Genomic DNA, 220,361 nt, shown 5'->3' with positions numbered 1-220,361 from the left:
AAATGTGTGGTTTGTTCCACTCAAAATCAGTAACTGGAACGTCATTTTCTACTCAGCATATTGCAGTCAATAGAGAATCTACCATCAGGCTGAAACATTTCATTGGCTCAGGACCTGTGCTAAATTTTATGTTTCTACAGCATTATGAATACACCTTTGAATGGTGGAATGAATGTGCATTAACACAGAGATTAATACTCCTTCATTTTGATTGCTCGTCCTTTCTCTTTCCTACTTGTAGAATAAAAACACTATGAAAAAGGTAATATTAATATTGTAAATGCAAGTATGCCTGACAGTTCAGAAACCCTGCATTTGTACATATGAATGTGAACTATTTTAATGAAATGTAGCAACCAGAAAAAGAAACAACCTGTGAGTTGCAATACCATGAAAACTGAACAAAACACAGGGTTACCTCACAAAATGGCTGTAAGATAAGGAGGGATGTATGCATTGGAGAGTAAAATCGTTAGTTCCACTGTAACTGTAAAGAACAATGGGCTTTTATGTTTTTCTTTCCCAATACTTGAATGGCCATCTGCTTAAGTTTGTGTACAGGTATAAGGAAAACCAAATCTTCTGTCAAATGCTTAATCATCCTCCTAAGAGGTTAAAACCTAGGTATTAACAGCCTTAAAGAGGTAACAGGTTTAAATAATAGCATAAAATCACTTTTTTTTTTTTCCCCCAGGCTAGCCCTTGAGAGTCTCAAGCCATTTTAAAGACCTAAATACAAATGTCTGTATGCAATAGATTTCTGGAGATTTGCTGATACTGAATTTGGAAATGTACACATCCAAAGTCTTGATATAAATATGAAAGGAAAAGTAACATGATTGCATTATACCTCAGGTAAGTTTCTTACAGACACGTATTAAGGGTTTCACCCTTTTAATCTTGATATGGAAACCATATGCCAATCTGAGACACCCTAGAGAGTTCAAAACTTATAAAAGAATATTCTTTGTTGGAATAGACTGGCATTCTATTCTATTCTATTCTATTCTATTCTATTCTATTCTATTCTATTCTATTCTATTCTATTCTATTCTATTCTATTCTATTCTATTCTATTCTATTCTATTCTATTCTATTCTATTCTATTCTATTCTATTCTATTCTATTTCTATTCTATTCCATTCCATTCCATTCCATTCCATTCCATTCCATTCCATTCCATTCCATTCCATTCCATTCCATCGTTCAATAGACAATTCATTATGTGAATATGGAGTCGATGTATTTATTTACATATAACTTGACACTTCAGAGTAAACTAAAAAACCCAGTATTTGTTATTATGCTCAACATGAAATTCACAGTTTATAAAAAAGAAATAGACTTACTAAATAATTCAGAATTTACATAAAAAAGACAAATACATTCTGGTAGATAATACTGCATAATGACTATTTCAACAGCTATCATATGAATTTCAACTAACAGGCTATACATCAGTCTAATCAGAGTTCAGTGCCAGCAGGTGAGCTGTCAGCAGAACATCTCCAAGGCCAGATGGAGCTTCCCAGGTCTACACAAAGAACTGACCAACCACACAGCATCTTTGTATCAGTGGAGAAAGCAGGCTCAGTCATTTCCAGGATACTGACTACTGTACCGTGGCACAAAAAGTATCCCATGCACATGAGATTGATGACATGTGAAAACTGACTGATGCATTTAGAAATCACCACTATTTAGCACTTGCAGTAGGACAGGACTTCTACATGCTGAACAAGATCCCTCTCAACCATCCACTGTGGAATCCACCAGTGGATATTTTGCACAGCAGCTCCATGCCAGAGCAGCCCTCCCGGCTCTCCTAGCTCTGTTGTGGTGCAGACCTGTATCCTGAGAGCAGCCTGCTGGGCGGGCCTACTAGGGACTCCCACCACTCTCACTCAAGAGATAAAGTCCAGCTCAGCATCCTCAGCTGTCAGAGATCACAGAATATTTTATAAATACATGGGGAAGGAGTGGACAATTAATGTACTACCCAGCAGCCCCTTCATGACTGTCTTCAAAAGTTGCTTTAATCACAGCTATATGAAATGAATGTAGAACCCTGTATATGAATGGAAATTTGAAAAGTCTGTTAACTGTTAATTTGCAAGCCTGAAGGATTTAATAATTGTTGACTTTTATCTTAGAATCAACTAGTTATGATAGTCTCAACTGGAACAAAAGTATCACCAAAAGCCAAATAAAACCTGAATTTAATAAATGAAAACATCTTTACTTATGTCTTGTAAAAAAGGATACCAGTCAGTATATATCTCCCTCATCAAGTAAAATGTTAGATCACTGAAGTGAAAGGCAATATACTGCACTGTACAGGAGATGTGACAGCAACATTAGCTGTCACAAAAATGTCTTTCACCAAACGAAAACTGTACCAAAAATCCCCAAATATCACTCTAACCTTCAGGCAACAAATAATGAAACTCAGGGTATTGAAGACATAAATAAAGCAAGGTTCTGGGAAAGAAAGGTTTCACAAAGTGGTCATCTGTTTAGAATCTCATTACTAAATGCCAATATTTATGTATTTCACGTTTATGTATTTATGCATTTCATATTTTCACAAGATTCTATGGTGTGTATTTACTCTTTGCATTGTTAAAAGTCACAAAAGCTCAAGAGGAGAATCAAGTAGTTCTTCAAGTGATTCCCAGTGTGATCACAAAGGGAGAACACCAGATCTTGAGGAGATAAGTAAGGGCTTTTCAGTCTTAACCTCACTAAGGTCCAAAATTTGCCTTGAGTATTCACAAACCAAAGAAACCCTGCAGAAAGATCAAGGGTAGCAAAGACAAGGTCAAACAGTGTATGAGGTGGGACAGTTATTCCCAGCTGCAGTGCATTGGTTTTTTAACATGAAAGGTAAAATAGAAATGTAAAAAAGTATCTTACCTTCCTGTAGCTAATTATTGAGAAATACAGGAAGAATACAACATTTTCTAGTACCATAGACAAATTCTAAACATGCCACTTAAAATGCCAGCTTCTTTCAAAACTGCCTGTATATCATTGACATAAGTGGCCTCACTGCTGTTAATGAGTGACTCATGGATGTTTCTCATACAGAAAGAACACAAAGCATGTAATTGTAATTCTGCAAGAAAGAAAATTACACATATATATCAATTTTCTACTGCCTTACACTGGAGAATATTGTCAGTGTGGATTTGCTGTGCAGATGTGCAATTTTGAAGAGACTTGTGGGAGTATGATTTAAAATTCTCATTTAGACTTTCCTTGGATACTGTCAGAAAAACCTTTGCAGGATTTACTAATGAAAAGTGTGTATGCATATACTTGGTATTGATTTATGGAGTATGTAAAGGTGTCATTGCTATTGAAAAATAATGCCTTTCTTAATAATCAAAAGGCAGTAAATTGTTCACTTCAAGCCCTTTGGTACATGCACAAATGCTGCAGTTCCGTCAGGTTTTCAGAACAGCTACAGCCACTGTATGTTAAAATATTGGGAAATTTTTCTTTTCTGACCTTCTTGATCTTCTGATAAAGATACTATTTCTTAGAGTGCTCCTTTTAAAAAAACAGAGTAAAGGACTGAGTGACCATAATCATTAACAATTGTGAATGACAGGAGTCATCAGGTTGTGAGAAGAACTGCAGCTCCTGAAAGACTTAAATGAAGAAGATTTACTGAGTTTAGGGGAGAAAACAATGAAAAGGAGTTTATAATGGTACTTTAAAATACTGTAGGTTAAACTCAATGCCCATTCTGTTCTTTTAATTCTTTTGAGTGAACGGCAAACTAAAGATCTTCTTAAAAAAAAAGAAGTGTTTACTGAGAAGTTGAGGAAACATGCAAAATGAACAAAAATTACATGAAAAACCTGTTGTTGTAGCTGTCAGCTTTCTAAACTTTGTTTTCTACCTTTGAGAAACTGTCAAATTTTAAAATTCTGAGCTAAACCAACTTACATGTTTTTGTCAACAAGACAATGTATAAGTACACTTTTAATTGTATTAAACCATTTAAAGTTTTCCTTTTAAATGTCGGTGTCCTACAATGCATTCGCTTTGATGTTATAATAAAATATACAGTACATAATTTGCCTGCAGCAGAATTCACAGATGTTACAGAAGTGAGAAGGGGCATCAATCAAACTGCAGGACGCATGGCAGTCCCTGCCATTCCCCAGGCTGAGAAGTGGAAGAAACCCAGCAGCAATGTCAGGGCTCAGCAGTGAGGTGAGGTGTGAAAGCTCCTGTGCTACTGCGTGTTGCTGACAGCAAATGTGGGAGGAGGAAGGTAGTGCCCCATTCCTGTGGGGATGGGAGCCCTGATACGTATTTATATACCTGGCAGGTCATTACATAGGCTCTCACTCTATCCACAGCAGAGAGAACAGAAGTTAATGTCCTTTCTTTTAGAAAGTAAGCCAAACATACTAATCTGACTAGTGACAAAGGTCAAACTCACTTAGAAAGGAAACGAGAAGTTCTTTATTTTCTTAGCATATCAGCATGTTAGGGTGTTGCAGTTATAAATGTCATACTCTGTTGTAAATTGATATAGATTAAAAAGAAGTTATCAACTGCAGAGTAAAACTTTCTTTCATTGTTTTTGTTGGTGTCATGAGTTTCCCTGCCTTTCTGATTTTTTCACCTTCCTCAGACAGGGGTCTGGAATTGCTGTCTACTGTTAGCCTGCTCTTTCTTTTGTTATACTGCAAATTCTATGACCTTTACACCTGTAGATTGAATAAGGCTTGAAGAAGCAATACAGACCTCAACACCTCTGACCTCTTCTGTCCAGTGTATTCCAGATCAGTCCTTGCCAGCTGGCTGCAAGCAAAGTCAGAGAAGTTCACAGAGTGAGCCCAGGACTAGCTGGTTATACTGAAAATTGCAAATGATAATCTCTTACTGTTTTCAGTGGTAATTCACTTTCTTACCTAGAACCCAACAAACAGAATTTTTGTTACCTCAAAAATTCACCAAGTTTGGTTTTTGAGATTTTGCAGTTGGCAGGAGAATTAAGATCACTTATCAGTGATCAGCAGTCCTTGCACGAGTAAGATTGATTGACGAGTAAGATTCATTCACAGGATACTTTGATAAGCTTTTTGATCTTTTGCCAAACAAAAGGCATTAGGGTTATAGGAGTTTATAACTTTCTTTGGAGGAACATCTCTATACACAGAGTGCCAAACCTGAGGATTTTTCTTATATCAGGAGACTTTAAAATTAAGATAAATATTTCTTTAATATGCATGGATTATCATCAGCAAATTGTGTTTGGTGACATGGTTGTCAACCTTTTCAAAGGATGAAAGGCTTATATTTACTAAAATGATGTGTAAGACATAATGCCCCAAAGTATATGCGATTGACCTTGTTTACACAATGACTGGAAACTTTACGCATTGCTATAAGGTGATACACTGTATCACTTTATAAGTATCCGGGGATGTGGTACACAAAGTTACGCCTAACACCATCAAATTATATTCATTTTGCATTATTTCTTGGAAGAGCTGGTGAGCAGACAGAGGATCTAATACTTGATACAATGATAATGTAAGAATGGAAATTGACGTGGAACCTGTAATTTAAAAGAGAAAACACTCGTAATGCTGAAGTTATCATGAGAAATTGACGGAAGACTAAAAACTAGTGACAGTGGAAAGAAATACTGTAAAGTTTTTCAGTGTAGCAGAGAGAATGCCCATGCTGCCTCACAGCTGGGAGACACCTCATCTCCCCGTACCTTTGGTGGTGAGGAGGTACGGAGAGGCGAGGCGCCCTGCTCGGACGGGTCCGCAGAGCCGCAGGGCACACCGCCTGCTGAGCTCGGGCCTGACGTGACCTTGCCTGCTCCCGTCGGGCCAAACCGGCCCGCACTGACGCCGCTCCCGCGCTGCAGTGCCTACCCTACACGGCTCCCATTGCCCCTCCTTTCACCAGGACGGTGAAAAGCCCTGCTGCCTACAAGGCAACCTGAGGTCAAAGCAAACACATTTTGTTTCCCAAGCCTCAGGGATCTAAGTCTTCTGTTACCACCTGCCTTCCTCTTGTCATTGCCCGGTGGGAGGGCTGCAGCTGAGCCCCTGCCCCTGTGAAAGCGGCTGGGAGGGGGATGCGCTTGGGGTCAGCGCCGTCGGCCCCGGCAGGCGGGAGGCGCAGTGGCTCGGCAGGTTTCGAGTCCGCTCCGTCACCACGGCCTGGCTCCGGGGGCGGCGGCAGCGTTTTCCAGCGCTGTTTTGACAGGAAAGTCAGGTTATTTTAACAGGAAAGTCGAGTTCCCACAGCGCGCACAGAGCCCTCAGCCCGCCCCAGGGCCGGCGGCCGGGCCGGGCATGCGCGGCGCCCGCTCCGCCCCCGGGAAGCGCCGCCTCCGCCGCCGCCGGGCGCGGGGGGACGAGCGGTGGTGGCCGAGCGGCCGCGCCCTCCACCATGAACCTGCACCAGGTGCTGACGGGCGCCGTGAACCCCGGGGACAGCTGCTTCTCCGTGGGCAGCCTGCATGACCAGCCTTTCACGGTGAGCGTTCCCGCCGCGGCCGCGGCGCCTCCGCAGGGCCCGGCGCCGAAAGCGGCTGCGTCAGGCGCGGCGGCCGCGGGCGGCCCCGGGCGCGGGGCTCGCCCAGGTAGCGCCGTCCGGCGGCGGCGGCACCGCCCGAGGGGCCCGCGGGTCCCCGGCCCGGCGGGGGCGGGGACGCGCACAACTTGTCCGGAGCGGCGGCGCCGCTGCCGGCAACCCGGGCGGGCGCGGAGCCGGCGGGGCGGCGGGCACGTGCGGGCAGCGGCGGTCCGGGACGCGGGGATGTGGTGGCGGTGATAAAAGATTACATAAACGGCGGCCGGGACGTGCGGCTCCCGCTGGAAGGGAGCTTCGGCGCTGCCCTGCAGTCGAGAAGGTGGCTGAAATCCTCTCCTGGGCAGGGCTGAGGAAGACCTTGGAATACCCAGCTCCAGTCTTGTTGAGGTTTGCAAAGCCAGTTTGAACTCTCTGTCGATGTTCGCTCTTAGAGTGGAGAGAAAACACTTGAGTTAGGTTGTAAAGGCCAAAGTCTTTATTGGCGTGCGCTTTCCTTCCTTTTGCTTTTATTTTGTAAACAGACTTCTGTTGTGCTCTTCTTCCCACCCTCCTTCCGCGTGGGGTTGAAGAGGAATGAAATCAGACGCAGCCAAGTTTCTCGGCACCACGCTGGAGTATTTTTAGCCTTAACTTTTATGGCTGCCCCCAGCTTCAGCCTGGTGTGCTCTCCAGTTTGATAAGGGGATGATGGAAATGCAGGAGTGAAAACTTAGTGTGTGCTGTCCCATCTGGTGTACGCAGTTAAATTCGTCTGGCTACTTGCAGCTTTGCTCTGAGGCAGTGGAGCTGAGGTGCTTCCCCAGGGTTAGACTGGCTCTGCAGAGTCTGTCTGCACCAGTGTCCGGCCATGTCCTTGCTTCTTATAAGTAAGTTCGTGTTGGAAGATATCTTAAACTACCGCGATTGCGACTTCAGATACCAAATTATGCCAAACTCTCTGATTTTACATATCCAGAAATGTCAAAGACCCACCTGTGGTGGGAAGCCTTTTAGTAAGAGACAAGGAGGTTTGCTTTGCCTAGTAATGCTAGTAAGCTTTCAAAATAGGTTGTCATAAGCTTGCCATTTTGATGACGTTCATTTTTGAAGGAAATAATTTGAGTCATTCATGTCACTAGAATCACCTGTTACAGCCGAACTTATGTAAAGTTTTGGAGGTCCCCAGTGGAAAAGAAGAGTAGGAATCTCTTCTTAAGGAGAATGGAATTATTAGGAAGTGTAATTTTTTGATATTCATTACTGAAGTCTCTCTTTTGGAGGAGCTGTTTTTATATAAGTATACTGTAACAATGTTTCCTTGACATAACTGTAATAACAGTATTTCCTATAGCTGCATTCATCTTCCTTTCATTATCCTTTTCCATGGAAAGTTATTAATGGATTTCTTTTCCTCAGATTTCAAACGGCTAGCAGAAATATCCTCGACTGCTTCAGGGCTGTTTTTGTTGTTGCTACTGATTCTGTAATGCTGCGTTAAGTTAATGAGACTGCTCAGAAGGATTAAGAAGTGAAAGGTGTTGAAAGCTAATTTCTGCTTTTTTGGGAAACGATGATGGACTCAGCCTTTAGAAAATCCAAGAAAAAAAATTGACCACAGTTTTTCCCTGTCTGAAATTATGATATAAGCATTAATAAGTAGAAATACTAGTGAATTGTGTTTTAGAAATGGGAAAAAACCCCAAACATGTCAAACTTCTGTGCTTCCAGTTTTTGTGGCTGAGAACATTGGAGCTGATATTTTAGCATTATGGAGTGTACAGGAGGGACAAATTGACCTTGTCCAACAGGAGAACTTGGTCTGTACTTTTTTTTTTTGTTTAGATACAGTATGCTTCAGGATATTTTCTCATAAACAGCAGTGAATATTTAAAGTGAAGTATTTTAAAATATTACAATTTTAAGCTAAAAATATCAAGATTCTTCTCTTAAAAGCTGAAAAATTTGAAGCAAAATTAGTGTAAAACTTCCTGTATCCATTGAATTATACACACGTTTTTGAATACGTGCAGTTGTGTTTTAAGGAGGTATTTTAGATATTTGTTCTAATGGGAGGGAGGTTTGTTGTTCTGACCTTTTTTATTTTTTGGGATGTGAAGTGTAAAGTGGAGCATAAGCTTCCTTGGAGAGAACAGTGATAATATTTTTAGCCCATCTTTTTTATATAAGGGTAGAAAAAGGCTCATAAGCATCAAGATGCATAAGAAGCATGCCTTTTGTTTCTCTGCTGAGAGCAGGTGACAGTAACATATAGCACACTAAATCAATGAGAACCTGCCCCTCAGATGATGGAATTTAGCTGTTTATGCTTTATATCCTTCTCCTGATACTGAGTTACTTTATTTTTCATGTATTTGTCCACAGTGGAATATATCTTTTCCTTTCTTTTGTTCATGTCAGTTCTGAAATATTTGAGTAAAAGTTTTAAAAGCTCATGGAGTTTATCACACAGGATTCCTCTGAACTAGTTATAACTGAAGTTGTATTTAAGTTATTAAGTTAAGCGAGTAACCACCACTGATAAATTTTTTTTGCCTATTCAGTTCTGCTTCTGTGAATATTTTAAAAATCATTATTATTTTCCCCCACCAAAGTAGCAGAAGATTGGGAAGGCGGAGTAGGGGGGAATCTCTCTGAGCAATAGCAAGTTTACAAGTGCAACTCCCAAGATAATGAAAGTCACAAAAGAGTGATTGTTTGTAGGGGTAAAAATGTATGAAAGAAAGATTAATTACATGGATTGTTTCAATGGAACCAAAAGATTTCCGTGACAGATCTCCTCTGTGTGTGTGATTACACTAATTCTGGACTTGAGACTTGCTATGTACAATTGATAGAACTGTGAACTAAATGTCTGTAGTTGAAAGGCACTTGGAAAATTGGAGATGGAGTGGGGTTTTGTAGTTTGGTCTAGACCATACTGAGTTTTCTAAAGACACTGGGTTGCAGTAGAAAAAGGCTTCCCATTCTGCAAAGTTTTTTGATAAATAAAAGTAATTTCTGTGACTTGATATTGTTACTTATCTGTCTAGAAAATACTTAATATTTGCACTTAGAACTTCCTGTAGTCCAGAAAATTAAGTGAGTTACCATAAGAGTCAGTCAAGAAATTGCACTGTTTGCTTCTCACCTGCTTCTGGGTTGGTATTTAGTAAAGGGAAGGGGCTTAGTAGGGAACCTTTTTAAGAGTTACCTTTTTTTTAAAATAATATTTCCCAAGTTAAGTAGTAGTTAAGCTGCTTGGGACTTAAGAAATTAATTGTTTCTTAACTGAATTTATCCTAAAAATTAAATTTCTTTACACATCTGTGAAATGTGCAGTTTCAGAGAAACATGAATCAAAGTATGTAGCCCATCAATTGGGTGCTTAGATATACTATAATACAGTTGTAGTATAATACTTAAATACTTTTGATAAATTAGAAAGTTGGAGTTTTTTTCCCAAACATGGTGAAATGTTAATGCTTAAAATTTAATTTAGCATTCTAATAGAATAATTTAATTATTTTAAAAATTTATTTAAGTGGAATACTTAGACTAGTGTAAGTTCTGATGCAAAAGTGGGGATGGAGAGAGACCATACTAAAATAGAATAAAATAATTCAGCAAGGTACCATGTGTTTATGGTGTCTGCTTTGATTTTGACCATTCTGTGCACAGGGCAGAAAAATATGGCAATTATTGCAGTATCATCCGCTTCATAGATTTGTCTTTAGCTTTTATCTTGACTTTTACTGAGTTCTACATTGTCTTTCTACAGTATGTTCATCCCATATGTGCTTGAATGTGTTTATATATATATGTATATTTACAAATATTTACAACACACATGTTCCACTGCATTTAGCCATGGATGATAGCTGCCCTTCATGTAAGAGATGTTGGTTAAATAAAGTTTGTACAAGTTGCCCAAGGTAAGGTGTCAGCCCTTAGGTAGCTATAACAAAAACTTTGTATGTCAGTACATAGAAGGAATATATCAAGAAGGTTGAGTGTAAGGGAAAATAATGTGTTAAAGGTGCTGTGCTGTGTGAGGGGTTGAGGCCCCCAGTTGTTTGCTTTCCTTCTGTTTGAGAGTAATTTCCAGTCTGAAAATAATAAATACAAATAATAAATAAAAATAAATTTAGAATACCAATCTCAGATTGTGACTTGTGTATGTCAGACTTTCACTTTAGAAAGAAATCAGAATAGTTCATATAATTGTCTATTTCCCATGTTCTTAAAGCACTGTTTTAGTCAAAATGTCTGTTAGTTCTAAATTAATATTTCTTTGCAGAAGACTGAGCCAACATTGGATTAAACGAATGGCAGAATTTTTGTGAAAACCCACTTCTGCAATGCAAAATCACATCTATTTTTACAGGCCTGGAACATCTTTCACTCCCTAACTTTAGGCTTGTTTGCTATGTCAGCAGCAAGTGAAATCCATGGTCCTGCAGCTTGAGCTAGTTCTATCTTGTTTATTTGTGTAACAGGAGAACAAAGCATTGTTTAATAAACATTTCTAGTACATGATAATATGACGTTATCTGTTAGCTGCTTGTCTTATTGTGCAAAGACAACTTTCTTGTAAATGTTCTAGGGCATTCTTAAGGTGAAAGGCTTTTATGGCCTGCCAACATCAGATGTAGAGGCTCTGCTTCCTCCAAAAATTTGTCTTAGGGTTGTAATATTATTATTTTTAAAAGTTAATATGTATTTAGGAATTCTTTCACTATTGAACTGTATGACAGCATGTTATGCCATGCCCCTCCCTCCCTTTCCCTGCCCTCCCCACCAAGGGCCAAGTAATATAGGTAAGCGAATATATATACACACATGTATATGAAAATACATATATGTGTGTATATATATATATACACACATTCAAGAGATTCTTAGAATGGAATTGCTTGCACTTTGCTTAAGAGAAAACTGAAATTACCTTTTTTCTTAGTTACCATTATTTACAAAAATGCACTCTTATTAGCTCCTGTTAAAGTGAAGATGAGTGGCATATGAACTATAATGGACAGGTATCACAATAAAAGTTAAATAAAGTGACTGGTAGGCAGAATTCAATCTTGTTTTATCTGGGACACTTCTAGGGTATGGAAGATACTTCTTACTCCTGGGTACAGTCTTCTGTTATATTACACTAAAATACCTCCGCAGTGAATAAAAAAATTTGTGTGTAAAGTTAGTTCAGCGGTTAGTTTTATGCACTTTGTATAGAGAAGCATCTTGGTAAGATACTGCTGCTTAGGAACTTCATTTTCAGCTGGATTCTGGACTCCAGTGAGTATGTGAGAGGATCTGACATCTCTGCACAGATACAGTCTAATGGATGAATTGCAGTGGGGACAAGAAAGAACCAAAGGAAGGACATCTTAGGAGGACAGGAGTACCCAAAATTCCCTCTGGAGGTGTCTGATCAGTGTGAGGAATAATGAGAAGAGTAGGCAACAGTAGAAAAGGGAGCCAGTTGCAGTTTTGTTTGCCAGAAAACTTAGTCACCTTCTTCTTCAGACACTTTCCATTCAAATATAAAACTTCCATACCCTCTCTGCATCCCTTGCCTTTTGTCTTTGAAATTGTGATTCTCCTGCAGGCGAACATTAACTAAACATCAAAAATAACCTCTAAGTCATCATCCTTCTTCTTGGCTGTATTTATATTTGGAAGCTCTTTGAAATGGCCTTTTTTCCCCTTTCTCTCTTTTTGGGAACAGATCAGCTCTACAGGCTTAGGAACTAGCCAGTGGTTCTGCATCATATTGGGCATTGGGAAGCCAGCATGAGCAAGTGTGATCTAATCTGTCTCAACAGACTGTCTGATTTCTTTTTTCCCCCCAAATGTCATTCTTTTCAGGTAATGTGGAAAATACCACAACATAAGGGTGGAATGATTTTATTTTTCTTCTAAAAACAAGATTTTGAAAGGTCACTCATCTTACCTGCACCTTCTAACTTAAAGTTGTTAGAACTTAGAACTGCTAGTATGAGAAAATACTACCCACGTTTTTATCAGAAGGTTCATCCCCAGTTTGACAAACTTTTATTTTAAACACATGGCATATTAAGTTATTATTATTAAACATAAAATAATAACCATGTTTAAATATAGCAGAAGATAGGAGGAGGTAAAGTCTTTGGTTCATATTTGTAAAGGGGACACATTCAGGAAACAGCAAGTCTAGGATTTTTAATACTTCTTTAAGCTACTCTTGTGCATTATAGCCCAGGTTAGCAGGAACTAGCCTGGGCTTTTGAGTTTTGAGAAGCACAATAAAAGGATATAAAGCTGTGAGAGAGCATCCAGGGGAGACAGTGCAGAGTCTGGAAGGAAAGCCATATTAGCAGTGACCCCCTGGCTAAGAGGAGAGTTATAACAATCCACAGCTTCCTCTTGAGGGAAAATGAAAGGGCAGGACTGATCCCTTCTCTCTGGTGATCAGTGACAGGACTCTAGAGAGTGGCCTAAAGTTGTGTCAGGGTAAGTATAAGCTGGATATTATGAAAAGGTTGCCCTCTCAGAGGGTGGCTGGGCACTGGAACAGGCTCCCCAAGGAAGTGGTCGCAGTGCCATCCTAAGAGAGTTCAAGAAATATTTTGACACTGCTTGGGCATGTGGTTTGATTCTTGGAGCTTTCTGTGTAGGGCTAGGAGCTGGACTCCAATGGTCTTTGTAGGTCACTTTCAGCTCAGGATATTCTACAGTAACTGTTTTAAGTCTTTTTTCCTGATGCATTGATGAATATGCTGATTCCTCAATTCAGGCTGGAAATGAAGGCATTGAGAGTAGCCCTGTGAGAAGGACTTGGGGCTCTGGTGGATGAGAGGCTGGATATGACCCAGCCATGAGCACTCACAGCCCAGAAAGCCAACGTGTCCTGGGCTGCACCCAAAGCAGCGTGAGCAGCAGGGCAGGGAGGGGATTCTGCCCCTCTGCTCTGCTCTGCTGAGACCCCACCTGGAACACTGCATCCAGCTCTGGGGTCCCCAGCACGGGAAAGGCATGGAGTAAATCCAGAGGAGGGCCATGAGTATAATTAGCAGGATGGAGCACTTTTCCATGAGGGAGGGCTGAGAGAAGTTCAGTCTGGGAAAGACAGGGCTTAAGGATTACCTTATTATCATGGTCTTCCTGTTCCTGAAGGGAGCCTAAAAGAAAAATTGAGAGAGAACACATGGCAAGGACAAGGGGAAATGGCTTCAGATTGAGAGTAGGTTTAGATTAGATGTTGGAAAGAAATTCTTTATTGATATGGCACTGGAATAGTAGACCAGAGAAGCTGTGGGTGCCTTCTCCCTGGAAGTGTTCAAGGCCAGGTTGGATGGGGTGCTAAGCAGCCTGGTCTAGTGAAAGATATGCCTGCCCATTACAAAGGATTTAGAGCCAGATGATCTTTAAGGTCCCTTCCAATCCAAGCCATTCTTTATGCTCCATCCTATGATTGTGGTGGTGGCATGAGGTGATTTCAGGGTTGTCTGTGAAGCTAGAAATAGAGAGAACGAGATGGGAAAAGTATAGTAAGTCTTCATGGTGCTGTTGAGGCCTAGGGGGGCATGCACACACAGCAGGTGGGCTTCATACAGCTTTTGGCACTCCATATTAAAAACTTTTTTTAAAAAGCTGTGTCTTAGGTTTCTATGATATGTCTTTACATGGAAACACTTCTTTTTGTTTGTTTTTGTTTTCCTTAAAACCGGCTCTATTCAGAACTCTAAATTCTAAAAAAATGGCTTTGGGAAAAATTGTAAATTTCTGAATAAGCTTTTTCTGGTGAACTGTGGGCTTAACCAGTGAGTCACCAGGTGAGATAGTTTTTAACTGAAGAAAAAACATTTTACGGTGAACAGGTCTGAAGTTCATGCCATCACAACATCAAAATAATTACTTTAACATTTAAGCAAAAAACTACTACTCAATCTCCTCTTTTAGAATGAGTTTTCACTTCGATTGCTTTGGAACCTGTAGTTCAGTATGCCAATTAGTAATAAATGCTGCTCTTTTGACAGGATTACACTGCTTGAATGTCTTGAAGTTGAAGGGGGAACTGGACAGGAAGGGGCTCAAAAACCTACCAGTAATGAGTGATCATAAATAAATATATGGTTATATTTAGTCTTCAGAATTATAAACAGCATTTTCAATTATGATGTGGTGCCTGGTGTTCTGCTGGTTGCAGTATGATAACTCAATATTGACTGAGAGTGGTGAACACAGTCTTTTGGTGGAGACTCTTTTATGAAGCATCACTTAGTCCATTGTGGGGAAAAATGTCTTTGGACTGAAATCTCAGTATTTTTCATTTTATTTATTTGTTTTAAGGTGGGTAGTGGTATGATAGTCCAGGCCAGTCTTGGTAAAAGTACTCTTTCATGTAAATCACGTGAAAACATGATCATCAGATTTCAAATTTATATATCTAGCCTTCAGTTATTCTGCTTTTGTTTCCAAGTCCACCGTTTTTATTTAATATATTAGAAAACAGTAGAGGAGTTGGTTGTAAGACATGATCATTTCTGTCATTGTATGGAAATCTCCCATCTTCAGTTTCTGTGACACTATTCTGCTCTTGAAACTTTCAGTCAATTAAAATAGTGTGTTTTTGATCCTTTTATCAGTCTCCTGCTAGCAGAACACTTGTTTGTGCGCTTAATTTTGTTATCTAACTAACTTTTTAATGACAGTGCATTCCTTATTCTGAGACTTCCATCCTTGAATGCCGCTTTCTTATGGTAATTTGATGATTCTCCTCACTATTGTTTCCACAAGTTTCTCCAGTGTTTAATCTTTTCCTCTATTTTTATCTGTACTCAGTATCTAATAAAACTTCCAAGAAGATAGGAAGAAGTTTTAATTTGGGTATTGCAGGACTCCATGAACTGGCTTGGTGAATGTGTTCGATATATCAGCATACTCAGTGACAATATAAACTTGAGAGACTAGAATTAATGCAAATAACAGGACACTCAACAAGTCTGAGAGGACAGTTTTGCTTCTGTAAAACTAAGCTTCATGTTGCTACCTTTTTGATTTTTGCCTGTACAGAGTCCTTACTAAATGTTTTAGTAAAGTTTTATCTTCACAATTCTATTCCTCCTTTTCAGAAATTTCAAAAATTAAAAAATAAAACTTCCAAACTCTGTCTCCAGTCTAAGAAATATATTACTTTTTCCCACTTGGCAAGAACTTTGGTTTTTATACTTTTAGATATTTTTGCATCTCCATTTTTTTTTGTTTTTTTCTATCACAAACCACTGTTTGCTTGTTATGCAAGTCTCATGATGCACTTGTAAGCATGGAGAAAGAGCAGTTTGCCTCTTCTGTTGCTCAGTTTTAAATTGCTTACATCTGTATGTTCTCTGCAAATACCTCTTCTGACTATATAGTGTTTTACATGGATGGGATGCATGGACTATACTGTTGCATACTTCACTGAGACACTGCAAGTAGATAAAGTTTTACATTGTTTTGGAGTGATTTTTTGTTTTCTTTGGGGTGTTCTTAATTCTTTTTTTTTACACACTTTAGGCATACGCATCAGGATGTGATATTGTGGTACTGGGAACTGACTTTGAAAGATTACAGATAATTCCTGGAGCAAAACATGGAAACATTCAAGTGGGATGTGTGGACTGTTCAATGCAACAGGGGAAGGTATGTAGAGCAGTGTTTTTAATAATGTTCCAGCAATGTCATGTTAAGCACCCTCTTAGGAATGTGAATGCTTGCAAGTTAGAGCAAGTGTACTACAATGAACAATAAAAGCAAAGACAAATGACTTTGCTTTTGTCTTTGCTTGTAAGCAGCACAGTAAATGTGAAATAGTAGCCATAGATATGATAGGTAGTTGTAGAAGATAGGTAGGACTGCACAGAAGGCTGTGGATTCAGGACTACATTCGGGCAAGAATTTCACTAAAAGATGACTAAGTTGAAGCAAAAGTAATTTTTTCACTATGGCTTTGCACTACTGGGCATGTCACTGACATGCTTTGACACATTAGTGGCTGGCAGGAGATAAGTGCTTCCACAAAAATCACTTTCAGATTATCCAGAAGAATGACATCTGTTTCAAGCAGTTCATAAAACCTGGTGGGGTTTGCTTTCTTGAATTCTTAGGTTTTGTTTTTTGGGTCTGCATCAGAAATGTTGTATTGTAGGTAACATTGGGGTTTAAGTCATTTTAACAGACTTTTTAAAAATTTTCCTGTCAGAGTGAAAAAGAAATAACCAGGTAAGTGTTCACTGGGATGTCACAGTTACGTAACACTCCATTGGGATGTCACAGGGATTAAATTGTTGACCAATTCAGTGGGAGCTCTGGATAAGTATTTGCTCATGTAAGAGGGGTTTGTCATCTTTCTGCTCATTACTACCAGCATGATGAGCTGATGAGAGCTTTGGTTATGTTCTGGTGTCCATTTTGGGACAAGACCCCTGATGGAAATTGGTTTGTTTTGACATGTGAACATGATGAAATCCCAGCCACACTCTGTTCCTGCTTTTTAGCATTGAAATGATAAACTCTTACAGTGGTAGTAAAGGAAAACAAATGAAAATGAGAAAATATTCTCTGTGTCTCTGGAACCTCATAGCCATAGTCTACCTGGGTTTCTCCAGTGGCTGCTGTTAGCTAGAATTATTTTTTTTAGTTCACTGAGCATTTTTTTTCTAAATTTACAAGGTCATCTGGATTGCACGATACCAGTTCTGTATGCATTTAAATGACAAATTGTTCTTGAACTGTAGATGAACACACATGAACGTATCATACTGTAATGTTTAGTAAGCTTCAGAATTTTTTAATTTCTTAACTAGACCGGTGAGGTCAGTTAGAGTCTGCATGTTGGTATTGTTTGCTATAAGGAAACTGAATGTGTTTCTAAAGTGCTTAAGTACTGAACAGTGGATGAGTAGGAATTTGCTTATTGAACAGACTGATCAATGCAATTTCAGGTCCTTCTTAAAAAGATGGTATTTCTTCTTAGACATTCTTCATCAGTACTGACACACAGATTCCACTTTGGTTTGTGAAAATGTACAGTTCTAACACTCTCAGTGTGCCTTCATAGGAGAAGTACTCCAGCTCTCTGACCATTTTTGTGTCCCTTCTTTGGACCCAACATGTCCATGTCTGCCTGGTGCTGGGGACACTGGGTGTGGTCCTCCAGGTGGTGTCTCACTAGAGTAGGGAAATCACAGTCCGCACCCTTCTGGTCACCCTTCTTTTGAAACAGTCCAGGACATGGTTGGCTTTCTGAGCTAGATGTTGACACATGCTGCCAGCTCGCGTACAGTTGTTTTGTCCATCAATACCTCCAAATCCATGTCCACAGGGTTGCTCTCAATCTGTTAATTTCCCTGATCTATATTGATAAGACTGATTCTGACTGACCCAGGTGCAGAACCTTGCCCTTGGACTTACTGAAGTAGATGATGTTGACATGGTCACACCTGCCAGGGTCCCTCTGGATGGCATGCCTTCCCTCCAGGCTGTTGCCTGCCCCGCACAGCCTGGTGTTGTCAGGGAAGTTGCTGAAGGTACTCTTGATCCCACCATTGTTCTTTTTGATGGAGTGAAGCTCAGTGAAGATGCGGGCTGAGTGTAGCAGTTGTTCTGGACACCACAAGTTGAGCATTTCGGAATGCTAATATTAGTTGATGTTTAAAACACACTAGACAATAAAATAGGGAAAAAATGTCCACATTTGGAAAAAAGGAAAGAAATCCAATCAATACGAGTTTATATGAATTTTTTGTTGTTAGGTATGGAATGGAATTATTAAAGAATGCAACAGTAAGTGAGGTAGTTAAAGAGAATTAGAGAGGGCAGATACTAGTCTGAGAAGCAAAATGCCTGAAGAAACTTTTTCCTTGCAAATGTGACAAAATTATTCGTGGCATTTTTGGGTCAGGCTGATGTTAGTAGGATAGAAATTTATTTAACTATCTGTTCTTCTAAGTAGAGGGTTTCTCTTAAAGATATGGATCTGTGGATTTTAGGATCTCTATGAATCTCTGTGCTTGTATATATCTTAGGTATGACGGTTTAGTTTGGTTTCCTTTCAAGCTTTTGTGGTCGATACTGGAATTAAAATATATTTTGTAAAGTGAATCTAACATTCTTTATTATTGTTAAAGGAAAACTGTGAATACTTTCTAAGTCAGAACTTTACAGAAATAGAAAATTGATTATCACAGCGTATCATATCTGTAGATGTTCTCCTTCTAACAACTATCACTTCAGAATGCAGGATGTCCATTGTTCATGACCTATGCAGACTCCTTAATTTTTGTAAATCTGTAATTCAGAATACTTTTTGGCGACACTGTCATATGGCAGTTCTCTCAGGCTCTCTGCCGAATGTCTTTAGTATACATTTGGCTTGTTCTGGCTCTTCCCAGCAAGTCTTCTGGGCTTGCTTTCATATTGATACCTTGAGATCAAATGCTGTTTTGTCTTAATGCAAGTTTGAGGTGGGTGATACTCTCTGATGAAATAAGACTTTAAACACTGACTTGAAACTGACCATATTGCAATTCTTTTTCAATTGTTCTATGTTCATCTTTAGTAGTAGTTTTATTTGCAGTTTTCTGCATTGGATGTTTTCCTTGCATAGTTTCAATCTTTTGAAATAACTTCTTAAAACATAGCCTGTTCTAATGCTAGGGAAGTGCACATAACCACTGTTGATTGTGTACTGGTTCTGTGACGGAGAATGTGAATTCTGCAGACTGTTTTGATTGTTTACATAATTTAATATGGAAAGAATATTGCTGATAATCTGATTTCAAAAAGAAATTACTTGTCCAGGTATACTCTCAGTAGTTCTTTGTGGTTAATGAGTAAATGGAGATTTGTATTTTTATTACTGACAACACTGGGTTAGTGATTTTTGGTAAATGTAATTTTCTGTTTTCAAAAGAAAATATGGATGTGAGTTTCAAATTTATCTATGAGCAGGGTTAAAAGTAAAATTAATCATTTGCATCTTTTTTTTTGTTCAGCTTGTTCCTTTTATGTGTGTTTATATACATATAAATATATATTACTTTAGATTGCAGCTTCTTACGGAAAGGTGATTTGTATCTTTGAGCCAGTTAGTGTCTTGAAGCAGAACAGCAGTCATCATAATGTAAGTATTTCATCAGTCCTTAATTTATTTGAGCAGTTACAAAGCCTGACTGATTTTACTGGTTTGCTTTAAAGCTAAAGATTTTTTGATGTCTTCTTTTAATGCTAAAATAAAGTTGAGACATAAAGGTGGTCCTTGGGAACTGAAGATGGTGGGATAAGGACAGAGGCCTGTAATTTGAAACAGTTTTAAGAAAGAGAGGCTTTACTATAGTACTTCATATTACTTGCTTATGTAACCCTGCAGTTCATAATCAAAACATTCCAGAACTCAAAAAGATGTACACAGTGCCATTCTGCCATGAGTGTAGCTGTTAAAATAGGAATTTCTTTTTGAAACATCCTGTGTAGTCTTTATGTGTTGAGGTGTTTTACAGTTCTTACTTTAACTTTTCTTTATGAAATTACATGCCCTAGGCCAAATTGTAATAGTTTCAGAAATGTGTGACTTTTTTAGAATATCTGACTGAATGATTATATTAAGTGTTACAATGGTGAACAAGAATGATATTTATTCTCTTGGGGCTTACTTCTGGTGACAATGGTTTAGTGATTAACATCCAGAATCTTAATTTCTGAATAATAATATGATTTAGGGCAAGTTACTTAACCATGCTTCTTACATGAAGAGGCATATGGCTATAATTAGAAACATTAGATTGTAATTAAAGTCAGTTTGTTGATACAAGAACTTTGACAGCGATTGCTCAAGGAGCTTCTGTCTCCCTCTTCAGGGATTTGGTCTCCATTTGTATTAACAAATTGTTTATATGACCATCTAGTGGATTCTCCATTTTGTACTAACCAACCCAGTCATAAGATTCTTGATGTACACTTGTGGTATATTACACAATATGTTATGTAAACTTGTGGTATATTACATATTAATTAAATAGCTGGAAATTAACACCTATGTAATAACTTACATCACTGGAATAAATTTACAGTAAATTTACTGGAATAAAATTACAGTAAGATGTGAGTTCTCACACTCTTATGAACACTTTGGATATACTACCCTTGTTTTTGGTCCATCCACCTCATTTTTCAATCCATCCTCAATGTTTTTATATACTAGTAAACAGTACACTTATTTTAAAACTTCAGAATTGGAGTAGTAATGATAAGCAGTAGGGGAAGCACTCACCACCCACAATTTACTTTCAAATGTTTATAGTTGATGAAATATTCTGTTACTTCATTCAGTTGACTTTTATGCAATAGTTTCCAGCATATTGTTCAAAGTTATTGTAAGATTGTCTCTGTCTTCCATTTACTGGAATGTTCAGGGTCTAAAAAAAAAAAAAAACCAAAAAAACAGCTTTGCAAATATTCTGTTTAGGTCCTTATCTGCAGCTGCTTCTTACTGTCTTTTGCCAAACTTCTGAAAGATTGAGTTGCCATATTCTAATTTCACATCTATTTTGTGTGATGTTTTTGGAGTGAGAGATGACTACTTTTAAAAAAGTCTGTGAATTAAGAAAGAAACCTGTTGGCTCCTAATATTATTTCCAGAAATGTTTTCAGTTTCTTCTGTAAATCAAAATATCAAGCCTTTGTAGTCTATTGCAGAAACAGACAACATAAATACTTTGTGAACTTCATCCTCAGCTTGTTCTAGAGCGTGAAGTAGTGATGCAAAAGCTAAAGATATTTGTCTGTCCTGTTGTATATTAAAGAAGAGTGGAGGAGAAGTATCATGTGTTATTTTGACCTTTCTGAACTCCTAATTCAGCAATGGTGCAGATATCTAACACCAGGTGCATTTAACTGGTGTCATTTTTGATATCTTTTCTTTGTTCCAAAACTGAAACCTTACTTCCTCCTAAAAAATTCTCAAATTCCGGTAGAGGTTTTATGTACTACTTTTTATTTCAGTCCTTTAAAATAAGAAGTCCTCTCTAAGTACGGCCATATTAGTGAAAAGCTATTTTGTTTTAATATTGTTTTAACATTTTAACAGAATTAATCAATTTTTATTAGACAAGCAGTAACTTATGTTAAACATCTTCATAACATTTGGAGAATAAAGATGTACTATTTATATTATTAAAAGACGATGCAGGAGAATGAAGTGTTTTCATGCTAATATTTGTGAACACTTAAAATTTCAGGTGTTACATTACCAGTGGCAGAAGAATGCTCAAATCTCACTGGAAGCCATAGCACATAATCTAACATGGGATCCCACAGGTATGAACAGATTAAAAGAAACACTTTTCTACTTGATGCTGCAGCTAATTTTGTAATTTAAGTTTTGTCATTCCTTGTGGACAAGGAAAAGGTTTTTTCTGTCCTAGCATGACAGAGAACACTGAAGTGGAGAGAAATACACCTTTTGTCACTTACTACAGGAGAACTAACAAACTAAGTGCATCTGTATGGTTTGACTTGATTATTCTTATCTGAGCAGATAAGAAAGCATGGCTTAAAAAGTAGATATTTGTTGAGAAAGAGGAATGTCTGCAGTAGACCTAAGCATTTCTTTCAGAGAATAACTAAAACCTGATTAATTTTCATAGTTTGAACTGTAGATGCTCAAATCTACCAAAAAAATCTAGTAAAGGTGTATCTGTCAGATTTTCTTCTGCAGTTTCAGCTTTGCAGAACTTTTTTTTCCTCTCTCTTCACAAAAGTCTATACTTTGCTACTTGCTTGTAGTTAGATTTTCATAAGTATTTGTTCCAGGTACTCGCCTTCTGACTGGTTCCAATTGTCTTCAACTTTGGTCCAATGTTTCTTTGGAAAATACTGCTGACAGTGACAGTAGTGAAAGAACAGGTGTTGAACTTGGAGAGTGGAGATGTATCTGGCAATGCAAGTAAGAAACCCATTTAAAGACAAGTAATTCCCTTTGCTGATTTGCACATTGAGATTAAATACTTAATGTAGTTGAGTGAAATGCTATTGCATACTGTTACTTGACAAATGTTATTGATGTGAGATAAACTTTAATCATATCTCCCTTGACTGTGTGACACTGTCCTCTTACAAGATCAGTTGCAGTTGGTTTTGGGGCAGTTCTTCAGTTACAGAGAATGTTAGTAAAGTACTGAGGGAAGGCTAATATTGAAGCTCTCTAATAGGCACTCTTCCTTGTAGAAGAAATGAGGTGAAAGCTGTGTAATTGAAAACTATTGTTCTGGCAGGACTGATTATAATAAGCTTCCTTCTGTGTTCAGTGTACTCCATTGTTGTTTCCTTCTCACACATCCCTTCCCCCTGGCTTTTCATTTTCTGGTATTTGGAACAGTCAAGATTGATACATTCTCTTTTCCATGTCTCTGAATTCTCTTTTAGTATTCATGTTGATTTTGATACCTGCATTTGTATATTGGACATTCAGAAGAGTTTTAGTTTAGTACTTCAGTTTATAAGACAGTTTGAATCCTTCTGCCGTAGGCAGACTTGTAGTACAGTGGGGTGCATTGTTCATGTGGGAGCAGTGTATTATATGGCCATCTCCTGAAGAAGTTTACTGAAGTGGCTGACTGGGCAGACCAACCTGAAGTTACTCTTTGTGAAGTGTTTAGAGTTCTAGTAGATAGTTCTATAGGTAGTTTTGTGGATGTACCAGAAAAACATCACAGTTTTCTGATCCTTCAGTTGTTCCTTTTTCTCTGTACTTGAACTTTTATCAATGATGTGTTTAAAAACCCAAGATCATCCAAATGACAAGGGAAAAACTTCTTTGTGTGTGATAAACTTTCTAAAGACAAGAAGTTGAAGACTTACTCTAATTTTTAAAACATCTTTGGGTGCTCATCTCTAAGCCTAATAACTAATTTGAGTATGTTAATTTGGGTGCTCATCTCTAAGCCTAATAATGCCATTGAGTATAGCTCTAGAATCTAGAATTCTGGTAACAGTAGTCAAGATCATACAGAGAGTGCTTTTCCTCTGTCTCTTCTATAACAGGTTTTGCATGTGTATCACGTATAAAGACTTACCAAAGTCTTCTCAGCCCTGTTTTCCTCTTTTAAACTCTTTGTCAGAGATAGAGCTGAGTGTTGCCTTCTTTGAATGAGTAGGTCCTGGGAAAGGGTCAACAGAACCCTTTTGCTTTTTTTGTATACCTTTTATGCCTGTATGTCTTCTGGCATTTATACTGCTATTTAGAATAGGCTTTTCATGTGGAGAAGTCTGCAAGAAAGTTATTTTGCCCCGTCAATGCCCTTTTTTAATGCCTGAAGGAAATATTCCCAAATGTTTTCATATTTGCCCCAGCAGGAGAATTTTGCTTAAACCTGAGTGGACTGCTTTGATACAGGGCTCTTGTAATTGCCTTGCTCTTGTAACTGCACATAATAGATGCATCCTGCTTTTGTTGACCCTAACTTAATCCCTTTTGAAAGTTAGGCCTCAACAACTTGTTACAGGTTTATTAAATTCAAGGTGAACATGTATACTCTATCTGTGCGGTGCAATTAAATTTTTGTATGTTCTTGTTGCTATAAATAAGCTTTGTTACTTAGTCAATAATTGAGTGCTTCAAACCCTGTAAAAGAAGTTTATTTAGTAGTACATCCAAATAAAGTAAAATGCTCCAAATGTTAACCACATAATTGGGTTTAGAATATTCTGGTGTAGCATCTTATAGGAGTGTGACCATTCATGTAAGAGCTACTTTCAGATACTTGTTAACTACGTGATTCCTTTGACACTGTTTTGTTTTCTTGAGTTGTAATTGTAATCGTAGGAAGTGTGGGAAGTGGAGCTGTCTTTCAGAGAAATTGGAAGGTAATATGGTACAGCAGACACCAGTTTGAGATCCATATAATCATGAAATGGAAGTAGGGCAGTTGAATCTGTCAGCAGCTGCTTTTCTGCTGGGATATTTTTGAATATTTGGATATTCAGCTACCAGATTTTGGTTTTCTGGATTACTATAGCCATGTGTTGTGCATGAGTTTACATCTTAATCTTTTGGACTTTCTTAAAACTTAGCTGTTTCACACAACACAATACATGCTTGTATTTAAGAATTGAAAAACTTTTTTGCATTCAAGGAAAAAAATGTTTAGAATTGTATAAAAGTTGTTAAAATTTGCCTTCTCTTTTTAATTGTCTTTATTCCATAGAACTGCTTCTCAAGTTTGTTTAATGAAATTCTCACCAGACGGAGAGTTTTTTGCTACGGCTGGAAAGGTAAGCATTTTTTTTTCCTTATAGCTTTGTACTAATTCAGATAAGATATTAAAGCAAACCAACAAAACCACATTTTTAAAAAAAGAGATTACTTTATGAAAAAAAAATTCATAATTTTTTCATAGTTTTTTCATAATTTTGTGTAGTCTATGTGTCTTTACATTTTGGTAAATATGAATTTGGTAGAAAGGTAGTTTGAGGCAGGGAGCTAACACACCAAATATTTACTGCTTACTATTCTAAAATAATAATTTTTAATTTGTACCAAATTATGACACATCAGAAAAAGAAGAGTTTTGGGGAATGGGGAGATCTGTGGATGAGATTACTGGTAGATACCTATTAGTGAGGAAGTATAATTCAAATACCAGAAAATATTTTAAAAAAAATAGCTCTTTCATATGTTTTTATATAAACATATCTGTGTGCCTTTTTGTGTCCGTAGAAGAGAATTCACATTCCCCTCCACAGATGTGGTGGCACATGGATCATGACAGTTTGTGGTCAGTCTCACTAATTGGTTCCGTCTGCTCAGCGTTGGGTTTATCAGAGCAGAGTTTATCAGCAAAAGCAGAACCCCTTGGCAAAATGAGCAAAAAAATTAAAGCAAAATGTCAGTCTTGTTTTCCTGAAACAAAGTAATCTTTTATTTATACTCTAAAACTTGTTGTTCAGGTTTTGTAAGAGAATAATGTCCTTACAAGTCAAAGCAGGAAAAAAAAATCAAGATCATGTATAGGATTCATGAAAAAATGTGACAAACTCATACAAGAATTTCTATTACTTGTTAAGGAATATGAGTGAGAGAAGCAGTTGTTTCCCACATCAAGTTTCTGCTACCAGCTAAAGAACCTATGAGAGGCTGCAGAGATACAAAACAATATGCTAGTATGTAAGGTTAATACCAGTTGCTGATATTAGTGAAAACCTGGTTTAAGTGTCACAGAATCTTGAGCAGTATTAACCAGACAGATTGTGTTTCAGACTGAAGAATAAAAGACAGTTTTGCAATTTTCTCTAGTCTGTCTTGGAAGCATGAGTGAAAAATTAGTGTATACGCATAAAAAGTAGTTAGAACAGTGTTTGATTTAGTAATAACGTGGAACTTAGCTGTTTTAGTCTTAATATCCCTTAATTCACGATTGAAAAACAAAGAGTTGAAGGTGATTCAGTCTGTAAATAAATCTTGCTTTTGAAAGGTGGTTATGCATATTTTTGCGACTCAGTTATGTGCATCAGGAACACATCTGATGAGTAATGCACATCTTTATTAGTTGTATGTGCTTGTTTTTTCCTTTAAAGCTTGCCATTTCAGGTCATTGTGCTTGATTGGAAGACTAACTTTTAAGACGTTTGCTGTCTTTAAAGAAGAGATAAAATGTAAAATTGCCTACATTTCCTTTTCTAGGGAAACTACTCCAATTAATGGGCTTCCAACATATAAAGTAAAATGCTAAGCTTTTTTCATGATAGATTATTACCTGTATAAAACCAAAGCAATAAGTTCTCATGCTCGATTCTTTTTGTGCTTGTTTGAATGTTGCATTACTTGCTATATGTTCTGTGATGCCTTTAACCATCACAGCAAGGAGAGCCATTCCAGCTGTGTATCAGATAAATAAAATTCTTTGAATATATGTTTTATGTGAAAGCAGGTGTTTTGTTATTGTCTGCAATATATATATGTATTCCACCTTTTTTGATGGGTAATAGTTAATGTTTATTTTATAAGTCAAATGTAAATGGATTAATGTTTTCTATGTTACAAGTGTTACAATTTGATGAAATGGTAGAAAAATTAATTAATCTGCAAATAGGTTATATAAGGTTAATATTATTGCAGAGCTTTTAACTCTAACATCTTATGTCCTGTTATCTTACATTATAAATTCCTTCAAAGCAAATTACAGAATAAGTAAGAAAATTTGTAAGTAGGAAAATGAATAATGTATTTTTTACCATAAATGCCTAAGTTTTTTATCATGCCTGGAGAACCTTTAAATCTTTGTGTCTATGTCTTACTCCTTTACTTAACTTTTTGTGAAGGACAGTGCTGGTCAGCAAAACCAACCTGTCCTTGGCCCAATAGGGTCATGTTATGCATACCTAAGTTATTTCAATATTTTAGTGCCATTCCCATTTAATAGTTGATCAACAACTTGTAAATCTAGGTCCAGATTAATTTATCTAGTCCTTGAAGGCATAATCAATTTATGTGTCTATCTGAAAAAAGCAGGCTGAACAGTACTGAGCTTGGTTTTTGAGATGTCATCTATGACCTTTGTTTTCCTACAGTTAAATTTGTGCAGGGAGTTTGGGTGGTTTTCTGACAAGGTAGAATTAGTTGCATTAACATTTGAATACCATCTCAGGCTAGTGCAAGTTGTGTTTTTGCAATTAGAAATTGGCAACATGAAATCCAAGTTAGTAATAATGGCAAAAGTTAAATGGAAGCTCTGCTATTGTGTTTTCTTTAAGATCAGGTTTTGAGGTTGTATTTAAGGAGCTGTTCCTTTCTGATCAGAAAAGCATTTTACTTTAAAGACAAATGAAACCTCAATAGATGTACCCGAAAGTACTCGAAGTGCATCAAATTCTTATGCAAGGTAGTCTTATTTACTGTCCTTTTTTTGTCTTTCCACAGGATGACTGTCTTGTGAAAGTATGGTACAATACAGAGGGCTGGCGGTCAGCCATAACACCACCTGCCAGTGCAGAAAGCCAAGCAAAAGAACTTGATTTTTCATTTGTTTATTTGGCTCATCCTCGATCAGTAAATGCATTTTCGTGGAGAAAGACCAGTAAATTCATGCCACGGTCAGTAGTTCTAATAACTAGTTCATAAATTGCCAAAAAACCCCACAAACTGTACACTCTGCCTCTCTCTACAATCAAGAGTCACACAATTGTATGGTTTGCTTCAGTTATTGAGTGTGCACACCTTTTATATGTTCCTGCTCTTGAGAGGATTGTGTGTGTCCTCTTACCTGGGAAAGAACTGAGAAGGTAGATGTTTCACAGACTGTCCAAGGCAAAAGCAAAATCAGCTCTTGAAAAGACATGTCTCTTTGCATTTTTTTTTGATTGCACCAAATGACCATTCATGCATATAATCCCAACTTGTCCTATCCTGATGGAACCACAGCAACAGTCCTGTGACTTAAGTCCTCTTTCACATACGTTCAAATATTTTCATGTCTTTTTATTTGTGTATCTTATCTAGTACAAAGCTAGACCTCTATCAAAAATAGTATCTGGATATTGAATTCAACTAATCATTTGGAACTGATATCTTGAGTTTAAGGTGTAAGGGTTTTGTTCAGATGATTCCAAAATGACCTGTCCCTGGTTTTCAGCAGTACTTTCAATCTTAAACTGAAGAAGCATTAGCAGTTTTGTAGCCTGCAACCATCTTTTTGCCATGGTATTCCAAATAATGAACAAATTTGCATACCTTTGTATTGAGCAAGTTTATGTTGTTCTTTATACCAGTCTCTAAGAACTCCATAAATCCATTGCTATAATTCTTACTGTGTAGGTCACTTTTGAAAGTCTGCCTGTTCTGTGATTCCGAAGGGTGTTTGCTGCTGGACAGTCTGATGGCAACTTTCAAGCTTTACTTAGAGCTAAATTGTGAACATATATGACCTGGAACCCTGATGATCTCTGTAGTTTTTTCTAGTGTCTAGTTTAGGGTAGTTGGATTTTTTGGCTATATATTTAATAATAATTAATTTTAATAACAATAGTTAATTTAATAATGAATTAATTTACACTTGGAAAATAGTAATTAAGAAAAACCCATAGATTTAAATTGTCTATTTTATTCCTGGTATTACTTGAGTTTCTTTCCTTTAGATATATGATTGTGTAAGTGGTAGATACCAGTAAGATCTGGAATTAAGATCAGGTATCCAGAACATTATTAGTTTTTTATGTGAATGACTTTAAAAGATAAAAAAATACATTTTAGTCTTCTAAGTATGAATTTTAAATTTAAATTGAAATCCACAATTTGCTGTTGCACTATTGTGTGATGACACTTGAGGTAATTTAAAGTCAGATATTTGAACAGAGGGGAAGGCCGTTCCTACATAATTTATTTTTTAACAGTGCATTGATGAGTTTTTCTTGCGCTGGTATCTGTAAGTTGGTGCAGTTCCAAAAACTGGTAAGGGAAAACTGTTTGGAAATGTTTGTTTATTTTGATGCTGTGTAATAGTTAGCAGCTTCTTCACTCCTTAAATTTTCTTTCATTAGTGGTGCTGTCTGCAATGTACTCCTGACTTGCTGTAAGGATAATGTTTGTCGTCTCTGGGTAGAGACTGTGTTACCCAATGATAGTCTGTTGTACGGGGGAGGATACAGCAACTGGAGTGAAGCAGCCAACTTCACAAATAACTTCAAGAGAAATACTTCAAGTAAAGAAAAAGTTCAGAGTGCATTAGAGGTAAGAATTGAAATTGAACAGGGAGAACAAACACATGTACAAATTCATGATTTTAGACACGTTTGTAATTTGTAACTCAGACAAGTATCACAAGCTGAAATCCTTTATACCAGAGATGTACATAAAATGTTATGAAAGGGAAAATTTCCTTGAAATATTCCTTGGGCAGATTAAGCTGACAGCTCTTCTGCGGAGCTTCTCGCATTGAAGACACACTGTTCTCAAGTCAGAACTGCCTTTTTTTATCTGGTGACTGAAGAAGAATGCTTTGCAGTATTCAGTTCAAAGGGCTGGGAATAGTATGGAGCACACATTATATATAGGTTATGTGAAACCCAGGGGTGATGCTGCTTTAAAACATATGGTAGGGGCTCACTTGGGAATTCTTTTAAGGGCACAAGGAACTCCACAACTTGTTACCTTTGAAGTTGTAGGATGTTCTCTCTCACTTCTGCAACTGGAAAAACAGTAACGTGGAAGGAAGAAAGATAGCTTTTCTGCTGTTGTCCTCAGAGCAGACTGGTCATAAGCATTAAGGCAAGTGATTCTTACCAGGTGATGTTTTTTAACCAGTGGGAATCAGGAAGAAGGTGTAGCATTAGTGGTCCGCGTCAAAGGTATGTGGCATTGTGCTTTTATCGTAATGGAGTGATGTATTTAGCATTCTCACAGTGCATGCTATACCTGAAAAATAGTGCAGGATACCTGAAGAATATGACAGGCTATAAGTCACAACAGAGCCAAGAAAATAGTCAAAGAGAGGAGAAAAAAGGAAGCTGGAGAAATTTCTGTGTTCCTTTGGGAAATAAGAGGCAACATTAGAAATCAGAAACAGCAATTATGTGAGAATTGAGAGAAGACTATTTGACATGAGCATGCTGTGTAAAGATGAAAAGCACAACAAGTGAAAAGGAATGCCAAGAGTGTAACACCATCCTTAATACAAATTGTGTACCCCCGTGTACCTTTGGGTGCTTACATAGATGTCTACAGCACAAAAAGACTTGAACTGTGTAAGTCAGTCTTAAAAACTGAATATTATTGTTTCCCAAAACAAGTGTTTGTGTAAGGAGGAAGACTGTAAAATTCACTAGGGCCTTTTGAGGAGCTTTTAAGTGCTGATCTAATAAGATCCAAAGTAGGGATCCGGTTTTTCAGTCTGAAACAAGATTACTCAGTATTGCTGCTTTGTTTAGAATCTTGAATAAGCATAGTGTGTGTTTATGAAACATGAGAGTGTTTTCTGTGTGAGTATAAAAACTGTATGAACATTGTCTGTTCACTGAAGTATGAAGTACTACATGAAGGTATTTTATGGGCCTTCATAAATAAACCCAAAGGCACTGGTTTCTCTCTGCTGCAGACTCAGCACAAACAATTTTGCAAGAAACTACACTGATTCTTTAAATTAACTTTTAAGTTGAAAAATATCATTAATTAGATAACTAGAAAAACACCTACAGGTTAAATCTGCTTTTTCTTTTTGAAAGGATTTAAAATTATACCTTATTCTTCATGCAGTTAAACCTGAGGCACTTCCGACAAGGAAGGAGGAGGTCTGCTGCTGTTGTAGCACATACTGGATATGCTCTGCATCAGCAAGATCCTCATGAAGCTCACAGGAACAATCCTCCTCATGCAAATGCACTTTGCCACTTCCATATTGCTGCCAGTATCAATCCAGCCACAGGTAAGAAGTGTAATCCGTGCTATGACGTGAACTCCAGTTGCCGTTAGGTGTGTTCTTTCTGGAAATTTAGCAGATGTATTTGCACAGTATTTATATGATCATGCAAAATTGCTAGTGGGTTGGTTTCATTTTTGCATGAAAATTATGAAATTATTTGAATACATTTCTATTGCAGTATTCCTTTTGTTCATCTTTAAGGGAGATTGATAGTGTGTAAAATGGAGAAAGCTGAAATATTTAGGCATTAAGCATATAACTGGAGTTAAAATTTACTGTGAATTGTGTATGATACTGGAAACAAACTGATAAAGTAAAAAACATCTAAACTTCTTAAAGTGAGCACCTGGAACTTCAGTGTTGAAATAGCCACACATTCCTGTATTTCTTCCTCTGAACCAAACAAAACATGACTTCACCCTGCATTCCATAAACTTTGATTGCCTTGCACTGGAACGACATGTTGATAGGGTTGAGGAAACTCCCCTGTAGCTGCTGATACATCTGTCTTTATTATGTTTGTATGCTGAAAATGAAGCATGTGTCTGCTCACTAAAGACTGAATAGAATTGCAGTATGGATGACCTTTCATGAAGGTTCTGATGTAGTTTTCTGTGTCTAGATTTAAAGAACAAACATAATGTGGAATTCTTTTCTTTAACTAGATATAATAATGTTTTTCTGTTCCTGCTGATTCTTGTTTGAAAGGCCGATTTTCAGCTAAGGGCATTTATGATTAGTTCATGTTTCTAGCTATACAATCTGGTATGATTGCAAAGAACAAGTGGTTTCCATTAACACTGCTGTGCTAAGCAAAGCTCTAAACACTTTCTCCATGATCATTCTTCAGCATTTTCAGTAGTGGTTCGTTGATTCATATTTTAACAGACAGGACTAGAATCACATCCAGCCTACCAGAGGGAAACTTCTTGCAGTTTTGTGCTGTATCGTCAGTGCTATCATATTTCTGTAGAAAAAGTCTCCAGTCATTGCTTGTTACTACCCAGTGTCACACAGGAGAGTTTCTTGAAAGTTTCTTGGATATTTGTATACCCCTTCTGTATTTTTTCCTCTTTGTATTGCACAGTGAGCTAGCTAATCTTTTCATGGAGATAGCACATAATCTTTGACTGTGGGAAATGGATTTGTAGAGAATTCTCAAAGCCTGACAGAAGACTCACATAGTATGCATCTGTATACAAACTCTGAGATGAGAAATGCTGATTTAGAAATGCCATGGAATAGGACAGACATTGTTGAGAGAGAAATGGAACTAGAAACAAGTTTCAAATGATGGCCTTGGCAATAGACTAGATACTTTGGAGAAATAGAACTATGAAAAGTGCATTGTAGTAAGACCCACGAGGGGTGATTTTAGATGATTAGCTTTAAGGCATCAACAGCATTGTGTGGCAAAAGCTGCTAGGCCAAGAAATGCTTTTAATGTATTGTAATTAGGAAATAGTTAGCTTCTGGTCATGGTGGTCTTTATTGTCTCACCTTTCACGTGATATTTAAAATAGTATAGAAGTTTTTAAAATGCCTCTCAGGAGCCCCGTCTCTGGGTCAGAAAAAGGAATAATCTGACATTTGACCTTTTTTTTTTTTAATCTATTTTTAAAACATTTATTATTTTTTATACATAATAGCTAACATCATGGTTTCACCTAGCCATCATTCAAGCTCCAGGCAGTTGCTTGCTCACTCCCTTTAGGACCGGGGAGAGAGTCAGAAGGGTAAAAGCTAGAAAACTCCTGGGTTAAGATAAAACCAAATTAATAGGGAGAAAACAAGCTGTGCATACAACCAAAGAGACACGAGGAATGACTTCAGTGCCTCCTATGGGCAGGGGAGATCTTCAGCCATCTCCAGGAAAGCAGGGCCCCATCATACCTAATGGTCACTTGGGATAGCAAACACCATAATTTCAAACTTTCCTCCATCTTCCTTCCTCCTCCCACTTCAAGCACTGACTACGAAATTGTATGGTCTGGAGCATCTCTTTGGTCAGTTTCAGTCACCTATCCTGGCTGTGTCTTCTCCCAGTGTCCAGTGCAGCCCCAAGTTCCTCACCAGTGCAGCAGTACAAAAACCAGAAAAGGCCTTGGCTCTGTGTAAGCCCTGCCCAGCAACAGCAAAAACATCTCTGTGTTATCAACCCTGTGTTCAGCACAAATCCAAAACACAGCCCAGTACCAGACCCTGTGAAGAAAGTTAACTCTGCCCTAGCCAGAACCAGCACAACTATGCAAACTTTAATTTTGCTTTTGATGGACTTTGCAGTATAAATATGCCCAGCAGCAAACTCACAGAATGAGAATAAAAATAATTTTGAAAAATACTAGAAAGATTAGGTACGTAAAACTTGTCTTTGGCTTTTCTAATCATGTAATCTTTTTATCTTACCTATATCAATCCATATCTGTTTTAATAATGTCTTTTGATTGCTTTTAAGTCAGTAGATTGAAGGATAACATTTGGTGTCCCATGAGGAGGATAATAGGTTGTTCTTGATTGTAGAATTTCTGAAGTATTTTTCACGTTTTAAATCTTAATTTGAAGAAATATATGTTCTCCATCACAGTCAGGTCTTTAAGTACCTCAATCTAGCCAAATTCTTTAAGTAGGCCATTTTGTTTGCCCTTTTGAAATTAAATTTAATCCAAAAACCTAATTGTATTTCCTTTCATTTGATTTAAAGCAAATTGATTTGTGATCTTATTTAAAAAATTGCCATTACTGCAGCATTTTAAAATATTTGATAAAAACTAAAGCTGGAACAGTTTTGTATTTCATTCACTTCACATTTTGAAGAACAGTGCTGTCATATATATTTATATAAGAATAAATGCAGTATGAAACAAAAATCCTTGAAACCTGCTTTTATACTATAATTTTACTTTTTCTGCTGTTCTGCCTGGGTGGAATTCAGTGAAAGGAATAAGCAGTGGTTGCTAGGACAAAATTGTCTCTAGGCAATTTCAGAAAAAGTTTCTGAATTCAAAGGCTTCTGAAATTTTCTGGGAAGAGTGATTGTGATTTATGAAGCAAATAGAAATTCACTAAGAATAATGTCCAGAGCTGAATGTCGTTTAGAAGCTGGTAGTTTTAAATGGAAATCAGAAAAGAAGTGATTTCTTTAGTGACTTCGATAAATACTTACAAAGCAGGTAGATTTATGATCTAATCTGAGAAGTAATCTTTCTAGGTCACCTTATTCACGGTTACTATAGCTTCATCTTTCAAAGGGCGTCAACAGAATTTTTCCCTTCAGGTTCTGTTACTTTCCAAATGCATGATATTTGTGAGACTGGCATTGGCCTGTGTGGGAATATAGACTGTATTTCTTAAACAAGCTGTGCTACTTTTGCCCCCATCCCCTGCTGTATCCCCTCCACACAACAAAATTGTTAGTTGTTGTGGTGCTCCTTTCTTTTATCTGTGTGCTATCAGTTGCAATTTTCTTTGGCTAAATTGGACGATTAGTTATGCAAACCTATTACTGAATTTGATAAAAATTATAGATTTCAGTGAAAAGTATTTTGTCTCCAGGATGTGGTATTTGAGTAAAAGTGCATAAAGAGGAAGCAGAAGGAAATGAGACTATACATGGGGACTTCTAGGTGGGAATTACATGCAGTTTGAGATTTTAACATGTTGCTGTATCATGCATTTGAGGAAATTGCAGTAAACCTATGTGCTTTTTAGCCTTGATTGATTTAGACTGTTACTCTTCAGCAGTCTGATCCTTGCTTCTGTCATACACTTTGTGATTACTGCTTTATTTTTCACAGCAACGTGAGAGACCAAATACCATCAAACAGCAATGTGAATTAACATAATGTATCAGAACCAGAACTCCTGGGGTTTTATGATGGTGTTACAGAGGGCACTGTCTGATATCTGTACTAATTTTTGCTAGTGTAAGCCTATGGTCTTGGGTTACAGTATATATCTACCGCAGCATCTATTGTGGGCTAAATGCTGGTAAATTATGCTTAAATGATTTGGTTCATACTGAACTGTAGTAGCAAAAAAATAAAGTAAATTAACCTGTACGCACAGTGTTGCATCAATGAGATACAGGACATCGCAGGACCCTACTGTTATCCTAATGTAAGCATATCAGAGAACCTCTGTGTGGAACAACAAAGCAGATGATATGGGTGCTAGGAATGACAAGTGGCAATACGCTTAGACTTACTTTTTTCATTGTGGTGTTTCTGCTTAAAAACCATTTCTCTAAAATTGTTTTTTGACCTAACTTATATAGTTCTCCAAAATGTCAATCAGTATCTTTTTCTGGTAGATATTCCTCTACTGCCTTCTATCACATCTCTAAGTCTTGGTGAAAATGAAGAAAAAAGTGGACCTTTTGTTGTACACTGGCTAAACAACAAAGAACTTCATTTTACCTTATCTATGGAAGTGTTTTTGCAACAACTTAAAAGGAGTTTTGAACATCATTCTCCTGAGACTAATACTGAGGATTCTAATCAAATGGATGGCAAATCAGAAGAAGGTAAAAGTCATATAGACATGTGTCATGTAGAGAAATGGCTTTCAGTTTATAAAGTAGTTTGTAATGTTCCCCCAGGGATGGAAGTTAGAGATTGGCAGCTTGACATGTAAGGATACAAACAGATTACAGTGGCTTTTCAATGCATCCCTTATACTGAAAGTATCTAAGTGACTTTTAAAAATGTATCTAGAATTTCTGATTTCTTTTTATAGTTGCTCCAGAAATTGAGTTATATATGCTGAAAATGCTATTATTAAATTAGGCTTGACTGGAGGCCTTTGCATGAAAATGTTTCTTTAATATTAAGGAAGCAGGAACAACTTTAAAATTTACTTTCTTTTTTCAGATATTAATGTATAGCTAATTTAAATAGCTTTATTCTGTAATATAATACAGTGAATTAATTTGAATATATACATCCTGGAGATTATTGCCTTTGTTCTGTCTATGCATGCAAAAATTTGTATAAAATAGGGGAAAAGAAAAATATTTGAAATCAAGGTGCAACGTAAACTATTTTGGTGTGTTAGACACTGAGCTAGCTCCATTAGAGGATTTATGATTATAATCTTCATCCTTTTAAATTGGTTCTCATATGAGTAGCTTATAAAAGGCCTGAAATTAGCTCCAGTGCCTGAATAACACTGCTTCTGGTTTTGAATATATATCTCTCTATATCTATCTGTCTATCTGTATACATTTATATATATGTGTGTGTGTGTTGTAGAAACTGATGTAAATGGAGATCAACAAAAAGGAAACCATGAGAAGAAGGAACTGCGTGATGAGAAAGCTGCTCCATATTCAAGCTTTGTTCCTTTATCCTCTGCTATTTTTGATCATGAAATTGAAGTTTTGCTTTCTGAATGGAGTAAAAATGCTGACATGCTCTTCAGTATCCATCCTATGGATGGCTCCCTGCTGGTGTGGCATGTGGACTGGCTAGATGAGTACCAGCCTGGCATGTTTCGCCAGGTGCAGGTACTTCATTCCTCCTGCATTTTACACTGGTGTTCAGTGAGAAGTATGATGGGAGCTCTAATACCTTTTCTTTCTTTCTTAAAATTGCAGGTGTCATTTGTCTCAAGAATTCCTGTTGCATTTCCAACGGGTGATGCAAACTCTCTTTGCAGAAGTATAGTGATGTATGCTTGTACCAAAAATGTTGACTTAGCTATTCAACAAGGCAAACAAAAGCCTCCTGGCCTTACACAATCTTCATCTATGCTTATCTCTTCTGGACACAGTAAATCAACTAACAGCTTAAAACTAAGTATCTTCACACCTAACGTTATGATGATTTCCAAACATGCAGATGGATCACTGAACCAGTGGCTAGTGAGTTTTGCTGAAGAGTCTGCTTTTTCAACTGTACTCAGTATTTCACACAAATCTCGATATTGTGGTCACCGTTTTCATCTTAATGACTTGGCTTGCCATTCAGTGTTACCACTGCTGCTTACAACCTCACATCACAATGCTCTAATTTCACCAGATGTTGAGAAAGTGATACAGGCAAATGATTCTTTTAAGTCTCAGGAGTCACCAGTAAGACCTCAGAGTAGAGGCAATGCAAATGTGACATCCCAGGATCCCAACGCTGTTTACAGTGAACTTATTCTTTGGAGAGTAGATCCTGTTGGGCCTTTGTCCTTTTCTGGTGGAGTTTCTGAACTTGCTCGGATCAATTCTCTTCATGTTTCAGCTTTTTCTAATGTTGCATGGCTGCCCACACTTATACCCAGCTATTGCCTTGGTGAGTTTCATTTTCTGATAAGAGATGTGTTCTAGAATAATATTAATGTAACCTAACAATGCTCTTAAATAGATAATACAGATATACTTGACCATACTGGAAAAAATGTTAAGGATGGGTCCTTTATTTCACAAATTTTCAAGCTGTTGATACTTGGGAATTCTTTATTTCTGTGTAAAAAGTTTGTCTATTCTTTGGTTTTATTTTACGCTTTTGATATTTTAGGAGCTTATACAATAAAGTTCTTAGATACTAGTGCATACGTCATGGCATGCTGAAGATTTAAAAGCTGAGGGAGATTTAGCTCTAGTTTGCAAATGGAATTCTCATTTCTTTCATATACTTTGATTTGGTTGTTCAGCACAGCTTTAAACTTTGTAGTTCTTGCTTGTAAATAGAAGTTAACAGGAGATTTTCTTTATGCTCTATTGTTTTTCATCATAATTTAAAAATGCCTGTTGTCAAAAAACAAAAGCAGGAAGCCTTATGGTGTTGGAATATTTGAGCACTTTCTACCTTCCTTCTTTTCAGGTGCATACTGTAATTCTCCAAGTGCCTGCTTCGTGGCTAGTGACGGACAGCATTTAAGATTGTATCAAGCTGTAATAGATGCTAAGAAACTTCTGTGTGAGCTCTCCAATCCAGAAATTTCTGTAAGTGAAAAGCCATCTCAAGGTTTTGCATGTTACAACTTCATTCAGTTGCACTAGGCTCAGACTTGGTGACTGATTAAGCTGGTTGCTGAGGATTTCACATGTTGTTCTGCTTGTTAAAACAGATTAGGTAAAGCTTTTTTTAGCTATATTGTATTTCGTTTAATCTCAAACTCTGCATATTGAGGTGGGCCTAGGTTTGACTGGGAAATATCTGTGAAGTGTTTGCACCACAAGGAATAATAACTGTGTGGCTCTATTGTCATAGGGAAAAGTTGAGACAACAATGGAGCTTTTAGGGAAAGGACAATAAGTTGCTATACGTGGGGCTTTCTAGATGCTCTTGTCACCTTTCAACCAGCAAAACCAAATGTGCTCTTCATAAAGCAGGGAATGTTACCTGTGTTCTTACTGAATCACAACTAGTGTATGTTTGCATAGTGATGTTGCACCTATCTAGCAGGGTGAGCCACAGAAATGCATAAGAGTTAACAAGACCACCCCCCTGATTGTTTTCAAACAGAAATATGTTGGTGAAGTTTTCAACATCATAAGTCAGCAATCTACAGCTCGCCCAGGATGCATCATTGAACTGGATGCCATCACAGAGCTTGTAAGATCTTTTGCTATACTCATTTTATGCCATAAATAGCTTTTTTAAATGCGTTAATAATAAAGGCAGTACCTGTAGCTGTCCATTTGGTAGATCTGGGATACTTAGACTGTTTTTGACAAACTCTTGTACTTGTTTTCAACAGCACCTGTAAATGAAAAGAATGTGAGTGATAAAGGTGCATTTTTGTGAGGAATCTTCTGTCGATGTTTTTAACTTTGCAAGTTAAAAGCTCCTTTGTTAGAGAGCAATCTTGAAAAGTATATGCCCGGATGTTTACTTCTTGTGTATTTTTACTTCCTTAGCATGGCCGTAAAACACAGTTATTCCATGTGTTTCAAGAAGAATTTATTTTAAGTAACCAGGAGAAGGAAATGCCTTCAAAGAAGAACAGTTTATCAGACTCTGGTAAAGATTTTCTTCTAATAGAACATTGAGGACACTGTTTTATTTTTCATTCCACAGAAGAAGAACAACTTGTTAAATGACTTTTATCATTTTAATGTCAAACACCTTGACATCTTCAGAAGAACATCTAGTGTAATGAAACTCATGGGTGTTTCACTTCCTTGGAGCTGTGTGCAATTAAATTTTAGATCAACTTTTTAAAATCACAAGATACCCATTGTGTGCTGTGTTAAGCAGTCCCTTACATGAAGGGGGAAGGAGTTTTAAATGTGAAGCCTGTACTTGTAGGGTATGACACAGACAAAACTTACTCTATCCTTTCATGGTGCATGCTCTTTTACATCAGCTAAATGTTGCTCCTCAGGCCTTGCGTGGTAAAACAAATGGCAAGCCAAACAATTCCTCCTCACTATAATACTCTGAGTAGTGTGTGGATTTGTAGGTCCTTGGACAGATGTGAACTGCTCTGGAAAAAAATTATTAATTTTCCTTGATGTAGTGCCTCTGTTATTTGGTTATATAGGCATCACATGGTTCTGTTCCAATGAAATAACGTGTGGGGGAAAAAGAGTAAAGTTTGTGATACCAAGTTTTCTGCAGTACTAGATGGAGTCCTGAATGAAAGGAAGCAGAGTTGTGGAAAAGTGTCAAAGGGAGCAAGGGGAATCTTAAATGAACTGGATATACATAGTGATTATTTGGGAACTGGCTTTTTCTGCCTGAAGAAGAGATTTGGAGTGGAAGAGATAATTCCACCCCTCAGTGGAGTTCAAAAAATGCAATTTAGATATTGTAAATAAGAAACAAAATAAAGAACATAAAAATTGTTACTCTGGAGCATAATTTTATGTTTACACTTGTGTATGATATACACAAATATTTTTAGAAGAAATATGGGAATATTTGATCTTAGACAAGTGTATACATCTGTATGTGTTTTGAAAGTCTGTAATAGATTGCTGCAAGCCATCCATGTAAGGAATTGGGCTAAATGAAGCCTTTGAAAAATTGTTAAATTAGAACTGTATCATTTGCATGCATACCAATATGAAATTATTTTCTAGCACTTTCTTCTTTCCTCTTTAATAATGCATGAAGGTAGTTAATCTCATGTTGTTTATAAAAATAACAAATTCACTTACATTATTCTATGGTACCATAAGCACTGTAATGTGGGAAGCACAGGGCAAATACAGCTTATTCTTGATGATGTTTCATGTGTACATATACCTAAAGGGTCAGAGGAATCGTAGTGGAAAAAGTCCCTAAATTAACTATTCCTTCTTGTTCTAATTGGTTGACTTTGATATGAAGGAAAGAATACGGGTGAACCCTCCAGAAACGGGCACGTATTGATTGTACAACTCACATCTTCTTTTTGTGTAAAACTAGAGCAAGTAAATTCTTAGGAAGAGCCATTGTATCTCTTGTGTTCTAGACTATACTGTACTGTTAGTACATTCTGGGATTTAACTTTAAATGTAGCAAAATCAGGCAAATATGTTGTCATCTCTCAAAGAAAACACTGTCAGTCCTTACATGAGTGTACCTGTAATTGTAGTGTTTTCTGGCTGTGGTAAAAAACTGAGAAAGCCAGTGTAACAGTTAGATATAGTCAGACCATTGCATTTGAGTTTTAGTTCATGTTAGCTTAATGTAATTATTTGCTAGCCAGCAAAATTTAGTTCTGCCTGCAGGTGAATAACCGCTAAGACCTTCCTGTTCTTAATTTTACCAGGAAACCAGCAGAATGGATTCTCTGAAAAATTCTACTTAATAGTGGTAGAGTATACACAAAACCATTCGTTACTACATATGTGGCATTTACATTTGAAGGCGATTCCTGTCTCTATAGGTAAGCCCTCTTTCTTGTAGTTTTCTTTTAAAAAAGCCACTGTCTAGTGAATATCTGCTGTTCAATGTAATTTAAAATGTTTCATCTTTTTTAAAAGATTCTGCCTTGATTACAAGATTTTATCACAACCATTCTTTATTGATAACCTGATGTTCTGATTGCTGGAACTCTTCAGTTCAGTCTGAGGCTGGGAGTTTGGTATTTTTTGTGCATTCTGAGGCTAGATATGCTTAACTGCGTTTAGTACAATCTAGTAGTCACGATGTTTTGCTTTTTGGAAATTTTTGTTCTGCAATTTTTGAGTTTATGCATACGTTTTAAATAGCACCTTTAATAGCAGTAGTCTGAAGCACCTAAGCATCACTGATGCCATTACAATTCTAAACAATTTTGACGTTCTGAAATCTGCTGTTTCTCTGTCAAATACCAAACTACCTCTAAAAATATGACGTTTAAAAGAAAGGTAAGATACACTTTGGTAGTTTTCTGTTAACATTTAAAGATTTTAAGAAACACAAATTTTTTTAAACACAAATTTAGTGTTTAAGAAACACTACTTACCAGAGGAATCCGTTATAATGCATGTTTCTGTCATTTAAACTAAATTAGCATTTCTTATTGGTGCTTTCAAATGAGAGAAAAAGCATTATTGCAATTAGTTTATAAGTTAGTGAGGATCATACAGATCTAAATTTTCTGATGTCCTTATGCCATGAGGAGATTACTGACAAGGCTTTTCAGCAAATCTATTGGAAATTTTTGTTTTCCGTTTCCATCAATTTCATACTTCAGCTTTTGAGTTTTATTTAAAAAGGGAAGCAGTCATATCACATTCTCTGAGAGCTTATGTTTTAGGGAATAAAATAGAGCTGTTATTAAAACTTTTCTGAAAAATAACTTTCACCAATCTGTAAGCTAAGACACAAAGGTCTTAATTTAATTTTCCCCAGCTGCAGGTATTCTATGCTTGCTGAAACCTTATTTTCAGTGGATAGCCACATACATATCTCTTTGACTGGAGTTTTGGTCTTTTTAGTCATGCTTTGATTGTTTTATAATCTTTCAACAGTTGTAGAATATGAGAAGTATTTAATGTGACATGTCCTAGCATTTCTCTTTAAACCTGAATACAAGAATGCATTTCATTACAATGAATGTCAAATTTTAAGCCAGCTTTTATCTGTCTCTTCTCGAACTATTAAAGTGAGTAAAATGCTTCTTACATTAAAATAAATCATTGATCTTTTAAAATTAACAATGCAAACTTTTTTAATAGATGAAAAGACAGGTTCAAATCCACCTGAAGAATCAACACAAACAGAAGAATCATATTCTTCCCCAGATCCAGAGAAGATCCAGTCACCTTTCACTCAAAAGTATCGGGCCTGTAGAGCAAACCTTCAGAGCACCAGCTGGCTTACTCTGTCTTCCAAAATGGTGTATAGTCAAGAGCTGAGTATGCCAGAAGGAGTTGAAATAATAAGCGTAAAGCCATCAGCAGGTTTGTCATCTTTTTTTAAGAGAGTAAAATAGGGAATCTCTGACTTTTTGACTTTGCTCTTAAAATAGAAACTAAGTAATAGTAAGTTTTGGATTTGTTCTTAGAATTGAGTATGTGTAGGTGGATCCAAAAGATTTGCTAAAATGTACTTCCCCTGACTTGATATCTCAACTTGGAACTAACACTAAAATAAAGCTCTTATTTAAGGTATGATATTTACTATATTCCACATTCTTGCAAAAAACAGAATAGTAGAAACACAAATTTTGTTTTGCAGTCATTCATGAAATTTTTGTAGGATCTGTACTTAAATGTTGAGATTTTCATTCATTCATCATTTCATCATTGTCTTTCTAAAACACAGTTTTAGATTTTTCAATAGAGAAATCTTTGACAGAGGACAGTACATATTAATATTCATGTTTAAATAATATCATTTGACTCCTCTCTAGAGCACAAAATGCATTTAAAGGGTAAAATGGTTTCATGGTATTTTTGCCATATTGTCTCCTTTGTGAGGCCTTGTAAATGACCTCTTTATGAGGAAGCATTTGTGAGGAGTAATACTTTTTTTAATTTGGAGTAATAGAATGGTGGCTGAATAAAAATTTTGGTTTTTAGTGTTCCCTCCAGTAAAAGAGTATTTTATTTCATTGTAGGACATCTCAGTTCTTCTTCCATATATCCTGTTTGTCGTGCACCTTATCTGCTGGCTACTTCCTGCTCTGATGGAAAAGTTCGATTCTGGAGATGCAGGGTTGAATCATCGTCTTCCATGCCACAGTGTGGCACAGACAGTGATGTTAAATATATATGGGAAGAATGGCCATTACTGATTGAGGATGGACTTCCTAGTAGTAGTGCTATTAATGTTCCAGGGAGGCCAACTGACGTCAGCTGTGCACACACAAACAGATTAGCAGTAGCGTACAAACAGGCAACATCTAGAAATAGCCATCTTTCTCAAGATTTTGTGATGCACGTTAGTATTTTTGAATGTGAATCTACAGGGGGTTCTTCTTGGATTTTAGAACAGACGCTTAATTTAGATGAGATAGGCACCATGTTGGACTCCAGTGTTAGTGTGGATAGCGATTTAATGGCAGATAACCAACAAGATACTTCTCTGTCTCACAGTGGGAGTATCATACCCAACACTAAGCACTTGGTACACTTAGATTGGATGTCTAGGGAAGATGGTTCTCATATTCTGACAGTAGGAATTGGATCAAAACTTTATATGTTTGGTCAGCTGTCTGGGAAGAGGCAAGAACAAAATGGTAATGAGATTGTAGCAGTCTCCCACAGTGTCAGTCCTAAGGCTGCAACCCTTTCTGGGTTTGTTTTGCTGCGTTGTGTTGACTTGGTTTCATCTGTGGAGGGGTCACCTCCTTTTCCTGTGTCCTTGTCTTGGGTGCGTGATGGCATTCTAGTAGTTGGAATGGATTGTGAAATGCATGTTTATTCCCAGTGGCAGTCTCCTTCTAAACAGGAACTAGTTAGTACAGATTCCTACAGTGGAAGTATGCCGTGCATAACTAGCTTAATGAAACAAAGCCATTCAGCTGCCTCAGGTCTGCATCCACCAAAGAGAACCTTGACCAGATCTATGACCAGTCTTGCACAGAAACTTAGTGGGAAAAAGTCTGCTTCTGATCTGTCTTTGGAAATGGAAGATTCTGGTCTTTTTGAAGCAGCTCATACATTATCTCCAACTTTACCTCAGTACCATCCATATCAACTATTGGAACTCATGGATCTTGGTAAAGTACGCAGAGCAAAAGCCATTCTGTCCCATTTGGTGAAGTGCATTGCAGGAGAAGTTGTTGCTGTAAATGAGTCTGAGCCTAATCATGACAAGAGGCACAGATCTCTGACGATCAGTGCTAGTGGAAGTACTGCAAGAGATCCCAAAATGTTCAGCAAAATGGAGACTACAGACTATATAGAAATAGACTCTGTTCCACCATTGCCTCTGTATGCTCTGCTTGCTGCAGATGATGATTCATCATATTCCTGTTCAGAGAAGTCCAATAATCAGAATAGTCAAAATAAAAAGGGTATACCCAATGACAGTTATGAAAATCTCTTCCAAAATACTGTTACAGCTACAGATGACCTTGTCACATTTGAGGCAGATGAAGACAGTTCAAAAGTCATTGACCTTTCTCAATACAGCCCAACTTACTTTGGACCAGAACATGCTCAAGTTCTTTCTCGTCACTTGCTTCATTCAAGCTTGCCAGGTCTGACTAGGATGGAGCAAATGTCATTGATGGCCTTGGCAGATACAATTGCTACCACCAGTACTGACATTGGAGAAAGCAGAGACAGAAGTCAAGGTAAGTTGTCTCTTCCAAGTTAAATGTACTACTGTGCTTCACAACCTTTCCTGAGATTTCTTCCTATTTTGGAATATTTTTATGGCTTGTAAGATGATGATGCACCTTCATTTCATAGTATAATTGTTTCAGGACCTAATACTTTCATAAAAATCAAATTTTCTTTTGCTTCCTGGTGATGCCACTGTGAGTCCATCAGTCCACAAACTGTAATTATTTTTAATTCATTTTTGAAGAGACAGTAATGACAAATATTTGTTATACTGTGTAGAGAAATTGAGAATAATTTGGTTTTGTTTTTTAGTAGATAACACTTTTTCTGTTCCTTTCTTGAAACAGAAGAAATAACTTCAAAAGTTTTCGTATTTGAAATTTTCTTTTCTCTTTTTGTGAAGGGAGGAATTGTGAACTAAGCTATCGTTTACAAATTTAAAGTGTTAGTAGTCACAAAATAAAACTTCTTCCATTGAGACCCACGACACTTACTTGGAGTAATTGCTGTAAAATGTGTGTAAAAATATCAATTTCCAGGTGGAGAAACTCTTGATGAGTGTGGTTTAAAATTTTTATTGGCTGTCCAGCTTCACACCTTTCTGACAACGGCACTTCCTCCTGTGCATCGAGCCCAGCTGCTTCACCAAGGTAACTGGTGTGTTTTCTTAGATGAGTTGAGTTTTAGTGATGTAGCTGCACCTATGACTGGTGTGCTGCTTATGTGCCTCTGCCGAATCAGTGATTTAATTAATTGGAGTTTTTTAAGAAAATACTGTCCAATATGAATGAATGCTAGAGCAGAAAATATCTTGTTTTGTTTTTGGTAAAGATCTCAGAACTGATTTTTTTCTAATAATTTTTAGTTTCTGGGGGGATGTTTCTGTTTCCCAAGTTACATGGCTTTCTAGTGCCGTGTTGATCTAATAATCTTCTGCAGGAATAATGTAATAGAATACTGTAGCTATTTATGTAGGGGCTTGGTACATATTTGGAAAAAAAAATTACTACTCAGATTTCAAATATTTCTATATACATGTATATGTATATAGAAATATTTCAAATATTTCTATATACATGTATATGTAATTATACAACCAACTATTTCATGTGGGGAGGTTTTTTTGTATAATTTAACTAGTTCCATCCTGATACTGCAGATGACAGAATGAGATGGATTTGATTAGTCATAATCAGATCTAAATGACTGGCTGTGATTACTCCTTTAGCCATTATGACAGGTGATAGCATTTTCAATCGCATGGCTTGTCACCCCTCAGCTGAATCAGAGGCTGGTATTTGCCAGGACTGCAAATTTTAATTGAGATACTTCTGCTTCTGGTGAGCTCAGAAATTGGTAAGAGTGAAAAGCGCCTCCAGGGCACTTGCAGAAGTACTTTTGTGCAAAGAAACATCTGGCTCTCTGACTGGAGTTGCAATTATCCATAGCGAGCTATGTTGTTGCTTACTAATTGGTGTATTTCTCATGAGTTTTTGTTATTTCAAGTTTTCTTTTGTATCTCTATCCCCAAAGATGTTTTTTGCTCTGATTGTCTGCAACTTGTGCATTTTCTAATCCAAGTCAAAATAGTGAACCTATCCTTCAAAATTTTGAGGCATTGAATCAGTGCACTGCACTTTAGCTAGTCTTAGTGTGACTCATTATCCATATATTTTGTAGTGCTTCATAGAGAAACTCTGTTCGTTGCAAACTTACCTAAGGAGTTTGTGGATGAAAAATTGTTCCTAGTTGTATGATTTTTCTGTAATATTTGATATGCAGTCCTAACAAATACTCTTAAATTTCTGTTGCCTCATCAGCACTGCACTTAAATATCCAAACCAATGAGTTTGACCTTCTTCCCTTCTCCCTTTCCCATCCTCTTGTCTTCAGATTCTGGATTATTTTATTAATAAATGTATTTTGAATTTTTTTTTAATTTATTTATTGTATAGGCTTATCTACTTGTCATTTTGCATGGGCATTCCATTCTGTAGCAGAGGAAGAACTCCTGAGTATGCTCCCTGCCGTGCAGAAGGGAGATCCAACATGGTCAGAGCTCAGAGCCATGGGTGTAGGATGGTGGGTCCGAAACATCCACAGCCTGCGGAAATGCATAGAAAAGGTAGAGTCATAGCATTCCAAAAAACAAGCCAACCAACAAAATCTTTCCAAACAGCTGTTCCCCAGTGTTTGCCTTCTATTTATGTAGTTTTAAGTTTTTTAGATAATGGAGTTTTTCTGAATGTTTCATGCTGTATTTTTTTGTATCTATACTTTTCTGTCTGAATAGGAACTTCTGTATTGAACTAAATTTTTATTAGTACTTTAGACTTCAAATTCCAGTGTGGAGTACATTTTTTGCTCTTAGATACTCCATCCTAAAGGTAATATTGTACAGTGCTTATTGTGGATGCTCAACATACAGGTGGAGCAGTTTTTTAAACAGTAGTTTTTTTATAGCAAAATTGAGAAAAGTTGTGGAAAAGGTTGTTCTTAGAAACCTATCAGATATGGGAATGACCTAGATATCATATGTCCCTCTGTCTTGCGAATTTATTATTTTCCATGATAAAAAAACCTTCTAATGTTTTGTTTTGGCTTGCTGGTTTTTTGGTTTTTTGAGGATTTTGTTGGGGTTTTATATATTAAATATTTTAATCATCACAAATGTGGCACTAAGCTTAACCTCATCATCACTTGTTTTAAGCTCTTGGAAAAGCCAAGTGTGTTGAGCTAGAAAATGACATGCCCAAGATACTTTGACTACAAAGCAAGAAGTGGTAAAATGCATGTCTTTACTTTTACTTTTAAATCTTCAGTTATTAATCATCACTTTATGAAACTTAACTGCCTTGCATTAAAAGAATCCAGATATTCTGGGCCTGAATTTAAGATTATTTTACACGGGACTTGGACTATTTTTGCTGCCACTTACTCTTTTTCCTTTCCAACCTCCAGAAGGAATCTATAAACAATTTTTCTCCTGTTGTCACTGGTCCCAGCCTGTTCTTCGAGACTCCATCAGTCCTTTGATTACCAGAGTAACTAGTAAATTAATTTTGCTATGATTTTAGAAACTGATTTCAGATATAGGGATTCCCATTGGATCTGGATAAAAGCTTCTAGAACTGGAAGGGCATGAGCTAAGTGATATCAAACAGGCTGTTGTATCTTCACATGTTCTTACATCAGACTCATAATGACAGGAAGGATCCTGTACTAAAGAGAACTTCAGAACACTATGGAGTATGGGATGCCAGCAGCAACAAGAATTTAATTTAAGATTAATCTAAATTGTGGTTGTTTCCTTCCTTTTGAACTGTCAGGTGGCTAAAGCAGCTTTCCAGCGAAACAACGATCCACTTGATGCTGCCATCTTTTACCTTGCAATGAAGAAGAAGACTGTTATCTGGGGATTATACAGGTATTCAAGCTCTTACATGGCATTTCACACTGTCTAGTATAATTTTGGGGAAAAAGAATGTGATGGTAATCGAAAGGAAGCACAAATATTACCATTGAAAGCTGAGGATTTCTAAACTAGTCATTACATTGAATGAGTAGTTCCTAACTTTCTTATATTTACTGAAGGAATTTAGTTGCTGTTTCTGTAGATAGATGCTGTAAGTTTTGGTCTCAAATCTCCAAGTTCAATTACTGCTTAATTCTGATTTACTTTTAAGGACTAGCATTGTAGTGTGTGAGATGTCACGCTTATTATCTTTTATATAAGTATTTGTTGTTAGAAATTTTACCCTCAGTTCAGGTGACTGACTTATGTCTTTCTAACTGATGTTTCATAATACAGCATTCAATGTTGCAAATCTTCTGAAAACAAAATTGCACTGTCACTTAAGAGCTCACCTTAAGAAATATGAGATTTTCTGTATTTGTATCAGGTTATTGAAAATACAGTTAGATTTCTTATTTACTGAAGTTTCTGCTGTTTTTAAATATATGTAGCCTTCTCAACTCTTAGTGTGGTGAGAGACTCTGTATTTCCTAATGTAAAAATCTGTGCAAAATTATACTGACATCTGCAGAAATGAAGAACCATAGTGCAACTAATAAAAAGTAAAATATTTTTATCAATTATGTTCAATATGCAGGTCCCAGAAAGATGCTAAAATGACACAGTTTTTTGGAAACAACTTTACTGAGGACAGATGGCGTAAAGCAGCATTAAAGAATGCTTTTTCTTTGCTTGGCAAACAGCGTTTTGAACATTCTGCAGCATTTTTCTTGTTGGCAGGACATTTGAAAGATGCTGTGGAGGTAATTTTTAATTTTTTAATGTAAAATTTTTAATGTTTAAGACTGTTACATTGTCCTGAATGTACTAATATACTGAATGCAGTTTGCATTTTGCAATAGTATGATCCCTGAAGTTTCTTATGCTTTCAGTTTGTGCTCTTCTTTACCATTCCAAATCAATGATGAATACAAAACCTTCATCTTTACATTCTGATTCCTCTTTGGCTGTCATATTACTGATGCTGAAAAGTGATGTGGGTAATTTCTAATACTAAGGGGCCTGCCTATGATTAGCTTCCTTTCAGATTGTCTGCCCAGTCCTATAGGAAGACAGCATAGTATTTCATTAGGAAGTTCCAGACCTGGTGTTTTGGCAGTGATGTGGATCAGCTCCTAAAATCCTTTTACAAAAAAACAAAGCAAACAAAAATTATTTCATGGGTCTCTTTGAATTGCAAAACTGTGAGGAAATTAATCTCTGTGGTAATGAAGGATTTGTTTTGAAAGCTTTGTGGCTAAAACAACCAGAATCCAGAGGTAAGAGGCATGTGCACATTGGCAATGATCTATTGAAGCTGGTTGATTGCAAATATCTATTGTCATGCCATACTTTAACAGAAGAAATGCAAATCCAATCTTGTGTGTGATACTTAGCTACACCTGTTCTGCTTAGTTCCTGCTCGCTTTTTATGGAGCTGATAGACCTACTTACTTTAATCTGAGCAGATTTATGTCACTTACTGCCCTGTAATCATTTTAAACTGAGGAGGTATGACAAAGTTTGATCATTTTAATATACTTACTTTTAATTAGGTCTGCCTTGAAAAACTGCATGACATTCAGTTGGCTCTTGTAATATCAAGACTTTATGAATCAGAGTTTGAAGTGTCTAGTACTTACAAATCTGTACTACAGAAGAGAGTTTTGGGAAGCGTGTCTACTGGAAAAGAGAGCTCAGGAAACATACACTGTGACCCTTTCCTGCGAAGTATGGCATACTGGATTTTGGAAGATTATAGCAAGGCTCTTGACACTTTGATTAAACATTCTGTTGAAGGAGGTAAGAATATAAGTATTTGGCCTGTTGAGTTGGTTTTAACTCTTTGTTCATTTAAGCCACAGTTTCTTGAAGTGTCATCTGAACAAAACCAGGGACCACACAGTTGGATACCATTGTTAGTAAATAGCTTGCTGTAGCAATGTATGTGGACCTTAATAGCAAACATGGTGACTGTATTGTTATTATCCTGTATCCCGTGAGTGCATACTTTGTCCTTTAAGTGTGAATATCAGGATAATGGAATGACTCTGCAGTAATGCAGCTGTTTTGTAGACATGAAAATGAAATAAATAGGTGTTGCACTGCTGTGTAATTAATTTATTTGTATGTAATACTGCTGCCATTATGTATAAACATTACTGGTTTTCTAGTTTTATTGTAAATTGCATTTCTTTTAAGATGTAGACAAAATAAAAAATTCTAATCCAATTTTTTAAAAGAGACTTCAAGTAAAAATCTCTAAGATATGGCATCCTATTGTCATTTAGACATGGAAGGTGGAGACTTCAGAAATCTAAAATTAACAGAAAAGTGATCTTGTTTGACTTCAGTAAAACTGGCCTGACAACAAGGAAAATAAATGGTAGCTGTTTTAATTTAAAAAGTCATGCCTGCTGCCCTACACTGCTTGTTTTTAGTAGATTTGGCAATGTCCTTCCCACTGAGATATTCATATGATAAAGGTGCAAAGGAGGGTGCAGAGGAAGGTGCAGTGAACAGTAGAAGGAATGTATGAAGTAGACAATAGGATTAATACTAAGACCTAAAAGCCTTCTGATGAACATAGGACTTTGCAGATTGGTTATTTCATACAGAGTGGTACGTTTTCCTCATGCTGCCATATCTTTTCAGATGAAGGAGATGGCTCATCAAGTTGCAACCCGGCAGTGTTTAACTTCTATAACTACCTAAGAACACATCCTCTCTTGCTGAGGCGGCATTTTAGCTCGTCTGATAGATCTTCCACACACATTTGCCTAACAGTAGAAAATGGATTGGCTGACAAAATCAACCTAGGTGAAAGACGGCTATTTTTCACCACTGCATATGCTCATCTAAAAGCTGGTTGTCCTATGTTGGCCTTAGAAGTGTTATCAAAGATGCCCAAAGTTGTCAAGAGGTCAAAGACATTTTGCAAATCCCCTAGTTTAGTGGATACTGGTAAAGATTTCTCACCGTATTCTCCAGTTAAAGAGTTTGAAACAAAAGATCAAGCTTCCAGTATTGATTGGTCTCAGCCAGTATTCAATGGTCTAGGTTCATCTTCAGACTGTTCATCAGGAAAACATTCAAGTTCCACTCTTTCCTTTGATTGGAGCCAGCCAAGTGCTCTATTCCAAGATGAACAATTGCAACTACAGTCAGACAGTGATGAAAATGATGAGAGTGAAGATTCTTCCCTGGTAATGAAAGAGCTGAAACCTCTGAAGATTACTGAAAAACTACATGAAACAAGTTCTAGCTACACAGAATCTTCTAGTGTAGTTGATGACCAAGATATTCTAAGTCCATCAGAAGATATCATTTCAGCACAGCTGAAGTTTAGAGCTTGCCTGAAAATCCTTACTGTGGAGCTTCGTACACTGTCCACTGGCTATGAGGTAGATGGTGGAAAGTTGCGGTATCAGCTTTACCAGTGGCTTGAGAGAGAAGTGGTAGCTCTTCAGAAGACCTGTGATTATGGTGTTGAAGTAGAAGAGATACAGTCAGGAGTCAGAGGGATGCCAGATGAAGCTACATTACATGAAAACACTGAAGACTTAGCTGACCAGGAAAAAACTATGCTACAGAAAGAAGACTTCCAGAAAAGACGTCAGTGGCTTCTGAAATACCAGTCTCTCCTCAGAATATTCCTTAGTTACTGTATACTTCATGGCTCACATGGTGGAGGCTTGGCATCTGTCAGAATGGAATTAATTCTGCTGTTGCAGGAATCTCAGCAGGTATGTGGGGGAGCTTAGGTCTGCTTCAGGTTTGTAGATTTATTTGAAAGTGTTTTGTAATATTTTTGAAATTTTCCTACTGAAGCATAGACCTGTTTTTTAACAAATCTAAATACATTTTTAACAGGTTTTTTTGTACACTGTTTATTTTTTGTTTTTTAGAATCCTTTTCCCTCTTTCAAAAGTTCTTATGTTCCCTTAAAAAAAATGTACTAGTGCTTTGTGTGTGTGTTTCTTGCTTGTTTTTAGGAGCAGCCAGTACAGATACCTTCCAGCCCTCCGCCAGAGCAGAGCTCCATACCTCTCCTATTTGCTTGCACAGCTAGTGCCAAAACAGTGGTGGCTAATCCATTGCTACATCTTGGCAATTTAACTCATGATATATTGCATGCTATAATAAACCTTGATTCACCACCTCATCCAGATACTCAGAACAGCAAGGTACGTATTTTTTTATAGTTGTTTTGTTTTTGTTATCATCTAGTTTGCTGAAGTCACAATTCTTTTTCAGACAGCATGAAAACTTTGTGTTGTGCCTGTCTGTGACAAATAATAAAACATGAAACATACATATTTTCTGTAGTACTTATTTTGTGCTAAAAGACACGTCCACTCATTGCTGAGGTGTTGAGCATCTGGTTCAACAAGCTGTTGTAGGTTGGCCACTCTCTGAACTGGATATTTGTCCAAGAGGACATTATTACTTGGAAAACATATGATACTACATCATCAGCATATTTGTTTTTATGCCAGTGTGGTCACTACTTCCGTTATGTTAATGACAGATTCTGCATTTCAGTCTTAAACCTAAGTAAAATAAATGTTGAAGTATAAAAACTAATTATCAGCAAAGTTCAGTAAACCTAGACTTTTCTGTGAAATAGTATGTGTTTGTATAGTATTTTAAATTTTTTTTCTGTAAGATTTCTCCCATATTTAACCTTTGACTGGAAATAAAACTTAATCTTTCCTAAAGTTTTGTATGTGTTAGGTCCCAAATTGTGTCTGCTTTTATTAAGGATTTCTAGAGAACGCTAGAAAGATGGCTTAGTTCCTAGTTCACTTTGGTTTAGAGGGAACAAACAAATAAATACAATAAACTGTTTTTGTTTTAATGGAATCTTTTTGATCAACAGATTCTCTAGCTTTTTACCTTAATGTGTTTTGTGATACATTAAGAAAAAAGTATCAGTGGTGCTAAAAGTGCTGATCAGTATGATACTGAGTAAAGTAAGTGTGTGTCCAAGAGCTCCACAAGAATTGGTCAAAAACTAAGCTGCGTTATAGTTTTCATTCTGAAATAAAGTCTTCGTATTCTGAACCAGCAAACTGCCACTGTTTTTGGGTGTAATTACTTGGGACTGTTGTATACAGGCTTAGTATGCTGCTGTTTGATAATTTGAAACATTTCAGATAGAACTGATCTGTGATTATGTGTTGGTGGGGCAAGTGAATATTCCCCCGTGCTTTTCATAGCAAAGTGAATTGATTTGTCCGATAGAAATTCTGAAGCAAAAAATGGCTTTGTAAGTGGCTAAGTACTTACACCTGTCGTGTCCAGTGCTTGTTACACATCTGTATGCAGAGTGAAAGGCTGTGTTACTAACCGCAGGTCACTTTGGGTGTAATAAGCTCTGTAAAAATTTGTCTTACAGATATATGTAATGCATACCTTAGCAGCATCGCTCTCTGCTTGCATCTACCAATGTCTCTGTGATGGCCACAGCTACAGGTAAAGTCTGTGAAAAGTGATTTTTAGAAAACTGTCTCATTGCAGTCATGATAATGGAAATTGCACCAGGAGACAGTGATCACACTTGCCTACATCTAGAAAATGCTATTACTTGAATAGTTGTAAACATAACTTTTTAAAATAAATATAATTTTCCACATCTCTGTTTCACAGCTCATTTCAAGCAAATCAGTTCACTGGGACAGTGTACCAGACGGTCCTGTTAACTCAGCGTCATTCTTTACGAACAGCAAGCTTAGAAGAAACAGTGACTCCCAACACATCACCTGCTCAGTGGCCAGGTATCTAGACTTGATTTGTCCTCTTAAGGACAAATCCACTTAAGTCCACTTCAGGACTGGATCCACTGTAAGAGCATGTGGGTATGACTTTCTAGTAGTATTTGTAGCAGATGTGTTGAGTTCTTTGACTAAAATGTTGTAAATTTTTTTCAGAACTTCTAAGTTAGTGCTTCCGATTATTTACTAAGTCAAGTTGGTTTATATTGCTCCCTTTAACTAAAAAATGTTAGTGCTGGATCTAGAAAAGAGAGAGCAATTAAACAGGAGGTGGGGTAAAGACATGTCCTGTGCTCTACTTGCTCACCCTGGAGCACCAGTATTCTACTTCTGACTCCTAAGAAAGACTGGGAAGGCTAAACATGGACAACTTTTGATCTAACTTGAAACTATTAAAAATGAGACATTTATAATAAATCATGGTTTTCTGTAAAATGAATGTCAGATTTCAGGTAGTACTTAGAGTGTACTGAGATCTATGCTGGTGAAACTACACTAGGGAGCTGCATTAGAGGAAGTATTGTCAATGTAATACATCTAGATATGAGCTTCAGTTTACAGCACTTAGTGTAAGCATAGCCAGGAAATGTGCTTCCTTATTATGAGAATTGTTTCTTAAATCAGAAAATTTCACTTCAAAAATCTCACTCTTCATTTTGATGCTATGCCATTTTTTCTTTTCTGCCAAACATTGTCGCTGAATGTAGAGATTTTATACAGAAAATAGCTTGTTAAATGTTTTTTTTTTTATTTAATTAATCACAGGGTTAAATTTCTGATAAGTGGGGCAAGGAGTTGTTAACAGTTAGGTTCTTATGGATAACATCACCGTGAGCTGACTTCTTCTATTTTTTAATAGATTCACATGCTATATGTGCAAATTGGAGAGTATGACAGAAAGCAGAATTCTTTGGTCACAACTGTGCATTTTCACATGTGTGCACAATGTGTCACAGTTGAAGTCACATCTGAAGCTACATCCTTTTGTGGGAGCATTAAAACATTACAAGATGTTTAGTTGGGTGAAAGAACACTTGCCAGACAAGTTGATGCCCATGATTTTTGATTGATTTTACCATTGTGAAGTAGGAAGATGGAATTTCAACTTACAGGATTATAATGTAGCTATTATAATTGAAAAGGTGTGTCGTAGTTGCTGGAGGAAGTGAATTTTTCTAGGGGGATCTAAGCAAGCCAATTAGTAATCAGCTTTTCTGCTGGCACCTGGATTAGTCACTCGGAGGTTTGGACACGCTTCTGAAGACACAAAGAGTTAAAAGCAGGAGTCTAGGGAGTTCAGCCTCTTTTTAGATCCCAGTTTCAGCAGAGGCCTCTAGTAAAAAATCATCTCAGGCCTCCTTTCCCTGCCCAGCCACAAGGCTGGGTGGGGGAGGAGAAAACACGTGGTCGGGCTCAGGTAAGCCGGAGCCCCGAGGAAGAGAAGAGAGTAGACAGGACTAGAACTGAGCGGCCCCAGCCAAGATAGAGGGGTAGAAAACTGTGGAAGTGCCTTCTGTGTGTGCTCGCCCCCCTCTCCCCCAAATTCCGGGAGAAGGTGCCCAGCCACCTGGGAGTTGCCGAGCCTGGGAGTGCCTGAGCCTGCACCCTGCGGAGAGATAGAAGCTGTTAACTCTTGTGTGGCAGAAAGAAACTTTTCTTAAACATTGATTCTCATGACTAGTGATTTCAGAAAAAAGAGAAGGAAGCGGCCTGGGACCGAGGTGATAAAGCACGATTAGAAGGAACCTGATGAGCAAAGAATGAGAGGAGTAGCCTTCTGGGCTAGACTTTTCTTGCATAATGTCAGCCATGGACTGAACTTGAGTCTCTTTTGAACATAAACTGCATTTTGGGTGGATACAGCTGCCCCTGCTTTTGCTACAGTGACTGGCACTTGAAGAGTGGAGCGAGCAGAGAAGAGAAGGAGAAAGTGAGGTAGTGCCCTCTGCCCTCAGGGGAGACCTGCTCCTAGAACCCCGGCCCCTAAGTAAAAAGAAGAGAGCTCAGCATGCAAGTATCCTTAAAAGAGCCCTGTATGCAGCTTCAGACTATGGACAGCAGTGAGAGCGCTGGACATAGGAAAAAGAGAGTGTCACCCTGGCAGACCTCTCTGGGCGGTGCCATGGGTGACATAGAAACACATAAGGGGTGGACCCCTGTTTTCTGAAGAACAGTCTGTGGTGCGAGAGAGACTCCTCTCTCCCTTGCTGAATTGAAGATTAGTTTGTTTTTGAGTAGTAATTGTTTGATCTAAAACCCAAAGGTTAGTCTGTGAAGAGTGATGTGTAGAGAGGTAAAAACTGAGAGAAGAAATGTTCTAAGTTTTTATTTCTGTCTTCTGTGTGTATTTAAGAGTATTTCTGTCCCTGTTCTTATGTAATGTAATAAAGTTTTGGTAGTTTTTTTTTATTTTCAAGATTTAAGCCTGCTCTGCTCTGTTCCTGATCACATCCCACAGTAGCTGTTAGAGAAAAAACATATATTCATGGGTGCATTAACATCTGGCCAGTGCCAACCCATGACAAGGTGTTATGCATTTCTTTAAATATTAGTCTAAAACAGGAAGCTAAAAAACTAATAAATTGTTAAAAATGAAGAACTTGCCTCTTTCTCCTGAGGTTTTCAACTTAGGTTTCAATGTGTAGAGCTTGGAATTTTTCTATGCTAAAAATTACTAAGTAACATAGGTTGCCAGACAAAATACCCATGATAATCTGGAGTATGTTCACACACACATATGTGCTTTCTGAAAGAGTATGTTTATTTTGTATAAACAGGAATGACGGCTCTAATACGTCTCCTGAATTCTGCTGGCGAGGAAGCCCAGCCAGGCCTCACAGTTCTACTTTGTGAAATCCTAACTGCGGTCTATCTCAGCCTGTTCATCCACGGCCTTGCAACACATTCTAGCAATGAGTTGTACAGAATTATGGCTCATCCCCTTAACAACAAAATGTGGTCTGCTATCTTTGGAGGAGGAGCTCATGTGCCCAGCAGAGGACAGCAACAATTGAAGACAAAAACTGGTCAGTTCTCTTGTTTTGTGTATATTTGTCTTCTGGCATTTTTAAGAAAATTATGTGATGGCTAAAAGTTTAATTACTTTAAGTAGTTTGTGTTCAATAATAATTCAGTATGGTTTTGGATTTGCATAGAAAAACAAGGATCTGAGATTATTGGTGTAGATATTGTGTAGAAGAGAATAGTGAAGCAGAAGTGAATGCTACTGAAACAAGATTTCCAAGTAGCACAGCTGCTTTAATAACGAGGGAGTCAAGTTGATTTTAGAGTTTCCAATACTGTTACAGCCTAGTTTTTTGTGTTTATTTTAAAGCTTTCCAGTTCTTGCCTAACTGGAATATATTCCCATTTTACAAATACAGTATGTTTTTTCTCTTTGACAGGTAGGCACTTCCCAATGCCTAGCCCACATCAGGTAGTAGTGTTCTCCATGGAATGCGTGAGGTTTTCCAAATCATTTACCTCCTTCAGTACTCATAGTCCTACCAAAGCTTCAGGCAAGATACTAGATTTAGTTCTAGGCCTCTACATGCAGTTTGCTATGTGTGGTTTTGTTTTGGTTTTTTTTTTTTTGCATATGCAGAAAGACAGAAAAACTTCTGTTTGCAAGCCATGATAACAAAATTTAAGTAAAATTTTGTAATTAAAGAAGCACATAAATTGGACCTTTTTAAAAAAGAATATTGTCAGCACTGTAGTATTCTTATGGCTCTTCATTTGAAATAAATATTAAATATAAAATTCATTTGACCATGGTTTGAAAAGATCAGAAGTGTTTCATATCTTTTTTGGAGAGCTGCTTGTTGGTTTTTTGGGTTTTTTTAATAATATAAGCATTATTGTGCATGTGGATTTGTAAGTGTTCATTTCAGACACTACAAGTGGAAGGTGTTTTGTTGATATTCTAAGAACCCGTTAGAAAAGCAAACAATCTTCAACTTTTAAATTCAGGTAATGATAAATTATCCTCAGGTCCAGAACAAATTCCTGTAATACTTTTCTTTTTTATATACTTATGTGTTTTTAAATTTAGTTTGACTTTTATAAAACCAACAGCAAAAATACTACAATTAACAAAGTTTTTAAAGGAAGGTTTTGTAAAGACAAATTTACTTAAACTCTGATGACTTTCTAAATCACACCTGAATATATATGTAGAGGGATGAACTGTAACTTTATTTTTTTTAAAAAAAATATTATTGATATTTAGATGTATGTTATATATCAAAATATCTTACCTCACATTTATGCAAAACTGTAAATGTGGTCTGTTTAAATCAGACTTTTAGAAAAATGTTTTCAGAGTAGAACCTTTAACCAAAATTGAGCTCTTAGTCTAGATTTGATTAGCTCCCTCTGTGGTACTGAGTAAACATTTCGCTCTGTTAGTTTAGTAAGATAAATATGTTTGCTGTTACAGAATTGTCAGAAGCCACAACTGGTTTTTGTTGGCAATTCTGCTAACAAGGTGTTGGTAACTGTATACTGAACTGTGTTAATACTACTGCTACCCTGGTTTAAAATACTAAGTATTTTTACAGAGGAGTGTATTCTGAAATGCATACTAAATATAGCTCATCTGCTGCATGTTTTTCTGAAAAGAGGAATGCTGCCTGGCTGATTGCAGGTTTAATCAAAATGTTGCTGGAAGAATCCAGAAGCTCAAACTAAAAATTTAAGGGAAGCAGGAACATTTTTTAATACTAGTTTTTAGGGATAATCACTGAGAAAGGGGCCTAGAAGTGTTGTGGAGTCTCTGGTTTTGGAGTTACTCAAAAGCTTGAACCAACTAGGCCATCAATTAAATCAGCCCTGTTCGGAGCAAGGGGTTGGACTGGGTGTCTTTCAACTTATGTAATTCTAGTATTCAGTAGGTTATTACTTGTTTTTAGTGTGTGTTTATGTAAAGCAAATTTGGAGGGGTGGCATTTCTCTTAAGTCCTTTCTCTGTCACATTGAAAAAAACTGGTGAGGGGAGAAAGGAAAAAAATTGACCTCCAATGAAGCAGAGGGATTAGGATTAAAATCAGGTGTATTTTTGTGCCTGTACTGTTTCTGACACTCAGAAACAAATACTGAGAAGTGACTGGAATGCTTGTTCCACTCAACTATGCCATATTTTTCCATATTATTATTTAGATTTTTTCCTGTATCTTTCCATTTTGTTATGCATAACAGGACTCTCTTTCCTTATGTTTACTTTCCGATTTTTGTGAAATGCTTCCACTCTCAAATGGAGATCAAAAGCTAAAAATTCTGAACACTGATAATTCTAATACAATGAGACTATTCATGTCTTCTTGCCTCCCCTCCAACCCTTTAGTACATATCTGACTGTGGGTGTGGAACTCCAAGTTTGAAACTTATTTTAAGAGATCATAAATGTGTACAGCATTGGTCAATAAAGTTACGTTATTTCCCTTTCTGCTCTTTGCTTTTATTGACTTGAACTTGTAGTAGCTTTGAATATAAAATTTCACCTGAGTAAATACGATCTTTCTCTTAGACTCAAACAGTAAAAACAGGAACTAAAAAACAATACCTCGTAGTCTTACAAATTCCTAACCCTGTTAGGAATTAGTTTTTAATGAAAACCTTGTTTTAGTGCCTCTGTCATATAAAGATCAGACAGAACAAAGCAATTTGAATGCCTTTCAGATCACTGTACTTTTCAGCCATGTTTCTTGTTTGTGCAATTGCAGCAAATGATTTTGGCAAACAGAACTAGCACATGATGTTTTGTTTTCCAAAAGGCAGTTATTGTGTGAAAAAAAACCTTGTTGCTGATTATAGTAGGTTTTTTTTCAGAATCACATTACCATATTTCTCTTGAAAACCACGTTAGAAAACTGTGTTATAATTTAAGTCTATATAGAGATAGTAAGTTCTCTAGCATCCAGAATTTTCTTAAGGAAGAATTTGACCTTTGCTTTAACAGTTAGAAATCCATAGTTTCATTTCATATATTCAGTTATTCCATCTGCAGGAGCAAATGAAGGAAAGTTGAAAGCAATATGTCTTTGAGCTCTTCCTGGGAAGGTGGAAGAGAGGTAATAGGTCTTTTGATTATCATTGGATGTCTTAGAACCTGGAAGAAATTAAAGGATTTTCTTTATCTGAAATTGCCCAATATTCAAGATTTTTAATTTAAAATATATAAGAAATTTGAAAATGTGAAAAATCAGTAATTTGAAAACCCAAATGACAATCAGAGTTTTAAAGACATTTTTAATGTACTTAATTTCTGTTGGAATGTATAAAAAGAAATCAGCATTAGTAGTGTTTTTCAAACCACTTAGGGGATCGTTCTTTCATTTGCATTACATACTTAATTTTTTCCAAGGCTAACCTGCAGTATTCTTAAAAAAGAGTGATCCAACAGAAGGGAATAAAGTACTTTTTTAAGGTAAAGCACTTGCTTTTTGAATTCTGCATAGAAAAACAAACTTGCTCATTTCTGTATCATGCAAAACTTGCTCCTTATTTTATGCTTAGTGAATTTCTATTTTTTAAATAGTTGCTAAAAATTATCTGAAAATTCAAAGTGATGCATGTGCATGCTCCTTAACTGATAAGCTTTAACTAATGAAATGAAAACGCATTGTACTGCAATTACTGTGGTTTTGACTTTCAGTACAGGTAAGTGGATTTCAAATACTATCAGTAACAGGAAAAAAAAAATTATGGTATAGTATAGAAGTGTGACATGTAGTGTCATAGTGTTATGATATTCCAGTTTCAAGATGAAAGATGAGATGTCTTAATCTTTTTTTAGATTTGATATATAAGTTGTTTTGTGGCTGTTGTGGTTTAACCCCAGCCATCAGCCAAGCCCCAGGCAGCCACTCGCTCATTATCCTACTGGCCAGGTAGGAAATGGGAAGGGTAAAAGACAAATCAAGAAAATTTAATAGCAAAAGCTGTGCACACAACCAAAGAGAAACAAGGTATGAATTCACTGGTTCCCACAGGCAGTCATGTGTTCAGCCATCTCCAGGAGAGCAGGGCCCTATTATGGTTTTTTTGCCATATTATATGCAGTAGTTACTTGGGAAGATAAACATCATCCTTCCAAATGGCCTCCACCTTCCTCCTTCTTCTCCCACTTCACATACTGAGCATGCTGTCACAGGGTCTGGAACATCCCTTTGGTCAGGTGGGGTCACCTGTCCCAGCTGTGTCTCCTCCCAGCCTCTCATGCACTCCCAGCTTCCTCACCAGTGTGGAAGTACAAACAGCAGAAAAGGCCTTGGCTCTGTGTAAGCCCAGCTCAGCAATAACAAAAACATCTCTGTGTTATCAACCCTGTGCTCAGCACAAATCCAAAACACAGCCCCACAATAGCCACTTGTGAAGAAAATTAACTCTACCCCAGCCACAATCAGCACAGTAGTTCAGCTGCTTGTTATGATAATGTTTGTCTTCATACATGATCAAAAATCTTTCTGAAGCCTGGAATAACGTGTTTATTCCTGGTCCATAAATGACCAGAAATTATGAGTAAATTCCATTGACTAGTGTGAGTGCAGAGAATTTGTCCATTAGAAGGAAACAAACAAAAAATGGTGAAGTATGAAAAACCTGGAAGTTTTTTTTAAAACCATGTATTGAAATCTTACGTGGCTCAGAGTTACACATTGTCCAGTTGGCTCAGTTTGTGTTATGAGCAAATAAGTCTTATATGTGGAAATAAGTGTTTGTAAATTACCACTGTTTTTCTTTTGTTCAGAGTGTTAGACCTTCTGTTTTCCAGTGACTGGAGTATCCGTAAGAGTTTTGAAGGACATAGGCTTTCAGGCACCTGTCAAGACTCAGAGAGTCTCCTGTGGATGAAACATTAAAAAAATAAGGGTATAGGAAGTAAACTTCATGGTAGTTTACTCCAGGAACAGATAGGTGTGCTGGCTCTTCTTTTACCATCCTCAGCATAACTAACATGAGAAGGTATTTTACATGCTTCAGTGATCATTGGTTTTGTGGACCCTTGGTAGCAGAAGGGAATAGGAAAGTTAAAACAGTAAAGAACCCATTTGCATTTGTGATGTTCATGTTAGTTCATCTTTGCAACTGGTCTGGGTGAACATGTTGATGTTTGAACTTAGTGATAGGGATACCTGTCTCTTCGGGTGAGCTCCTTAAGCCTATAGAATTGCTTTCTTGGCTCCTACTTCCTGCTGCTTTTAGATGATAAGGTAACCCATACACCCCTCTGCTTAAAAAAACTGACACAGCTAAATTTGTTTTTGAAGTTTTCTGGACTCCAAAACTAAGTTCAAGAAATCAAGTTCCTTTTTATGTTCATATTTAAGCTTTCTTTGTTTTACCTAAGTCATGAACTTACTCCTCTGTTTCACTGCAGAAACTGATCTCTGTACATTACATGCATCTATTTGAAAACAGAATTAAAAAATCTAAAAAAAAACCCAACCAAACACAACCTCCACCATTTACAGTCCAGTAGGAAATTGATTCAGGTCCATTTTCTCTGTAATGACAGATGGCCAACAAATCTCCATATATAATTTCTTTTCTCCCTTGTCGCTTTCACTTCTGATATGTGCTGGACAATTGGTGTCAATTGGTGACAAGTGACCCCTCTAGTAATAGAAAGGCTGTATTGGAATGTGATTCCTAACAAGATCCAGAATTATTTCAGGGTATCAGGTGATGCAGATGTGTTAAGACATTGCTGAGAGCTTGAATGAGCTATTTTCTTCAGTACTGTAATAATCAAGAATGGAAGTAAACCACGGACACTTTTTAGTTTGAAAAAAATCAATGTTGGGGTAAACAAGGGGACCTCTCTACTCCTAGGATTTAGGGTGTTACTGCAAATAATTAATCCATCCCTGTTTAATAAGCTGTGTATTAGATTAAGTTAGTTAGAATGTGATCTTTCGTATTTGCTGGAGAAATGTATTGCAGGGCATGAGGATTCAGCAGAATTGTACTATTTAGAAAAAAAATACAGATCTCCACTAGAGGGAGACATAGAGTTAAAAGTTGGAGTAGGCGTGGCAGCCTTGCGTGTTTGCAATATATATTCTGAAAAACAAGTCTCCTGGCTTGTCTTAAAAGCAAGCATAATCAGTATTCAGCAGTTCTCATTAAAGTAATTTAGTTTTGCAAGATCATTGCTTGAGTAATATTTTTCACCTTTGTAAGAAGAGATCTTCTTATGCACTTATGGGTGTATTACTTGTGCAGGGAGTTTTTACATTCTGGAGTTCTAGTTATATATTAGTTTTACATATTTGAGGATTGACAATTGTCTATGTTTAGTTGTTACAGAAATGCTGTCATATAATTCCGAGAACTTGTAATGATGAAAATCGTTACTTTACATTATGAATTCTGTTACTAAAAGCAGTAGGGAGGTAGAGCAGAAGATTTAAAGCAAAATACTTTATTTTCTTCTCGCATAGATGATGGAGAGAAACAGCAAAAGCATTATCAGCTGTCATCAAAGACCTCCCCGAAAGAGAATTCTCAGTTGCCTGCACTGCCATTGGTAGACCAACAGCCGTCATCTTACAAAGAAAGGTTTATTCCTCCTGAGCTTAGCATCTGGGATTATTTCATTGCAAAGGTAATTTTTTGCTGTTTTGACAATTAAGTGTCTTCTGTCATTTCTGGCTTGATCGTGACTTTCTTCTTAGTCGTTATTCTGGGTACTGATGTGATAGAATCTACTTGTTTTTATTGCTCAAGTTTAACTTTTTCTAAAATGCAGGCTATAAATATTTTTGAAACAGCTTTCTTGAAAACTGTTATTCAATTAATTTCTTTTCAGATAATAATATGAACAAATTGTGTTGATTTTTGTAATTACAGAGTACAAATGTGTAGATAATTACTGGTCAGCTGTTTAGGGGAACAAGGAAATGTGAGAAGCATTTATTCAACTGGGTGAAATGCATGTGCATACCCACTGGAAACAAATTATGTTGTCTTGCTAAGTCCATTGTGGCATAACTTTCTTTGTAGAAAGTTACATACTTCTGTGGAGTTCTATGCACGTTTCTATATCAAGTGTTACCTATATAAGCCAGATAAATTAGGAAAGTGTATTTTAGGAGCAACGACAAAAAAGAAAATGCAAACACTTAATAGCACAGTGAGGCAATGATAGTGGAATGATGATTGAAATATTGAGTACTGTAGGGAGAGGATAGGATTTCTCTGACCTCTTGGAAGAGCTGAAGAGAATACACCCTGGTGGTTTTGGCTTCTCTCTGACAAGCTCATGTGTCCCACCACATCTGATTTGGTATATCTGGCATGAAAGTAAAATAAGAATTGGAAAACAGTTAGCATATTTTCAGCATTAGAATTTTCAGTATTGTAAAAAAGAGTTAAGGTGTTAAAATATGTAGTGCTTATGGACAATTACCCTTTTCATGAGGTACAAACTCCAAATGTTACTAAGCTGAGTAAGAAGATATGTCTGCTTTTAATAAAACACATTAAGCATTATACAGATTCAATTTTTAAAGGGTAATTTAGAATGAGGTGTTGGCTGGAAGATATTTACAGGATTTTGTTGAAATTTTTAGCCATTTCTTCCATCGCAAAGTAGAATGGAATATGATTCAGAAGAGAGTCAGGAAAGTGATGAAGATGATGAAGATAATGATGGAGATATGTTTGCATCAAATTCACATAACCAAGAGCATTCTAATTCAAATTCTTACAGGTAAATAACTCTTTAGAATGCAAGATATTTTGCCATGTCTAGACTTGCATTTCTAGTTTTTTATTTTTGAGATAATATACCAGTTACTTGGTATTTCAGTGTATTATCTAGACTCAGTAGTTATTTTTTCCCAATAATTATTTTATTCATTTTATTAGTATCTGATAAGGTAGTTTTTTTAATTCAATGTACCTATAATATTTTAAAGTATGGTTTGTAGTTGTCAGTAGTTTATAATGAAGATTTGAAGGTCTAAATTTAAAACCTAATATTGAATAAGTGAGAAAATAATTTTCCTATTAGTAAATGACTTACTAGTGCTTTCTTGTTAGTTGGTCACTGATGAGATTGGCAATGGTTCAGCTGGTACTTCACAATTTGAAGATTTTCTACCCTTTGGCTGGACATGATCTTTCAGGTAATAAGCAGCAGAGTTGTGTCTTCATACCTAATTAGTATATTTAAAATCAGTAATGTTTTGAATAGTATACATGTGTTCTAGCTTTTAGTTCAAAGTTTGTAGTTTTTCAGTAATATGGGAATAAATGTTCTGACACTGTTTATCATAGAGAGGTGTATTGATGAAATGACATAGTGGGTGGCTAAGATGGATGGGTGAGAAACAATGCTCAGGTCTCTCCATACTTATGTTTTCTTTGCTTCTTAGTCACATAAGAGTGTTTGCAATGTTTATTTCCTAGTGCAAACACTATAATTTTGTTGTAATTGAAGTAACATAATTCCTATTTCTTGTTCCATAGAATCATAGAATGGTTTGATTTTGGAAGGGATTTTTAAAGATCATCTAGGACCAACCTTGCCCACCACATTGTGGACAGGGACATCTTTTACTAGATGGTGTTGCTCAAAGCCTCACCTGACATGACCTCCCACATCTGGGGCATTCACAACCTCTCTGGCAACTGGTTCCAGCATCTCACTGTCCTCGTCATAAATATGTCCTCATTTTATCTGATTGAATTGTACTTGCTTGGTGTGAAACCATTAGTCCTTGCCCTATCACTGCAGGCCTTGGTAAAAAGTCTCTTTGTGTCTTTCCTGTAAATCTGCTTTAAATATTGAAAGACTGCTATATTATGTCCCTTGAGCCTTCTCCAGTCTAGTCTGAACAACCCCAACACTCTCAGGCTGTCTTCACAGGAGAGGTGTTTCAGCCCTCTGACCCATTTTTGTGGCCCTTCTTTGGATCCCCTCCACAGATCCCTGTCATTCTTGTAGTGGGGGCCCCATACATGGATATGGTGTCCCAGGTAGAGTGTCACTAGAGCAAATTAGAGGGGTCAAACTCCCTCCCTCACCCTTCTGGCTGCTCCTCTTTTGATGCAGTCCAGTATGCAGTGGGCTTTCTGGGCTGTGAGCCAGCCCAATATTTCATCCACTGGTGCCCTGAGTCCTTCTCTGCAGGGCTGCTCTCAGTCTGTTCATCGCTCAGTTTTGGTACTGGTGACAGCCCTGACACAGGTGGACTTGTCCTTACAGAGGCTTGTGAGAGTCACGTTGGCCCACTCCTCAGGCCTGCCAGGGTCCCTGTGGGTGGCATCCCTTCCTCCAGGAAATCAGCTGCACCTCACACCCTGGTGTTCTCTGCCAGCTGCCGGTGGCTGCCCTCACTACCCCTACGTGCGTCATTATCGGAGAGAAGGAGCAGCACCAATTCCAACATGCATCCCTGAGGGATGACACTTGTTACTGATCTCCATTTGGATGTTGAACCATTGAATGTAACTCTTTGGGTGATGTCATTCAACCGGTTCCTTAGCTGTCAAATAGGCCATCCTTTTTGCTCCAGTTGAAAGGCAAAGATGGTGTATGGGATACTGTCAGAGGCCTTACAGAAGTTAAAAGTAGAGGACATCAGTTGCTCTTGCCTTGCCTTCCGGTGCAGCTAGTTCACAATAGAATGCCACTAATAGATTAGTTGGACACAATTTGCCCCTTATGAAGGTGTCCCAGCTTTCTCTTATCACCTGCCTGTCATCCATATATCTTGACAGCTTCCAGGAGGATCTGTTTCATAATAATCTGCTCCGTGATATAATTTCTCCAGTATTGGAGAAGTCTGTTCCTTTTTTTAGCAATAATAGGCCTAAGCAGTTCATCTTTTTATACTTGCAAATGTCAGCTTGAGGTTTCAACAAAGCTTACTTGCGGAGATACTTGAAATGAACTTCAGCCTTTGTCTGCTGAAATTATCTTTGTCAAGGTTATAATGGAAAGGAGAGGGACTTTATTATTATTTACTTGTCTTTCTAGAGCTTCCAGTTAGCTCCCCAATATGCCATGCAGTTTTGAAAACTTTACAGCGCTGGGAACAAGTTCTTCTCCGACGTCTTGAGCTGTATGGGGGTCCACCTCAACATTATATTTCAGTTCATGCTTCTGAAGATGCCCTTGCTGCTGGTCCTGCATTGCTTCGCCACAAAACTTTACTCGAGCCTACAAACACTCCTTTCAGGTGAGTCTAATTTCTGTTAACACTGACTGTAATATCTTAGATATAAATCATTAGGTTGTTAGTGCATGTGATAGATTGCATCTTCAATAATAATATGTGAAATAAATGATACATGTCAGATTTCATGCATCTCTGATCCAAAGCAAGGGCAAAAAACGTACCACAGTTTGTAATTTTTTGAAATTCCTTTACTTAAGATTTTTGTACTTACGTGGATTTTGAGTGTCTCTGGGAAAAGTATGCTTGACAATAAAATAAAGAATAAAACATTTGCCTTGAGGGATAATTATGCATTAGTGACAGTGAATTAAATATTTGCCCCAGCTTTAGAGGTAAGAAAATGCCCTCACAGACTTATCAGTATTGTTACCTAAAATCAGAGAAAAAATACCTATTATTTATAATATTTGCATAGTTGGGACTTAATGTAATTGCATGTTCAGCCAGAAAAGTGTGCTCAGTCTCCTAAAGTGTAGTTTTTAGATTTCTACCTTTTTAATCTTACTGTCACTTGTAGATTTCAGAATACAGACAGTCTTGCCTTTTGTTGTAAAATACTTCATCATGATCACACTTTCAGTAACTTGAGTTGATTAAAAGGGACCAGCTTAACATGTATCTGCTGTCTGACATTGTTTCTAAATTATGATTTAAAGCAGTTCAGAGTTTGATGGATTTTGGCTTATCATAAGCAGCTATATATAGCAGCTATATTAGTACTTACAATTTTTGCTTGAGTGTTTTAGGGATATGAATAATCATTTGAATTCTGATCTGATTCTACAATCCTTCCAATTTTGTTACTGAAAAATCGTGGATGTTTCAGAGAAGTTACACAGCTGATGATATGTTCCTAGCAGGAAATGTTAGTCATTCATTGTCCATGTGAAAGGATCACTCTTTAGGACTAAACAGAAATGATTTCTATTGTAAGGAATCAGATGGAGTAATAAATGATCTGTATGCTGCTCTTACCATTGTGTAATCTCTTAAAGAGATTTTCTCACTTGTCCCAAAATAGAAGGAGAAGGTGCTACATATTATGTTCCTTTTGTGCCTCCTCCCATGGTTTTTCAGGAAGAGGGTATTAAAGTGCTTCCCCATACATCTTGTATATTGTCTATAGCTCTGTAGTTTTGCTTCAGCATTTCTTCTGACTATAGTTTGATTAGAATATAAAACACTGCACTCTTGTATAAGTATGAACATGATATAAATATTTATTCAACTTTGTTCTGTAGATCCAGCAGTCATGTTGCGCTGTCTGTGAAGAGGCTCTGGCAATACTTGGTCAAACAGGAAGAAGTCCAGGAAACTTTTATCAGAAATATTTTTGCAAAGAAGCGATGCCTAAATGAGGTTGGTATTGTATATAAAATGCAGAAAATATTGCAGGTCAGTCTGTCAACTTTTATATAAGTTATTTGGCTGGCGTGTTTACTTCTGGTGTATGAAGGGTTAATGTACTTGTCAATGACTCAAAATCTACAGTATTTCATACAAAAAATACTTGTGCATTGTTTCATGGAATACAAAAGTAATCAGGCTTTGACTGTAAAATAACAACTAGCACAATGTTGCTACATTCAGGCTCTTCTTTAAGATCAGTATAAAAGTTGCCTCACAAGAATGACAAAAATGGACCATTTCAAAGATTAAAACCAGTAATTCAATGAGCCAAAGTACTGGAAGTTTTAGTGTGTCCCTACCATAGTCATCTTGAATTTTATCTACTGCTTCCATAACAGTCACGTTATGATTCAATTTTAGTAAGAAAAATGCTCATACAGCAATTACTATTTCTGTCCCTGATGATTTGTCCCAGTGTCTGTTTGGATTCCAGTTCCAGATGCAGTTACATGTTTTTAAATTTTGGTTCTGTAATGAGCTTTTGGATGTTTTTCTCTCCCTTTCCTTTTTTTTTCTTACTTACCCCTGCACCTGATTTTGAAAGAATTGCAGGTATAACAGAAAAACTGTAGCATAGCAGAGATGGAGAAGAAAGAAGCAGATGTGAACAAATTAAATATGCAGGAGAAATATTCATGAGAATATTCATGGCTAGTGAAGCTGTGGCAGTGGAGAGTTCCACATGACCTAACCACTGTCCTGTCACAACTAGAGTATTAGCTTGTTTGGGTAATGTTGGCTAATTGTGTTCACTACAGAGTGCAGTTAAAAGGAAAAATGTTCCTTTTTGCTGTTTAAAGTGCTTCTGACCATATCTTCCATTAACACAGCCATCCCTTTATGCTGTATGGACATGTACTTTGGAAAATTTTAGATGTGCTTTATATGTTTCAAGGTAGGCTCACAGCCTTACACAGCATAGTTGACTTTATTTTCTGTCTTGCTGCTGATAAAACATCAGTGTAGAGTGCTTATTTTTCAAGAAATTTGACTTTTGGGATGGGCAGGGTGCTGTTACAGTGCAGAGAAAATAAATCAGTAAGTAAACTGAAAGCAGAGTTTCGAGTTTGTCAGTTATTCTTATTATATAAAATATGTGCATGTGTGTGCAAACATGTTGGTGTGTTTCAGTTGTCCTGTGTTGGGGTAAACAAAAAGGTATTGAGGATTTCCTTGATACCATGCATGTTATGTATTATCTTTATGCTTTGTGCTGTTATGTTTCTTTCCTTGGTGAAGTCATTAGAGGAGCACAATGAAACCATGAAAGATTCTGTGGTGGAGGAGCCTGTGATCAATAAGGTACACAGTAATAATCCTCAATTTTATTAGACCTAACATTGTTATGAATTTTTTTTTCTAAATGGTGGTGATCTCACTTTAAAAAAAGTCTTTGCTCACATAGCTAACAAACTTTAAAAATGCAAGGGATTGAGTTAAACTGTTACAGAGTTTGTCTGAAACTTAATTATCTTAGCTGCATTAAGCAACCTGCTACAAACAATATCTATTACCAAATTCTGTAGCTTAGCAAAGTGAAGAGCTGAAGCTGAGATTTGCCCAAGTGACAAGAATTCAGTAGTATACAGAGTACATACAGAACCTTTGATCAGTATGGGCTGGCTACAATAGTTGCTTGTAAGTGAAGGTGAGGAACTGCACTTTGAACAGTTTGTTAGCATGATAGGAGTTTGCTACTGAAAGCTTTCTCTGAGCTGTCTTTTAAAGATGGTGACAAATCAACCCATATAACAGAATTTTAGTAACTGTCTTGAAAGACATACTAAAAAGGTAGAGTACTATGCCTAGAAACTCAAATGAATACCATATTCTTTCCTTTTACAAAATGAGTATGAAGACAGAAATGTGAACACTCTGTGGCTTGGGCTACATTGTTAGTATTAATTATGTGATAATGCAATATTAGCAAGTAGGTAATTGGAACTGGATGAAGAAAAAAATAATTGTAATTTTCTGCAGGTTTGTTCATCACAAGATACAAATCATGGGTTTTTATGTGTTTGCTACTCCAGTTTTTCCAGTACTGTAAACATAAAATCAATGAAATATCAATTTTGTTTTGAGTTTAAAAAAGATATTCTACTTCTTGATTTGTAACAACTTTTTTTTAGACTTTGTAAAAGACCATTTGCAGTTCATTGACAGAAAAATCATACTGTTTTTCAAGTAAAATGTTATTGTTTAAATATTTTAAATCATAGAAAATTAAAACTTGAAGATGAGAATCTTGAAATAGTTCTAAAATAATTCTTTGGAGGTTTTTTTTTTAATTAAATATTACATTTGTAATTCAGGTTTGAATTCATAGGTCACAATTAATTTGGCAGTGCTGTTGTTTTTACTGTAAATTTATTTTGTATCTGCCACAGTCTGGGTCTGTAACCTATCAATTTAATTGTTTTAGTGCTGAGTTCTTTTATTTTGAAAAGGACTGCTACAGTGCTGATAAAGTTTAGAGTTTTGTTGTATGCTGGCATGTACCTGAATGCATTTCTGAAATACAAAATTATAGACAATGTTCAAATTAGATCAATTGAAAAAAGAAAAAAGAATAGGTGATAGCAAAAGGTTTGTGGTTCTGGCATGTACAGGATTCTGAAATTACTTTATTGTAATAATTGTGATTAGATGCACTGACAAAGTTCAAATTCATTTTCCTGTTCAGGAGCTTGCCTGCACCTTCTTTTGGACCATCTCATCAGTTTCAGTGGCAAAACATGTTTGCTAAGACCAATCATAGACTTAGCAAACTTTTTTGCTAAATCTAACATTCAAATACCAACATTCAAAATTTCTATCAACAGTGTGTTGCATGTAGCCTTGCTGGTTTTCAGCACCCCTGAAAAAATTGAGAATGAACACACTACTGTGGCTTGTGTGACGAATTACACTTTCTTTGTTGCTGTGGTAATCTTAGCATGGCAGTGGGAAGCCGTATTATTACACTAAACAGGTTTAGCATAATTATTACGGACTATGTTTGTTGAGTTTTCTTTGAACTAAAATTAAGGAAAAAAATTCACACATAACATTGTTTGGTCTCTGTACTTTCAGTAAAAGGTGGTATTGCACAGAAGTTTGCATTTAACTGTGCTTTGTTTTTTTAAATACAGATAGAAACAGATTTGGGATACCTTGGTGGCAAGGCGAGAATAATCCATAAAGAGTCGGACATCATTACTGCTTTTGCAGTCAATAAGGTGAGTATAAAGGAGGTAGAATAATCTAATTGCTGTGTTTTCCACCTGATACACAGGCACATTCTGACTGGGTGAGATAGGCTTTGCCAGCCATCCTGGTATTTTTTAGCAGCTGCAACTTTTAGTGGTCCCTTCTCTAAAGCACTTCAAAATTATCTTCTCATAAACAGTGCTACTACAAATTGCCTTCCTTTTTCTATTGTGCAGTGGATTGATTGAAGGGAGAGGTGGGCTCTGCATTTTTAGACTTGTGTGTATGAGTATTGTCCTTTTCTGCCAAACAGGAAGCCACCTTTTCTTCTCTGTTCAGTCATGTAACCCTTCAGAATTGAAGGAGGGGAGCCTGGTTACAAGCCTTGTAATATAGTTACCTGTTGCTTATCCTCTGAGAAAAGCAAGGAGATACTTGAGCTGCTTGAGAGGTGCAAGATGCAAATAGTGTGTGATACTATCCCAGATGCAAATAAGTTTTAAAAGGGAAATGTCAAGTATAAATGTGCATAGATTTGTACATGTAAATGTATGGAGTTTGTAAATTAAGTGTATATTTTTGTGACCAAGAGTAACAGAATCAGAAAAAAAATAAAATAAGTCCATTTTTGAGGTTTCCTTTTGCATCTGTCTTTCTGTATGTTATTTCTTTTCAGGCAAATCGGAACTGCATTGCAATAGCATCAAGTCACGATATTCAAGAATTGGATGTTTCTGCAATTTTAGCTACACAAATCTATACCTGGGTTGATGATGATACGGAAATAGAAAATAAAGGGTATATGTTCTTTGTTTTCAGTATCACACTTGACTGCATTTAAATCAGAGTAACAAAACATGATATTTAATGTTGCTGTTCAGAATCTTAATTTAAAATGGGTTTTTTTCATTTCTAGGGCTGATGATTTCCTAGTTATACATGCTCGTGATGATCTGGTAAATGTTCAGGGAAGCACTCCTTATACTCATAGTAATCCTGGCACTCCTATCAATATGCCTTGGCTTGGTAGTACACAAACTGGCAGGGGTGCATCTGTGGTAAGTTGCTTGTCAAAGTTTAGCTTTATGTGTTCTATCTACTTCTTTCCTTTTGTCTGTTCAGTCTTGCTTGTTATGTTTTGTAATTAACATATAACTAGATATAACCTTTCTGTGTAACCAAGGCAAGCTGGATTTTTTTTCTGACAATTAATTTAATAGGTTAAAATACTGCACAGAATTTAAGAGACACCAACTAAACAAGCAAGGGTTTCAGTCAAGTCATATGTGCTTTCTTTAAAAGCATCATATAAAAGCAAAGAATCAGGATTTGGGTAAGAAGTTAGACTTAAAATTCTTCTTTAATGACTTGAAGCTAAATGGTCTATTTAAAAAGCATTTATTCAGCAGAATGTAATTCTGAAATCCATGGGTAGAAATATTTATATGAAATATTGAAGTAATTTTTATTTAAAGCATAATCTTCAGCTTCATTCTGAGCTTCAGAAAGAGATCTTGTGTCTGGAATGAAGCTTGGCCCTGGGCAAAAGGCTATTAGGTTAGATTTAATTCAAATGGAATTATAATTGTAGCCTGGCCATTGACATTCCTATCTTGGTTCCTGTGGAGCATAGACGCAAATCTGTTGATTAGCTGGCTGGGAGATGCTTGTTTGGAGATACTTAAGTGAGCTGAAATGGTCATACGAGACACCAGTACCTCTCAGTCACCAGCATCTCTCAGTCCTTCTGCACACGGAGTGCAGAAAGTGGAGTTTTCCTAAATAACCAAATGCATTAAGTCTCAGGATTTGGCTGTATTTGATTTGAATTTAACAATTCAAAACAAGTCTATAACTGGTGGCAGAGTGAAGTAACCATATGTTAATTTATATTGTCATTGACTTTTGAAAATAGGTGATGAATAGAAGGAGTAAATAAGGGAATGAGCATTGTAAGATAGATAATGTTTTCCACTTGTGAAAGTGGGTATTGTGCCAGTTCCTACACCTCTGCCTTCACTTTAGGAGCTACTGATCCTAGGTGCCAGTGTTGCAGCTCTGCTGTTGCAATCAGGTCTCTTCTGCAAGTATTCTTTGAATACTTTTGCCACTTTCTGTTCTCACTTCCATTCTTTAAATATATGTATATATATGTACATATAGAGTTTTTGTGTTTGTGTATTTCTCAACATTAAGAAATTATGTAATCTATTAATGTAAATGGTTCTTACATGGCCTTCTATTTTGCATGCAGTAAAACTTTCTTCCTGAATATATTTGGGTGTGTTTCTGTTGAATACTTTTGCTGTTAAACTTTGGACCTAAATTTTGTCTGGCATACGGGTTTGACTGTGGCAGACAACCAACCACAGCATAGAACGACGCCTGCCCGCTAGGGAGGGAAGACAGAGGTACCTAACGAAGGACAAAGTAAATGAAGGAAAAAATAGGGATTCTTGGGAGGAAACAGTGTTGCTGTGGAAGAACTGGAACCTGGAAGAAAAGCAGTTCACTAAGACTGTGAACTTCACTAAGTTCTTTTGCTACTATTTGCTACTTTGTTCCTTCAGATCATGCTGATTCTTGATGTCATCTTTGCTTTTCCATAATGTGCAGCCCATTTAGTAGTTGTAGCCCACTGGTCTCTACCATTACTGGCTTTTCAATCTCATTGTCTTTGCTTCACTTTCATCAGCAAGGGACAGTCAGGCAGTTAACATTTTATTAGCTGTAAGGTGTTTCTGTCAATCTTCACTGTTTTCTGTTACACAGCTCATACAAGGTAAATAGGGAGGGTCACTGCCAGGCAGCATCACCACAGTTTTTTGCACAGTTCTTACAGGAGGTGTTCATGAGAGAGTACTGAAGGAATTAATATGTACCCACAGCTCTGAAACTGAGGGCAATGTTACCAACAGCTTGTCTGCAAGTCAGTGGGAGTGGCATCAATATTTAAACAGTTCAAGAACTGGTGGGGTGGAGTTAAAGTACCTTTTCATTTTTCAGTCTTAACGTACATTAGGCCCAAAGCACCCAACTGTCCAGCAAAGCAACCAGTGTTCTAAGGGCAAGCTGAGGGCTAGCAGTGTCAAATGTATGTTACATTAATAATGGAAATATTTGCATTTCATAATTGTACTTGTCTTCTAAATCAGAGAAACTGAAGCAGAGAGTTCTCATTTGCGTTTTTCCAAAGCATAATCCAGCAGGGGTTAGGAGATCATGATGTGTGCTTATCTGCTGAATGGAGGAAGATGACTTCCATTAATTTCTGGGTAAAACTTAGTAGCTCTAAAACTCGAAACAGCCCTTCATTTTAGTGAAGAAATAGAGTGAACATGAATTAATAGTTCTTCCATTTACATATGGAAGATAAGTTGTAAGTTTAGAGAGCAGAGTATTGCAATTTTAAATGCACATACCAATCTGTAAATGTTTGAAGATTATCCTTCTCTGTTGTCCTGGATTTTAAGATGTGTATATAGTTTTACCAAACCATTTGGCTTTTTCCTTGACATTTAAAGTACTTGGAGAAAAAGAAAGGGAAATACATATTTCAAGATCATATTTTTTAACTTTAGAAAGGTTTTGGAGTGAACTTGAATAACTGAGTGCATAAGGCTTTCTCTTTTATCTCAGTGATAAAACTTTGAGAACTGAAAGATCTAAATCTGTTTCCAAAATGTCATTAAGAGGATTACAATTATTCCATGAATCCAAACCTAGGGAAATTTTTACAAGAAAGTACATTATTTCCCTTTTGAGTACTTTTCCTGATTTTTGTTTGCAAACTGACAATTTAGAGGTTATTTCTTTCAAACTCTATTGATCGTATTAAGGAATATAAGCACATGAAAATTTGTAATTCCTGCCTCCTTCCAGCTGACACCCTGATATAAGTGAAGGCCGGGGGAGAATAGCATACTTGAAATACCTCATCACTATCTACTGCCCCATGACAAAGGAGTCAAATATTGTACAAAATTACAGCAGTTGAAAGTCACAGTTTGTTCAAGGATCTTAAAGGTCTTTTCCAGCTTAAATGTTTCTCTGGAAGTAGTTCACTGCCAGCTTGCTAGTTGGTGAGTGGTAAGTGATAAGCTGCCATGCTGAAGATGAGTGCCCTGGCAATAAAATTTCATGTGTGTTCTCACTGGAAGTTAACACCTGCAACAAATATATATTTTGCCCTTCTCAAATGTTGAGGTAAATAATACATGCATTAGCAAATGAAACCCAACAATTCTGTGAGGAAAGACAGTCCTAAAATAAGTCAAATACTTTTGAGAGCTATTGCACAATAAAAGAATGAAAACTGAACTTAAACATACATTAATAGAAAGAAGGGAAGGGACTACACAGGCACAGATGTATTTCCTTGATTAAAAAATCCTTGCTATTTTTCTCCTTTTGTGTGTTGAACATATGATTTAAACAGGTCGGATTTAAATGTAATTGTCTAATGTCTCCAGTCCTCCTTGGACATTGAATTCTTCCCAGTAGGAATTATAAAATAAAAAAAACCCAACAAAATTCTGGGTGATATGCCTAGCTCAAAATAAATTTTGGAATTTAGGAACAGACACGCTACTGAAAATTCATTGGATCTGTATTTGCAAAATTCTAAATACATTTGAAGAATTATTTATTTATTTGTTTGTTTTAATACCAGTTACACAGTATATTGCTTATTTTGGATGGTTACAAATAACCACTTTTCAATCAATGGCAATAAGTTAACTAGATTTGAAAATACATATATTCCTTCCTATTTTTTACTTCTGTTAAAGTTTGTTTACCTCTTTCTTTACATGCTTCTGCCTTTCTCTTGCTTATCTTACAATATTCAGGAATATTCCAATAAATTTAATGGAATCAGAAAGGAAGTGGCAAGAAAAGAGGTAAGACTGCAGTCTAAGGAGTGTTTATATTTGGATCCATACATTTCTGAAGCAAAAGTTTAATATTTATCTAGATGTATAAAGCTCCAAAAGTGGTAACATCTACACTAGTCTTGGAAGACACTGACTTCTGTCTGAATCTCTAAACCCAGTACTTATTTTCGTTGGAATTTTGATAGGAAACAACTCTCTGCAATCACTAATTGTTCTCTAGTTTGGTAACTTTTTGTTCAGTAATACTGTTTAACTTTTTTTCTATTTTTTGATATGTTAAACAGATGCTCAAGAAAGCTATTAATAATGTCAGAAGAATGACTTCTCATCCAACACTGCCATACTGTAAGTTCTGGTTCTTTTAAAAAAGAGAAAAGTTATCTAAAGATTGTATATTTCTTACTCACATGTTTCTTAGTGTACTGCTATTTTATACTAGCACAACAATCTATTATATGCTTTGAAAGTTCTTTATAAGCCATACTTATTGAAACTATTTTTCATTTTAAAAGACAATATTGGGGGATGTAGAATAGCATTTGGAAACAGAAAAAAGTACTGTATTTCTCTCTTATTTGTGACTAGAATGAAAGATAGTAGGAGAAAATGTGCTATTCTCTCCAAGTAAATAGCTTCATATTTCATGAGCATCTAAATACAATTCTTAATTAAATAACGAGTAACACAACTTTGAGTTGCAGTGGTACATCCTGCTCCCACACCAAGACAGATACTAGCATAATTTTGGCTCCAGTTACTTTGAGATAGTGTGAGTTTTCTTGAAATTATAAAAGTGACAACTCTTGCGAAGGGTTATGTAAATGTTTTCTGTTGCAGACCTGACGGGTGCTCAGGATGGAAGTGTAAGAATGTTTGAGTGGGGCCATGCACAACAAATCACGTGCTTTCGATCTGGTGGCAACTCTAGGGTAACTCGAATGCGGTTCAATTACCAAGGAAATAAGGTAACTGACAAAATGCTTCTGTACACTTTTTCCTTTCTTCTGCCCTCCCCCAATGTAGATGTAAGTTAGCCGAAACATCACATGCATCTAATTTAAAGTATTTTCTCAAAATTGTGGATATTTTCTCTGCTATACATAGATAGTATTTACTACTAGTATATATTTTCTTTCAGTTTGGAATTGTTGATGCTGATGGATATATAAGTTTATATCAGACAAATTGGAAATGTTGTCCACTTACTGGAACTTCACCCAAGCCGTATTTGGTAAGCTGAAAACTAAATTAGTTTCTATAAACTTGCATTGTGTTCCCTTCTTTCTCGCTTCAGAATAGCTAGAAGGGGGCAAGAATTGTGCTGACAACCAGTATGTATCAAGATTAAGTTATGTATTGCTGCCATCCTGTGGTCTGTATAACAGGTTCTTACTCTAATCCTACTTACTAAGTGGGGAGTGGAAAATGTAACGTGAGATCTGAAATAACTTTAATGTTCATTGAGACATGTCAATAATATCTCTTGTCAATTAATAGATGGTTATGCAGGGCTGCAGAGTATATTTCCATGAAAAATTAAGAGGCATACCAATATCTTTATATCCTGTGTTCTTTAAATTTCTTATGAAACACATTTCCTTCTCAAGGAAGTTTATTATTGCCTGCGTGCACAAAATTGTTTTGTTTTTAATTGATAATTTCTAAATTTTTCAGACATGGCAGTGTCACAACAAAACAGCCAATGACTTTGTTTTCATCAGTTCATCATCTTTGATAGCTACAGCAGGATTTTCTTCTGACAACAGGTAAGATCTGTTGTGATAATGCATAGTGAAGTGGTGCCGTATTTTCTCTCCTTTACCCCACTTTGTTTTTATTATGATTCTTCTTAAGCAGTTTAAGAGTGCTTCTGCTTGATTTCTGTCTTGGTAAGACGAGGAGAGAAGCAATGTTTGCAGCTAAATTCATGTGCCTATTAGGGGAGGTTTCATAGGGAAGCACAAACATCCTGCTCATGATCCACATGAGGAGGAGAAGTAGAAGGGGAGGTCCTGAGTGCTTCTGTCGGGAATCCAGTGAGGGATATGTGGGAATGGTTTAAAGCTCTCATGGTCAGGGGAGGTCTGGCATGAGACTGGACATCAAGAAATGTTTTTTTTTCAAGATGTTCAGACACTGAAACAGGCTTCCTTGAGGTCGGTCCCCAAAGCCTGTTTGAGTTTGAGGCATTTGGACTATGCCCTTAATGACATGCTTTAACTTCTGGTCAGCCCTGAAGGTGTCAGGTGGGTGGATCCTTCTAGGCCCCCTCCAGCTGAACTATTCTGTTCTGTTCTACACATATGAAACTGTAGTAAATTATTTTTATAGCTCTAGAGAATTTGCATAGTTCTTCATTTCTCATTTGGTTTCATAAGTAAGTATCAAAACCTGCTAACATTCCTGTGAATTAAGCTACAATAACATAAATGTTAGCATAAATGTTTTATGGAAATAGCCAGTTGTAGAATGACTGTGTAGAGGGCATGTTCTTGCAGCATATGATAAACTATGGAAGTAATTTGGGGGCTGCTTAGAAGTCATCAGTCAGTTTAAAATCTGTTTAGAGTTCTTATTGCCTGAAACAACCTTTTTAAAGTACAGATGACTTTTCAAGTGTTCAGAATACCTTAGAACATCTGTTGCTGAATTAAGCTTAATTTTTTTTTCTACAGAAATATTTGTCTTTGGGATACTCTGGTTTCTCCTACAAATAGCTTGGTGCATGGTAAGTGAAATGCAGCAAACAAAATGTTTGACCACAGTATAAAAAAAGTATTTGTGTGTCTGTCTTCATGAAGAGCTGTTGTGGAAACTAATTTTAATATTGGCAGTAAACATCTTTCACCCTTCTGTGAAGGCATGAACACCTTCCTTTGCATGCCTTCTGTCATTGCACCACGAGTGCAAGCTGGACATTTCTGTTCTTTCTTGAAAGATTCTGGGCAGCTCCTGCTTTATAACAGTTATTCCTCTAAGTAGGATTTTGAGGGTGCAATAAGCATTTAGCTGGGTTTCATTAGCTTTATTACTAATACTTCGTTGCAAGTAATACAACAAATACAAAGCATTTCAATATCTGAAATACAGAATTGAGATCAGAGAGTTTGAACTCCTTGTACTTAAAGTATGGTGAATGCTTAAGTGTATATGAGAGACATATGGAATTTCTAAATGTAAATTCGTAGGCCCTTTGAACTAAAAATACAGTACACCAAGTTGTGTTCTGAAAATTTTAATTTTCATTCTGTTTTTCCACTCATTTAGGGGAGTAGCCATATCCAAATAAATGTGAGAAGAAGCAATTTAGCAATAAAATGACCAGTGGAAACTTGCAAGATATTTGTGCAAGTAGTTTAGGAAGAATTTCTGATGGGCATTATATGACTTAAAATAACAAATTATATTACTTAAAATAATAAATCTGTTGTTCTAATAGCAGATTATTAAAATAACCTGTTTCTGATCAGGGATTAATAGATTGTGATTACAGAGGGATAGAAAGAAGGATATAATTTCTTGTTAATACAGACTTTAATTGCTTAATTTGAGAATACTCTAGCTTCAGAATGTCTGATGGGAACCTGGGTTTATATATATGTATTGGTACATATATATATGTATTTGTACAGCCTCAAAGTCACTGCTGCTACTTGTCTTGAACTATTAGAGGTTGATGGAAAATGCAAGTTAGTACAGTGTTTTATTTAAATTACTTTGCTTTGGCTTTCAGCTTTTATCTGTCATGATAGTGGAGCAACTGTGTTAGCATATGCTCCAAAACACCAGCTGTTGATATCTGGAGGCAGAAAAGGCTTTACCTGTGTAATTGATCTTCGCCTAAAGCAGCAGCAACAGTTACTCCAGAGTCATGATTCTCCAGTCAAAGCAATTGCTGTTGATCCTACAGAAGAGTATTTTGTCACAGGATCTGCTGAAGGCAACATAAAGGTATCAATGAAGGGGAGGGAGCAGAGGTGCTGTGTACTTCAGAAAGAATCCTGTACAGGTGTGGAACAATCAGATGTCATACGTACTGCATTTGTTCTCAACTCTGACTTTCACATTTACTAATTTAATGAAATGTCAGTCTTCACCGTTTTTAATGCAGTCCTCCTTTTAATTAGTGATACCTCAGTGTATCTCTATATTGCCTATCATAGAAAATGAGTACTGGTATTCTATAAAAGTGTCATTACAGATTGCTACATATTCTTCTTTCACAGTTAGTGTCAGAAAAGTAAACGCAAAATGTGTAGTGCGTTTCCTCCATGATTCACTGGTGATGATTTTTAAGATCATGGTAATTATCCTAATAAGAGCTTGATGTTTTGATGCTTTTCCAGGTATGGAGTCTTACTACATTTAATCTTCTTCACACTTTCATCAATGAGCATGCTCGACAGTCTCTCTTCAGAAACATTGGGACAGGAGTCATGCAAATTGAAACAGGACCAGCAAATCACATATTCTCCTGTGGTGCTGATGGAACAGTAAAGATGAGAATCTTGCCTGATAGATTCAGCCATTTAAAGGATGTGTTAAAAAATGATGTGAAATTTATGATCTAATGTTTTTCTCAGCATAGTGAATAACATTCCCCTTCTGCCATCCTTGAAAATATTTTTCCTGGAACTAACCAACAAAGCAGATGCACAGTGATAGCTTGTGACACAAAGATGTTTTGGGTTTTTTTCTTTCTCCCCTTCTGCTCCCAAACCTCTATTTATTAATTACCTGGAGCTTTTAGTCCCTGATGCACTAATGCCTTAAAGATTAAAAGGTCCTTCAGATTTTGATTATTGCCTAAAATAAAATCAAAATATGACTCCAAATTATGTAGTTATAATTTACGAAGATGTTGCTGAAGTGGTTTACTCTTCCTTTTGAGGTAGTTAGAGTGTACCGTCTAGGCATGACCTTTGCTTATATTCAACACCTTGCCACTTTGTAAAAGCGTGTCTGTCCTGATGGAAACCTCAGGTAATGTTTTTTTCACTGTGGCAACCATAACCGTCTCTCTTCTCAATTTGTTTAGTCAGCTGACAATAAAAATTCATACCTATGTTCGGAAGAGAAACAAAGTCTCCAGGAGCGAATACTCCCGGTCATGCAGGCATTCATATAATGAGCCACTTTCTTTTTCCATTCCTGAAATCCGGGCTGTTTACCTTTCTAACTTGCCTAATCTGCTTCCTCTCACCTGGAGTATAAGAAACTGAAGGACGTTCTGTAACTTGTCTTCTGTTCTATAGCTTGAATCACTGCCATCAGGATGGCAGGCTGACCTTTTAAAAATAAATATATTTTTAACCCTGAATGCTCCCTTGACAAAAATAAAATGTAAATATGAATGGATATCTTCCTAGTAAAATAGTCAAGATTGTGTGTGAAGCCTTAGACTTGATCAAAAAGATACAGGAAGATACTGCTTTAGTATATGGCACTAGAATTTCTTCAAAGACTATTTATTTAGATTTCTGTAGAGGAAATAAAAGAAAAACCCAACCTAATTTATTTTTACTTTTTTTTTCAGTAATACTTTTATTTAGCCCAAAGATAGTCCATTCTTGGCACTTACATTCTTGTTTGTCTGTTTTTCCTAAGTACTTTTAAAAAGGAAAAAGTAGTTCAAACGCAAAGTACTTCTACACTGTCAGTCTTTCTTTCTTTATGTTTACATCTGGTGTCAGATGAAAGAAAACAAACTGAGAAGGATAGATGTAGAGGGTTTCTTTTGCCAAAATATTAAACTGCATAACTTCAACGTTTGACCAAATTATTAATGCACAAGGCCTTTACTTTTTTTTTTTTAGTCAGCTAAATTGTTTCTGTATGTATTTTGGTTTACTTTTCCTTACTTGAGAACTTGACAAGGGTTTAATTTGTAAATTAGATGTGAGGCTGGATTACTTGAATGCCAATGGTGTACTTTTTTGCTAAAAGATATTTTGTGAAAAATAGCACCAAGATATTAACTGTAAAATAAACTTGTCAAATTAGGAACTATGGGGATAAATAAAGCATAGCAGAAATGAAGGGCTTGTATAATGAACTATGTAACATTCTCAGGATGCTTTTATCTTAAGAATATAAAGTTGTTTAAAAAGATTTTGTAAAATGTATTAAGGTCATTTTAAATGTATGTTTCACAAGTTGCAGTGCAAACACTATGAAGGTTTTTATGCACATAACCTGAATTTTCAAATTGTGCAATAAAAAGAATGTGAATGTTTTGCCATGAAGAAACATGTGACAGCATTTCAAACTGGTACAGCTGTTTAGTGATTCAATTGTAATTGTTCTTCCTTAACACTTAGAGTTTGAAATTGAACATAATTTCAAAACAGTTTAAGTACAGTGATGGACCAGAAAAGTGACTAAAAGTGACACCACCTTACAAAACAGACTTGCCTAATGAGTGTGAGTTACCTGCTCAGTGGCTGAGTTTCTAATATTCTTTATTCTTATGGAAGAAGGAAAACAGTAAACAGTAGCACACTCCTTTAGAATCAGCTGAAACCGTGACTTTGTAGCTGCTTTATATATATGCATCAGTTTTATACAACCACTGAACTAACAGTTACATGTGCAAAAATCATGGCAGTATTATATAATTATGTCATTGATGTTTTGTCCTTAAATATTTGTATCTCATTAGCTTTAATACTTCAAGCTCAAATCTGTTGTAATGGCAATCACAAAAAGCTGTCTTACCATCTGCAAACAGAGCAGATTTTAAATGCAATTTGCCAAGACATACAATGTTGTCTTTTTTCTGAGTAAAGCTGCACTTTGAGAAATCCTGGCAAACTTGCGCTTATACCAGAAAAGTACTGACCTTGACCAGGCATTTTCAATAATGTTTATAGTTCTCATAAGCTATTCTCGAAACGAAATTATGTAAAATCACAATGTATTTGCCACACCTTTATAATCTTTCCAATAAATCCTGCAGAAACTCAACCTTCTAGAGTTCCATGTTGCTGCTATTTCATTTACAAATCAGTTGTTCACTTGCATATTGTTCATTGATGCTTAACTACTGTAAGGTAAATTATCAGTACCTTTCTTGTAATGATGGAGTAAAAATGAGTTAAATTCTGTTGTATGTGAAACTTTTAAAGGGACACTCTCAACGTTGAATCTAGTCATTGGAGAAGAACTGAACTCAGAAGCCTCTGGCTGTTGTCCTTAACTTCCCCTGACTTTTGTCCTCCAGCAACTAATGCTTTTTCCCTGTTGCTATGCAAGTTACTCAGACTTAAGGGTACTAGTGCCTACAGAGGTCCTCGTGCTTAAAGTAGCCATGTGCACAAATTTAACATAAAATTTGCTTTTGCCAGTGCTTAATCAGTAATACTTTATTGTCCAGATGAAATAATTTAGCTTGTTGTTGATAATGTCCCTTTTAAATATCATAGACTGGGAGTTGTGACTTGTGTTTGTCTGTGTAGCAGTACATAATGCTGTCAGAGTGTGTCATTCTTGTGTTACTAACTGATTCCATTACCTCAGATATGTGATCCAAGTTCTTTGTGATGACTTCAGCAACTTGTGAAAGTTAAAACTCTGGCCATCTGGGTACTTAAACTGGCTTGCTGTGTGACTTCACACCAGACAGTTCTCAGCTGATAGCTGACATTGCAGGATTTTGACGGAGAAAGGTGGAATAGATTTTGTACCATGCCAAGGTGGTGCAGGGAGAGGTCGTACATGTTCTTCTGCATTTTAGGAACCTCAGAATCAGTTGCAGGAAATAAACTATGGAGATATCCTATACTAGGTACCCCCTTCCTATTAAGAGCACCCCAGTGTTAGATTAGATGCAATAGTTACAAAAAAAAGCAACAGTGATTATGGGGAAATAAGCTTGGAGATATATTCTCCAAGGTAATTATTTTCAAATGTTTATTTTTACTAAAAATAGCAAAACCATTGCAAATGGCAGGTACAGCACACTGATCAAACTACTTTCTATAAAATAAAGATATTGATTTACCGAGTTTCTTAGTATTTCTTATTCCTCCCATAACTAGATCTAAAAGATGCATGATTTCAATGTTTCTTTTTCTTTTACTGCCTTATCATCTTATGCTTTATCTTTCCTTGTTCTGAATTTTTGGAGTTTGGGAGGGGTGTTGGGTGCTTTTTTTGTTTGGGTTTTTTTTTGCTTGTGGGGTTTTTTTTTGTTGTTGTTTTTTGGGGGCTTTATGCATAAGTAACAGCTGAGTAAAAGTCAATTATTTTACAGTGTAATGAGGCTGATATAATGGCACTTTCTGTTGTATGGCACAACTTAACTTTTGAAGCCCCTTTTCTGTTTCATTTAAGCTTGAAAACTGGTGAAGGTCTTGGGGAGTTTCATCCACCTCTATATTGCCACCTCTAAGAGAGGTACAAATGTGAATGCACCTGTTATGATCTGACAGATGCCCAAATTAAGGAGCAAATGAGACATAATGCCAGTTCAACAATACTGACTTTATTTTGTAGCTTTTAGTGTATAGGGGAAAGAGAAGAGAGTACCAGCAGAAAACAGTCACCACCCATGGATCCAGTGGTGTCCTGTTGGTCCTTTTTCACTCTGGGCTTCTCAGTGGTGGGGTGGGGGGATCAGGTTCCTTCTTCTTTTGCTAAGTTCTGTGCAAAAAGGGGTGCTGAGTACATAAAGTCAGCCACTGACTGAAAATTTTTCTCGATGCGTTTTAGCAAACAAAGGAATCCATGCTTATTGGCTACAAGTTGCATAGTTCTCTGGTTAGTAATCTGTCTTCCACTGGTTAATGAGTCCATTGCTTCCTATGCCAATTAGTCAGTTCTTTCTTTTCTTTTGAGTCAGTGGGTTTCTTGGATCAGAGGGCTATGAGCTGGTGGTTGCAATCTCCCCCTGACGGAATTACCTTTTATCCAGTCTTGATTGTAGCACAGTTGCTGAATTGGATTTATTGCTATCTTCTTAAGTTGGGAGTTCTGCCCCATGTCCTTGAAGCCTGTGAATTTGGCAATTTTTGTATCCACTGTCAGTGGCACATCCTTCTTTCCAAGCTCTGGAGGAACTCTGGAGGCTGTTGGGAGGTTGCGAAGGCCGTCTGTCCCGTAACTGGGATATTCTTTCTTCAGTGATGAGTGTGTGACCTGCTGCTTTTCACACAGTCTGTCCCAGCGGGGATATACGGACCGGGTTCTGCTAGCCAGATCTTGCCCCTGCCAGGCCTGGAATCAGCAGCTTCCTGGCACAAATTCCTCTCCTCTCTGGCCTTAATAGTGTTTAAGCCTCGTTCCTTAACTCCAGCAGCCCCTACGCGAGTCGCAGAGTGGGAACGAGCACAGCGTGCCTCTCGTCAGGCTCGCAGCAGGCTGCTGCCAAAATTCAAACTACCTCTGCCTGCAGCTCAGCAGGTACAGACGATCGCATTTAGGGTTTGGTAGGAGCCGCCTGTGCAGGAGGCGGCGCGGGGGTCGAGCGGGACGGGCGGGCCCCGCCCGGGCCCGGGGCGAGCTCAGGGCCGGGCCGGGAGCGCGCCCCGCCCCGGTCCCGGCGGGAGCCGCGAGTTGCTGCCGCCGCTGCCGCCGCCGCCGCCGCGCCCGCTCCGCTCGGCCCCGCCGCCCCGCACACGCAGTGAGTGCCGCCCTGCGCCCCGCGCCGCTCCGTGGGGCCGCCCCAGCCCCGTCCCCAGCCCCGTCCCGCTGCGCCGGGCGGCCCCGACCCCTGCCCTGCGCGCCCGCGGCAGCCGCGGCCGAGAGCGGGCTGGGGCCCGGCCAGCCCCCGGCAGCAACGCCGGGCTCAGCCCGGGGGGCGAAATGCGGCGCCGGGTCTGGGGCCGCTGCCGCCTTCCGCCCCGGCGGCTCCCGGCGCCGCGCTCCAGGTGGGAGCTGCTCGGAACCACGCGGGGAGGGTTTCTTCACCCCCGATGTGTTTGTGTGAAGGCTGCCCTGCTCTGCCCTGCCCTGCCCTGCTCTGCTCTGCTCTGCCGTGCTCTGCTCGGGGACGCCGAACCTCCTCCGCCCCTCCTGGGCTAGCTTTTCGCTGTTTTCCCAGAAATGTTTCAGCTTTCCTCGCCGTCCCCCGCGTCCGGGTGTGCTGGGGTGCGCGCAGCACCGACCTGTCGCTCTTGGGGCAAAGGCAAGCGAGGTGATGCAGCTGAAGTCTGCACGGTGGTGGTAATAGAAAAAGTTTTCCCGTTTGGCTTTGAGATACTACTAGCACAAGTCCTGAAGTTCCGCCAGTAGAATTAGCTGTATCTTATTTACATACTGGTAGTTAAATAAGAGAGATCACAGTTCAGTGTGGGCTTTTCCTTTGTAGAAACCTGAATGGTCAGACCTTCCACACCTCTCTGTGTCTCTAGAGGTACATGTTCGCAGTCTTACTGACCATGGGAAAAGCAAAACACCGTCCAGGTGATGCTTCCCCCTCTCTGCACGTGTCTTGTTTCAGCTACGCTCCTTTGCAAATTGTTGGTGTAAACTGGTCAGTGAAACCACTCACGTTGCAAAGTGCCTGGTCAAAACTTTTCCCGGCAGTCGTTTTCGCACTCACTGGCTGGGTTGATTGCTGCCAACTCTGTTTATCTTTTGTAAGCTCTAAATAGGAAATCTGCTGTGAAAGAGCATCAGCAGTGGAGCCAAGCAAAACAAACAAAAAAAACCAAACCAAAAATACCAACAAAAAGCCCCAAACACCCAAAACTGGAGGGGAGGAGTGTTGTGGTGGAAGGAGGTCCAAGACCTGTATTTGGAAGACAAAACTTCATGACCTTGGAACATACTTAGAAGCAGGAAGAAGGAACTGAGTTGTTCTAGTACAGTCACATTTAGTACTAGGACTAAAACGTTCTAGTACGTTTAGCATCTCTACTTCACCTGAGAGCAAATTTCACCTGGAACACTATTGAAATAGAAGTTATGGTGCAGATCTTTGCAGGAGCACAGAATGCTGCAGCTTGAACTGGGAGTTGCTCACTGTTTGCCCTGACAACAGGAAGCCGCTCATTTCCGTTAAATAGTAACTAGCCTAATCTGACTAAACCTAGATTTCAGTGTGCTCCATGGCTTAATTTATCTGTTTTGAGTTTTCTTTAAATAGTTGCTGCTAGGTAAAGAATAATACTTGCTGCTTGGAAAGGCTGAGCTGATAATCAAATCTCAACTTTGGTCAATTTCATTTTTTGGTGCAAGAAGGCAAATCTTCCAAGGGATGGACAGTAAAACGCCTAATTAGCATCAAAGCAGATGATGCATCCTTACAGATTAGTTTCATACAAAACTAATAGTGCAATTCATGGTATGTAAACAGTGGCTGGTTTGAGATAAGTTACATCTTAGGATGAATTTTCTTCCAAGTTGCAGATGTTTGTTCTTGAGTTTACCTCATAATAGAGGTTTTGGGCTAGAATTCACCTTTATATTTTTTGTTAATCCTTGTACATGACCAGTACAAAGATGAAAAGTCAACAAATGGTATTTGTCATGATCTTACCATTGTATATATCCTTTAAAATTGCCTACTTAATCTAAAAGGTTGGTAGTACCTTTACACAGTCTTTCTCTGTATTTATTGCATTCTAACAGCTTTAACCTATTTCTAGCTAAATTTGGTTACAGCCTCCTACATCCCTAAGACCATAAGGCAAATAGACAGTACTTTGCTTCTTTTCCTTTTGTCTTTCTTTTCCCACTGTCTTTGTAGGTACGTTTCTTGTCATTTTTAAAATTTTTGCTACATGAGACAGACCATTTAAACTACTTTCATTTTCTCCCACTGACAAATTTGTTACACTGTGTTTGCACATTTTGTGAATCATATTATCTGATGAGCAAAACAAAATTTTACTGAAAATTATGTAAATAATTTTCTAGTCAAGTATATGTTTTCTTGTAAAGAAAGTATACTTTGTACCCAATAGACCTTGAAAAAGTGTCAAGACAAATTTCAGTAATGTGTATCTCAACCTGACAGATTCTAGTGTTCTCATTTTTTGTTTGGAGTATCAATACACAAACTGTGGTGCTCCAGGAGTTATGATTTAATACCAAAGTAACTTGGGGACCCTTTTGGGCTGGTCTAGTGGGGTTTTTTTGTGTCCATCTACTCACAGCTGTGAGCAGCCATGTTGTCAATTCTCTTTGTGATAAAAATGTTTACAACATTCTTCAGCTGTAATGTAATGTAAATTCTCTTTATTTTGTACTGGCTTTGCAATCACTGAAAGTGAAAATGGTATGAAATGAGGTGGGTTTTTTTTCCTGTTCTGCCTCCAGTGTCATCAGATCATAAGACCCAGAGTGAATGTTATGTGTATTCAAGTGAAAGTTAAGATGGCATTTTTCAGTTAAGCATGTGAATAAGAGGTTTCACTCAGCACTTTTACGTTCTCTTTCTCAAGTAATGTTTTGGTCAAACCAGAATTTCCTTTTTTAACAGAGAGATTTACCTCATCCCCACTTAGAAGCGAGCTCTGTGCTGAGACTGAGGTGTGTAATTTGCAGAGCAACAGCAGCACTTGGCTGTTTCCTAAGTATCTTTAACAAGTCTCAAAGAAGGGGAAGAGTGTGGAATACAGGATTTGTGTTAGAAGCTGTTAATCCTGTGTTTCAGGTGCTGTTCTCTGAACAGTCAATGATCACATTGACACTGTCACTTCAAGCCAAAACATCACTTCTTTCTTCATTTCAGTGTGGTGGTTCCTGGAATCTCTGTAGTAAGGCGGGTGTGTGAGATGAGGTATTAAACAAAATGCACAGCTTTTAAATTACAGGAGCTAAAGCTATTCCTTAATTTCAATACATTTTTGTTTGGAAATACAGATAATGAACAGTAAATGTCTTAGGCCTTAAGCAAACCTTACAGGGACTTTAAAGGTAACTTTTTAAAGAAGTGTGACTTTTTGATTATAATAACCTTAGCTGGCATTAATGAGTCATATGTTGAGGATTAAGTCCAGAAGAGCCTAGTTCCAAAATCTGCATTTCTTTTAATCTTTTCTCATTAAATAAAACTGTATTTTCTGGCAGGTAAACTTTAGTTTTAAATATGCCTGGCTTAATCCAAAATCTCTTTTTTCTTCAGGAAATAGGTATTTTGTGTATTTTTAAATAACTGTTTTTGAAGCTCAGGATATATAGTGAGATCAACAAAACTGTACACATTAAAACCTGGCATTTTCTCCCAGGTTATAGAATAATTCAGCAATGGATCCAGGAGTGCAGTAGTGTTGGCCTGGAAATCAGGCTGGGTGCAGCTGGGGCTAATGGTGGTTATTTGAATACATGTCTGACCCTCAGTGATGCTTGTTAACTCTTCTAAAGGAGGTGTGTGTGTGTCTGTGTGAGCAGTGGGCTGGGCTCTCTATGTTCACAATTGAGTATTTGGTCTGTTCTCTACCTGTGTCTAGAGACCCTAGAATGAACTGGTGGAACTTCCATTTACCATAGCAATTCAATATTTGTTACCTCATCAGTTGCAAGGTTTTTATTGTGTGGTGTGTTTAAGCCTATCTCAGTTAATGGATTCATTTATCCTGTAGTACTGAAGCGTATCTCAATGGTGCGCCAATACTAAGGAGATCTTGAAAGGAATTCAGGAATGGCAGAGCAAAGGAAACTGTTTTATACAGAACTGGCTTCTATAGGTGAAGATTTTACATGCTTGCTTCTTTTAGTGTCTTTCTCCGGTACTTGTAAACTAAATTTCCAGCTACCAAACTATTTTTACAGACAATATATTTTTTTCTTGTTTGGTGTTTTGTCTGCAGAAGTTACTGGGGCTCAGTTATATTCAGGGTGGACTGTAAATAACTGAACTGAAGAAAAACATGTAACTATAGTCCATGTTATTCCTCTACATACTAAATACTTGTAAAAGGAAAGAATTCTCAGGGTTGTTGTTTCCCTGAGATTCTCCTTGGGGTTGCTGTTCCCCAAGGTAATAAGGGTCTCCCAAGGTTGCTGTCCCCTGGGAGTTTCCCCTGGGTTGCTGTTTCCAGGGGTAATAAGGTTTTCAGTCTTCTCTTTGCCCTGGGTGTTTCACACTGAAGCCAGAGACGACAAGTTGAGTCCAGTAGTTCGTGTTATCAAGCTGTTTATTCTTAATTATCTATCAGTTCTTGTCCAGCTTTGCAAGGCATCCCCAGCAAAGCAGGACACGCGGCTGGACTGGGGCAGATCAGAGAGCCCCGCACCTTAAGTACGGTATCTTTGACCCAACCACTGTCCGAGATGTATTTTTTATTTACAAAATTTTACCAATACCTATTACCTATACTAACATGTCAGTTCTACTCTAAACCAGTCTCTAAAACCCAACTCAGTACAAGATGGGGGACGAGAGCAAGAACAAGGAAGACAGGGGCCACTCCCCAATTCCTCCATCTTGCCTCTTCAGTCCCATATACTAAGAATCCTAATTTCTATATTTATATTCTATAATAAACCATCCACTACTTATTTTAAATTCTTAGGATTCGTGATTCTTCCTGCATGTGAGTGTTCACTCCCATGGACAGGAATCAGAGTCAGTGTCCTCCTGGGATCTGTGTGGGTCTAACTGACCCCCCTGTTCAGATCCCAGACCCTCCTGTACAGTCTTCAAATCCTCCAGGGCGGCCAGAGGAATATCCTGGACTCCCACAAGAATGTATGAAAATTTAAGGTAATGAGAAGCAGAACAATATAAGCTGCAAACAGACAAAGCATATATCTGTAAGTCATTATCTGCTAAGGTACTTGTCTCTTGAGCTTTGAAGTTGAACACTTCTCTTGTGATGGAAATAAAATGCACTAGTTACCTGTGACTGATTGTCCTCTCCAGCATATATATGATACACAGTTAGTGTTGTAATTTGGTTGTATTGAAAGGCATTTTAAGTAATAATAAGTGATCCAGCAAGGGAAACAAAAAAAAAAAAAAAAAAAAAAGAAAAGAAAAGAAAAAAAAAAAAAAAAAAAAAAGAAAAAAAGAAAAAAAAGCAGCCTGTTAAGTAAAAAAGTGTTTAGGAAGGGGATAATAATTTTTATCCAAGTACGTGCTAAATTGAAATTTATCAAACAAAATGTTACCACATTTAAATTATTGAGTGTGTAACCACTCTGGAATTTCTCTTTAGCTTCTAGCTGAAGTAAGTTGTTTTGGACCCAATTCCCATACTCCAGTGTTGCCCACTTCCAATTTGATGCATAGTACTAGACTATCTAACATATGCTGGCATTACCACAAAATATTACCACAAAATATTATACTTACCTGAAGAACTTACTTTACCTGCAAGTACAGATGAAGTTCTGCAAGTTAATTGTGAAATCCTGAAAAAAAAGGGTATTAAAAATTTGGCTTCGGGTGATAAGGAGCATTCTCTGTCGGAAGTCTGATGGATGTTATGTGCTAACTTGCACTTCCAGCCTGAATATATTGCTGCTCTCACTGAGTTCTGGAAGAAAAAAAAGTGTAATTTGAGACTTTTGCTAGTTCTCCAGAAATCTGAGACATAACCGGGTCATTGCTATCACTGGCATATTGTTGATGGGATGGGGATAAAATAATCTCTACTGGTCTCCTATAGATTGGGCACTGAAAATGTTAAGCTTTATTTTGGAAAGTGTAAAAGCAAAGGATATGTCTGGGCCCAAGAATCTTCTGCTGTGTTCCAATTTCAAAAAGTGATATTTGCAACAAACCCTTTTTGTCCATAAATAATACACTCTATAGCAGAAGGCTTATCCCCAGCAGCTATAGATAGTAAAATGCTCTGCAATACAATTCAGCTTTTTTGATGCAATGTCCTATGTAAATAACTGCCTCTTGACTTTGAAAGCATTTCAGTGTGTAGTGGGCTGACCTGGCTGGATGCCAGGCACCCCTCAAAGTTGCTCTATCACTCACCCTGGTAACTGGACAGGGGAGAGAAAATAAAACGTTCAAGGGTTGAGATAAGGACCGGGAGAGATCATCCACCAAATAGTATCACAGGATACTGGGAAGTAAAATAAATGTTAAAAACACCTTCTCCCCACCTGTCCCTCCCTCCCAACTCCACTTTCTCCCCACAGCAGCACAGGGAGATGAAGGATGGAGTTTAAGGCCAGTTCATCCTGCAGTTCTGCTGCTGCTCAGGGAGAGGAGTCCTTCCTCTGCTGCAGTGTGGGGGCCCTCCCACAGGAGACAGTTCTCCAGGAATTTCTCCAGCTTGAGTCCATTCCACAGGCAGCACTTCTACATAAAATGCTGCAGTGTGGGTCACTCTTCCATGGGGTCAGTCCTTCAGGTACAGCATGCTCCAGCCTGGGTCCCCCAAAGGCCCACAATTCCTACCAGCAAACCTGCTCCAGCATGGGCTCTTCTGTCCACTGGTCTGCAGGTCCCTGGCAGGAATCTCTTCCAGCACAGGCTTCCCATGGGTTCAAAAGCCTTTTTGCACACACCCATCTGCTCCAGTGAGGGTTCTCCATGGGCTGTGGGTGAACCTCTGCATCCCCATTACCTCCACGGCTGCAGGGGCACAGCTGCCTCTCCAAGGGCTGCACCACAGGCTGCAGGGGAATGTCAGTTCCGGTGCCTGGATCATCTCCTGCCCCTCTTTCACTGACCTTAATGTCTGCAGAGTTGTTTCTTTCACATGTTTTCACTCCTCTCATTTTCATAGGCCCAATAACCTTTTAATCCTTCTGAAATCTGTTATCACGTAGGCGTTGCTGCCATTCCTGATTGGCCCAGCCTTGGCCAGCGGCACGTCCGTCCTGGAGCCGATGGGCACCGGCCCTGCCAGACATGGGGGAGGCTTCTGGCAGCTTCTCACAGAAGCTGTAGCACCCAATACCAAAACCTGGCCATGCAAAACCAACATGCAGTGCTATTTTTATAGTTATGAAGGGGATTTCAGTGCTGCTTTGCCTTGGGGAACAGAGAGTAAGTTGCTGCTATGTTAATTGATATTAGTAAAGCGTCACCATTTTGTATGAAATGTGCTTTAGAGCTATCTCTTGTATATCATGGTTAACTAATACGAAATCAGTAGCAAAACTGTACCTCCCATCTTCTGCAAAACATTTGCTAGATGGTTTTTTTGAGTGTTTACATACTGTGGTTTCAGAATGTAGAGAAATATTAGCTTGGTGTTAGAAGGTGCCTGTGCCTTTCTGACTCATCTGCTGCAGATGGTTCTCACTGAGTGGTAAGTATGGGCACACATAAAAAAACTAGATAAGGTAAGCCTAGTTAAATGGCCTGTAATTAAGCCCCAATTATTGAGTCAGTTTGGAGTATTCATAATTAGATATGTGTTTATTTAGGATATCCTTCCACTTCTCAGCAGAAGGTTATTTGTTTTGTATATATGCTTAACCCATTTTCCTTAGTGTATTAAAGTAATTTTCAGGTTCTGTGGAAGAACCTTTGCCCACCTTCAGCTCATTCAACATCCTTCTTCCTCCATTCAGAACACAAAATCTGCATTTTATCAGCTGCACTTCAAATAAATTTTTACTTTATGTTTTGTAAGGTGAAACAAAAATGAACAATTGTTTAGCAGCTTTTTTTTTTTTAATTCTGGCTCATCTTGATGTTTTATTGTCAGTAACTGTTGATCTTAAGGTTTTGTTTAATCGTGATGTATATAGTACTGTCTTTATGACTAATTGCAGAGCTGTTTTATTAAAAAAAATCCTACTCTGAGGAAACACTGTTTACCTCTATATCTTTGATATGGAGAAAAACATTTTGGTGCTGTTGGGCCTCCAGCTTGTAGTGTTTGGCATTCCAGACATAAAATCTGTGCCTCAAGTAGTCTAGAGTTGATCTTATTTATAATATTGCTAGAACTTTCAGCTGTGTTATCTTTTTGGCATGACTGGAATGATTTTGTAGGCAGCTAAGTGAGGTTAGTGGCATGTGAAAATTAATTATGGTTTTTATAAGATTATAAAGTAGAAGTTTTTTGCAAAAGATACAGGAAAGAGGACAAAAGGGTAGAGCAAGAGAGACAAATTTGAGCATGTTGTGGGAGCCTTGAAGTTTCCTTAGTTGTCCAAAGCTTAGCAGTTCAAGTTAGAAGAAGGTAGAAGATAACTTTTATGTTTAGATGTTTAATTATGGCTAGGATTACAGTGAAACAGAAAATAAGAAAGCTCAAGGATTTTTGGTGTCTGCGCTGTTTGTACAACAAATACTTTGTACTTCAAATGTTTGTACAACAAAATCAAGAAGCTGTGCTGTTTTATTTTGTTAACCTTAAGGTACAAATTGACTGTCCTACGTTTGAGCTAAAGGACAGATCTGCATTGGTGGGATAATTGGTGTAATATCCCATGTTTCTCCCCGCTCCCCTTGTAACTGCTAATAGATTAATAAAAGCAACTGTATAAAATATGTGAAGTTCATTTGTAGAGATATCTTCTGAAGTCTCAAGTGGATTCAGGATGAGTGTAGCAAAGTGTTTCTGAACCTCTTCATTGAGTGCAGCCCCATGGGGTAAGACTTGTGAGGGATGGTTGGTGGAAAACCTCACATGAGCCAGCAGTGTGTGCTCACTGCCCCTCTGCTCTGCTCTCTGCTCCCACCTGCAGGGCTGTGTCCAGCTCCGGTGTCCCCAACATGAGGAGGACATGGAACTCTTGGAGCGAGTCCAGAGGAGGGACATGAAGTTGATAAAGGGACTGGAACACGTGCCCCACAAAGCCAGGCTGAAAGAGTTGGGGCTGTTCATCCTGGAGAAGGGAAGGTTGTGTGGAGACCTCATGGCAACCTTGCAGGATCTGAAGGGACCTGCAGGGAAGCTGGAGAGGGACTCCTCATCAGGAACTGTAGGGACAGAACAAGGGGTAATTGGTACAGATTGAAAGAGCGCAGGTTCAGATTAGATGTTAGGAAGAAATTCTTTACTCTGAGGGTGGTGAGACACTGGAACAAGTTGCTCAGGGCAGTTGTGGGTTGTCTCATCCCTGGAAGCATTCAAGGCCAGCTTGGATAAAAGCTTTGAGCAACCTGGTCTAACGGGAGGTGTCCCTGCCTTTGGCAGTGGGAGCTGAGACTCGCTGATCCTTAAGACCCTTTGCACCCCTGAACATTCTGTGATTCTATCTTCTGTAATTTCCAGTGGTTTGAGAATAATTTAAACACACTGAGGGCATGCTAATGGTCTTTCTCTCTTTGACTACAGTTTTATTTTCTTGTAGACTGAGTAGTACTTGAAGTTACTGTATATAAATTACAGGATGCTTTAGCCTCCTCTCTGATGAAATAATGAAACAATACAGATCTGTTACTATAAGCAGTGTAGTAGGAATCTTGATATTTTTGTGTAGCTGCCAGACTTTTTTTGCTCCTGTACTTGACAACATATTAAGAGGTAGAATTTTTTCTTATTTAAAGATCTCTTTCTTGAAATGGTTTGTATGATATCCTTGCATTGCCATGCATTTCATATCAAGGTCTTATCTGCTACTTTTGTGAATTCAATTGATTATTTCCAGGTATATTTACTTAATTTGTTCTCCATTAAGTCATAATACTTCAGTGTATTAGATCACTCTCCTATTAAAGAAAGAGAAATATTTAAATCTTGTTTAGTTTGGAGATCTTGAAAATTTATTAGAACTTACAGGTAGAGCTGAATAATAGTCGAAATGCAATTAACATCTGAATTGTAGAAAATTCTGTGTAATCCAAGCAATGAATTTGTGTTGTGTTGGTCTGCAAAACATCACACTGGCCAGTGATGCAGAAACTATGCTGATTGTGCCCAAATGCTTTTGTGCAGGTTTGCCAGCAGTATTTGCTGTACAAGTGGTTTTGAATATGCAGGTGGATGGTTTCAGGTCACTTGAAATGTCAATTTTGTTACTAAAACCAAGAGAATAACTGGGGAATAGATAAGGGGGAATAGTGAATGTGAGGTCAGTGGTAGGCAATAAAATACTGTATGCATTTTTATTTATTCCTGTGAGGTGTTCAAATGTAATCTCAGGTGATTAACAGTTTATAAATTTCTTTTGTTTCAGATATTACATTAGATAGTATAGAGAGCCTAAATTGCTGCAAAAAGATCCATCTGATGTTCTAGGTAACACCAAAAGATGAAAAGCACAGGATATGGTTCTTGCTGTTGACCTCAGCTCGTGCAGGGCTCTCCATCTCATCTGGGATCCCTAAACATTGGTTGCTTGGCAGTGTTTTCCAACAGGCTTTGTCAGGTTATTTATTGTTACCTGTGGATCTTTTAGAAGTTTCTTAGCACTTGATCATACTAATTTTTCTAATTACTTGATTAAAAATGTAAGGTGTTTAGAAAATAAACCCAAACTGTATTTGTGTAAATATCCTGCTTTACAAGGAGTTCCCAGTTCTACATATCAAGACAGGTATTTAACTTCAGTGATCACAGAACAGGGTATATTGGAAAAAAAAATCCTGAGTGTTTGGGTCCACCTGATGAGGAATTCAGCATTTGAGACCTATAAAACCTTTAAGTACCTAAAACCAGAGCATGTGCTGCTGTACTGTACACAGGAAACCATGTCACAAAATCAACGCTGCTTTCTGCTCAAGCACAAGAAGTTATATATATGTGACTCAGGCTAAAGAAAGAGAGTGTGGGATTACAGTGGACTTTAAAATTTAGGTTTAAAATTATAGGAAAGCAGATCTCTTTAGTAGCCAGGCTTAAATGCAGCATGCAGCATTTAATAATCTCTAAGTTTCACAACTGTATGTGAGAAAAGTAGTGCAGAACTCCACAGCTGAAAATGCAATTGTGACCTATTTCAACTTTGTCTTAGAACAATATTGTTTAAAAAGTGAGTAGCTACAGCACAAATCTGAAAGCTGGTGTTCTGAGTCTTGATGGCAATAAATACACTGACGGAGAAGAACGACAACTAACAGATAGGCAAAGGAATAAATTATTAGCTAGGAGGATTAAATTGAGAACTTGATCAAAGACTTGAATAAGGATTAGGAGAACCATGAGAAGCTTAAATGAACTTCTTGAGATAAAAAACAAAAGACTGAAGAGAAAAAAAAAAGTGTGTTTAAAGCTTTATTTATTCTTAATATGAACAACTGAGTAACACCATAATAAAACAAGCTAAAGCTAATAAAACATGTAACAGTGCCAGCCAAAAGAGACATCTTTGTCAAAGGCTCTTCATAGAAGAGAAGTGGTTTAGATACCCATAGTGACAGTCTGAGACTGTTGTGATCATGCAGCTTTTTTCCTGTGGTCTGTCAACTAAGGGTTGCTCTGTCACAGTGGTAGAATCAGTGAACTAAAACTTTCCTTGTTTTTTTTTTTTTCTTTTTTTCCTGAGTGGTTATGAGCTGAGAGCACCACATGAAAAATGCACTGAAGGCTTGCTGACTCTAGAGCACTTTGGAGTGTGCACTTGCCTCGAGAGAAGCTGTCAGACCTGTCTGTACCATTACAAGGAGCTCACAGCTGGGGCACATCCCTCTGAGAGGGTTGATGGCTGGCCTGGTGCTGCAGGCCACAGGGGCACGTGGAGTGCCTGAAGCACCACCCGTGCCTGCTGTGGACATCCTGTTTGGGGTGCCTGCAGGGGGGCAGGCACAGCACCAGGGGTGCCCTGCAAAGCCCTCAGCATGTCCCCAGAGTGGGGTTCCCTGCCCTGAGAAACCACCTGCTCTCAGCAGGAGGGTTTGTGTGGGTGGGTGACCAGGAGCACACCTCTGTGCTGGCTACAGAGGAGAATAAGCAGTTCTTCAGCTGATATCACGCTGACAGTGTGAAGAGCTGTGACCATCGTCTAATTTCTTCTGCTCAGGTAAATTCAACTGAAGTTCCCTCAAGGGCGATGCTACTGGGTCTGACTAATTTGGAGGTAATTTGTTCAGGTGCTTAGTGTTGCTGCAGTGTAACCCTGAAAATAACATGCCTTAAGCTTGTTTATACCTTAAACAAGACCATATTGTAATTATGATGTTCAGGCTCTGGAGTGAGTGCTGCTTGTGCAAAGCTGTGCATCCTGCTAGCAGAAGCCCTTTAATAGTCAGAGCTAAGAAATCCTGTTCTCTGGACTGCCCCCATCCCACTCTCAACCCCCTTTATTGAAAGAAAGTACTATAGAAACAGTAATTTTCTCCAAAATAAAACATGCAAAAAACTGTTTCATCCTGCTAGACTTCTCAGTTAAAAAACCACATTGTAACATTATCTGCTCTGTTCTCCATCACTGGCCTCAACTCTGGAAGCCTGCAGCAGAGCACAGCACTAGGTGACTGTATCCCAAAGGTTGTTCTCCTATGTCTGAAAATTTTGGCTGAACACAGTAAGGTTTGGAATGAGAAAGAGCTGTCTGTACAAATGCAGTTATTGTGAAGCAGTTGTTCTCTAATCCTCAGTGTGTGGCAACTTGCAGCAAAACTAACTCCTATTTTGGATCTGAATTGTGAAACTTTCAATGCAAGACTGCTTCAAGGGAATAAAAGGCAGTCAAGTGCTTTGCAACCATAACATCTTTTTTCCCCTCCCTTAAAATTATTTCAAGGTGTGCTATTTATGCATAATTTTTTTTTAATCTGTAAACAGATAGTGACAGGGTGGTTCTATTATTTAAAATGGGGCTCCTGAGGAGTTTCACAAATCCTTGTAGTTTAGAAAAAATGTTAGAGCAACCACATTTTTGCAGTCTAGTCTAACTGCTGAGAGAAGGTGGGAAGATTAATGAAGTTACTCTAACAAGAGCTAGTGAAATAAGAAGATGAAACTCAAAAACTGTGAAAAGACTTCAGACAATAACTTGCCTGCCCACTTAGTACCCTCTTCTTTTGAGTGCTCTAAAGGAAGTAAACTGATTAGTTTTGGCACTATACATGTACATATATACATATGAATGTTCAATCTGACTAGCAAATTTCACAGTTCCTCTTTTTTATGTGCTCTGTCTATGCAGAGCTCATACTTAATTCTTCTTTCCCATGCTCTTCTTCTCCTGAAACCCCTTGGAGGTATTTGAGTAGTGTCAGGTAAAGACAGCCCAAGATTTCCCAGTAAAAAATAATCGTCAGTAAAGGAAAATGGGTTCCTCTTTGAGATCTCTTGACAGTGGAGGTGTGTAAGTGAATTAGTGCTGGTGACTATTAAGCTGGTTGTGTGATCCAGGATAAACATGCTCCAGATATTGTTGTCTGTTTTCAACAATTCAAAACCAAGCTGAAGAGGATCTGTTGGGGGAAATTTTGTCCGTGACATTTTAAATTCCTTTTGCTTTATATGATTGAAAGAGTTCATATTTCTTTATTGGGATAAAAATTCCTTCCAAACTGTCAAAGAGAAGAATGTAATTTCTTTTGTATTTTGCTATAATTCAGGTGAGAAGCTTTCAGTAACTGGTAATACTAGTATTATATGGGATAGTTTTCTTACATATCATCAGATTTTTTTACATGGTTTATGAGGTAATTCATACCAAGCCGAACCTTATTATACACAGGAATGTTTCTCAGACATCTACTTGTAATGCTTATTTATTGATTTGATTAATTGAATGCCATGTGCTTTAGAAGTTGTTTTTTTGCCTATGATTCATATCTCTTCTTCTTTTTTTTTTTTTTTCAGAGTGACAAATCCAGACAGGTTTCTGTAAATTTCCTGTAACAACTGCATGTAGTTACATGTACATCAAGTAAATGTAGTAGGTCTGAGTAGTGTTCTCCTCTGTATGAATAACATACAGAAACGACTATGAGTAAAGGTTTTTTCAGCTTGGAACCAAAAGCTAAATTTCTTCTCAAAACCTAATTTTTCCCTTGTTCTTTCAAAGTGTTCTTTCTTCTTGGACTGAAGAAAGTAGCTCAAAATATTCAGACTTACATTTTCATTCATAGATCTTTATTTTTAAAAGCAAGCATTATGCCTGTATTTACTTGAAAAATGGCTGGTGTAATTTCAGCATGCTGGTATTCTACTTATTTCCTGGACTATGTGCTCCCGGTTTTTCAGAATCATAGAATGGCCTGGATTAGAAGGGACCTTCAAAGATAGATTAGGCCCAATCCTGGCCCTCATAGTCATCAAGGACATGTTTCACTAAACAGTGTTTCTCAAAGTCCCTCCAGCCTTTGAACTTAAAGGAATGAGGCATCCACCACTTCTCTGGGCAGTGTGTTCCAGAACCTCACCCTCAAGTTAAAGTATTTCTTCCCTATGCCTAGCATAAAACTACCCTCTTTCATTTGAAAACCCCTTGTCTGGTCACTATGGACTCTAGCAAAAAGTCTTTCATCTTCTTTCTTTTAATCCCCCTTTAAGCATTGAAAACTCAGAAAAGTTTGGCCCAGAGCCTTTTTTTCTCCGGGAAGAACATCCCCACCTCTCAGCCTGTCTTCATAGGAGAGGTGCCCCAGTCCTTGGATCATCTTTGTGGCTTCCTCTGTTCTCTCTCAAGCAGATTCACTTCCTTCTCATGTTGGGGGACCCAGAGCTGGATGCAGCACTCCAGGTGGGAGTAGAAGGGCAGGGTCACCTCCTTGGATCTTCTAGCCACACTGCTTTTGATGCCTCTCTGGGCTGCAAGGGCACACTCCCAGCTTATGTCCAATTTTCCCTATTTTTGGTTTAGGTTCTTCTGCACGCACTTGACCATATTTATGGCTCATGACTCTGTCAATAATCTGTGCAGCTAGAACATTACAGATAGGCAATAGCTGGTTCCAGAAAGAAAGAAAGAAGGGAAAGCCTTATAATGAAAGTCACAAGTTATTCTGCTTTTAAGTTCTTCCAGTTGTTAGAAATGAGATGCTTGACACGGCCAATATATCAAGCAGCAATTCAATTTAATAATTAATTAATTAGCATGGTAAAGTATGAGCAAAGACAGCACTGGGTACAGTGGTAGGGGTTTTCCCTTCTGACTGCACACCGACTGCTGGACTTGCTGGTGTTTTATTGGCTATATTCATACATATTCATAAACTTTCCACAGCCATTTCTATTTCCAATATTTAATGTTATTATTCAATACCTATTGCAGTCTATTTTAAATTTCAATATTCCAGGATATACATCCAGGATATGTATCCCAGGTGGTAGAGTCCAGCTTCTAGATGTTGGTCCAGCTTCCATTTTCCAGGTCTATCAGTCTTTGATAGCGATGTTCAGTTTTCCTTTTTTAGGAACCATAAATCAGCAAGCTGAAATCCTTCTTCCGTATCCAGGATGTTTTTTTTACCAGTCTGTGTGAAAGCCGTTTTACATTTTAAAACTGCAGTTTAAAATTCTTTAATACAAAACAAGCTTCTAAAGTTATAATTCAAAGACTCTTATTACAGAATAGCTTAAGATTTATAATAGGTAATTGCAAGCAAATTTTGTTCAAAAAACCTTCTTCCATGCTTTCCTCGGTTGTTTATTAGAACTCATTTTTATAACTGTCCCATAGCCATGTTCTGCAATTACAATTACACAGATTCTTTTTATTTTCTTGACACGAAACACAACTTTGTATTTCACAGTGTCTGTATTCTTTTCAGGGAGGTGTTATATTGTGCCTAATGTTATGAAAAAAAATGCATGACCTTAATCCTCTAGGAAAGAGTAATAGGGTGAGAACAGTGAATGTAGTCATATATCTGTGCCAGGTGACAGCCTCAATGCCTTTGACTACATCCAGTGCATCCCAGTGAGAAGTTTTAAGGAACATTATATTATATTTGTGATTTTTTCCCTGTTTAGAATGACATGAAACTGAAAGAGTCTCATTTCCAAAAAAAGATGTTCTTAGCTAATTCAACAGAAGATAGCATTTTCATGAAGCTTAATTCATTTAACATTTAACTATGAAACTTCCAGATAATTCTGATATCATGTAAGTGTTTAGGAATTTCTGGGGAAAAAAAAAAGAAATATGCATCAGGTTTCTAGATGATTTACATAGAAATGTGTCATCTATTGAGATCATTAGAAGAAAAAATAGTTTAGTGCAGAGTACTGCATCTTTAAGGGAATTGGGCGTTTTTTCTGCTTACATTCAGAAAATGTATTTTTTGATTGTTTCTGTATTTATATAAATATTATTTATTTTGGTGTTTTGAGGGGAGGTGTTTCCCTTAAAATTTCTGTTTATGTGTAAAGGAAATGTACCTCTTCTGTCTTTTGAGAACCCCTGTTTTGTTTGTCAGCCATGGGAAGAGAGCACTTTCAGCCCTTACATGCTTGCTTGGGTAGCATATGTAGATTGGGAACCTGTTTTTCAGAGGCAAAAGTATGGAAATTTGTTGCTCTGCTGACAAGTTATCTGTGTAGCTTAGAAGGAAATTGTAACACTAATGTCTAGCACTACTGTCTAACACTAACTCAGAATAGCATTAAAGCACCTCTTTTTGTTAACTACATCTGGTGGCAGATAGCTGTGAGGGGTACTTTGTCAATAGCCATATAATAAGGAAATTTTACAGAGTGTCTTTTGGATAACATCTTTTTGTTTGTTTGTTTCAAAAGCAGTGAACTTTGTTAACATTACTAGCTGGTAAAGATGACGAACTACACCACATTCCAGGATGTGCAGCTGTGTTAGCTCACTTGCAAAATAATGAATATATTTGTTGTAGAGACTGTGCCAGGAGACCAGTCCCTCGGTGACTGATACTTCTTTCCTTATTGTAGAGCTTGAAGCCAGGAATCTGGAGCTGTTGAGAGACTGCTTCAGATGGTGCATGTTAAAACCAGCAGTCACAGACTGAAACCAACTCTCATGCTGCAGTCATCAACTACTTTCATTCAGATACTTCTCTTACATTGTTTTTCAAATAGGCACTATTAAAAAGCCCCTCACTTCTCAAGCTTCTTTCCTGAAAGAAACTAAATATATTTACGCCTGTTAAGATAATTTTTTTAACATGGCAGAAGTGTCTCATAGACTAAATTATTAAATTTATTAATAATTTATTAATAATTTATTAAATACTAAACTATTCTTTATTTTTAGTAGAAAGATAAAGAAATTTAAATAATAATAATAATATCAAATTAATCACAAACTCATTATGGGCAATTTTCCTGGTTTTGCCGACTGTACAATTTTAATGTTTCTGGACCTAAATTTCACTGCTGTTCTTCAATTAATATTGGATGCTATTCACTTTGACTCATAGAAAATATTTTCTGGTGTTTTATCACTTATAACCTTGGGACAATCAGTAAATATTTTTTGCTAATGTTTATCCTGCTAGCTTGAAATCACTTGATGGAATTTTTACCTTTAATAGTTAAGACGCCCCCTAATCCTTTTTTGTAAGGTTTATAAGAAACAGCTTTGTAGCTTTTGTCCTGGTCCTGTGTGCACTTACACTGGTTTCAAATAGGCCAAGGGTGGTGGCTGTGGTTTAAGAAGAACTGCTGGAAGGACCCTGCCTTGTGAATCACAGGTGCCCCTGTAGCAAGCATTTGCATCTGGTGTTGTGGTCAGACCTAATTTTAACTCTTCACAGGCACTTTCACTGTTCACAGAGGTAGCTTGGGGATTTGCTCCAGTGTTGGAGGCTTCCAATACAGTTTTAGTTGTCTTGTGGCTTGTCTGTTCTCAGGTGTTTTCATATCATCTTGTCAGCTAAAATAATTCTTTCAGTTACCTGCTATTCAGACCCTGGCTATTTTCATAGGCTGAGGTCTTCTCTGATGAGCATGCTGGTTGAAAGAATAAATATATCAAATTGCATGCTGTGCACTCCCTTCCCTTCACTCTTGCTTTGCAATTCCCCTGGTTTGAATCCTGCTCTCCTGAACAGTGCAGGCAGGTACATGCTTTTGTTTGCATACATACATACACATCTGTCATAAATAACATCTCTAGGTGGAGTTCTGTTCTCTGCTGGAATCACTGCTCTTGATATTTCTCTTCTGTTCTTACTATAGAGAGAGAGGTGGACTCCTCTGCTAAGCGTTTTCGTGCTGCCACAGGCATAGATACACTTTGGCATTAACTGTTTATTGTGGCAGCATTTCTGGTACAGCTTGGAAGAAGGTTGGACTCATGGATCTTTTAAAACCAGAGTGATTCTAAGGTTCTAAGCTATCAATTTTCAGGCTCATGTGGCTGCACTGCTAACAGATTATTATGCACATTATTAGCAAACATGTGGCGAGACATGTTTTTCTTCATGCTTAGCTGTGACAGCCACTCTGAGCAGTGTTTGTGATAGTGCTGGCAGATGCTTTTGGAGTTCAAGGGCATGTGGGGCTGTAAGGTCCTGGGAGGACCTGGTGAGGTCTTGGTACACAGTTAAAGCTGTGAAGTGATAACTGAAGCAGAAACAGATGCAGCGTGTTTGGTTCCTTCACTTTCTGCATGTGAGAAAGTGTTCAGTTCCTTAGCAATCTTTGTCAGGATTCAGCCATTTGAGCTTTTAAGAGCCATGGTGGAAAATCTCTGGTCACTTGAAGTTATCCTTGTTTCAGGTGAAGGTTCAACACTGTTCTCAGCACACACTGCTGAGGTAGCTGCTCATGTAGAACTGGCCTGAGGATGAAGAATGTCCAGTTTAATCAGATAAATACCCAGAAGGAGAGACGCTCAGTGATATTTGTTTGTATTAGACATGCAGCATTTCAAGCACCAGCAGGTGTTGAGATTGTGTGTTTGCGAGCCTCAAAGGAAGCTGTGGGGTGAATATTGTGCTATTGAGCATTTTGGGAGTGGTTTTGGAGTTATCTTCACCCTGAGAGTTGTGTGCCATACGATGAAAGAGGTGGTTGGTGAAATAAATGGGATTGGCCACCAATGCTGACAGGCAAGTCTGATGCAATGACATCTGTGTTGGGGACATTATCATAAGGCAAGCCTGAATCTGGGTCTTCAGATGGTCAAAATCAGTCAGGTTGGGTGAAGAGTAGGTAAGAGAGAAACAAATGTGGTGCACCTAGGAAAAGGGGTTGAGGGCTGGTACTGTCCCCTGTTACCAAGTGTGTTTAATGCCTGACTGAAGGTAACGGGAATTGGGGCTGAGAAATAGGGCACACAACAGAAGTATTTTTTAAAAAGTGTATTGTGTGAGTGTTGTTTGAAATGCAGGAGCCCCTGTGTAATCAAGCAGCACAGGATTATGCATGACATACCAGTGAAAAGGTAGCTGCAGTAAAGGGCTGCATAACTGAAGGAGATACAGTGAGCTATTAAATTTTCAGTCTCAGAAAAGGAAAGAGATGACCAGAACAATTTTTTGACCTGCGTGCTCTCTAAATGGTTAAGGGATTATGATACATGACTCTGAGTACAGGATAAAAAGCAAGACATCCTTAAGCCCACCCATTTATGACTTTAGTGAGTTTCTGCAGAAGAGTTGAAGCTGTGCTTTATTGTTTAACCACACACCAAGTGTCTGTATCATCCTTTGCATGCAGATGAGTGTCTTGTGTGTCTCACCATTGTTGTGTTATCTTTTTCACAGCAGTGACAGATTGGTTGATTTGTCATGATCTTGTGGCACAGGCCCTTTTCCTTTTGTTTCCAGTGGATGATATCCTCTCTGCTGAAGGATTCAAGTCAGTTGGCACCAATACCACACACCTTCTGCTGCCAAAAATGTCATGCTGTCCTGTTCTCATGCTTGTATTGTTTCCTTCCTTGTGTCAGCAGAAATGTTCATGTTCATCAGAATGAGGAACTCAGTCATGAGATCAGTTAGCCATTTTTATTTTCCCCCTAGCAGCCCTTTTTGGTGAATTAATTCTTCAATCTGATGTGTTGTGCAGCTAAACAGGTGCTTTTGCTATCACAGGGAGCTCTCAGGCTGGGTGAAAGGAGGGGATAGAGTACATATAACATGTCTGAGGGCTGGGAATTGTGCAACCACTTCATTTGGAGGCAGTGCTTAAAAGCTGTGTTCATAAAATCTCTCAGTCTGACTTTGTGCTTAGGTACCCTGGTCTGTATCCCATTTCACTGAAACCCTGCCCTGATTTGTTCCCTTTTTCCTGTGTGTTTTGTCTTTCTCTGTTCAGGACACCACTCACCTTTGTGGGAGACGTCTCACAAATGCTTACATTCTTTTGAGCCAAGTTTTATTTCTGAAGTTTTGGTTGGATATGTTGAAATATTCAGGCTTACCCAAATTGTAGAAGGCTTGTTCTAGTCTGATATTTCCCATTCCAGTATTCCATGCTATAATTTTTCTTTTAGCAACTCTGCTATCCAATTAAGCATCAATAGTCACCTGTTGTTCACTATATATACATGGGGGTTTTTTTAATGTAATATCTGAATTGGAAAAGGTTGTTTTCGCATGACCTCCTTTTGAGATAGCCATTTCTGAATAATGTTTCAATGTCTTTCACCTCTCTTTAAAAAGCATTCCATAGCTGGGAGTGCTGCTGTAAACCAAGAGACAGTAGTAGTTGGTCAGATCACTTTTTCACTTCTCCCACTCCCCTTTATTGTTTGCTGTTTTGAAATTTTCCTAAATTATAGATATAAATTATTCAACCTTAAATCAGTATAATAATGATCTGTGTATGAGAATTTTTAAGGAAATTTTGTAGTGTGTTTGCATTCTGAGATATTTTTGGGAGGGGTGTTTGATACTTGAAGTATGGGGTTTTTTTGAGCATTCATTACTTGATACAGCTTTGCTTTGTTTCTCAAACATTGACTTGCATACCTGGATAAACTGCCTTTCACTAAGGCTTATGATCCGTAACGTGTATGTTGGGCCACTGTGGTGTGTGGCATTTATTGTGCACTTGTCACAGTGAGGAGGGAGATTTACCCTGTAGTGCAGGGGAATTTGACCCAGCAATGCCTAAGTACAATGGATCTATGGAAAACAAAAGATGCTGGACACCAAGGGTTTTTTCCATTAATCTTGGACGTTTATACAGCTGTATCTAATGATTAATTTTTTAGTTAGCTCTTATGAATATATGTCTCTCAGGGTCAGCAGTGGCAGGTTTACATTGCAGGATGTATATGAGAAGGGCCAATGTATCATCTGCAATCCACATGTGTTTGCATGCGCTATTGTTTATTACAAAAAACCCGTTGCTCTATAAACATCTCACTAAGTACATGTGTAGCTGACATACATGTGCATGTCAAAGTATTTTTGTGTTTCTACTTGCAAACATACAGAGTTTTAAAAAATATTCTTCCTTAGCAATTGTTTAATTGTTTCTGTATAGGCTTTCAATGCAAGTGGAAAGTCAGTGTATGTAAAGGAAGGACTAAGATTGTTCAACGTACCTGAAATATTAACTATGGGAGGAAAGCTGGTAGTCTTAAATCCTGATCTTCAGTCTCTCTTTGAAAATACATATGAAATCTAAAATGATATTATTTCTTAATCTGGTTAGACCGAATACTGAGTTCTTGCTGTAGTCTTTGCTTCTCTAATTTCTTTTCAATACAGAAGGTGATTGAAAATAGCATCAGTTGTGACAGAGATACTTTGACAAAACAGGAAAATCCACAGAGGCCAAGATGCTGTGATTTTCTGTCTCTATTACAGTTGTATTTAATTGTCTGCTGAACCAGAGTGCTGAAGACATAGATGTATGATTTTACTGTTCAGAATTTTTCACAACTTCTTCAAGAGATGCTTGAAGTGTAGAGTAGAGTTGTTTAGGGATTTTTTTTTCCATTGACATAAATGAACAAAAATAGATATTGTGATTGCCTTGTAAATTAATCCAACATCTCTAATTTCAGGCTTACTTTTACAATATAAGCAGATAACTCCTATTTTTATGTCCTTAAATTAAAAAAAAATTATTAAGTGCTAGTCCTTAAGTATTTCAAATAACTTTCATGTAGTATTACAGTATTTAACCTGACTCTAATATTCTTCCAGAAGATCACCTTGCTTCCAGTTTTCCCTACAAGAGGCGCTAGAGTCACAACAGCAAGGATAGAGCTCTGCCATTGAGGAATTCCCCTTCATTTTCTGTACTGTCTCTGAAAGAAGTTAAGCCAGAATTTAGCAAACGCTGCATCCCTTATTTAATGTTATGACCAGTTGTACTCGTCCATATATTCAGGAAAAGAAGTAGTGCTGTTACTTATAGAGACTGTCTTCCTGTCTTTGCCTCCAACTTCATCTCACCGCCACATCTTTGGACTCTTGCCAGAAAGGATGTGGTGGTTTTTTTTCTTCTTCTGTTTTGCATTTGGACACAGATTATCCAATTTCCATTTCATTGCAGCTGTATCAAAACAGCTGAAAAAAAGCATGAGATCCCTTCTCATGTTTTTGATATAGTGGAGTGTGTGATGTCATCAGCTGACATACTGTCTCATGACATATTCTACATAAAATGATGCAAGGCATCAGCAGTTCCTGACAAAAGCTGGGATTGCTGTTCTGAGAATGCTAAATTCTTTCTGGATACTGCAAGGCAAGACAAGGTTTTGTAGAGGATTGACCCATCCAGATATGGATTACATGGAAGCTGCTTTCCTCAGCACACTCAGATGGTTAAGGCACAGCATTTCTGTGTACAGGAGCTCCATGCACCGTGGAGGGATGTCTAGCATTTTCCCACTGAAAGAGCAACTGTCATGCTTTAGAGTTCACACTTAGCAATTATAATGTATCACATGAACAGAACTGTGAGATATTTATCCTTCATAGGAAAGTCAATGACTTTTGGGAGGTTGTCTTATGAGATAACTCAGTTTGGTTAAACATCTGGGCTGCTGGTGAGAGACCCAGCACAAAAGTTGAAAAAAACAGAACTTGAAATAAGTATTCCTAAGCCTTACCTTACTTTTTGACTGTAAAAAGTAATGGCTTTTCTGAGCATATGGATTCCTAGCACCACCACTGGGTGACTTCCCCCCTTCTCAGTCTGCGGTATGAATTCCTACTGAGCATTTCTTCCCCATCTTCAGAAATACTCAGAAGTCCTGGGGATGCTGGGACAGCTTCCCTTCCCTAATGCTTCTCCTTGTCACTTAGATGGTTTCAGCCCCATTAACATGGGGGTTTCTCAGCCCCATGAGATGTGTTTGTCAGTTTTTAACACAAGAGTGGCCAACACATGCCACCGCATGTCCTCCTGTCAGGCCTCAGCTGAGTTCTTTAGTATTTTCCTGTGTTCAGGGATAGTGTTTCCTTATGGGCACCTTAGACAGGCATGGATGTCTTTTGTGAAGGAGTCTTTCAGGGCTGCAGCCCTGAGCAACCTGTTTCCTCTGGAGTAGCAGAAGGGTGTGAGCATGAGCGAGCGCTCACCTTTTTATTGATAAGTACAGATAATTCCAGGCGCATTCCATAGTCGTTGTGCCTCAAGTGCTGTCGATTGATTTTGATATTTAAAGATTGTAAAGAAACCAAGAGTACAGCAGCAAGATCCAGCTGCTTGTGTCCGCCTAGAGGGAGATGTGAGCACGTCTGCCCAGCAGTTCCAGTCACGCTCAGCCATAATGTGAATGGACAGGATCTCTTAAAGATATTGGTTACTGATAACATAAACATTTAGGAATACAGCAGAGTGGCATTTGAAAGCACTTTGTTTTGTGGATGAAGTGTGCATGTCTTAGGACTATTTCTGAACAGCCAACCAGTCAGGCAGTTGTTTAATACTGCTGTCCTATTTTATAGTAAAACAAGGTTTATGCAGACCAGAGTGATAGCACAAGTTTGTGATGGGGTGCTGAATATACTCAAGCTTTTGGCCTAAAACTAAATTACTTAATTTTTGTAATGAAACTGGTCCCCAAAAACTTTGTAATCACTAAAATGTAAATAAAAATAGAAATACCTATTTCACTTTAAGAGAGTATCAGGTATCACAAATACAGGTAAACAAGAGTCTTATGGGTACCTTTGTGGATGTTAACTGTTGATGGTTTTGCACCACATGCACTTACTTTATCTTTCATAATGTTGCTAACCCTTCTTCCTTTCCTTGAGGTGTATCAGACACTTTGATCAATAGCTTCTCTCTGGTTCAGTGCAGAAACAGATACTATTTGTTTGTTGAGGTTGGTAGTTCTGCTGAGATGCAGAAGATACAGTTTCATTTGTCTTGTTTAGTCAAAATAACATTTATTTCTAGTTTGAGTTTTAGTGTAAACCCCCTGTGAATGATTAACTTACCTGTGCAGCCAATTTTAGAGCAGACATTTGTAGTTGCAGTGTTTTTACTCTATGACACCAGTAGTAGGTTAAATGAAAAATCTGTAGCTTTATACATTTGGTTTTGCCAAAAAAAATGTGGGCAAGTAAAATCTGCTGTATTACTCACCAAGGGATTTCAAGACACAGTCCTGGATCACATGTCAGCACCCTCAAAAAGAGGTGACCAGTTTACATGGGATTCACAACCAGTAGGCTGGGTAAGGACTTCCTGGTCATCAGTTGAAGTTGACATGCATGAAATCCTAGTTCCTATCTGAAGAGGGACTTCCTTCTCATGGAAAGATAGTACCCGTGTCCCCCCAGAGATTCATATCCTAGACCTCTGAAAGAAGACCTTTCTGTTAACGGAGATTGTTGATACATGAATTTGGAGTAAATATAATCTGTGAGATTTATTTCTTTATATAATAATGTTAGAAATAGCTTCAAGATGATGAAAAAAATCTTAAAGTCTCAGCCAACATCAACCATTTCTAACTTTGTTCAGTTTTGATTTCATTTAGAAACCAAACGGTAAGAAGGCATGAGTAGATTTGAGTTGGAGGGCAGATAAGATGCACATTAATCTCTGTGGTCATCAAATACGTTACTTTCTTTCAGGTCTTTGTTGCACGAATGTGATTAACTGAGTCATTTCTGGTTGTTGTTGTGCACATTGGCCCCGTGTACATCCAGTTTTGCAAAGAACTTTATGGATGCATTTAAGGGAAAGAATTGGCATCCATGTGCAACACCCTTCAAAGGATAAATGTTCATAGATGCCACATTTGAAAGGATCTGGAAGAAATACATCGACAATGCATACCCCAAGGTGCTCTATGTGTGCGTCGTCAGTGAAGGCCCTGCAAAGCCTGTGTTGCCCAGAGTCATGCAGGGGATGCTGACATTTGTTACACCTTATGACTTTAAAATGCAACATTTCATGATGAGTGTACTTGCATGCTTCTCAAAAACTAGAGAAGTAAAATACTGTATCAAGTTCACAAATCTAAGACAAAGCAACAGTGTTCGTCATCAGTCATCACAAAATAACAGTTTTGAGGAGTAATTTTTTTTTAAAAATTACATTCTTTTTCTTGATTTTTATATTTAGACAGTTTTCTTTGTTTGTCTTAAGCAATTGCATATTTTAGTGTAGTAGTTAATTCTTTCCAGTATTTGCCCATTCATTCAATATTAAATGTTTGTATTTCACCTTTTTCTGATAAATATTGGAATAAAGATCAAAACCCCACAATGACAAATGGGATTTTTTGTTTCTTCCTTGCAGGCATTAGGATCAAAACTGCTCTTGTTTTTATTTTGTTATGCCTGTGATTTTTGCAGAGAAGTTTTCACTTCTTAACCCCTCATCCATGTTGTTTAGTAGACTGATATACTTACTACTAGATTTCCAGGTATCTACATATGGAGTCTGCTGTGTTTAAATTCCATAGAAATTTTGAAAAGAAATTAGATTATTTGTGCAGCAGTTATTGAAGAGCTGTCCAAAATTGGTCACAAGCTTGAAGGTCAGTCTGCATTTACAGTATAAACTGTGGAGTAAAAACCACAGAGAATTATGAAAGCAAACTCTCAGGAAATGGGGAAACATGATGCCTTAGTATTATGTTGCCCAAACATGCTCACTGTTTACTGTCAGGTAAGCTCCTGCTGGCATTTTCCTGATGTTAAAAATAAGCTATGTTATGTAGATGTTGAAATTATCTGTTTTGGGAAGGTATTGCATTACCTTTGAGTCAAATATATTTGTAGCCTGGCCTCGTAATGCCACATTTCAGCTCTGCTTTTCTGTTCATCAACTGGACTTGCTGCTGTTTTCTACATGCAGCCAACTGCACTGAAATCAAGTAAGAGTGTTTGGTTATAAAAATCTGGTTTGAATGAAACAGCTGTATAGCCAAGTGAACATATGAGCTTGGTGCTAAATAGATGCTATTTTAGTGCTTTCAGTTAATGTGTTCCTTAGTACTATTCTCTTAGTTTCAGTTAAGACAAGCGAATCATGTCTAGTACTTGATAATGGAGATTTATTAATGGAGATTTGCTTTTTCAATTTCACTTACAGAGATGAAGAACTTGACAACTCTACATTGGCTTAAAACACAGATCAAGATTTTGGGGAAATTTTTACTTGTTTAGATAGCATTGTTTTGAGAAAAGGAAATGTTTTAAGTGGTGGCAGTTCCTGCTTCATCTTTTTCCATAGAGGATGTAAATGCATTTGTCAAACATTTAGGATTAAGTGCCCTAAGGCATCCAGGAAGTAGAAAACATATATTTAGTAATTTTTATTTTCATACACATTTCAAAGCAGGGTAATAGTAATTAACTAAGTACTAAGGCAATAGTAATTAACTATTATCAAAATTTAGATATACCATCCTTTTGCCACCATTTGAGTTGCTCTTAATTTTTAAAAGAGAAACATCTTTTGAATATTTGAATTCTCATTAAATTAATGAGACACTGCCTTTTCATGGAGGTAAGACAAAGAAAACCTTAATACTTGGGGATGGTTTTCAGACCTAGTTGAGGTTGCACGTGCAGTCTTTATACATGTCATTCCTTGTTTATGATGGGCATTTTAATTCAACGCTGTCTCCTTCGATAAGCCACCACCTCTGCATGCAAAACAATCCTGCATGTCCAATAAGAGGAAATGCTGGCACTGACTTTGCAGTTGGGAAGTTGAGTTACAAGTAACTCAACACATTCTCTCCAAGGGAAATAAAAGAAGGTTACATTATCCCATTTCTGGAAAGACAAGGGCAGGATAGGGAAAGGAAAAACATAAAGGGCAGAACAGGTCTGAATTACGTCATTGCAGGCAAAAGCTGGGAGCAATGGATGAGCCTCATGAGTAGCACAATTGTATCCATACTTTGAAGTGATACTTGAAATTTTAGAATGGTTTCAAATTCATGGAGCCAAACTGTTACCATTACATCATCATATTGCCATGGTAATGTGGCTATGCTCTAGATGTACCTAAGTTTTTTTCAAACCTGTCTGGGATATGGGTTGAGAAAAAATGATGGGTATTCTGTACTGCCACCTGGTGTTTTGCCGACTGATTTCAGGTGATGTTCGCTGCTTCAGAAGCATTTTGTCCTCCAGATTTGCCAGGCCAGCACGTGCAAAACACAATAGCAGCCTTTCTGTGTTTTGCAGTATAAAATGCTATTGCAGGGCTGTATGGGAAGCCTCTTCCTTGACATTTTAACCAGGGCTTTCTTGCTCTGTTTCCAAGACCAGCAAAGCTCATGGGAGAAGACCTGCTCTGTTTTAATCAGGGTGCTGTTGCCATCTCCTGGCATTGGCCAAAACCACTAGCAAATGCTCCATGACCTAAATCAGGCGCTGACATGTCTGAGTGAGATGGATGTGGGATGCACAGAGGGGAGCAGGTGGATGTCTTCTAAGAGCCTTGACCTCAGTGCAACTCTCAGAAGTTTGTTACGTGAGATTTCTGATCCAAGTGCCGCATTCCTTGTGTGCAGAGTCAGTGGCAGTCTTTATTCTTTCTCTTGTCCCATTTATTTTCTAGTGGACAAAGACAGTAGCTATTGTCCATACTGAGTCTCAGATTTTGGAAGCATACTTTGCAATCCTAAGCTTTTAGGAAGAATTGCAGAAGCACAGCCCTGACAGACCATCCGCCTGAACAAGTAAATCATCTTAAGTATGTGCCACAATTCAGCTTTCTGTAAACAAGATTGAGCAACAGGACTAAGAAGTCTTGTTCAGATCTTGTTATCCACAACTTTTTTTTTTTTTTTTAGAAACTGAATACTTGAAATAGTTCCTGAAAGTCTTGCAATAACCCTGTGAAGTGGTATTCAGTTTGGCTGAGTCCCAGAGTGCAAATTATGTTGTTCTGGTTGCTAAAGCATTCTAAGACCTGAAGTATGAGTTTCCTGTAAAGAGGATAAAATCGTTCAGAAGTACGTCTGTGAAATAAACTCATTCGGAGTCCAGCAAAATTCTGATGTGTTTTGTTGATTTGTTGGGTTTTTTTTAACTGGAACTGAGAGCAATCAATAGAAGTCCAATATTGAATTTTTAATGCAATGTGGAAATGCTAACCAGAGTTCACACGTGAAATTTGCATGAACATTGTTCACTAGTGTAAGCTTGTTTAATAGAGGGGAAAAATGAGCAAGGTATGGATTTTCAGTGGTTATAATCAGATTAGAGATCATCCAAGAATTTTTTGAGACAAATACTTACTTCTGGCTGCAACTAATTTATTATATATTAAAAAAAAAAAGGAAAAGAAAAGAAAAGAAAAGAAAAGAGAGAGCTAGTTGTGGTTTAAATTCTCCCAGCCAAAAAAAAAAAAAAAAACCTAACCAAATTAAAGGTTAGCTACATATGTCCTGTAAATGGACACCACATGCCTATGCTGACATGGTAAATGGAGAGGAAAAAGAAGAATATGGTGCTGCTGATACATAGACACTCTCTCTTGGACTAGCCTGAAGTGCTGTTTTCTCAAGTGTCATCTAGTTATGAAAATGTTACCATAAACCAGAGGAAGCAAGTGCTGTAAATCTTCCCTCTAAGACTTCCATAAATGATAAGGAGGGGAAAAAAAGCGCACCAGCTCTTGCAAGTGTTCCTCCAGATTCTTTGTAGCTTCAGTCTAAGCTTTATGCAAATAATAAGCTGATTTAAACTCAGTTTGGAACAAGCAGAAATCAATATGGTTATTTAAAGGAATACCATATAATTAGATACATCTGGCTTGTGAATGTAAACTATAGCTAAACTCAGTCTTAAAGAGCAAACCCTGCTTAGGTTTAATATTCATTTAAATCTCCCTTTCAATCTCTTAATTAAATTTGTACAAAAAGGAGATTATTCACATAGGTATTTTTTAGGGTTTTTTTATTTGAAATTTTATCTAGGTGAGATTTCCATTTGATATGCAAGTCATGTTTTGACTGTTTTCATGATTAATGCCTGATGTCTTGGAGAAAAGGGGCATGGTTTGATTGTTACACATTAGCCAAACACTTGGACTGTGTGGTTGAGACTGGAACACAGCCCTCACAAACTGAGACATGTGTTTTCCCATATGTGCACCACTTTTATATGAACAGAAACTTTCCTTTTTTAAGATAATATTCAGGTTCCTGTTCTGTCAGCATCACTGCCATGCCTTAAAAAGCAAAGCCATTATTTGCCATACACTCCAGTAGCACTGTTTCAAATATACTGTATTTAATACTAGTTCAGGCACATTGTTTTTAAGCTTCTTTTGAGTTTTGGCTATGTGATACTAGACTTTCTGGTTTTAATTAAAATATCCCTTTTCAATTTTAATTGAATTTGTTCTAGCACTCTGTTTTGATGCACAAGCATCTGGCAATACCTCTTATGTCTTGCTGAGAGCAGATCTTGTATAGTATCTCTTTTCATAGCCTGTAGTGGTGCTGTCAGGTTCTGTGTAGCACAATGACTCCCTCTACTTGCCTGAGAAAACTGTGCCATTTTGGTGTGATTTCTGTTTTCACTGCAGGGATTTTTTCAGATTTATGTTTTTGATGTTCTCCCCCTCAGATTTCTTAGGCCTTGTTTTTATTTTTGCAAAGGCTGCAACTTCATATAGTAACACAATTATAAGAATTACACCGCAAACTACTGCTGGGAAGCTCATTTTCCTAAGTGACCAGACTACAAAACTAGCTAAGATCTGGTGTACTCTTCACCACACCAGAGAATGGCATTTTCCTAACTCTGTTCATGCAGGTCACAGTCTCACTCTCTCCAATGCTGCTCTTTGCTTGGCATACCACAGCTGGCAGGAGCAATTTGTGCATTGTCCTGTTACAGGAAAAAAAAAGTGAAAATAGTGAGTGAAATATTTGCTATTTGAAGAAACGGTGCTATAAGCTAGTGTCAGTACATGTTGCATGACTTGGTGCAAGGCCCTCAAAAACTCTGCCTCTAACTTCTGCCACAACGTGTATGAATTCCCAAAGCATCAGCAACTGTCACTGATCACCTCTTCTTTCTGGAGAGCTGTGCTAGTTTTGGCTGTGGTAGAGTTAATTTTCTTCACAGTACCTAGTACAGGACAATGTTTTGGATTTCCTCTGGAAAGAGTGTTAACACAGGTGTGTTTTCCTTACTACTTGCACAGATCCAAGGACTTTTCAGCTCCTCACCCCATCCCACCAGCAAGTGGTTTGGGGCTGCACAAGAAGTTGGGAGGGGACACAGCCAGGACAACTGACCCAAGCTGACCACAGGGACACTCAGACCATATGGTGTCCTGCTCAGCATATAAAGCTGGGGGAAGAAGAAGGAAGAGAGGGACATTCAGAGTGATAACATTTGTATTCTCAAGCAGCTGTTACCTGTGATGGAGCACAGCTGTCTTGGAGATGGCTGAACACCTCCATGCCCATGGGAAATGCTGAATGAATCCCCTGTTCTGCTTTGCTTGAGTGCAGCTTTTGCTTTGCCTGTTGAACTGCCTGTATCTCAACCCACGAGCTTCCTCACTTTTGGCCTTCCAATCAATTCTCTCCCGTGCCCCTGGGTAGGGGTGAGTGAGTGGCTCTTGGGGATCAGTTGCCAGTTGGGGTTAAGCCATGAGGATAACAGCCAAACCACTGAATACTATTTGATATGTTTGCTCTTGAGAAACTGTTTTATGCTTGATTATGCACTGAAAACTTGTCTTCACTAACTGCTAACTTCTGGATAAGTTAGCTCTCAGTGAATGGTATCTATGTGACTTATTTTTAGTGGGTTTTGGCAACATGATATGCACAGACAAGAAATCAGAATTACATCAGGGTTCACATCTCAGACGTCACGGTGTTGCTTTGTGTGTGAATTTTCAGAGTGATTTTGAAACAAAAGAGATATGCCAGTGAAACCCCTTCTGAGCTGAGAGGAGTTTTGTACCATGGCAATGTGGTGTTCTGTAAGAAATAATGATCACTGTGAGGTTGAAAGGTAGGGATCAGTGTGAGCCACCATCCCAGGCCTGTGTGGAGACTGTGCTGTGACTGATAATCCAAAAATTAATGGGAGATGGAGCTAAAATTTATGAAGAAAGCTTAATTTTGAGGCTAAGTAAAGGAGTTTCCTCACTTCTTAACCACAGGAGCTTTTGAGTAGAGGCCACAATAGCTTAAAAACAACTGTCGTTGCTGTTTGGAAACTTCAAATATCAACAGGTTTATGACAAGGACGGTGTTTTGGAAGATGCACACTGCATGCTGTCTTGACAGTTTGCAAGGGGGTTACTATCACGTTGTCTTCTCGTGCTGTCAGCTCTGAACAATTATAAATGTGGTCATGGGTACTGCAGAGATGACACTTTCAAATGTTGTAGCAAAGTTATGTTCAATATAAAGCAGGTTCAACTTTATGGAACCTTTTGTACTTGTATCTTCCTGCCCTCTCTCCATCCACTTTCTGTCGGGGAGAAGAGCTGGGGTGAGGACTGTCTGTTAGGGATGTTAGGGAAGTTTACCTGCATCCATGAGGAATCCAGGATCTGTCCCCCCACCTGCTGCTTTTTCCTATCCCTCTCTTGGTGGGCTTGTTGTGGATTCCTTTGTCATCCATCCCATACTGCTGCTCATTTGGCTGGTTTGTTGTCAAAAGAAGGTCTTCAGACATACTTTTATACAGCTTACTCTGTGGAGCCCCAGATTTTGGTCGCTGTGAAGGGCCACACCAGCAGTGTGGTGCGGGCTCATTCAGCACCAGATTTGTCATATTTTGCTTTTACCATCTGGAAATGGAAATATGGACAGACCTCAGTACACCAGTAGCAGGTGGAGAACAGATGTTTTAACAGGAAGGTCTAGAAAAAGGAAAGGAGGGCAGCATGGGGTGGGGAGAAGAAAAAAATGAAGTGCTGGATGCCAAGCATGGTGCAAATGCTGCTGAGTGATCCCCTAGTAAAATTATCAGGTGACAATGACATGTTTTTATAATTTGTTAACTTATAATTGTTAACTTCTACACTTTATTAACCACATGGTAGCAACACACGCAGGAGTATCATTCATGGGTTTCCCCAACAGGTGGGGGTATTGTGAGTGTTTCAGCAAGAGCTGTAGTCGTCTGCATTGGCCTGAAGCGTGTTGGGCGAAGGGGAAATAAACGAGTTAAGGAAAAACAAGCAGCAACGATCAGACCAAACCCAGGAGAACACATATTTTTCAGATCTGCATTATAGCTCGACCTGCTAATCTTTTATTTATTTTGTTTCTCTGTCTTTTGTGAGCTAAAAACTAACTGATTGTTTATATGCATACAGAAAAATAGGTTTAAAATTCTGCACCATATATAACTGAGATGTTAGAATTGTGCTGTTACATGTAAACACTGAATACTGCTGGAAACAGTATTTTTGACATTGATCATAAGCTAAGCACTGTCTCTGTTATCTTGATACGTCTTGTTTATGCAGAAGATAAAACAATAGTAAAGTTTGGCTACAGCAACAGATAGGTTATTGTACCTAATATCTTACTTAGAGAATTATACTGTATAAATAGTGCTATTAAAATCACACAGCTGATCAAGATTTTTTTTTTTTTACCCAACTCCAAACTAATTGAATTGCACAAGAGTTGGAGTTTGGTTTTGCCCTGCTCACACCTCACGGATAGTGCACATTGCGCTTTCTTGGGCAATAGGAGAAGTGGCACAGCTACAGATGGTGTTGCTTTACCTCTGTGTTAGGAAATAACTTTAAAATAACTTCTTGGTTTGCCTGGTTTGCTTGGTCTGCTTGCAACTGTTTAAGTGCATAACTGAAAGCAGAACAACTTAGATAAAGTGGGCATAATTCAATTCTTTGTTTCAGCAAGAAAGCTGAAACTTCACTTTTTTTCCTGTGACTGTACCCCTCTGTCCACACTCTCCCCGTGCCCCAAGCTGCACACACGATGTCTGTGTGCACCTTCCTGCCCCTGCGTGGCGGCAGCAGAAGGCAGGCTGCAGGTCAGAGCCGCACCCCTGAGAGCTTGGCAGGGGGATTCCTGCATCTGAGGAGATGGACAACGCTGGAAGAGGCAGCAGATCCTGCCTTTGTGCTGCAAGATCTCACTGCTCTGAGAGCTCACCCACCAGTCTGAACTAGAGAAGCGCTGAAAAACAAAAATATTTCCTGTTTTATGAATCTGTGCATCTTGAAACTCAGTGCAATTATGATCTGCCTGCCTCAGGAAAAGGTTGCAGTGATACTGGAAGGAAAGGAGCAAGGCAAGGGCACACCTCAGTGTTGTCTTTGCCTGCTTAGTCAATCAGTAACTGCTGTAAAAAGGCCTTTCAGTTAAAATCTACAAGTTATTAAGGCCTGACTTGCAGAAGCAATAGCTATAGTTAATTTCCTAATGATATCTCAGCGTGGCTTCCAGACTTGAATTTAACAATTTCCCACTTACTTCTACGAGGAAAAAAATCCCATTATTTGTATGAGGTTTTTTCATGAGATACTGTGTAAGCATCTTGTTGCCCTTATTAGAGGGCAGCATGTTTGCAGATTCCATACATATATGCAGATCAGACCTGATACCCTTTTTTCTGCTTGGAAGATCTTAACCTTACATATAACAATTTTACATCTTGTTCCCTCTCAAAACATTAGTTTGAAAAAAAGTCAAAAACTTTTGAGAACTGGTGGAATGCGTTATAGTGTGGCACATAATTTCCCAGTGCATTTTTGAAAATTGTATACATAAATAATAATATGTAGTGAATCAGTATAGTATCCAATGTTCTCCTTATTCTGTGTGAAAACTTGCATCATGTATCTACAATCCACACGCATTGAAGAGCCTCAGAAGCTGAAAATCTGTTAACGCAAACTTCTAGTATCAGAAATAGGTACAACAGTTAATTTCAGCTAAAAGGAGAAATGGCAAAAGGTTTCCTTGCATTTTTCCTCTAGGAATTCTGGCCTGCCCTCTGCAGCATTATCTGTCCAAATGGTGTGGTGGGTTTTAAGCCCATCATTGTAGGAAGCTACATTTGTTTTCTGAAAGAGAGTCTGCCTCACAAAATTTTGTTGTGCCTGCTGATAGTATTTTCAGAGATTTTGTCATTCTTTGTTTTGTCCTTCCTACTCCATATCAAATGCAGAGTTTACATGTACACCTTTTCCTTTTCCTCGCAGTTGGGAGTGTGGTGGGAAATCCACATCTCCTTAGCTGCTATCAGGGTCTGTCACGTGGTTTCAAATAAATCAGTAAGTTACAGTCAGCAAAAGACACACAACTTACTTAGGGAAAAGGACTGGTGGCTGTTATCTGTGTCAAGAAATTGTAGTTGGGCATAGGTCTTATTTTTTTGTTGTTTAAAGGTTTGCAATCCATTGAATGTGATGTTCTGGAAGAGCAGAAACCATTCACCAGACAACTTTAATTATGTTGAAAAATATGGGGAAGTTTGGGTTGTTGTTTTTTTTTTAAATCCCATGAAAATGTAATGTCTGAAGTGTGACCATTACCATGTCCTTCTCTAGAACTGTTCTAGGGATGTACAGGGTTTTTCTTGCAGTAGATTTAGTCTTGCTTCCATGGCAGCTGCATCCTTTTGAAAGCTTCTTGCTGATACTTTTCTGGTGGTAGTGCTGCTTCCTCTTTTTTTTTGAAGCAAAACATTATATTTTTTTTGATATTTCAGAGTGTTCTTGGCAGCAATTTTAGCACCTTTTTTTAACTTTTTTTTTGCTACTAAGATGCTTATTATTTGTTAGGTACTTACAAAATACATAATAGGATTTGCAACTTCTGTATCTAATGAAAAAATCCTTTTGTAAAGAGAGCTGTCTCACAATTGATTGTGACACAAAACATAAGCAGGGGTTTGAGCTGGACAGGGGATGTGGTGACCCATCCCTTCACAACTTCCCAAGTACTACTGCAGTAAGCCAGGGCCTGGCTCTACTCTGCTCTTGGTGTGGTAACTCTCCCTTAGGGTTTAGCAGAAGTCAGGATTTACAGATGATGAGTTAAAAGCCAAGCCAAATCAAAACTAGCTAAATTTTTTTGCAAAGTAAAACCGTAAGTTTTTTTGTTTCAGCAGAGAAGGGTGGAAAGCACCATACTCTCCTTGTCTTACCCAGCTTTGAAGCTTTTAGGCTTTTAGCCACTGAAGTTTGTCAGCCCATTGCAGTTTTTATGGGTTTGTTTTTTTGGTTGTGTTGGGTTTTTTTTGTTTGGTTTCTTTTTTGTTTGTTGGGGTTTTTTGTTTTGGTTTTTTTTGGTTTTTTTGTTGTTTGTTTGTTTGTTTTTGGTTTGTTTTTTTGTTTGGTTGGTTTTTTTTGATTGGTTTGGTTTGGGTTTGTTTGTTTGTTTTTGGGGTTTATTGGGGGGGTTGTTGTTGTTTTGTTTGTTTTGGTTTTTGGGGTTTTTTTTTGTGTTGCACACAGACAATTTAATTTTCCTCTGGAAATTCTGGCCTTCCCTCTATGACAGCATCTGTCCAAATGTGTGATGAGTTTTAAGCCTTCATTATAGGAAGGTACTTTTCTGTAAGAGAATCTGTCCTATGAAATTTAGCTGAACCTACTAATTATGTTTGGGGAATTTTTGTCATTCTTTTTTTTTTGTCGTTCCTTTTCCAAATCACATGCACAGTTTACAATTAAAGAGGGATTTTTTGGGGTTTCCAGGGTTTTTACTCACCATGGGATCCAGATCAATCTGGATGATTTGATAAATGTCACTTCCCTGTAGATGAAGTGACGTCTGTTACCTGGGCTCCAGTGTTTTTCACAGACTCTACTTAATTTTAACCTGCCTCCTTCCATTGCTCTTTCTGTCTTTCTAAGGAAAATAATTAAACCTGATTGGGTGCAGACTCTGAAAAAGGTCCCATTATTGTATGCCGATACAACTCCCTGCTTAAGCAGAAAATTACATACCTAACCAGTCTTTAGCCAGGTTAGAGTCTTTTCAGCCAGTGCATGTTTTTTTAAGAAGCCTAACAACCAAAATGAAAGAAAAAATTTCTTGAGTCTGAATTGAGACTCCTGGATGCAGGAGTAACAGGGCTGCGTGAGGAGATGTGATTTTGATTCAGGAGAGAAGAAAAAAAATAAAATCACTGTATTTTTCTTTTATATCCAGTGAGGTATAAAGTTTCTGAGAGATTTGAGAAATTCTAATTTGCAGAACTTGCTGACGCTTAATCACAAGTGTTATTATCTCTGTGTCTGTCATCTAAAATAACAAAAGGCATCCATCTAATATGTAAATCTGATCATGCAGGGATCTTGATGCTTGATTATACTCCTATCTCTCTGCAACGCTTCCTTTGATGAAAGGACCACAGAGGCTATTGCAGTTTTTCTGGACTAACCTTATGTTTCTTCCTTTTCCTTGTCTATTCTGTGTGAAGTTTTTTTGGTTGGTTGGTTGGTTGGTTGGCTGGGTTTTTTTGAGTGGTTTTAATCTCCTAATTGCCCTAAACTAGTACTTTTTTTTTTTTTTTTACCTTGAAAATGTGGCTTCTTTAGCTACTCTGCTGTTGTAATTAGGGTGATAATGATTTTCATTCTCTGTGCTTTCAAGGATGCAGCATTGTATACCACAGGAGATGATAAGGCCTGTAGAAGACAGCTAGGTTCTTAAGGATGTCTGTAAGGAACCCATGCAATTATGTGTATGGCAAAACAAGCAATTGGCAGTGACACCAAAAGCCTTTAAATAAAATGAAATCTGTCTTTCCTAGGTGTGGAAGGAGTACATGGCAAAGGACAGTCCTTATAATAAAATAACTTAAATTTAAGCACATAGAAGTGCTTACATTCTGAAGTATTATTTACCCCAGTCCGCAGAATACTTTGCTGTAGGTAAAGAATTCATACTGTATATGTTATCCTACCCACATCTGGTCTTCCCAGCTCTGTGAGTGTTTAAGCATTAACGAGTACAAGGGAATGCTAAAATCTGAACAGTTTATTTGCTTTTTTTTCCTCTGTGCCCCAGTGCAGAGCAGCGGACAGCTTTGGCTCTTTCTGACTTCACAGTGAAACACACTCACTTCTACTTGACTCTATAATACATTTGCTAACTGTTAATAGCTGTTAATGGTGTTACCTCCGGGAGACCTGACAGCCCGTCAGGCCCACACATTCAGCCCTGTGAGACAGAGAGGGAGGTGGGAATGTGATTGCGTGTTGGAGCTGGCAGTGCCATCAGGCCTTCACTTGAGAGACCACACCTCTCCTTTTGTCAGAGCAGTCATGTTTCCAGCGAGGTTTTGTCCTGTTCACTGTCATAAAAATCCATTACATGAGTAAGTAGGGGAAGATGGTTCCCTAGGATAATGATTTTGCTGTAGGCTGTGCTAATTGAAAATAGGCTTCCAAGTAATTCCCCCTGATTTTGCTCTTCGTGACACACTGCAAACAGTGAGGTGTCTGCAACAGACCCCTGTTCTCTTGCTGTAAATCTGTGTCGTGCAGTAGTTAAAAATATAAATCTTTTCTGGGATGTGTGTGGGGCAACTGTGGCACAAAGAAACCAGATAGTTTTTCGTAGAAGGTAAGGTGAATTGCTAGTCTCAGGGTAGATGGCACCATGCACTGAGCATGAGTGAAAGAAAATTACTTAGCTTAAACTACCTGAAAGGAAACTGCTATTTCTCATCTTTAAGCACGTATTAAGTCATCCAGTATTAGTCAGTGTAATTACGGAGGCTACAGAAGTAATTCCAGAAATGAAATGAAATGTACAATTTAGGTTTAAAAATAAAACTATCTAAAATAGATTTTCCTGCAAGTTAAGGGAGCCCCAATGTGTTTGTCAGTCACCGCAATCAGACACTGCTCTGCACTCAGGGCTTTTTTGGCCTCTCCTGCTTGCTTTCTCATACCACGTTGGCAAGCTGCAACAAGTGAAAACTCCACCCTTCCTACAGACTGGGGAGAATAAGATTTATAAACGGCGACAGCTGGAGAGTAAAATCGGGGCTCCTGCGAAGGTGCGGGTTTTTCAGGCAGCCACTGTGCGCAGCTGAGAAAGGGGCGGGATCCTTTTCGAGTACGTTAGTTGTGATTTGCTGGATTCGTAGACTTTTCCCCTCAAAACCCCAGCCCTCTCTCTCTCACTCTTTTTTTTTTTTTTTTTGGTGAGAGAGAGCAAGGGAGAGAAGTTGACTTGCGGCTGCATCTCGGCGCGCACGTCAGCCTTAGTCTGGTCCCCAGAGCCTCGCCCGGCACCATGAGCTCGGAAGCCGATGAGCCCAAGGAAGGTACGGGTTTTTAAAAACTTATTTTCGCAGGAGAGGAAATGCGCACGCTGCTTCTCCTCGGAGCACGGAGGAGAGTTCTGCTCTCTTTAGCTTTCTGGTATTCAAAGGGGAGGGGAAAAGGCCTTTGCAAAACTGTTCGGAGTCCTGCCGATTGTGCGGGATATTGAAGTGACCCAAGTGTTGGCACCCAGGGATGTCTGTCGGTCGTGGCAATGGTAATTAACTCACACGTGGAGTACAGATAAGTGGAAGAAACAGTGTTTCAAAACACTGGTAGTCAGATGTCGAAAGAGGAAGGTTTCTTTCATTTGGAAGCACTGTATTTTTCAGCAAAAGAGGAAGTTGCGTGGGGGAGAAGTGAAAGGTCATTATTTTGGGAATAAGGTTAATGCCACTTACTTCCCCGCGGATGAGTGTTCATGTGTGTGTGTGTGCATGTGTGCGTGTTAAAACAGAGGAGTGTGCCAAAGCTACAGCGTGCTGCTGCTTCTGGAGTGTGGAGCGTGTGGAGGGGCTGGAAGTGCTCCAACAAAAATGCAATTATTCTCTAGTGTTGATCGAGAGGGGGGTTGTGAGAGGGATTCGGGCAGTGGGGAGCAGGCGGGGGAGGAGGAGGAGGGCAATTTCCTGAAAGTGCTTATATACAAAAGAACATTTATATAGATGAGGGAATAGGGCAGTGGTGGGGTTATAAGCTGGATTTCTTAGAATAGAATCGACGTTTCATGGTTACACATAGTCCTTAGGGAGACTCAAGCATACAGAGATCCAGTACGGCTGAGAAAAACAACTTAAAAAACCCCAACAGAAAAGCAAGCACTAAGGCGACTTAAGCGTTTTGTATTTGGTGAAAACGAGACCTTTTCGGAATGTTTCAGGTGGTTTTCCCCTCACAGTCTGTACACTTCCTACACTTGAATATAACATTACAAGGAACATCTGTCTGTTTACTTGCTTAAAAGAGGATTTTGTTGATTTGCAAAAAAGTCTGCTTGCACTGGATCAAAATTAATGCTAATAATGCTGGTAGAACCTGGTAAGCAATGGAGCCCAATAGCCTCTGTTTTGGTAAGAATAATCCTTATATTTTTCTTCTTATCAAATGAACAGCTGAACCAAAAGGCAGACTGTCTTTTTTTCTTTTTTTTTTTCTTTTTTCCCCAAGAAGATTTTATAGGACAAATTTATTGAAAAGAAGAACTGCAAAAACTATTTCTCTATAGAAACTTTGAAAAAGAGAATATGTAAACATTCTCCCTCAGTTTTACAGCAGGAGAGATCTGTTTGCATGCTATAACAAGAAAGATCCTTTGGTTTTATACAGGAAGCTCCAGACAGTTTTAGTAAGCTGGCTATATTTGAAATGTAATTTTATTTTTTGAAAAAATGTCTTACCTTCTTAGATGACTCTGATTCTCAAAATCAAATCGGTTTGCCTTTCTGTGCATTTCTTCATAAACAATTTGAGGTGCCAGGATTTTCACGCTGGAAAAAAAGCATTTGAAGCAGGTGTCTGAGACAGAAAAAGAGTAGCTTTTTGATTAGTTATTTTTAACTTGAGGAATATTTGGGGTTTGCTGTTCTTTGTTCTTAATGTGTTAGAATGGAAAATGAAACAGTAACCATTGTGGTAAGATGAAGTACAGATGTCACTAAGAAGGTTATTCAGTCAGTATGTAAATGTATCCCTGGTAATATATTCACATCTTTAAAAGAACAATTTAGAAAATGCATGAGAAAAGTGTGTGTGTGTGAGTGAAAACTAGGATTAACAGGTAAAAATGTAGAATTGCAGCTTTTACACTACTTTGCCTAGTCTGACTGAACATTTATGGAAGCACAAAATACTGAAAAATGCAGTCAAATACCCGTGTATTTGTAGTGACCCAGTGTATATAGCATAAAATAGTCAGAGTCTTTCAACTTACAAGTTTCAACTTTGTTTCATGAAGAAGCTATGGTTTTTTGCATAGAGAAAATGAATGCTTCACAAATTCAAACTGGATGCGTGGCTTAGTTTTTTGACACTGAGGATATATAATTTTTTAAGTGGTTTACCAAAGGGTAAGTTGTTGATTTTTCCTTTAGGTGCAATATTAAATGTCACTCTAAAAGTGAAATTCTGATTTGCCCACAAACTATATGGCCCACCCAGGGAATTAGGAGGTAAAGGCCTATGACTAATTATGGAAGGAGTAGAGGGTACACTTGGACAGTTATAGAATAGGTATTTTATCAGATTCTGTACATTTCAAGGCCAAAGCTACTGAAGAAGGGTATAGTGGCTAATCTGCTACAAGCTAAAAAATGAAAGGAGGAAAAGGCTACATGAAAAATGCTGGTTTAATGATGTTTGTAAATCTAGGCAGATTCTTCTGTTTTCCTTAATGCAGAGATGCTCAAATGGCCAGGAGCTAGTAAAGGGGTCTGTGAGGAGCTCTGAAGTTCAGATGCAGCTTCCAGGCTCCCAGACCATGTGTTGGAAGATGAGCCTCAGTGAAAAGGAGAGTTGAGGTTACAGTAATTACATTAACCATTGTGTATGCTCTGCCAGTGATCTGATGCTGAAGTGAGCAATACTTCACTTTCAGCTACTTTATACAAAGGAATTGAAGTAATTGGAGAACATTGGGATCTCTATAAAAAGTGGATTTAGTGTGGATTATTTTTAAATCCCACATAAAAGATCATAGGCTTTACTACTGTAAAAATGAACTATACCCACTGTTACAATGAAACCCAAAATCAAGGTCAATTTTGAATTACAAACTCCTAAATATTTTCTTTTTGTAATTAATCAAATAATGGTAGAGCATTTGACCTCAAGTAAAATCTAATTTTTTTAACAGGAACAGAGAATAAAAAGACATTGCTAGAAGATAGGCATTACCCCGCTATATATTATATTGATTGCTGAATATGGGATACGCAGCAGTCTATGTGGGGTTTTCAGCTTCTGCCTTTGATGATTTCATGGTCTGTATTAGAATGGTAACATGAAACAGGTTTTTTTCCTCCCGCCACGCTGCTCAGTAACTCCAGAACAATCTTTGTATTCGTCTGTATCCCACAATGCCATGGTAAATATGTGCATGTGTCTGTATGGCATCAATCTGTATTGCATTTACAGATTCCAACAACTGTCATGATATAAATAGCCCTGTCAGATTTTCTTCTTTTCATTGCTTTTGCTCCAGATGAAACAAACTGTGTGTTAAAGTCCATAAGAAGGCTACAGCATTTAACTGCATGGCATAATTTCATTCTGGTGTTCAGTGGTGGCATGTCACTTACCATGGAAGGTACCAAATGGTTTAAGGCTTTGATTTGACTGAATTCCTTTCTGAGGCCTGAAGGGAATGTTATTAGTGCTGTCGTGTTAAAAGTGTGTATCATGAGTACACCTTTTGAAATACATAGCAATACCATCAAAATTACTGTGATGTGAATGCATTTCTTCGATAGAGGGAAACAGTTATGTATGTTAAGCTCTGGAGAACTTCATCTTCATTCTACATGTTTTATGCGGTATATTTAAAAAAATAACAGGGGAGAAGTCCAATATCTCAAAAAGTAAAATAATAACAGCTATCAGAGTGAATGTAATACATATACTGTAAAACAATGGATATTGTGTTACAAACTTGGACACAAGTGAGAGCCTGCACTTGCACCTTTTTCGTACTTAGTTTTGAATACCACATTTCAAGAGAGAGAGAGATCACTGCATTCCTACAAGTGCTTGGAGATTTTTTTAGACATGATTAGCATTTTTTTAATCCACATGAGATTACTGAAGAATGAGCTCACCTGTTTTGTTCCTTTTAGAGCTCAGAACAACACAGGGGTTATAAAATCATGGAGCAGTCACTTGTTCAAGAAGTTAGTACTCCCTCCTGTAAGAGTCCTGGATTTGCTTTGACATTTTGCAGTTACCTCACATATCTGAACGTTTTCCAAGCTGGAATTGTGTTCAATTAAACAACAAATCGACTGTTCTTGTGCTCCTACAGTCCACTTACTCCACCTACAATATAAGTGGGACTCTGTAATGTATCATTCTCCATCCCACTAACTCCAAAACTAGAATTTGTTAGAAACTTCTTTTATTTTATGACAGTGAATGGAGAAATCCAAACTGTAGAAGTAGAGCATGGAATTACTTAACTCCACAGATTTGACTCACCTTCTGCTCTCACCCCAAAGACTAAAAATTGTGGGCTTCCTTTGTTTCACTGCTCTTTGCTTACCCTTCCTTGTCAAAACAATAATCTTCATAAAACCAGTGAAACAGGGGCCTTTTGTTGTAGTAGTCTGGACAATTCAGTTCAGAAGCAGGAAGAATCATCTGGCCCCAGTGGATGTGTTAGAGATCTTGATTACTCAATTTGAGAACTTTTTTATTTATCTCACAGATAACTTTCTTACTGCTGATGAAGAGAATGAAAAGCTTGCTATACATGGCTATACATATTATATACACAGCTTTGTAAATCATAGCAATGCTTGATGATTTGGCATTTTGTGCAATCTCTTCTATAGTTAATTAGACTTATTAAAGGACAGGGTGATAGGAAAAAAGTATCCCTCTAGTACAGGGAAGAAGGAAAAAAATGAAATAAGCTTGTGAGAGTTTAGGAATAATTATTAATTACCAGATGCTATAAAACTATATAATATATGCATGAAGAAAGCATTGCCAGAGGTACCAATAGCAGGACAAAAAGAAAACCAGGAAGCTAAAAGCTTAATGAAGAAGAAGCAATGGGAAATTTGGGGGAGTAAGAGTATAGTACACAGTCATGTTGGAACTGCTGGTTTTTTGTTTTTTTTTTTTTTAGTGTAGTTTGGCCAACAGTACTTTTAATGAAGCAAGATGCAGGAAATAAAGGGCTGTGAGGACAGAAGCTGCCATGGTTTGTAGCACAGCTGCTGTGGCTTCACTGAGATGTGGACCCTTGAATCTCTCAGTAAGAGCACTGACTTCAGGCTGTTAAGCCATAAGAATCTGTAAGAAGCTCTGCACCTCTCCTCTTCAAAACTGAGACAATGGTTGTTTTTATTTTCCTGGCCGCATCAGTGTTATCTTCGAGATAACCTGTTTGTGAGTGGATCAGATGGCCACTCTGATTGCTTTTCCTACAGGCTCAGAATTTAATTAGTTGAACTGGTGTTTTTTTTGTTGTATAACACATTTGGGAGTCCATATGCAGTAGTTGTTTTCTGCAGGACATTTTGTACCTCATGTATTTATTAATCTGTGCAACTGGATCAGATGAGGAAGCTAGGTGGTAATTTGAGCACAGGCTGTGGGATAAACATGGGCTGTAGCTGATAGATTACTTCAGAGAATCACTGAAACTTAACAGGTTAATCATTTAGCTGTGATTGTAGGGTTGAATGCTAGATTGCTTTGAGAAAATTCCATTAATATAATTATACTTGTGCAAGCAAATCTTTTAATCCAAAATGAATTGCAAGGTTCACATGCTTAGTTTCAAATAAGATACAGTCCCTTGAGCTATCTGGTTGATAGCGAGAATCATAGATTAACTGAGGCTCTAGGGAATTTCTAGAGGTCACTGGGCAAAACCTTCCACTGGAGGCAGAGCCAGCTTTAAAGTAGGATCCAAATTCAAAGTCAGATGACGTTGCTCAGGCTTTTTCCAGTTGCATGGATAGTGTCTTTGGGAGTGGTGATATCACCACTTCTCTAGCAACCACTTCACTAGTACTTCAATATTGCTATGAAGGTGGTCATTCCAAATGAGACTTCCCCTTGATGCTGCTTGTGTCTCTTGCCCTCTTTTTTTTGCTGTGCATCCTCAAAAACATCCTAGCTCAGTCTGCTCTGTAACTATTCAGTAACAAATTACACACGTTGGTAGGGACCACTGTTGTTTTCATCAAACCTCACTAGCACTCTCAACACATCTTTGGTATCAGGTGCTCCCTAACCATGCTGGTGACAGCCTGTAGGACTTGCTTCATGTCAGCACCTGCTTGTCATCTCCTTTGTTGGGGAGATATGGGCCAGCCCAGTACTGTTCACAGTATTCCACATAAGGGAAGAAAGTACTTTGACTTCAAGTTCTATGAATCTTCCAAGATTGTTTGTGGTACTGGAGACTTATTTTCCCAGTCTTCCTTTCATTTGTCTGTTGATGATAGCATTTTCTGTATTATAGTGCTTGCACCTTTGGGTTGTTTTCCCTGGGGACTTTCCAAGCAATGGGCTGCCACAAATGAGACAGAAGTTTGAGACCAGGAGCAAAAGTCAGCAAATCTCTGCAGAATCAAAAGAAGTATCTGGGTACAGGAAGGACCTTGCTGTGTTTGGTAAAGCTGTACTCTTTACCAGTACTACTTCCAAGTGTAGTAACAGGGTAAAAGAATTGCTCCTAAGAACAGAGGGTTTGTTATAGGTTAGCCAGGAGTAGGTTAAGGAAAATGTAATGCTGAAACACTAATTGTAATTTGTATAATTTATCCAAAAAGAGACATAATTTCTTTTATCAGTATTGATTTATGATTTGGTCAACACATTCCATTAAATATTACAATTTCAGAAGGGGTCTTAAATGCTGCTTTTTGAGAAGTGAAATGCATCCCCTCTCCACTCAGTCATTTAGTGTCCTTCTAATAATAAATAAAGCAAATGAAAACTATTTTACAGGTGTTATTTCAAACTTCTGGAATGATTTTTGCTACAACTAGATCACAAAATGTAGTAAGAGAGGAGTACTTCATCAAGAAGTATGAAAGACTTATGCTATTTCGTAAAACAATTTCTGTTTTTCATTTTTCCATACTCAAAAATGTAGGCTAAAATAGTTTAATCTATTTCATAATGGCTTTAAATCAAAAATCACTCTTTTTTTTCCCAAATTTAAACATTCTTTTTTCATGTTTGTGTACTGGTTAGATACTTCATAGTTGCAGTAGTATCCAGCAGTAGTACTGTTATTAGTAGTAATTGCTTTTTATGAATTTGTAAGAAATTTAAGTGCTTAAACTGGCTGTTCTGCATTAATGAGTAGCACTAATCTGAACAATAGCCTTATACATATTGACACTAAGATGTTTTTTATGGTGCGAAATCTGAAAGTTACAGATGTTCATGTTTTCTTGGTTTGCATAATTGTATTTGATGAGTTGCTTTTGGTTTTTAATGGTAGGTGTACACTTCCTGTTTTGTGGAGGCACCTCTGTCATGACTACAGAACAGCATACATGGTGGGATTAGCAATAAAATGCAATGGCCAAAAATGTAGTTATTTTAACCATTGTGTCAGCAAAAGCACAAGCCTTAAACCTGTTGTCACTTAGAGACAGTCTAACCTTGAAGGAGAAGAGAAACTGAGAGACCTGTTCTTTGAGATATTCATTCTACATTCATAACTTTGGGATATTTTCTCACAAATTTTGCTCTTATCCTTAAGATTCCCTGCCGGGGTTGGGTTGTGATTTGACTCAGTTTCATCAGTTAAGTCCCTGTCGCAGTTGTTGTGTGTGGTTCACTTGTAGTGCTTCACTGGCATGCAGTGAGAAGTAGAGAGCTCACATCTTTGGGTGGCTGTTGGATGCAGTCTGGGGAACATGGGACTCAAAATCTTCCCCACAGAACTGCTTCTGCAGAAGCAAGATAAAAGATTGGATACACACTGTAAAAAGTAATTTAATTTTCCCTACCTTTTGCAGAATTTAGTATCAGTGTTTGTAACTATGCTGGTTAGTAGTGAAAGATCAGACAGTCTGTTTTGCATAGCAGTAGGGAAAACGTACATTTCGGTTTGACAGATAATATACAAATGTCAGAGTGTCTGCAGACAGTCCTGTTCTGCTGGCAGTTTCCAGTAGTGAGCATAAATATCAGAAAAGTGGGAATAAGCACCTCATTTATTTGAGCACATTTATCCTTGAAATGATTGAAACCTGAAATTCCAGGGACATATTCTGAGATGATATTATGTATCTATAAAGGCCAGAAATAGCAAGTTTCTCAAAGGCTTTGCTAGCTGCCCTGTGATTTCAGTGAATCACTAAGAATGTGATACCTTCAAGTATCTATCCCAAAATATTTACATTCATACAGGAATTAATAAAGAACTGACTTACTGCATGCAGAGACAACCATCCACTTAATTAACTTCAAAGAGGTGTAGAGAAAACTTTGAAAAATGAAGCACCTCTATTGTTTTAAAACATGAGACTTTCATGAGGAATGGTTTTACTTTTGCTATCTCCACTTTGCAAAACTATTCTACAAAGAAAGTTGTATTTCTAGAAAGAAGAAAATTTCATTTTAATATTAACAGAAGTAAGCAGATGACACAAGCAAATATTTCAGCTACTGATTCCAAGGGCTGTTTTTACTGCTTCTGAATAAGAAAATGAATGGATGTTTCTGTTTACTTAAAAACTTTAGTTTAAAAACATTCACTGAGAAATGGTGATGTAGACTTTAGGAACTTGAAACCATGAATCATGAATTTAAGCATCTGTGAAACCAAATGGTGGATACTTCAGGAAGGGGTAGGAATAAAGTTTGACTCTGGTGTCTTGTGGTAAGATGTCCTCATCAAGCTCACAGCCTTGTCCTCAATGCTGGAAATTAGAGATTTAAATTCTGTGATACAAGACATTGTACCCTGGATGCATGTTTAAACTCACCCTTCTTTGCAACAAGAAGTTGGTATCAAAATCAGTAACTTGCAGTTAAATGTTGATCACTCTGTTGTGGCTTATTACCTGATGCCATGCAATTGGAGAGGAGAGGACAGCAGAACAGTGAGGAAAAGAGAAAGTATTGGTATTTTTATTTCAGTGCAAATATTTGGTGTTTCTATTCATCACTTGAGGGCTTTCCTTCTGTAGGTTCGAATTTGCATTCCCTTGTTCTTACTATGGGTCATAATCTAGGAAATCTCAACGCACAACAACCTTTCTTGCTATTGTATGTCCTTTCATAGCTGATCAATGCTGTCCATTGCTTAGCTGAAAGTGTGATTTGATGCCAGTAGAAAGAAGCTAAATGGTCAAATTCTGCAGCAGTCAACAGCTGTAAAAAACAGTGTAGTCAAGTCTCATATGTTTTGCCCCAAGAAGAGAATTATGAAGTAGATGCAGATTTTACAAATCACAGAAGAGTTGAGGCTGAAAGGAGACCTCTGGAGGCTGTCCAGATTTTAGTCAGTAAATATACTTGCAACCTTTAAAAATAATTACTACTGATTTGCTGGATAACAAAGTTCTGTATCAAAATAATACTGTTTCCTGATGTAAAAGAGAATGACAGTGTCAGACATAATGTTTAACCAAAGATTCAATTTTACAGAAGATTAAGTTGTTTACAATATTGCAGACCTAATTTTTCTCTTATGTTTTATATTCCACTGGAGCTTAATGACATTGGTGAAAGCAAAACCAAACTTTTAAGATAAATGGGGAGGTGGGCTGGTTGTTCTGACAGTCTTAATCTATGTTTGAGAGTTTTGGTGTTGTTAAGGCAAATATTTTAAAGGTAGGTTTGGATGGCTCTAGAGGAAATAAAGAGGAGTCAAAGCAAAGCTTATGAAAGATAAACTGTGTGCTTGGGCCTTGGAAAGCCTGCTCTGATCTGACAGCAAGGGAGTAGAGAAGGGAAAAAGAGGAAAGACTCAACCTCTTGATGCTGGATGTTTGGATAAAGGTCGTGGTAGTTGTAGTATGGATAGAGAGGAAAGAGGCTATGGCTACTAAATAATGGGAAAATAAGTTAAAACTCAGAGTTCCTTGTGTTTATTTTGTTCCTTGTGGAAGAGGAAAGTAAACATGTTAGGTATGCAGAGCAAATGACCATTTCAGCCACTAATGTAGTCTTCCACAATCATGGAAGCTACCATGAGTGACTGGTATGGAAGGTAGACAAGGCGCATGTTCTCTGTACAGCCATGCATTGAATGCCATAAAATTTGTCCTTTGTGCTACAAAACAGAAAAAAATGGTAGTAAAAAAATTAAAAACTGAAAAAGAGATGAAGGGTGCCACCAGTGTATTAGGTCTAAAGAACAGCCAATATTTCATAAGTAAAATTCTTAGATGGGATATTTTTTTTGTGTTTTATAATCTACATTTCAGTGTTGATATTGGAAATGAATATACCAACCAGACACCTGAGAACTCAAAGCCCTGTGAATCACTACTAGATTTTAAGCTGCTGGCCTGTAGCAGTCTTCAGTGCCTCAGAAGTTAGTTTTATATATATATATATCTATATATAGCTATCTCTCTATTTGCACACACACACACACACACACACACATAAAGTGATACTTTAAACATTAAAATGAATGGTAGTGATACTTTAAACATTAAAATGAAAAGACAGATGACAAGGGACTCCCATCATCTCTGTAAGAAACAGACAGTGTAACTACGGATCTACGGGGAGAAGAACAGAGAATCAGAACTAGAAATACAGGAAAAACATTATTAACTAGTTTCAAAGCCATTGTAAGGTCCCTCACAAACTTCTGTGTCATTTGAACTCTCTGAAGCCTCTGTTTTGACTTTCTTTACATGTGATTCAAATACATGTCCTTTGCATTTTGATGGCCAGGTCGTGACATTTGTCTTGTGATTAAGTCCTCTATCCCTCTCATGCCAGACTGGCATCTCCTCTGGACCTTCCAATTCATTGTGGTTTTGCAACATATATCTTAATCTTAAATTCTACCCTTGCCCCCATGTCAAATTTAATTTTCTCCAATGGATTCCAAGTTCTCCAGGGTTGCTGGTCTCTGAGTTTTCTTTCTGCAGTTAGGCCAGGAACCCTTTTTCTATATGTATGTAGTTCCTGTGCCTACAGCTAAGTTTTGGGGTTTATTTTTTGTGAGCCAGGATGGTTGTAAGAGCAATTAGGTATGACTTTTTTAAATTTCAAATGATGGATGCCACTTAGCTTAGGGAGCTTGGCACTGTTGCCTTGCTGCAGTTTGGTGTGTATTTCTTAGGCTGGACAAAATATAGAGTACCTGCATTGCATTTGATTGATTAGAAGGAATGACATAAGATACTCTTTATTTCCTGTGAAAAGAATTGTCAGTATTGCTGTTCACTGTGCATGGACACCTGGTAGATACAGAGGAACCTGATACAGCCCTGAAAAGGCCAACAGCTGAAATACACAGGCTGCGTATTTAACATCACTGCAGCAGTTGTTACATTCCAACAAGGATAACAAATTGTGGCAGAGGACTGAAATACCAAATTAAGTTCATGACACTGCTCTGTGTGACTGTCATTTTCTCGGTTTAATATCCAACGTATTCTGAAATATTCTGAGAGTAGTCATCAGAAGTTAACCAATTTTTCTTCTTCTTTTAAAAGCTGCACTGTTACTAAAATACATGCAGAAGTTTTGGGGAAAATGGCTTTTAGGAGGCTTTTTAAAATTTCTAGATGAGGTACAGTATACGTATCATGTGATGCACAGGCTGGCTGTGGGAAGCACAAGCGTGTAAAACCAGAATAACTTGTTGGCACTGACTGCTCCCATGGGACTGCAAAACTCTGCTCCATTCTTATTGGAAATAGCATCATTCCTTGCTACCCAGCCTTAACCTTCAGGTACATTTTTCTGGCAATTCTTCTCACCTCTCGACCAAAAAAGTATTTTGTTTTCTGGGTTTTTTAATGGTTTGGGGAGTTTTTTTGCAGCGAGAATGTGGATCATCTTTTGCAGTTTGTCAAACTTTGGACATTTTAATGCACTAATGTTAGAATTAAATAGCAAAATCCAGAAACATATAACAATATCACTTGTGCTTTGCATATTGGCAATGACTTACTGAGCATTTTATGGAGTGAAAAGATGCTGTTCTAAATGGTGTTTGCTGGCTTTTCTTTTATTTTTCTCACCTTTCTGTAGATGAATATGTGTTCACTCTCTGTATGAGTATGCACATCAGAAATATTGTGTATTTTCAAAAATGCTTTGTTAGCCATATGTTTTTTGAAATTGTTTGATTAACTGTTGCTCCAGAGTGACTTGGCAGCTTTGTAGCTGACTTCCAAATCCAGTAAGACTGCTCATGTAATATTTGCCATGCATAAGGCTTGGCTTCAGATGAGGTGTTTTTCCTTTTGAAGGTCTTCCAGTGTGAATGCTAGAACTAGTGCACGTTGCTTGAATAATTAACATTCTCATCGTACGCTCAGTTGGTAACTATTATGGCAAGACAGAATTTAGTACAATTTACCTATTAGCAGAACTGTAGGCAAATGCTACTCATGAAAGAGTGCTTTGTATGCATTGAAAGATTTAGTTTAAACTGTTTTCTAGTTAAAATTGGTATTCATATATAAACCCCTCTTTTAAAACACAAGGTGCCAAGTAAAATATTTGATCTTCCAGTAAGGACCCTGTGTACATTAATTTAAAAAGTAGAGGAGGTGCATGTGAAAGGAGCAAGTACTGTACAGGACCCTGTCCAAGGGGGGGTTATTTTATTCCTCCTTCTGCACTTAGCAGAAGGAGGAATGCTCTCTGGGTTTTCCACTGCCTGATGGTGCTTGCCCAGCCTATGTGCCCTGCTGACGTCTTTCTATCAATAAACTCTGTGGCTGTCCTGGTCTCTCTCTTCCCACTCCTGCCCTCAGCCAGCTGTGAAGCTGCAGTCATAGTGTCTGAGGCTGAAGAGTGAAAGCTCTGAGTGCTTCTGGTCTTACACATCTGGTACAAACCCCAGTTTTCATCAGCTTTTGAAAAGCCAGTAAGGGAACAAAAGCTTGTGAATGTGTAGACTGGCCAATATGCTGAAGTGGCCATTTGGGAACTGCTGTGTTTTTGGAAGGAATTCTAGAAGAATTTTGGGAAGGATTGTAAGGATTTTAGCATACCTTTCCCCCAGGAAACTTTGAAACACTGAGATAAGAATCAAAACACTGACTCTCTTCTTAAAATAGAAAAAAGAAAACAGCATTAAAAACCTTTTTAAAACTGTGACTCACTCAAGTGGTTATTAAGAAGAAGCTATATATATATCATTTTGCAGCTAGAAAAAATCAACTTACCTTGTTCATATCTTAAGAATTCATAGTCTGTATCCTACCACTCATGTTTTTTAATAATTTTTAACCATATTGTCATGTAATAAGTATATTGTGAAAATTGTTACCGCCTCGGTAACAGAATTATAAGTACTTCTGCCTATTTTGTACTTCAGGACTTGTTTGTTCACTGATACTAACTCTTGTAGTTTATCACCATTGGAGCTTTACCTTCCTAAGGTCATGTATTTATACATGAATTCATATATTTTTATGCTTCTGTATGTATTTTTTTTTACATTTCTTGCCTGTATCATCCCTGAAAACAAGGTTAAACCTGTGAAGATCCAGAAAGCAGAAGGCAAAAAAAGATAAAAAAATCAGTAAATCTTTTATCCCTTCATATCTAGGCAATCTCATGATTTTGGAGGTGCATGACTCATGGTCACAATTTATTCAGAGAGCATAATGCTAATTCCACTTGATTTCAAGTTGCCTCCCTCCAGGGAAATGGTGCTCTTTCACTATAGGAGTCTGACTGAACATGCAATTTGTATGGCATGTGCAGGCTTTTAGCTGTACTTCTCACACACATCCACACAGGGTTCCCGGCAGGAAGTCCATTCCCACATTTCTCAGTGGTATGTGATAGTCTTTTAAACGCTGCCTGAAGCCCTCAGTCAGTGCTGTCTCTTTCCTCTTAAGCCCATGTTGGTGTTTTTGTTCCCAAAAACCCTCATCATTTTTGGGCCTTACTCATGCAGCACGTGATGTGCCAGTCACTAAAATGAGAACTGGGTCTCAGGGAGCAGTGTTTTACACTCATATTTTCTCTTCCTTTGGGACTATTCTATCAACACAGTGAGTCTCAGAGAACTCAGTCTTGACTTGACCATGGAATTTATGATGGTTCACTGCACGTTTTTTTCTGGATGCTTTTTTTTTCCTGCTCCTTCATTATGAGAAGTTTAAAAATACTCTGTGACTCAAGTATTCATTGTCAGTGTACGTGAGATTGCATACACTCAGCTGCAAGTGATGTTGAATCTACTGTAGACTGTCTTGTGGAAAAAAAAAGTTGGGTTTTTTCCAAATACTACCTTTTAATTGGTGTGGGTTTGTTTGTTTGTTTGTTTTGTTTTGTTTTGTTTTTTGTTTTTTGTTTAAATAAAGTTGAGACATAGGGTATGTGGTAACAGTGTAATAGTAATTTGCCACAGTGAGGAGGGAGGTGCGCTAGCTTCCATGTGAGGGAAAGGTCAGCATTGCAGCCATAACTATGAGCCTTCTTGTACTTTCATAGCAGTCTCCTGAGAATATATTAACCACAATTATAAATTTTCACTGAAAGTTTACAGTTCCACCACAGTTTAAAGAAAACCTCTGTATGATGAAATACTTTGTGAAAAACACATATGGAATTCTATATGTCTGGTATTTATTAATTTCAATACACAAAATACCATGTTAAGCACATATACTGTGTGCTTGGCTATGAAAATAAAAAAAAATTCATAATCATTAAACTCACTGCTTTCACAGGAGGCTGTCTCTAGCGCCTTGTTTGCTCATTGAAATAATAATTTAGAAGATTTTGCAGATATCTGCATTATTCCCAAGACTGATCCTGTGAAATTCCAAGTAATGGGAGCAGGATTTCCTCTGAGAGTCTTTCCTCTTGGACTACTTTCCTCTGTGGAGGCATGGCTTTACTGTACATTATCATGCTTATTTGTGTAGTTTGTGCAGAAAATGACATCCCATTTATCTCAAAGGGATATTTTTTGATAATAAACTTTTAAAAAGTAAAGTATAAAACTGCAGAGGAAAGAAATCGGAACTATAAAGAGCAGTCATGAGGTAAACCAAGCTGTGAGATGGTTAAAATTAGTGGGATTACCCACAGGTCACCAGAGAAATGACACTACTTCAGTTTAAAGTGCAAGGATGTAACCTGTCAACACAAAAGGTGTGGTCAGACATCCAGGCCAGCTGCTGTAATTACTTTCAAAAAGTGGCTACATACAGTCATCCCTAAGTAGTTGTACAAAGGTGCATTTTCAGGGGCTTGTATCTGAAATTGCAGCCAGAAGTTTGAGAGGGGGTGCCCGGCAGCCCTCAGCTGGGAGCGCTGCCCTCCCCAGCACAACCTGTGAGTCAGGCACCTCTGATACACTGAGCATCTCCACTTGCAGATACCGGATTAATGTTTTAACCTCTTCTCGACACATCACCTGTCCTCTGGAGTCACAGGACCTTTCTTCTCCCTCCCTGTCTGTGAATTGTTCCAGTTGTCAGTAGACAGGAACAGCCCTCAGTGTTGCACTGCTCGCTCAGCACTGCAATTTCCTTTCAGCTCTCTCTTTGAGGAAATGAAACCACTGAGATGTATTTTTGCATTTTGAGGTGCCAAAGCAAAATGAAGCACTGCAGGCAGGAGAGACAGGTAGCTGAGAAGAGCTGCCCTTACAGCGAGGAGGAAAACTCCATATTCACTCTGTGATAGCTTCTGACAATGTTTCAAAGCACACGATAACGTGTGTGCTGGATTTACCAGAAAAAGTATGCCACAGGCCAGTCTTCACCTTGGGTATTTTGCTTTTCTTTCTGATGTCAGCAATAACAAACTGCAATTACATTAGATGATCAAATAAGTAGTAGTTTTACTGTTATTTAAGGAAGTATGTGTGTTCATTCTGAAGAAGTTCTATTATCTTACTACTTAAACTGAGTTTTATTCAAGCTTTGAAATACATTTTAAGTCTTTCTGTCATTGATAGAGGAGGAAAAATTATGATTATAAACTACAAAGAGTTTGCAAGTTCATTTTTTGGATTGGCTGAAATACTGAAGTACGAAATCTACATATTTAGCTATTAAATTGGAACCCATGTAAGAGCAGGGAAAATGAAGCTAACTTCTGGTGTACTTATAGCAAAGTAGCTAGAAAGTAAGCCTTGCTGGATAGCCCCAGATAAAACTTGGACAGATATTAGAAAAATACCTTTAAGAGTTCAGCAGCTTTTGGAATGGAGGAATTCTTGTTTTGGTTAGCAAAGATTGAGCTGTACTTTGTAAAATGCAAAATTATGTAATATGAGAGGGTTTTTTGGTTGAAAAACTATAAAATATTTAGCATATTGTTATGTTTTCAGTTTCCTGTAATTGATACTTTGCAGGTTATGTTAATAGAGTTATACCTGAGTATTTGCATGACTGTCTGGAGACAGGTTATGTGTATTTAGAAATACAGAATTGTTCAGGCTGGAATTACAGTGGAGATTTCAGTGTGATATTATTTTATAAGAATGCCTACAGTATCCTGGGAAAGAATACTTAAAAATACAGATATATTGTATCATGTAAGTTTTTCTCTGTAAATTTTTGAAAGATGACATTGAAACAGTAACTGCTATTGTAGGAACGGTAGGAACATCTATGTCTGGGTGGAGTGTCAGAAAAGATATCATGAGCATTAAGAAGACTTTAAGTAATAGAAGTTATGAAATAACAATTGATATTCCTGTTTTGGAAGGGAAAAAGAAAGTTATCCTTCATCCATAGATCTTTATAAAGCATTGGCCATTGAGTTGTAATATCTGACCACCCTTTTAAAAACTTGGATTAGTTTTACTTTAATAGTAACTGTTGCACTTTTAGCTTTAAAAACACAGAAAACAAATCAAATATTTTCAGTTCAAGATGACTGCTCAGCATCTTTAATGTCTTCCGGTATCTTCGTGGTTGAGAAGTGTGTCTGTCTTGTGATCTTGAGTGCTTTGCCCAAGATAGTTAACAAAGGGTTCTTTGGTTTTTGAGTGTCCTCTTGTAGTAAAGATTTTTAAAAATGTGCTCAGACACTTCATGCATCAAAACAAAATGCTGATAGTCACTGAAAGTTTTAACAAACAAACCTGTTTGAAGGTTTATGGGATGATTAAAAAAAGGAGCTTGTTATTAAGTTTCTTAAGATACTCTTGAATTAAAAATACAGATTTGTGTTTCATGTCCTGAAGGACAAGTTTCTTCTATTTGCTGGAATCCCTGCGGCACCCTGTGTCTGAACACACCCAGCTGCCCACATACCAGCAGTTAAGAGGAAACCTTTTCCAAATTCAGGGACTTACTGTCTGACATCTGCAGAGTTGATGTTTTCATTAAAAGGAAAAAAAAATAAAGAAAATATTTCCAGTCCCTGTGTTTGCTCAGCAAACCTTTCATATGTATAGTAAATGTAAACAGATGTAGTCTTCCTTGGTCTGTCTGAGACTGCAGGAGAGCTGCAGCACAAAGGCAGCCATTTCTTAGACAATTCCACCTGAAAGCACCAACTCACGTGTCTTAACTGAGAGAGTGCTGCCAAGGGAACGTGCTTTAAAAAACTGCTGCTGACAACATAACACATGACAACATTTCACAAGTCAAGCTTCTGAAGGACTGTTTGGTGTCTTTTAAGTGTCTGAAGAAAAGTACAAAACCCAATTGGGTGTATTACTGCAATCAAACATAGTTTTAGAGGTGGAAATGTAGTCCAGAATCTACTTCATTGGTCACAGAAAGATACTTTTAAAAGGTTATGCTCACAATTGTTATGGCAGTCTCTAGAAAGTAAATGTCTTGTTTTTACTGCATAAAGAATAGGACATAGAAACGATAATTTGTGCTTGCTTTTCTTCTGAAAGCTGATGTCTTCAGATTCCATACAGAGAATCTCAAGTGTTGTTTGCTGACCGTGGGTTTTTGTCTTTGTTTTATATTTCTGCATGGATGTCTAGAGATCTGTATAAAATAGATATCTAAAAAAAATTAGTGTGGTGTCTGCATTCACTGATCATGTAAAATGCTAAGCAGGAATAGGCTTTGTAATGGTCACTTCACTGAATTATTATCTTTCAGCAACAGTGGTTATTTGCCATGACATTGGGATAAACCTGGTTTCAAATCTCATTATGAATGTGAGAATCAGATTAGATTTGTGATTAACCTGATCAAATAGGGTAGTTTTACTGGCTCAATTTGAAATTCCATCAATCCATATATTGAGATGGAGATGTTCTAAATAATTTCTGAGCAAGTTCAGCTGGAATTTTCTGAAAAGTCTGAAAGAATGTAAACCTAAAGAGAAGATAGTTTTAGGAATCCCTAAAAATTGAGGTTTTTCTGCAACTATGTGGCATTATTTTTGTGACACTGAGTAAGACTATAGTGAATGTATAAATATAGAAATATTCCTCAACTTGCTGTCCAGAGACTGTTTGGAAGTATTGACTGCACTTTTTTCTTCCCCTAGTGGCCACAGATGTCTTCAACTCCAAAAGTCTGGCCATTCAGGCCCAGAAGAAGATTCTTGGAAAAATGGTATCCAAATCAATAGCAACTACTTTGATCGATGATACAAGCAGTGATGTTTTAGATGAGCTTTACAGAGTAACAAAGGAATATACACAAAATAAAAAGGAAGCGGAGAAGATCATCAAAAACCTCATTAAAATAGTCCTCAAATTGGCAATTCTCTACAGGAACAACCAATTTAATAAGGATGAAATAGCACTGATGGAGAAGTTCAAGAAGAAGGTTCATCAGCTGGCTAAGACCGTGGTCAGTTTCCATCAGGTGGATTATACCTTTGACAGGAACTTTTTGTCCAAACTGCTAAATGAATGTAGAGAGCTGCTTCATGAAATCATTCAGCGTCACCTAACAGCGAAGTCGCATGGACGCGTCAACAACGTGTTTGATCACTTCTCTGATTGTGAATTTTTGGCTGCCTTGTACAATCCGTTTGGACCTTATAAAATCCATTTGCAGAAACTTTGTGATGGTGTCAACAAAATGCTAGATGAGGGGAACATATAAGTACTTGTATTAGAGGTGACTGCCTATGAGTTACTTCTAGATGGAACACTGTTGATTTATGAAGGAATAAGGGAGCATGCAAAGAGGTTTTTTTACATTATGGCAAAACTTTCCTAAATATTTTTATTAATTGATTCCTTACTATGCGCTATCTGTTGCTATTCATAGTCCATCTGGAAGAAAAACTGCACATGACTTTTTTTACTGTGCTTTGCCTATGGAAACAGCTTGTTAAAGACAATCAAAGAGAATGGTTCAAGTAGTGTAAGAATCTTGCAAGGTAGATATACAAACCAAAACAATATGCTGTCAGACAATCCGCATATTTCATAAATTTACAGAATTAATTCTAAACTATCAGAATCCAGTAATGTTGGTAACAGACTATGATGGTGATCGTACACTCTGTAATTTCTTTCATTTACTTGTAAAATAGACATTTGATTCAGTTATAGTCTTTTTGCTCTCTGCACAGATAACAGCTTCCTAGTGTTGCCATTATGAAGCATTATGAGTTTTAAATAAAATCAGTGATGCTGTCACATAGAGTCTTAACAGCAGGCTTGTGCATCTCCAGCTCAGAGGTGAAAACTCCTGTCTGCAGGGCAGGATCTCCAAGTGGAGATCCTTATAGATCTGCACAGGTGCTTGCTTCCTTTGACTACACGGGGATTATTTGAGGAATAAGCTACAGGAAAATAGCTGAACTGGGGAAGAGCATTCCCAAGAAACTGCTTGTGGTACAGAATTTCAACTCTGCCTATGATAAGATAAAACACAATGACTTCTCTGTGCAATTCCTTAATATATTTAAAATTCTGCTAATAGAATCATAGAATCAATCATTTGGGTTGGAAGGGTCACAATTCTTTTCAAAAATATGTGAGTTGGTGTATTTGATATACTAGTCGGATGTGTATGATGTGAATTCACCAAAGTTGATAAATAAATTACAAGCCAATTTGCTTTGTGTACAATGAAAGTAGAAACAGAAATTAGTGTTATCCTTGTGTTATATACTATTTAACTAATGAAAAAATGGAATTTAAAATAATTTTTTCGGGTTTTTTTTGTACTTCCTACCTTATATCCTTCTTTTTTTTTTCCCTCATTCTCTCTCTGTCTTGACATTGGGGATAAAAAATGTGACTTTCTAGACACTGTAATGTACTTAAAAGCATGAAGTTAATACATTTCAAACAGCCAAAGACTTTTTGTTAGGAAGCATATAAAGAATTTGCTGTTTATTTAATTGCCAGTGTTTTTGCTGTTTGCTGTGTCCTTTTGTTTTATGAGTAAACCAAAGAATATTTGCACTCCAAACTTCTCTTGTCTTTTTTTTTCCCTTATCATATTTTAAATTCTAAATTGTGCCAGCAACAAAAGCATTGCAACATCTGACATACGGTTTCAGCATTGGTTGTGATTTTTAAGAGAGAAATTTACGTTTTATTCATGTTAGGTTGATAATTAGGCTGTCAATATTCCTGGAAATGTGCCAGAGAAATGTGTTGAAAATGTGAACTCATTTTATGGAAGCCACTGGTGTTCAGCAGAGAGAGAGAAGATTGATGTGCTACTTGTCTGGAAATGACTGGAAACTGATGTAAGGACAGTACATCAGGATTTGCCAGGAAGTAACTTGATAGGTTGACATCTGAAGGAATATTGTGTAAGATCCTTTCCTGCCCTTTACCTAAACAGTAAATACACTGTGTTTCTCTCCATCTGAAGTCATGTATAGGGATACAACATCATGGAGAAAGTCGCATAAATTGTAAACAGTTTAGTTTCTGGTGGATTATTTTATCTTCCTACCTAGAAAGAGAAAGATGTTTGTTTTCTTTACCAATTCTTCCTCCTGGGTGAGAATAAAAAGAAACTTGGCTTCTAGAAATTAAAATAGTTTTATCTACAACTCCTATTTTTAAATTGTGTCCTGATTCTCGCAAAATAGCATCTTTTGCAATGAATGGTAACAGTTACTGAAAGGAGGAGACAGTACCTTGTTTAGAACCAGGTCTATTACATGCATGTGCTTTATAAAGCACAGAAGATTATTTTTGGCCATGAACCAGAATATTTTGACTGCTCAAATTTGAATTTTCTCTGGGACAAAAGCTGCTGAAATGATCTTTGTACTTGATAATTACACCTACTTACATGTATATGAGCCATGTATATTTTCAGTACCCAGGACCTTCTTACTGAGCTGCATTATCTGGCCATTTACTTGTTGGAAAAAGTGAAAATTGCCCATGGAGATCTGATTATAAGCACGAAAACTTGACAGCTAAGGGAACTTATATTTAGCTCACAATTGAGTTACATTCTTCTGAGATGCTGTAACAGGTTCTTGTCTGGCATTCACTTTGAGTTACAGAAAAGTATGTTCCATAATGATGAAAGAAACCAATTGTATTGGGTTTCCAAACACCTATCATATACTTCTGACATGAATAGCACTCGAACTGTATGCTTTTGCAGTTAATTTTCTTTCCCCCTGCAGCATACGTAAATAGTAGCTTTAATTATGAAAATTCAGAAATAAACTGACAGCATTTTTGCCTGTAGTACACTTTTATGAAGGCATTGACCCTCTAGCAGAAACTTGACATAGTCAAGTTTTTACAAAAGTTTACAGTGGTACTGTTTAATTATGGGTAGCATAATCCCATAATTTAGTGTTGCAAAATTGATAATACTGTGTTTTAATAGCATAATAATTATTAATACATTAAAATCCAGTCATCACAGATTCATTTTACAATGGTCATTTACTGGTACCTCAGGTGATGTGTATTTTTAATGTCTTTTCAATGCTTAGTTAATATGTAAAGCCTAATGCCATCAAAACAGACGTTGTTGAAGTTCTGGAACTTAAAACTAATTTTATAGCCTCCTTCTAGAGGCATTGAAAAAGTGCTAAATCAGACCTTGGATACATTTTGCAAGACATAAAGAAGCATGATCTCATCCACCCAATGAAAACAAAATACAGGGATGTTATCGGGGCCATTTTGTATGGGACACCTTAGAAGGGATTCACTAGAACTTTTGACCACCCCTTAATTATGTTTGCATGCACAGATAAACAAAAAGACACAACTGGGTAAATTACAAGCCTTATTCTTGGCCTTGAGTTCTTTTGAGATTTATCTCTATTTAGGAGGTACAGAGATCATCAGGAATCTGGAAGTTTTCAGGAACTGATGTGGAGTGATTTGTGGTTTTGTTTGGTTTTTTTTCCGTGAAAGGAAAATACCAAATCACGTCTCTTCTAAAAAAGGATTCAACCCCACCCATAAATTCTTGTAAAACAATGGAGTGAGGAGATGGCCAATTGCTTTCTCATATCTCTCCCTAGTGAGATTACAGTCTCCCAAAAAAACAGGGAACTGATTGTGATGGCAGTTGGCTTCTGTCACTTTTCAGCCCCTTCTAGCGGTAACGGCTATAAAGTGACTAAAGGTAAACTGGAATTCTGCATGTAGCTCTTTAGGGGGATCAGAGTGTGCTCCTTTTCAGGGTCTAGCAGAGAGGGATCCACTCCACTTCATTGTCAGAGAGGACAGCGTTACGAGAAGGATGGTAAGTTGTGCATTGCATGGGCTCGGATGGTCTCTCTATGATGAGCATTGGCTGTCTACCACAGCTTTCCTTTGCCTTCTGCTGCCATTCTGAGCAGCTGACACTTAAGACAGGTCAACCCCTTTCCTACTGTTTTTACCCCAGGATTACATTACATGGTAACCTAAGGAGAAGAGTAGATAACTACATTACTTGCTTCACTTAATGAAAAAAACATGAATAAAACTGCTTTTCTGTTTAATTGGGTTTTTTAGTTTTGTTTTGTTTTGTTTCTTGGTTTTTGTTTGATTGGGGTTTTTTTTTTGGGGGGTGAGGGTTGGGTTGGCAATGTAATTTGATCTCTGAAAGAATAATCTACATCTTGATTTAGCTGTTAATACTGTTTTGGCTATAATATATACCCTCATCAGTGTAGTAAGCATTTAGCTGTGATTTCAGTACATATATTTCTGAGCCTTTTTTTTTTTCCCCAGAAGTTCTTTTTAATTTCTTTTGTATTACAGAGGGTATACTTCAGATACATGAGATGAAGATTCCTGTTTACATAACCATTTGCAGAAAAACTTTGTTACGACTGCTTTTTATTGAGATTTGGGCAGGTCAGCCAACATTCATGGTTAAGTGGCAAACATCTGTCATCTGAATAAAACAACTGTCAAAAGAGATTATAATTGTCCAGAAAAGTTCCACAATATCTTACTTATATGCATTTCACAGAAATGAAACTTCTTTTGGGAGAAAGAAGTTTCCTATTTATCTTAAAACCAAACTGCTGTGCAAAACCACACTCTGACTATTACTCAGAAAGTTTAGACTTAGTTATTTCCAATTTGTGAAAAAAAAGACAACAAAACCCAACAGAACAAGAAAACTTCCATTTGAAAGAGGTTCTAAAATAATTATCCATTCTAATATTTTAATCTTTTCATGCTGAATTTCACATACTCCAGATGAAATTATATTGCAGCTTTGTAATTAATATATAATATTAAATATTATAGGTTAAAGATGATTTTTTTTATGTCTATAAAAACAAAGGAATAGTATCTCTATATATACTATATCAAAGAGCTTTCTTTTGCAGTTACGATAGTGCTCAGTCTGTGTAACAAATCAAATTTTCTTAATGTTTAAAATAAAAATTGCTGAAGTGATCTCTCTTTTCTTACTACTCAGTTTTATTATTTAGAGTTCTGTTTTCCAGTTTTAAAGTTGAGATTTATGGGCAAGATATTCCTGAATCAATACTCACTTTTTCTTGTGAGCTTGGGAAATACAGGTGCTGATATGTATCTTCTAACCATCTGTAAATTTCTACTTGCTAGCACAACACCAGTTTCTGGACAAACATCCCTTACAGCATTTCTTTCTATTAGGGAGCAAATTGAAAAGAGGTGTCTTATAACTTTGGGGTGTACCATAATTACACAGTCTCAAACAAAGAAGCAGACTTTAATGATTAAAAATAATGTAATTAAGAAGGTACTTGGCTTACCCAGCTTTCCCAAGCAATCAAAACTTATTTGCTATTTGTTGTCTCCCCTGTGGGAAAGTCTTGGTATGGTAGGTGGAGACAAAGGCAGAGCTTCCTACAGTTACTGTGATTTAGATTTAAATTACTTTTACATGTAAGGCCTTCCACTGTCTACTCTAAAAATCTTAGCACTGGATTTTAGAATCATGCTTTTCATTGGCTTCATGACAAATTAATTTCTATTTCAGTTTGTATTAGATATTTGGGGTTAAAATGTGATTTGACTGTGCACATAAATATGAGCAGAAACAAAACAGCAGCTGGCCTTTCTAGATACCTTGGGGTTTTTTCATTAGTTGTTTTGTGTCCTGTAAGGAAACATCTTAGTGGATATAATTCTGAAGGTTTTCATAAATTCAGTTCATTCTACGAGAAAATTGTTTGCTTTTCACACAGTTGTTTACCAGTTTCCACTGGCACCTCACAGCACCCTAAAGCTCTTCATTTGCAAGGTACTTGTGGGACATTCTGTTTTTTCAGAATTCATTTATTATTGATTTTTCTGGCCAAGCTGCAGCTAATGATGGGTGAAAAATATTGTTACATTTAAGTTGTGTGGGGGTTTCCTCATACAGGGAGTATGGTGATGTTGATGGAATAAATCAGCTGAAGTAGGGCGCATATCACCAACCCTTCTTCTCTTGTGTGGGAATACAAATGCGCTAGTTATGATCCACTACCAAGCAGTGTTATAAAACTACTTGGCTTTCTTGAGCAGGATTTACTCTTTCATTTGGGGAATCTATTTCAGTAGCTGGGCTTGGTTAGAGTTCTGAGAAGAAAGTTCCCTGGCTGTTAATAGCCTACAGTTAATTAAGGATTTCTGTGACATGAAAGGACAGCCTTTCCCCCTTCCAGAAGCACTGAGCTGATGCTTTCAGCTTACTGCACTGACTGGAATGGAAATACTGTGGTTTTTTTACTTTATTCGCTAGGGGTCAGTTTTATTTTTGTGGAGAGTCACAACTGTGTATGATCTGCTAGGCCTACTAAGAGATGGCAGAGATAGAAGAGACTGAGGCCAACTGGTTTATTATCCCACGAGGCTTTGAGCCAGAGGGGGAATAAGGGTATGAGTCCAGGGACCTGACATGAGATCAGCTGTTACTTTCAAGAGAGCTGGTTCTGTATCTCCAAGGATCTTGATAATTCAGCAACAGAAAAATTATCTCATCCTTGGAACTAAAGTGAGTCTCTTTGCCCAACCAAAAAGCTGTCTCATTTACAGGCTGCCTAACTCGATTTCAGAGGTCTGGACACTCCCAAAGATTAGCTGTGCCATCATATGAGAAACTATTAGGTAAATGTGGAAAGAAAGCTCAGCGCTTTTCTGGGCGGAAGGGCTGTGATGAGACAAAGACCTCATTAAGTTTGCTTTGCCATCCACACTGTGATAAGGACTACTGCCTGATGTAGGCACAGGCATTTGACTTTGTCTAAGTAAGACAATATATTTAATCCTACAGTTCCAGCATCCTATGACACTCTAATCTATGGTTTACCCCAAAACTAGAACTGAGAGGCTCATGCTACAAAATATGGAAACAGAGAATAAGGCCCTTTATAAAACAGTATCAAATAAAATTAGTCTTTGCTACTGTTTGTAGCTGGGAGAACCTTGGCTGAGGTATTTTGTCTTCCTATCTCATTTCTGATTAGGAGAGCAAGTCTTGAAGAGGAGTACAAGCAAACTACAGGAAAAGGTGTTTATGTTGTTGGTTGACTGTTCTCCATCTTGCTTCTAGACAGAAGGCTATTCCATACTTCATGTATTCTTGAGTAAAATTGTTCATTACTTAAGCTGGGGAGGAATTCTCACCATGGAATACAGACAATCTAAACCTGTAGTGTTTTGGTTTCATTTACATTCTTGGGATGGTTGGGATGGAAGCTGGCAGAGTGGGTATTTCTGAGAGACAACTGCAATTCTGCTGGTTATCTGGAGGAAATGATTGTATGTTGTGCACAGAAAAAAATTCTGTAAAATTGGGATGTGGAACTGTAACATGTCCTTGGTTGCAGCTTGAGAGGCCATTTTAGAAGGCACAGCTTAAAAGTAACCTTTTGTGCAACACTTTGTGTTCATTAAAGGATCTGCCTGGATTTATTCTATGAGCAGAACCTCTTGGAATTTTTAGCTGTTCTAAATCTCAGTATGGCTGTTAATTCAGGAAGCAACTGCACCAAATCAGTTTTTTGAGGATGCATTTCAAGTCTTCCATCTATTAATAAAGATTCAGCTCAGCTGCAGAATCTGTTTACTTGTAACTTGATAGTAATGCAAATATGCACCTGATTTCCACAGAATGTGACATATGGTTATTTGCCAGTCTGCTTCTTGTTTTAGTTCTCATTTTTAGCCCTTGTGGGAGTTTACTGTGTGTGGGGTTTTTTTGTTGTTGTTTTGTTGGGGTTTTTTTGGGTTTTGTTTGTTTGTTTGTTTGTTTGTTTTTTGTTGGGTCCCCCCCCCCCCCCACGAGAGAATAAATGTAATGGATTTTTCAGCTGAAGAATCGTTTAGGATGAAATAGTGTGGTTGTGTTATGGGAGTAACACTATAACCTTTTGCTGGCACCTCCCTAACTTCTCACCACAGGATGCATTTTCAAAGCTGTAGATGTACATAAGCAACTAGTTTCTGCTTCAAAAGTTTGTTCTACTACTGTGTCACTTCATACCTGCTCAGCAGTTCACTGAGCCCTGACTGACCCAGGGCTTCGGTCTCCCTTAAATCCTGAGTCTCTGATGGAATCAAATGGAGAGCTTCCATAGAGCTCTGCTTGTGCCCCCTGCTTGAATTTTCCACTTAATTGAGCGGCATGTGCAACAAATGCCAAAATTAATGTTTCTTGCCAAAACAAGGATATGAGACCTCCTGTGATGTAGGTTGTTGACAACAGCTATAAAAATGTTTGCATTTACATTTGCAGTCGATGCATAAGAATGTGTGCACTGTTAACTACGCAGTAGGCTCTCCTCAACATCTCATCAGGAAAGCTGCTTTTCAGGTTCTGAAGGTGACAAACAATGGATTCAATGGCAAAAAATCCCCACTTACTAATTACTGTAGGGTCACTGAAGAATAAATGAAGACAAGAGCATGGAAGCTAGACTGGAAATACTACTATATGCTGATATTCCTGTAGATGAAAGGAATCAATAGAAATATTAGATTCAAGCTATGTAGAATTTCTCATTGGGGGTTTCTAAGTAGTTCTATCTAAACACATTAACTGAGAGAGTAATTACTATGGTGAGCTGAGCCATACTGTTGGATTCTGTGACGTAAACATGTGACCAGCTCAGGGCTTGAGACCCATCAATGTCCCCTCTGCACTAGCAGCCAGAGACTGGTTGCAGAGAGGAGAGGGGAGATGGGGAGGATGACCTGGCTGCAAGCAAGGCATCTTTGGTCACAGCAAAAAACATCTGTGTTCAAAACCCAAGGGACTGTTAGAGCACTGCGAGAAACGAACCTCCCACTTCAAAATTTCAAACCTTTATTAAACCTTAACAAATAGAACAAATAACTGACTAAGGAGAAACAGGAGCATGGGGAGCGTGGAACTAAACCGCCACAAATGGCCGCTCTGCCTTTTATACCCCTGGGAATTGCATCAGGTAACCCTGGCCCCTCCCAGCATCTGCCAATCAGCTCTTCTTCACCCTCCATTGGTGGAGGCTGCTTTCTTGCAACCTGATTGGAGGTCAGGTGCTGCCTTGCCCCGCCTCCTAGTGACAAGCCTGCCTCCTCCCAACTGCCCCGGCTCCCAAGGGCGTCCAGTGTCAGCAATACAAAGGGAAGGGAAGGGGGCTACGTGGAGAACGAATCACAGTAACGTAACTACACATCAATCAAACTTCTCTTAATATTCATCCCTTAATTGCGAGAGCCAACCATCGCATTACCCACCTATAACAGCACTAAGGTTACTGGGACGTACCGTCTGTTGGAGGCCTTGCTTTTGCAAGATTCAGTGAAAGTTTTTAGCAGGAATTCAGTATCTAGTTCCTGGTCATGGCAAGAAATATCTTCCCCTTCAATTACGTTCGTAGAGAAGTCTTTGTTCCCAATAAACAGGCCTCTGCAACTCTGCATGAGCAAAACCATTGAGCAAGCAAATGAAGTACTTGAAAATTATCTTTATAATCCAAAAAGATCTTTTAGCTGTGTTAAAAAAGACAAAGTAAAAGCAAGTCAGTCAATTCTTTTATTGCCCCTGAGCAAAAGTTTCCAAGGTGTTCACCATCTCTAGAAGCAGACAATAGAAACCATTTCCAATGGGATTAAGAGTCCCACAGTACCCACAACACTTGCAAGCCCCTAGTTTATAAGACTTGTAAGAGTGAAAAAACCAGCCCAACTCAGTTACCTAACCTATTAGCCAAAAGATGTTAGAACATACACCAAATATTTTTCAGCGCACCACACAAAAATTTAGTTAATGAAAAGAACTTACCTGCTCTAGGCATTGAAGCGTAACAGAAAAGAAACATCATCACATTCAGTATTACAAGGTAGTGTGTGGGATTTTTGGCAGATTTCTCCTAGTGAAAAATGTCTGAAATGTCAATATAAATATTAATGACAAATATATGTCATTAGTATATATAGGATATATAGTCCACACTGCTCAATAAGAGACAAAATAAAGTAAATTTGGTCCTCCTTTTTGAACTGACTTACTTTGTTAAACCCTGTCTGGCTGTGTTTGGAATGTGGATATTCTGCTATTACTATCATACTATGGCTCAATCACTGAAAACTATGGCACCTGATCTTGATTTGTGCCTTGACACCTACTCTGCTCATGTTTCCGCCTACCATCACCTCACCTTGGTAAGCAGCAGCAGTAGTGTCATACCATTTTTCAGACTGATACAGATATTTTCTGGTAGCTGTATGATTTTTGGAACAAAGCTCTTCTGACTGTTGGGGGAACCCATCAAATGCCTTTCCATCCAGAGTGGTTCTTTGTATTCTGCATCTTTTAAATACAGATAACTTTCACTTTAAAAACATAAAATACAGAAGTGATGTACTGTCTCTCCGGTGTACTTTATTTTGTATTACAGGAAAAAACATCAATCTGTTGAGGAAATTCTTTATTATTTTGAAGCATGAGCTTGATTTTAATCCCACTCTATGCATAAAAATAAGGTAGCTGTAAAAGTTCCTGACTTGTCAACAAGGCCTGTTTATTTGGTATTTAAACAACAAATTGTGCTATAGAAGTACCTCAGAGACTGATATTATTTGCGCCATGTAACAGCTAACTTCTAGGCAAATTCAAAAGTAAATCCTATTCTTGAATATCCCATCATCTATAGAAGAACAGGAGATGGAAGACTATGGAGTATGAAAGACTAGAGCTGAAATGGCTTTCTCAAGATCATGAAGGATCTGATGCTGGGCAGAATCAGCACTGAAAACGAACCAGGTTCTATAAGTACTTGTTTATGGAAGTGCCCACAGATCTGAGGTGCTCTAGAATATGGTTACATAGGAGATTATGCAAATAAAATTGGTACTGAAAGGATGACCACTCAGTCCTTGTGGGTATTTCCAGTTGTTACTAGATGCTGCTCTCACAGCATCCTGGAGACTTCCATTTCTTTTCCCAGGTGGGAGCCCAATCCCACACTGTAGCAACAATAAACAAAATATTGAGTGTTGGGGCTGAACCGAAGCTCACAGATGTTAAGGGCTCAATCTGTTACTTCCTCAGGAAGAGCAATTGCAATCTGACTCACCGCTCTGCCCTCCTCCCCCCCAGGAAAGAGCCTCCTCCTGCTGCCAAGCACAGCACAGCCAAACCACAACCAGCAAAGTTCTCTCTGCAAAACACACCCGGTGCACAGGGCCTCTCACTGCTGGGCAATTCACTGTTCTACTGAGCTGTATTCAAATGACAAACTTTGGAAGTTTAATCAGTTGTGAGGGTATTTACTGCTGTAAGAGTGTGTAGAGGCATGTGCTGAGAATAACACACCTCCAGAACAACGGGTTATTTCTGTGCACAATATTCCCCACACTGAAAACTTGTGATTGATTGCACACTATTTATCTGACGCACATTCCCTGGGCTGCATTCAGATTATTTTTTTTCCTCTAGTTTCCAGTAGTTTCCCTGTGGGTGGCACTATGAATGCGGGACTTTGGGCACTCTTACCGTACCACGAGCTCGCTCTAGTGCCCACAGTGTAAGTTGCAGTGGAAGCTTTCAAACCCTTACAAGCCAAACTGTCATAAAATCATAGACCATTCATCTCTGCTCCCACTGTTTCTGAAAGAGTGAATGCCACATGTGATCACTTACTCTGTTTTGGTAGTCCCCAAATAGCTGTCACTTAGGAAACGATCACCTTTCTTTAGTGTAGACAGTAAAGCATTTATAGCCAAGAAGATAACCAGGAAGCAAAACCATTTGTTTTTTCTATTAACTCCAGAAATAATCCAAAGTTTACAAGAAAGGTTAATCATTAATTTCATTAATGAATGAAAGTTCCTCTGTGCAGAGGGAATATGTAGATGGTTTCCCGAAAAAATAATTCTGTGCATTCCTTACACAATGCCCTGAGCACTGCCTAGGTTTAAGCATTGGCCCTATGAAATGCCAGAACAATTACACTGTGAATAACACTGTCTCACTCAACACCTGCAATAGTATAATGATTAAGTGTATACATTCATACTTAACCCACTAGCTGGTTCAACTAAACACAATGCACTCTGCTAGTCTTTGTGCCTCCCTCTGTTTCTTTGCTTCACCATGGGGTCATTCCCACAGGCTGCAGCTCTCCATGAACTGCTCCAGCATGGGTCCCTTCCACAGGGTGTATTCCTTCAGGAACAGGCTGCTCCAGTCCCCACGGGGTCACAAGTCCTGCCAGCAAACCTGCTCCAGGGTGGACCTCCATGGGCTGCCTCACCATGGTCTTCTCTACAGGCTCCAGGGAATCTGCTCCTGCAGCTAGACCACCTGCTCTCACTCCTCTTTCACCGACCTGGGTGTCTGCAGGGCTGTTTCACCCTCAGCTTCCCCAGTCTTCCACAACGATTCCAAAATGCATTCTGTATTTTCTTAGACTCGTTCCCAGAGAGGTACCATTGGCACACTGTCTGAGGGTCTGATGCCCGGCAGCAGCTCCTTTGCATCCAGTGGGAATGCTGTGCAGGGCACTGGCATGCCAGACCTGTTCCCCACAGCTGCCCTGCAGCCCCTGGGCGCCTGCACCAAGCACCACCCACTACACACAGGCAGCCAAAATCCACGGGGCAAAGAAAGGGCAGTATACTGCACTTTCATTGCTTGATACAGAGAGTTCCCAGGGCTGAAAGAAGTGTTTTCCATTGGAAAAATTGTACACCATAAACTGTAAGATTAATATGAAAGAAGTAACTGTGGATTAACTTTAAATGGAGGCATGATGTCTTACACCAGGGCAGCCTGGTCTTGCAATCCAGCCCAACAATGACCTCGTCAGACACGTGGACAGGACAGGACAGCCTGTTCCTTCCCACATTTCACAGCCAGCCTGGGAAAGCAGGGCCAGGCAAGGCTGATCCTGGGCACTACCACCTCCGTCCTGAGGCCCTCCTTGCCCTCTGCTTCCCTTCCTTACCATTCTCATCCCTTCCTCTCCCCTTGTCTTCCCATCTCCTTCCCTTCCCCATCCCCTTCCCTCCCCTCTGTTCCCCATCCCTTCCCCACCCATTCCTTTCCTTTTCCCATCCCTTCCTCCCCATCCCTTCGTTTTTATTCTTCCCTTCCCCGTCACTTCCTCTCCTATTCCTCCTATTCCTCATCTCATCCCATCATATCCTTTCTTTCCCCCAAACCTTCTTCTCCTCTCTTCTCCTTCTCCCTTCCCTCCCCTCCATTATCCATCCCTTCCTTTTGTATGGAAAATCAGGCTATGAAAAACCAGTGTCCATAAAGGAGACAGAGGAGTCCTTCAGCTTTATTTGCATAAAGGGAGAGGATTTACTGGGGCACACGCCTGCGAGGTTTTATGCCTCGAGGTTTTGGAGGACGCAGCCTCCTTTTATCCTAAACTCCTGGTTGCATGTTCGCCTCTTCCTTTTCCCATTGGCTGAGCCAGTAGGAAGGTACAGCCTTCCCAAACCGCCTACAACATAACCACCCTCGAACCTGGCATTTTACCCCACAGTTCAGAAACCCAAGTTTGTGCAGACCTTTGTCTGTATCATAAGTCAAGCTACCAGGGCTCTGCAGCAAACCCGCTGCTTGAAGTTAATACCAACATAAGAACCATTTCAAAAACGTTAACACCCATACTTTCATCCATCGAATTGTTTGTAAAGACATTAGCACACACCTTCCCTATCACTTTCCCTTGCCCATCCTCTCCCCTTCCCCATCTCTTCCTTTTCCGTCCTTTCCCTTCCTTTTCCCTTCCTCTCCCCATCCCATCCCATCCCATCCCATCCCATCCCATCCCATCCCATCCCATCCCATCCCATCCCATCCCATCCCATCCCATCCCATCCCATCCCATCCCATCCCATCCCATCCCATCCCATCCCATCCCATCCCATCCCATCCCATCCCATCCCATCTTCCACAACCCTTCTTCCCCCATTCCTTCCTTCCTATCCCCTCATTCCCGCCCCTCCATTACCCTTTCCTCTCCTCCTCCTTTCCCTCTCCTCTGCCCGTCCCATCGCGCACTACAGTTCCCAGCGGGCGGCCGCTGGCGCATGCGCGGTGCGGGCGCACTCCCCGCCCCGTGTCGCCCCTCCCGCGGGCGGGCCGGGGCCGGGCGGTGGGGCCGAGCGGCGGGGCCGGGCGGCGCAGCGGGACACGGAGCGATGGCTGCGGCGGGGCTGAGGTTTGACGGGCGGGTGGTGCTGGTGACCGGCGCCGGAGGAGGTGAGCGCCGGCCGGGATTCTCGCACCTGCGGGAGGCGGCGGAGCTGCGCGGGGGAAGTCCGGGCGGTGCGGGCTCCGCGCAGCCGCCGCTGCCCGCGGCCCTGGCGGGTTCCCCGGCGGCGGCCGCTCCGGCTTTGGCGGGGGAAAGCGGGTTGTTTCCGCAGAGGGGAGAAGCGGGGCTGCGGAGGAGGCGCTGTCCGTCCCGGCCCCGGCCGTGCCAAGGCTGTGCAGGGGTCAGGGCCGTGCCTCCTGCTGCCCTCGGGAGCTGCTGCAGTGCGAGGCCGGCCCAGCGCTGCCCACGTTGGTAACCCCTCCGAACGAGGGGGATTTCTGTTGTTTAAACAAGGGCGGGCATGTGCCCGTGCCCCTCTCAGCAATCCTTGGTGTGAGGATGTCCTCCTCCAAGCGCTGTCCTGATATCCTAATTCCTTCCAGCCGAGCCTTGAACCTGGCGGCTGAGGCGTGTGACCCGTGTGGCTTGGCACAGTGCTGCTCCAGCAGGGGTTTCACGTGTGCCGTCGGTGCTGCGGAAAGCAGCCGCCCACCTGCTGCTGCCTTCCTGCCAGCCGTGCTCCCGGGAGCCGGCCTGCAGGCAGGTGGGAGCGGGAGGGAGAGAGAGATCTCTGTCAGCAGCGGGGCTGGCCTGCGCTGTTGGTGGTCTGAGGCTTGATCCCTCCAGGGAGCGTGGTCTGCAGTGGAATGCTTGGTTTGGCCAGGAAAGGTTTTTGTAGTTGTTGTTAAAGCATGGGGTTGGTTGGGATTTTTTCTTGTTTGTTTCTTCCCCCATTTATTCTTTTTTTTCTTCTTCTGCATCTATGCTTTGACTTTTGCTTACTGTGACAGTGAAGCAAAAACACGAGCTGTCAGTGTGGATGAGTGAGAGGCAAAGTTTGTATTTGTGATGACCTCTTTAGGAAACTTGTTCTGCCATACTCTGAAAAGGTTCTGCCCTCCCCACGGTGGAACTTTGCTCTCATTTTGTGGTGCTGCACATAGCCAGAGGAGTCATTTTGGGGCCCTAGATTGAGTGATGTCTTGGGAAGAAGATGTTTTGGAAAGTACTGAACAGTCCATGGACATCACCTGAAGGTGACCAGCCTGATAATAATTGAGACCAGGTTTTTAATGGTGCTTTTCTCCTTTTATCAGAGCTATATTTGTGGCCTTTTCCCTGTATAGTAAGTTTCACTAAAGAACAGGTTAAGACCTTGCATAATAGCAAAACAAGGTCACTGTGGCAGTAATAAAGCTTCTAAAAGTATTGCACTGAGTAAAAGTTGTGTGTCATAAGTGTGTTTACAGCAATCCTTGTACTCCTAGCATTAGACTGGTTGAAAATGGCTTGTTAATAGAGAAGATTCCTCTTGTATGTTTTATTTCACAACAGCTTTTTAGTAAGAGTTGATTAAATTTAAGGCAAGATTAAGGGAGGTCCTGTTAATCCTACAGATTAGTTCTTGTTTTACTTTTATTTAATTTACATCACTGTAGTTAGTCTGCATTATTAATAGCATTGTTTTACAGCATTTATTTTTTGGATGCTGGTGAACAGATCAGAGCTGGGAATTTATTTAGACATCTGTACACCAATTTGTATTAAAGTGATACTTGTTTTCACATGCACGCATATCTGAAAAGTGTTTCTTTTCACTTTGAGCTTTGTGACTTACTGTGTTGGACATTGTTTATGCAGCCGGTCTTGTTTCTTTACGATTAATTTTGATTCTCAAGTATTCAGTCCTTGCTTAGGAGTTGAGAAGATCAGCACATGTAACGTGGTCTGGATTTAGTGCACTTCTCAGTGGCTTTTCAAAACAAAACAAGAGAAGGTTTTCTTGAACTTGGGTTACACGAGCAGTGGATGCATATGCATGTGGTACACTTCGTTGCAGAGGCCTAAGGGAGTGTTAAGGAAATCTTCAACTTGTTGCTGTGAGATTAGTGTGCTTTAAAACAGTCTATACAGTTCTTATTTTTTTCCCCCTTTTTTTTTGGAAATTGGCTTTGAATGTCCTGGTGAGGTGCAAAGAGTTACTGTTTGCATTCTGAGAAACTTTTTTCTAACTGATCATTTTTGATCACTTGAATCTCCTTTTCTTTTGAAATGAATTAAAAAAGGATCAGTGCCATTAATCCTGACACCTTTTGGCTGGTACAGTGGATAATATATCTGTAAATCATTTATTGTAATGAATGTCAGACACAACTAGAATCTGAGCCAGAGTGAAGATTCAAGACTCCTGCTTTTGTATGTGACGCAGAAATGACAGTCTCTCTTATGATAGGCAAACTATGTATCTGTTTGGTTAACTGAGTACTAGGCGTTCCTTTGTATCCAAATGATTTTTTCAATACATCTTCAGTTAAATATTGTACAGTTTCTATTTCAAATCTTAACTTTAACTGGGAAGGTATCTTATTCACTTGGAGTGTAATTAATTAACTTGAAACATCCCCTCCTTCTTCAGTGTTACATTAGGACATTAAAGGTTCTTAGTTTCAAATGTATTTTTCTGTCACAAGCACAAACTCAGCAGCATACAGCTTTCCCAGATGCTTCTGTTGAATCCAGTAACAAAGAGTAAGCATGATTTGTTTGTTGGTTTTTTTTTTTCTCTTGACTGCAAGTTTTGTTTACTATTCATCTGTTTGTTTACATTTAAATTTTGTTCTTATTTTGAGCTCCTGGGGGAAATAATGTTTTACTTTGAACTTGCAAGGTGTTTGTGTTGAATTGGTGCATTTTTCTTGATGCAATTAATTTTTGCGTAGCTTTTGTCTGAATTGTGACAGAAACAAATTCACTCTTGTTTTTAACTCTTTCTTATTTTTTTAAACTAGGTTTGGGAAGAGCATATGCTCTGGCTTTTGCTGAAAGAGGAGCTTCAGTAGTTGGTAAGTTTTATCTTAACTAACTTGATCTAGACAGTAACCTTTGCCTTTTCTCTTAGTTTGCATTCGACAGTCCATGCCCTTTTTGACAGTAACCTTTGTTATTTAATGGTTTTCTGTCTTATCTTTTGCTGTTTAATTTTGCCTTTAAGCTTTATTTTCTTATGAAACAAGTTGCCCAAGTTTGTCAAAGGGCTCACCTTTGCTGGTAAGCCAGTTTAAGTCGGATCATTTCCTAGCTTTAAATTCATCTATGCATACAGATCTTTACTGCAATCTGTGCCCAGGGAGTGTGTTGTCTTACGTAAATACTGATCAGAAGCTTCCAGTATGACCATTTGAATATGTGAATATGTTGTCTTATAGTGCCTTCTCCCAGCAAAGAGGTTACTGAAATGTAAATTAATAGCATTGTTTTTTTCTGTGGCTCATGGGACAGAGAGCTGTCTGGTCTCAGTGTCAGTGCCAAATAGCTGTCTGTAAGGGATTTCTGGTGGTTTTGTAGTTCCTTAGTTGACAGTTCCTTAGCAGGGCATATTTAGTTGTGAAAAATGCTGTATCATAAGGCAATCATGAAGGTTAAGTTGCGTTTGAGTACTCAGTGGCAGTTGGCATTGCCATTTTTAGATTGGCTCTTAGGAAAAAGATATTCACTGAAAGGGTGGTCAGGCAATAGAACAGGCCAGGGAAGTGGTTGGGAGACCACCCCTGGAGGAATTTAGAAGATGTGTAGATGTGGCACTTAGGCACATGGTTTACTCCTGGACTGGGCAGTGTTAGGCTAATGGTTGGGCTTGACTTTACCAGATGTTTCGAACCGAAACAATTCTGTGATTTTATGATTTTTGCTGCCTATGAATGAATTTGTACAGGTAATGTTGATGACTTAAAGATTAAATGTTTAAAGAGATTATGGAAAAGAACTTGTTCACTGTTTTTTTGTAGTTTTCTACTGACAATCCCAATCTCAGTTTACAACATTTCATAAAAATTGTTTGGTTTTACTTCATTAATTAGAAATGAGTATGTGTGTATACAACTTCAAAAAAATCTAGGTTGTTTTTTCTTTTTTTCTTCTGTTAATTGCCATCTTTGATACTTGCTGTATTTATCATGCATGTGAATAGTTCACATCAAATTCTTACTTAGCAGAAGTTATGTCACTAAAGCAGTCCAAATATTTTGTATTGACTCTCTGTAAGTGGTGGTGGTCTGACTTTCCACAATGGTCTGAAAGAAAATGTATTCTGTTGCCTGACCACAACTAATGCTCCTTCATCTGTTGGCCTTATTGTGTAATAACTAATCAGTAAGTTAAGAATTGACTGTAAGGGCAAATTCTTGTTTCCTTTTGAAAACTTCAGCACACTTCAGCTTGTCTTGTAGCATGTACCGCTACATGCTTGTATTTGTTTCTCTTGTTCTCTTAAAATTCTGACTTGAAAGAGTTGAGAGGTTACTTGTTTAAACATTGAGTTGAGAAGTTACTTGTTTAAACATTTTTTACAGCTCAAGCAGATATGGGGCCCATATCTGCCTTGTCTCTTTAAAGCAAGTTCCCTTTTATAAGTTTTGGAAATGAAGGTTTGTTGTACGAACAGCGATCAAATACTCTGCAGGAGTATTTTGAGTAGTTGGAAGAATAACAGTAGGCCCCAAAATGACGCCTTTGTCCAGTCCTGCATCTCTGTTGAATGAGTTGGTGTTGGTGTGATTAGGTAGACAAGAGCAACCTAGGTGGAAGACTCCCTGTTCTCATCACCCAAAGGCTGCCTGGTTTTTGTCATTCTTCATCTCTTTTATGCCTCTCATCAAGAAGAGGTTAAAACAGGAAGAAGGGATGATTTGCTTTTGTCTTGCATCCTATGTTATGTCCAGACCTACTGTTTCTCTTGGTCTGTCTGAAGGCTCTTGTGTTGCTGCTTTGGTTTAGTTTAGAGTCATGCTTTTGAAGCATCTCTCCTGATACGTATCTTATTTGTATTTTTGCTTGTATAGTGAAATGGTATTGAATTGCATGAGTCCTTTAAGAACAAACTAGAAGATGCAATATATCTGCAATGCACACCTACATTGTTTATGTGTGTTTCGTTTGTAACACCGGATTACCACAAGAAATCAGGTGACTTATTGTTTAAAAAGCTTGTACTGTAGGTGTCACATGCTCTGCACTAACTGTTTCACCCTTAAGATTTCCTTCTGTTACTCTGCTAATGACAGAATTATATCCTTAGAGGAGTTCTCCTCCAAGGTTCAGACTACAACTATGCTCTGCCACAACTACTACAAGCTCTTTTCTACTGTGTTTTCAACTGAAAATTGCATGATGTAAAGCTTGGGCTTAAAATAATGTTATTTGTCTATTTTGTTGTTAGGGGTTTTTTCATTACTCTATCACACTCACAGAGTTACTATTTTCAAAGCCTAGAATAGCTCAACTCTTTCTTGTATACTCTTGTATACAATATACTTGTATATTTTTGTTTCAATTCCATTAGTACCTGTGCTTGGTGTAAGGTACTTTGCCACCTCTGAAAATTTTACCAATTATTTAATTAAGTTTTTGTCAGCAAATTACTATTGAAGTGTAGGATAAGCATACATAATCCTGTCATAGACCTGTAGAGAGGTCTTAACAAGACTGAATGGTTTGTATGTGTGTACCACCCAAATTGTTCACTCTTCTTTCCTACGTGTTGTTCCTGACTCGTGTTCCTTAAATGTCATGGATATTGCAGACTGAGCAGTCTGCCTGTGTTGCCTGTCCTAACACATCACTACACTTAGAAATTATCCTTAGTGCTTCACTTGAATTGTGTTGGTTGCATGTTTGGATTGTTAGATATTGATCTATTAGCTTGGAGATTTAGTCTTCTTTGTTTTGTGGATCAGTCTGTTAAGGTACTTCCTGGTTCAGGTTGGCTTTTCTTTGATTTGGTTTGTTGTTTTGGATAGTTGACTGTTTTTTCTGGGTTTTTTTTTGATTGCTTTTCTGGTTTTTTGGACATGTCATGTCCCTCCCCTTTTGATGCTCACTTTTTCTGGACTCAGGCATTTTTATTTACAAATTTTGTGCTCTGTTTCTACATTTCTCTTGAAGTGTTGCACACAAAGCTGAATATAGGATTACAGATGAGACTTCTTGGCCTGGGTAATACAGAGTGATTTTTTGGTGTGTCCTGCAAGCTGTGTTCCTGTTTACAGGGAGAGGTGTTTTTTTTTTTTTAAGCACAAAATGGGTCTATTTCATTTTGCAATGATACAACAGACTTGACATTGCTGTTTTTCATCACGACCAGCAAGAATATCCTGCAGTGGATTCCACTGTGTTTGGCTTCTTGAGGTTAGAAGTTAGAAGGCGAAAAGCTGGAATTCACCATAGCAAAAGACTTCAGCAGAATACCAGTGCTGCATATAAATTCAGTCAGTTCTGACTTTCTTACAATTCCATTTTCAACCCATTTAAACAACTTCTTACCATTTTTTGAAGTTCTTTGTCCAAATACAATGTTTGTATGGAACTTTTGGGGAGTGTTTTTGTTCCCCTGGTAATTCTGTGAAGCTGTGGGATGTGGAAATACAGGAGTGCAGCAGTGTTGCAACAGTACATTCCAGCTGCCGTTAGTGACAACATGCCCCAGTGAAGAGAGCAACCTGGAATAGCTTTGTGTGTCAGGTGGGCCTCTTATCCCACAGGAGCAGGATCTGAAGCTCCAGAACAGGCTATTCTCACTTTGCTCAGACTGCTGGATCTCTTCTATAGTGGTGCTGACTGGTAACAGTTTAGCTACTCTATTAAACAGGAACAAAATCTTGCCAGTCTTGCTTATGGTTCATGTAATGGTTAGAGGCTGGAATAAATTGCCTATGATTGTGGTGTAATCTAGACCTTAATCTCTGAATTACAACACAATTACAGAGGTAGCCTAGGCAGGGCAAGCAAGTTTAATATATGGTGGAGGGGGGGAAAAAGGTTCTGTTTTCCATGTTATTTAAAGAAAAAAGGATAATATATGTTGCACTGCTTTAAAAAAATAATCATATGTCCTGCTATTTTTCTCTTGTCATCTGTAGTTTTCAATAAGATAAAGATGCAGCAGGCTTTATTCATACTCCTTATACACTCCAGTGTGATATTGAGGTAAAGACAGACAATGAAGTTTGAATGTTAACAACAAAAATTTCATTTGTCATGCACAGTGAATGATCTTGGAGGCGATTTTAAGGGATTTGGCAAAAGCTCCTCAGCTGCTGACAAAGTTGTCGATGAAATCAGAGCAAAAGGAGGGAAAGCAGTACCCAATTATGGTATGTTATTTTTCTAGATGAGTGTAATGCTTTATCTGTGGGAATAGTGACCATGTTAAGTTGATGCAGCTTAGTAAAAGACTACTCCCTGCTTACCAATAACATATACATTAAACAGGTGTAATATCATGTGGAGTGGGGAGACAGATGCTAAAAACAAGTGCATTACTTGCTTACTGTAATTAATATTTGTCTACTAATGCCCTTCTCTTTTATTTGATTTTTTAACATTGAAGTATGAGGTAGCTGTCTGTCTGCAGTTTTCAGAGGCAAAATGGGAATGGCTAGTTCTTGCTTTGGTTCACGTTTTTCTTGCGATAGCAAATGTGCCATTTAGACTTAATGTGTGGGATTTACTTTAGGCCACATGCAGATAATGGCTGGCTCTGAATTTAGTTTTCACTGGGGCTGTACAGAATTTATTTTTCTTAGCTCTGTGGAATTAGTTGTTAGTATCCCAGAAGTGCAGTGCATCCAGTAAATTTTATTTGAAAATTTGTACTTTTTTCTTACAGATTCCGTGGAAGATGGTGAAAAGCTTGTGAAGACAGCCCTTGAGGCTTTTGGGAGGATAGGTACAGTTGCTTAATTCATGTTGAAACTTGTTTGCAAGTGCAAAGCCATTTCAAGCAATACAATTAACAATGTGTATATGAAATAGGTTTTGACAACAATAGTACTCAACAACCCTTGATGCCTGTAGCCAGTGAAATCTGTATAAGGGACTTGAGGTCCCTATCGGGTTGAGACTTGCCTGTCCTAAAGTGTTATGTTGTAATTATTGTCCAAGGGTAGAATGCACTAATCAGGACAAGGAGCTATAGAATATATGTAATATGATGTATATGTCCAGTGTTCTTGTCTGTATGTATTTGGAAGTGGAAAATAGAAACAAGCTTGTATTTTATCAGTGCATTGAATTAGTTTCCTTTTTTTTAAATTTCAGATATTGTTATAAACAATGCTGGGTGAGTATACTTGAGGGTTTTGTCCTGTTTGAGTGTGGGCTGTCCCTTTATTGTAATCAAATGTTGATCTTGTGTTTGTTTTGTTTTCCTGATGTTGCATTTTAGGATCCTGAGAGACCGTTCCTTTGTTCGGATAAGCGATGAAGATTGGGGTGAGTTGATTTTAAAATTACTTCAATAATGTACTTTCTATGTGAAAGGTGACAGTACATCCCTCCAATGGGAACGAGCAAGAAGAGAAGTCAGGGAAAGCTTACCTTTTGCCCTGCAAGATTAGTGGCAAGCTGCCAACCAGGTCAGTGCTGCAATTCATGGTAAGTGTTTGTAGTTTCAAAGGGGAAGAAGGGCTTTTCTTTCCACTCCTGGTTGCCAAATGCAGTAAGAAAAAGAGCCATGTGAATTGCACACAGTAGTTTTTGTGAGCAGAAATTTCTAGTGCCACCACTGAGTGGCTGAATACTAAACAGGCTTAGAAGACCCAGAACTAACTAGAGAAGAAAGCAAACTGATGTGCCAATAGACAGAAGAAAAAGCAAAACCTTCAGTGGGATGGTAGATGGTGATCAGCCGTTGAGAAGACTTTTACAAATATAGTCCAGCTTCTGTAGTTCTTGTCTGAGTTTGCGTAAGTGCAGGAATTTTGAATGCTTTTGAATTCTCTACAACAGAGCCCCATCCAAGCGGTGTTGTAGGTGGGCAGCCCCTTCATGATCAGTTCAGACACGTACTGCAAAATGGTCCGTCAAGACAAAAAAAAAAAAAAAAAAAGGTCCATCGTTCTTTTAGTAATAGTTTCAGAGTGTGAGGAGAGTACATTTTTGTCGTAAAGAAGAAACGTGGTGCATTTCAAGCTGGGAGACAAATCCTGGAATTACTAAATTGATGTCAATTTGTTCCTAGATATAATTCACAGAATTCATTTGAGGGGATCATTCCTGGTCACCCGAGCTGCATGGAATCATATGAAAAATCAGAAATTTGGCAGGTAAAAATGTGTCTTCTGTTTTGGATTTTTCAGTAGGGTATAACAGACTGATGTATAGCCCGACAGAGAAGGAGGAGTCTTTCTGACTGACTTTCTCAGGGGTGAAGCAAAATCAGTTCAAATGTCTTTTAAGTTCTGGTTCCCCCCCACTCCACTTCCTCAGACAAATGTTTAAAGGTTTTTTTTCCCAATACATTAAAATGTATTTTTATAATGCTCCAAACCAGAAGTTGTAACAATGTGAAAATACCATTTCTATTAATGGGGACTGGTAAAATCAGATTTTTTGAAAGTGCAGTGAAATCTGAATATTTTTCATTTTTGTCATTTTATCAAAAACCTTATCAAAGCACTAATTATATTCATCTTACCTGTACCCACATGTTGAAAACTGTGTGAGCTGTTTTCTCATCCTGTGACCTAAATAAGTAACATTCTCATCTAGGGAAGTGAACTGTGAGGATAGTGAAAGTGTTAAGTCCAGGAACTTAACTTGTTTCTTCAAAAACAGCCTAATTCTAGAGTTGCATCCATCTGAGGTGATGCTTCTCTTGTCTCCTTTTGTGGATTTGGGTTGATAACAGTGGTAGTAAGTGCTTCTATACTTTATGGATAGACATGTGCGTCTGCAAAATGCCTGCTTTACACAGAGTTTGTAGCTTTTCTTAATCATACTGAACCAGTACTTGCAACACATCTCTTTACTTAGATTAAAAACATGATATTATTGGCAGTGAAGCAGATGAAAAAAAATGAAATATATGTTTTTCCCAGCTATGCAGTATGTTTACAAGTAGATTTGAACAGAATCTGGTAAGGCTGTTTATTTGTTTTGCATGGCCTGGTTTTTGGTAATGGAGGGGTCACAGAGGTGGCTTCTGTGAGAAGCTGCTGGAAGCTTCTGTTGTGTTCGGCAGAGCTAATCCTGGGTAGCTCTCAAGATGGACATACTGCTGGCCAGGACTGGGCCAGTTAAAGTGATGGTAATGCCTCTGTGATAACAGATTTAAGAGGAAAATCGAAACAAAAGGACACACAGTTTTTTCTACCCTGAGAAGAGGAGGTGAGAACATGTGAGGGAAATGACACTGAGAAATCAAGGTCAGTGCAGAAGGAGGGACTGGAGGTGCTCCAGGTGCTGGAGCTGAGGCTCCTCTGCAGACTGTGGTGTGACGTGGTGAAGCAGCCGTGCCCCTGCAGGCAGTGGGGATCCACAGGGCATGCAGCCTATGAGGGAGGTGCCCGCACTGGAGCTAGTGGATGCCTGGAGGAGGCTGTGATCATGTGGAAGATCAGGTGGAGAGAAGGGTCTCCCACTTCCAGAGATAGAGGGCCCTTGCTTCCAGGCTGGAGCAGCCTGTCCTTGGAGGACTGCAGCCAGTGGAAGAGAGACCCATGATGCGGCAGTTTGGGAGGACTGCCTGCCCATGAGAGGGACTCACATTGCAGCAGTTTTGGCAGGACTGCTCCTTGTGAGAGTGGACCCACACCGGAGAAGTTCATTCAGAACTGTCTGGCATGGGAGGGACCCCATGGCCTCACAGGGGTAGGACTCTCCTCCCAGAGCAGTGGAAGAAAAACTTGATGAACTGACCAAACCATGCCCTGTCTTCCTGCGCTGTCGGTGGGAAGGAGGGAGGGGTTGAGGGAAAAAAAGGGCTTATTTTACTTCTCATTATCCTTCTTTGTCTCTGTTAGTAATAAATTTACTTTGTACATTTCAGCTGAGCCTGTTTTGCCCTTGAAGTATTTTCTCCCAGCCCTTAGCTCATGAACCCTTTGTTAATTCTTTTTCTTTCCTCTGCCCAGCCCTGGCAGGGGGGGTGAGCAAGTGGCTTTTCTGGGTGCCTGGCATTTGACCAGTGTCAAACCATGACAGGCTTCCTTTAAAAGTGAAGGTGTAGACCCATTTCTTTTGAATTGAGATGACCTGCAGCACAACGTTTTCTTGCCTCAATAGAGCTGTGAATTGCAGTGGTTTTAGAGCTCTTGCGTGAGCAGTTCAGCTCCACAGTTCACCTCCAAAGCAATAATGGAGACAGCAAAGAGCAAGACTTTAGTTTCCTGTCTTCTTCTGTGATGTGTTTAATGCATATTAGAATTCTTTGAAAGTGAATCTATGAGAATAGATCTTCAGATATTACCAGGTAGATAATATTAAGGGAAGTAATTTTCAGTAATTTTCTTCTGAGTACTGAAACCTTTTATTGGTTGTAAGAATAACACCACGGGAAATGTGGATAGAAATGAAAATAAGTTACTTTTCTCTGTATGGGTGCCAGTGTTACAGAATGTCTTTCCTAGTGCTGCAGTATCACTTGGAAAACCTTGTAACTTTGTTAGTTTTCTGCTACTCTGACAATGTGTCAGGGTTTGTGAGATGTTTGCTATCCATCAAACTTTAAATAGTTACCTGATCGTTAGCAAAACCAACAAATAATCTTTTGTTATTCTTCTTATTACTTTGTTTTGTGAAATATGGGGACTATAACACCAAAGCTGGAAAATGCTGTTGTGTAGAATCAAATAACTTGAAGAAATAATTTAACTTTTTTTTTCCTCTCTTCTCCCCTAAGAATAATTATGACATCCTCAGCTGCTGGAATATATGGAAACTTTGGTCAGGCAAACTACAGTGCTGCAAAACTTGGCCTTTTGGGTCTTGCAAACACAATTGCAATTGAAGGGCGGAAGTATAACATCCACTGCAACACAATTGCTCCTACTGCTGGATCCAGGCTGACCCAGACTGTCATGCCACAAGGTGAGTATTTAAGGTCTACATGTATTGATATTTTTCTGTGAGTTGAAGCACAACAAACTTTCTTACCTCTTAGAAAATACAAGCCCTTCACACTTCTGGACTGCCAGTTAATTGTTCCTGCTATCTTTGTCCTTGAACTGTCAACTCATTTGCATTGTCTGTTGTGAGGAATTTTTACTTTCTGCCACAAGATATGAAGCAAGTTTTCTCATTTGCAAAAGCAATTTCAAGCAATTTGTCAAACAAAAGCAAGGCTCTTTAATGGTAATTTCTTCCAAGATCCTCCTACACTAGTAAAAAGGCTTGTTTGTTTCATCACATGTGACATCAAGTGTGCGCATAAGATGTCTGCACTTGCTACAATATTATCTAATTGCAAAATACTGGGGTTTTGCACAACATGTCTTGTGTGTACTTAGTGGTTCCACGATCAGCAGGAGATGATTGTGAACTGAGTTGCCTAATTTTTCTTTACTGTGCAGCTACAGTCTTTGAATGTTTGAACACGTTTGACAGAGTACTGCACTGGGATGTTCAATGTAAGGAACATTTTAGGAGATAGTTGTGTGTAAGTGTAAATTTAGGATAAATAGACTGACTAATTACTTTGGCAAATGACCAAAAGAAAAATAATTTGGAAAAAAGGGCCTGTTAAAGGAAATAGCTCTCAGAAAATCTTCTCGAATCAGCCTATTTCATTTCAATTCTGACTACTTTTCCCTTACGATGGGCAGATTTCAAAGCCAAGGGAATCATCACATTCTTCAGACTGATAGGGTATTGGATAGTAATATATTTTGTATGTTATGCACAGATTGAATGCTTGATTTTGTTTGACTGAAATAGTCTGGTTTAGAGGTAAATAATCCAGGTGGTCATGACTCTAACAGTCTTATAGGTTGTAGGTTCCAGTGATTTATTGCAATTGCTTATAGAAGATCCAGATACATGAAGCATGCAGTGTAAAATGGATTACAGCAGCTGTCAAGTTCTAAAGATATTTAATCTACATAGGATGATAAAAAATACCACATAATTTTCTTTCTTAGTAATTCTAAGAGTGAGATCCTTTGGTCTCTCTGTAAGATACTTACAGCTCTGATGACCTATTTATTATCTCATTCACTCTGTCCCTGTCCAGTTTTTCAAATACTCTTAAAAGATTTGAACACCGCAACTTTAAAAACATTTTCAGATGTCTTATCAAATTATTCTTGTTATCTTAGTCAGGACTTTCTTCACATCTCTGCAGGCATCCATGCTTTCTTCATTGCCATACATTGTCATACGTTGTTAGGTATGTTCAACTTGACCCACATATTCTTGTTCTTGCTAAGAACTCTTAGATGCAGTTTGCATCTTTTGTTGGTTGTGTTTTGGGTTTTTTTTTAACTTCTACTACCTATTTTTAAATTATTTAAGAGTGGATTACAAGCATTAATGAGAATAGTATGGGCTAGATTTTGAGACTAAATTATGTGTGGCATAAAATGGAATACTTTGGAGAAGCCTAAGGGGTTTGCTATGCGCTTACAACATGCCATATTAAATGGAATTCAACTTTCTTTTACTTTTATGGAACTTCTTAAAATGAACTTCTGTTTACCTTAGTTTTACTATTAGAGAAGTAATTACAGTGCATTCCTAGCATTCCTAGCTCTTCATCTGGGAAAATCTGGCTATAATTGAACATGCTTGATGACTTTTAGCTGAGGAACAGCTATATGTGTATGTATCTACTGCCGTTGAAAGAAAAATATTCTAAAACCTAAAAAAGGAAATTAAGCAAAGCTATTATTCAGACACTGGATAGAATAATCGATAAGAGCTACCTGGACAACCACACTGTTCCATGACAGTGTCTCAGTTTTCAGATAGCCTGCTGTTGTGCTAGATCAATGAAAATCCCAAAATAGGATTGATATGTAAAAGTGACAGGGCTAGTGAGTCTTTATATTATTTGGAAAAATCAGCATTTCCAAGTTATATAATTCTTAAACAATCAGCAGCTGCAATTATTTTTGTAATGTCTTGTCTGTATAGCTGACTAGCAGATTAAAAGGAAATTTGTTAAGGTACATGTCCATCAGGATTATGTGTAGCTGACTTTTCGTTGTTTCAGGCTGCCTGTCAGATGGAAATTTGGGAAGGGTATCTGGTTTTACAGTCTGCGTGTAACAGTGTTCCTAACAGTGAAACAGGCTTTTATCTCTTTGGCTGAGAAGCCATGCCATGGGGTTTGGCAGCATATATATCTCATGAGATGTTCATATTTATTGAAACTTCAAATGTTTCATTGAGTTTATCCTCTCTTTTTATGACAGGAAATTATTGTTAAAATTCTCCTGGTTCTGCAGTTCATGAGAGGGTGTTAGCTTAAATAATCTGGTGAAACTGTTGAGTATTTCTGTTTCATGATTCTCTCCTCCAATTTGCTCTAGATCTCGTCGATGCTTTCAAACCAGAATATGTTGCTCCTTTAGTAGTTTGGCTTTGCCATGAGAGCTGTGCTGAAAATGGCAGTCTGTTTGAGGTAATTTTTTTATTTTTCCTTTCTTCTCCTTCCTTCCCTCCCTTTGCTCCTCCCCCCAACATCAGTTGTTTGTTTTATCTTGTCCAACGTTAAACTTTTTGCTGAAACTAAATTACCATGTGTGGACTACATACTCAGCATAGGCAGAAGAAATACTGATCTGGTTGTACAGTATTTGACAAGTACTTCAAGCAGTAGAAGCCTTGTCAAGTTCTGGTCTGTGGTCAAAATGCTACCAATTTGATTGTTACAATTCTTATTGTACTCTTTAAGGTTGAAGAGATGCTAAAAGACATTTTTGCTCTCAAAATCATTCAAACATTGAAAATACCTTGCAGGAAGGAGTAATAACTTAATTATGATATTCATTATAGGTATTAGCATCACAGTGCTAAGTCATATATTGGATGATAACTGTTTATGTTGATCACATTCAGATGCCTAACTAAACTGTTACATACAATCAGCAGTAGTTCAGAAATTCTTAATATATTGAGTTTGTTCTGGAGTATAGTTTTGTTTCTCAACATCACCAAAGCTTTGCTTTGTGATATGTCATAAGATGATGATATTCTTTTTGTCTTGACAGGTGGGAGCTGGGTGGATTGGAAAATGTAAGTACGCTATGTAGCAGGATTGATCTTGTTTTTGGAATTGACATCAACACTGTGCAGATTTTCTGTGACTTAACCTTTATGCTCAACACGTTTTTTTTACTCAGCCTAGGGTTCTGATAAAACTGCTTATATTCAGTAAAAGTCAAAAATTTACCTTCATGTGGGAAAAACTGGTAACTTAGGTATGTGCACTGTTATGCTTTTGAACTGAAACTGTAAATGAAAATCTGCCTAAGTAACTTTAAATCTTGGAACCTGGGCACAATTTGAAGTAGAATTTGTGGTGCTAAGTAAATGTTGCTGCCTTTTCTTGATAACTTTAATTTTTCATGATATAAAAGTATCACATGCTGATTAACAGGCATGTTTTTAATTTTTCATTTTGTCTTTTTTTATTGCTTTCCACCTTTACTTGTGTTTCTATTGAAATAGTAGTATGTGAGCATGTTGAGGCAACTAGTCTTCTTAAATAACCAGGAGCTATGCTACCCGTGTATTTTCGTCATTGACTCCAGTAACTGGCTTAAATATTAATGTAAGAAAAGCTTGGCAATACTGAGGACTTTATTCAGTGTGTGAGATGTCTTGACTTTTTTCCTAAATCCATTGAACCTAGTACAAGCATTGTTTTCATGGACTGTACAACTTTTCAGCCTACATGAGTACCGTCAGTGGGTTGGAATTAGGGCTGTTAAATCAGGAAGTCATCCTGCTTTCCTTTTTTTTTTTTCCCACTTGGTAACCATTTTGTACATCTCTAACTAATTGCAAGTGTTCTGTGTAACTGGAATAGTGTTTCCAAGAGGTGTGGTAAACAGATTAGTAGAAGCAGGGTGGCAGCACAAATCATCTTGCTGCCCTTCACAAGCAGTTAGGTTTTACTACAGCTGAAAATATGCACTTTGATCAAGAGAAAATACCATTTTTCATCATTATAATGGCTATTGTTGAAATTACTGAAATGAAACTCAGTTGTTAATGAGGTCCTAGTATGGTCTTATTCATTGTCTTCTGCTAATTAACGGCAAACCCAACATGACTGGTTAAGTACTAAAATTACAATCCAGGAAGTCTGTATCCTTATGGATACATATCCTTCACATTGGCCTTACCAGTTTCTCTCAGGTTACAGTATTGAAATAAAACTTCAAAGACCATTTAGAGGTGCTGGCTACTGGTAGTAAGGTTCTTTTATAGCTAACAAGTGGTTTTCACTTTTTTCCTGCAGTTTTCCATACTTTCAGAAGATGCCTAAGCATTAATAGTCAAAGTCATATCAGAAGAGAAGTCTGTAGATACATTCTATCTATGAGTTTTCAGTAGACAGAATCTAAAACTATTATTTTGGAGAGCAATAAGTCTGTTGTAGCTTCAGTGAAACTTGAAACCAGTGCTTATTCCCTCCCTAAGTGCTAGTTAAAGTAGTGAGCCCTTTTACTCCATCTGGAAGTTATACTGGTGAGTTACATTGGAGTACTTAAAATGATTCCCTTATTGTACCATCTTGAAGGTAGTGGCCTAGATGAAAGTTATCTAAAGAAATTGAAAGCTCCTTTCTTTGTTACTGGAACTCTCTGGCTAATATTTCCCATTAGTGCGCTGGGAGCGATCCTTGGGTGCCATTGTCAGAGGAAAGAGTCAGCCAATGACGCCTGAAGCAGTGAGAGATAAATGGGAGAAGGTGTGTGACTTTGATAATGCCAGCAAACCCAGAACCATCCAAGGTAAGGGAGACTTTTAAGTTGGGGCTGTTCAGCCTGGGGAAGAGAATGTTTCTGGGATACCTTAATGTAGCCTTTCAGTACTTTACAGAGTCCTCCTAGAAATATGGGAAAGATGGGAAAAATGTATTGCAATAGGACAAGAGGTAATGGTTTCAAACTAAAAGAGGATCAATTTAGATTAGCTATAAGAGGGAAGATGTTTACGGTGAGGGTGGTGAAACACTGGCATAAGTTGCTGAGAGAGGTAGTAGATGCCCTATGCCTGGAAATATTCAAGGTCTGGTCAGACAGGGCTCTCAGCAAACTGATTTACTTGAAGATATCCTTACTTGGGAGTTGCTAGGGGGTTCGACTAGCTGACCTCTAAAGGTCCCTTCCAACCCAAAGTATGCTTTGATTCTGTGTATGTGGGTAGCTTGGGTAATCAGAGCATAGAGGAGAATGCTTCCTTTCAAACATTTGCTGAAACTTCAGAATCTACAGAAGTAGTGAGTTTTCTTGTAAATGTATTACATTAATAATTTACTGTTTCAGTATGGTCAGATCTTTCTAAAGCAACTGCTATGTTCTTACCTATAGCATTAACAGTTTCTAGAAAAGTGACATAGTTGTCAAGGTAAGCATTAGAGTCAAACTGATGACAGTATTTATTTGCACCTACATGCAGACAGTGTAGTGTAGTAGAGAGATTGTGTTCTCTTTTCTGTCCTGCAGTCTTGGGTTTTGGTGAACATTTTACTACTAGAAAGCTCTGGTTAAGTCATGGGATATGTCACAGCAAAGAAGTTCTTACTGTGCCTTATGTTCTTGGGTCGCATCACCCCCTTGGCTGGTGACCAAAATGATTTTCTCTTTCAATGCTTTGTTTACTTTTCTTGTTCCTTGCCAGCATTTAAGAGTGCAGGGCAGGAGGGAAAAATGCATCCTTATGTACAATGTCAGTTGAATTTCAAAGATACTTAACTACACCAGATGTTTAAGCTGTTGGTTCGGAAATCCATTATGACATTTTGTTAAAAATCTTAAAGATATGTTTTTAGATGCCTGTACCAAAACCAGAATAGTACACACTTTGTCCTTTCCCTCACAACTTGGCACATTGGGTAATGTAAGTTCTAGGTCACTTGACTGATCTTTGGCTTACAGATACCCTGTTTCCAAGTCTATGCAAGTTTATACATGTTGTCTGTTCTGCTATGGAATGATATTTATAACAACATAATTCCAGCTTTATTGCTTCTGATCTATTCTAGGACCTGTTACATGTACTATGGTATTTTTATGGGTTGCTAGCAGAAAAGTGTTGTAGATGGGGATTTCTTTTCAAAGTTGCTTCAACATTATATATGTATTTCTCATCTTCTAGTTGATACTATGAGGAGAAAAAACTTAAGAAGATTTTGGACTTCAAGTAAAAGTGCTTACAATACAATTTGGCAGGTTTCTGCAGTCAGGAAATCATAAATTTTACATTGGCATGGATCTTCCATGCCTTAGCTTCTGTTTTGTTATGAACTTAGTCAAGATATAGCTTTTACTTTCCAGTGCCGTCAAGCTATAGATATTGAATAAAAACTTGTGCATTAATTGTTGTATTTTGTATTTGTTAGAATCAGCATAAGGGCTGAGGAAAATTCTCGTAAGCTGAACGGAATTTTTAGTTCTATTAGAAGTTTCTTCTGCTGTCAAATTCTCCACTTTGTTGCTTGAAGGTATTTGACTGTGACATAAAGGAAACTAATTAGAGTATTGTATTAAAAATTAAAAGGTATTAAAAGGTATTAAAATACCTAATATCTGCAAGTTAAAACTCTTCCCCAGATTTCCTTAATTTCAGTAATATGATGTTGTGAAGAACATTTGTGTGCTAAGCATTACGTGCAGTAGGAAAAAAATCCTAAGAAAACAATTAGAGTATTTGCTTTTAATGTAGTAGAAACCCCTGTATTCCGAGATGCTAATCTTGTTTCTTGTTTTGGTAATAATGGTAAGAGAGGCTTGACTGTGTGACGCGTTGTATTCTATACATAAAGCAGAAAGACCAAATTAAAGTGTGATGCAGAAGCTTCTGAATGTGTGGTGCAGGGTACAGTGGGTCACAGCTGCACTATTCAGTGCATGCTGGTGTTTTCTCCTTGCCTTCATAATGTACTACTTGCTCTTGTGTCATTGTCCAGTTCTTCCTGTTGTGGAAAGGGAATCAGACTGCGTTGTGGTAGAGGCAGAGGACAGCCATCCCTGTTTTGCAGATGGTATACTGTACACAGCATTCTATTTATTGCACAAGTTAGTGTGTTGTTCTGTTATCTGGGGAAGCAGAATTTATTGTGTCTATGACCTGTGTGAGTCACTCTGTCTCAAGTTTCCCTTCAGTTGTGAAAATGTGAGCCAGTTTCAGCTAAAAGCCTGTAGTCAGCTCTTAGAAACTCTTGTTCATTTTTAATTCTCTTAGAAGGTATTTATTTACAGAAAACCACTATTCTCATTGTCTAACTTCTGGCACATCTTAAAAGCTTATGTCTGACATAGAGCAAATTGATGTAAAACACATTGAAGGAGTGTGTGAAGAATTTCCATAAGAGGAGAAGTGTTCCAGCTTCAGTGCCAGCTTTCTTTATGTATTTAAAATATGTATTTAAAATATATGTAGTTAAAAAAGGTTTAAATACTTGTGCTATTTCCTCCTTTCTTGAGGAACATGATTCATATGCAATGTCCCCTTATTAAAAAATTAATACTTTTGGAAAGAGACACTCTTTGTTTTGACTGTTTTCGATCTTTATTCACCAGCTTAATCTTTTCCTTCTGTCTGCTAATGATTTGCTGTATAATAGCAAGCCATTTTGAGGTGGTGAACATATAAGATTTTAGAGTTCACTGATAGTACATCAATTTAAAAAAATATCCCTATACCAATAATAAAATAATACTGTTAATTAAAAAGTTTCCTACTGGGTTTGTTTCTGCCAAAATTATAACCTTTGTTATAATTGTATAGGGTCTTAAAAAGAAAATTGAGAAAGAAGGTTGGGAATTACCATCCTGTCAGCCTCAACTCTGTGTCATGGAGAACAGGGAGGTGATTTGATATATCTAGTACAGATTCAGCAAGGTTCTGTCTGACCAGCCCAGTGGCCTTTTGTGATGGAGTGACTCCATCAGTGAGTAAGGGAAGGCCTGTGAATATCATGTCTGAGCTTGTCCAAGGCCTTTGGCACAGCCCCCCATAACATTTGTTTAAATTGCTGAGATATGGATGTGACGGGTGAACTGTTTGGTGGAGGAGGTGTTGGATGGATGGTCATTGTCTCAATGTCCACATGGAGATCAGTAATGAATGCTGTCCCTCAGGGGCCTGTATTGTGAACAGTAAGTACTGTGTAATAGCTTAATCAATGACATAGATAAGGGATTGAGTGCACCCTCTGCAAACTTGCTGAGTGGTGCAGTGACACACCTGAGAGAGGGGATGTCTTCCAGAAGGACTTGGACAAGCTTGAGGAGTGAGCCAGTGGGAACCTCATGTGCTTCAGCAATGCCAAGTGCAAGGTGTTGTGGGGCCATCCCCATTATCAATACAGGATGGAGGCATCAGAAACATCCCAGTGGAGAAAGACTTGGAGATGCTGGTGGATGAAAAGATGGACAAAAGCTGTCCAACAAGCAATGTGTGCTTGCAGCCCAGAAGGTCAATTGAATCCTAGAGTGCATCAAAAGAAACATGTCCAACAGGTTGTGGGAAGTGATTCTGCCCCCCAGAGGTCTCCTCTCCACTTGGAGTTATGACATCCAGCTCTGCAATCTTCAGAACAGAAAAGACATCAACCAGCTTTGGAGCAAGGCTAGAGGAGGACCACAAAAATGATCAAAATTATGGAACTCCTATTCTGAAGGGAAAGGCAGAGAGTTAGTTGGGTTTGCTCAGTCTGGAATAGTGAAGGCTTCAGTAACACCTCTTTGTAGTCTTTCAGTACTTTTTGTCAGGGCCTGTTGCAACAGCACGAGAGATGATGGCTCTAAGGGTTGATTTAGATGAGCTATAAGGAATAAGTTTTTTACAGAGAGGATGGTTAAACACTGGAATTGTGTTTTTCATAGACAGGTAGTAGATGCCCTATCCTGTACACATTCAAGGTCAGGTATGATGGGGCTCCGAGGTACCTGATCTAGTTGAAGATGTATCTGATCATTGCAGGGAAGTTGGACTAGGTGACCTTTAAGGGTCCCTTCTGTCCCAAACTTCTATGACTCTGTGATCTCCTTAGTGTTCAGCCAGACACTAGCCAGCTCACCAATTTTATAGTCCACTCATATAATATATTCTGGAAGAAAGACTCCTTGAAAAGGAGATTATAGTATTCTGCATCATTATTAATTTACAGGTCATCTTTATACTGTTGGTCTTAATTATGACAAATTATTTTGTCAAAAATGCAGGTTGTTAGTCTTTAGGTCTCACCATTAAAACGGATCTTTACATTCCTGCGTGTAAGTAGTTTGTGGCCATGCTAAGTTGAGGAAACATTCAGGTTTGCTTGGAGGTCAAACCTATATTCTCCTGTGAAGATTTTAAAGCAGAGTGAAACCTTCGTTTGGTTCATGCAGAAAAAGTATTGCTTTTTTTTATTCATTTAATGAATGAATAAAGAGTTAAATGAGATTACCTTTTAAAAAGTTCTTATAAATTACAAATCTTGTTTTGCACGTTTTCACATTATGTAAATGTCATAACCTCATGTCATACTGTGACAGAGCTTTTATCAGAAGAGGAAGCTTGTCTGTGGCAGAAGAGATGACAACATATGTTTGTTTCTTAGATCTTCCTTTTCTTCACAAAATTCAGACCACAAACCAATATTACAATGATTCAGGGAGTGAGACTGATAAGCAAGAGATAATTTAGTGAAACTGGATTCTGTAAGAGGGCATGCAGTTACTTTGCAGGGTGTTTAGAGTAGTGCTGTGTGATAGAGCAACATTGAGTTAAAGCAAGTCAGTATGAGCATAGGGGTTTTGAAGTGGAAAGGAGTGACTCTGGGTTAAGGTATTTAAGTAATGATTTTGCATTCCTCTGATTTAAACACGTTTTTATTTTTCTGTGCAAGATTCTCATCATCTTTTATTTGATTCTTTCTAATGTTTAATATTGATTTTAGCCCTATTAGGCTTCAAGGAACAAGCTGTTCTTGATGGCCTTCTTTTACCATAGCTGAACTCAGCCATACATCATCTAATTTATAATTATGTCATTGTTCAGTCAGAGACTTATTTGTTTTTCTATCTATCTGTCTGATTCAGGAAAGTGAATAACAGTCAGGAGGTTAGTCCTGTGACTTGTATTGCAAGTAATTTTCATGATAAGAAAATCAGTAGTCATTTTCAGATATTTACTTCTCAGACAGTTGAAACATATAGGGCTCAATATCTTCTCCCTAACACATTGAGATAGGTGTCCTGGTAGACTGGTGGGTGCAGAACTGATGGAACCTGTGTAGAAATCACCTTTCTTCTGCTTTTGTGTGGGTGCTTGTAAAATGCAGAACCATGCTCAATTTGCAGACGTACATTTACTCTGTTTAAAGGTGAACTGAGATATACCAGGCTATGTCTCATTTGCTGACTGATGTGTGTTTTGTGTGTCTGTCTGTAACTGGAGTGTGTCATGTATGGTTATCTGAAAGTGAATTTTTTTCAATTCCTTTCTCTAGAGTCCATAAGTGTATTGAGTGATGCTCTAAGTCAGATAGAATCTCAAGGGAATGTTTCTATGAATTCAACAAGCTCTGGATCAGTGGTCTCTCCTTCTGTTGACGTGGTAAGTACATCTGTCTACCAGATGCACTCAAAGCTGGGTGAAAACCTTGAGCAGAGAGACTTGTATTGCTGCCCAGCTTGTACTCTGGCTTGCTATCTGCAAAAAGAAAGGTGGGGTTTAAGCTGTGAAGTGAGGAAGCAGAATGAAAAACACCTCCAGACTCCTGTCTCTATTTTTCCTATTGATGATAGGAAAACTTATGATTAGGAATAGACGGGATAATTCAGAATCTAAATGCTTGTAAGTTCTGTTAAGCCTCTTTATTTAGGGTATTATTCAGAAAAGCCACTGAGCTTGGGTATTGTTGGGCAGTGTCAATTTGCTCTGGCTCCTTCTCTATAGATAATTTTTCCTCGTTTCAGTCTTATTATGGTGTCAATTATTTCAGTTGTGGTTTGTTTTAGAAAAAATCTTACGCACTGCTGAGAGTGCAGCTGTATGAAGTTACACCATTTATTTTCACTTGAAGCAAGGGTTGAACCCAATGCCTTGGGTTGCTTATATTGCAATGAATACGTTAATCTTTTATGGTATATTTATTACTCCTATTTTATGTGTACATGTGACAGTAAAGAAAATGTTGTAGTGTCAGGTTTGATAAAAGAATTACAGAAAGAATGCAAGTTCAGTATTAACTGGTTTTGATTTTTATTTTATGCTGACTTCTTATTTCCAGGGAGGCATTGTTGGCCGTGAATTGGGTACCAACGTGTATAAATACACTCACTTGGAGCCTATTTTATATGCACTTGGTGTGGGAATGTCAACTAAGGATCCAGACCACCTAAAATTTCTCTTTGAAGGAAGTGAAGAATTCTGCTGTTTACCCAGCTTTGGAGTAATTCCTGCTCAGACATCAATGTTTGATGGTGTTCCTTCTCTTCAAGGACTAAATATTGATCTTGCAAGGGTATGGAAGAGTAAAGTACCTAATTTTGCTTGTGTGTCATATAACTGAAAGGTGACTTCAATTAGTATTTTTGTAATACTGTTAAGTTCCTTTTGTTCTAGAAAATAAAAATTTAGTGGTTTGTATTCTTACATCCTAAGAAATTGTTCATTTACTTCACTTGTGTAATGTGTCTTCCTATGATATGTGATGAATTTGATACTCAATTTTACTTTGTGTTCACTACATGTTTTTTAAACCATAAAAGCCTAAAACTTTATTTGAAAACATTTTGGGATAGAAGTTAGAAAAACAAAATAATAAAACTTGGGTTTTTTTTAAATTTGTTTGCTCTGAACAATTTCTAAAATAGCTATGTATTGACTTGTGAGAGAAAGCAATCTATTGCTTACTGTTACAGCACTGTCTTTCTTTACATAGATGCTGCATGGTGAGCAATATCTGGAGCTTTATAAACCATTACCAACCTCAGGTGAGTCTTTCTGTGTTACTGGTTTGTTTTTCCCTATGACAACAGTTCCTGTAGCCATATTGTAAATGGAAATAGGGAAGATTAATGTCAAACTGTAATGATGCATATCCTTTTTACAAGGAGTGGGGGAGAGGCAACCTGTTGTGTTCTTGAAGGAATTCTAAAACTGGTTTTGAGATTTTTTAAAAAAACAACCTGTGTTGCTTTTCTACTGTATTCTTAGGTAAAATATTTGCAATCTTTGATACAAATAAACAAATGTACTGCATACCTGTGTATTGTTTATCTAATTTGATACTAATTACCAGAACTTTAAAACATTTCACTAAGGTTGTATCATAAAACTTTTGGGATGTTTACCTAAGAATTCTTCAACACTGATAGTGTCTATGTGCCTGTAAGAGGATAAGATTTAAATCATGTATGTAAAAGACAAGTGGACATCTTAATGAGGAGGGTAAAATTACTTTTCTTCCTGTCAAAATTCTCAAGGTATTGGTTACTGCAGTAGCAAACTCTTTTCAGAGATGGCTGAGTTTTCCCAGATTACACCATCTGAGAGTTGCTTCTTACATTAATTCAGGATATGCATGTGTCTGGATTTCTTCGTTAGTAATTTTTAAAAAGTAAGCTTTTGAGGGTGTAGCAAAAAAATTGCAAGCTTCAAATAAATGGCAGAATTTCTTGCTGAAACAAAAAAGAGATACCTGAAAAGTATATTTACTACAAAGAAGTCTGATGATTAGCTGAAGTCTGAAGCTTATCAAAGAATAGGAGGAAGCTTACCATATTGCCAGGACTTGATAAAGGTTTTTGGTTTTGCATTCTGTAGGCTGATTTGTAAACAGATGATGTCTCTAAAGCAGTAACCTCTACAGCAAACTTCAGGGACCCCTGTGCCCAGGCTCTGAGATGAACTTATCTTCTGTAGGACTGGTTGTCTCAGCCCTCCTGAAATCTGTGGACAATCCTTAAATGATTGGAGATATCTTTGAAGATAGCAATGTGTTTCAGTCTCAAAGTGATCTGTTTAGCTCTGAATACATGAACTATAACAAAATTCTATTTTAAATATATAAAACCCCGAGCAGAAAAACACTCAGATCTTCAAACCAAAATTTGGAAAGATTACCAGACACTGTAGTTATAGTCATGATGATTGTAATTAATATGACTGTTACAATGCTTATGATGATGTTAATAATAATTACCATAATAATAACAACAGCAACAATAGTGGTTGTAGTAGGTAGGGAAGTTAGTAGGTAAGGTAGTGAGGAAGTGTAAAGAGTGATCTATGGCCTTCCTTCCTGAAGCATAACCTTACAATGTATCCATGTTCTTCTTACAGGAGAATTAACTTCAGTTGCAACTGTTGCTGATCTTCTGGACAAAGGATCAGGAGCAGTCCTGCTAATAGATGGTAAAGTGGTTTATGGCTTTTGATGGGGGTGCAGATATTTATTAGGCTTCATTTTTTAACTACCTGTACCAATACCTGCCAAACCATCCATGCAGAAGACTTTAAGCTTATTAAATCTCAGTGAGATGTGGGTGTGTAATTGTTCTTGGTCAGTTAACCTAGTGAAATAAGAACACTTTCTTCTTGTTAGGTAGAAGAATGCACGATGAAAACTGATCAAAGTGTAATTGTTCTTGGGTAGTTAGCATACTAAAATAAGAACACTTTGTTCCTGTGCAGATAGAATAAGGCAGTATGCAAACTGATCAAAGTTCTTGACAATAATAATACTTTTTCCTGACTGAGGGCAGGCAGTTTATATTCTGCCACCCCACAGTAAGGGGTGTGTGTCTGCCTGTTTGCTTGTGTTTTGTGGGTGATTTTTCGAAGGTTAATCATATAGTTATGTTGTTTAGACCCATCTGCAAAGCATTGATCTTTCAGAGCATCCTCTGCATTCCTTTTTTATGTATACCTTATTTTATTCTAAATAAAACACATTTCTTTCCTCTTGTATCCAAGTTAGAGGATGATAATGTCTCAAGAAGTTGATAACTTGTAGTTTTCAGAATCTTACTCTCATTAGATATGATTATGCCAAGCTCCTTCGGGAAATCAGACAGAAAGAGTAGGTGTATAGGCTATGAATCTCTAAATGTTGACATTTGATTCCTTCAGTGGTCAGATAAAATTGTAAAAGGTGTTTACTGACCATTCCTCATAGCTGTGTTTTGCTTTCATACTGGGATAATATGAAGTCTGTCTATTCCTACAAAATGGAAAAGTTCTTTTTGTGAGCAAAGTCCGTGTTTTTTAAATTTCTTCCAGAACTGGAAATGAACATTATTAACAAAACAGTGCTTGAATTCCAGTCTAAGGTGTAAAGGAATGAAATAGATACAAACTGAAATAGGAAGCTGAATCTCAGTGCAGTGTAAGAAGTATAACTTGTTCAAAAGACAGAAACAGGTGACTCTGTATGACATCTCATACAACGTGTTAGTACCACTTTTTGTATGAGTTCATAATCTACACACTGAGTAATCTCAACAGCTTTTAATACATCGTATTTTATGCTACAATTCTATATTAAATAAATTGTTAATATAGTCTGAGATGCTGAAATAAATCTAATTTCAGTTCTGTGTTGTGAAATATTTTTAGTACCTTGAACGTTGTCACCATTTTGAAGGCTCAGTTTTTAATTTTAATGTTTTCATGTAGCTAAAGTTCATGATATTATTTGAAACAAATCTTTAGTCTTTGTTACTAAGGAAGTGACTTGCCACAGTGCAGTGTGAAAGTGTGACCACTGCCCCCTCAGTTGTTAAAATGAGCTTGGTCAAATTTCCAGCTGAGCTTGGCTCTTGTACAAAAACACATGCTGGTTGTATGAGAAAGAACATTGAAGACAATATATGACCATCCTCTTCTTTGTCTTTCAGTGAATACCTATTGTGGAAAGGACCTAGTGTGTTACAATCAGTTCTCTTTGTTTTTTGTTGGAGCTGGAAGATTTGGTGGAAAACGAACATCAGAAAAGGCCAAGGTAAACGCACACATATCCATATTTAAAATGGATGATAAACATTACGTAGATGAGGTATTCCTACTCTGAAATATTTGAAATGGTAGAATATCCTAAATGGAGAACAGTATTAGGATTGAGCTTGCAGTTTCTAGAAAAGATCTCTAGGTGTAGCTCTTTCTAAATCTGTGTGTTTGCATGGAAGAGACTTGGAAAGCATAAAGAGTAAAAGATAAGTACTGTTATAGTTTGAAGCTGAACTTTTCTGTTTTCAGAGAGTTAGCAAGTAGCAAACTGTCACATGAACACAGAGTGTGTATGTCGAAATGCTTGAAGCAGCAATTTGGGTACCTGACATTGTCCCCTTCAATGCTGTGTTTGAGGGCAGTGTCAGCTGTGCCTGCGTGTTGTTATTGTAAACTAGAGCCTGTAGCACTAGAGTAATAAACAGTTGAATAGAGGGTATGTCACGCTCAGTGGTTTTGAACATTTATAATGAAATACCTAGGTTTCATGTATCTGAAATACTGTAGGTGGTGTTCTTTGGGATTTTTGCTTGTAAATTTACAAGTTTTTTTACTTAAATCTGTGTAATTATATAGAAGTTTTACCATATATAAACTTTACAAATCAGGTGCTGAAATACCTGCTGCTTCAATGAGCCTCTGTGTAGTATAAAAAAATTCACAGGAGATTGATGCTGACAGTGTATTGAGGTCTTTGAAGGAACCCTTAATTCTTCTGCAATCAGATTTTATAAACAGTGCACGTAAAAAACCCAGTGGTTCAAGGCTAACCTATAGTGGTGACGTCAGGAAGTCCAGTGGAGTGCTTTGGCACTTCTTAGTTAAACATTGCAGTTTAGGCAACTGCAATTTCTTCATTCTATTTAGTGAAGCGTGAGAGCATCATATACATTATTTTACATTCTAAAATACAAACAATACTCGTTTCAGGCAGCTCCTTCCAGTAAAAAAAAAATCTCTCAAATGTAGTCTCTTTAAGACAGCACAATAATACAGCAATTTCAACATAGGCATTGGCATGCAAGAGACCAGTTACCAGTGGTGAATTTTCCTGCTTTTTCCTTGCAGACCTTCCCAGTTAAAAAGAGTTTCACTGCCCTTTGTGCAAATAGAAATCCCAAGCTGAGCAGATGTATGTTACAGTGTGTCTTTTTGTCACTTAACACTTTAATTGTGTTTGAAAGTTTATTGCAAGTCAAGAGGAGCAGATTTCCAAGTTGAGGTCTGTGGTGACCAATGTGTGGTGTAAGTCATGTGTCTCTTCCTGAGTTGAGAGTTTCTTGACCTGTAGGTTGAGGAGTTTTATTGATTATTCGCATGGTGGCTAGTTTTAATGGCTCAGTAGGTGAAGTTGAGTTTCTTTAAACCAGCTGTAAATAGATTGGCAAGTCATGCTTGTTTTGAAAGCATGTTTATGTAATGTTCTTGTTTTCAAGCTGATTGTGTAGGTCCACTGTGGTTATCTGAAGTGACGAGTAAGACTGTTATCAAGTCTTCCACCCAAGAAGTGGTCTCGTTCTGTGTTAAACAGGGAAGAGCCTTTGCTTTTACTAGACATGAAACTACACAGCACTTGGTGGTTTTTTTTTTTTGTTGTTGTTGTTGTTGTTGTTGTTGTTTGTTTGTTTTTTGTTTTTGTTTTTTTTTTCCTTTGGTAAAGACCTTACACAATTTCAGATAAGTAAAATTACTACAGGTAAGAATCAATTTGCTTCCTTTCGTTTTAGAGCTTATGCCAGTTTCTTTCTAGGCTTTTTTGTTTGTTTTGAAAACACAAGGAGTAGAGAAGAAAAAAGGATTTCTGCTACTTTAATAGTTTGAATGTGTGTGTTTGAATATGGTGTCCTTTATGTTTGTCATGGTCTAGGATGTCAGTCTGTTGGTAAGATTTATATCTCTGAAACCATGAAACTGTAGATTGCACAAGGAACAGCTTTTTTGCAGTAATGTGGGCCTTAATATGCAGCATGTAATTGCAAAAAAAAAAAAAAAAAGTAAAATAACAAAGTATAAAACAAAAAGACACTGGAAGCTCTTAAAGGTGAAAAGTAATGTAACACAGTCCACAGGTGAGGTAGTAAATAGTTTTGTTCTTCATTGTGCCTTTAAAATATTATTTTAAAAGCTTCATTCTTGTTTCTGTGTTCCAAAGGATTTTAATATTCTGTTAGACAACTATTTTTTCTGAGTGAATAATTCTTGCTTGGTTTTTTTTTTGGATAATTTGGAAGAAATGTTATCAAAATCATCAGGTAAATCATATAACTGTAGACAGGATCTGATGCATCAGAATCACTACCTTTGGAAGGCTAACCTTGATAAGAGACCTTTCTGCACTAAACATCTTTTTCTATTTGTCCATAAATGTAGAAAGGATAGGAGGAAGCTTACCAAATTGGTAAATATTGTTTCTTTTTATACATAAGTGGTATATTCTGTCATTAGGTATGGATAAAAGACTTTTGCTGTGGAATAATTATATTATTATTACTTTTGCTTTAGTTAACAGCAGTTCCACCCAAGAGACCTCCTGATGCTGTAATTTCTGATGTTACAACAGCTGATCAGGTAAAGCTTTGTATTCTTTAGGTGTGGAAATCTTTGTTTCTTTTGGAGAAAGGAGTGTTAAATTATGTTAACTAATAGTTCAGGTTTTCTGATATACTTCAGGTATTTGTACTTTTTATGTTTATGTTTATGTATGTCTATATATATGTGTGTATATGTATGTATAAAGCTGAAATTTCTTCTAGCTTATGATGGATTCAATGTACTGTGTAAAACATTATTTTCTTAAGACTGATGAAATTTTATAATTGTTTATTACAAATTTTGCATAGAAGGAGGAGATGAATGTTTGTATTCTGTGTTGCTTCTGAAAAAAAGGTTCAGGCTTCCTGAAATTTACACTGCATGTTGCAAACAAACACACTGTGACAAATAAAAAGTGCTTATGGCTCACAGTTTTGAAAAAAATTAGATTTGTGTAGTGGGAGGAGTCAAGGGAAACCTGAAATACTGACAGACATCTGTCCAGGTGTATTTCTGTTTGTCCACATTCCCACTGGTTCACAGGCATCATCTGCTTTCCCCAGGTAGGAACCTGTGCAAAGAAATATAACCTCCTCTCAAGGTAAACATGTGGGTATCAGACAAACAAGAAAGGAAAGTCTGGAGCTATCAACATTGAGACACTAACATTAAGACATTGAGTGGTGTTTCCAAAAGCAACTTAGTCATGGCAGGTGGCTGTAGCTTTTGAAGATGAGATTAAAATGTTGAGCTGAACTGTGGTAATTGCAATGTCTGCTTAGCCTCTCTCTGATTATATCTGGAGTAATTAAGTCTCATCCAGCTGATTCTTGAGCTTGAAGTCCAAGTTAGTCCTATGCACTTCATCTGGGAAAGAGACCCAAGATCAGTGTTTTTGTTTATGTCACTGATGTACTGGCTGCATCCTAAAATTCCCAGCATTGGTCTGGGAGGTACAGGTGTCTTAATTCTTCTCAATAGGCTTCATCAAAAATTGGCAAGGGAATGGTGAGAGAGTACTTTTCTCCTGGCAGGTGGCTAAATGTAGTAGAAGGTGCTTTCTAGGATCTGACCGTTTATTAGATGACATACCACATCTCTAAAGGTCCAATATTTAAAAGTATTTGTTTTGAATGTTGGAAAGATTCACCACTGCATGACTATATTGGAATTGATGCCAGGCTCATCAATTTTCACATGGTATTTGATTGTGTTTTTCATACGGTAATTTTAGTTTCTGAGCCTTAAACCCTTATGTCCAGAATTGTTATTGTGCATAAAATGCTCAAAGTTCATGAGATAAAAGATAGTAATGACACTCTAATACAGAAGCTGGGAAACTTGCTGTTGCAAAATTGATTCTTGGAAATAAAACAAGTAGCAGAGAGTAGCCACTTCACTTGCTTTTTTGAAGATCTACTCTGACAGGTAGATATCAAAAGAGAAATATTCCCTAGTTAGAAGTTTAAAGGAGTCATGACCTGTAGACTTTGATAATCACAAGAAGGCTTCTGTACCAAATTATTTAGTAGCATCTGTGTTTCAGTGATGGTGACAGGAGAGGTGTACAGGAGGGGGGAATATGTAACACTCAGGAACTTTTTGTACAGATAGAGACATTCATGGGAAAGACAGCTTGGGAAAATATTTTATTTTTACCAGAATTTCACATTTATGTGTCTGTGGAATGACTATAACTGCCCAAAATATTCTTTAAAAATGGAAGCTGGCACACAAGTTGCTTCAAAAATTCTGAATGTCTCAGTGTTTAAATGAAAAGTATGTTGGCAGAAATGACTGTTGCTATTCAACTTTGAATTGGTACAGAGTATAAGACTGGAAGAGTCAGTTTGCAGATGGCATTTGATTTAACTTAAACTGTACGTAGGTCCAGTGATAGTTGTGACAGTCAGTTTTTGTTACCATAATTACATGGTTAAACTGCTCTCATAATCAGCATTTTTCCCATTTGCGTATCATGATCATGTAGTAAACCATCTGATAAATAGACATCCATGCATATTTTAGAAATATTTACATGCCTGTCTTTCACTGAAGGTAATGACTGTGGTTACCTTGAAAGTTTATTCAGTTGTAACTCCACTGCAGTGTTTTTTTTCCAAGAGGAAGAATGTTGCAGACCAGATGAAGCACTGCTTAGTGAGGAGGATATTGGTAATGAAGGGCTAAATAACTGTTTCTGCCCATCACCATATGTTCAGCAGAAGAGGGTACAGCCATCTACGGTTCCTTGAAAAATCTTTGTGCTATGTGACCATTGACAGAACAAAGTAATCCTTTTGGTTAGTGGTATCAAAGACTAATAGCAGGAGGTATAATATGTGTTTATCCTTCTCAGATCTGTACCCATTTCTGAGAAAGTTCTTTAAATTCCAGCCAGTGTTTATGAATGAGTTGCAGTACCATGATCTAAGCTGCTTAAAGGTAAAAGTGGCTAAGAAAAATTTAGAAGTAACTGAAAAAAACCCCTTTAAAGCTTAAAATCACATCTTGCTGAAGAAGGACATTAAGTATTTCTTCTATATTCATGAATTCTTCTGTAAAGAACCAGATGACAATTTTTCCATCTTGCCCTATACAGATGTGCATGTGTGGTGGTATTTTTCTAGCTTGTTCTAGCTCTGTAACCTGAACTTCACTTTACTAGACACACTGCCATAAATCTTTTGAATAAAATAGACCTTCTGACAGACGATCAAGACATCTAGAGGGTGTTTGCCATTAGCCATTAGCAAGGAATGAATCATTCAATTTCAACCCTACAGGGAATGTTTAATGTAGTTACAGAGCTTTTGTCCTGACAGTTTTCAAACTGGGGGCTTAAATTAATCAATCATACTGATTTTGGTGAATGGCTACTAATGCAATGAAAAAATAACAGGAAGGGAATGACCTGTGTCTCTGGAGAATTTTTTCAGCATATAGTTTTCACTCTATTCCTTAAATGTGTTGATTTCTTGGGAACTCATTTTCTGATGACACACAAGGTAAGCTGCAGTATCACCGTGGAGGCCTAACCAGGAAAACAGGCTGGAGACACAGATCTGGGTGCAACAACAGCAGCAGGGCAGAAGACCCGGTTTATTTACAAAAACCTACTCTTATACTTTTACTATGAGGCCTGTGGATTGGAGGAAGGAATTCCCACCTCCACATCACATTGGTGAAGGGGACTGTCACACAGTCTTGTTTGTCCCAGCAAGGAATGTAAAAACAATGGCTATGTTTATAGAACATAGCTGATATTTACATTAAAAGAGCGTGAGAAGGTACGAACTTCTCCTTTAATATGAACGCTCAGCAAAACCGGGAAAAACTCATGGCAACACTGCAGCGCTTATTTAAAGTGGATAACACCTTAACTAATACAAGTCACTTTTCAGGAAGGAAACAAATAAGGTGTCTTGAATTTGTTGTGGACTTCTGTGGTTTGCTCATGCAAAAATCAGTGTTCTGATATTCTGCAAGTTTCTTTCTAAAAAGCTGTTCTCTATCTTCAAATATCAGAAATAATATTCAGAATACACAGTGTATTGACAATGAATAAACAGCAGAACAACAGTGCAAAGAATGACATTTTTCACAAAGTCATTTTCGTTTTACTGTTCTTTGCTTTCTTTCGCCTTTTTCTGAAAGCTACCTGTTTTGTTTACTATATGGGAAGACTGAAGCTGTAGTATGTGGAGTTTGCAGGACTTCCAAGTTTTTTTTAATGTCAGCTCATTGCAATAAAACATCTAGTAATTTTACAAAATATTTGCGAGTAGAAAAATTTGCATTGCTTGCAACAGTATCATATATTTCTCTAAAGAATTCTGCTATACTGAATTCTGACTCTTTGTGCTTGTTACTTATATTATGATAGGCAGAAATAGACATGACAAAAAAAGTCAAGAGGAACATTTAGACATTTTTTGAAAAACATGGTGTCTCAACCTGTGGTGTTTTTGAACCAGCTGGGTACCTACAGCCATGAACCCTCAAAGATTCTGCAATGCAGCATCATGCAAGCTGTCACATATAGATTTCTGCCACAGCTACTTTTCCGTGCAGTTTGGAGATCTCCAGCACACAGTGCTTCTGCTCTGAGGCTTCCAGGGTTAGGCAGTTTGGCCATTCTTGCTTTCAAGAATCTTTAAATTCTTCTTTTACACTGATGAAGCCGAGCCTGATACTGGTCTGTTGAGGGAGCTTACTTATATCCTGTCATTTTTAGATTGCTTTGATTTGGAAAACTATGACTGTGTTTTAAGTGTTACACATATCTAAAAACATAAAAATTCCAAGTAAAGGTTATGGGTTTTGTAGTCTTAATCTGCTTTGTTTCCAGTGTTTAATGATACAGTTTTCAGTGATGCAGGCATGAATGGTGTTCTTCAGGAACTCCTTCCACATGCAAGGAAAAAGCTCGAACATGCATGCATGAACTGAGATAGTGTAGGAAGTCAGTTTTCCTATGTTATTTGTTGCGAGGAGTTGTGTTCTGAGAAGGAGTAAAGAGAGCAAGATTATCTCATGTTTAGAGACTGGCTGGAACTGCAGCTGTTTGACAGTGGATTTTCTGTACTTTGGTCTGTGGGCCATTGTCATCCAGATATCCCAAAGCAGTCAGGTGTGGGTGCTTAATCAGTCCTTAATCAGTGACTAGTAGGAGAGAATTCAACAACAGAATTTGGAAGATGGAATTTGGGAGTAGGACTAGCTGGAGACTATCTGAGCATCACAGGCTGAAATTAAAATCCACAGAGGCTGTGTTCTGAGTTTGTAAACTGTACATCAAAAATGTAAGGTGCTTTAAAAACCAGGCCTTCAAGTTTTCTGCTGGAGAGCTGGAATTAGTTTCTGCTGCTGACAGTTGCAACCTTTTCTCCTTGTAGTTTCTAATTTATAAAGCAAGGATGTTTATGAATGTTTGAGGCTTTGTAATTGTACACAGAATCTTTAAAGGAGTGTCATACAGAATTGAATGGTGATTTTTCTGGATGTGATACAGTTAACAGCATAAAAAAGAGACATATATATATATATACTATGAGAGATGTATTATATAAGTAAATATGATTCTTTACTCATTCAGAGATTTTGAGAGAGAGTCAGTAAATCATACTGAGACTAATCTAAAAAAACTCTGTGAGGCATTCCATTCCAGGTATAAATATAATCGATTGACAGGATGTGAAGAAATTGCTGGTTTTTAGTGTTTTGCGGGTTTTTTCAAACATACAGTTACTTTTTGTTTTCTTTGAAAGGAGAGAAAATAATTGGCCCCTGTCCTGTTTGAAGTAGTGTTATCAGCATCCTGTAATTAAGATTGCAGGAGTCACCTTCCCTTTCTGAGTCATTCAGTCCTGCAGTCATGCTCATACTGCAGCTACCTGAGTTCAGTTTTTCACTGTGTCAAATTTGGTTAAAATTACAATTTTTGCAACTGGAAGCAATTGTGAAGACAATTATGCAGAAATCTAGTTTGTTGTAAAAGGGTGGACTTTACCATAAAAACTTACTAAAAAGAATTCTTGGAATGAAAGATGGGCGTGGGAAGCATTTAATGAATGCTTAATGAATTATTTAACTAAAATCTACTGTGAAATGTTTTCTGCCTGTTGCCAGTAGGTCTATTATTATGAGGCATTACTTTATGTCTGTGGATGGTGTGATAAGACCCTTCCAAGTGTCTGTGTAATTGGAATGTGAATCCTTACCTGTGGAAAGCCATCTTTTGTTCTACAGCCTTCATATGTGTTTTAATCCTAAGCATATGTAAACATTTGTGTTTTTAGAGAATTCGGGGAATAATGAGGGAAGAAACAGGAAGACCCAACAGATCAATAGCTGGCTCTGAGCCTAGTGTTGGTGGCAGAATTTTGGCCTTTTTGATCATGGGTCAGTTTGCACAACAGCAGGCCTGCTGTCAGATGGGTACACCTGTCTCAAAGGAGTAAAAAAATCTTTCCACAGGAGTTAGCAGGACTCATTAAGCTAGAGTTTTAAACTAGATTTGAAGCAGGAAAGAGGTAAAGCTAGAGATAAGCATGAATGTAGCATGACTGTATTTGAGAGAAGATGTCTCAGTGGAAATGGAATCCACGTGTCAGCAGAGACATAAGAGTTATTGATGTGTTAGAAAACATGGAAGCACTTGAGAGCACAGTGTAGGAATTATGTTTTCTTACCCACAAAACGATGGTGGGATCACTCGACCAACTGCATCTACACAAATGCACACAGCATGGGCAACAAACAGGAGAAACTAGAAGCCATTGTGCAACAGAAAATGTTGACTATGACATAGTTCCCATCAAAATATGGTTGTAGAACAAATTCTAATTTATATCATGTAAAGACTTCTGTAAAGACTGTACAGCATTGCCTAAAAGTGTGTAAATTTAAGTGAACTTCAGGCAACAGCACAGAAGAGCCTCCTGAGAGATTCATGTGATTTCTTTCCTATTTATAGCATAAATAACTTGTTTCATGATAGAAACAAATCCGGATTCACAAATATGGAGAGCATGACAGACGAAAATGACTAAACAAGAAAGGATGATAGAAACCAAACAAAGGGAGGTGAAGCCTTTGCTAAGATTTGATAACCTTTTTGTCATTTGTTTACAAGTTTCAGTGTGCAGAAATGGTACTCCCAGAACTGTTGTATAGAAAGGGTTTGTAATAATAATTACTTTGAAAGTTTGTTATTAATGTCAAGTTTTATGTAACCTTCAGACCTTTGTGTTTATTCTTGTTGGGAAGATCAGAATATAATTTTTTGATTATGGAATTTTGACATATGGTTGAGGGATTGGATTATGGTAGAATTTTGTGTATTAAGGTGATAAAAGAAGGAAAGTTTGACAGTTAATTTGTTTAGACAAGATGGTATTCCTTGCTGACTTTGTTTCCTTCCCTTATCTATACATGTCTTTGTAAAGGTTATGAATTTGTTAATCCATTTGAAGTTCCCCAAAATGAAGTAATTTGTCATTTTTAATTAAGAGAGGCATCGTTAAGGGGAAGGCTTCTTGAATATTTGTCATGCTACTGAAAAATAATTAACATTTTGTGAAGTCTCTGTCAGAATATGTAAGCTGATAGTAAATTTGAAAAACATTTGATATGGACAAACAGAAAATGAGTGAATAGTGCAGGGTGGGGAAGTTTATGTACAGTGAATTACTTAAGTACTGTGCTAAATTTGAGCCCTTGAAACATCAACACTGCCATTTTAACTGGAAATTTTCACTGTTAATATGAATGAGAGCCCGTTGGCATGCAGATGAGATTGTGGATGTTTTCTTCACAAGATGGCTTGACTACTTTTTTACCTAAATAAGCTGTAAAAGCATACATACATACATGTCTATGTCCATACCTACATGTATTCATATATTCACACATTTACTTGGTAAGGTAAGGTAAGCTTTTGGGTTGGGGTATTTTTCTGCCCAGTTAGAAGGGAAAATACATGGATAGTTAATTTCATTTTTCATTAGCTTTACCACTGACCTTTATTACAGTCTGCAGGAAGACTGAATAATTGGCACAGACAGGTTTGATATCGCTTTTTCTTTTGTGGTCTGGCAGAACTCCTAAATTGTTAGGAAATGAGACTTGACAGTTTGTGTTATTAATTGGAGAACAAGTTAACCATATTATGACTGACTTCAGTCTAATGCTCCACATCAATTGATTCTTGTAGTCCTCCAAGGATGCATCTTTGGTTGGTTGCTTGGGGTTTTTTTTCTTCCCCCCAAATACAGTCACTTATGAAATGTCCTTACTGGAGGAATATAGAAAGTAGAGCCAACAAGTCATGAAATGAGTTCAGTTTTCATGTTAACTGTAGTTTATATAATGAAGATTTACCAAAGATTGTGGTAAATGAAATTTGTTGGCAGACATTATTTGTCTGCACTGAATCTGAAAAAACCTACAGTAACTGTTTAGTTCAGTTCTGCTTGTGTTTATTCTAGCTGTGACCAGTGTCACTGTAGCTACTGAAAATACAAAAAGCCAAACATAATTTCCCAGATTCATATGTCAGACTTTTAGTTAAATAACACTGACCACATTGAATTCTCTGAATCCAGTTGTTATCTAACTGCTGTATTTATTTTGTTAGCAAAGCACAAGTATTTTTTACTGCAGTAATTTTGAAAAGCATTTGGTACATGTATTGTCTCCAAAGTAGTGTTTATTATCACTCTAAATAAATAGTTCTTATTACAGTTTTAATAAGCAACAGCTGCATAGCTAGATTTGAATTTTGGGCTTAACACAGAAATTTGTCTTTTGTTTATGATCCATAAATTGAATTTTCCAGTGCTGCAACTAAATGTTATTTATCTAGAATTAAAATTTATTGCAACGGCTCTTTTGTGAAAACAGCATCCTGACAACTTTTGTAAAAATTCAAATTAATTGAAGAATGATAGACCCTAGAATTTTAATTTAGCTATGAAGTTACTTAATTATGTAATAATGTAATATCTGGCAATTTTTTTCTATTTCTTGAGTAGCAATTTGCTGTTAGATTTCAGACTCCTTTGAAAGAAAACTTGAGTAATGAGGGGGGATAGTGTACTTCAAAGAATTCTGTTGATGAATTCTCTTTAGATTGTCAGATTTAAATTTACTTGTTTGAAAAGAGATTTTTAGTGTTTTTAGATTTTTTTTACTAAAAATCTCTTTCATAGTGTTATAACTTCTACATATTCAGCAAATTATTTGTCCTCTCTTTGGTCCTTTTCCAAATCTCAAACACAGACCCAGCTGAGCTCCAGTCTTACACTAGTATTAAATTTCAAGTCTTCACTATTTGCCGAAGGAATTATAGGATTAATTAGAAGATTATTGGAAAAAGAAGTTGTAATAAATACACCTTATTGGGAAAAGTGAAACTACAGTTAGAAATTTCAGATCCACTGCTTTTTTTTTTTTTTTTTTTTTTTTTTTTTTTTTTTTTTTTTTTTTTTTTTTTCCCCTGAAAGGAAAAGTGTTACAAAAATAGTAATTGAATATGCAAACAGCCACAGAGAATTATTATCTTTGTTTTTAGTGTCTGGTTCCAGCTCTCACAGAAAGCCATGATAAGGTATTTACATTTCACTGTAACTGAGACTCAAAACACTTGCTGTATTGATGCAAATTGCTCTGAGAAATAATAGAGAGGTAGAGGTTAGTGTTAAAGCTGTAGATAATTGGAGAAATGACCTGAATATTAACAGATTAAAAAAGAAAACAGGTGGATTATGGTTTAAAATGATAACAAGAGTTCAGAACCTCTCTAGTTACACTGTATGCTTCAGACTTGATGGGAAAGCAGTGTTAGACATATATTGGAAAATTCTTCCTTTGGGGAATCTTTTGTGTTTTTTCCATCCTTTCCTTCAAGAAATCTGCTATCTTCTTTCCTCCAAGCAGAATTTAGTACAGTTTACCCTCATTCAAATAAATACTACCATTTTTATTGTCGTAGTTCAAAATGCTGGGAAAAAATTTTACTGGCAATGGGTTCCAAAGGCCAATAATGTGCTTGGCTAAAATACAATTTGTTTTCAATTTAAAAGCTTTTTTCAATTAAATCCATGTTCAATTTGTATATGTCATCATAATTAAGATGCTAAATTCTTGGAATCTTCATTACTTAATGTGATACACTGATTTTCACTGTACTTCTGGGAAATCTGTGCTACAGAGTACTCTACTATCATTTAGTCAGTGGATTTCACTGCAATCTGTTGACCAGAGAAAATGCTTTATTTCTGAAATATGCACAGGTTGGCTTTTGATATCTCTCATAATGTGGACATAATACTGCTCTGCATGTACAGCAAATACAAGATTTTATAATGAAAATGCTAAAGCTCCACAGGGAGAGAAACCTTAAGTATCGTAGCCATATTCTTCATAATTTCTCAGATTTATTCACATTCACAGTATATAAAACACATTAAATCTGTATTTGTCTGCTCTTTTAGTAGCAAAAGAGAATATTTTACATGAAGCAAAAGTCTTCTGGAGAGCTTGGAGTGTTACTTTGGAGTTTTGTTTGTTTTTAATAGTGGGATCAACTACCCATGAATCTGCTACGAGAGAGGTGTATCATAATTTATTAAAGGAATAAATTAAAGGAATAAATTATAAATAATTAAAGGAAAAAATTACAGCTATTTCTGATCCCTGTAAGATGAATCTGTTATTGGAACAACATGACACTGTGTGTATATGTTATTAAAAAAGTCATCTATATACTTCTGTTTTACACTGTGGATAAATCTGTCAAAGAAAACAGTAATAATTAGTTTCCATTTTACCTGCCTTGTTGTAGAGTATATTATATAAGGACTAGTAGAATAGATTGTGATTATGAATTATATTATATTGAGATTATGAATTTCTGGGTGACTCCTGCTTGTCCTGACCTCTTCTATGTTTCTGCAGGCTGCCTTGTATCGGCTGAGTGGGGATTGGAATCCTTTACATCTGGATCCAAGTTTTGCTGCTCTTGGAGGTGAGCTGATGGGGATACTATTGTGCTAATATTTGGATGAAGGATAATGTAAATGTATCTTTAATCTGTTTTTCACTATGTATGTCTTTAACAACCTGGAAAAAGCAATGCTTGTTTTATAGCTGTTCTTAGAGTCACCAATTAAATCTTCTAAGTTCTGCATGACACTTCAGTTTGAAGCATTGCTTCTTGTAGCTAGAAATAGGGAATGGTGGTTAGACTTTACTTACAATGGAGACGTACTTTCTAACCTATTTTCCTTTATATCTTGTTTATTGCCGCTACCCTGTTTTTACAATGTCTGTTTCATAAGCAGAAATAATTGACTATCAAAGCTTCTAAAGGAATCCCATAAATTCTCTGATATACAGTTCTTTCCATCTAAATATTTTTGAGATTACTTGGGTCTCAGTGGAACTTTTTGTTCTTCAGTGTTGTCTTCTCAATCTCAAGCAATCCAGGACGGCAGGGGAGAGGGAGCTTGTTAGCACTTCTTTCCTATAAAATTGCTTAACTACACATATTGCTAGCTCACTAGCTTGTTAATATACATAGTTCTACATGCCAAACCACCAGATCAGAGGGTGCACTAACTAATTTTTGAAGAGATGTAATTAATGAAAAACGGCACTTTCTTGAAATCATGTTGCAGTTATTTTTTCGGACTAGTTTTCAGGCCTTGCAAGTAGAATAGTTTGATTACTCCAGGCAGTCAACACTTTGATTAACTTAAGAAATTTTTCGGAATGTGTATGGTATTATCATAAAATGAAACTACTAATCTGTAATAATTACTCTGCAATTTTCTGACAAATTTCCTTTTAACATCCAAGTATCACTATATGGTTTTCTTATCAAGTTAAATAGAGCAGAGCTATGCTTCCTTGTTCAGATCACACTTACGCATACTTACATACTTACGCAAATTATCTCTTTTCTAATTGGTTTCTTAACTCAGTTTTGTATAATTTTATGTAAATTTGTGTTCATGAGTAATGCTTGTCAAATCATTACATTTGAAAAATCATTGAAGTCCAAGAAGAGATTTCCCTGGTTTGTTAAAGCATTCTGTTTGTTGATGATGTTGGTTTGTTAGTGATGGTGATGGAGATGGAAAATACATGTTTATAATTGAAAACATAGTGTTTGGAATAATAATGATGATAGTACTTTAATAACTTCACAGAAGAAGAGAAGTAGAAACATTCTGCCTGCTCACACAAAGAGCAATGGCACTTAGGGAAAATGAAACTAATATTGTAGATGAGATATCCCTTTGTCACAACATAAAACTGCTGCACTGGATTTTGGAACTATGACAGTACCCTACCTACCTATACTAAATGCAAGTACTATCAAAGAAGAAACGACTGTAGAGATATTCCATGATTTTTTTTTCTAGGTGTGCAAATGTTTTTATTCTTCGGAACTATTCACACACTTTCTTGTCATGTAACAATCTCTTCAGATGTTCTCTTTTACTGGCTCTCACCAGTGTGCATGGGAAGCAAGCATTCTGCATAATGTATTCAGGTCATTCCAGGATTATTGTTAAGACTTCCCGTGGGTAATGTTTCAGAAGACATATACTACAGGAAAACATCTGCTTATATTCTTGTGCCTTATTCTTGTATCTTGTATTTCCAGATACTGAAGGGGAAAGCAACATTTACTTTGGTTTTGTTTCAGTCTAGATACCGAGTAACTTGATTAGCTTATGAAATTTTTCTTTGAGTATGCATTAGTTTTATAAAGAAAGTACTCGGAAAATCACATTGGGTATATATGCCTGTTTCTGAGTTCTAAATAGAGTGGGTGGTTTCTGATTCTTGCATGGTGACTTGAACTGAGTTTTTAAAGAGCTAGGTGTCACTATAACATTCTGAATGAGAGATACTGAAAACTGATGATGTTACAGTAGTGCAGTAATCTGACTGCATGGTAACTTTGTGCTTTCAGAACAGTGCCTTTGTACACAAAATAGAGTGCTATTAAAAGTGTGCATGCTCAGATATTTTACAGGAAAGAAATGACTCATCAGGCTGGAATACTTACAGTGAGAAAATAGACTCTTTTAAATATTCCTTTAAGCCTGTCCTGTCACGTCTTCTAACCTAATGTGTCAAAATATCTCTTTCTCATCTGTAATTCTGCTTGCCATCTTTCCCAGCATTGAATCTTCCATGGCTTAACTTCAGCTGGCAACTAATTACCACACCGCCAGTTGCTCATTCCTTACCTCTCCCCTCCCTGTTTTTTTCTTCACTTGCCTTTCCTCTCCCACCCCCACTCCCAGTGGGATGGCAAGTGGAGGTGGAGGGGAAAAGAGGTGAAACTTGTGGATTGATATAAGAACACTGTAATAACTGAAACAAAGTAAAATACTGCACTAATGATACTAATGCTGCTCTACTACTACAAATAATAATGAAAAAGACAGAGAAAAAATGAGGAGTAAAACCAAAGAGAAACAAGTGCGCAACACATTTGCTTATCACCTGATGACCAATGCCCAACCCATCCCTGAGCCATGATCAGGAATGGCTGGCTTCCCCCATGTATATCCTGGACATGAGACTCTTCAATACAGAATTTCCTTTTGGCCAGTTCAGGTCAGCAGTTCCGGTTATGCACCATCACAGCTTCTTGTGCACCTGCATCATGGCAGGTCGTAGGTCACTGAAAAGTGTTTGGCATATGTTAGACACTACTTAGCCACAGCCAAAACATCAGTGTATTATCAGCATTACTGACACACTAAATTCAGAGAATAGCACTGTACAAGCTACTAGTGAAGAAAATCCATTATAGCCCAGCCAAATCTAGGATGGAGTCCTTGGGGCTTTTTTATCTCTGTCTTGATGGTGGTTGCTTTTCTTTTCGTCTACATCTTCCATTTCTCTGCTGGCTAGACTTTCTCCTGTCTCCTCTTTTTGTTTGTTTTGTTTTGCATTTGATTTTTCTCCCAGCTCTTATCCCTTAGGAGAACATTTTGTGCTGTGTAGATGCTTTGAGAACTTGTTTAAAGCTCAAGAAAAACAGACTCTGGGAGAAGAGAAAAGAATAGCTTATGAGTTCTGGGCAAAGCAACTAGTTTCAGTGCCAAAGTGGGACAGATCTGTCTGGATTCCATGGGCTGTTGCAAGTATGATCAATTACTGTTTACCTGCCTTGTCAGGTCAGAACAACCTGTTAAAGGAGTCAGTATATACAAGCAGCATCCTTACAACTTAACTGTTGCACTTCAGCAAATCTGAGGCCAGTTTATTTTGTCAGATTTTGATGGTACTGGAAAAAGATGCAACACTGATATAAAGCTTATCCTCTGCCAAGGTTAAACTTCTGCTTCAAAGCGTCGGAGCGTGAGGAAACTTGACAAAAATGTCAATATAAGGAAAATAGAAAAACACTGCAAACTTTCTTTTTTTTTTTTTTTTAATTTCTAAATAAAGGTAAATTAATCCTAAAGCAGTCATTATTAGAAGATTTTGGCCAACCATGAATAGGAATTCAAAACAGAAAGTATCAAATAATCTTAGTATTGACACTTTTTAATGATTACAATACCTCTTAACCTATAAGGGTACATACTTCCATTTGCATTGTACATACTTCCATTTAACTGCATGTGTGGTGTGCCTGTGCATGTGTACTAAAACAGATAATCTCCTCATTTTTCATTTTTTTACCTCTGCAGATGGACTAATTCTACTTCTGACTCACAGAGTACAGGCAATGCTAACAGTGCAGTTTGTCAACGAGAGTTTTCCTTTGCCCAGAAGTAGAGGAAATAATAAATAGTAACACTTTTTCACTGAGATAAATTAGGTTAAAAAAGAAAAAGGATTAAGAACACTAATGGAGGAAAATACAGTATATAAATAAAATATAGATATTAATAGAAGCTGCATTCAAGGTCCTAATATCAAAAATGCTAAAATGTTACCTCTTTAAATAGGATTTGAGAAGCCTATACTTCATGGACTATGCACCTTTGGGTTTGCTGCTAGGAACGTTTTGAAGCAGTTTGCAAATAATGATGTGAACAGATTCAAGGCAATCAAGGTCTGTGTATTCATTTTTTGCAGTAAATTTTCTTGATTTTTCTGGTTTTAGTGCCAAAAGAAATCCTCAGTGTGGAGGAAGTCTTTCATGATGTCTTAACTGCCAGAATTGCTTTTACTTGCAGCTGAATGCATTTTAATGCCTCTGTCTTGTATATTTGCTTAAATATTTAGGCTTTCTACATTGATAGTTGACTTAATTTTTCTCTTTACTTTTTATCATCTCAGTAGAGCCAATATTTTTAAGCTTTACATTTACATATGACAGACAAATCTTCTTGCAACCCAACCTTTTTTTCTTTTTGTTTTTTTGCTTTTAGGTTCGCTTTGCAAGCCCAGTCTATCCAGGGCAAACTTTGCAAACAGAAATGTGGAAGGAAGGAAATAGAATCCATTTTCAGACCAAGGTCAGAACAATCTCTTCATTGTGGGCTTCAAAGAAAGATGTATTGGTTAAAAGACTGGGGATATGAGGAGGAGAAAGAAAAGTTGACTCATTAAGCAGCACACCATTGGCAAAGGCTTTGTAAAGAAATGAAGTAAATATAATGAAATAGTCCTACTTATTTTATGGTGTCACTAGAATTCTAATAGAAGTACCATTATAATCATAAGACTTAACACCCTCATATTAAAGGAGGACTCTTTTCATTGTGTTGCATTTTTTGTGTTTGTTCACTGGAGAAGATGATAAAGCAGTCATCCTCAGGTCATCATAGTGTGTTTTCTTGTTTCCTGGAGGTACTCATAACTTTGTGTATTCATCTTTTTTTTTTCCAACATTTATTTGTCTTAATTGGCTCTTCACAGCTTATGCATGCAAGTGTGCTGCACATTTAGCTTAGATTGGGTTAAACTTAAGCTGCAGCTACACAGAACAACTTCCTAAAAGTGGAAATTTCATAGCAATTGAACATTATAACTGCAATAAAACAGAGTTTACCCTTTCATGAAATCTAGGTTTGCATTATTCTCTTTTCTTTGGTCTTGCTATTTGCATTTTATGTGGCTATCCTGCAGTCCTTGTCTCCATGTCATAGCATACTCAGTTAGAGCTAAGGGTAAAACTCCAGGTAAAGGGCAAAAAGTAAATGTTCATCACTTCTCTAGCATCATATGACATTTTCACTTTCTTAACCTATGATTTGATACTGGTATTTATCAATATTTGCTTTGGCTTGTGCAGTGCAAGTTACATTGCTTTGCTGGCCTAAGTTTTGCAGCCTCATCTTCATAAACATGTAGTCAGCTCTTGATTAGTGAGTAGGACAGCTGGTATAGTTGCAGCTGCAGGGAGGATTGGGCAGGCAGAATCAAACAAGGAGAGCCATCGTAGGAACAGAGGCTTGCTGTATTTACACAGCTTTCTCCGATATACCTTGAGTGAAGAAGACAAATTTTGTGTGCAGATCTGACGGGCATTAGCAGCTAGAGAATTTCAGAATGGTAACAGTGTTAGAGACTACTGTGTACAAACTCTCCATGTCTAATTGCTAAAAGTAAATAAGGTAGTTTGGTGTCTCATGTAAGCTTTGGAGATTATTACAGCTATATTTAAAAGATACCATCACCCAGTCCTGACAGAATTTCTAGAATTCATATGTTTACTTTTGATAGTTTCCATATACCAAGTTAATTAAAAGAGCTCATAATAGACTTCCAAGTCCTTCCAAATTTGTAAATGGGGTGAGTTGTTCTGTTGTGTTTAAAGGCAAAATTTGTAGTTATAATTTGTTTAGTAATTGCTAATATGTAGAGTTCTGATGAATTTTGCCAGGGTTTTTTTCTTCCACAACTTTGGAGTAACTGATTTTGGATAAAAATTACAAGGTTTAACAAGATTATAGTAAACCATCATAAACAGTTACAAGTTGTGCAGAATTTTGCTTATTGTTGCATGTTAGATTTGTATCAATTAAAGCCATCTTTATGCTGAAATAAACTCTGGTTAAATCAAACTACAAGTGGATATACAACTTTCAGAGGGTGGTTTGAATCCATTTTCACCATTGTCTGAAGTGCAGTGACAGCAGGTGACAAACTTGTTAGGCATGACGTGAGTAATAGTTAATGTAGTACAATAAACTAGGCTGTGGTACTTGATATTTCTCCAGCTTGGCTATTTATCATACCCCTCTCTATATGCATTGTCACTGAATCAATTTGCCATCTTCTGTTAGCTGCCATAAGTAAGTATGGTTTGCCACATCCCTCAAAGATAAAATGCCAAATTGAAACCCATTTTCTTACCTGAATTAATTATTTCAAAACATTAAAGCAGAGGGCAATTTAGGTATTTTCCATCATTCTCTTTGTAATCTTTCTTGTTTGCAATGCTTAAAAAGCTGTTTTTAGTGCAAGTTGTAGAATAAGGCATGTGGAGATAGTGAAATTGACTAAATGGAGTCTTGACAACTGAAATTCTATCTCAAGGAAAAACATTTTAGAACAATGTCTTTCTAAGAACTATTTGTGAAGAAATATTGACAGCAACTTGTAACACTGGAGATAAATAACGTTTTTCAACTGTTTTATGAACAGAACATCAGCACTATATTGTGGTACAATTTCTCCAGAGAAAAATAATTATTTTGCTTGAAAAGCTATTTGAAAAACATATTATAACAACTTGCCTGAAGACTATGGCACATTTATGAAGTGTTTTTTTCACTCTGTAACTATTATGTTTTCTCTTTTCATCTCTGCTTTTAAAACATCAGTAGTACTCCTTAGATGCCCTTCTTTTGTGACTTTCTGCAAATAAATCACCTCTTTAATGACTTTCCCCCCCTACAGATCAAGGAGACTGGAGAAGTTGCCATTGCAGGGGGCTATGTGGATATAGTACCAGCCTTGGAAAAGCCTTCTGCTGAAAAGCTTCTGATGGTAGGTGGAAGCAGTGGAAGTCTTAACTTGCAGAGAAGCATAGTTAGGCTTTGTTTATTATTGAAAAACACAGGAAAAATACTTACATCTCTTACCAATCTTATTTGCAGTATTCAGAGGAGTTAAGAGTTCAGAGATGTTAACATGCATGTTGTTTAAGATACAGATGTTAACTGATCTGTTTGAGAGGAGAATTTTAGGTTTTTTGAGATACACAGGATGGCTGATGTTTTACATGCTTGATGCTAGTTAAGCACTTGGGATGAGCATTGTGCTGTATGTTACAAAACAAAGTAGGGCACATACCAGTGAGGGCTGTATGTTTTGAGCACTTGCATAGCTCAAAATAGAAATTATTTAATGTAATTTGGATGTGTATCTGTAGAGCAGTGATTTTGTTACTACTGTGTAGATGTTGAAGATCAAAATATGCATAGAATGTGAAAATGTGTGACCTTCTCCAGTTTTTTCAGAGACACAGGGAGAGTGGCAGGAAGGCATTAGCATAAGTGAAAATGAGATAATGTACTCACAGAAAAGAAGTTTCATCATTGAATCATTTTGAAGTAAGACTCTTGAGAGCTGTTTGTACATGTGGTTAGGTCTAGCACACACTATGCTTTTTATACTGTGTATATTTTGAAAAATCCCCCCCATGCATGCATGCCATAAGCCTTGGGCACTGTACTTGCCACAAAACACAGAATTATACATGCAATAGTGAGAATGACCTGGGTTCCAATGTGGTCTAAATGTCACTTAAGGCAATGCATAATGTGTTACCTTAATAAAATGTTATCTCTTTTCCCCATTGATTCCTGTATGCAAACAATGAAACTTTAATGGCTTGAAGTTTATGAAATACTGAGATAGTGACATTCACATAAAGCTTGTGATCACAGAGTGGAGAATATTGAGTGATACCTGAGCTGCATCCAAAGCAGCATGGCCAGCAGGGTGAGGAAGGGGATTCTGCCCCTCTGGTCTGCTCTGGTGAGACCCCACCTGGAACACTACATCCAGCTCTGGGATCACCAGCATAGAAAGGACATTGACCTGTTGGAGTGAGTCCAGAAGAAGGACATCAAGAAAATTAGGGGAATTGAGCACCCCTCCCATGAGAAAAGGCTGAGAAATTTGGGGTTCTTCAGCCTGGAAAAGAGAAAGCTTCATAATGACCTAATTGTGGCCTTTTATTACCTGAAGGGAGACAAAGAGGAATTTTTTGCAAGAGCATGTAGTGATAGGAAAAGGGGGAATGGATTCAAACTGAAAGAGGATAGGTTTAGATTAGATTTTAAGAACAAATTCTTTACTGTGAGGTTGGTGGGGTACCGGAACAGGTTTCCCAGAGAAAGCAGCAAGCTGTGGCTGCGTCATCCCTGGAAGTGTAGAAGGACAGGCTGGATAGGGCTTGGAGCACCTTGGTCTAGTGAAAAGTGTCCCTGTCCCCCAACAGAGGGGTTAGAACTAGATTATCTTCAAGGTTCATTCCAGTTCAGGCCATTCTATGATTCTATGATTTATCCAGGAACCTGTTTAATTTGCTGCTTGTGTTTAATCTTCTGACACATCCTGAATTGTTGAATGAAGCACAAACATTAGAACTTTTCTGAACTGCTCAGATTTTCCTTTTTTTTTTTAACTTGGGCTGAACAGGTGTTTTTCTTTACGCTTACTCTGAGAAATTAAGGTGCTTTGGCAGAAGGTTGCTGACAGGGTCAGACACCTACTAGGGGAAACCAACCTGACTGAGTGAAGATTGGCAAAATTAAATGCTATTGGGAACCCTTTTATATAATGAAAAATTTTAGATTTAACCAAAGAGGTGACAAAATAGCAGCCTGAGGAATCTTGGGTTCTGCTGTACAGCATTGGTACAGTGAACAACAAAAGCTCTGAGACAGTCTTTGCTCCAATTCCAGTTAGATGAAAAATGTCACTGAAGTAGCTTCCTAAAGTATAGCCTTTTATCCAGTACAAATATTGGTTAAAAGAAAGACTGTGAAAGGCTTGCAAAATAATGTGTTTGGAAAAGTTGGAAATGTAAATGTAGCTAATCCCACTCTTAAATTTTGTCTGCACTGGAGTTTTGATTGTGTTCATAGTATGTTTTGAACATCTTTCATATCAAGCTAAACTAATATACTGGTAAAAACTTTTTTTTTTGTTCTGAAGACTAACATAACATTCACTGTGAAAAAAGTGGCAGTGGTTATCCTCCAAAGGGAAAAAAGGGCAATTTAGAAACTCTTAGAGCACTAATTAAAAGACATGTCTTAAATTATAAGTGATGAAAACTATAAAAACAAGATTTGAAATAATCTTAAATGAAAATTTGAAATGAAGCATTTTCTAGTTGAATGTACTTAGTGCTGATGGTTGCTAGAGGTGGTTACTTTGTGGTAGAGGAAATCTCAATTGTATTTAGTAATTCTGCTATAGATAGTTGAAGCATTGTGTGCTGGAAAGTAAGAGACATATTCAGTACCTTTTAACACAGTTTTTTAACACAATTTTAAATTCTTCATACTCTTTTTTTTTTTTTAAGACTGAAGGGCTGCAGAGTAACCTGGTGTTTGAAGAAATTGGTCGTCGTGTAAAAGAGATGGGAAATGAACTGGTAAAGAAAGTAAACGCTGTATTCCAGTGGGACATCACTAAAGATGGAAAAACAGCAATGCAGTGGAGTAAGTTGTTGTGTTTATATAGTACCCCAATGCATTTTTGTTATGAAGTGGGATTAATCATTCTAATCATTGTAATTAAACTTGATAGCTTGGAACTAAGCATAATGTAGTAGATGAATATGCAGTGAGACCTACAGATCTGAATGCATACTGGGTGCTCAAATGAAAAGCAGATCAGATGAATTGGCAGTTACTAATCTTTCTAGGAACATACTTCTGTAACTTGCCTGTTTGGATGTAGGCATAGGCTACATCATCCTTTAGAATTTCTGTGCATTTCTATTTACATTTTCTAGATTGGATTGCCACTGCACTTAGGAAAGCATGCTAAATTAGCCTAGTAGGAGTGTTACCATAATTAGTCTGCTGGTGACGTACATGCTAACTGATCTAAAACAAATAACTAATTATTTCTACTGCATTGTTCTTGTCACTTCAGTGAAAATGTAGCCCAGTTTGTTTCCATTTAAACTTCCTGAGATCAAGGTTTAATGGAGGCGTAATCATGATTTCACATCGTTTAAGCATGGGACTGGTTGATGACGAGAATCTAAAGCCTGTAATAGCAATGGGTCACAGCAAAGCTTTCTCTTGATTAAATGAATAATAGAATTATGTGAAGTGGTCTGATGGAGGCAAAACTACTTCCTCAAAAACCTTTTCCTCTTAAATTCTCCTTTGCTCTCTTTATAAAGATATGTATTTTTGAAAACGATCCTAAATATAATTTTATTAATTGGATAGATTTCTTCTATCTTTGGAATTTTTTTTTTATTATTTAGTTAACATGTCTATTGCTCTATTGGTGGAGTGTAAAGTTTTTCCAAAGGGAAATAGCTTAGTGAGGTTATAACTTCCAGGCCTTTTTGTTGAGGAATGGAAGTCTTTGAGTCAAGTCTGTTGCTTAGACTTCTTTTTGATTGTAGATTCTTTTTGATCCAGTAGTTGGATGTAGTCAAATGAGTTTTGGGGATGATGCAGTTGAAGGGGCTGTCCTTTGACAGGCTGACAGGGGAGACTCACAGTAGGTCCGATCAGGTCTGCATTATGTTTCGTTCTGTACACTGAACTTTTTTTAAACTGTTGTTGAGCAATTTATAATTTCACTTAATCTTTTCCTAATGTTAACCAGCAGAGATTCCGAGTAGCAAGACTCCTGTTAGGTTTCAGGAAAAATATTATACATAGATTGATCAGGATAGTTGTGTTCTACTTGCCTTGTTTTTTAAGCAGTTTTTGAGGTATAAGGAGTGGTTTCCATTTGGATAGAAGTTAATAAGTATTCTGAATATACCTGTGTAGATTGTGCAAGCTGATTGCCTATACATCAAAATGAGACAAGGGAAATACTGAATAATCCAACTCAGACTTTCTGTCTTAAAATTCATTACTCCTCTTAATAATTTCTACTGTCTGCAGTTTTCCATTTTTGTGGGAAGTAATTTAAATTATGGATATAGTTAGAACTTGGAGAGAAGCCTTACAGAGTTTTACTTGTGTTCTTGCTTACATTTTTAGATGATAATTAGAAGTGGATCGGTTAAACTCCTGACTACTTAAAGTGGAAACCTGTGTTTGTTGGGTAATCACTCTGTACTCCACAGCAGTCCTGTCTATTGTTTCATGTGTAACTAAATTTGATATGACAGTCATGCTTATAATAACGACTAGAAAACTAATTCAGGTTGATTGATCATTGACTTTAGCTTTGGAAATGTTTTACTGATCATGTTGCCTTCGATATGAGGCAATGGCGACCTGGTTTCAAAGAGTCAGCACGGCAGCTCGACGTCCTCGAGCTACTCGGGCCACTGACACGCTGACACCAATGTGGTGGACGGCAAATGGCGGTTTATTGTATTACACATGGGGTTAAATAGTCTAAAGGGTCTTCTACTATGTCAGTGGGAGGGCAAAGGATCTAAAGGTCAGTGGTTGGTGGGAAGCTAATGGGGCTAGGAGGGGCCACCACCTAAGGGACGGGGGGAGGGTCCTTATCTTCCCGTGACATCACGTGATCTTCTGAGCGCCTGTCCCTAGCTATCACCCACACATGATCACCTAAATTGAATATTATGTATGTCCAGAGAACAGAGGGACAAGTCAATAGAGAAGAAATCTGTTGAGGGGTCTTTCAAGATATGAATAAAATTTCTCACTCAGAAAGTTCTGAAACTGCAAATTGCTGAACGCAGAACAAGCACACTTAAGAGATTTAAGCCTGAGTGGTGCCCTTAACTGCCCGATGAGACCACATTTTATTAGATGAAAGCAGGTGAATGTTTTTTGCTATTGTATTCAGATCAAGAGAGTGCTCCTGCTTTGAATAAATCAATAGTCAGCCTTTTGTTCTCTCCTGCTTCTCCTGCTGAAGCAATAGGAAGAAGGTACTGTTTTCTTCCTGTTCATATGTCTCTAGCTAAAAGGGATTAAAAAGACATAGTTTTTGTTTGTCGTATTCCTTCTGCTTCTGTTGCAGTGAAAATTTTCAGTGCTCTTATATGAATTTGGAAAAAACTTTAAGCTCCCTGTGGAATGGAGGCTGGAGGAGCTAATTTAGTATTTTAAGCATTTCCCATTACTGACTACTATTAAGAGCTGAAATGAAACATTTTCAGAATCTTTGAAGAGTTACTGAGAATATTTTTACACTGTGGTCAGTTCCTTAAAGCTTATGAATTACTGTAGTCTCTGTGGTGTAGTAAATATGTAAGGCTGAATGTAAATATCTAGGTGGCCCAGTGAGGTGTCTGAGAAAATGGTTTTTACTTTTCCATTTTGGGAGTATTGGCATGCTAGTTAATTCCTTTGTATGTCGCTTTTTTTGGAAGAACTGTGTGTCATCGTATTTATGTATTTGTTTGTGTTTTCTGAATACTTTTGCATGCCTTTAGATTTCAAGTATTTATTGGATGAAGAAAACAGGAATTGGTTAGCACTAAAATAGTTAAACTGCTACAGATCATGTAAATATTAAAATTTCATTTTGTCAATATGAAAATAGTTATGAAAACTCAATAGCAGAATTTTAGGAGTTACAACAACTGTAATGTCAACCTTCACTGTTTGTCCTTACATGGATCAAGGGCCTGCTATGTCTATTTAACTGCAATGGTACATTTTTAATGGCAAGGCATATATGTATCTGCAAAATGAAATTTTTATTTGGGGAATATTTGAAAACGCTTTCCTGCCATTGAAAAGCATATACGTGAACAAACACAAAGCAAAAGACTTTCCAGAGACAAGTACTTCAGATTTATATAAGCAGTTGCCAACTTAGTTCTTTTTGCATGTTTGCATATGTTACACTATTATCCAGTATTCAAGAGCATGATCTTGTACTGTCTCTTCTACCAGATGCTGGTATAATTCATTTTCCATGTTAAGTGCAGAAGATGGTAGTTTGTGAGTTTACATTCAAAGGAAGACAGCTTTCTTGCAGTTAGAATATTCTCAATAATCCAAAAGATTTTTGACTTTATGTGATCTTTACAAGATCTCTGTATGGTCATCAGCAAGATTTTTGTAATGCAAATGAGCAATGATGGTCAGTTCAGAATATGTAACATTGCAAATGCTATTTGCTTACTTGAATGCTTGGCTGTTTCAGTTGTTAATGTAATGGAAGCTTCTGTACACAATTAGAAACTTTAGCCTTTGACAGATTAATTTTTTTCCTTTAAAAACAGAAGTGTTACCTTTGCTATAGCTGGCATTTATTTCTGTGTCACTATTTTGACTGATTTTCAAAGGTGCTTCAGATTTTAATGTTACTCAGTAAAATTGCACTTCTTTACTGTACATTTAAATTTGACCTAGTGGTTATTAGTTGATCTTCTGCTTACAAGAATTTTAAATAATTTTTGTAAATGTTATGCTGCTAGGTTAGATCAATTCTGAATTATCTTTCTATCTTTTCTAAGTAAAATTGCCATTTTGGAGGGTCAGTCCCATAATGTACATAGCTACAAGAAAACAAAAAGGAAAATATGACATTAAAATTAATTCTCAGTTTGGTTCACATAGCTAAATACTACATACTATTTCAGTGTATGGTTAAAATTTTTGACAAGTTATCCCTGAAACAACTGGTATGTGAGGAGGAATATTATTTTGGCTGAGGTTTTTGTTTTGTTTTAAGCCATGACTTGATGTTAATTAATTCATGATCTATCTTTTTTTAGGCCTCTGTTTGTAAGGGCCTTCCAGGCCTTTACAAACAGTGTTTCTGGTTCTTTTGGGCTACCTGGGAGGCTTCTTTCTCATACTTAATTGGATATATAGTTGTTCTTGTGTTTTAATTTTTTTGCTTCATTTTTTTTACACAGTCTTGTGCTGTTGTGGTAAGTGCAGTGCTGGAAACAGTCTGAGCCCTGCAGCCCACTGCTGCTGTACTCAATGACTGTAGCTCGACTTGTAGCTTAGATTGTAAACTGATTGATTAGCATCTTCTTCTAATGTCCTATAGCCTCTTCAGATCTGGAAAAGAAGCAGATGAGAGAAGGCAGCAGCCACAGCTCAATTTCTGTGTCCATTTCTGGGCTCCTCTTTTCAGGAAAGACACTGAGGAGCTCGAGTGTGTCCAGAGAAGAGGAGTGGAGTTGGGGAAGAGTCTAGAGTACAAGTCCTTGCGGAGTAGTTGAGGGAGCTGGGGGTGTTTAGCCTGGATAAAAGAAGGCTCAGGGGAGACCTTACTGCTCTGTACAACTGCCTAAAAGGAGGCTGTAGCCAGGTGGGGGTTGGCCTCTTCCCCCAGGTACCCATGACAGAACAGGAGCATATCGGCTCAAGCTCTACCGTGGGAGGTTCAGGCTGGATAACCGGAGAAATTTCTTCACTGAAAGGGTGGAGTCACCACTCCTAGAAGTGTTCAAGAAACTACTGTGTGTGACATTTAGTGTTGTGGTCTAGTTTTTGAGGTAGTGATCAGTCAAAGGTTGAACTCAATGATCTTGGAGGTCTTTTCCAACCTTAATAATTATGTGATTCTGGTGAGACTGATGGATGAGTATTATCAATAAAGTATATCAAAATTTCCTTTCAGCCAGTACCTAGTGAAGAAGGAGGAGTCGGGTCTTGAGAGACGGTATATCAGGCTTTCAGTGTCTGGGTCCCTTCTGGAACAGTGTAGGAATGGTAGGGACAGGAAAGAAATTTAATACCAGCAGAATGAACTGCAAAAAGGGATTCCTAAGAAGTAATTCAAAACAGTTGGTTAGGAACTGCAGGCATCCTGGAGACCACGTCTGTGTTTTCTGAATTAATCTGTTGAGCTTGCTGACCTTGCTGTTTGTCTCAAAGGGAGCAATTTGGCTACACTGGTATGGTGCCTAACATTAGCAGTATTTGGGTTGAGGTGTATTTTAAAAGCTCATGGACAGTTAGGCTTGGTTAACTTAGTCTGAGAGTGGATACCAGATCTCAGACTTCAGTTTGTGTATGTAGCTTGCATTTCGTGATTCAGTAGATGATTTTCTTGATTTTTGTTTTCCTGCTAATAGTCTGTGCCTGCATAACCTACAGGAGCAATGTTAAAGGCTCAGGTATGTTAGACTGTATAGTAGCTGTTTGGGTCACAAGGATGTTAAACAGCCCCTACCCACAAACACAAATGTACATATAATTAATCTGATGCTCAATAATCTTTTTTTAATTTCTTCCCATATTGCTTGAAGTTAGTGATATGCATTAAATCTGTTGCAGAAATTGTAATTTACCTTAAAATCAACTGGAAAATAATAATACAGTATGCCACTTCTAACTGAGCAACATTGTATACTTAAGTCCCTTTCTAGTTCTGTTGTAACTGGATAAATATTACTTAAAGCAGATTTCAGAAAATGAAAAACTTAAATAGACTAAAGCTACTCCCAGTCTATGGTTCCCCTTACCCTGTCAAAAATTATTTGGAAAAAAAGTTGCACATAAGATAGCTTATGCAGTAATAAGGCTCCGTGGTTAGGTGAGGGCCTTAAAATTTGTTCATGAAAAGCAACCAACTGTCATCCATGATTCTGTGACTAGAGATGCCATGTTCTTACAAGAATATCCACATGAATAATGTGTGGGATGGGCTGGTGATGGATCAAGAGGCAAAGGTGTAAGCGAAAGACGGCAGTTCGCAAGATCTGAGAATTACTTGGCGGAGCACATCCTGTCAAAATACTCTTCTAAACAAATGACACAATACCTGATAGTGTTAGCTTTGTAATAGATTATTTTGGCAGGTCATTTGGCGTAGGAAAAGAACACTCTGAAGCTACAAAAACTTGGAAGAATTTTTGTCTTTCCAGGAGAGACAGACAGATAATTGGCAAGGCTTTAAACATGCCTTACATGAAGCAGAATAGGCTATATTATATTGCCTGAGGAACAGACCAGGGAAAATGCAGTAGTGTGTTTGAACACCACTACATTTGCCTTGTCTGACTACAGGATGCTGGTTTTGAACTTTAGAGCTTTATTACTAAGTTGAACATTTTTGCAGTAAGTGCACTAGTTAATACCTTGTGCATCTTCAGTGTCATTCAAAAATAGTGTCATTGCTGGAAGAATTTTAAAGTCCTTGCTCTAAACACCCTCTCCTTTAGTACAGGAATATTTTTTTTATTTTCTTTCGTTGATGAAGAAGAATTAAACCTCATTTATTTTCTAAGTGGCTGATAGCTCAAGATTTATGTTTAAACTGGATGCTTTATAATAGGTAAGGAAAGTACTGTTTTTAAGCCTGAAAATTTTATCTTTATTTTGAAATTAAACTGTCTTCGCTCTTGCTTCTCAGCAATTGACTTAAAGAATGGCTCTGGATCAGTGTATCAAGGACCTGCCAGAAGTTCTGCTGATACTACCTTCACACTCTCGGATGAGGATTTCATGGATGTGGTACAGCAAAAGATTAACCCTCAAAAGGTAAAGCCTGGGAGTCACAGACATACTGTCTTGTATGTAGACATATTATTTGCCTTAAATCAAGCTGTGGTTCATGACTGTTCTGTAATCCTAAACCCTGGGATCTTTTGACAGTAGAGACAAGAGTCAGATGAGGTGTAAGGAGATCAGTACCTTGTACTGAATTAACCACAAAGTGTCAGGGGCCATTTATGCCATCTTTGTCATCTTGAGACAAAGATAACTACACAGGGCTAAAGCAGGGCCCTGATGACAGCAAGCTTGTGGGTTCAATGCCTGTACGAGCAATTCACTTTAGAGTTGGACTAGACGATCTTTCTGGGTTCTTTCCAACTCAGATTATACTGGGATTCTGTGACATAAAGCCTGGCAGTACAAACTTAGGAGTTTGATTGTTTCCTGGTATTTCACAGTATACAATTTGCAAGCCTGTGTTTGTCAGTTTGATCAGGCTGTTTGATTGTCGTATTGCAGGAAGTTAATGTTTGTTGCAGTGGTCTGATTTATTGCTAGAACTGCAGCAAAGAGAAATGTCAAGACAATACAGACATGTAGATGGTCAAAATTCACCCAAACCAGGATATTTTTCAGGAAAATAAAGATTTAAGGAAGGTCTATAGTCTTGGTCGGCACTTTTAGTTTTTTGGAGTAATCAACTGCTTAAAACTACTAATTTCACTAACAAAATTGCCTTGTGTAAAACTAAATTAAACTGTCACAGATTTAATATGTCAGCTTACAGATTAAAGCTTGAGCAAATGGAAACTTTAATTAAGCTCATCATATATCAAACAATTCCTTTTCTTTGATCCCAAGCAGAAGTTGTTGGAGACTTTGATTGTAAACTGGAGACTAATGATCACAGTGAATGTTTGTTATAAGTCTTACATACCACATGAGTAAAACCCTTTGTGACCCTCTGTATACAGCACACATAAAGCATAAGCAAACAAGATGCTGATGTATAATCATCAGAATGCTAAAAAACAGTGATTGCCATTCAGGAAGATCGTCTGTGCTTAGGCATTAGTGTTTCCATTGAGTTTTTGTGAAGTTTTCCATCTAAAGAAGCTCAAAGCATCTATTCAAATTCTTTTCTGCTGGCTCTCTCTATTCTTTATTTGAATGTATTTCAAGCTAATGCAGAACTGTGCAAAAGAACGTTTAAAGAACTTTCAAAGAGCTTTCAAACTGTAAGGCCATAGCGAAGCAAAACTAGTTTAAAAAAATATAAACTAAATTGAAACAGAGTATACAGCTCTTTGAAGTAGGGACAATAAAAATGTAATATACCAGCATTGAAGTGAAAATACTGATTGATTTATGACTTTGCAAATGCAACAAAATCTTGCTTATTTCCTGTTTGTTGTGATATACTATGTATAATGCCATTGCATTTCTGTGGCATATGTGTGTAATACATTGTGCAAGTTTGTATTTCTTACGAATTTGAATGTGTAGCTTACATTTTCATTAGGTCTTTAATTTTCATTATATACCCTTTTCATTCCATTTTCCCCTTTCTTATAATGGTATGTGGATATCTGTAGTGTGAGAGGATGATGCTGGGAGCCTATTTTTGTGCCCTGCAGAAATTCCACCATCACATTCTATGAAGGCATTTGTCTTACACCTGGAGAAGTCTTCTCTGCTGTATGTGGAAAGGGAATAGAGGCAACTGAAGTTGCTTAGTGTTTATTTTAATTTTTTCCCATGAGTGACAGACTTGGTCTTTTCTGCACTATAGATAAAAAAATCTGTTTCTGGATAGTATGGAATTGAAAGGTTTTTATTGATAACCAATAACCATTAATCATTGTGCACTGAAGGCTTTCTCCTGAGCGCTACACAACCATTCTTTGGCTTCTTGTTTTGTTCTAGCAGCTCTTTGGTTTGTGAGTAAACAGTTGAATACATGTTTGTTTGTTTTTTTCATTCCTTCTTGTGTTCTTTTTAGGCATTCTTTTCTGGTAAACTAAAGGTGAAGGGGAACATCATGCTGAGCCAGAAACTGGAAATGATCCTGAAAGACTATGCCAAACTCTGAACTGCTTGATGACCTACCACAGCAGTGAAGAACTGTAGAAGATAAAAATTCAATTAGTTCAGAACCAATGATTTTCAGGCTAGTTAACATCGATGAACTGATTCATTATACTGCTAATACACAAGCTGATTTAATTGCTGTAGACAGAAGTTATGAAATGAACATAACTGTTACTACTGTCCCTTTTTAGTTTCTCAGCAATGGTAGAGAATAATACTTTTCTGATTGCACATCTTTATCTAAGTGAAATGTATTTAGTTCTTACAAAGAAGCATATATTTCTATGTTAATTCTGAAGAAAATTAAATCAATAAACTTCTTTAATATCTCCTTCTGTGTGTCTGTCAGTTTTCATTCATGTTGCCTTAGATTTAGCGTCTTTAAAGTCTATCTGGTTTATTATTAAAACTAATGGTTTTTGTCTCAAGCTCTCTGATTCTATCAAAATAACTGGCAGATGGAAGTATTTACACCTTCTCATTATGTGGGTCTTTTTCTGCACCAGAAAAAACTCTTGGAACTTTGGAACCCATATTGATTAGCCGTTTTCATATGTTAGTCTTGTAAATCACTTACAAACTGGTTAATGTTAATTCTTTTATGGAAACTTTTTCATGGGAGAGGCATTAACACTGCACTAAAGGCCATCACTTGAGCCAAACTGTTCTTCATGTAGATTCATTCTCATGAGGGCCAGCATCATGGCAGCAGGGAAAGAGGGAAGTGAATTCCTCATTTTGAACCAATGGCCAGACCTGAGTTAGCAGCTGTGGCCATATGTATAAGTATGCTCTTAATCACTGATAGTCACATGAACACCTGGAAATTTGATTTCATGAAATTGACCAACATTTTGTGTGCTCAGTTATCTTTTCTTCACCTTCAGACATGTTCTGTGTTGATACTTTTTGGAGATGAAAGAATTCAGGCCATATGAGGCTTTTCTTCTTGATCAGAGGAGGTCTTATTTTAGAAGATGCAATTTTTAATTTGTTTTGTCCCAAAACTGGAAGGTACTGACTTTGTGAGCAGACTGTAGCTATTAAAGAGCCTCATGGAGCTGCAGATGAGCTTGACAGTTTGAGAATAAACTGTACATGTTCTAATACTAAATCATATTCTCAACAAATTTATTTCTTCACAGCTGTACTATCAGCCATGCTTTGGTTCAGGCAGAGAAACATGAATCTTAACTATGTCAACAAGTATCTCATGTAAATCATGTCATGAATAGAAGGGAAACAGAACAAGGAAGAAGTTTGCCATCTTAAAGAGGCCACTGAGTAGAAATGATTGAAGAAATTCCTTTTACGACTTACCATTTACATTTTTCACAGCAGTCATTTTCATTTATAATGAGACTTAATAATTGCTTGTACTGCCCAGCTTCTGTTTATCAAGCAGGTTTGTGTCAAATAGGTAAAGGTATCGCCTATTAGTTTCTCTCAGGAAATTGTATGAGAAAGAGAGATTGTTTCCAGCTTTCTAATTTTATGTATGTAAATTTATGTAATTTTATGCATGTACCTGGTACAAAACCCCCCATACACACATCTTTCCTGCCTATAAATCTATATATACTGCCATAAGAAATATGGCAGTGTGGGAAATAGGGTTATTTAATTCATGTTCTATAAATAATTATAGATTGGGAACTGTAATATATTGTATAAAGTTATGTGTGTCTGCTCAACCCGCACGTTTCACGGACTTCTGTAAAGCACCTCTCCTGATCTTCCTGGTCCCAAAAATAGAAGGTGAGAACACGAGGCACTGATGACTTACCCCTGCCTACGTGCAGCTAAACTCATCGGGACTCTCACCGATCAAATGCTACGTGCCAACAGGGACTTGCACCGATCAAATGCTACGTGCCAACAGGGATCAAATGCTACGTGCCAACAGGATCATCACACACTTCTACGACAGTTACTCAAAGCAAGGACTAACTCTGGACATTAGCATTTGAATGTGCCCGGGGACCCTTTCGGGATTTAGTGTAAACAAAGTTAATGGCCGATGATTAGTGAAACAATGGGAGAAAGGTTGCCGAGGGGGAAGTTAAGGGTATTTAAGTTGGGCCTTTAAGTGGGCAAAGGCGTGAACCCAGCTAGATACACCGGCTGCCAGGTCCTGTGTCTCTGGGGTCACCCTTGGCTCAACTTTTCCCAGGAGAACTTCTGTCAAGTAAGTGTCGCTGTTGTAGGGTTCATATTGTTTTGTTTTTATTGCTTAAAATTGTTATAATTTGATTCCAAATTTTGTGATTTGAATTTTAATAAACCAAATTATTGAATTTGGCAATAAATTTGTCCTGGCATTTATAACAGGCAGTATATATATATGATATATATTCTTAAATATATATTAAGTATATATTCTTAAATATATTAAGAAGAAGGAACTGTGAGTAACTAACTGCGAGAAAACAAGTACCAGTACATCCATATAAAAATATGGTATTTGTTGTAAGTTACATGGTCTTGATAATTCCCAACAGGTGGTTTGTTTTTTGGGTGGTGTTGTTTTTGTTTTTGTTTTTTCTCAAACCTATAAATAGTTGGAAGTCTGAAAGTACTGGTTCACAACGAGGGAACAGAGTGCTAGTAAGCTTTTTTTCTTTCGTCTGTTTATGTGAGAAGCAAAAATATTCAGGCGGGGGAAATTGGTAGTATTGAAATCTGTTGCAATTTAACAGGTTGGAGGTTACTAAAGAACATAGTTTTGCTAAATGTTTTGGTATGTGTTGGTTCAGGATGAAAGAATAACCCATTTATAGTTACTCTTGTGATTTCTACTCTGCATAGTTTCATTTTGACACAAAATTTTTACTCTGGCTTCAGCCTTCTCCCACACAGTGAATTGGTCATAGATGTTCCCCTTGAGTGGAACAGAAAGTCTTGTTCTTCCTTTTGCTTCCCACACCCAGGCTACCTGAGCACACCTCTCAGTATTGTGATAGACTCTTTTCTAGGAGTATAACTCGGGTGTTTAATTCTTTCATCTGTTTTATGGCCTCAATAGCCACTATTGATTATTTTGGCATGTTGATTTTATTTCTAGTCCAATGTATTTACCCTAAGAATGTTCTCATTAGCTGATGTTAATTAGTAACTTGACCCGCATACTGTTGAATGTAAGATCAGTTTCCTATGTTGAATATATACATTATATGGCTTGGAGGTTCTGGCTTTTGTTTTCTTCCTAGTACTTGGAAACCTTCTGTTCATGGTTCTTAGCTTTTAGGAGTGGTATTCTCAAGAACAAGCAGTAAAGTCTGTATTTTTACGAGAATCCATGGACAAGAATGTTAGCCGGTTTGGAAGGTGGTTGTTCGAGCGTGAATGATTCTCATCGGCTTCCATCTAGAACACACTTCCTGTTTCAGGGTATTGTGTTTCAAAGTCATCCATGTCTTTTGTCTGGAGTAGTTCTGGAGACCTTTCTTGTCATACACCTGCAACAATAACTCAATAGTGGCAGGTCCTAAAGACATGCAACAGCAAAACATCCTTTTATTTCAGGGTAGCTGAATATTCTTTCTTCACTTTGGATTGCAAAGCCACACTTGTTTACCAAGCAGCTCAGATAACTCTTCAGTGATAGTGCAAAATTTAGTAGAAAATAAGGAGGCTTTTGCAAGCTTTTTAGTGATAAGATTCTTTGCAGTGCATATAACCTCTTCAATGTAGACAAGAAGATTGTCTGCCCTTAATCGGCATATGTGCCATACAGTGTTTTGATTAATAGTGTAAAAAAGGTGATGTCTGGACATAAATGTAAAATCTGGACATCAGATTTCATGACACTTGAGACAAGAATTCAGTTGTTCTCTTATTGGAATAATTGAG

General features: G+C 37.8%; 3 protein-coding genes across 8 annotated transcripts; all 3 read left to right on the top strand.

The window, feature by feature from the left end:
* Positions 1-6,367: 6,367 nt before the first annotated feature.
* DMXL1 (Dmx like 1) lies at positions 6,368-84,618 on the top strand. 3 transcript variants are annotated; one of them, XM_063423609.1, is made up of 45 exons: positions 6,368-6,522; positions 16,099-16,224; positions 19,628-19,705; positions 21,819-21,897; positions 22,393-22,525; positions 24,786-24,852; positions 27,497-27,669; positions 29,113-29,302; positions 30,824-30,992; positions 35,299-35,511; positions 36,239-36,492; positions 36,583-37,267; positions 37,799-37,920; positions 38,444-38,533; positions 38,839-38,941; positions 40,680-40,796; positions 42,073-42,297; positions 42,957-44,639; positions 45,171-45,281; positions 46,587-46,756; positions 47,961-48,058; positions 48,744-48,909; positions 49,702-49,948; positions 50,801-51,891; positions 52,141-52,332; positions 53,547-53,623; positions 53,798-53,925; positions 56,700-56,948; positions 57,327-57,440; positions 63,369-63,532; positions 64,500-64,639; positions 64,972-65,057; positions 66,914-67,115; positions 68,357-68,474; positions 69,765-69,827; positions 71,660-71,746; positions 72,394-72,515; positions 72,634-72,775; positions 76,897-76,957; positions 77,450-77,577; positions 77,751-77,843; positions 78,287-78,378; positions 79,288-79,340; positions 80,346-80,563; positions 80,959-84,618. In XM_063423609.1, exons 1-45 carry the CDS (start codon positions 6,436-6,438, stop codon positions 81,181-81,183), a joined length of 9,231 nt encoding a protein of 3,076 aa, XP_063279679.1. In that variant the 5' UTR covers positions 6,368-6,435; the 3' UTR covers positions 81,184-84,618. The 3 variants fall into 3 exon arrangements, with proteins under 3 accessions (XP_063279679.1, XP_063279677.1, XP_063279678.1); XM_063423607.1 differs by lacking the exon at positions 57,327-57,440; XM_063423608.1 differs by lacking the exons at positions 57,327-57,440; positions 69,765-69,827.
* Positions 84,619-86,086: 1,468 nt separating this feature from the next.
* TNFAIP8 (TNF alpha induced protein 8) lies at positions 86,087-145,145 on the top strand. 4 transcript variants are annotated; one of them, XM_063423612.1, is made up of 3 exons: positions 86,111-86,234; positions 124,817-124,934; positions 143,257-145,145. In XM_063423612.1, the coding sequence occupies exons 2-3, from the start codon at positions 124,904-124,906 to the stop codon at positions 143,820-143,822; spliced, it is 597 nt and encodes a 198-aa protein (XP_063279682.1). In that variant the 5' UTR covers positions 86,111-86,234; positions 124,817-124,903; the 3' UTR covers positions 143,823-145,145. The 4 variants fall into 4 exon arrangements, with proteins under 4 accessions (XP_063279684.1, XP_063279682.1, XP_063279683.1 ...); XM_063423613.1 differs by having other exon boundaries at positions 86,127-86,234; positions 124,821-124,934; XM_063423611.1 differs by lacking the exon at positions 86,111-86,234 and adding an exon at positions 124,465-124,723.
* A 12,555-nt stretch (positions 145,146-157,700) lies between these two features.
* HSD17B4 (hydroxysteroid 17-beta dehydrogenase 4) lies at positions 157,701-216,840 on the top strand. The gene is made up of 24 exons (XM_063423869.1): positions 157,701-157,844; positions 160,686-160,739; positions 164,937-165,044; positions 165,560-165,619; positions 165,991-166,012; positions 166,118-166,164; positions 166,913-166,997; positions 169,574-169,761; positions 172,203-172,294; positions 172,884-172,908; positions 174,507-174,635; positions 180,344-180,450; positions 181,127-181,360; positions 181,781-181,832; positions 183,184-183,255; positions 184,740-184,843; positions 187,351-187,416; positions 197,842-197,911; positions 201,870-201,976; positions 202,296-202,382; positions 204,772-204,861; positions 207,413-207,551; positions 214,336-214,463; positions 216,421-216,840. The coding sequence occupies exons 1-24, from the start codon at positions 157,784-157,786 to the stop codon at positions 216,508-216,510; spliced, it is 2,217 nt and encodes a 738-aa protein (XP_063279939.1). The 5' UTR covers positions 157,701-157,783; the 3' UTR covers positions 216,511-216,840.
* Positions 216,841-220,361: the final 3,521 nt, after the last annotated feature.

This window comes from Prinia subflava, chromosome Z, assembly GCF_021018805.1.
Source record: "Prinia subflava isolate CZ2003 ecotype Zambia chromosome Z, Cam_Psub_1.2, whole genome shotgun sequence".
Classification (NCBI taxonomy): domain Eukaryota; kingdom Metazoa; phylum Chordata; class Aves; order Passeriformes; family Cisticolidae; genus Prinia; species Prinia subflava.
The sequence above is the reverse complement of the archived record's forward strand: the minus strand, read 5'-3'. Positions and strand labels throughout refer to the sequence as shown.

Excerpts from the sequence above, each read along its gene's own strand:
- DMXL1 (XM_063423609.1), top strand. The coding sequence starts at position 6,436 with ATGAACCTGCACCAGGTGCTGACGGGCGCCGTGAACCCCGGGGACAGC. Across the intron at positions 27,670-29,112 it reads ACCAGTAAATTCATGCCACG|TGGTGCTGTCTGCAATGTAC; the intron begins GTCAGTAGTTCT and ends TTCTTTCATTAG. Across the intron at positions 37,268-37,798 it reads TATACCCAGCTATTGCCTTG|GTGCATACTGTAATTCTCCA; the intron begins GTGAGTTTCATT and ends CCTTCTTTTCAG.
- TNFAIP8 (XM_063423612.1), top strand. The coding sequence starts at position 124,904 with ATGAGCTCGGAAGCCGATGAGCCCAAGGAAG. Across the intron at positions 124,935-143,256 it reads AGCCGATGAGCCCAAGGAAG|TGGCCACAGATGTCTTCAAC; the intron begins GTACGGGTTTTT and ends TTCTTCCCCTAG.
- HSD17B4 (XM_063423869.1), top strand. The coding sequence starts at position 157,784 with ATGGCTGCGGCGGGGCTGAGGTTTGACGGGCGGGTGGTGCTGGTGACC. Across the intron at positions 180,451-181,126 it reads TCTCTCCTTCTGTTGACGTG|GGAGGCATTGTTGGCCGTGA; the intron begins GTAAGTACATCT and ends TCTTATTTCCAG. Across the intron at positions 201,977-202,295 it reads ACAGATTCAAGGCAATCAAG|GTTCGCTTTGCAAGCCCAGT; the intron begins GTCTGTGTATTC and ends TTTTGCTTTTAG.